Here is a 288,358-nt window from a genome sequence, read left to right on the forward strand (position 1 = left end):
AAAGTATATCGTCATCAATTCATCTAACACGCATGTTTTTGGAATGTGGGAGGAAGAAAACCCACGCATGGGGAGAACATGCAAACTCCACACAGAGATGCCCAAACGGAGATTCAAACCCAGATCTTCCTGATCTCCTGACTGTGCGGCCAACATGCTAACTAACCACCAGGCCACCTTGCAACCCCTATTGAAACATATTAAAGAGATATTATTTGAGGCTTAATAAAACATGTTGAGTAACCTCTGAGAAGCCTGAATCTATGGCTTTGATTATAGATAGTATTTCATAGTACTATTCCCTATCCATACAGAGTATGAGTAAACTCCGAGTATCATTTGACTACCTCATTGCTGGGCCGAGAGTCCTGGTTTTTGCGACTCAAAATATGGTCACACTATTCTATCTATTGTCCATGGCCAAAAATGAACATTTTGCGCTGTATGACACCATCTGACGTAAATACTGAAACACAAACAGACAGGACCTAAAATGACAAACCTAGCAATACTTTTATGAATATGTAAGTGTTCCTGCATGGTGATCAAAATGTTGAGCTTATTTCGAATAGTCCCCATCAATAGCTTTATCATGTATAATGAGTCCTGTCGCCATTGTCATGGAAATGTGGGGCCCCGCTCTTTCTGCATTGGAAATCATTGAGATCCTTTAACAGCCTTGAGAGGCAGCTTTGGTGCTACCTGGACAAAGACGTGTGATATGACATCAATAGAAGATGTATTATGATGATGCTGAAGCTTCAATGTACAAATTTTAGAAGTTTTAGAATTTAAATTACAGACTGTCCCTGACGGGGTCCTCTTTTTATTGAATTCTTGGTACATCAGGAAACGTCAAGACTTTTAAAATGCACATTTTCAGCTTGATAATAAGGTCCTCACAAAGCAGATGCCATTATAGTGGCAAATGTGTGTGTGATAAATTATCCATCCATCCATTTTCTATACCGCTTAACCTTTTCAGTGTTGCATTGAGCTGGACCCACCCGCCTAACCCACCCAGCTCGGGGCTCATGGTACACAGGTTAGGACTTACAGGCAATGCTAAAACTGACTCCTGAACATTGATGTGGCCACTATTTCAGGAGCCGACACTTGCGATACAATCTTGTTTACACCTCTATCCGTGCAATCAGTTGCACGTCACCTGTATCGATCCAATAAAGGTTTGATCTATTCGTAGTAGGACATTTAGAACCTTTTGGCACGACGATAAACAATCACTGGCAGGCAACGAGAAGAAGCCACTAGAGTTGTCACTTCTATTTTCCAGGCCCACTTAATCGTATTGCGGACCCTGAAGAGGAGAAGCGGTATAGAAAATGGCTGGATGGATGGACTTAATCGTATTGCCACATCATTGTTCACACCAGTGGAACTGACACTCTTATGTGGGCTTTGGTTTGTTAATTTGCAGTCAGACCTCGGACAGTGTGTGAACGCAAACAGGAAGCTGATGTTGCCATGTTGTTTTCTCTCTGAGTGTAGTAGAAAATGCGCGTCTTTGATAACATTCTGTGTTGTTTATATGCTATTTCTTCCTCATTTATGTGTTCTTTTCATCACAGGCATCTTTCAAAAGTCATTCAAATCAAATCAAATAATATAACAAAACATAACATAAGAAAATTGCAAAACAGCTGAAGAAATTCAATTCTGTCATTTTCAAAAATACTGTAAATGTTCTAATTCTAGTCGGGGTGTTAACTTACCGTTAGTTGGAAGAAGGTCACATCTGGAGACAGGCTGTCATATCCAAAAATGTAAAGCAGTGATGTGTAGTTAAACCGAGCAAGGCCTTCTCCGCTGGCCTCACCACAAACATTGACCTACATTTCAAAGTTTAATTGTAATATTTGTTCCATGAAATTTATGAATTTATTCCCTACAATATATTATCTTCATTTCGTAGTGTGTTTCTTAGCTGCAGTGCTTCCAGTAGTGTATGAGTGTTAATTTTTTTTGTCCATTGAGATTTCAGATTCTATGTGTTGCCATATAAATACAATCTGCCCAGGGCCTTCACAATCAGCAGTGTTGGCCCCTGTCGCATACTAACGACAGTATTAACAATGGTGCTGTTTTTTTTTTAGCCAATCAGACTTCTTATTTGCCTCTCAGGGCCAGTGTGTAGGGCTCCAGTTCTGACTGATTGATCAGAGGAAAACTGTTCAACAAAATAAGTTACGCCCGCGATGGCTGACTGAGGAGGAGCAATTGACATCTCTGGCGAGTAGATGCATTTTACTTAAAAGGTTTTATATTCCTGTCAAATTATCAGATAAATATTAATTGAGAACTGCTTCAGATGATGTTGTAGTGTAGATATTTGGATGTATCTGAACCTTAAATCTCCGATCTGTTCTATTTATGCTTGTCACATTTGGCTGAGCTTTACAGTCAGCGGTGTACCACTCATCACCAACGTTCCCTTTAAGCTGCACGCATGTGCAATCACACACTGATCTTGTGCCCTCAGCACACAGCAAATCCTTGCAGCGCAACAAAATAAAATCCAACCTGAACTGTAAATAAACACATAATTTATCCTGTAGCATTTTGCAATGCAACTCTGTGGGTGACAGGCGACAACAAGCGTTAACAACACAATGACGAACACTGTCCGGCCAATGATGAGATACTGTTGGTACGTATTTATTTACACAGCCAATCAATTCATTAACAGCGCGTTACATAGTACATGCCACTGTTTTACAGGTTAGCGTATAGTTACTGGTGCAGTGGAGTTAAGAGAGTTAAATGCTGCTTGCTAACCTTGTATTATGGCGGAACGAACGGGACAGTGCCACATCCAGTCACCAAGATAAAGTAAAAAAAAAAAAAAAAAAAGGTCTTTTAAAGTGGACTGGCTGTCGGAGTATGTGGGAACAGAAGAACAAGAGTTGAATCTGGGTGAGATTTTTTCTTTTTCGAATGAGAAAGGGCTGCTCTGGAAAAACATGCTGCAAAGCCAAAGTAGCAAAACAGTTTTCTGAGTGAAAAGTGTTGACTGAATGTGTGGCATAACCGTGCATGTGGTACTGGCGTGCTTTTATTTTGATGGCCGGACTTACCGAATACAGGAAGTGTTACACCGAGTTTGCCCGAGTGACGACGAAGGGACTGGAAGGTTTTTGGATTTTTCAGTTGAGATTTTTTTTTTTATTATTTTAAGTTTTTTAGACAAAAGTAAACATGTACAGCGGCTGCGGCATCACTTTCTAGTAAATTTCCAGAATTAAATAGTGGCAGAACAGGCTGCTGCAAAACAGTAAAGAAATAAAAGTATACATACCGTAAATTCCAGTGCATAAGTCGCTACTTTTTTCTTAAACTTTGAATCCTGCGGCTTATACAGTGGTGAGGCTAATTTATGGCTAAGTTCTAATCTCGTGACATATATACATATATGACATATATACTATACTTGTATATATATATATATAACAGCATAACAATATAGCAGTCTGACTCACGGTGTCACGGTGTACAAAGAACGCTAAACTCATTACACAACAACCACACAACCAACCAACAGTCAAACGGTATGCCTGAGAAATATACAAACATGTACCAATATGAATTTAAAATATAACTCTTGTAAAGTTTTCCCATAATGCATTGTGTCTGTGCTACGCATTCATTGGGGCTCTGCAATGACATCACCCTCCCTCTGGGCTCTTCTGCCTCCCTCTGGTGGACAGAGGCAGCATTGCAGCACCATCCATCAATTTTCTATGCTACTTGTCCTCCAATGAAATGCTTTGCTCAGACAAAATGCATTATGGGAAAACTTTAAAATTGAGTTTTTTCCTTATCATATTGGTACATGTTTTTATATTTATTAGGTATACCTTTTGAGTGTTAAATTGCTGCGAGATGAATTTAGTGTTCGTTGTAAGATGACACTGTGAGTCAGACTGTTAAAGAGCTACCTGGTCCTCATGGACTTCTGCGAACCACAATATTCCATTTTATGACATGGACACGTGCGGCTTATATACCGGTGCTGCTTATATATGCACAAATCTGTTTTTTACTCTACATTTTGTGGGTGCAGCTTTTTACGGAATTTACGGTAATTAACAAAATAAATGGTAAAAAAGAAAAGAAATGGAAAATGAAATGCTAAACAGTTCAGCCAGCAGTAATACCACTGAATTTATTGTAAACAATAATAAGGCAAGTGTAACACGCATGAGTTTCACACCAATAGCCGAGTAGCATTTTAATACGCATGCAGAGGTAGATAAGTCCACCGTAAAAAGTCAAATGCAGCTACTGTCATCTTGTGGAGTTCATTAAAAATACAGCAGGAGATTACCTACAGCCACAGCTGTTAATGGCAATGTTTTTGACCTGGTGCTAATAAGAAACCCCTGTGGTTATTTGCTTCTGTCAACCATGCGCCCGGTGACTACAGGAGACTCAGACGTTAATCCATACCTGTTTTCACCGGCAAACTCCCGTATTTTGACTTTTTTTCCTGACACCCTCCCATTTTAATAGTTTCCTGTATTTTGCCTGTATTTTAACTTATAGGGGAAAAAATGATCTGCTGTAAAGTCCCTGTAAATAAAAGCACTCCAGTAAAATAACATGGCTGCACTAGGTAGTAGGCTGTCAAGTCTTTCCAACAGCAACATTGGTATTAACATTTACATTTGGTAGAAGCTAGTACAATAAGGTGCATAAGCCTACAGTACAATAAACCGTTTCCTTCATCTTTTACTCATGTATGTACATAATATATGTCTTCTTGTCATTTTTACTTGTTGAAGTGTATCCTGTGTTTATTTCGATATTTTTTTGTCATTTTATATTGAACAGCTTTTAAGTGCTTGTTGCCCCTCACCTTATCTTATTAAAGTCTGTCTTTGCTGTCTTTGATGCAGAACAATAAAAAGGCAGTTATTGTAATATTATTTCATTTTCAGTTCCGCCTGGTCGACCGCAAGGAATTTCTCATGCACGAGCACATGCACTGGCATACAACCTTCATGCGTTGTATGATCAATGCAATCGTTCCACATGGCATTGAATGGTAACTGGCACCTTGCATAATACAAATAATGGAACGTATGTAAATAATGCACAGTCTCGGCCAAGGGTACGCTTGCTCATGCACAAGCACAGGAGAACAAGATAATTGCCCATTGTCATGCTTCATCCAATTATCAATGATAAATGCCACCTTGCAAAATAGAAATAAATAGACTGGATGCAAATAATCCACAAAGTCCTTCTTATTATACGCTTGCTCATGCACAAGCACATGCACAGGTAGATATGTGTGATATAATTATTGTGGAGTTAATCTGGAGACTGGCCCTCCAAAAAGGAAGGAAGTAGAGAACATAGTATGGCTCACAAGATCGGCATCAGCCCCTGGACCAAATGGAGTGGCGTATAAGCTTTATAAGAACGCACCAGATGTTCTACACTATCTGCGGAGGCTCATGAGGATACTATGGCAAAAGGGAATAATACCCAAGGCGTGGCGACAGGCTGGAGGCGTGCTAATTCCCAAAGAGAAGGATGCAGCAGATTTTAGTCAATTCCAACTAATCTGCCTTCTCAATGTTGAAGGGAAAATCTTTTTCAGCCTGACAGCACAGAGACTGTCCACCTACCTGGAGAAGAACAAGTACATTGATACATCAATACAGAAGGCCAGTATCCCATGGTTCTCTGGTTGCTTGGAGCATACCAGTAGGATCTGGCACCAGATCCAAACTTCTAAGAAGGACAAAGGAGACCTCCATGTAACCTTCCTCGACTTGGCGAATGCCTTTGGATGAGTTCCCCACAACCTCCTCCGGGAATCCTTCAACTTCTTCCACGTTGCATTATGCATCACTGCTCAAGTGAAAGCCTACTTTGCAGACCTGCAACTGTGCTTTACAACAGCTGACTACACAACATCATGGCAGCGTCTAGAAGTAGGCCTCATGGCAGGCTGAACAGTCTCACCCCTGGCATTCTCAATGGCCATGGAAATCATCATCAGGGCCTCTAGATGGGTGGTGGGAGGTGAGCAAACAAAAAACGGAATCAGCCTTCCCCCTATCTGAGCATTCATGGATGACAGGACAACGCTGACCACTACTGCAGCATGCACCAGGCAACTACTTGGGAAACTGCAGGAGAACATCAGATTGGCTCGGATGAAAATCAAGCCGAATAAGTCACGAAGCATCCCAATAGTCAAGGGAGAGCTTAAGAACGTGAGGTTCTGCATTGGTGACTACCCAATTCCGATGGTGTCAGAGCAACCCGTCAAGAGCCTAGGCGGATGGTACAATGCAAGCCTCAGGGACAAAGACCAAGTGCAGGTATTAAGGCCGGACATCACCAACGGTCTGGACACCATCAACAAGACAATGCTGCCAGGGAAGCTCAAACTCTGGTGCCCACAATTTGGACTTCTACCTAGGGTAATGTGTCCACTCACGATCTGCGAGGTCCCAATGACAAAGGTGGAAAAGATGGAGCGAAACATTACTTTGTATGTGAAGAAGTGGCTTGGTGTCCCACATTGTCTGACCAACATCAGCATCTATGGCCAAAAAGTCCTTGAACTACCTATCACGAGCCTCACTGAAGAATACAAGTCCTCTAAAGTGAGAAATGCTGCACCACCTCTGTCAACGGGAAAGAAATGGACACCATCCGACGCACTATAGCATGCTACGTCAGCCCGGAAGCACAACGACATTGTGGGACAGGTCCAGCTGGGAAGAAGAGAATTTGGCGTTGCAGTGAATAAACCAACTTGGCACAAAGCTTCAGCCTCACAAAGGAAGAAAATGATGGCAGACGAAGTGCGCCATCAGGAGGAGGCAAAGGCTGTCTCTCTTGCCAAGCAGGGACAATGGATGAGGTGGGAAGGCGTGGAGAAGAGAAAGCTCACCTGGAGACAGCTCTGGGAAATGGAAGCAAGAAACATCACCTTCAACATAAGAGCTACATATGATGTAGCCCCATCCCCCAAAAAACTTCACCAGTGGTATGGCCAAGAGTCTGGCAGCAGCCCTTGAGAGCAAGAGGGACACCATCAACTCCTTGCCCTTGAGAGCTGCCAATTCCATCTCTGTGCCAACATTCGTTCGAGAGGGACAGAAACAGCCTAACCACCCAGCTACCAAACCAGAAACTGGACAGCTAGCCATGGCCCGGGATTGGAAGATGCTAGTTGATATTGGCAAGCAACTAGTCTTTCCCCCAGAGATTGCAACCACCACCCTCAGGCCAGACTTGGTGTTATGGTCCCCTTCACTAAAGGTGGTCTACATCATAGAGATCACAGTCCCATGGGAGGATTCCTACGAACAAAAGAAACTGCACTACACAGATCTGGCAGCAGATGCACAACAATGAGGATGGAAGGCCAAAGTCTATCCAGCTGAAGTAGGATGCAGAGGTTTTGTGGCTTCTTCTACCATCAGGCTTATGAAAGACCTTGATATTCATGGACAGGCTCTGCGACAGACAATAAGATCAGTCTCTGAAGCGGCCGAAAGAAGTAGCCAGTGGCTATGGACCAAGCGTAAGGACACTTGCTGGGCTCAAAGCACAGGGGGACGCACACCTGGGACGCCAGGTGTTGCGGATGAGCTCTCTGGTGGTGTCATGGGCCTATCAGTGGGCCTATCATGGAAACACTAATGAAGGAGGGTACCTGCCTGATGACCCTAAAGAAGTTTTAAACCCACCCCCTTCCTTCCTACCCTTACTCAATGGTGGGGAGTGGGGAGAAGAAGGACGCTGAGCGATGACCCAGTGGGCGGGACAGTTTTTTTTGTTTTTTCCCCAGGTCGGGACCTTACTGCCTAGCTCATCTCCCGCCACTTTGCAGGCACTACTTTACTCATGATTGGGCATGGGACACAGGCTCAGGCTCGATCACCCTGTAGTTGGCCTCCTTTGATGAGGGCGTCTAGTGCTGAAAGACACTGAACACCCACTGATTCATAGGTACACTACTGATGATGTGTACCAAACTTTACATCCTTCCCATGGCTGAGATAAACATCCACGCCTCATGTGATTACCATCTATTGGCACAAAGGACTTTTTCCATCAAGTCCTGTGTACAGTATTTATGAACTGATTGGTCCTCCTCCCAGTTATCAATAACAACTGTCACCTGATACAATAGAAATAAACACAACAACTGCTAATAATCCACAAATCAGTAAAGCTGTAGTAATGCATTGCTTTATTAGAAAGTGATGACATTAGAAAACGTTTTTATTTAATGACTACACTTCACTTTGATACATTTAGCCAAAGTTGTTGTTTGTTATTCCTCGTAGTATTAGTAGTTGCTCTGTGTGTGTCTCCTTAACTGATGGTGTTAAGTCTGCTGTGTAGCGCTTATCTCTTTTATCTTTGTCTTGACACCATGGCTATGGAGTGCCAAGTTCCGTCCTGACTATTGCTTGTCCAATAAAGAGCAACTTCCTGTCAAGCAGCTGAAGGGCCTCTGAACGTCTCTTCGCCGACGCACGATTGCCACATTATCAAGTCTCACCAAACCGCTTTCCCTAAGCCCATCATGCAGAACCCACGGTAGAAGTATGGGGGTTGGGCTGGGGATATTGCAGGAGTCAAATAATCCTCGTGTCTCCTGACTCTCACTCCTTCACATGTCATTCTCATCTTCCAACCTCGTCGAGGCTCATCACTGCAATCTCTAAGTGAGTCAACACTGGTAGAATGAGAGCTCTTAAAAAGAGTGGGCCTGAATGTGTGTGACATATTTACTCTTTGGTAGGTTGACATGGAGCCAAGTGATAGCCCTTCAAGCGGTTATTCGTTCAGATTAGCGTCATGGCCTTTTGAATGCTTGAAATGTCAGTGGTCATCATCAGAAGTGTACTTCTACAGCGTCGTCCAGCAACAGCGATGAAGGTCTCTATAAGGCCTGGATGGTGTTCACTATTAGTCTATACCTTTTCTTCTCTCTCGTCTCCTTGACATACCTCACTTTCCAGCATCCTCATGGCTGGGTGGTTCACTTTAGCTCATTAGCGTCAGTCAATCAGAGCAGTAAGTGGTGGCTTTATTTTCAGGTCGACCTTTTTTTCCCCACACATGGGAATTACACGTCTGCTTTGGTCATGATCAACACCTCAGAAAGTCTCCGCCATCGTTAATGAGAACGGGCTACTACTACTACTTTTGGCTAATTTCTATGGAAGTCAAGTAGTCGCATTGCCGTTGACCATACGGTGGCAACACTTTGTCAGCCTGTCACCTACTTTTACCCAAAGATCTACCGCCTGCCGTAAAGAGAGTATATAAATATTTAGTATATTTATAAATATGAGTATTTATGTACACTGTGCATATATATCAGGGGCGCGCACACTTTTTCAGCATGAAAGTTACAAGTCAAAATGTTTTACCTCTTACTATAAAACATATATCCAAAATCTAACCTGTAAACTTTGTAACTACTATACTAAATACTAATTACTAGTATTTCACATTCAGAGTTTTAAAAATAAATTTTTCCTATGATCCAATTAATTCGTTCCAAAAAGCCAAAAACATTAACACAAAATGCATTTTTATAGTTTTACAATTTCAGTTTAAGGTTACTTTTACCTTCATTGAAGACTTGATTCTTGACGACTGTCACCAAAGACACGATGTGGCAGCCGGATCCACCACCACCACCATCTTCCTGTTCTGACATGAGCTGTTTATTAAATTCAGTAGTGTTTCTCTCCTCAATACTATAACACAAAATGGAGCCAAAGAAAGTTACAAGTGCCAGCATTTTGATGAAGTAGGTGAGAAACACTATTGAATTAAAAAAATAACTCATGACAAAACAGAAAGATGATGTCCGTGGGGTGTCTCGCTGCCACAACGTGTCTTTGGGGACAGTAGTCTTCAATGAAGGTTAAAATAACGTACAATGCTCATTTAGCTCTTTCATTCGTAGTTTATACGGAAATGGTAATGGTTTAATTTATTTCAACATTTATTTGAACGTTATATGCATTTAGAATTGTTTTATGCATTTAAATTATACCATAACATATATATAAAACTCTGAAAACTTGTTTTGTGTTAACATTCTTGAGAGTGAACCACTGATGATGTCATAGATGGACAGTAACTTCCGGTTCCAGTTGCCTTTTTCTTTGCTAGCGTATAGGATGCAAACAAGGAAGGACAATTTCTGAAACATATATTAAGAATGCAGATGGAATCACAAAGTGTATTAATAACACAACAAGACGTGCGGCATATTGTACGCTCATGGGAAAATGCACGCAACCCGAGGCAAAATTGAGGAGTAAATTTTCGACGTTAACCAAAAATACACTAACTGGGCTTCCACTGTATCAAAATAGCTGATATCATTCAATAATTCACAATTCAATTTAATATGGCAATAAAGATAATTGCACATAATTCCTCAGTAGTTCTGTACATAACCTGAGCAGTATGTCAGCCAAAATGCCTACTTAGCATTCATTATACACACAGTTAATGTATTATGTCCAGTTAAAATGATTATGCAAAAGGCAATGCAACTAAAGTCAAGGCAACATATTACAAAAGGTTTAGCAATGGGCACATTTTCCAGCTAACCATGAAATAAAAGCTTAACAAACAAAAGTGTTGAAAACACACATTTTAATATTGGAGTTTGTGACGTGCAGCAGAGTCATCAAACAATACGTTTTTTTTTTTTCTACATAAGTAGCTGCTACAAGTGAACGGATAACATTTGTTGAGTTAGTTTATCCGTAAACTGAATAATAAAGATAAAGGTTGCATTATCCATGTGTCGCTTGAGACGTCTCGTCACCACATACTTTGCCGCAGTGGTGCAACAGCGAACCAGGAGGGCAGCCTAATTAATGTCAGCTGGCTGATGTCGTATGACATCTACAATGTGACGTGTATGACATAGGTCAATGTTTTTCAACCTTTTTTGCGCCAAGGCTCATTTTTTTAATTGAAAAAAACCACAAGGCACACCACCAGCCGAAAATGCTGACAAATGAACTCTGTAGCCTACAATGACAATATAAAGTTCTCATCACCGTGTCAGTGTAGGAATCAAATAAACAAAAATAAAAAGTATTTTAGAATCATTCACATTTCTACTCACTCAGTGTGAAACCTGGGTTTGTTGGGATGAACACAGAGCTAATATCCTGGCAGGAATCAATAAAAGACACACACAACACTCTTCCTCAACAACTCTCAGTCTCTTTTGGAGATGGAGTTTAAGCTTACTTGTGTCCAGAGCATTGTTGGATAGCTTTTCACCACACACCAAGCACAACGTAGTGGTTTCCTTGCATCGCCAGTAAAAGTAAATCTAAATGAAAGACAGCTAGTATTGCCTCGCGCAGAAGATTTTGCTTCAGCTATCTTTCTTTGCTTTCTTTTGACCTCCACTCATACTTGGACCTTCATCTCGGTCCGAATTTTTTCCAGGGTTCAGTTCAGAGTTAGCATCTTTCCTTTTCAAAAACTTCTCCATCACTGTTTTGCAAGCCACAATGCCACTGTCACCGCCATCTGACGCATTCATGCATTGATTATTTTGCCTGTACAAATCAATTAGCTACCCGCAGCCACCTACTGATATGGAAGTGTATTACATGGTTACTCTGCTGATCACTACTAGACAGCACAGACACTCGGCAACGGCACATTATTTGCGTTGGTTTTACTCCGAGTTTCTACCAGATGACAGTGCTTCTCACCTTATCTCTAAGGGAGAACACAGTCACCCAACAGAGAAAACTCATTTTGGCCGCTTGTATCAGCGATCTTGTCCTTTTGGTCATTACCAAAAGCTCATGACCAAAGGTGAGGGTAGGAACGTAGCTCGACAGGTAAATGGTAAATTGAGAGCTTTGTCTGTCGGCTAAGCTCCCTCTTCAATGCAGAGTTGGTATCACTGCAGACGACGCACTAATCCGTTTGTCGATCTCGTGTTCCATCCTTCCCTCACTCGTGACAAGACCCCAAAGTACTTAAATGTCTCAACTTGGGGCAAGCTCTCATCCCCGAACTGGAGATGGCACTCCATCCTTTTCCGGGCGACAACAATGGACTCGGACTTGGAGGTGCTGATTCTCACCTCAGCCGCTTCACAATCAGCTGCGAAACAATCCAGTGAGAATTGAAGGTCACAACTCGATGAAGCCAGCAGGACCACATCATCTGCAAAACGCAAAAACACAATCCTGCAGCCAACAAACGAGAACCCGTCAACACCCTGGCTATGCTTAGAAATTCTGTCCCTAAAAGTAATGAACAGAATTAGTGACAAAGGGCAGCCCTGGTGGAGTCCAACCCTCACTGGAAACGGGTCCGACTTATTGCTAGCAATGCAAACCAAACTCACACCGGTCATACAGGGAACGAACATCCTGACTTGGTCCGGTACCCCATATTCATAGTACTCGCCACAGTATTCCTCAAGAAACATGGTTGAATGCCTTCTCCAAGTCCATAAAACACATATAGACTGGTTGGGCAAACTCCCATGCACCCTCAAGGACCCTGCCGAGAGTACAGAGTTGGTCCACTACTCCACAACCAGGACGGAAACCACACTGCTCCTCCTGAATCCAAGATTCAACTATCCGGCGGATTCTCCTGAATAGACCTTACCAGGGAGGATGAGAAGTGTGATCTCATGATAGTTGGAACACACACTCCGATCCCCCTTCTTAAAAAGGAGGACCACCACGCCGGTCTGCCATTCGTTGTCCACACAACAGTGCAGAGTCGTGTCAACCTGGACACGCCTACAGTATCCAGGGCCTAAAGCAACTCCTGGTGGATCTCATCCACACCTGGCACCCTGCAACAGAGGACCTTTTTCACCACCTCGGCAACCTCAGCCCCAGAGATATGAGAACCCACCAAGGAGTCACCATGCACTGCTTCCTCATTGGAAGACGTGGGATTGAGGAGGTCTTCAAAGTATTCCTTCCATTGGTCTACAAAATCTCGAGTCGAGGTCAGCAGCACACCATCCCCACCACACGCCGTGTTCATTGCACTGCTTCCCCTTCCTGAGACGGCAGATGGTGTTCCAGAACCCCTTTCGAAGCCGTCTGGAAGTCGTTCTCCATGGCTTCTCAGAACTCATCCCACGTACGAATCAGCGACCGCCAGAGCCACAGACCGCTTGGCCTGCCGGTACCTGTCAGCTGCCTTTGGAGTCATTTTTAAAACTTTAGATTCCTACGTTCGATGATCGACCAGGCCGCCGACCGGAAAAATAGCCGCATGACACCAACGAAGAAGAAGCCGGCGAACAGCAACGAAGAAGAAGTGTCAGGAAGCGTTTGTGTTCATCCATTCATCCATGGAAAGTGTGCTTGAACATTGTCGCTCTGCACCCGACCCGTTTGGCAAGTACCTCTTCGGGCTATGCCTGACCGGGCCCCATGGGTGCAGCCAAACTCTGCAGACCCTCATCATCATGGCCCACCTCCAGGCCTGGCTCCAGAGGGGGGCCCGGGCTCCTAGGATCATTGGGACACTCAAACTCCTCCACCATTATAAGGTGGTGGCTCAGGAAGGAGAATATCTAATTATGTTTTTGCCAATAAACTAATCAAGGAGCTGCTAGGTTGGTTTCAGCTGAACAGCAGGCTTCATCCCACATAGTGAGTTGATCAGATGCTGATGCTGAACATTTCAGTGAGCACAGCAGCCCTCCCAAAGGGTGAGCAGCACAGTTACAGAGACTCCTCTACACTGTTCCCTTTCAATACGAATTCTACTAGAGAGACTGTTTCCTTGACAACGGCAGTTCCATGTCAGACGTGTCTCTGAGCTCCTTTAACTCGCGCCTTCTTCTGCCGTATGAATAAAACTCCCCCTTCAATTGTTTCTAAACCTCCCAAATCTGTTTCTTCAGCTCAAAGCGGCTCCTTGTTCATTTTTATTCTCTCAGGCATTTACCGTGTCGTTCAGTCGAAACACTTAAGAGAGGTAGAGGATACCCTGATTTATGACGTCAAAGGTCAAAGGTAACAGTCCATACGGCATAGGCCATATTTCATAGGTCATACGTCATAAATCATGACCACGTGACTGAGATCATTTTCATGGGGTCCAGAATTCTTGGCTGCACCCCTACTATTTGCTATATGACATTACAAAAAGGAACCATAAAATCACCTGAATTAAGAAAAACACATATTTTACTTACTTTTTCAAGAGAAGATACAGTGGTGTGAAAAAGAGTTTGCCCCCTTCCTGATTTATTTTTTTATTTTTTCATGTTTGTCACATGTTTGAAAAAAATTTAAATATTACCTTAACTGTGGCAAGTGTGGCCTGCTGTTCTTTGAATGTTGTTGTGGGGTCTTTAGTGACCTCTTGGATGAGTCGTCACTGTGCTCTTGGGGTAATTTTGGTTGGCCGGCCACTCCTGGGAAGGTTCACCACTGTTCCATGTTTTGGCAATTTGCGGATAATGGCTCTCACTGTGGTTCGCTGGAGACCCAAAGCTTTCAAAATGGCTTTATAACCTTTACCAGACTGATCGATTTTTTTTCTCCCTTAATAATAAAAAGTTTCATTTAAAAACTACATTTTGTGTTCAGTTGTGTTGTCATTGACTAATATTTAAACTTATTTGATGATCCGAAACATTTAAGTGTGACAAACATGCAAAAAATAAATAAATCAGGAAGGAGGCAAACACCACTATATACCATAAATGAACATAAATTCTTATAATATCCAAAACACGATTCAACACATTGAATCAGAAGACTACTAATTAAAAATAAGGACGTTTAATTAGTAACACTGTCAACATAAGGATATGTCTCGTTGTGATTTACTTTTAGGTGTTGCCATAAATTTGTAGTGTTCTTTGCTTTGCTGATTCCGGAGCCCTGGCTAACTTGCACACTGCAGATGGGGTCATAAATAACATTTTCACCAAAAGGGTATTCGCTACCTCTCTTACATCCTTCACCTGAATGATCTATCTTCTTTTTCCCCTGCTCCCTCTTTTGGCAGTGCTTTGGGTGGATCGTTAAATTGATCTGTTAGAACCTAAAGACCTGCACGCATTCACCTTAAAGTCCTAAACATTAAAAAACCCTGTCATTTAACACATTTGTTTTTCTCTCTCCAACCATGTGCATAATTGACATCATTCTTCCAGCATTACATCAACTCCTTTACTCCACCTTGTCTCCTCATGCAAGAGACATCAGAGTATGTCGAAGTAATTGGTGTTTGCACATGTGTGCTTCTTCCAACTCATTTCACACCTTTCTGATGTCCATCCCCACCGTGCACCTTCACTATGAATTACTGCAAATGTTCAGTGACTCTAAAGAACAAGCAACAGTAATGACACTGGCTGCATAACAGAGATGCAAACTGACGTAAGACATACAGTAGAACTTTGGGATGTCCAACGATATCGGCCAATATAGGCATAAAAATCAGTGAATATTGTCGTTGTTTTTTTGCCAATAACAATATCGGCACAAGTGATGAAGGCATGCTCCACGCAGCATTCAGTTTGCTCACTCAGAATGTCCACGGTCTGGAATTATTTCCAAATTTTGGAAGACTGTGCGTACATTGGAACCTGGTGGTTAGCATTAATAAATTAGCATTAATAATCTGTTCCAGAATGTCCGACTCAAAACAAAACGTACTTGAACCGAATCAAGTTTTCCCATGAGAAATACTGTAATCCCTCGTTTATCACGGTTAATTGGTTCCAGACCCATCCGTGGTAAGTACAATTCCTTTGTGAATTTCTCTTGGAGATTAATAAAGTATCTATCTCCTTCCTATTTTCGTAGTTAGAGCATAAAAAAACAGTTCATGACCTTCTAAATATGTCTTTTAACATTAGAGTCCTCTAGCCATGAAATATATTGTCACCTTTACACTTGTATTGCCAAATATACAGTCACACCTCGTTTATCGTGGTTAATTGGTTCCAGACCCGACTGTGATAAGTAAATTGCAGAGAAATAGGATTCAATATTAATAAACAGAATATCTTCGTAGTTATGGCATAGAAAACCTGTTTACGATCTTCTAAATATGTTTTTTAACATTATTAGAGCCCTCTATACATGAAATAACACCAATGTAGACACCTTTACATTTGTTTTACCTAACATAGTAGATATAATGAGAGAAAATAAGACACATTAGACAACATAGTCTGACACTTAGCATTTCCTTGTTGTTTTTTTTTCTGGACAGTGTACATCTGGGGTGGCTATTGTCTCAGAAGTGTAATGTAATGGTGGCTTTAAATGGCTTTCCACTCGAAAAGTGGTGAGGGATTTCTGTAATGCAAATCCGTATAGTCCCTGATAGACACCCCATAATGTCAACGCAAAGCACATTTTTATAGTTCATAGTTTTATAGTCCATGCAGAAAACAACTGAAAATGAATACGGACGAATGAAAGGGATAAATGAATATATAATATCACTTTTACCTTGATTTAGGACTTGATTGTTGACAAAGACGGCTATGAGGCAGCGAGAACCACGCGCACACCACCTTCGTGTGTCCCCATTCAAAGTATTCAATTAACTTCATTGTTATTATGTTAGTGACCAGTCCAGGGTGTACCCCGCCTGTCGCCCGAAGTCAGCTGGGATAGGCTCCAGCATGCCCCCGCGACCCTAATGAGGATGAAGCGGTATAGAAAATGGATGGATGGATTATGTTAGTTACAGCAAGACAACAACTTTTCCCACAGAATCTGCCTCATAGAATGCATCTACTGCAGGGGTCACCAACGTGGTGCCCGCGGGCACCAGGTAGCCCCCCACGACCACATGAGGTGCCCGCAAGGCTGCTATTCATTCAGGTATTCAGTTAATAATGTAAGAACAGTAGAAAGAAATGCATTCTGAAATACAAAATGTGAGTTGTGGACACCAGCATTTTGTTCATGTTCTGGTAAAACAAGCATATTCGCTTTGTTTGGGTTTAAAATAAGCTCTGAAAATAAATGTTACAAAAATGAGTAGCTCTTGGCCATTTTCATTTTGTAAAAGTAGCTCTCACAAGGAAAAACCTTGGTCACCCCTGATCTACTGTGTTAACATTCACTCAGGTTTAAGAACAAACAACGAGGGTGTGGATTGCATTCCCGTACACTGACTAAATCCTCAATGCTCTTTTTCTGTGACTAAGTCTTGTCACACTTCTTTTATTTAAAAAAATAAAACTATTCAAAATGCATTCATTGGATTTGTCAAATTTAATAGATTGTTACATTGTTAAAATGGCATTTTACTTGGTAAAACACCAAACAGTGCTTATGATTTGTAAGGAAATTTCAAGCCAGTGACTTCCGACGTGACTCAACCTGTCTTGTTTTGACGTGAGGCATGACTTGGACTTGCATGTCTTTCCTTGAGACTTGAGACAAAGACAGTATATGTAGTATTTTGCACAACCTGCTGTTTAGTGAAATGCAACCACTGTTCATTTATTACACGAGATGTGACCTGACATGAATTTGAGGGAAAAGCTGCTGCCTATATCGGTGTCGGTTGAAGTGCTGGACAATATCGGTAAAAAGCCAATATCAAGCATCTCACGTAAAACTCTATTAAAAACGTATTCAAAGACACAAGAAAATCACGTGAAGGCTATGTTGGCTAAGACATTGTCTTCCATCACTGTGTTCTCTCTTTCCTCTTTGTCAGTCCTCTCTTAAACCATACTGTCCAGTGGCTTATAAACTATAATCCCATGAAAACAGGAGTATACCAGACAGTCTACCCTCACTGCATGACTAAGCTGCCGAACACTATGACAAGACAAGAATTACATTTGTGTTTGTCAAGGACACATTGTGCACCATCTCACAGGTCGTATGTGAGATGACTGATGGCGCTCTTTCAAATCAGAGTGTTTGGCGTGAAGGAAAAACCTTGAGCAACATTTTAATCATGCAAATACTGTAGATTCACTCAGTCACCCTGCATGTGCTCCTCCAGCAGAAACGAAGCAAAACAAACAGACAGCATCTCCACATCTTATTCACCGACCACTTTTGAGTTCTGCTTTTTTATGTTCTAATGCCGTCTCTTGTGACATTTTTGCTGGCTTCCTCCAGCGGGGCGGAAAATCAGAGAACCTAATCAACTCCCAGTCCCAGACAAATCACTCTTGCGTTACTAATTGTCAGTTGAATCTGCTGAACCTGTGCCCGTTTAATGCTGAGCACTGCTGAGAAAGAAACAAAAAACGAACTCTGAGATTAAAGAAACATATTGTGAGAGTGCCATTTGGCCGCTACAATAAATACAAGCCCGTCAATCACAGTGGTGATGCCTGGGGGACACTGTCTGTTTAACATGTTACCTTGCTAATGATGGAGTTGGCAAGCATCAGTGACTTTGCAATCAGAGGTGCCACCATATTGTTTGGGTGATAAACTATTAGTGTGACTAATTGATTTTTTTGTACAAGCCATTCAACCATCTCTACCAAAAAAAATCGATATTTTTTGAGCTATGATTGATTGAAGTCATGAGGTGTTTACATTTGTGTGTGAGAGATGAATTAGGTACATTAAGCCGCTGTGCATTCATTCTTAAAAAGTAAGACAGTTTCTCTTAGGACGCAAATAACAAGGTTCCACTAAGTGATTGCCCATTTGGTGCTGAGTTGTCAGTATGCCTGATAGCTATTGACCAATGGCATTATACACTCATTAAAGTCTATGAACCTCATTTTGGTGACTACCAGCTGTTTCTAATAAAGTATTCTGGTTACACGAAAGAGTCATTATTAGTCACAGCTCTCAATATAATACAGTACTGTTGTACAATATTAAACATAATGTTAAATCAATACCTCCCTGACAGGGGTGAAAGAGTGAAAGAGAAGAATTTTTACACAAACTTTTCATGCAAAGTTTAGCTGAGGAAAAACTAAGATCAAATCAAATTTTTCTATACAGTTATCGCTTGATCCTGAACATCAATAAATATCTTGTAAAAGTGTTGCTTTTGATCTGGGGCTGTTTTGCTGCTTCCGGACATGGAAGACTTGCTGTGATAAATGGAACCATGAATTCTACTGTCTACAAAAAATTCTGAAGGAGAATGCCCAGCCATCTGTTCGTGACTTCAAGCTGCAGGACAATGATCCAAAACACACCAGCAAGTCCACCTCTGAATGGCTGAAGAAATACAAAGTGAAGACTTTGGAGTGGCCTAGTCAAAGTCCTGACCTGAATCCTATTGAGATGCTTATGCTGGAAAACCCTCCATTGTGAATTACAGCAATTCTGCAGAGATGAGTGGGCCATAATTGCAAGTTATCACAAAAGCTTGATTGCAGTTGTTGCTGCTAAGTGTGGCCCAACCAGTTATTAGGTTTAGGGGGCCATCACTTTTTCATGTTTGTTTGGATGTTTTTTCTCCATCAACAATAAAAAGTTTCATTTAAAAACTGCATTTTGTGTTCAGTTGTGTTGTCATTGACTAATATTTGATGATTTAAGTGCGGCAAACATGCAAAAGACAAAAAAAAAAAAAAAAAGAAATCAGGAAGGGGCCAAACACGTTTTCACACCACTGTATCAACAAACTATTCACACTCACGAGGAAAAGGCTTCTTGAGACGTCATCTGTACTTCTGTGTAGAAGGTGTCGGACGTTTCGCTCCTCATCCGAAGAGCTTCGTCAAAGTGCTGACGAAGCTCTTCGGATGAGGAGCGAAACGTCCAACACCTTCTACACAGAAGTACAGATGACGTCTCAAGAAGCCTTTTCCTCGATGGACAACTCCTGTACGACTGAGAGCCTACACAGACGTATTCACACTCACCTTCACACATATGATGTTCAAAGTAGGTCAATTTCTCAATCACAATAATCCTATTGTTTTTTTTACATCAATAGATTCGTGAATAGCACCTTAAACAAATACTTTCAATTAATAACAGAACAAACTAGATGAACCAACTTCGATTGAAACTTTGTGTGAATGCTGAAATGCAGGATGAATGTTGAAATACCCTACAAACGTGTTGCAATCTATCCAACACCTGAGGATTGAATGAATTCTGTCGCCATAAAATTTGAGAACCAAAGGGGTCATTTCTATGAAAAAAATGGGTCAATTTATGTGGATGTGTTTACCGCTTTATTTAAACTTCATTCGTTATCGCTAAGCAGAGTGAAAGGACAACAGCAGCATAGCTACTGTCAAGTTACACTGCATTAAAACATGTACACAGTGGTGTTCTGTTCAGTGCAAAGTAAGCTTCAAAATAAAGGCATGGCAGTATTAACCTGAATTCTACCACAGCAACTAACATTTACTTCTATTAATTTTTTTTATGTAAATTTTTTGTTAAGACATACAATATAACAAAATGACCGCCGTAGCTCTGTTGTTAGATAAGAGTATAAAATATCATAGACGAATCAAAATATAAGGCCGCACGGTGGCTAAGTGGTTAGCATGTTGGCCACACAGTCAGGAGATCGGGAAGACCTGGGTTTGAATCTCCGTTGGGCATCTCTGTGTGGAGTTTGCATGTTCTCACCGTGCGTGCATGGCTTTTCTCCAGTTTCCTCCCACATTCCAAAAACATGCATGTTGGCGACTCTGACATTGTCCGTAGGTACGAATGTGAGTGTGAATGTTTGTTTGTCTATACGTGCCCCGTGATTGGCCGACAACCAGTCCAGCGTGTACCCCGCCTCTCGCACGAAGTCAGCTGGGATAGGCTCCAGCATCCCCGTGACCCTAAAGAGGACAAGCGGCATAGGAGATGGATGGATGGAATCAAAATAAAAATATGCACAACTGGAGGAAAACAATGTCAACAGAAAGCCCATGTTTGAATAATCCTTCAAAAACTGAATCATGCAAACACTGGGGCGTTTGAAAACCGAGGTTTGACTGTATCTCTGGTGCGAGACACATTTACAGGACACAGCATGGCGGCCCAATTTGTTGTGCATCACAGCTGCACACAGGGAGAGTGTGACTTTCCGCACGGTCAAAACCATGTGTGCACGTTTTTAGTGTGCACAGGTGTTGTGAGGAAAAAGCTCCCCCCACTTACAAAAGTAAAAGCGAACAATGTGTTTTAAAGCACACGGTGGTGTTTATCTGTGTGAGCTCCTGACACTGCAATTGCAATTAATGGCCCTGCCTTGTTGACACTGCCCACTCCCACACACGTACGACAGCCCACACACACTCACAGCAAAACCATTCCAGTTTAACACAATTCTGACTTCCAAAATGAACCAGGTTCCTAGACACAGAAATATCCCACAGGAGCATCACAAACAAAACAGAGTCTGCTGTTTTTGTCTGTTCTATTTCGTTAGGGCTTGCTATTTCTTTTTATTTTGCCTGTCTCAGCTGAACGTTCAGTCAAGCAGCAGCAAATATTGATCAGGCATAAAGACGCCTCTTGCATTCATGAGGAACATGAATAAATGATACAGGTAGTCGGTCCATAGGGGGTTGCTGCTCTGCTAAATCGCCAATAAATCTGGTTTTGGTGTCACAGCAGTGCATCTTTGATCTTTTTTCCCATTCAACGTGGACTACATTTGTATTAGTCCACTCCAACCGACGTGCAACATGTGCATCTCTCCATATGCGCTCTGTATGAGGCCATCAGTGGCTCATGATCCACCCATCTGGAGTAAACCAAGTGAGTCCTTCTTGGAAGACGATGATAAAACTGACAGGGTGTCGCAGATGGGTCCCACCTGGGTGAGATGGCCCAGTAAGTAAACTAAGAGTCCACCAAGGGAGCATTAGTAACAGTAGAGGATCAACATCCCAAGCCAATCAAGAAACAATATGTCGGTCACTGTGATAGTACAACATCTTGTAATTAATAGCCTGTCGCTGCGTTACCAAACAGCCTCACACAGAAAGGTTGAACAAGCTGTTTTTCACGCCCATTTTTCACTTTCTCTAATCTTATACTGGAGACATGGAGGACGAAAATGTCAAGACAAGCGTGGCTTTACTCTGATCTTTGAAAAGTTCTGAAGCACACGTCAGAATGTTTAAAAGCCCCTTTATAAAGTATGTATATCTACCTATTTATCTTAGGCATGAGACATTGAAAGCAGATGCAAAACATCCTCATAAATAGAATGGGAGAAGCTATTAAAGCGTGACAAGATTGAGAACCAAGAGCGTTGAAGCAAATAAATTGTCAATAATGATCCATTAAAACTGAAGAAAGATAAGTAAACTAAAAGAGAACTAAGAAATAGGATTGGGAAACATAACATAATGTTTTCATAGTTTGGCTGGTCCTGCAACTTATAGTCAGGTGTGACTTATAATTTAACATATAAACAATTTAACTTGTTAATTCATACTGACTGACAGGAACCAAAGAGTCAACATTACTGTCGACATCCACGACAGGGCACTATTGGGCTTGTGAAGAATTCATGGATTCAGTGACGTGGAATGAGATCGGGAGCTTGGTGAACTTGCTTACCGGTAACTTGATTGTTGGACTTGCTGCCTTGTTATGTTAATTTAGCCTATTCAGCCTCCCGGGTATGTTCTTAATGCTATTGTGTAGCTGAATAACTGTTAATGTGTTAAGTTAGCATAGCAAACAACTATTCAGCCTCTTGTTCTGTGTGCTATTGTGGAGTTGAATAACTTGCCTTTCCAGATCAAATGTCTGTTCTTGGTCTTGAATTTCGTGAAATAAATTCCTAAATAATAAAACCCTCATGTAGCAAATGTGCCAGACAGTGCATTATGAAACTTAAAAAACATTAAACTTTTTCAAAATTGTAATCGTTATCGTTAATTCTGAATATAACATTGATGTTCCAATCAAGATACTTTTATTTCATTAAACTTTTTAGATTAGTCTTACTGTTCTTTGCAGATTGCTCCATACATTCTGAACAGGCAGTCAGCGCGGTTATCCTCCAGTCCTCCAGGTGGTGATTTGGCCTGTGGTTGAGAACTATAAAACAACTCAAGATAATGGATGGATTAAATAAGAACAGATGCAACAAAATGTCATGACACCACCCAATGTTTTATAGAAACTGATTGGCCGTATTGTCTCAAATCGTGGCCTCCACTTTAATAGACAATATATCCCAATTAATTGCCGGGTGCATCGTCCACTTGAAACAAATACGCACCTATCCCCAAACAGACAAATCATTTGTAGCCATCAGGAAAAAATACAAGCGGTAATTCCATCTTTCACAGAGAGACATTAACTAATTATGTTGTTAATCAAAACACCAGTACCTACCAAGTCATGTACAGTAAACCCAAGTGTACGAGTCTGTCACTCAAATATTCTAAACAAACTTCCAGTATTAAAAGATAATCTGACGTTAGGTTTATTCTATTCAAACTCCATTCGCTTGTCAGTGTTGTGCGCGTCCCTTTTTATGTTCCTGAAGGTATGCGGCTTTAAATTTGTTCCACCTAGTAAGCCCAGGTTGTCTGCATTTCTTTATAATATTTTTATTTGTTTTTCTCCAGTTTTCTTTACATATATTATTTTAACAAAGCACCGTTGTTTATTGGTTAAAAAATGATGATAAAATAAATTCCTGTATATAAGCTACACCCACTAAATTTTGAGGAAAAAACTGATTTGTACATATATAAGCCGCACCAGACTATAAACCGCAGGTCTCATAAAATGGGATATTTAATGCACAGAAATACGTTACACAGAAAGATTTTGTAAATGTTTTATTAAAATAAACGTGTTTTTTTTTCCAAACAGTGGTGCAACACGGCTATTTAAACAGTGCAGAACAGTACACGGCTAGTGAAACAGTGCCGAATAGTGCGTGTAACATAGAGAACAGTAGCCTACCAGAAAAGTAATTCATCACCGTCCTCTTAGGAACTAAAACCACGAAAGTCTTCCTCTTCCGTGTCAGGATTGAACAGCGTCATAATCCTTCGTCGTCTGTCTCTCTCACTCTTTCGGTGTCCTCTCCGTGTCCTCCTCTTCATCTGGCAGTAGTCCCAGCCTTTCGAAACCCGTTGAAGATAGTGTTATTTCTGCTCCACGCTGTAAGCATCCACCGACTGACTTGTGCAAAAGTTGTCCAGTCTCCGACAGCCAAATCCATCGCCTTTAACTTGAAAGTGGCATATCCATTTCTTCCTGTATTTTCTATGATGGAAGATTGTGAATACCGGGTTGCCACTGCGCATGTTCAAATGCTGAACATGATTCAAATAGCATCCCCATATTTAAGAGTCTGCATTGTGTATTCCCTCCCCTTGGTGGAGCCGGCATAATGCTTCCAAAGCTTTACTTTGGGTTGATGAGAGATGTGTGTAATCATGCTGCCTGTACAGACTAATCATGAGTGATTTTCCTCAAGGGGAGACGAGCAGTCATAACACAACAACAGCATTTTTGCTTGCATAGTATCCTATTCCTTCAAACCTATCTTGGGCACTGAAAAAGGCAATACGGTTTTAAAAAGCCTTTATCAGGGAGTGCTGCATGCTGCACACACACGGTTCTTTATCATTTCCAGTCCTTCATTTGGGGAGTATACAGACAAATATGACCCTGTACCAAGTACGTACTCGCCTCCATGTGACAGAAATTAAAGTTTTATCTGAGCTGCCGTGTAGCTCGTTTCATGTGTGCTGTCCCATTTGGACTATTGTGGCTGAGATTGAGTGTTGTGATCAGTCCTGTGTCAGCGTGTGGGTTTAACTGTCAGCACTATAATGTACCGCCAAGCACTCTGGAGACGTTGGAGGCTGAATTCAATGAGACACATGTGACGAGAGGCGTCTGTTTGATAACCTCGTTGACCCGCCCACCCCCACAACAAGCTGCCTTCTCGCTCATCTAGCATACGATAAAAGGCATGGCAGTATACACACCACTAGGAAATGTTGCCTTTTGGTGTCCGGCCTGTGTGTCTACATCTCATGCAGTTTTTGGCTCTTTTAGCGGCGCACCTGTGGCGCTGTTAGGAATCTGAGACATCATTCTTAAAAAAAAAAAAAAAAAAAAAAAGGCACACACAAAGAAAGGCTGGCAAGCTAGCGAAAACTGAACAGAAAGGCTGGCAGAACACACCAGGAGAGACTAAAAACAGAAATGAACACAACAATGGCTGTGACGAGGATAGAAATAAATTAATCACAGTGCACGACAAAGGTGGGAGAACATAAGGAAAGGGGGGGGGTGCCAATTACAGTGTTGTAGCAGCAGGAGCAAGGAAGGTTGGATTTAAGTAGCACACAAAACCTGCGCAATAAAATGAGAAACACAATAAGTCAAGCTGTAAATTCTGTAGCAAGAGTTGGCATTGCAAGACAAGATATTTCTCTAACAATGCAACCTTAATCTTTCATACACCAACTCCGCCCCCATTAGTAATTTACCGAAATATTACCAGTAGATGGATATTTGTATGAACTCTCTCTGACGAGTTATTATTATTCTTTGTCTTGGTAACCACAGTGCACAATGGCAAAGGGACTAGGGATGTACAGTATATTACATTTTTTATACTCCAAATAAAATAAAATACATTATTTTTTCATTTAATTTAATGTACACTACTGGTCAAAATTTTTAGAACACCCCAATTTTTCCAGCTATTTACTGAAATTCAAGTCATTCAAAAGTAAGTGGTAAAGTGCCAGAGGTTTAAAAAAAAAAAAAAAAAAAAAAAAAAAAAAAAAAAAAAAAAAAGGTAAGGTAAGGTTACCCAAAACTGAACAATAATGTGTATTATTGTACAAACTGGGTCAACAATTTAAAGCTCTTCTGCAGAAATGGAGGTTGATCAAGCCTTGGTAGTTAGTGCAACTAATTCCTACATGTGTTCCAAGTTCTGGAGTACTTACTACCTCCTCTGTCTGTATAAAAACAGTGTTGGGAACACACTGTGGTACTATACCCTCGTGAACATCAGTTGAACAGCATTGTAGTGGAAAAGGTAATTTGTTGCTACAAAAATGCCATGAAAACATTTATTAACAATGCAAGAGAGACCGACCATCTTAACACTTAAAAATGTAGGTTTTTTCCTACATTTCCTAAAAATGCAGTGTTCTAAAACGTTTGACCGGTAGTGTATATTTGATTTAATTTAATGTAATATTGTTTAATAATTAAAATGTAAAAAATCGAATTTAATTAGTTACAATTAATTAAATTAAAAATGTATTTAAATTTAATTTAATACATTTTTTTTACTGGATATTGACTCCCAGAGAAATTCTGAAACGGAAAAGCTTTTTAAAAACATTTCTGAAGCTGAAATTAAAGCTCTAAAATCTTATGAAGCACCAAAACAATGTCCTCCAGTAATTGCTCTTCATTGTGGTGAGCCATAAAGGAACTCTTTCGCTGGAACAATGAAAACAAGACATCATCCTCTGTGATCTGTAGGCTGGCCCATTCTTCTGTGTTTTTTTTTGTGTGGATGCTGAAATGTGGATTTATTAAAAAGGTCATGTTGCATAGTGACAATACCACGCACATAGATGCACACCTACATTTGGAAATTCATGTTTTCTCTGTTGAAATAAACAATTACTCATGGCAAAACTTCTAAACCGTAGTTTATCCCAGATAAGGGTGTACTCACACTCCGTACTGTGTTGGACCATGCTTGTTTGCTTGTCCTATTACACTAAGTCCCCAACTAACGAACACAATTGGTTCCAGACGACCGCTCTTAAGTCAAATTGTTCTTAAGTAGGGAAAAAGGTAATATTACTAATGATATAGGTACTACATGTACGTGTATACATATACAGTATATGTGTATGTACGTAAATATGAATTTGGATGTAGTAGTAATATTAAACGAGGATAATTAATGAAAAAAACAATAATAAAAATGATATAATACGTAATGATAAATGTTATTTACCTTTGAAGAGGAGTGGTCAAGCATACGTCGTTGGTTGTGGTGGAGGAGGAGGAGATATTGAAAAAAAGGACAAATCGTTGTCGTTGTTAGACTCTTCTAAAAGAGGTAGTGTTCTGTGGGTGGTGTAGAATTAAGCAGGCCTATTAACTCTTCATAAACTTTAATCACAAGCTGTGCGGGGTTGCATGTACAGCTACAACTTAGCTTTTCTTCAAGTCTCCTCCCCCTGGTATTTATGCCTGTTGGTCCCATTAGCAGTGTCACAGAGCCCTCTACTGGTCAAGCATGTGAATCATGGATTTAAATATAAATAAATATGGACTTATAAGGCAAAACACATGAAAATATAGTTGTGTTCGTATCTCCGAATGTTTGCTAGTTGGATGTTCGTAAGTTGGGGACTTAGTGTACTTCTATATTTCTGTATTACCGCCGTTTCCCTGACTTTGTGGATTATTTCCAGTCTTATTTCAAGTCATTGTGGTTATTTTTTTTGTGCAAGGTGGCAGCTGTCAATAATTACTTGAGAGAGGAGCGATCACATTAATTAAATGACATGTTAAATGACACAAAAGTAGTCACGGGTGAGCGTGCTGTGCCTTGGATTGTTTTGACTCTTTGTATTTTATTTTCATTATGAAATGTGTTGGTTATCATCAAGAACTTGCATGGAGCGACCGGATTACAATCATGCATGTGCGTGCATGCAATCTAGAAGGGGAAGTGTGAGCACGGAACAGAGCGCTCACACTAGCGAAATGGGTATGAAGTGGGCCTAAGCACGAAATGATTTACCAGTGCCCTTCAACAGGTTGCTGCAACATTTATTGACGAATTACACTGTGTACCAAGGTTTCAGCTGTGTAGCATTGATTACATACAGAATTGACTAATATGGGCCATTAAGTGTGTAACTGTTTTTCCTTGTGCACTCAAATGTAATCAACATGACACACTTATACATATTGGGTGAAAAACCACAACAAAATAATTCATAAGCTTCAAATCATAATGATGATTGCTGGTCTATTACCAGCATTGAGAACCTTGTTAAATATTGCAACAGCCTCGCTTTTGACAGGTAATTTAATTACTGCTGTGAGTTAGTCAGGTAATTTCATGGAAGTGACTGCCAAGTGACAGTGCAGACACTAATGGCTCCACTACCATAGGGCCACAGGCCATGGTCAGGCGCCCACGGCTTTTAAAGGCAGCAGGAAGAGGAATGAGTCCATAAAGAAGTACATAATTGAGATGGAACAAAATTGAGGAATTAGTGAAGTGATACTAACGGACGGACAACTGCTGGATGTTGGCTGTCAGGTGCAAACAAGCATGGTTCTCAACTTTTTTTCAGCGAAGCACCTCCTGGGGAATATTTTTTTCCAGCCAAGTACCCCCTAACCACACATACTGAAAAATCAAAGGATGTGGCCGGGGGACCACCATGGTATTTTTTATATATTTTTTTACATTTTGGCTAAAGGCTAAAAAAAATGTACAGTCATGGTTCTCAACCTCTTTTCAGTGAAGCACACCCTGTGGAATATTTTTTTCATTCAACTACCCCTTACCCCACATATTGAAAAATCAAAGGATGGGGCCACCTTGTTATTTTTATATATTTAAAAAATTTTGGCTGAAAGAGTAAATTGATTAAAATATTTAATTGCATTTTGTCCATAGTTAAATCATAATTAATTGCAATTAATCACCTATAGAAAGCAGTTTGTATCTATAAAAGTGTACTTTTAATACACTTATTGACATGAGATTGGATAAAATGTTTGCTCTATGCAAATTTTGTTTATTAAACATTATTCGTTTTTAAACAGCTCAAGAGAAAATGGACCTCAATGGATAAAAAACAATGTGCAACCAGTAGACAATGGTCAATCACTCAAAGATCATTCTCGCCAAGCAAATAACCTCACAAAATACAATTGTGACTAATATTACAAATAAAGGTTTGCAAAAACACCCAACAACCAATTGAAATGAAAACATTAGAAAAATAAATATTGACAATTGAAAATAAATATTTTCATTGTCCATTTCAGCTCAATATTTGTTCCGGCTTGTGTTAATTAACATTAACTGCAACACCGCTGCGTTTTCTCAAACTACGGTGTAGCCTGAGGGTCAAACAAAACGTGCAAAAAACCCCGAAAACATAAAATACAGTTTGGCAAAAAGGCTGCTAAAACGAGTTATAAACAGTCACTCTCCAGTTCCAATCCCCAATCAGTGGCAGAGTAGTATCAGGAAGGGCATTGGTGTAAACACTAAGCCAACTCAAATTTGCTGTGGTGACCCCTGACCGGGAAATTAAAAAAAAACGTAAAGTTTTTTTTTCTCTGTAGTTCCTTTTTTACATGCTGTCTCTCTCTGTTACAATAAATATGGCATATGACAGCATACAAATCAAAATCAGCAGGACATCAAATACTTTCCTTACTCTAAATGTTTTTTTTATTATTATCTCACGCACCCTCTGGAGTGCCTTAAAGCACTCCCAGGGGAAATATGGTACCCCCATTTGAGAACCAGTTTGGATACAAGCAGTTTTCTTCCGAGAGAGAGAGAGCTACGGGAGAGAGAGTGTGGGTGAATAAGGGTAGTGAGTAAGTAGAGGGGTGGGGGGGAGAGAAAGAAACCGAGAAGAGCTTTTCCACGCTGTGTGATTATTTTGTCGTCCAGTCTCCGTACGCCACCGCGCAGGTGCCGTGGGGAAAAAAAAAACTCTTTTTGCCGTTTACTCACCTTCATTTTTTTCCCGGAATGGAGTTCCCTACTTTGCCCCCGGGTGACATGTACGTGTCGTTACCTCCCTTAAATGGTACCTTCGGCGATTCGCTCCTGCTGGGGCCCAACAGAACCAACGCCTCCGCGGGTCGGGAGCCTCGGGACACGGCGAGGGTCGTCATAGCCGTGTGCATCACCGCCCTCTACTCGCTTATCTGCGTGGTGGGACTACTGGGGAACGTCCTCGTCATGTACGGTGTGGTCAGGTAAGGAGAGTTGGACTCGAACAATGAACCATCCACTTGTGTCAATTGGGATAAAGTTGTGTTGAAGCACATTTACAACATAATCACATGTTTCTGTATATTTAAATATATTTTTGAACAATTCACTATTCGTGATTATTGCAAGTCATTATTATTATTACGCTGTAACTGTAGTGCACAGAAAGAAAAGGGAAGATGTGTATGATTTATAGCCTTGCCTTGCACTCAAGCCAATTTTTTTCTCACGAGCAATGATTTTTGTAAAGTCAATTTATTTATTTGCAGGGCTAATACACATGATCCATCACTGCAGTGGTTGGGCTCTGATTGATTTGTTTGCTCAAGTGTTGCAGCTCAAATGAACAGGAAGCCGTTGATTAAACGTTCGCTATCCAATGTCACCAGGCAGCTCAGATGGTCCGAAAAAGAAGAAAAATACTCACTAACACGTAGCATTAATACAAGTGCAGTTTAATGGCGGTCATAATGGCAGAGCCAGAGAGGCTCTCATGCAGTTCTAATTCCATCAGAGCATTTATTATTCTCATCGCTTTGAGACAGGAAATGAGACTCAAATCAATAGTTTGGTTTCTAACCTTATTACATTTTGACAGCAATCAAGACTCAACCACAGCACACTGTGTCTAGACCCAAAGTGCTCACATGTGTGCCCCCCCCGCCCCCAACCAGGTACACCAAGATGAAGACAGCCACCAACATCTACATCTTCAACCTGGCTCTAGCAGACGCCCTAGCCACCATCACCTTACCTTTCCAGAGCGCTAATTACCTCATGAGCACATGGCCTTTCGGGCAGCTGCTGTGTAAAGTGGTTATCGCCATCGACTACTACAACATGTTCACCAGCATCTTCACGCTCACCATGATGAGCGTGGACCGCTACGTGGCCGTGTGTCACCCCGTGAGGGCCCTGGACTTCCGCACGCCAGCCAAGGCCAAGATCATCAACATCTGCATCTGGATACTCTCCTCCGCTGTTGCGGTACCTGTGATGGTCATGGCTGTTACCAAGGTGACAGACAAAGGTGAGTTAAATAACGGTAGACGACCACAATGTATCCCATCAGATATCCTCCACAGTGAAGTGTTCTAAATGTTTTCACATAACTGTAAATGACAATTGTAGCTTCCTATGGGTTCTGCTCAAAATGCTTTGGAGGGCATGCTAGCATACAGCATACAATCCGCAATGTTGTATAATCATTAGACAAACATTGAATGACTTATAGGCAATTAGTTCCCAAATACATTGATGGCAGCCATGTTTTTTTTAACCTATCTTGCTCAAATTCTACACGCATGTGCTTGTCAGTCCCCTAAATGTGTGTACCAAAGTTTGTGGTGGTTCGGCAAAGCACCCAAAAGTAACACTGGGTGTTTGAGTTGAGTTGAGTTTGAGTTAAGGGTAACACATGCATGTCTTGGCACCTTTTAACATTTTTGTGTGCAACAGTGTAAGAATAGCTGATTAGGGTTGTCACAAGATACTTCGGTGCCAAGTCGATTCCAACACCCAAAAACTACATCGATAAGGTACTGTCAGCACCCAATATCCAAGTTTTCTTTCGATGAGCCATGTCTATGCTTGGCAAAACTGACGTGGTCACAGTTGTACAGTTGTCCCTCACAATATAGCGCTTCGATTATCGCTCCCTCGCTATATCGCAGTTTTTCAGAAATTAATCAGTGATCACTGTTTCCTGGTAGACTCTGGTCTATTATTAGTCAAAACACATTAAATACTTCAATATTAAATACATATTAAAATACTTCTTCCCCACTCAGTTTAGAACAAGTAAATTGGAGGATAACTAGTTAGCTCAGTAGCTTGCTATGTGCTATGACCGAAAGCCGTCTCTTATGTCCCTGCAGTGATCCCGTAGCCTGCATGTTCATGATGTAAACAAAGAATAATAGTGTGTAAAGGTGATTTTAGGGGTGTTATTTCATGTCTACATGGCTCTAATGGTAAAAAATAAAATAAAATAATGGTAAAAAAAAAAAAAAAAAACATTTAGAAAGTCATAAACAGATTTTCTATGCTCGAACTACAAAAATATTCTGTTTATTAATACTGAATCCTACTTCACGAAAATTCACTTATCGCGATAAATGACAAAAAAATGGCCCCATTTCATACAGTGCGTATGTGACATGGACCATCACTCCTGAAGGCTCTGGGCACTTTATATTAACATGGCAAAAACATACTGCTGAAGCTGGAATCTGATTGGACAAACATCTAACATACACATACACCACTGGAAGCAGTACTGCTAAGAAACACGCTACTAAATGAGAATAAGTGACAGTTGGAATGAATGAATGCAATTACATGGAACAAATACTAGAATTTAAGCTCTCAACGTATGTCGGTGATTCTGATAGTGTTTAGGTCAGCAGAGAAGGCCTGCACTGACTGCAGACGACTGGTTTCCAATAATAACAGCAAAACACAAGTGTTCCATTAGACTAGCAGCCAATGTTCGTGTTTCAACATGTATCATTCAATGTCTTAAGCATTTGAATGATTTTTGCAGAAAAAGCACATTGTGCAAAATTTCTGTTCAGCAAACGTTTTACTGTGGCTTCTTTGTGTGAAACCCTGCACCAAAAGGACCTTCACATTACAGCGTTGTCATTTATACTTGTTTACTGTTACTCTTTTGACAGTCTACAAAGTTAAAATGTTGCTCTATAAATTGTCACAGTACAGAATTGATCCTGAACCTGATTATTTATATTTCCTACATGTAAAACTGGCTCAAAATGTGAAAAAATGGTCGTCCAAGTGGCCTCAATGGATTGTTTGGCAAAGCAGGTTCCACTGTGAGTTTTCTTTCTAATAATAATGGCTCCCCACAAGGAAGGGATGCAAGCCGCTCAAGCGTAAATAACATGTTCCGAAAAGCCCTGTTGAATTACACCTAAATCGAAAGCGAAGTCAATAATCATGTAAAAACATTAGGTAAGATTGTTGGTCGTTGGTGTGATAAAACAACGTGGCACTGATTGGCTCGTGTTGACATACAGTATGTCAAGTGAGTACGCCGCTCACATTTCAGCAAACATTTTTATTACAGTATATCTTCTCAAGGGACAACACCACAGAAACTTACATAGTCAGCGTACAGCTTGTATAGCAGTATAGATTTACAGTCCATTGACTAATGTATAAACAGCTGGCAACCCAAGTGAGTACCAAGTGTGTCTTGCCTGCATGAGTGATGCAGACACTGGGGAGCTGTGGTTCATTAAGGGAAATCTAAATATAAATTCCAACTGTTGATATGAAGGAGAGCATGATCCCCTCTCTTGGGAAACTGGGCAGTATGTACGTTTTCCAACATAAAGACCACAAACGCACCTCCAAGACGATGAGGAAGCTGAAGGATTGGCCAAGTATGTCCTGGACCTAACTGAGGGGTGGGGCATCCTCTACCAGAACAAAGGTGGAGGAGCACAATGTGTCTAAAATCCACGAGGGATGTCATCATGGATGAGTAGAAGAGTATTCCAGTAATAGCTGTGGTGAATTCTATGTGCAAGAGGATTAAGGCAATGTTAGATAACAATGGTGCTCACGTTGTTGGTGCTGAAGTAGCGACACTTTGGACACAATTTGGACTTGTTCACTGTGAGATGTACTCACTTGTGTTACCAACTATTTAGGCAATAATGGCTGTGGGCTGGCTTATTTTCAGCTGATACTACAGTTGTTCCTCGTTTATTGCGGTTAATCGGCCCCAGACACGACCGTGGTGAGTTAATTTCCGCAAAGTAGGATTCAATATTAATAAACAGAATATTTTTGTAGTTAGAGCATAGAAAACCTGCTTGTGACTTTGTAAATAGTTTTTAACATTAGATCCTGTAGACAAAAAACAACCCATACTCACCTTTACAATCCTACTATTCTCCACATTGCGCAGGCTACCACAGGGACATAAGAGACGATCGCCGCTAACATAGCAAGCTACCCAGCTCACTTGTTAGCATCTCCAATTGATTTATTCTAAACTTAAGAAAGTCTTTCAAACAGAGTGGAGAAGATGGACAAAGTAAGAAGCCAAAAACCTACCACTTCCACACAGAATGGGAGGAAAACTTGTTTTCACTCTATCATGTCGGCCATGCCATGGCTGACTCCGTGCAGTGTGAAGGTAATGTAACGTCACGTCTCATCAATATAACATTACTGACACCTAGTGACCAGCATACTACATGTAGCTTGTCTTTCAATATGTTTTGACTAATAATAGGCCATATCAACCATGAAACAGCGATCATTTATTAATGATTTCTTTTTTTTAACACCTGCAATAGAGTGAGGGAGTGATGTTTGAACAGCGATGTAGCAAGGGATGACTGTATATCTATACAAAAGATACACTGACTACTCTAAAGCCTAGGTCGCAACCGGTCGTATGGGTTTAAAACGCTACGTGCAAAAAACGCAAGAAACACAAGGAGGGCGCGCATGAGACATGCTGATTTTTGAGCCGTAGACGGGTCGCAGAGGTTCTTTGTCATGTCAAACAAACTCTAGGGGTGAATGCATTTTTTGGTTGCAAGACAAACGTACGCACTTCGTCCGTCTTCATGCGTCATCCGTACGGCCAAAGTGTGTCTTTCATACGTTTTGCTGGTGTTCGGTTTGGGGGGAAAATTAAATTTTTTTCATACGTCGCACTTGCAGACTCCGTATGTGTGTTGTACGCCACACGTGCACCCCACATATGTAATTAGTGCAGCCAAGACATGTTCAGATATTTCTTATGCGCCATGCTTGTCGAGTGAGTCGTCGTGTGTTACCAGTAATGTTACCCATACGGTGAGTGCATCAGTGGCATGAAAACTCGGGTATATAAAGCTGCAGGTGTGCCTACAGCTTTGTTTTATATGGTTTATCCATCCATCCATTTTCTGCTGGAGCCTATCCCAGCTGACTTCGGGCGACAGGCGGGGTACACCCTGGACTGGTCGCCAGCCAATCACAGGGCACATATAGACAAACAACCATTCACACTCACATTCATACCAATGGACAATTTAGAGTCACCAATAAACCTCACCTGCATGTTTTTGGAATGGGGGAGGAAGCCGGAGTACCCGGAGAAAACCCACGCGCACACGGGGAGAACATGCAAACTCCACACGGAAATGCCCAGGGAGAATCGAACCCAGGTCTTCCCGATCTCCAAGCTGTTACTGTGTTGGCCAACGTGCTAACCACTAGACCACCGTGCGGCCCTATATGGTTTATTGTATCTGTAATTGTATTTATCAATGGATATTTTTTTTCTATTTGCTATGTCTCTATTGTTCGACGGAGTATTAGGGCCACATTGGGGGAAAAAAATCTGCGATTTTGAGAATAAAGATGTAAATTGACAAGAATAAAGTGGTGATATTACGTGTCATATGTGTCGGAGGGAAAATAAAGCATAGCTCTTCGGGAAGGAACGAAACTTTCCTCTTGCTTCAGGCAAGCTTTTATTTATAACATGGCGCAAAACAGAGCAGATGAGCGTTTAGCATTTAGATTAGCATGCCTAGCCCTTCTCACTTCCGCCTTCCTTCCCCTACCGCCTCAACGTCAATGTCTCAATGTCCAAGCTGTCTCAGGCAATGGCGGTAGCATATAGTTACAAGTTTTTTCTCATAATGGTAGGGCTTTATTTGTAATATTATGAGTTTTTTTTGTACATTTACAACGTTATTCTCAGAATCTCAAATTATTTTTATAAAAAGTTCTTGTCATCTGAAAATTATTTTCAAAAAGTGTCAGTAAAGCAACTCACAGCAATGTCCCACCATTCCTGCCACCCACACGCTTCTCAGAACAGCCGTCGCAGAAAGTTCTCCACGAACTCCCACAGCCAAAATGCTTGCCCTCGTTCTTCTTAATCTCCTCTGCGGAATCATTTGCTTGAGAAAATATTGACTCCCGTTGCACAAAACCCTTGAAATTGCCACAAACGCGTCAAGTAGAGCACACGCTGCATCAATGTTTTCTTCCGTGTGACGTTGTGCTTCTGCGCATGCACGTCACTTCATATTAAGCCGCATTTTTTTGGTAACGTCAACGACCACACAAATCTGATTTTAACAAAAAATCCGAATGGGGCATCATACCCTGCAGTGTGAGCGTACTGTAGCCCAAGTCTTATTCCTGACTTAGAGTGCAGGTAGAAACGCACAAAAGGAAATATGTTCCAAATAAAAGTATAAGCTAAGCAACTGACAGGACGACTATGAATCCAGTGTATCCAACAGTCAGGGGACAATTAGCTTAATTGTAGAAAGTGTTTTTATAGTGGTTTTGGTGGCAGGTGCTTCTGTTGAATTGAGGGAGTAATGAGGCAGTAGAAGAGAAGACATTGGAGCTGGGTTATTAAACCTAAATTATCCTCTCCACATGACTCTCCATTCAATTGCAGTCATTTTACTCCCCAGGCAATGTGGATTGCAGAATCATATTTCCCAAACCGGACTGGTACTGGGACACCATGACAAAAATCTGCGTGTTCATCTTCGCCTTTCTGGTGCCCGTCTTGGTCATCACCATCTGCTACGGTCTGATGATCCTGCGCCTCAAGAGTGTTCGTCTCCTCTCCGGATCCAAAGAGAAGGACAGGAACCTGAGACGGATCACCCGAATGGTCCTGGTGATTGTGGCAGCCTTTATCATCTGCTGGACCCCCATACATATCTTCATCATCGTCAGGACCATGGTGAAAATTGACCACAAGAACCTCCTGGTGATGGCGAGCTGGCATCTGTGCATCGCTCTAGGTTACACCAACAGCAGCCTCAACCCGGTCCTGTACGCCTTCCTGGATGAGAACTTCAAGAGATGCTTCAGGGATTTCTGCCTGCCCTATCGCACCCGCAAGGAGCAGAACAGCTTCTCCAGGGGCCGCAACAGCACCAGGGAGCCTGTGTCAGTTTGTGCTCCCACCGCCACAGACAGACCGCCCGCATGACTAGGCGTGGACCGCTTGGGGATCCAAGAGGACCTCCAGACGGAAGTCACACAGTTCTCCACCACAGGAGTGTAAGCGTGTACATGTTGGCATTTGTTCCACTGTCTGTTTTAGCTCGAGATAGAAGAGAGACTTGTCTTGCAGAGTTGTAAAAAATGCCAATGTGTGCCTGTAGATCCTTAAATAACAGATAGAAATGTACATGTAGACAACTGACAAATTAAAGGAAAGAAACATGAACGTAGCTGCTTTTACAAAAGCATGGAAAACTCTTAAAACATAAATCAAAAACTACCATATATACACACATCACAAACTCAAAATATAGCTTACATACTCTAATTTTAAAGCTGAGTATATTCAGCGTGTGACACTTGTTGGCATAATATAACACTAGAGGCTAGCATGTTAGCTTTTAGCTAGCTTACAGTCAGTAACAGTAAAAAAAACAAACAAAAAAAAATATCTTGAAACATTTTAAAAGCTTAAAGCGATAGTTCTGATTTTTTTGACCTGAAGTTGTATGACCCAGCGACTACCTGGAACTACGGTCTTCATCACCGAACTCCGACCAGAACTGGACTTAGGGGACCAAGTGGGGGGTGAGTCGCTGTTTATGGACTACACTGCTGATGGGGATGTCATACAATTTCATTCAAAAAACCTGAACTATCCCTTTAACTTACGAAGACATAAGTAGTGCTAAAGTAATTAACATCATAAAAACAACACTAATAGAGTGAACGTTAGCCCTGCACTGGAAGATAGGCTAAAATCCTAAAAAGTATAAAATGCTGTGAGGTAGTGGAACCATTTTAGTGGTGACTGGATGAGTAAACATTTATTAAAAGATGACTATTACGTACATTTTCTGTTTTGACACTGATAGTTGAAGCGTTATGTTCCAAAAACTGCAAATGCTAAAATGTATGGGTCACCATTCAACAATGTACTAAACATCACAGACAACACTGAGTGTAAGTGATTTAGTATAAAAATTAACAATTGAAATAAAGCTTTAGTTAGCAAGCTAGCTAGCATGTATATTTTCCCACTGCTTCTTGTTGCTAGGCAGATTTCTTACTCCGCAAAACAAATCTGAAAACACAACTCTAAGATTATGAGACAAGCTAAACAACAAACCATTGTTCTGTCTGAAAAGTAAGAAGCTTTTTCCACCACAGCGCCATCTGCTGGATACACACATTGGGTCTGACTGTGGCCATGACAAAACATCTTTTTTACGCTTGTGCTCCTTTCATGTCACCTATCTGTACATTGTTACACTTCACTGGTGCATTCTACACAGCACTACTGATACTACAACTGTCAACAGTGTACTCAACATCACAGCTGACCGTTTATGAGATGCATTAGAAAAAGTAACACCTGAAACTTGTAATATACATTTAAAGGCAAAGCTTTGTGTTAGTATTAGTTATTGGTATCAAAACTTCAGCTTTTTCTTGTTACATTTTGGCTTTTTGCTCTATTTTTCCCCATTTTGCTGGGGGTTTTTTTGGTGTAATTTTATTTCTACAATGTGCCGTAGGCTAATAAAAAACAACTTCGGGCTGCAAATCGCCCTCCGGACGCAGTTTGGACACCCCTGATTTACTGTATGTTCATATTTTTGTTACATTCAAAATGCACCACACAGACACACACACACAGGCTGTGTTTTTTTATCTCCCCCCCCCATTCCACTTCACTTCGGCGCCGTGAAGTTAAAGCTACCGTGGGATTAGAGCATTGCTCTGTGTCAACTTTAGAGGTGTTTGGAGACATCCATGCCATATGTGGAGAACAGTGCAGGACTCGCAGCGCAGTGTATAAACATACTGTTGATGTTGGGATTGTGTTGCACCAAAACACACGCGCGCACACACGCACACAGACACATACAGCTAACATGATGGAGACCAGAGGTGAAGATGACAACAGCCATCACGGTTCAGCTAAATCACCTTCTTATTCAGCTCGTATTCGCTTGTAAATAGCTGACACTATGTGGACAAAAGTATTGGGACACCTGACTGTTGCAACTGGCAACACTTTCTACAAGACGGAGTGTATTTTTTTTTATTGTCCATTCACCCAGGAACAAGTGGGGTAAAAGGTCACCGTTTGGATGGACTCTTTCACGCCAAACTCATCCGAGCACATCTTTGTGGCGCATTGAGCACAGAAAAGGCCTTAATGGTGTCCAGTAGGTTTTGTCCATGTAATGTGTGTTTGTGTGCCAGAGAAGCGAGACAGAAAAGTCTTTGCGGCTTAATGAGTATCCAGTGACATGGATGTGCTAATGTGTTTCAGGGAAAAATTGCATTGAATTTACTGGAAGTCCCTTCTTGTGATGGTAAATGGGAGACATAATGACAGATGAAGGGCGCATTAATATTCAATGTCAATGAAGTGGAAGTTCTATATGCCTGTGCGGCTTTTTGGGAGACAATGGCGAAAGAACACGAGTGGAGAAAACTGTCGCTTTCAAGTATCCCATCGTGACCATCAGCTGACTCACTGTTCCCACTCGTCTTGTAGTGGACCGGCTCCTCTTTTTCTGCACGACTCAAACATTCAAGCAGGAAGCTTTCAAGAGGAAAGGCGGCACAGCGAGCTGACTCAATGACCACAAACAGCCATGCAGGAAAGTCATTAGTGAATCAACAATACTACAGTACGTCTGGTGGGGCAATTTTCCATGAACGATTCTAGGACATTTGTACCGGGAGATTTGCATCTCCATCCCGAGTGTAAATAATGTATTGTTCTGTTTGAGCAATAAGTGATGATGTGATTTATTTAGCTGCAATGTGCTATTGTGTTGCTTAGCCGCCATCAGAAACACAACGACATGTTATGTAAGCGTGTATTTTCACTATGCTCAGTATGAAGGAGTATTACAGACAAATTCAAACACAACAATGAAGAAAAAGAACAATAAAGAAAATCGGAGAAAAGGGTGGAATTTTGCCATAAAAAAAACAAATAAATAAAAAATAATAATAAAATAAATAATAAAATGAATTATAATAATATGGTGTAAAAGAAATGTTAGAGAATGAAGTTGTATTTATTTTTTTTTAGTAATAAACTTTACATTTCACCTGAATTACGTTGTAATATTACTAGAAAAATGTGTGATGTTATGAGAACAAAGTTGTGTTATTTTCCAGGAAAACATTGTAATATTATGTGCATCAGTAGGATCAGGGCAAAAAAAACAAAACAAACAAAAACAAAGTGGAAAAAACACCAACTTTTTTACGACAGGAAACAAGCTGTGACGATTGAAAAAAACGTGACGATGCTACAAGATTAAAGTTGCATTTGTATGATAAGAAAAAAATTAATATAATATTATGTGCATCACTACAAAGGCGTATTGAGTGCCAGTAAAAACATTTCAATCCTGATTTTAAAAAGCACTTTTACAACAATTAAAGTGTTGGAAAAAAAGTTGTGATGTCATAAAAAGAAAATTGTGTTGTAATGTAGCAGGACATGCATCAGTCATATAAAGGCGAAACAGAAATGTACAAATAGTCACAAGTCACATTTTCTTGCAAGAAAAACATGTGGAATTTTACAACTGTTAAGTGTAAGTGTCACAAAATAAAGTTGCTGTTTTTTTCCCCCCAGAAAAATGCTATAAAGTTATGTGCAACAGTAGTATTAAAGCCAAACTGAAACATAAAAATGTACAATTCCAGTAAAATTCCGATTGATAAAGAGAAACTTTTTGCAATAATAAGTGCATCGGTACACTGAAAGGTAAAAAAGTTAAATTATGGATTTAAAAAAAAGCCTTTGTACAAAAAAAAAGTCAAATAAAGACCCCCCCCCCAGAATAAAATCTGAACACTGTTGTGATGTTGCAAGAATAAAGTTACAGTAAGAGTGTTAGTAATATGAAATGAGCTTAAACAAATGATTTTACAAGAATAGATGAAAATGTTATTTTTTTCCAAGTAAAAATAATGAATACAGTTGTTTCAGCAAGTGAATGTCCAAATTCCCGACACTCTAACACAAACAACAGTACATGACCAGTCTCTCTTTCCAGGAGCCTTCTATACAGTATGTTTATTAGGTAATATAATGACATATATATAATGACTTGAATAAACCCTTTTCTCCTATAATAATGAGCAAATTCAGAGTATTTTAGTAAAATGACAATTGTTGCTCTTGTAAACTATGACTTATCTCTTAATTTGACCATTTTTCCCCATCAGCAATACTCCTTCACATATCACAAACATCATCTATCTTGCCCTGTACTTCTGTAAAAGGAAACTTTAAATGTATTTTATAACACTTTGGGCCTAATGGCCATGTGTACCATAATGCCTTACTCAGCATTTGGTTTTGCTCTTTTATGAAAACCTTTTTGTACAAAAAAAGGCTTTTTGGCAAGCATTATTTGAATATGAGCTAGCAGAAGTGGTGTTGTTCGTGCTCCTAGTGAACCATGATCAGTGGAGAAGAGTCATTTTGGTTCCAGCGGTAGTTATCGTGAATATCCTTGACACTTGTAATCTATGTAAATCCCAGTCAGATGGCAGGAGAGTCTCACACGGAAATAAACACGACCAAGAATGGATTCGTGAGTACGAAGGGGTTGAAGGGGGGTCGTGAGGCAGTGGTGAAAAACTGTGGCGGTCACAAGGGTAGATGTGAGACATTTAAAGAATGAGTGTAAATGTCACCAAACCAAATGAAAGCACAATATGTCATACGTCAGGGATGCTACATCTTTGGAGTTCATGGCCACTAAAATACCAATGGGAACTGGTGATTTCTAGTTTTGCAGCTTTTAAGTATATCCTGAAGATGTATAATGCATGCTCATTTGCACTTATTTACCGAAAATCATTTGTTGTTTGCTATGTTTCTCCTGGTAATAAAATAACATAACATGCATATCACTGCCTTCTGTTGCCATGTCAGCCAACCCTGTTAGACTACGACTATACTGTAGTCGTGTAAAAATACATATCTTCGCTTTGCTTTTGTATATGAGCCGTACACTCAAATGGACTTTCATTTTACTGGCTCACACATTCATGAGCTGAAATATTAATCTGTTGGAGGACTGATAATGCCTCTCCTGATGGCGTAATTAGAAAGCATCAGTCATGTGGATTGCTTTCAGGCTCTTGTGGATGTTTAAATTATAATTTCATTCAATGACTTCGAGCCGGAGGTCTCTCACAAAGGAAAAGCTGTTCAGCAAAATGACACAATCGCGCAACTCCATCTGAATTGAAAAGTGGACCTGACATTAATATGAGGAGGGGAGGAAGGGGCTATTCTTCCAACACAAAAGTGGGGGAACAAAAACATACCTGTCATTAATTATACATGATTGTGTCTACAATGTGTGAAAAATGAGTACAAATGCAACAAAATCATTCAATCGGTATAGTTTTTTTCTACAAGTGTGAAGAAAAGGTGCACAAACCATGTAAGCATTTGGCTTAATGCATCGAAAGAGCACTAAACAATTATATTTTGTGAAGAACAATGGACCAACTTCATATTTTTGGGGTTTAATGAACACAACGCAATCGCATGGAGGAATCTGACATAAAAATAGAAGACGGTACGCCATATGTAACGATACACCATAATCACAGTCAGGGGCCTATTTAATCATTTGGGGGCCCGAGGCAAACCTAATCATTTGGGCCCTCCACATCCTTTTTTCTTTTTTTAACATTTTTACACAATGTGAGTATGTAATTTAGGTCTTTTTTTCCTGCTTTTGAAATCTGTTACAGTTATCTGTTAGCTTAAGTTGCTAGCTACATAGCCATGTTTATATGCCACCTCGCCCCACAAAAAACGATTTGAAATATTAATATTTATCATCTTCTAACAAGATGGAATATGAGTAAATTCTTGTATTTCCTGAACTAGATAAAGTCCTTAACATGCCCCTGGGGGATTATTGTTATCTAACAAGTCAATCATCTTAATGCTTTTTCTGTAAGTGATAAGAACATTAAGCAACATGTAACATCATTTACTGCTTTAATACTCACATATTTATGATGAAAAGCTCCACTCTCAGCTTCATCTCTATGCATTCTCAGTAGTGGTGCTGCTGTATTATGCTGTTTCTATTATTTGTTGTGACTGCGAAGGTTGTCACCTTCAGTAGTTTTGATTGAAAACGATGTTTCCCACTCGCCGTCGGCTCTTCTCCGCTCTACCGGGGTAATTCCGCGCCAACAAGTTTGCTTGCTTCGCTCCCGTCTTCCGGACATGCGCGGTAACATGGAATAGTCCATTACATGAGGAGGGAGGGGCAGCGGTCGAAGCGCTTATGAGAGATTACGCATTTTGATGAAGTTTTCAGCACGTGAATTAAAACTAAAAAAGTAATTTATACTTTAAAATTGAAGACAAAAATCAATAATGAGCTTTTATGAGACGTTTCGGGGGCCCCGGAAATCTCGGAGCCCCATTCAATTGCCTGTGTTTGCCTAATGGTAGGTCCCCCCGCCCCGCATCACAGTTCAGTACGTTTTAAGGTCAGGGTGTGGTTCATTTTCGGGACATAAGAGAACAAAATTCAAAACAGAAAACTGCTTAGCATTTGTGGAAACAGCATTAGTGATTTTTTTCACAAATTAAACATAAAACCCCTGCAACCTGCAGGTAATAATAAAAAACAGTTCTGCACAGAAAAACAGAAAGAAGTATGCCACTTTATTTATTTATTTATTTATTTATTTATTAACTTTGCTGTTATTTTGTTATTATATTACATAGGAAAAGTTAATAAAATTGCATGGAACCGCTTGAAGAAAACATATGAAGTGCTCTACTTTGTTTAAATTTCTCTGCCAGTGGCACCATAATTCTAGGATATTTGACACACTATGAAACATTTCAGCCGAAATACAATTTTAGCTAACTTGCAGAAGTAGCAATTACATTTCTCAGATTCTATTTCCTGGAAACATCACACATTTCTGTGACACTTGTTGCTAAGTAGAATTCGAAGGGCGCAATTAATCCGTCGTTTATTGCAGACCGTGATAAGTGAATTCCTTATTTAGAAATGGAATATTTAGTTTAATATAGCTATATTTAAAAATAAAAAAAATAGAGCAAAAGGCACAATGACAAAAAGCTGAAATATTGAAAACAACAACTAACCATTTCAGGTGACTAGCTCATGAAGCTCATTGAGAGAACACCAAGGGTTTTTCAGAGCTTATTTTAAACCCAAACAAAGCGAATACGCTTGTTTTACCAGAACACTAACAAAATGCTGGTGTCCACAACTCACATTTTGTATTTCAGAATATATTTCTTTCTAGTGTTCTCACATTAACCAAAAACCTGAATGAGACGCAGGCTTGCGGGCACCTCCTGTGGTCGTGGGGGCTACTTAGTGCCTGCGAGTACCACGTTGGTGACCCCTGGGCTGTATGGTACAAAAGGCGAACCATAAAATCACCCTCATCTGGACAAAAAACATATTTGACTTACTTTTTCAAAATCACTGGTGAAACGTTGAGAATCAGACACCGTCTTTAAGGAGAATTCCAATGTGAGATCAGCTTGATGGCGTTCCAGCACGACCTCCAGTCAGTCGCATGAGTTCAACCACTTTTCGGGCTTTCCCCCTCAGACCTCCGACTGCCACGCACACACGGGCCCTACTTTAGCCACCACCCGACCGATGATCACATCGCGAGCCTTGATAACTCACACACCCTGCCAAGTGCCCACCCCCTAAATGCCACCCTAAGCTAAAGCTTGTTAAGGCACCATCCCAGCAAGACATTTTCCGTGGCATGTTTTGCAGGGTGCAAAACTTCACACTCACAACAACAGGTAAGTCCCACACGGCAGACATGCTTTGTGAAGGGAAAGTGGGCGGGAGACGGCCGCTATAGGCCGGATGCCTCAATGGGGGCGGAGCTGATTGTCAGATGTGATCGGCGTTGTAAAGCAAGTATCGGCGTATGCCGATACCATGCTTTTTCACGGAAATCGGCCAATACTGATCGGTGGCCGATCGGTCGGAGCACCCCTAATATATATGTATACTGTATATACTGTACATATATATATATATTTATATATTCAATGTTTAATTACAGGTACCATTTGAATGTTTGAAAGACAGATGTAGTACAGATGACAATGTTGAAATGCCCTACATTGAATTGACATCTGTTTGTGCGGGACTTTTTCACTGTCTAAAAAAACTCACCAAGCAGATGTCGATTTCAGATTCAGCAGCAGATTTATTTTACGTGTGATTGATTGAAGTAAAAAGATACAATTTCCATCCTGCTGCATCCCAGCTACTCATGGTTCCTCTGGAAAAATGTCAGAATCATCTATTATACAGCCCCCCCCCACCCAGGAGAAAATAAGGAGGGGGGGGGATCTTTGTCATTAGGCATCAGTTACCATGGCAACCGGTGACATTTGGTGAGGTTCATGTCTGGTGAGGCAGACATGTTACTACAGGTTGCTCATTAGGAGCACAACCAAAAAAAAGAAAAGACTAGTTTACTTTGGTTAAAAAATGTTTTCAAATTGTTTTCAGATTCTTCTCAGTTCTGATACTTTGTTTGATCACCTCCTGGTGATCAATCTTTTTAAAAATTCATGCATTCATTCAGCAGAGCATAGAAATAACGTAATAACGTAATAACGTATGTAAATATAGCTCAAGCCAGCACTGCTGTTGGCGTATTTCAACAAAGTTAAAAAAAAACAACAAAACACTGGTTTTCCTTGGTGCAAGGATGGCTGACAAGCACCTTCCAGCTCATGCATGCTCCCACCCCTTCAGGACGCATCGGTAGTGCCTCCCGTATGACATTTGTTTATTTTATTGTCCGATTAGCAAGAATAATGATGTCACACCGACATTAAAGACATTATATACTGTACCCTAGGTTGTTAGAAGGTCATTGTGTAGAATACATTTTTCTGCAACATTATATTATTGGCAACATGCTGACAAACACAAACTGGCAGGCGCCGTGAGTCAACTCAATGTGCACTCAGACAGTAGGCGAGGCTTGCACACTAAGTCAAGAAGCCACGATCACGGTGGACTCATCTTAGGTTTCTGCCCCGTATTTGATCAGCAAATGCGTAAATTCAGCAATGTTTATTGACGAAAATGTTAAAAACAAATTGGAATCATACAGAAAATACATTTTTAATACATTTTTAATACAGTTAAATGGGAAAATATTCCGATTTTTTTTTTTTTCCCCATAAGTTAGGCTCTCTCTCACCTGCCTTACCTGGCCGAATGTCACTGATGGCAACACATCCTGTGCAGGGCTGTCCTGGTTCCATTGGTGCTTTTCCGCTCGTAAATACCTCGGAGTAACCTAGCACAACATCGAGTGTATGTGTGATAGTCTGTGACACTTTAAACCTAACCATTTATACTTGTATCCTATGCTAGTTAGCTAATAGCTAGTTAGTTAATAGTTATAAAACAGTTAGCATGCAGAAATATACTAATAAAAATCAATACACGGTGTGAAAAAGTGTTTGCCCCCTTCCTGATTTCTTATTTTTTTGCATGTTTGTCACACAAAAGTTTCAGATCATCAAAGAAATTTAAATATCAGTCAATGACAACACAACTGAACACAAAAATGCAGTTTTTAAATGAAACTTTTTATTATTAAGAGAGGAAAAAAAATCCAAACCTATATGCTCCTGTGTGAAAAAGTGATTGTCCTCTAAACCTAATAACTGATTGGGCCACCCTTAGCAGCAACAACTGCAATCAAGTGTTTGCGATAACTTGCAATGAGTTTCTTACAGCGCTGTGGAGGAATTTTGGCCCACTCATCTTTGCAGAATTGTTGTCATTCAGTCACATTGGAGGGTTTTCCAGCATTGACCGATCTTTTTAAGGTCATGCCACAGCATCTCAATAGGATTCAGGTCAGGACTTTGACTAGGCCACTCCAAAGTATTCATTTGGTTTTTCTTTAGCCAATCAGAGGTGGACTTGCTGGTGTGTTGTACTTCCAAATTGTACCGTTACACAACATCAAGTCTTGTCAATGGATTTTCTTGCTGCAAACTGTTGCGCCCTTTGCTGGATTCATAGTTGCAACACTCTTTCCCCTGCCGATAGTGCCACCAAGCCACCTTCTATTTAAGCTACCACATTAAAATATATTTAAAATTGTAAACAGAGAAAAGAAGTCCGCAGATATGTGAGGTTGTGAAGGTAGAGCTGTGCTGAGGCGCGGATCTACTGTATACACATATTTTCAAACTGCATAACTACTAAACAAGCTTTGTTTACCACACTGCTGCATGTGATGAGGCACAGCCCCCCCAGGCTTACTACTGCTTTTAACTTTGACTTAATACGGATGGATGCAAAACTACAACAGCTTGATCTCAAAGTCTCTCAGTTGTTTTTTTCTGATTGGGTATTGAAGGAATAAAGATAGAAGCATGCATGTACTGTACAATAGTGACTCACAGATAATTAAATGCTTTTATGGTTGATCCCCAACCGCACTTGGGCACTGGAGCTAATTAACAGATCTTGCTGATGCGTTAATAAAAGCTCGGTGTTTGCTTGTCTTCATCTGCAAGTATCAAAAGCTCACAGACTCCAACAGATGTGGTGCAAGACACTCCTTCTATGATTTGCAGCTCATTTATCCGCATAGGGGACGACTACAGAACACGAGCTCCTTGCTTTGGCCTTTTTTTATTATTTTTTTTTTTTACAGTGGACTAGACGGAGGCAGAGCTCATTATTCTGCACTATTAGGGAATGAAAAATTCCCAATTTAAAGCAGTGTAAAATTCTAATAATGTAGAGTTTCCTCTGAAGAATTTGCGCCTGCTGTTTTGTACATCTGCCTCACACTTTGCATTAAAGTGCAAATGACTGCAAAGAATGTTTCACTGGATGCAAACGCAAGTGGAATCCCTGCCGGTTCAAAGCTTCAAACTGGTTCCTATTTGCCAGCTGGGAGCCATAAAAGCCTGAGCTGGCAAAAATTGCTTCTTTTACTAAATCAGCCATTCGTTTTGGCTGCAGTGACGATACCAGGGGTCGACAACCTGTAGTAGCAAAAGAACCATTTGGGCCAATTTCAGCCACAAAACCTATTTGACTATTAGATCGGAGGTAATGCCACATATATACACTGCTCAAAAGAATTAGAGGAACACTTTGAAAACACATCAGATCTAAACTGGGGGAAAAATGATCTTGAATATCTTTCCTGATAATAAGTGGGTGATGTATTAGTAACAAAATGATGCCACATAATTTGATAGAAATGAAAATGATCACCCTATAGAGGGAGGAAATCAAAGACACTCCAAAAATGAAAGTGAAAAAATGATGCAGCACACTGGTCCATTTTGCTAAAATGTCATTGTAGCAACTCAAAATGATTCTCAATAGTTTGTGTGGCCCCCACGTGCTTGTACGCATGCCTGACAACGTCGGGGCATGCTCCTAATGAGACTATGGAAGGTGTCCTGGGGGATCTCCTCCCAGATCTGGACCAGGGCATCACTGTGGTACCTGGACACATGGAGGAGATTCCAGGAGACAGGTAGTTACTCCAGGAGAGCTGGACAGGGCCGTAGAAGGTCCTTCAACCCTCAGCAGGATCGGTATCGGCTCCTTTGTGCAAGGAGGAACAGGATTAGCACTGCCAGAGCCCTACAAAATGACCTCCAGCAGGCCACTGGTGTGAATGTTTCTGACCAAACAATCAGAAACAGGTTCCATGAGGGTGGCCTGAGGGCCCGACGTCCTGTAGTGGGCCCTGTGCTCACTGCCCAGCACCGTAGAGCACGGTTGGCATTTACCATAGACCACCAGAATTGGCAACTACACCACTGGTGCCCTGTGCTCTTCCCTGATGAGAGCAAGTTCAACCTGAGCATATGCGACAGACGTGAAAGGGTCTGGAGATGCCGTGGAGAACGTTATGCTGCCTGCAACATCATTCAGCATGACCGGTTTGGTGGTGAGTCAGTGATGGTCTGGGGAGGCATATCCCTGGAAGTACGCACAGACCTCTACAGGTTAGATAACAGCACCCTGACTGCTATTAGGTATCGGGATGAAATCCTTGGACCCATTGTCAGAACCTACGCTGGTGCAGTGGGACCTGGGTTCCTCCTGGTCCACGACAATGCCCGACCTCATGTGGCTAGTGTATGCAGGTAGTTCCTGGAGGATGAAGGAATTGATACCATTGACTGGCCCCCACGTTCACCTGACCTAAACCCAATAGAACACCTCTGGAACATTATGTTTAGGTGCATTCGGCACCGCCAGGTTGCTCCTCAGACTGTCCAGGAGCTCATGGATGCCCTGGTCCAGATCTGGGAGGAAATCCCCCAGGACACCATCCGTAGTCTCATTAGGAACATGCCCCGACGTTGTCAGGCATGCGTACAAGCACGTGGGGGCCACACAAACTACTGAGAATCATTTTGAGTTGCTACAATGACATTTTAGCAAAATGGACCAGTGTGCGGCATCATTTTTTCACTTTAATTTTTGGGGTGTCTTTGATTTCCTCCCTCTATAGGGTGATCATTTTCATTTCTATCAAATTATGTGGCATGTGTATTGTCATGTCTCTTTTCTGTCTTCTTGTTCCTCCTGGCGGAGTGATGAAGCACATCTGTTGCCACATGGCAATTAGTCACGTTTCTTAAGACGTTTCTTAAGCCTTCTCCACCGATTTTGCATGATGAGTCGCAATAAGTGTTGTATCACAACAATCAGTTCCAGTGCCAGTACCACTTTGCGTGTCGCTTTAGTTACCATTTCTCATTAGCAACAGAGGAAGCGAACAAGCAAAATAGTTGACTCACCAGAAAACAAACAAAACTCCTAATGCCTCTTGCACTTCGGCAAAGAATTGCAAGGCACGCAGGCTCAACTCCGACACAGAACCTTACAGGCTCATGACGGCGTCATACGCAGTTTTTCTAACTGTATATTATTTTTTTGAATAAAATAATGGCCCATTTTGGCGTAGTGACGATACAGAAGCATGAACCAGTTGGAGCACGTTACAGACCCCTGGACTATACCATACATACAGTACACGTCATCAGTATCACAATATCGTCATAGTGACATGGTAAAGACATTCAAGAAGAGCTCATTGAAAAGGGATGAGATGAGCACGCAATGTGTCATTTGGCACAAAAACATCAAACCAGGACACAGTGCCTCGCACAAGACCCTGCACACACCTGCCGGTGGGCCGCTGAGTGGCTTTACAAGAAGCCCACTGCACAAGGAGCCCAATCTATCAAAGCAATCTGCAGTAATTGCAAGTATGGTCCACAGGCGACAGGAAGTGGAGACATATTCATTTGCTAATAATGCCTGATTTGCTTTCCTGAGCACACGCTCACAGAAGAGCATCGTGGCTGCTCCACACACCATGGCAACATGTTGCACATAATGCAAAAACATCAACTGGCTGTAATGGAATCAAAATGGAAACGATAAAAATGGTCATCGACCAGATCGCAGAACCGCTGACAGATAACTTATCATTCCGGAGTGGTAAATTCCCCAAACAAAATGAAAACAGCTAAAGTAGTTCCAATTTCAAAAACGGAGACAAACATCAATTTACAAACTACCGCCCAGTTTCCTTCTTAACTCAATTTTCCAAAATCATTGAAAAGCTATTCAACAACAGGTTGGGCAAATTTATTAAAACGAATGAATTAATTTATTAATACGAATGAATTACTCGTGGACAGCGATATGAATACAGAGCCAACATTTAAACTTCCAATGCACGGATCGAAATTGCCGAGGAAATTACCAACGCCAATAGACCGCAGAGAGTGCACAGGATTTGACAAAAGCTTTCGATACAATTAATCGCAACAATTTAATTACAAAATTAGAAAGGTATGGAGTCAGAGGGTTAGTTTTGAATTGGGTCAAAAGCTAACGGGAGGCACTATGTGAAGCAAGGGTAACACACATCTACAAGTTGAAATATGACGTGTGGAGTACCCCAGGGGTCAATACTGGGACCAAGACTGTTTAACTTGCATACTAAAGACATCTGTAAAGTTCAAAAGACCTAAAGCTAGTACTATTTGCAGAAAATACTACTGCTTTTTGTTCTGGAGAAAGCACACAAGACCTAGTAAAAAAAAAAGTCAGAGGAAATTACTACACTAAGAAGATTCGGTTTGATAAAAACAGATTATCTCTGAACCTAAGCAAAACTAAAACAATGCTATTTGGTAATAGCAGAAAGGATACAGTACATACACACGATTACAAATTGATGGCGTGGACATTGAAAGGGTGAACAAAAATAAATTTGTGGGGGTCATAACAGAAGAAAATATAAGCTGGAAATCACACATTAAAAAAGCGAGAAATACCTCGATACTGAATAAAGCAAAATTTATCCATGACCAAAAATCACTCTAATGCAGGGGTCACCAACGTTTTTCCTTGTGAGAGCTACTTTTACAAAATGAAAATGGCCAAGAGCTACTCATTTTTGTAACATTTATTTTCAGAGCTTATTTTAAACCCAAACAAAGCGAATATGCTTGTTTTACCAGAACATTAACAAAATGCTGGTGTCCACAACTCACATTTTGTATTTCAGAATGCATTTCTTTCTACTGTTCTTTCATTATTAACTAAAAACCTAAATGAAAAGCAGGCTTGCGGGCACCTCATGTGGTCGTGGGGGGCTACCTGGTGCCCGCGGGCACCACGTTGGTGACCCCTGCTCTATACTCTCTTGCATTACGATATCTAACTTGTGTGTAGACACGGCGTAATAACTATATCAGTCAGGACAACCCTTAATGCTGCGTATAGAGAACATAGAAATCCTCTATTTCTAAAATCACAATTATTAAAATTTGCTGATCTTGTAAATTTTCAAACAGCTAAAATTAAGCATAAAGCAAACAACCTGCTACCCAAAAATTTCATACAATTCTTCTCAACAAGAGAGGAGAAATATGACCTCAGGGAAAAATTAAACTTAAAACACTTAACGTGAGAACAATGCTGAAAACCTTCAGCATTTCAGTAAGTGCAATAAATGACGGATTGAGCAAGGAACTCAAACAATGCACTAACATGAGCAATTTCAAGCAACAATAAAAGCAGGGGTCACCAACGTGGTGCCCGCGGGCACCAGGTAGTCCCCCACGACCACACGAGGCGCCCGCAGGCCTGCTTTTCGTTCAGGTTTTCAGTTAATAATGAAAGAACACTACAAAGAAATGTATTCTGAAACATCAAATGTGAGTTGTGGATACCAGCATTTTGTTCATGTTGTTGCAAAACAAGCATATTTGATTTGTTTGGGTTGAAATAAGGTATGAAAATCTACAAAAACAAGTAGCTCGTGGCCATTTTCATTTTCTAAAAGTAGCTCTTGCAAGAAAAAACGTTGGTGACCCCTGCTGTACAACAAACGCTGTTGCCCTAAAATGGTGCCCACGGCCCACAATGCATTGCACGATCAGGTCACAAGATCACAAGATTTCGTCTTGGGTCGTGATCAAAGACGGCGACGTTAACAAACCGGAAGGTATTTTGGACGCTAAACAAACAGGCAAACGCAAGCCAAGGCAAAAAATTGTGGATGTTAACAAAAAACTTGCTAACCGGGGACGACGTTAACTGAGAAATTCAAGAAATAAGAAAACATTGTTTCTTTGCTAACAATAATGTGAAAATGTTAAATGTTCATTTGGTATCTCTTTCATTCATCATTTATATTCATTTAGAATTGCTTTATGCATGTATAACTGTAATTGTTAAACTATAAAAGGAGCTTTGTGTTAACATTTTTGAGCTTTACGTCATGAGTCCACCACTCATGACGTAAACGGGCCCTGACTTCCGGTTCCTGTTTCCATGAATTCAGAAACAAATAGGCTGCGTTTTGTGATTACAAAAAAATACATGAAGAACACAGTTGGACTCATACAGTGTATTAATAGCGCCACAAGACGTGTGCCATGTTGTACGTTAATCAGAAAATGCGTGCAAACCAAGGCAAAACGTTGCCGTAAATGTTTTACGTTAACGCGCTAACCGCGGTGTACACGTTTTCATTTATTAATTAGTATCGATACTTTATGAAAGTAATTGATACTTGTGTGCAATGTAAAATTCGCCACAATAGGCATATTTTACACCGATAGGCCGTATTCAACAGCGAAACTGCATGATTCATTTTTTCCATTCCATTCCATTCCATTTTCCTCCGCTTATCCGGGTCCGGGTCGCGGGGGCAGCAGTCTCAGTAGGGAAGCCCAGACTTCCCGGTCCCCGACCACCTCCTCCAGCTCCACCGGGAGGACACCGAGGCGTTCCCAGGCCAGCTGTGAGACATAATCCCTCCAGCGTGTCCTAGGTCTTCCCCGGGGCCTTCTCCCGGCTGGGCATGCCCAAAACACCTCACCAGGGAGGCGTCCGGGAGGCATCCGGACTAGATGCCCGAGCCACCTCAGCTGGCTCCTCTCGATGTGAAGGAGCAGCGGCTCTACTCTGAGCTCCTCTCGGATAACCGAGCTCCTCACCCTGTCTCTTAGGGTGAGTCCCGCTACCCTACGAAGAAAACTCATTTCAGCTGCTTGTATCCGCGATCTCGTTCTTTCGGTCATGACCCAAAGCTCATGACCATAGGTGAGGGTGGGAACATAGATCGATCGGTAAATTGAGAGCTTTGCCTTCCGGCTCAACTCTCTCTTCACCACGACGGTCCGGTACAGCGACCGCATTACTGCAGACGCTGCGCCGATCCGCCTATCGACCTCACGCTCCAACCTTCCCTCACTCGTGAACAAGACCCCGAGATACTTGAACTCCTCCACCTGCGGCAGGACCTCATTCCCAACCCGGAGGGAGCAATCCACCCTTTTCCGACTGAGAACCGTGGCCTCGGATTTGGAGGTGCTGAGTCTCATCCCAGAAGCTTCACACTCAGATGCAAACCGTCCCAGTAAACGCTGCAGGTCACAGCTCGATGAGGCCATCAGGACCACATCGTCTGCAAGTAGCAGAGATGAGATCCTAGTGTCCCCGAACTGGACTCCCTCGACACCTTGGCTGCGCCTAGAAATTCTGTCCATGAAAATTATGAACAGAATCGGTGACAAAGGGCAGCCTTGGCGGAGGCCAACGTTCACCGGAAACAGGCTTGACTTACTACTGGCAATGCGAACCAGGCTCCTGCTCCGGTTGTACAAGGACTGAATGGCACGTAGTAGCGCGCCACCAATCCCATACTCCCGGAGCACCCCCCACAGGACACCGCGAGGGACACGGTCGAATGCCTTTTCCAGGTCCACAAAGCACATGTAGACCGGTTGGGCAAACTCCCAAGTACCCTCCAGGACCCTTGCAAGGGTGTAGAGCTGGTCCAGTGTTCCGCGACCAGGACGAAAACCACATTGCACCTCCTGTAGCCGAGGTTCGATTAACGGTCGTACCCTTCTCTCCAGCACCCTGGAATAGACTTTCCCAGGGAGGCTGAGGAGTGTGATCCCCCTATAGTTGGAACACACCCTCCGGTCACCCTTCTTGAAAAGGGGGACCACCACCCCAGTCTGCCAATCCAGAGGTACTGTTCCCGACTTCCACGCAATGTTGAAGAGACGTGTCAGCCAAGACAGTCCCGCAACATCCAAAGCCTTGAGGAATTCAGGGCGAAACTCGTCCACCCCCGGAGCTTTGCCACTGGGGAGCATTTTGACTACCCCAGATACCTCAGCCACGGTGATGGAACTGTCCGCGTTCGTATCCTCAGTCTCTGCTTCCTCTAGGGAAGGTATGTCAGTGGGATTGAGAAGGGCCTCAAAGTATTCCTTCCACCGCCCAACTATATCCTCAGTCGAGGTCAGCAGGCTCCCGTCCCCACTGTAAACAGTGTGGACCGGGCACTGCTTCCCCTTTCTGAGGCGCCGGACGGTTTGCCAGAACCTCTTCGAGGCCGACCGAAAGTCGTGTTCCATGGCCTCACCGAACTCCTCCCACACCCGAGTTTTTGCCTCGATCACCGCCGAAGCCGCGTGCCGCTTGGCCTGCCGGTACCCGTCAGCTGCTTCAGGAGTCCCACAAGCCATCCATGCTCGATAGGACTCCTTCTTCAGCTTGACGGCAGCCCTGACCTCTGGTGTCCACCATCGGGTTCGGGGCTTGCCGCCACGACTGGCACCGACCACCTTGCGGCCGCAGCTCCGATCGGCTGCCTCAGCAATGGAGGCACGGAATAGAGCCCATTCGGACTCGATATCCTCGTCCTCCCCCGGGATGCAGGAGAAGCTCTGCCGGAGGTGAGAGCTGAAGACTCGACGAACAGGAGACTCTGCCAAACGTTCCCAGCACACCCTCACTACACGTTTGGGTCTCCCGGGTCTGTCCGGCATCCTCCCCCGCCATCTAATCCAACTCATCACCAGGTGGTGATCAGTTGACAGCTCAGCCCCTCTCTGAATACACCGATAGGCCGTATTCAACAGCGAAACTGCATGATTCATTTTTTTATTGATTTATTTTTTTTAATCGTGATAGAGTGAAGCTGCAAAATTGATGACTGTATTCACATTTTAGATTGACCTATAGCGCTGTAGTTGTTGGAAACGAATGTTAAAATACAACATACCTAACATTTGTGCAAATACTGTATGTATTGGATGGGATTTTGGAATACTGGAAGTGATTTGAAGCAATTCAGTAGCATTTTCTTCGCACGTGCACAATCTAAAACAAAGTGCTCTTATAATCAGTGAACTTCTAACATATTGATCTGAGCTTGATTGCTGAAAGACGCACACCAATGAAATGTTAAGATACTATAAAACACAGCAGGGTGGTGACACTTATTAAATGATGCACAGCGTAAAGCACACATACCGTATCTAAACAGTGTTACAACACTGAATGCATTTGCAAGCTTGGGGTGAAGCATCCAGTTGCTGTAATTGTTTCTTCCGGGCTGTATTTTGAGAGTGACAGAGTGCTAGTGCAGGTGCCTGAGACACCTGTGTGATTATTCTAATAAAAGGAGGACGATTAGAGGCTGACAGCCTTATGAAATCTTTGTTCTACGGTACAGTTCTTGCTGCAAGTGACAGAAAGTACTTGCTGCTCGTATACTTGGGTGAATGTGCTGCTTTGTGCTGATGTTTAAAAAGGTTTCAGGGTTTTTGGGCTTTGAATGTGTCATCAAAAGATGCCGTTCCTAATTACATATCCATCAACAAACTAAATGTCACTTTTTGAATCGTCACAAAAAACAACAACGTATTTTTCCCCAGGTATGAAAGGCTTACTGTATGAAAGAGCAGAACCAAGAGACTGTGAAGGATTGTTTTCAACATATTATATATTCAGGTTCTCTTCAAATAAATATAATATATCACTTTTTTTTATAGAGCTTTTTTACATTTTTAAATAAAAGCTTGACATGCATGGTTGTAGACGTCCCCCAAGGGCATCCTATTTATGCTATATGGTATTATAAAAAGATGTTCAACATAACAGTCAGGTTCCAATAATAATGTCAGCTCGTATGAGACTCTTAGCCATCTTTTAAATTACATCAATTGTAGTTCAAATGAAACCATATGCTGTACACCAGTGGTTCACGGTGGGTCGCGAGCCGTTTTCAGTTGGTCGCGGGTCTTTGTCTGGGGAAAAAAAAAAAGTAAAAGTAGTATAATGACCCAACGTCTGTGAATGCACCTCATGTTCTTGTCTGCACTATTCGCTTGCTGCGCCGCCGCGAGGTGCGTGTTATGCTTCTGGGCAACTGTCAAGCTTGAGTGGCAGAGGAAGAACATCGAGTGCGTCTGTCCGACACACAGCTGCAGATATCTGCTCGAGAAGAGCGCCCCATATATATTGTGTTGAAAACAGCCCCTAAAATATAAGATATATGAGAAGCTTGAGTTGAAAAATTCCTGCAATTTGGGTCACCAATTGTAATTGAGGTGTGATAGTGGGTCCTGCAGCCAAACTAGTTCAGAACCACTGCTGTACACTACAGTACAGCATGCAGTCAAACCTCGGTTTTCATACACTCCAGTTTTTGTAACCATTTTCAAAAAATGTTGCCTTTGTTTTCGTACAGTATTGCACGTAACAAACAAGTCAGGTTTGCTCTAGACCAGGGGTCGGCAACCCGAGGCTGCGGAGCTGCATGTAGCTCTTAAGCTTCCTTGTTGCAGCTCCCTTCGCCGAGCACTTGATATACTGTATAATGTATATATATTTTTTTTCAACACCGAAGTAGGGGACGTGCGTTTTGGAAAAGAATGTGAAATATCCGACTCACCGCAGAATGCATCTACTGTAGACTGCTTTCTGACTGCTGATTGGATGAGCAAGGGAGGGGAGGGGAGAGGCCGGGTAGGTTTAGTGTATGCAGTGAGTCTCACTGCGTGGGAAAGAAAAAAATGTGAGTTCTGAGTTGAGTCTGAAGCAAATTAGCAATATAGTTTTATAACGAGAAGCGCACTGAAGGTATGTGCTCGGAGCCCGTGACACGCTAAATCGCCGAGGTGGTGACTCCAGGAGAGGCACATAGCGGGAGCTGACTGTGCACTCGCTGCTCAGAACAATATGTTCTTTCACTTTTACGTCTCCAAATACCATTAAAATCTCCCAATGACGTCAGGAAAAGTCCCTACATTTGTCGCTAGTGTCTTTTGAGACAATAAGTCACCAAGAGGGTTTGGAAAGTCACCAGATTTTTTGCAAGAAAATGGCCAAGTTGGCAACACTGAGATGGGAAGGAGGGGGAAGCCATTCACAGATGGAGAATACATGAAATAATTATTCATAAAAACATCAGCATCTATTCTCCAAATGAAAAATAAACAGGAAATTATTCAGAAAATAAAAAGGACGTCTCTCTTTGCAAAGACAGTCAAGGACAGGACTACTATGCTTACTGATGACCATTCAGCACACACCTAAACGGTACTGAGCAAACACTGATGTGTGAACTCTGATGGACTTTTTAGGTAAGATTTTTTTTTTAAATGATTACAATTTTTACAAGTTTATAAGCCATGTAATGTGTTGCAGCTTCAGAATATTTTTTTACTGGAAGAGGCGGCAAAATGGCTCTTTTGATGGCAAAGGTTGGTGACCCCTGCCCTACACTGTGCCGTTCCGTGAAATCGAGTGCCCAAACAAAGAACCCTACGCGCTGCAGACTCACTGTCCATGCATTTTTAGTGTGTGTGCTAAATAACCCGCCATGGGGCCAAAGGAATTTGCGAGTGCCAGCAATTTGATGAAGACGATGAGAAACACTATTGAATTCAATCTCGGCAGGATGTATGGGAAGGCTCCATCATTAAGTTCTATCCATTCTTCATTTTCTGCATGTAAAACTGTAATTATTTTCTATAAAACGTACTTTAATACTTTGGGTGTCTTAATTGGATTTACTTCCTTTTTATGAGTTCATTGTCATTACTCACCTATTATCAAACTATGTTTTGTTACGTCTATTTCATATTATTTATTAGGATTGTCAAAATCAAGGAGTTACGGTGATAAGAAATCTGACTGAATTTGAAACTTGACTAGCGGTACTATTTTTTCTACTATATATCACATTACATTAACTCATTAATTTTCAATGTATTCAACTAGAGGAGCGTGTATTTGGAATACAGGAAGTGAACAAATGTATTGCAATGAATGTAAACCGGATGGGGGGTAGGATTAAATAAATAAGCTGTTTCTTCCTACTCCTTTTGGACATGTGGAACTGTTATTTGTAATATGTGATGTATTCCATTGTAACTTGTATGCATGCTCAAATAAATAAAACCATTACCATTATTTCCCATAGGGGAAAATTGCCTTGGTTTTTGTATGTTTGGGTCTTCGTCAGACCATTTGGAACGAATTCATGATGAAAACTGAGGTTCCACTGTATACTCGTATTTCTTTTCCGATATTTTAATATACTGAAAAGTACAAATGACTAATACTGTACTATGGGACTAAAATTGTCGTATGACTTTTCCAATTCTAAAATGAATCAGTAATACAAAGCAAACACAGAATCACTTTACCTTTATCTATTAAGTGCATTTGATCCCTTTTTAAAACAAATATTTGTAACCCTTTTTTAATCTTATCACTTCGATAGATTTTCACAAGCCCCAAACTTCAGAAGTCATCCTTTAGTTCATATTCACAAAAAAAACCCCCACCAAAACAGATTAAACCTCGTGCATCTCTAATGTTGGTCTATCATTTGCATCCTAAGTGTTCTTGATTTACATGAATGTAATTTGCATCCGCATAGTCAGAAAGCAAATGGACAATTATTTCCGCTGCATGTGTGGCGTTACTAATCATGGCTTAACATAACACACCCACAGAACTGATAACATCCAGAAATTTAGCCAGCTAACTAAATAAACAATGTTCTGTTCTCATTTGCTGATTAGGGACAAAGATAATGAGCAACAAGTTTATTTTTGCGTTGTTCCCTCTCTGCGGAAACTGCAACACTGCAAGAATTATCCACACAATCACTTGGCTGTGAAATGAGCAGCACAGGAAATAAGACGCGACGCGCGCGCACACACACGAAAATACACATAAATAAGCTTGTTGTGTGAGTATTCATGAGTGTTACCAAGATTCCACAAGAACTATATAACCAATTTCCATAAATCTCAGCAGGGGTGGACAAAAGACCACAAAATTGGGTGCAGATTTGGATAAATACGTAGGTCAAGAAAATGGAGTTGATGTGAAATACTGTATGTGCCATTCGTTCATATTCTGTGTTACTGGACATTAATGTGAGTGAGAAAACCATGGAGACCGTTTCCGAGCAGACGGTAGTTCATTAGGGCTCTTGGCAATACAGCAATTTGGCCCATACATCAATCACTGACTTTGAGTTTACATCGTCCATGTGTCTGTGGTGCATGGGTGATGACGAGTCAACTGACCATCTGCTGGCAAGCTGGCTCAGGGACAGGGGTGGTCTGCCTGGCAGAAGCAGCAAGTCCAAATAGAGAGTAAAGTGGAAAGACATATGTGGAATCTGTGGAAATAATGGAGGTACCTCGGCATTGAAATACGACACCTCCCTCGTGGAAGTGCAACAAGTAAGAGACAGGGTCTTTCACAGCTGCAGGAAGCCGTAAGGCTCTATTAAGAGGTAGACAGCTTTGCCAAGATGGAACTCACCTTAGCAACTAAAATACATCAATTAAGGCAGTCCAGATACACACATGGAAAAAAATGATTAGACCACCCTTGTTTCCTCAGTTTCTTGTTCATTTTAATGCCTAAGAGGACTAAAGGTATATTTGTTTGGACTTAGACTGATAAAAAAAAACTTCTTCTAGAAGAATAACATTACTCTTTTTTGGACAATCCTGTGTGTTTCCCTGATCTAAATCCAACTGAGAACTTTTGGGGATGGATTGCAAGGTAAGTTTACAAAAACAGACATCAGTTCCAGACAATGGATGCCCTCAGTGAAGCCATCTTCACCACCTGGAGCAACATTCCCACTAGCCTCCTGGAAAAACTGGCATCAAGTATGCTCAAACCAATTTTTGAGGCGATTAAACAAAAATGGCGCAGCTATTCATGAGTGAGTCCTTTGACCGAGATTTTATTTATTTATTTATTAGATTGCCTGATGAATAGCTTATTTCAGCTTAATGCTTGTTTGCAATAAATTGCTTACTCATTTTTTCCCAGTCTAACTCATTTCTTTTTACATTTTGAAGCTCAACTTGGACCTCCTTAAGATCCAACAGTGCAAAATGTAAATTCTTGCAATTTTTCAACTGGTCTTAAAATTTTGATCAGGAGTGTATAACTGCAAATAATAAAAATGCAATGTAAATGAAAGAGTAAAGATTAAAAAACTCTAAAATTTATTCTCAGACAGGAACAGTAGCAAAATACAGGATGTAGTCACCCAAATACAGTGAAACATGGGTGCCCTCGGAACAGCAGTTTGACCGATTCAACTCGACTGGAGTAAATATCTTGTTTGAATCAGCATTCATGCAATCAAATCCAGTTTAAAAAAGTCTGTGAAATTAATAAAAATGTATATCTATGCCAACAGTCAAACACCACACACACACACACACATCGTCTTACAGTCATACTAATGACTTAATGATAATCCAAAAGAACAGGGTTTTTAAAAAAATAGTCTTAGTTATGATATACTGAAACATCAGCAAGAGGGGAATTTTACCTGATAGGGCTGAACCTCAGTACTTTGTTAACTGTGATTCTCCTGCACTTACTTAGCTGAGCATAGAAAGTCACATAAAGACTGTCATCACCCTCCCACCACTCCCATTGTAGGCACAGTAAACAGTGTTAAGTATCTTTACATGCCTGACAGGGGCATCAGCTTTTCTCTTGGTCTTTGACCAAAAGAGCTGTATGCTGCCCTCCACTGGACGCCATTAGTACTGCGCAATTCTCCAGTTGCTTGCCAGTCATCTTCACTGGGCTCCACTCATCATCTTCCTTTCCCGTGCCAAGTTGCAGGTTGGTGCCCATTCCCCAAGCGTACACAAAGCCTACAGTAGGCACAGTTAACATGAGGCGTTTCTAAGCAACTAATACTAAAACTAAAATGCTAGTATGTTCCTTGTATACTGTATAGTTGTAGTTCCTCACCCTCTTTGGTGACAGCATAGCTGACGGATGCCCCACATGTCACCCCTCTGGCTGATTCTATCCCATCCACAGGTGTGGGCTCACTTTTCTCTTCAGCACCTTCACCGAGACCAAGGCGGCCATACTCTGCTCTGCCCAGGCTGTACACCTGTCCTGTGTCAAAAAGTCATAATTCTTTCAAATCAGCTCCAAAGAAGTTATGGACAAATGCAATACTAGCAAATTACCTTCTGAATCGAGACAGACTGTGTGATGTTGTCCTCCAGAAAAGTCAACCCAGGCTGTGGTGGAATTCTTGAAGGAAGACAGCTTCACGGGGACAAAACACATTGTTGTGCTTTTGGTGCCTGAACACACAAATAAAATACAAGTTTAGAGAGGTGATGGGCATGACTAATCTAGTTTTGATGCATTTGGAATTGCCTTTCATTTACATTGTTATAAAGTTATGTGACATAAACAGCATGTCTTCAATCAATGGAGGTTTAATGGATTTCATTAATTGGAGGCAACCGCAAGATGGCTTCATTTATTCCAAAAGAAGCTGCAAAATATACACTCCTAATCAAAATTTTAAGACCGGCTGAAAGATTTTAAGAATTTACATTTTACACTGTTAGATCTTAAGGGGGTTCTAAGTAGGTTAATTTTTTTTGAGTACCGGTAAGCAATTTGTGGCCAACAACCATTCAATTGAAATAGGCTGTTCATCAGCTGATCAAAAGTTTAAGACCACATCCTTTAAAAGCTAAAATCGTGCCAAAAATGTGGATTCAATGTCATTTTCTGGTGGAAGTGGGACGTTTTCGGCTTCATACTCTGTCCTTCCCCACTCCTTTCGAAAAACACTTTCTTACATTCTGTATAAATAAATTGGAAGCCAACTATTTAGCTTGGTAGCCTAATATATGCTATGCGTGGCAACCGTCTTGTGTCCCTGCAGTGATCCATTCAGCAGTTTTCCACTCCTGTCCGTTTTGTTGTGTGAAAATATTGCCAGTCAACACAAAAAGGGTCAAGTGACCATTAAAACGGGGGGACGCTTACCCAACTGGTAATAGTTGGAGAGGCCAAATCCATACACTTGTTCATCTTTTGACACAGCAAAGGTGGCGTAAGCAGCACAGAAGGCGTCTATGAAGTGAATTTTCCCTTTGACTTTCACCATCTGAGGAATCAATAAACGACCTGAAATCACAGGAACAGAAGTTGAGCTATTACAGAGACTAGCCATGTAACGGCATTATCACAGGTCGGTATGTGCCTCGGTATTTAGGTCATGGTTTGGGTCATTTTTGTCACAGTAAGGGTACAAAATAAGAACCATGAAACTGCTTAGCCAATTAAAAAAAATCTTGAATTAAAAAAGTAACTGCTGTAAATGACATACAATATAATTTAGAATGGCTTTTTTGGAAAGTGGAACAATGCAGGTAAGTACAACAGTAAAAGGTCTGAACAGTATTAATTATTTAATTTATACCAATATGCTAAGCCATCTGACCAAAACATTGATATTTCAGCTTTGTGTTACAGGTGACAAAGCAAATTAGTGTAATAGCTCATAATACAGTATATCTCATTAACAATCAATTCATTTTATTTTTAGAATATGCCAAAGAGCCGCAGGCCAAAAATGGACCTTGTCCACAGTTTGGACACCCCTGCATTATGCCTTTTTTTGTTTGTTTGTATTTTTCCATTTTTGCTGGGGGTTTTGTTTATTTGATTTCTAGAACGTGCCACATGCCAATGAAGAAACAAGCCGAGGTCTGCAAATGGCCTCCGGGACGCATTCTGGACAGCCCTGGTCAACGTATTTCACTGGGAAGGCGAAGTGTTACCAAGAAAAGCAAGGATGTTTCCTGGCTGTCGCCCAAGCACTACCGCTACTCATGCCTGCTGCTAGTCAAAGCCTGGGCTGCACATTTCGCCTTCCACAGCAGTAGTAAAGCGCACTCCCTGGGCTTGTGAAGGTGCCTTGCATGTCTGGATCTCTGCTCCAACGGCAAAGACTTCACCTTTTGTGATCATTTGTATTTGATTAAAGTAAATGCATGATGCAAGAAACCCTTCACATCTTTCGCTTTTAATGCGTACCACGTGGAAATTTGGTATGCCTCTGTCCCAAACCCTATAGAGGACCAAATGGGAAAAAAATGAAATAAATAAATACATCTTGAAATAATTAAGTGGCATTAATTAATTAAATCAATAAATAAATCTGGTGAGAGAGTTGGGACGGAGGGAGTTAGTGGGGTACTTCCTCTAAATTTTCAGTCAATATAATGGTCATAAATGTGCTCACTTAAGGTTTACACAGAAATAATTCCAACTACTTGAATAAATTCCTCTGTCTTTACTGCTATGTGCTCTGGGTCAGCAGATCCCGCTTCCACATACTGTGCAAGGTTTAAAATATCTCACAATCTCCCGAGAAAATTGGAGTATTTTCTCCGACAGAGCTTCAGTCCAACGCAATTACTGGACTAGATTCACGTTAGTCTCGCCCAGTCCGTGAAATAATTCAATATTGAAATAATTAAAATAATTAAAAAATATATAATTAAATAAAATCAAATAAATCACTAAATAAATAATTAAACAGTTAAATAATTATAGTGAAATAATTATATATGGTAATACATTAAATGAACTGGTATTTTAATTATTTAATGACACATTTAATTATTTATTTAAATACGTATTTAGCGATTTCATTAATTGAGACATTTAATTATTTAAAGGTTTACTGTAGTTATTGATTTCATTTTGTCCCATTGTCCCACTCCATAGAACCCAAGGCTCCATACCGAAAAATCTAAACACATGTATCCTTAACCCCTCACAGAGACGATAAATTACACACATTTACAGCATTTTGGGGAGTTTTCCCATACTCACCAAGACCTCTCCTGCCTCCCCTGACTGAGAATTGTTCAGGCACCCTGCCCAGCTGTCCTTGTTCAGCAGCACCTGATGTGTAGAGCCGTCCCTCAATGGTTACCATTACCAGGTGGTCATTACCTGTTAAAACATTACTGACCTTTAAAAGACACCTTTTTCCTCATAATAAAAAATGTGCTGCAGTCATGTAATCAAGCCCCACCTGATGCTACTTTCACAACAGTTTCTGTCATGGGTAGTTTAAGTGGAAGAGCTGATTTTTGTAATGGATCCAAGAGCCCAATAACACCATTATTATCCTGAGTTGCAGGGGAAAAGATCAGTATTAATGAGGAAAACCTTCCCCTCACAGCATATTTAGCATATTTACAAGTGCCAACATGGCAGCAAATATGGCATATCTTATTCAGTCTCAAAACATGCTTCAAAAAATACCTGGGGAGAAAAAAAAAAAACACAATACAGTAGTACCTCGCATAACGTAAACCTCCTTTTACGTAAATTCCACTAATGTAAAGAATTTATATAAAGTTTTTGCATCGTATTACGTAAGAAATTCCGTATAACGTAAAGTGTCAAATCGGTTCAAGTTCAGACGAACAAAGTACACTTGGTGACGCCTTCTGACGCTTCACGCTCTCATTGGCTGATTATCGGGGCACCGCCTACACTCTCATCTCATTGGCTGGTTATCAGGGCACCGCCTACGCTCTCATCTCATTGGCTGACTTATACAGCGCGTACGTGAGTTTGTGTGAGAGACAGGCTTCTCCCTTCGACCTCCTAACTTAAACAATTAAGTTAAGTTACAAATTAATATTTTGCACACAGCATTATCGTGTAGTGCGTGTGCGTTTGTCTGTGAGACAAGCTGACTCTTAAGACTCTTTGAGTCGCGTTGCGACTCAGGCTAGTCCTCCTCTTTCTCCTGCCTCCACTTGTGTGCTCCTGATCAAGACATCTTGTGAACGGTAGGATTGTTTTTGTTTTTCAGTTTTATTCATTTACAGTAATCTTATATATTACCTTATTTTATATTGGAATCTTACTCTACTATGTTTATGCTAACGTTTTCTTATATTTTCCCACCATATTTGGTGGACTTTGAATATTTTGAAGGGCCAAAGGGGTGGGTTTGGGAAGATCTTGGAATGGATTAGGCTATTTACATGTATTTTACGCTTCGTATAACGTAAAAACCCTGTAACGTAAAGGTTCTCGGAACAGATTATTTACCTTGTAGGGGCGTCTACTGTACAGCAAGCACCGACCCAGACCACACCATTTTATGATGGGTTGGTTGATGATATAATCACATATTATGTGTGCTTTTTCAAACAATACTGACTGAGGTTTCTGTGGGGAAATCTGCTCTGGTCTTAAGGGAATGCTGAAGGAATGAGACAACACAGACGTAATTACCTGTGTGCCACGGAGTATTGATGAAAATCCAATGACTAAATAAAATAACAGGAGAAATATTAAATCCTGAAGGATGAAAACAGCCCCGAAAGATGAACCATGGTTTAAAGTACATCAACTTGATTGTTATTCATTTGTCTTCCAGTGTATCAAATGCTACAATAATGAGATGTGTTAATTTAGCTCGGTGAGCATCAGAGACCACAATACAAGTTATAATTGGGGAAAAATAAACAAATGCTCAGACAATGCGAAGAAAACTAAAGACAGGCGGACAAAATGGGCATGTGCAACAGGTTCTCTTCAGATATAGTATTATGCCATCTTCTGCACAATGACTTCAGATGACGAAAAAAAAAATTATAAAAATGACACATTTGATTAAAATGCCCTTAACTGGGAATATGAACCAACAAACACATATGTTCACACAGCTTCCATTCCCTTATCTTTCATTGGTGGTGAGTAACAATACAGTTCATACTTTAAATGTGTTTAACGTGTTTCCTAAGTGTGGGAGGCATATTTAGGCCTTAAACCTGGATTGTGTTAAGAGTGAAAATGGCAACTGAAGAGAGATGGGGAGGTTTTGGAGCTGAAACTAATCTAATTACAACAGTCGCTTTTATTGCAAATCTTGATCTGAAGTCGGTGGAGAATGTCAAGCTAGCAGATGGGTTTGGAAGGGGATAATTGAGCTGTGTGTCAAAAATAGATTGTTGACTGAAAAATAATTGAAAATCTTGCTAGCCTGAAAACATGATTTAAAAAAAAAAGGGCAACCTGCGGAAGTATTTCTAATACATTGATACTGATGGGGTTTTTTTTTTTAAAAACACAATTGTTTATTCTTCTCAAGGAAGGAGGAAAAAGCAGAGTACTAACCCTGAAGGAGCCCCAGACATACACTGTTCCCTCCTCTGTTAGTGCAGCTGTGTGGCTGTCTCCTGCAGACACCTGGACCACCTTCTCTTCCAGCACCACCTTCCCTGGAATCATCTCAGACCCTTCCTCTTTGGTGTCCCGACCAAGAGCCCCTTCGTCATTACAGCCAAATGTGTAAACCTTAAGAAAAGTGTTCATAAAACGCTCAATTGAAAATGTATGCCACCAGAGATGCATTCTAAATTTAAAAAAAAAAAAAGGTATGTGAAATTTCCACCTACCACACCCGTTTCGCTGAGGCACACAGTGTGCATGCCTCCAGCTATCACCTGTACTATCTTCTCTGGTAGGGGCAAGAGAGCTGGCTTCTTCCTCTCAATGATGTCCTCTCCCAAACCCAACTGTCCAACATCACCCTGACCCAGAACAAGAACATGGCCAGCCTCTGTACCATGACTCCTGTGATAAACTAATAAACACACACAACATACATCAATTCACAGGCCGCACAATCACTTGCTAATGTGTATGTACATATAAAGTGGTTCTGCTGCAGTGAATTTCTTTTTATTCTCCCCACCTTTTACTTTCTTGGGATCTTCTCTCACCTCTTCTACAGTAACCTCCGACTTCCTCTTGGTGGTCGACTTTCTAGCAGCCATGGCAGAAACTCTTATGCACTGTGGGAAACACGAGGGGAGGGGTTAAAAGTTAATAACTCAGGAAGGGGTTTAAGACTATTTCTTTTAGAAAAGTCATAAAGTCAATGCAAGCTTTACAGAGAATAGTTTTTATAGATTTATAAAACATGCGTTAGGGGGAATCCAGAGTGAAAGTGTGTGTGATACAATAAAGGAGGCACTGTATTACAGTTGTCAGGAGGCTGCCACCATTCCAGCACCTTTTGCAATCCGACACACACCCTTTGCTTACTGCTAATTTAAACTAAGTCCTCTTCAATAGAAACACACCTAAATTGAGAACCCGATACTGTCTTATCGTGTCTTACTATGGAGTGACTGTCTTCAAGTACTACTATGGATTTAACATTTGCAGGATTTGAAAAGTTACCTTGCGTTAGCTTGCGTTGGCAGCATGGGCGTGTTTCTAAGCGAGTATAGCTCGGTGTTCGTGTTGTGAATGACTGACCAAAACAGATAATAATTGTAGACTTATTAAAAACTATATACGTATTTGCCGTCAAATCTATTTAGCTAGCAGTGAGGAACACGCACGAGTGCACATCATAGTCACAGCTAGCATTAGTTAGCAGCGCCAGCATGCCATTCAGGAATGGGTAACTCTCAACTTAAACAACAAACACAGAGTTTAATTTACTAGGTTTGCCAATTGATAATCTTTCTGGGATAGAGTTTAAGTGTTTGCTAGTTGACCAACCTGTGACGAATACAAGTTTGTGAGCTGGCTGGAAACCGGCATGCACATGTATGTTCCTGGTCTGGCGAACCAGTTGACTATTCTCGCGATAATCCCAATCGTGAGTTTCGAGTCTCCTTAAAGAAGCAGTAGACCACAAAGCTTTGTAGCACGAGTTTACCGCGTAAACTAAAAGTAACATTGCCATACGTAACAACCGATCTCGTTTTCACACGGAGATTATCGTAATTTGGTTTTATTTCTCTGCTTTAATAGTTTCCCAGATTTCAATTTTAAAAACACCTCTCCGGCAGAAGCATAACAACTTCCGGTCAGCTTGGCAACACTCCGGCAAACGTCGGCGGCGTAATACGTCATACAGCCAGTTAAATCAGGCCTTCAAAATAAAACAAAAACGCCAGTAAAATAAGGCTGTTGCACCGCAGTAGGTAGGACGGTCTTTACAGCAGCACCCCATGTTTATAGGCTATCTTGTAAATGACAGCAAAAAACTTGATTTTATATTATATATATATTACAATATATGAATCCATGTAGAGTCTATGTATTATTAAAATGTTTCAGCTTGTTCATTTACAGATTTTTAATTTATATTCATTACATTGTTTTAACTGCAAAGGTTAATTTCATCACTATTCATCAGCTGTTTTATTTCAAACCATTAACGGCGAACCCCCCACAATATTTTTAGGGAGTTGTTATGTTTTGTTAATTTTTATTTAATGGATGGGTGTTGTGGGGCCGCAGTGAAAAGCATGTTGGCCACACAGTCACAGTCCGGAGATCGGGAAGACGTGGGGATCGAATCTCCGTTGGGCATTTGTGTGTGGAGTTTGCATGTTCTCCTCTTGTGTGCGTGGGTTTTCTCCTGGTACTCCGGTTTCCTCCCACATTCCAAAAACATGCATGTTAGGTTAATTGGAGACTCTAAATTATCCATAGGTGTGAATGGTTGTCTATATGTGCCCTGCGATTGGCTGGCGACCAGTCCAGGGTGTACCCTGCCTGTCGCCTGAAGTCAGCTGGGATAGGCTCCAGCATACCCCCGCGACCCTAATGAGAAGCGGCATAGAAAATAGATGGATAGGTGGGGTGTTGAAAGAAATAGAAACATCTCAGCCTTACTATTCTATCAAGCAACAACACGTCAAACCCAACGTCAGTAAACTGAGCGTTTTGAGCAATCTACTTGGTTGCTCTGAATTTCCATGTTTTCTATATGCAAGTGTTTTAACTCCACTAACTACACCTTCAATATATTATACGCTATTCAGCAGATGTAACGGGAGTCTATGATCTATCCAGCAGGTGTCACTGGATCCCCAGTTTCCAATTTACAAATTAAGTGACTGCACACATTGCCATTTGAACGCCACCAAAAATAGAATGATTTAATTGCAGAGCACTGGTTGAATCACTGCACAGAAGGTTCAAGCTGTAAGATTTTTAATTAGATCCAGATGTTACTATTTACAATTAAAAGCAAAATAACTATCAGTCCATACATCTTCACATTCAATTACAAATGAACTTAGTTTTACAGAAAGGGTACACACTGATATTCCCATTCTTGTAGCATTTAATCATAAACTAAGATTTTGTGCTTAAAAAAATAGCAACCTATAATACTTTATTTAAAATTTCTTTTCAAATGAAAGGAAGACAAGATATACACAAGCATCAGTTAAACCTATACCCACCTGTACACAGCATGGAGAACCCTGTAAGCTACTGGCCAGACAACACTACAAAATAAAAACAGTTGCAGTTTCCAAAAAAAGAAAGTTCCAGCCAAAATGATCCCCTGTTGACCGTTCATACTTTTTCAGATTTTTTTTGTTGATAAATCCCTGATCTACTCACAGCAACTTACATTGAATTCTTAGTAGACAACACCAGTATGACCTTATAAGAAAATGGCTACAGAAATGCATTGTGTGTGTGTGTGTGTGATTAAAGGGAAGTACAAAAACTCATAGAAAAGTATAAATGAAGAGAGGATATCCAGATCCAGGGAGTGGGATCCTTGTTGGCTCATGCAGTAGATTTCGAAATAGTTGATATGAATATCAATATCCTATATTTACTAGGCATTGGGTACATTGGCACACAAACTCACCAAGAGCATCCTGGCCTGAAAATTCTTTTCTATTTCTACACTCACGCTTAAATGGCCACCGCACATCACAACGATAAATACAGGCAAGCCAAAAAAAACAAAACAAACAAAAACAAAACGGTCACTACTGATGTGATCAAAATTATAGTATAAAATATCTTGTGCATTACACAATACTTTGTAATTAGATCTTTGCAAGTTTCATTCTAAGGTATTATAATAGCAATCTGTACAGTTAATATAAAAACACACAATGTCCCAGAGATGTCCAGTCCTAAAACAGAATATCCCAGTCTTCATCCTCCAGTCCACCCTGGCTAATGCCATGTGTCATCTCCAATATTATTGTGGAGTACTAGAAATGACCATTTTTCGTTACTATTATTATTTTTGATCTCACATTAACAAGACAAATGAGTTAGCGTTTCCATATACAGTAGAGAAGAAAAAGGCAACACAGAATGAGGCCGCATTAAAGGTATTGACTAGATCCAGGTCCCTGAGGGCCACCACATTACAGCAGCCCTGCACTGTAGGTCCTTTGCAAATGTCACCATTTGGTTGGCACGTGGTTACCCCTGTTGTCCGGGATAAATACTGCATCTGCATCATCTCCAACCACCACCACTTCCGTCGGCTGAAAGCAATGCCTTGAGGGTAATGGAAGGGACGCGAGAAGCATTCTTGTCAGTTCCAGGTTGTCCCTGATAAAATGTACAGTACATTCAGGAAATGAGAAAGGGCAGTCCGTTTGCACAGACAGCAGCTGCTTGCCACGAAGACCTTAAGTGCTTCATTCACCAGGTGAAGAAGGAGGCGGCTAAGGCCGGTGAAACCTGGAAGGAAATCAAACTTACGTGAACAACATTGCATTTCCCCTCCTTTTATTAAGATTAAGGTATACCTTGTGTAGATTCTGCTCTCTTCGTGAACCTCCATTTCAGTACTTTTATAATCATTAAGCTCCTTTCGGATGGCTGCCTATAAGACAACATCACATTGAATGGCAACAAGTAGGAGAAAAAAAATAAAGAAGCTTTGTCATGCATGTTTTCTAAAGACGACACCGACTGACTACCTTATCAGCAGGAGTCAGCTTGGTCCACGGCTTGTCCGCCCTGCGATCGTAGTCTTGGGCATCTGTGACTTCCACATATTCGTGGAATCGCAAAATTTTTCTGGCCTGCAGTTCTGCAACTGTGGGTCTTTGACTCAGCTACAATAAATGAAATTTAGGTAGTTATGTCAATATCAGCAAGTACACAATTTGACACATGATGTCAGATGCAGAATTCTCACCTTTCTGGTCAGTCGTCGCTTGATCTCCCTAACTTCCGCTTGTCTGTCAGCCTGATTTTTGGCTGTAAAAGACAGGATAAGAATAACAAAAGGGCTGTATTTAGACACTGTATTCAAGTCTGGCTTGATGTGCAAACAAAGAAGAAGACAAGTGGCTTCTAAAATTAGATCTATTCTCCAACCCAGGTTTCAACCCTCCTCCTCCTCTCCCTCTGATATTGTCCTCTATATGTAAGGTAATAGAAAAAGAGAAGACTTTGTTGGTAACACAGAATAAACAACATAAATCATGCCCCTCAGTTGTAGGCCGTTTTAAGTTACTGATACAAAAGGTAAAGCAGGAAAAGTTGATACTTACGTTGAAGGATGTTTCTTTGCTCCAGCTCCTCAGCAGTGGGTCGCTGGCTGAGACGTCTGAAAGGAACAAAAGCAAGTACATTCTATTTTGAGACAGTTTCATCGCTTTCTAATTCAAACCATAAGTAGAACAAAATCTTTCCACATTTCATCAGCAGACACACACTCAGTCTTATTATTTCTAAATAAACAAAAGTGTTATGTCTTTCGTTACCGTGTGAGCGCGGTGCCAATCTGCGTGCGGATGGCCTCCCACTGCTCCCTGCTCTGCCAGGTGAGGCCGGTCTGTCCCGGTGGCAGAGGAGTGTCATCTCTGGCACTTCTCTCCTGCAAAAATCTGTCCCTGTCGGGTGCAGAGGGACGGCTGTTCAGCTTCAATGCCAGAGTGTCTTTCCTTTTTACCCTGCTGGCCAGGGCACCTACAAGTAATTCATGGACACACAACAAGACAATAATTTATCTTCAGGAACTTTTCAAAAACGCACATCATTCTGAAGATTTACTGGACTTTTTTCTATTGCTTATGGGGAAAATAGCTTCGGGTTTTGTACATTTCTGTTTTCTTTGGACTTTTTGGAAAAAATTACTGACAAAAAACGAGGTTTCCCTGTACTTTAATGACCGCTGTCACTAAGTAGAGTGCAGACCTTCACCCAGGATGAATTGTTGACAAAGTTGTGGAGTGTATTTGTGTTTGCTTGTCCATCTGTTATGGCTACTTCCTGGTTCTTGGAAGATAAATAGACAAGCTCCTTTGATGCCGTAGTCACTCAAATTCTAGTAATAAATTCCTGTATTGGCTCCTTTATCCAGACCCTTACTAAAATGTAATGAATTCTTTATAATCCATGCGCCATTCCGTTGCCAAGTTTGGGGGTGGTCAGTTTAGTATTTTAGTGTAATCCTGCCAATTGTGCCTGGTCATTAAAATAACAATTACAGTAATGGTGGCCTCAGACCTAAGAGGAGGCACAGTAAAATGTTAATATGCATAGTTATTATGTAGTTTAACATTATTATTTATTATTACAATTATTACATTAGAACATTATTTTCCAATTGAAACATCTTATAAAATATCTACAAATAGTGAAGGTTGATAATGTTCCACTCTAGTCCTGTAGGTGGCAGTAATATGTTTTTTTTTTTTTTGGGAGGGGGATCCAGCCGTCCCTCATTTATCGTGTGGTAACTGGTTCCAGACCCAACCGCTATAAGTGAATATCCGTGAAATAGGATTCAATATTAATAAATTGAATATTTTTGCAGTTAAGAGCATAGAAAACCTCTGTATGACCCTCTAAAAACGTTTAACATTATTAGAGCCCTTTGGACATGAAATAACACACCGTATAGTAACCTTTACCTAATATAGGAGACATGATAAGTAATAAGACATAATAACTCGGAAGTTAGCATTGGGAAAGTCCGTTGTTGTAGTATCTCAAACATAATGTGGGTTGTTCGCATTGCATTAAAATGCGATCGTCAGCCTGTAATCCAGCCACATTATGACGTTTGACACTTGATGGATATAAAGGCCAGCTAGTCTGACATGCAACTGGAATACATAAATGTACATTTGTAAAATAATTTATACTGCTGCGCTTCTGCTGGCTTTGTTTACACCACGTCGCGCAACTTTGTCGCACAGGCTACAGGATCTCTGCAGGGACATAAAGGACGGTCACAGCTTTAAGCATAGCAAGCTATCGAGCTAACTAGCGATGTTCGAATAGCAATGTAGCGAGGGACGACTGTATGTGTTTTTTTGTTGTTCTGCTGGTACCAAACATACTGTACATACATAAGCATGTTTTAATCAGGATAATGCGATGCTTACTCAGTGGGGGTTCTTCCTCCTCATCCTCATCGGATTCGTCATCTCTATAATGCACAGGACCATCTGAGTCGCTATCCTCTCGGTGCAGGCCATGCGCTTCATCATCCTCGTCGTCTTGCTCCTCATCTTCCTCGTCATCATTATCTCCACCGGGAATGACACATATTCCGACATCGCCGACCAAGCCTCGGCGACTACGTGGCTCAAGTTCCGGCTGGGGGATCTCCCCGTCATACTCCTCCTCTTCCTCATCATCATCATCCTCCTCCTCTTCCTCATCCTCTTCTGAGTAGTCGTCCTCGGATCTAGTGGGAATGACAACGTTTATTTGTAATGTTTAACAAGCAATGCAAATAAGACAAATACTCTCTCATTAGGGTACTTCCTATAAGATTATCCAATGTAGGCCTACTTCTGTCAAAGTGGAACTTACAGTTTTAGTGGTTGGATGCTGACAGGAAGGGGGCGACCTCGTTCTGCTTGGTAATCAGGAGGCGTTTCAAAGAGCATGGTGTGCGCACGCTGTGACCCGTCTGGGTTGGGCTGAACTGGGCCAGGACTGGACAGAGCTCGCTGAATCATGATATGCAGTGGAATGGGAGCTTGGCGCTGGGGCGACTCAACGGTAGGGCTTGGTGGATCAAACAGGATGGGTATGGGTTGGGGCAGTGGGTGCGGGTAAGAGTGCTGATGGTGGAGGTGGTGAGTGTGCATGTGTTGGCGCGGTGGAGAGGGAGGTATGTGTGCTGGCAGCGGAGGGGAGGGAGGGGGAGGGGGCAGCTGAAAGCTCACAGAGCTGTGCTCCTCAAGAGAAAGCGGTGAGGGGGTGATGGCATGGCCTGAAGTAGAGGGATCCTCCGAGTTGCGTTTGGTGACGGGTGTGGTTCTCTTTGGGGGCATTGGTGGAGAGGGCTTGGCTGGGACAAGACTGGCACCCCCCGTGCCTTGTGTGACATCTCCTGCAGACAAGAGGCAAAGTCTATAACATAAAGCAAACTTTGAAAACATCGGGCATCATTAAGCGAGTGCCACATACTTTATTTTCTATTTGGCTTGCTAATGTGGAATGAAAGCACATGCTTCTTCCGCTGAACAGATAGAGACATCCAGTTTGACAGAATACAAATTAATAACTGGAATTACATGTCTGACTGAGCATGAATGCATACAGAGAAAATGACATCACATGACTGTCAACATGGATGCACACATTGAGCCAACACGCTAGTGTGCAACATGTGCCCCAGGTCAGAGACGAAGGAGACACAAACAGCCTGCATGCTCAACACAGCCAGACTTTTAAACCTGTGCATCAAAACTTTGTTGACAAAAATCTAAATTTCCGCCTCATAAAAGGGACATGCACACTTTTGCTGTGTTATTTCTGAAAGCCTTAAAGTCATATCTATGTTAAGTCATAGCCGTGATGAGTGCTGCCAATCCATAAGCATGCAGATAAGCTCTTTAGTCAACCATTATGTTACAACCATTATTGTCCATTCATTCATGTCCATCCCATTTGAGCAGACTTGAGGGAACCACTTCCTTAAAATTCCATTGATAAATCGCAGGCTATCGACCTGCTAAAAGCTTACTCTCATTGACATGCCAAATGAGAGTATCAAGCTGAAATATGCTCAACTGCTTATATACATGAAGCACGCAGCACACTCATTATCTGCTGAATATGGGCATGCAACTTCTATATCACATTGAAGGTGACACAATCAAGATCCATCAGGGGAAAAAAAAGACACTGGGGAGGAAATACGTGGACAGCCAGAAAGGACGCCACATGGTGAAGAATGCAGACTCCCAAGGTGGGGAGGGGTGCTTCAGACATCGGGCATCCTGGTTTCAGATACCAGAGTGTCTCATTTTACCTGAGCGCAGGCCTCCAGCCCGCCGGCACAGGTAGACAGGCAGGGACAGATAGACATCATACTCGCACTCTCGCTTCCAGCAGGACCAGTAGAGCGGAAGCTGTGCATTCTCTCCCCCCTGCAGGGCGGAGACTAACAGGGGGAGATGGAGGCCTTCAGCTGGAGTGTGTAATGGCTGCAGGTACATTGCTGAAGGCTTTATGCAGTGTTCAGGGATGTTTACACACTGTCAACTTCATTTACAACATAAGCAAATTTCCACTAACACTGACAGGGCCTAGAGTACATGTTACGTAAACCAGTTTGGACTTTTTCAATAGTCTCTCTCAATAATTGGGTTAAAAAGTGAGAAAGATGGGTTTCTGTTTGTCCAAGTGTCACTCATCTCAAATAAGTCATGTCGTAATGTCAGCATCATGCCTGTAAGTTGTGCGTGCACATACACACGCAGGCACACAACAAAATGTTCAAAATTGAATCATCAGTCATAGGATAAGATTCATAACAATGTATCAAAGTACAGTCTCATTCAAAAGGGAATTGGGCAGAAATCCCATGTGAGACAGAAACACACAACAGCCACTGAACTGCTGCCGTGTGAGTGGAGACTCACAGTAACAAGAGTCCTTATCTTAAGTGTCAAAAGATGGAGGGGAAAAAAATGTTGCTACAATAGTCAAACTTCTGTAACAAGTAATTTGCGGAAAAAAAAAAAACGATGCTTAAACTGTGATAGAAACAGCGTCCTAATGAGCCTATTAGACTCAAGTGTTTCCCATGCATTCATTTATTTGGGGCGGCCTGCCATTAATACATTTGGACCACCACAGATACATTTGGTGCTCCTTTTTTGGGATTAGATTTGGTGTTAACCTGTTCACCCTCACTTACAAACACATTATAATGTGACTGTGTAGTATATGACATTGGAACTCTACTTCTTAACACCTCATATGCACATACTGTACCACAACAGATGTGGTTGTGCATTATAACGCAGCTGTTCATCAATATAGTGAATTATTAGATGTACAATTACGTGTGCAATATCTTGAAAATCAGCGCACACTTACATGGAGCACAAAGCATTGTGAATGTGTTTGCCCATGGATGTTATAAGGTGCACGCACGAGCGTCTATCGCTGCACAAAGTTTTTTTTGTTTTTTTTTTAAATCGCCACTCTGGCTGGAGTTTTGCATCATGGACAATTATGCCAATTATACGAGTATGTCATCTAGCCCTCCACAAACACCCAATGCCACAGATAGATTGCAGTCCTGCGGGAAACACTGGATTCTTACATTAGCTGATTGATAAATTGGCCAATGTATTCATCAGAAAAACATACAACATTTGAGGGTTCAGGGTGTTACTTACCCAGCACACCTGGGTTGCCCCTATTCACCGGCTTGGGCGGAGGTAAAGGCGGCTGCTTGGCGGCCTGAGTGGTGGATGACGATGAGGCTACCGATGGGGGCTGCGGCGTGCTCGCACCTGCAGAGGAGACGTTCCTTGTAGGCTTAGACGCGGCAGCCGAGGAGGAAGAGGAGGTCTGATACTGGTTGGATGGGGGGCGAGATGGCCCCTCGCTGCCAGGTTCCGGTGTGGAGCTTATCAGCCACTTTGGAGGCATGATGGACTGTTTAGGCGGCAGAGGTTCACGAAGAGTGTCTCTCAGGGCGTCAGGGTCAGGGGCAAAATGGCTGTCTGACTCTGAAAACAAGACACCATAGCAGATAATTGAAATTTTTTAACTCAAGTTTTAACAATGTTTTAGCACGTTGGACTATACTAGAATAGAAAAGAAAAAAATTCTATTTGTACTAATGAATATAACAGAAAAATAAGATCAAACATGTTTCCATCTCATTTTTCCCCCCATTACAAAATATCATTTTAAATTCTAGCTTAACATGGCTGGCTATAAATGTTGCATTTGAGAAAAAAAAAACAGTGAGCTATTTGCTGCCAGTTCACCACTCAAAGCATGCACCGTGATAGCACTTGATTGAGAATTGCATTATCTCTGGATCCGTGGCAGCGCGATAAACAGTGTAGGCGACTGCAATTACCACCACACCACACAACACAACCCCCAGCCTTCCCCACATGGGCATAACTGAGGGATCCCACATTCTTCTGCAATTCCTAAGCCTTTTTTTCTGCTACAACTCAAATATTTCTGATTATTTATTTACAGTCTGTACAGATGTGAAGTTAAGCATCTGATCTTAAAGGAGAGAGAAGACCAGAGGAAGTGGGTGCCAGCTGGAACTAGCTGCCTGGTTGCCTGATAGCGCTTTCTCCTAATTATCAATCCATCTTCTTCCGCTTATCCGGGGTCGGGTCGTGGGGGCTGCAGCCTAGGCAGAAGCCCAGGCTACTTTATCAAGCTGCTCCTGGAGGATCCCAAGGGGCCCCCTTGTCAGTGGAGAGATATAGGCTGAATCCCAATTCCACCCATTACCCCTTATCTTAGCCTTTACCCCTAGGTTTTGTGCGTTCATGAGAATCAAGTGGTGTCCCAATTCTCCTTAAATCAAGGGGTAAGTGCTAAGGGGTGTAAAGCCCTACAAAATAGATGTGGTAGGGACCTGACTTGAAACGTAGGGTTAAGTGGAGTTTACTCGGATACCACACTCCAGCTGAAAGGACGACAGAGTGGAGACCGAAAGAAGCATACAAATGTAATTAAGCAATTAAGATTAAGAATGAAGAGTGCAGATAAAATACTTTCAGTTGTCATATGCACAGTTGAATAGAAGTGTTTTCAGTGTGGATTTGAACATTGCCACAGTTGAGGATTGTCGTACATCTTCGGGAAGATTGTTCCAGATTTTGGTAGCATAAAACTGAATCGCAGCCTCACTGTGTTTAGCCCTGACTCTGGGCACCCGCAGGCGACCACTCCCTGAGCTTCTCAGAGCTCGAGATGGTTTATGTGGCTCGAACATGTCATAGATGTACTTTGGCGCAAGACCATGAAAGACTTGTACACAAGCAGTGATGTTGTAAAGTCTATTCTCTGAGCAACAGGTGGCCAGTGCAGAGACCTGAGCACTGGGCTAGTACAGTCATATTTCCTGGTTCTAGTCAGGACTCGAGAAGCAGCATTCTGGATGTACTGCAGCTGCTTTACTGCTCGTTCAGAGAGCCCGGTGAGAAGGCCGTTACAGTAGCCTAGCCTGCTGGAGACAAAGGCATGGATTAGTCTCTCTAAATCTGGCTTAGACACTATTCCCTTGATTTTGGCAATGTTCTTTAGATGGTAAAAAGCTGATGATGTTATTGATTTAATGTGGCTGTTAAAGATTTCTAACCTGATGATTAGATTTTAGAGAAAGCATCTCAAAGTGGCTAATAACACTTTCTCTTTGTTTCTGTGGGTCAAAGACAATGATTTCAGTTTTGTCTGAGTTTAGCTGGAGAAAGCTCTTTTGCATCCACACACTCATCTGTTTGATGCAGTGACAAAGTAAATCTGCAGCACCATGTTTACCGGCCGTCAGTGACACGTAGATCTGAGTGTCGTCTACATAGTTGTGGTAGGACACATTGCAGCTGCATATTAGCTAGCCTAAAAGAAGCATGTACAGATTGAACAATAAGGGTCCTAGGATTGACCACTGGGAAACCCCACAAGTCATAGCCATTTGTTCTGAGACACAGTTACCAATTCCAAACAAGTACTTCCTGTCCTCCAGATAGGACTTGAACCAGTTTAGAACAGTACCAGAGATTCACACCCAGTTTTCTAACCTCTGTAATAACATCACAAGGTCAACTGTGTCAAAGGCAGCGCTCAGGTCCAGCAGAACTAAAAGTGAAACTTTGCCTGCATCTGTGTTCAGATGGATATAATTTGTCACCTTGATCAGAGTTGTCTCAGTGCTGTGGTAGGGCCTAAAGCCTGATTGGAAAGTATCAAACACATTGTTAGAGAGGAGAAAGGCAATATGATGTTGGTTTACATCCTTTTCTAAGACTTTTCCCAAGACGAAATAACCGGCTAACACATATCTAACTTCACTGCAATCTACTGCATTTCATATAGCGACCACATTAGTGTTTTGTAAATTACATTTTAAAATCACCCTTTAGCTTGCTACCTCGCTTTAGAGGGGAATTTACATTACTGCACTGTGCTGTGACTTTGGGGTTTCATATTAGCTACCGGATCAATCATGTAATGCAGCACATCGTAGTGCAGTCTGTTTGCTGTGAATTACAACCACGCTCGTCCACCAACAATTCTCATGGTGAGATATGTTTGTTGTATTCAGGATACAGTATGGATGGAAGTGAGCTAAATAAAAGATGTACTGTATGTGGACACACACCAGATTATTAAGTTTAAATTATTCAGTTTATTTAACTTTTGGAATCTAACATTACCCATCTGTTCTTATGCCATTACTCTCTGTTTTCAGCACACTATTACTACTATTAATACAACTAGTATTATTTTTGTATTTACAATGAGTTAATAGTTGTAGCTCATCAATCATGCATGTGTCATTCCTGAAGGAGATGCTGAGCCAACTGAAGTCAGCCCTCTGCTACACCACACAGCACTCCAGGACCATTCAAAAGCTGCAATCACCAGTATGGAAAAGTAAAATGCAACAAAATGTCATTTTGGACTTTCTTACAAAAGCATCTGAGAGACAACATCAACAACAGGAGGAAACCGAGGCCACAACAGGAAGGTTTTTAAACCTTGAAGTAATGTTTGATAAGGTTTATACATTTGTTGATGTTCATAAAGTTTGTTATATTGTTATTTTTATTTCATATGTATATTTGATACATTTTCTGTTTTTATAAATGTTGCTACAGTGCTGGCTGTAAGCTGTTATTTATTAGTTCTTTGTTGTTTTGCAATAAATGTCACAGTAAAAATGTGTGCATTTTATTAAAAAAAAAGGTGTTGTGAGGTAGGCTATATAACACTGAAAGCAGTGAAGGGTGATGAGAATCAAGTGGTGTCCCATTTCTTAGTGGCTTCTTCCCCTTGGCCCTCGGTTTAAAGGGGTAGGGGAAGGATTAAGACATGGGGTAAGAAGAAGGGGAAGGGCAAAGGGATCGAATTAGGATTCAGCCATAGTCTCTCGAACGTGTCCTGGGTCTTCCTCGAGGCCTCCTAATGGTCAGATGTGCCCTGAACACCTCTCCAGCAAGGGGTCCAGGAGGCATCTTGACCCGGTAAATTGAGAGCTTTGCCTATCGGCTCAGCTCCCTCTTCACCGCAACGAACCAATGCAGAGTATGCATCACAGTAGACACCGCACCAATCCGCCTGTCAATCTCGCAATCCAGCCTTCGCTTACTCGTGAACAAGACCACAAGGTATTTCTCCAAATTACTCTCCTAATAATTTGGATGCGGGGGTCTACCACATTAACATTCTCACTGCAATAGTACATACTTAGATCGTGGGTGTCATCACCCGTAATATTATGATTAGACGGCTGTTTGCAACTGTGAAACAACATAAATGGATACAGAAACAAGGAAAGCACAATCATTTTTTCCAAGCTGAGACTGATACCAATAACTGATAACTTTTTATATCTATTATTTTTGCATTTAGATTTATCTGTAGTTTGTGCACAACTGGAGGTAAGAACGACTCAAACAAGGGAGGACTTGACAAACTGTACCTTTAGATTTGTACTGATCAAATATCATGTCATCACTACGAACAAAAAAAAATTGTCGTATCTCAGAAGTACAAACTGTAGCTCCAAGGGGTTTACTAGTCGACAAAAGCCGGTATCTTCAATGATGGTAAAGCGCTGGTCACCCAACGGCATCATTTCTGTGATGAAATCACAGATCGCTTTAGCCCTTGGGCCGTCTGTGGCAAATTTTTTTGCAGTTTTCAAAAGCCGCAGCAATAGGAACGAGCCCTGGGTCATAGCAATGCTGCCATTTCAGGTGGCTGATAGGGTTTGATGTGTTGAAGCTCAATGTTTTTTTGTTCCCTTATAGCAGAATGCAGAGCATTTGGCAAAATGTCTTTCCCTGAAACAGTCAGAAGTAATGGTTAATGCCGCCTCATTGGAGGCATTGATTATGTATTTATTTATTCTATTGGTTATGTGTGTTTTTTTATGTTATCGGATTTATCGGTACCACTTCATAATTCGTCATATCAGTCCCTAACAAAAACATTTGCTTGTAAGACCAAGTTGCATTAAATAACATTGACTGCTTTAAGTAAAAATAAAATGAATAAATAAATAAAACTTAGCATCCAAAATTTAAAGTACAAATGTATTTCGCAAGTAAGCTGCAGTAGTAAATCTGTCGTATTACTGCATTAATGACTGCAATACGCCAGTTCCGTGCTTCCTTTCAAAACAAGTTTAAACTTGTCAACTACAGAAGAATGCACCAGTCTTTTCTGCATGTGAAATGGAGAGGATTCTTATAAATACCAGTTACACAATTATCAGACATTACCTTTAACTGAAGTCTGCTGCACATTGCGATTGTCAATATTAATATCGAGGGAGTTTTATCTGTTTTCATGTTACTATTACTCTATTTTGATTCCCTGTCTACACACAAACGGGAGACTGAGTTTCTAAAAGTGTCCAGCCCTGTTTGGAGGGATATAAAACACTGCACATGGATAAAAAACAAAAATACAACACAAACGCTGCTCTGAGAAGACGCACCATGGAGTGGTCAGCTCAGTGTGTGCCTACGTAACTAATCTATAAAAACATTGTTCACAACCACTGACAAACTTTCTCAGTTCAGGATGAGCTATTTTTGACTCTTCACAAGCACAGTGCGTTCACTGCACAGGCTCATTCATCAGACAGTGACAACCTAAATCTAAAAAGAGCACTTAACACCATTGTTTCAAAAAGAGTAATGTTGCATTAAAAGCAATTAACTTAGCATCTTTACCAATTATCCCAGTGTTAAACTCAACACTGCGAGTGTTAAAGGGCAATGACGGGTATAATGATTGTGCCACGTTAATTAGGAGAGGAGAGGACAAGCTATTCCACAATGTTCCTGAATAAGAAGCTGGAGCAGGGCCCCTGGGAGCTGTCAGAAGCCTGTCTATATCTGGGAGACCAGCACCTGACAGCGAGACCGGAGAGCAGTGAAATATGCTCCCACCCTTTAAAACAAAGGAGGTCATTGTGTAAAACACACCTCTCTCATTCTTTCCTATGTGAAATTAGGAGAGGTAAACATGCATACAAAGACTCACCTCTACGAGCCCTTCCCTCTTCAGCAGACGCATGTCGAGGGAGTGTGGGCTTCCAGTCCACATCAGCCGGCCGACTCCTCCTGCCATCCTCTGATGGCACTTTCTGCAGCCCAGGCCTCCTCTGTCCATTTTCAGGGAGAAGCTGGCCCCCACTTTGGCCGTCACTCATCTGATTGTGAACCTGTCCTTGCCAGGCCATGTTAGACTTCCACTCGTTCTCCCCATGTACTCGAGTTCCCATCACGCCACTTCCTCTCTGTGGTTCTTCCGGCGGTCCAGAAGCCCTCGAGGACAGAACTCTCCGTCGATCACCATCTGAGGGACAGCGGCCCCTATGGTCTTCCGTCTGGGGGAGCCAAGTAGGGTTTATCCTAAAGTCCGAATCGGAGGGTGCTTTGCCCTGGTTGCTCCTTCCAGCACTCACACCCCCTCCTCCACTCACAGGCAGAGTGTGACCATTCTTCACGTAGGGCTGCTTCAAGCTTTGAGCTGCTCCATCTGCACCTCAAGTTAAGACAGACAACATTGCAATTAATCCTTTATTTGGCTTTTTGGGAAAACATTTCTCACAGAAAATGCCTAAATTACTGTAGATATTGGCATGGGAACGGGTAATACGTAGATTAATTAATTGCTAAGACTTAGGTTGATTGCGTGGCACTGATTGAAACAAAATGGAGTGCACTAATTGACTGCAACCAACAGAGACGCTGTTGATTCAATCTCAACCAGCTGAGGTATTCAGAAGAGCAACATGACCTCAACTACAGAACGATGAATTACAGCCACACTACTGCTGGACTCTTTCAGGTACTAATAAATTGCTCAAGATACTTGTATCGAAACAGGGGTTCAAAACATTCAGAGTTTCTTCAAAACAAAGAACTGGAACTATGTTTTTAAATAATGTAATTTCCCTCCAGCAATTAACATTAGTAAGATAAATAAATAGTCTCTTAAAAATGTTTTCTCACTGTTGATCAGTGATATTTTGTCAAATGTCCATGCCCAGCCTAAATGTCAATTTACTGTTCTGGATTCTTCCGCACTTCATTGTCATTTGACAGTGTTGAAAAATTTTACAAAAAATGAAAAAAATTAGAAAATATATTGATAATTTGGGCCATGTATCAAGCAAATAGGTCTTGATTTGTGGTTTTGCTTCATTAAACATAAAACACTATAAATATCTGTGGGCTGTGTTAGCTATTGGAATACATTTTCCCTGCATCCCTGTCTGACATAAAGTAGATATTAATAAGTTGCTTATTCAATACTGAAAATAATCAATGGTTGAAGCCCTTATCCACAGTCATAAAAAACCCAAGCCCTGTAGACACTGATGTGTGTGTGTGTGTGTGTGTGTGTGTGTGTGTGTGTGTGTGTGTGTGTGTGTTGGTTGGTATGATGAAGGAGCAGCTGGAGATTTAATAAATGGGCTTCTGCAACAGCGCCCCGCTGCATTTTGATTGCACACGCCCCATTCAAAGCTACTTTGCTGCAGGGCACCATTTGTTCCACTTTACCTCAGCTCTAGAGAGACATTTTAAAACAGACATTACACTACCCCCCCAAAAAACAAGCAAACAAGCAAGATGAAAGGACATTTGACATTTTCTAAATATGCCTCTGACACCCAGGGGTGCTGTCAAGGATTTGTCACTTTGGACAAAATATCACTTTGGACCTCAACAACAACAATACAATATATATATATTTTTTGTAGGCCTCGTAAGTCATGGGTATCACTCTTTCGCCCCCTTACAGTGCCCCTGCAGACACCTGCTAGATGTGAGTACAGTGTTCCTGCCATTATGTACTGATGACTTCACTTGGCCAACTGTGTGGGTGCAACAGCGTCAGGACTGCGAAAGAGCAGATACAGACGCTGCTGTGCAAAGATCAGATGAATCACAGACGAACTTGTACCATTGTCCGGCACCTCCTTCAGCACTCCCTGTTCTATAAGCTCCTGTCGGGTACGCCTCGTCGACATCCTTCTCTCCAGTTCTGCAATAAAAACAAAAACGCATACGTTAATATGGCAACACATTCCAGAATTCAATGACGTAGGTTACAAGGCTCCTAAACAACAGGGTAGCTGCTAATTGTCATTGTTCAATGTGCACTACAAGCCACATCAGACCCATGACAGAATATCCAGTAATAAAACTTTGCCCTTTTCATAGAGCCCAGCTAAGCCGGGATATTTTCACAACTGTGTGCACTTAAACATAGCAGTTTGGTAAGTCGCACTCCTATCCCTGCATTCCCTTTTACACAGGCTGTATCCTGCCTCTGCTACAGCTCTGAGAGTGCCTCCAAAATGTGAAATATTAGAGGGAGGACCCTGTCAGTGCTGTTTGCACAGAACAGCCAAAAGAAAAAGCTCTCTAAACACAATAAATTCACAAAACAAACCTTCTGACGCTTCCTTGAACTTCTCGCTGCTTTTCTTCTTACGCCATTTCCACGGCTTGAAGATCTTGCCAAGACTGGAGAACTTGCCCTTGCGTTTTGGGGGAGGGGTACTGTCCCCCGTTGTGCTGCCCGCCTCTGCCACCATCGTGCTGTGGTGCTGCTCCCCTTCATCGTCTGAAATGACAGCAGTGATGTCATACAAGGAGGCACTTATAGAACATAACACAGAAACAAGAGGTTCATTTTGTGTACCACGGGCTTGTTGCACAAATCTAGAATAAGGGATTAAGCCGGGATATCTCTCTGCCTTGATATCTTGATATTGGCTGCCTAGCTCAATCTATCGGTGATCCGGTTGTACAAAAGTGGGATAGTGGAAAGTGGAATATGTTCTGACATAAGTTACCATGGAGATTTATTCTGTGGAGTTAGCCTGCTCCATACCAGGCTAAGGTACATTTCATCTCATGCCTTATGTCAATCAGTAGTCACCATAAATGGAAACCAATAATTAATCCCCTGCCCACTACACACTGTTATCACATTCAACTACACTCACTGTCATTATTTTAGATGATGTTGCAATCATTAGATAATTTATTAGATCATTCACACATACTATATATAAAATACACATCCCATATAAATACAAATACACATCTACAATATAAAAAGGAGGTATACAGTCTGATGGAGTTATATTTATACAATTTCACTCACATCTGCAGTCAATTTCACCTACAATTTCAACGGATAAATAATCACAGCGCGACTACATTTTCGGTAATGTTAATTGTGGTGGTTGTGGATGTGTACTACAATACCCAGAAGCCTTAGCGCTCGAGGGGAAGCCAGAAGTGAGTAATGGAGTAATGGTGGTATGATAATAAAGCAAAGAGTTCATAGATATTAGTGTACACCGCTGTTCTTGATTTGTTGAACAAGCAACAAACAACATTAACTGACTATTTGGATTATAATTATGATGGTTTCCGTGGAGCAGCGAGGTGTATTTGTGCACTACTTACACACAAAGTATTGTAGATCATCTCTGCAATACTTTACCACGCTTTCTCTCTTTGTTTTATGACCGTGGCGGGGCTGCCTCTCCTTTGTATATTTGCTCTTTTGCCTCCTCAAAAGCCTCTATGAGGACTTCTGCTTCTATTGGGGAAATGTATGTCCTGCACAACGTATGTTGCCTTGGTGAATCGGTGACTCTGTGATCGATAGGCGGGGTCTATTTAAGGAAGCCGCGTATGCGCACTGATCCGGGATTGGTTTCACCTGGCTTGATTAATCAGTGTCTACGGATCCTGGCTTGGGCTTTGTGCAACCAATTAAGCCTAGATGCTCTTGCTTTGGGTTGGCTGAGCTCAGCTCAGTCATTTATCCTGGATTTCTGAATCCTAGTTTTGTGCAATAGGCCCCAGTTGTTTAATCTGGCAAAATGACAAAGATAAACTAGTGTGCTTTGGTTCACCTTGGAAGGATCACACATTAGCATTTATAGTGAAACCTCTGATGTTGACTGCTACTTAAGTTGTACAACTAGGTAGGACTACAATTTTGGGCAAAAAATATGCCTTACATAAAAATTCAAGTCATGTATCATGTTTGCATATCGTGCAAAATCGTGTGAAACATGCTCTTATAGGGATAGTTTGGATTTTTTGACATAAAGTTGCATGACATCCCAATCAGCAGTGTACTACAACAGTGACTTACACCCCCCGGGTTTTTCCTCTCCTATTGCACTAAAGCTTGAGAGAACAATTGGTGGTCAAATAAAGTAGGAAGTGGAGCCATGGCGAGAAACTAAATTTACTGATAAACACAATGGTGTTCTGGTCACTGAACATGTTCACCTTTGGAGGAAGAAAAACTGTGCACTGCCAATGATTGGTGTCTGATGGAAAGAGGATGACTGAAGGCAATTAAAGTGTTTATGCCTTGAAGGAGTAACAAATACATGTTTCACGAACAAGAACATGATGAATACAGCTTCACCAAAAGCCTCAATATTCTGACACTAGATCTTGTTTTTAAATCACGGTAGAACCAAGCTAATCTGCCGCTCCAAACTAAGTGAGCTACAGTATTCTCGTTGAAGACTGTTATTATCTTTAGCTCGGAGTTCTCGAGCACCGAGTGTGTTTTGGCAGGATGATGCTGAGAGCTCATAGACACTCCACATATCCACAGTTAACAAGAGAGGTCTGATGATGGCGTTCAGCCAGAGTTCACCAACATTCCTTGGCTTGGCGGAGACTAGTACCTTATCAGCCTTCCAACCCTCACTGCCTCAATAGAGAAACCAGGCACGCACACTGATGAGGTCACAAAGCACAAATGAGTGTCAAGCATGTTATACGCAGCACAACTTTAAGAATGAGCTGCAAAACAAGTGTCTACTGTCATGATTACATGCTCTGGACTGGTGATTGACAGGCCTACTGAGGGTAAGCCAAATGACAGGATGCTGAGAGTTTAGATGTTGGTGCTGTCAAAAGGAGCATCTGCAGCGTCAACCGGCATAATGTTTACCTTTGCTCAGAGAACAGGGTCTTCTTCAAAACATCTAGGTCCATGCATACAGTGAAAGTATTTGGACAATTACTGCATTTTTTGGCCTTTGTATGTACCACCACAATTGATTAGAAATCTTTTTACAGTCAATGTGTGATTGAAGTAAGTGTAGGCGTTCAGCTGTAAGTTGAGAGGTTTCCCAAAAACATGAAATGCAACTATTTAGGAATTCCAGCTAGGGTATGCCTCTAGAGAAGGGGTCTCAAACTCAATTTACATGGGGTCCGCTTGAGATAGGGTCTGGTTGTGGCTGGGCCGCATGAAGTATTGGGAATAGGGCTCGGAATCTCAGGGTACCCCACAATACGGTATGATACGCGATGCACAGCTCCCGATAATGATAAAATCTCGATACAGCGACAGGGTCAAACAAAAAAAGAAATACATTTCATAGTTTGTATTTTGCTGCATTCAGTTGGGATAGGCTCCAGCTTACTTGTGACCCTAATGAAGACAAGCTATACAAAACGGGTGGAATTTTTGCAGTATATTTTAACCAGACTACAAGCAGCAATGGTACAAAAAGAATGAGGATGTTTTAGCAACAGTGGTGTAAACAGGATTTTAGTTTCGGTGTCTGAAAAACAGAAAAGCTATTTTAAACTCATTCAGAAAACACAACATCTCATGTCTCTCAAGTACTGTAGATCAATTCTATAAAGTAGAATCATATCAAAAAGAAATATTTTTTATAGCATTTACACTACTCCATGTCTAGTCGCAGGCCGCAAAATATGACCCGGCGGGCCACAAATGTTCCAAAGTGGGGTACGTGTACCCCTAGAGGGACGCAGATTGCTGTAGGGGGTATGTGAATAAAAATTAAAAACCGACTTGACGACATTAGCGCCAAACACTAAGATTGACGTAATGGGCTTGAACACCTCATGTGAACAGCCACAGCAGGTAAGTAGTACGGTACAGAAGAAAGGTAACAGCATGAAGTTGTGAATTGTTCCGTGTGCATTAGATGAACAAATAAGTTTAAGTGTTAAGTGTTTAATCTTGAAGATTTTTCCAGACCATTTATATTGTGTGCTAAATGAGAGCTGATCTTCTTACGTGGTGCCGTGACTAATTAGTACGTTTTCTGAGCTGAATGAGCCTGTCATTTGTTTGTTGAATGGATGCACTGACTACGTTAGAAAGCTCCCAATTTTACACGTGTAAGTAAATTTACGTTTTCACAAATAATTTCTTCCTTTCACCTCGTCCTTGTTCACAAATGCTAATGCCATTCAGAAATGCACAGATGTGAGCTTTGATAATAATAACTCTGTACTGCTGTGCATTTTGCTTGGTGCATAATCTCATGCTACATGTGCTTACATGCTCATTTGGCTCAGTAATAGGCCTCGTATTGAATTAATTTCCTTATTGATTTCTGTACATTATGTGCTATTAGTTCAATTAACATTAGTTGAATTGCACTGTTGTTGCCAACACAGCAAGAGCATAAAGATCAGTTCACCACATCTTACCACTTAGAAATAAATTCACCAAACAAAAGACAAACCTGCCAGGAGATATCTTACACCTCTAAAACCCTCTCCGTTTTAAATTAGTAGCTTATGTGTGCAGCTGGAAGATAAGACATGACTTTTTAAATATATTGTTATAACAAAAATTGAATAATATGTCAAAGATGTCTCATTGTGTGGTTTATGTTTTTAAGTGTGCAGGTGTAGGGGGTACATGACTTCCAGTCAGATGTCTGAAGGGGTACGTGACTGTGAAAAGTTTAGGAACCACTGCTCTAGAGTACCTCAATTTTCAGGGGCTCAAATGCATTGTTACTTACTTGGATTGAAATCCTTTGCAACCTACTTCACTTGCTGCCTTCAGTTTTGTCTTCAATAAAGAAAAGCATGCTTTACATGGGTGTCCAAAGTTTTTCCAGTGAGGGCTACAGACAGAAAAAAATTAATGTTGCGGGGGCCAATACCACTTTTGTCAATTAAATGTAAAACAAGATTTTCTCAAATGTTAAATATATTCAGAGAAACATCTCCGCTTTGTGTTATAGGTGACAAAGGGTTGTCCAAACTCCAGCCCCAGAGGCCATTTGCGGTCTCCAGCTAATTTTTATTGGCCTGTGTCATATTTGGGGGGAAAAAAAATCAATTAAACATGGCCCTCATCACAACATTATGATGCCACCCTTTTTTCTTTTACATACTGAAAACAGCAGCAAGTGAAGGTGGTTGCAGTGAAGCCTAACAAAGTATCTTTCTCAGAATTTGGTGAATATCCATGGGCTCCCGGCTTCAGGCAGTCACAACAGGCAAAGTATTAAATTATTACTATAATCTTTTACATGGTGGCCCAATGGTTAGCATGTCAGCCAAACAGGCAGGAGATCGAGGGTTCGAGCATCTCTGTGTGGAGGTTGACGACATGCATGTTTAGCTAACTGGCGACTCTAAATTCTCTGTATGAATGTGAGTGTGAATGGTTGTTTGTCTATATGTGTCCTGTGACTGACTGGCGACCTGTCAAGGATGCACCCCGCCTCTCGCCGACAGCTGGGATAGGCTCACCTGTGATCCTAACGACAAGCAGTATAGAAAATAAATGAATGATATATTTACAATTATGCTAAGTGCTGTGCTAATTAAAATACTTACGCAACTCTGAAAATGGAGGTAAACTTCATAAAATGCCAGTGATTCTTAAATGGTAAATGATACGGGTGTCACCACACACTGTTCATGAGATGAGATTTTAACATTACTTTTAAGAAAAGCACAATGAAAAAATATGACAATACATTGCAATCTATAGTACTAATTTAATTTCGTGTGTATGCTACCGGCCCTGTCTCCACCCACCGAGACAAAGAATGCATGGCTGACAAAAGGGCTCACTCCGTTCATGCCGTTGTCCTGTGGAACAAACGCGCCAATGTGCTGAAACCAATGCACAAAGTGAAACCTCTCCCTGCCTGTTTGGAGGCAAGAGACAAGGAAAACAGACGTACATGCACATGGCAATATATTGAGGCCGGCAAAATGATCCAAGTTCATTTTCATTTATTGTGCGATTCATTAATTGATTTGTTATTGTCCCAGGCCTAGTGCCCACAAGACTTTTTTTTTCCTCCAAGAAAGCTCTTGTCACGGTTTAATATCGTGAGATATTGTGACACACCTAGTAAATAACATACTTTTTTGAAACATGTGAAAGGCTACATTATAATCACATCTTGATTGTTGCATTTTAAATCCATTGTGGTGGTGCATGAACCCTCTGTCATTGTCCAAAAACTTTTGAACCTAACATACAGGATGTCTTGGCGGCACTAATGCCTTGCAGTCTGATTCCAACAATGTAAGCCTACAATGCTGATGTGGATTACTTAGTCAAAGAGTAAGAGAACACGAGGGCACAATTACAAATAATAACTGTTCCAAGAATTTAACCTTTTAGCTGTGAAGTTGATATTCACAGATGACACTCATTGTCTGTAACACCTCCCAGTGCAACAGTTGTCATCTAAAACACAAAAGCATTATCATCTCTTTATCTTGAAATGTTTGTCTCCAAATAAATTAATATGATAATTCTACCTGGAAAGTGTCTGGTAAGTGTCCAGCTTCCATGGCGGCGGCTTTTAAAACAGCATGCCATGGGAAAGAAGCAGGGTACATTCAGCAATTTCAAATGCGACTGATCTCGATGTATTCCAAAACTTCAATCGGCGTAGACCAAAAAAGTCTGAAAGTCAGCGAAAATTAAAATCAGAGCTGGTTGAGCTTCAAGGAACACATCCACACTGAGGAAATCCATCTTATATTGTCGTAGTACAACTAGGAGGATTCTGACCAGCTGCCATAACATCCTAATAAACCAGTGCGGTTGACCCGTGATCCAAATGTTTATCAGTCGACTGCAGCGTCCAAAGAGCCTGTGTCACAGTGGCTCAGCTGAAGCCAGTCAAGCAGGATAAAAGCAGGCTGTGCCAGGCCAGCACACATACAGTACTACACAACCAGGGCAGTAGGCATCCATTTGAAAAAGATGACTGATCAAATCCTTTGAAGACAAGCACTTAAACCTGATTAAATTATCGCACTACAACACACACAAAAAAGTACATCCAAATGACATTTCTGATTCAAGAGACCAGTGGTTCAGCTCCAATATATTCTTCACAGATAAAGAAAATCGGCCAAATAATGAAAGTTTTTGATGAGGAAAATTGAGCCTAGTTCTGAGTGACTGTGGGACTGGAAACGGCCAAGGCGAAAAAGACACAAAAAAGTACAGGAGTGAAGGGGGCAGCCTGGAAACAGAGAGAGGAAACGGCACTCCACCCTGATTGTGCGACTGAGAACAAAGACAACCTCTTCCCCTCACAAACCGTAACAGTGCACTGTGCAGCTCTCAATCACACTGTTCTGCAAAGTCCAATCCAGTGACACCAGTGAACCATTACCACTACCTGCTAACACATTAACAACAACCTGCTTGTGTAAAACATGTCATTGCAATACAAGACAGGAATTCTGGTAGTCGAGCTGTGTAATCTGAAGCTGAAAGATAAGGCATTTGAGTCAGGAAACATGGGGGGGTGTGAGACTTTAGGAGGCCACACCTACCAGTCCTGTAAACATGTCCCACAGTGGCTAAGATTTCCCTCTGACCTCATAATTCCATGAGTCATGACAGCCTTGGTCAGGTGAGCATGTGATCAAATTGTTGCTTGAAAAAAAAACAAAAAAAATCCTTCATGATCACTTATGTAAGAGGCCGACTACCACCAGGAGCAACACACAGTGAACAATTGCATCCACTTTAATAACCAAACCATTGGCAAGGGAAGATTATTTATATTCCCTTATCTGACACTCATAGCATTAAAATGTAACCTTTTCTTGTGGAATCTAAAAGCACACATTTTTACAGTACTAGTCATCCATACAATTTATGATTCAATCAACTGAGGTTTCCAATGTAATGTAATAACTGGGAGGGTGATCCCCATTATGAAAAGAAAGTGTGCAGCACATATGCATGAGCACATGAAAACACAGCTGACATTCCTTCATGTGATCTCAGTGATTTAACATTCCTTGTGGTGGTAAAGTAAATGGGAAACCTAGAATGAGAGAGAGAGAGAGAGAGAGAGAGACTGTGCAGTGGATGTTGTAAAACTAACAACTAATCGTGAGCTCTCTCCATCTCTGCTCAATAAGTGATTGAAACGTCGTAAAAAGTAGACAACTAATTGTCATGGAGAAATGCACACGGAGAAAGTACACTCAAGTACAGGAGTGAGTGCAGACACTCACCGCCATTGTTGTGTTGTTCTGGATCCTGAGCTGAGGTCTCCACTCGGAGACTCTGTCCCATGATCTAGCCCCCTGCGGGGCCTCTACCTGTCCTGCACCTTCAAACGTGCACAACTTGGATAGATGCAAGGCTGCACCTGCCTTCCTCACCCTTCAACAAAGCCCTCTAGTCTCCGCCATGTCAAGTCCTATCTTGTTTTCAGCGTTCCTGTTGTCTACCCTTCCTCAGTTCCTTTCAGTACTCCCCTCACCCCTCCCCTGTCTCAATCTCCTTAAGTCCTTCCCTCCCTGCAGGAGCTGGACTCCCTCTCGATGACCGACCCTCCCTCCTTGGCTCATAGCGCAGGTCAGCCCTCAGTGAAAGATGCCAACCATTCCTGAGAAAGTGGAGTTATGTTTTAAATGTTGTGTGTGCGTGAGTGTGTGTGTGTGTGTGTGTGTGTGTATGAGAGAGAGCGAGATGGTATGTAGGGCAATGTATGCAAAAAAAACAAAACCACAAAAGATAAGTTCCGTAGTGTTACATAGTTGTGTCACTATTTATTTAGTCTTGCAAACCTGGCAAGGAAAACCACAGAAAAAAATACAAGTTTGAGTAACCATTTACCTACTTGAAAAAAATGTCAAGTGAATAGAAAGTGAGCACTTCCAGGAGACATGAATTCTTATAGAATCAGACCTACACTGATAGTTGTTAATTAAGATGACAAATACAACAAAATGTTGGTCACATTTGCTGTTTATCTCATATGTGGCATGCTTGTTCAGAAGCAACAGAGTGTGTTTAACATGCTGCTCACTCTCTCATTAACTCCAAACACCATTTACTGCAGTTCTTCAAGTCTCTGATGACAGTTCTGAACAGCATTAGCTTGCTTTACTTGAAATGTTTACCAAGGAACCTGCACAAAGACAGACCACTACACAAGGGGGAGTGTGTGCAGTGGACCCCAAGAATCAGTGCTTTGATTCCTTTGGAGGTTTGAGTGTCTTCAGAGAAACTCGTCCAAGTGTGCCTTCAGAGGACTCCAGAGCGCTGAGCTGTGCCATTATGTCTGGATGACGTTTTCTTAGCATTTGGCTGCATCTCGTTTGGTTTGTAACGATGGTGCGCTAGTGTGTGTGTGTGTTCAACAGTGTTCCTTTGCTTTTCCTGTGCCCCACATACAGGCTCCACACCGGGCCAACTTCCAGAAAGAGCTGAGCCAATCCGCATGAGCCCAGAACCTGTCGGCCTGACCTGGATAACAGACTGGGCCAGACTTAGGCAAGCTGAAGCAAGTTTGCAGTGTAGAATACACATACATGCACAAACATATGCATGGTACTACGAGTGATTCGAAATGTCCTTTTATACCTATCACAATAAAAGATCATAGTGCAAATTGCATTGTGGAGGGCCAACAGGAAGTTCCTCATCGTTGTAACTGGGAAAGGCTTAATGGAAACAACTTTGGAACTCAGCTCGATTAAACGAATGAAGGGAATACATACTGTACACAAGTTACAACAAGATTTTGACGGCATAGTCGAAGACAAGGTAGGGCAGTGATTCAGGCTGCAAGCGCCCCCTAGAGGACCGCCAAAAAAAATCTGCTTTTCACCTGTGGGCAGCGAGGAGCTCAGTTGCAGACCTGCCAACATGTACATTTTTCCATACTCTGCATGCCTTTTGACCATTAATTACGCTTGCATGTGTCTCTGCTCTCTAGGTCCGCATTTGCACTTTCAGTTTCGAGTTGCCACGACAATGTGCGCATAGGTGGAGTGACGAAGTCTGAGCAAATCAGAACATTCCCTTTATAATTGCAGACAATCACAGACACTGACACTCTTTTCAAGTCTTAACGCAAGTTACGATTTATCAACAGCACAGTACGCAGTTCAGCTCTCACACACGTCACTTCATCTCTCATCCACACTCACAACAACACTTTTGGCTTGTCTACTAATAACATCAACAGCAAGAGTTGTTTTTTTTTTTTTTTTTTTTTTTTAAATCGCTCTTCTCGTTATGAGGTGTCTGATGCATGAAATGAAACAAACCCCTTCAGTCAATAACTTAATGTTCTGTTGTTAAACAAGGTTTAAAAACATGAGACGATGTTGCACATTTCTAATGAAATAAACCATAAAAGCAGGGGAATGCAGCCACAAATGGCCCACTGCACAATGTACTGTAGAAATAAAATGAAACAAAAACATGAAAAATAGGAAAAATGGAGCAAAAAACCCAAAAATGTCCAATATAATGTAAAAAGCCAACTGACTGATGCATTACAAGCTGAAAGAAGCAGAAGAAGACAACCCCAAGTCTGGAGCAAAAGTTATGGAAAGGTTTGTTAAGAGGGGAACAGGTAATAACATTGAGTTGTGACTGCCACTGTTCATTTGTCACATACGAACATATATCAGCAACTTCTGGCTCTGATGTGCAAAAATTAAAACTGTTGAAGAAAGTTAAATATTAATTGGCAGATTGTAAGACTGTCACCCCATAATTGTATTTAGCACATTTTTTCTGCAGTTTTTGAGTCCCTCCTTTTTGTTGCAGTAAATTTGTATTTATTTTTGTGTTAATCAGCCTGACTCGGGCTTTCTTCTTTTCGAAGCTTGATCAGTTCCATGCACTGATGGCATGTTGTTGTACATACAGGGTATGTGCTGGTTTCTGTTTCACTGATAAATATATTTGTGATGAGCACATGGTTTTATGTCATTTGACAAGGCTTAGGCTTGTTAAACTGTAAATACTGTAGGTTAGACAGTAATTGAAAACAAATCAAATCAAGATTTAGATAAGTGTTAAGTTAAGATAAAATTAATTAAAATTTGAATGGGCCCCGGGCCCCTCTGTACTGGAAAGATTGAGCCCTGGGCAGACTTGCCAACATTGGAGAAATTGTGGTATTTTTAACTAAAAATATATTATTGAACAATTGATTTCCCATGTATTTGTATTACTTTAAAACAGGCATCAAATTAAATTCAGGTTTGTGTCAAATTGTACAAAATTAGCTTCACACAATTACAAGGCAAAAAAGGTCTTGTTGGCCCTGCCAACAAGGTGTCCCTTATTTATTTTGCGGAAGTTGGCAACCTTACCAGTTAATTTGCCAGTTTTGTTTTATTATTATTGAACATTTTATGTTGCTGACAAACTTCTGCTCCAAACTTCATCTGAGTAATTGTTATGTTATGCGCAAATGAGCTAGTTTGCCAGCCAACGTTAACTCCAAAAAAAGAAAGGCGACGAACACCAAAAACAAAAGGCGGGCCAATGTGTGTGAGGGGGGCGAATGGTCACTGGGAGTGGCTCATGTGTGAAAAAGAGGGTGGTACTGGAGTTATAATGCATATGAGGCCACCAAGAAGGCCTTCCAGAAGCTATGGACAGAAACAGGGTGGTTATAGAAGACAGTTGACATTTATTGTTCAAGTATTTAGCAGTAATATATATCGTGTTTTTTTTTTAAGTAAACAAATTTGATGCAGATTAGATTTTTTTTCCCCTTTATTGTACCTTTTGCAATGTGCAGTGGGCCAAAAAAAAACTTGCCCCTGCGCTGCACTTTGGACACCACTGCTTTTATAGCAACCAAGCTTTTTGGTTTGGGTCATTAGAAATGTGCGACATTATCATATGTTTTTAAACCTTATGTAACAGCTCAACATAAAGTTGGACTTTAACACGCAACTTTTTTCGGTAATGGATTCGGGGATTCGCGGTTATCCTACTAGGTACTCTAGCAACATTGATGTTCTGAATTACGGACACTCCGATCGATCGGCCACCAATCAATATCGGCCAATTTCCGTTTATAAAAAAAAAAACACGTGATTGGCGTATTCCGATAAATGCCTTTCACAAAAAACGATCGGCGTGCAGCGGCAAATCTTACATGTCTGCTGTGTCACGTAGGGTTGCCAGGTGACTTTTTACCACAGTGACGTTTTGTTTTTAAAACAAACAAGCAATAATAATTCATAACTGGTCGTAAATAAAGACAGTGTTTCCCATACATTCATTTATTTTTGTCAGGCTGCCACAAACAGATTTGGAACTACCTGTTCGCCCTCGCTCCTAAACACATTGTAACGCACCTGGTCTGCCAGTGGATAATAAGATAAGAAGGAGAAGAAGAGGTCTTGTGTTGCCAACTTAGCAACTTTGTCGCTGTATTTAGTGAGTAATCAGACCCTCTCTTGGTAACTCTTTCAAAAAAGCAACTAGCAACAAATCCAGTAAACAGACGTTTGGCAACTCTGACATGAACGAGCAGCGTGTGCTCCTCTGGGCCTATCCCCCATCAAAAAGCACTCAGAGGTGGCTCTGTCTTGTTTGGGGAGAAAAAAAAAAAGATGACAAAAAGAAGCAACAGAAGAAAGTTTGTAGTTCTAAACATGTCTGTTTTGCATTTTATGTTTTTTTTTTGTCACTTTTTGAGAATGTGTGGTCAATTATGCAAATTCAGCGATTACATCATTATGTCACGTCACCCGCCAGGCACAGCCCACCACTGCCATAAATAAGATTGCTCTCCTGTGGAAAACGATCCTGTTACATAAAATCCACCATCTTCTGTAATTAGAGCTTCGACATTTGTAAACAATGCCTTTTGAAGTGAACTTGAAACATACTGGTACCACTGGAATCAAACATTTATCAGGTCCACCACTAAATCCCGCAGATTTAAGTGCCGATGTCAATCCAATATTTCTCAAATACATTGCTACAGTTTCGCAAATGGTGTTCTAACCGAGGCCTCTCACCTATTTATCTCCTGTTACGTTGTCCACTTGAACATATAAACAACAAATAAAACGGTTCTGATAAAAGAGTCGGTGCCGCTAGGTGGGGTAGAACAGATGTGGCATCTGTAAAGCTGAAGTTTTATGTTGGGGCTTAAGTGCTACTGTACACACTAACACTGGCATGAAGAAGAAATAAGGACTGGAAAAATTCCTTTCAGCACACAACCAAGTAATGCCCAGAAAAAATATAAGGAAGACTGATCTACCTTGTGTAACGGAGGCTGTAAAACAATATAGAATAATATATATTATATTTATTAGGTATCATGATGTTGTAATATAGATTATTTTATTTATTTAAGTATTATTCTGATTTGTGGAAAATACATACAAATATAATAGTTTAATATTACTATAAAAAATGCATTTGCACATTAATTAAACACCTGGTAGAGTACCATGCATCTAGATGGAGTTGAGTTAATAAATGCCCATAGCAATTATATGGGGGACGACTGCATGTAAATATGCCCTGTCTTGCAAAGGTCAATGAGTGAAGATAAATTCCTTTAGTTCCTAGACTCCACCCTTTAACTCAGCTTTATGAATCTAAATCAAACAATAACCATACCAATATATTTCAATGAACACAGCTCTCCAGCAATGTTGCATACAAACTCTTAACAGACCATCGTATAGCAGAAGTAAGAAGGACACAAACAGACCCTCAATCAGGCTCTGTGGCCCAGAGGATGTGTTGGTTAGTCCTTGAGTGGCTCATAAAATGTCCACAAGCGAGACGACGCTCATAAACACAGTGGATATACGGCAAGATGACTGGCTCAACAGTTCTTTCTGCAACATTAACACGGCACTTAACAAACCACAACGTCCAACTTGGTACTCACCACGATTTTCCATCACAGAGTTTGCAGCCCACCAATCAATGGCTCCTGAAAAACAACATTGACAGACCTTCAGTTAAACAAGTCAGTTCATTCTCAGCTGAGTTGTGTCTAATTTTAGCGAAGAGTTCTTTGAATATCCCAGAATTTGACTCAAGTTTGAACACTGTGTTAAACAAATTTGGTCGAAGATAACATTTTGGATTGTTGTTGTACGACAAATTTCATTGAAGGATGAAGTGTAGACTGCTGTTAAAAGTGTAAACCTACACAGTAGAAAGTCATGAGTGGGGGTGGCACGTTTCCTCAGCAGCAATATCACAATTTTTTCCTCAGGTTTTCAGCATAGTGAAGATGGCAGCTCCACCATCTCATCCTCCTTGACAAAGAGAAGCAGAAGACATTAAAAGTGACGATGAAACATTTATAGAGATCTAATTTAGAGAGTACCAACATATTTAAACTATTTCTTTGCTTAGAGTGATGGTGCTTTTGATATCCCATATGGAAAACGGAAATAGAAAATGGAAGTTTCTCACGCTTTGCAAATGTTTAAAACAGCGGTGGATATTTCAGGAAGCCGTAGTGTTGTAAAAATCCTTCTTCAAATGCGTGATGAGATTGGTCGCATTACACTTCCCGGTTCCGTGCCACCACGGGAAACTTGTGCATGACAAGTGTTGCACTCAGCTGCAACGTCTTTTTCCGACTTGAATGAAAAACCTAGCCACATGGCTGACATCACTCCTGCTCCTTGCTAAACATGCTAACAACGCTGCTGTTGTGATCGTGTGGGTGCCGCATGCCGGACACAAGGACTGCTGCTGGATACATTTGCTTGCGCGGAGTCTGGAATGGACTGCGTATCTGTAGTGCCAATATTGGATATTTTAGATACAGGCCAGTATTGGACCAATATCCGATATCAATATCAGATCGGGACACACCTACACAGAACACATGTAAACATATGAAATACAATAAAAGGATTAAATACAAGAATTACATAAAACAGTAATAAACAAAAGAACAACTCGTTATTTTTATCCCACACACTGGGGGGTTGTTACAAGAAGTAAAGCGGGCCTTAACATCCCGACGTACGTGTTACCACATGCACGGGCTCCGCAATTTTTGGGAAATTTGTTGGCCGTGGCCAGCACGTAGAGGAAGTAGGATATCAGAGGGGTTGCAAGTGTGTCGTACTAATGGAGCAAGTGATTCATGACACCAAAACGCTTGCTGCTCGCTGTGGCCGTGCAAGGCGCATTAATGTCGGATACGCTATGTGAGCAGCCGGAGGTCAGGAGAACCAGAGTGTTGGCCGGGGGAAGCCGCCCGCCATGGCCGGGTAAGGCGCATTAATGTCGGATACGCTATGTGCATCCACGGGGGTCGGGAGAACCAGAGTGTACAGCTGGAGGAGTCACCCACCGCGGGAGGAGCAGCTGCCATGGCCGGGCAATGTACACAATGTACTTTTAAACTTGCGACACATGCCAGGGTCACACACACCTCCTCTGCCTTGCCCTTGCGACCTGGCTGCACGCAAGGTTTTCCTGCATGCGCGCAGAAAATAATCTGTATCCCAATTTTCTTCCTACGGGCTTTGTGTGCTTGAAAATTTGTGCAGGCCACGTGCGTATCTCTTGCTGACTATTGTTCTCGTGTTTTTGATCAGGCCTTTTCGAACATTCCACGCTTTTAAACAAGTAATAAAAGTATGTAGATTTGTGATGATATTGAATCGATATCGGATGATATTCAAGGCTGCAATATCGGAATCGTATCGGAAGTGAAAAAGTTGTATCGGCAGCCCTGCTTTAAACTACAATAAACACCCTTGTGACACGCTCCAAATGTGACCTTTAAGTTATATTCTGTAAGAATTGGTCGGCAAGGTCAAAACGTCCCGAATAAGAATATCCGTGTATCAATGATGAGTTGAGAGCAAATTTGGGTTAGTCAGAACACATAAGGAAATTTATGCTACGTTAGCTGCCAATGTACTGTGTCGTGAAAAAGTGCTTGCCTCCTTCCTGATTTCTTATTGTTTTGCATGTTTGTCACACTTCAATGTTTCAGATCATCAAACTAATTTAAATATTAGTCAATGACAACACTACTGAACACAAAATGCAATAAAAAGTTTCATTTAAAAATTGCATTTTGTGTTCAGTAGTGTTGTCATTGACTAATATTTAAATTTGTTTGATGGTCAGAAACATTGAAGTGTGACAAACATTCAAAAAATAAGAAATCGGGAAAGGGGCAACCACTTCCAACACCACTGTAATGTATGCATGACATGTCAACTCCATTGTAGACCATGTAGGTTGTGTAAATACAAACCATGAGCAAACAACACTGCTTCACTGCACAATTACACACGCACACACACACACACACACACACACACACACACGGCTTCACTTGAATGGCGCCCATGAAAATGGGATGTTGGAGGCCTACTTCCCTCACCATGTTAGCCCTCTACCAACTTGATGTCACAATAACAATCACTGCAAAGTAGGGGTGTCACAAGACGAGACGATGCAAGAGATTGGGTCTATAAGAATGAGACAAGATGAGATTTTAACTTTACTTTTAAGAAAAGTACAATGAAAATATGTCAATATCTCGCAATCTACTAATCTAATTTCTACTACGTTCTGCATTCTGTGTGTATGCTACTGCCCCTGCCTCCACCCACCGAGACAAAGAGACTATATGACTGGCAAAAGGGCTCACTTCTTTCTTCTATGATTTCAGCACATGCTAGGTGCTGAAATCAATGCAGAGTGAACCCTCTTCCTGCCTGTTATATATTGAGGCCAGAAAAATGATTGAGTTCATTTTCATTTATTGTGTGATTAATATATTTATTTTTGTCCCAGGCCAAGTGCCCACAAGACTTGTCACGTTTTAATCTTGCGAGATCTTGTGACACCCCTACTGCAAAGCATGGTAACTAACTGCCCTACACACATTCAACTGAAAATGTAACACTTAATCACTTTAAAAACCTTCAATCACTCCTTGCCATAATGACTAAGGCCATTTAAAAACATTTACTATGAAATGTTGTCCTTGGTTTACTATGTTTTAAGTAATCGAGAAGTGACTTTTTCAGAAAACTTCATCCTTGGTGACTCTTAGAAAAAAGGTCCTTTAAATATTCCAATAGTGAATATTTTCAGAAATTGGAGTGACGAATTGGGAGTGCAGTGTTTAAGAGAGGAATGAACAGTATTTGTGGAAAATACTGTATTCATCTATACGTTATGTACTGTATGACAACACAATGTACATGTCAAATAGAAAAGTGACGAGGCAGGCAAAATACCAGGTCACCCATACCAGGTCCTCATTAACATTGAGGACACCAGCAGGGGGATTTTCTTTTCTGTCCAGCTTGTACACCACAAAAAACAACTCAACAATGAGGCATGACAAACCAATCCCTGAAGCCGTGACTGTACATCCATCTGTGGTGTGCACACACCCACTCCGCTACACTTTCTTTGCGCTAATTCAATTACGACAAGGGAGGAAATGGCAGCAGCTGGCTGGGTTATGCCATCCTTAAATAGCAGTTTGCTTCGCACTCTCAGGCTCAGGATTTGGGCACAAAGGCCAGCGGAGGAAAATCATTAACTGCGCTCACAGGACTCTGTTGAATGGTGTTTGACGTCTGAGCAAATAACACACACAGCGGTTGTGAACACCTGACTGTGGCCCAGACAAAGTTGCCGCAGTTCATGCCAAGTTTGGCGAATAGTGCTGTATCCGTCCACTCCAGTCACTAGTCAGCAACCCACTCAGAATGAATGAGGATGTCTGTTTTCTATCAGGGTCAGTGGAGCGTCACTGCCCTAGAAAAGAAACATTCACCATAGGGACTGGTGGCCCACTTTCAACAGGGGGCCAAAATGCTACTTGGTGCCTTTTTGCTCAACTTTTTTTGTATTCTGCGCTCCTCAACCTGTGTGATGAAGATTACATCACAGGGTGACACATCATCCAATAATACTGCTGAGCATCCTCACTACTGAACGTCATGGATGATTCTCTCACTTGTCTGTCAGCACATTATTATTGTTTGGGCTTCAAAATGTGCTAATTAATTGGAAAAACAACTCTTAATTGATGATTTAATCAGCCAAGTATTCAGTTAGTAACCCCTGAACACTAATTATTTAACATACAATGTCATTCTGAAGGGGATAAGTTCGGGGAACACTCTTTTCTGTTGCAGCATGATCAGTGTACAAAACAAGGCCCAAAAAGATGTGGGTGGAGTTTGGTGTGGAATCATTTCAAGCAAACACCTTGGATGAACCAGAGAGAACACAGGTTGTGAGCCAGGCTCTCATCTGACATAGGTGACCTTGCGAATGTTCTCACAGACTCACAAAAGAGTGGCTTTATGGTTTCTCCCATCTTCCTGGAGGTCGAATAGCCAAGAACCCATCCATATAGCGAAGGGTAAATTCAACTATGCACAGCTACACATCTACTTGTCAGCTGAGGCAGGGTAGAGACAGAGAAGAGACCTTTTTTTTTTTTTTTAAATTAGGCATCCTAGCTCAGGCTTATCTGTGAGCAAATCAATCAAGGGGGCTGACAGCTCACCCATCAGAACTGCCTCTTAATGGCCCATTAAAGAGTGACAGCCAATTGCGAGTGGATGCAAAGGGCTGCAGCTCCAGTCGACATTTTCTCTGAGGAGCAAATTGACTTCAGGAGCTATTAGGCTTCAGGCTGATTGAACCAGAGGAAATGTTGCCGTAGGAGTGGCTATGGACGTTGTCAGGTCTTTTTTAGGGGTCCCTTTGTTACCCTATAAAGTTCCTAAGCCACCTTATAATTATAGGTGTTTTTTTGTTGTTGTTTTTTTTTTTTTTAAATATAAGAAATTAGTTTGGCCATTCGCTTAACACAAACCATCAAGAATATGAAATTAAATTAATAATAATAGGCCCCAAAGTTGTTAATTGATTAAACTTATTGATTGATTTAGGTATTGGGTAAGTAGGCAGAAGTTGCATGTCATTTCTTTTCTGTTACTGCACCTAATTACTTTACTTAACGTGCTGCATCACAAAAAACGCTGCCATTTTACTCGATGAATCACGCTGAGCACTGCACTGTCACTGGTATAACTGCTGACACTTCTTCTTCTTGCTCTAGCCATCCCTTTCCCCTGGTTCTATCCACTGATGGCCAACACCACCGGCGAGGCTCACTGGCTATCATTAATCAGCTGGCAGGAGGAGCAATTAATTGAAGTTTCTTTTGACTTGTCCTTATTAAGTGTGCGTGTGTGAGCATGTGTGTGCAAGTATGTGTGCGCACAAGTGTTGAAAAAAAAAACTGTCAAAGAATCGCAGTCTAAATTCTAAGCCACAACATTGTGATTCACATTTTTTCCAGATTTTTAAAGATCGCGAGTGAGAAACAGGAGCTAGACAGGCTAGCTAATGCTGGGGAGGCCTGCATGATGAAGACTTGGGCCCTGCCCACATGGAAGTGAAAAGAAAACAAAAAATTATTTTTCTTGCCGTTGTCAAAAACGTATCTGTCAACATGGGATCCGATCAGGAAATAGTCCTTGTCAAAGGACACACCAAAACAACTCAAAATGATGTAGAATACACACCAGTGTGTACGTAACGCTGCAAATCTTAACACAGAAGACAGGCTCCAGGTCGACGAAGAAGACAGCAGCCACAACAGGAGACAGCGACCAAAACAAGAGTGGAGTTGTGACGAAGGACAATGTCCATGTCTATGTTGTATCTGAAACAATATTTTATCAATACTGTCTGTTGTATTTTCTAATAGATGGAATTTCTAATGGACAAAAAGAAAGTAGATGGGAGTTCAGCCATTTGTCTATTTTAACAAAACGTAGCCATCATTAATGTCATGAGGTAGGTCAATAGAAAAGACTAGTTTATGGACTTAGGAGCCATGTATGGTGATCGCTTTTGCATGCAGATTGCCTGACAGTGTTAAAATAGCAGAAGATTGCTTCAGCACCCTTATGTCAATAACTTAATTACTCCTGTTCTGTTGTTAAGTAAGATGTCATAGGGATGGGGATGTCCCGATCAGCATTTTTGTCCTCATAGTCGATCCAATACTTTTGACAATGTTATTACAGCTTATGGAAGTGACAATGACTAGGCTTACGTGCAGTCAATATTCGGGTTAAGGTCAATATTGCGGTTTCTGAAACACTGGGAATAACCAGTTTACATGCGTGACATGAAAAAAAAAAAAAAGCACGGACAATGTTTCCACGCACGGTAAACGTCATGACACAATGTGCGTCATTTCTGCATCCAGGGTTCTTCCTGTATCCAAAAACAACAACACTGGCACGGCAGATAATAAACGCCTTTGTTCCGTTTTGGTGCTGGTACTGACCCACTACCAGTACTTGACACTATTCTGTCTCACTTTCTTTATTAATGGAAGGCGAGAACGTGAAGAAATAGGAAATGGAGCCGGAGCTGTGCCATCCATATCCATGCTACATCCCCACAGCTCCCCGGACACTTTTGAAGATGCGTTCGTACAAACCCTGCTTCGCGTAACTGCTTGCTCACCTTCTGATAGATTTCGCTATTGCGGTACTTTCTACCGTCAATAAAAGACATAAAGCTCCTGTCTTTCACCACACTAACAAGGTGGCTTGTTTCCACCTTGCTCCAAAAGTGTGGGGTTTTGCGTGTCGCCATGTTTACAAGTAGTTCCTGCCAAAGACACAAGATTCCTTTTGAATAGAACATGTGCAGAACACAAATTAATGTTCCTTTTGATCGGGATATCCCGATAGGGGTGTACATGACACGATTTTCGAGTTAGAAAAGGAGTAACCCAGGGGTAATATTCGGATTTTTAAAAACCGGATTATGAGCATATTCCGGTTTTTCAAAAGGGTTATTGGTGTTTACATGGCCGTGGGCAACCAGGTTATTGCTAATATTCCAGTTATGATACGGTTATTTGACTGCATGTAAACGTACTCAATGTTTTAGCAAGTTACTAAAGTAAACACCAATAAAATTTTTACAGAGCTTATTTCATTGAATTTAAAATTGAATAGTATTGTTGTAGATCAACAAAAGCAGAACATAGTGTGGATCCACACATTCTAAAATATGGCAAAACCCCACATTTCCCAAGACAAGAGATGGGTCGGTTGTCCAAAACAATAAATTTGACTACCTTTTCAGTGATCCGCAATGGCTTTTCGCGCTCTTTTGGATATTTGTCTTTCCACCTAAAGTCCAGAGTTTGTTGCTTTGGCGCAGCAGCCTTTTTGTCGGTGGCCTTGCTAAACACTGCTTACTCCGTTTTATGTTTGGCCCTCAGATGACGTATAAAATTTTTGGTATTAAATGCAGCTCTGCTAGTACCACCCATTGAAAGCGTCATTTTGCAGACATTGCAAGTGGCTGTAGAAAAGTTTTCATTTACAATGCAGAAGTACTTCCACACGGCTGACATGGCTTTATTTACTTTCCAGCCTGCTGCAAAAACAAAGCACTTTACGGCACCTGGCGTAAAGATTGGGTGGGCTCATCCTCCACTCTATGATCAATTAAAAAGGCAAAAATCGTCCCAATCCCGAGGACATCTCTATTTAAAAACATGACCCACATAATGTCCCACATTTCTTATGACACAAGCCAAAACTCTCCGATCTGCTCGTCCGTACATGAATGCTGAAAATGGAATTTCTAACAATCTTCACCCTGACCAGAGTTTTCCCAAACACTTTAATGCTGTCTGGTTTGCGTTCATAGTTGTATTTTTACAGCAAAGTTAGACCAAAGAACTCTCATACTTAAGCATATGCATGAAGTTGCGCTTCGACTGAACGGCGTATGTGACATTGTCTGACAACTTCACGCATCAAAACAACATGGCGTCTTGTGGGTCACAAACACTCACTCCACTTTTCTTTCTATGGAAGATCTTTTACCAGCCGGCATGTTAAGATGTAACAAAGAGGATATAAATGAAAACAAATAAGGAAGGTTCCATTGGCTGCAAGGAAACGGCGTTTCTGACAACTTCACCAAACTGTAAAGAGCAACACAACCCCTTTATTGAAAAGAGGTACGAGTATGTTTAACTACTCTATTTACTATTTTCGTTTCTGTGCTTACATTTAACTCTTATTTTTTCAAGATTTTCCAATCATCTTTCTGTTGGGTGTTGCTTTGCATCACCTGGTTACACATTTGATGACCTGATATTCGGTGTTTTGGTCCCTTGGTGCAGTCAGTATTCACACTTGCCTCTTTCAGGACTACAGTCTGCTGGTAGGCAGACCGAGACCCATCTCTCAGGTGGTCTCGATCCCCGTTTCGTCCGGTCTGGTCCTTTTGATCCTGGATTATGTTCACACTTTACCAAACGAATCGTACTAACAGAGCAAACTGACTCCAGTCTGTTTTAACCAGAACAAAAATGACAAGTGTGAACGCACCCCTCAACGCACCGTCCCCCTCCTTTTTTTCAACCCAAGTGACGTCCCAAGAAGTGGCTAACAAAAGGTTTAAGAGCAAGAGCAGGGACACGGGAACAATTTAGAATGTATATTATGTCAGTAACTGTGTTAACCAAATGACTAATATGCTCCATAAGACACCCAGAAACTCGAATTGACAGACATGAATTAACTCCTGTATGGCTGAACGCTCAAACAGTCCTTCCTAAGGTAATTAGCTCTACATGGCGTGTTACTTTACAACTGTAACGACATGCGTGACGATCACTTAATCGTTTTATTTCCGTGACAAGGTACACGTTACCTGGGTGGTTGACGCGATTTAAAGCGAGTAGAGTCTGGAGGGGAAAGAGCCTCTGAATTCCGGGTGTAATAGGAGGAACAACATTACTACGGATACTTCCGGTATTGAATTGTGTCTTTTAGCCCGAGGTGTCCTCGCACCAAGTGGGCTAGAGATAAGTGAGCAGCCGCCCAGCCTCAGGGAAAAAAACGACAACATCCGGGGTTGCCTTTCGCAATAAAAGAAATGTCTAGTTCTTTCTAGCAGGCAGTCGACATGACCGGTCTTGTGTATTTTAACAGTCAACTGACTTTCCCCACACACAGCGATTGTACACACACACACACACACACACACACACAATTAACCATTCGCAATCTCTAATTTGGCGAACAACTAATATAAATCAATCAAGTCTGACGTAGTAGCATACTTGCGGGCGCCTACAAGAGTAGGTATAGCCTTTCACAGGCCTTACGGCTAAAAGCATGTCGTCAATATGCAACACTGATCACTCAAACCAGATTGCAATTTAAGCTATGCAGTAATGGAGCGTGTTTAAGATACATAAAGAATGTTTAAAAATCAACTACATACCACAGATCACCACGTATCCTTTGTTTGTGTGGACGCCTTGTGCAAGGAATATGTGCAAAATACGTCCTATTTCAGAAGAGGCGAGAAGCAGCAGGTAACTCATGAATGTATTTTTAAAGTGCTTCCCGTGGTAAGTGGAGGGACGCTACATTTACACATAACACATTAGTCTACAATACTGCACAGCGCTCCGACTATTCAGTCGGGTTGTCTTGTAGCCGACCAGCCAACTTAGGTTATTATCCTCGCCAGAGCACAATGGACTCACATTCCTCCTTATTGACTCACCTTTCTCCGCCCTCCTCTTTTCAAAAACTACAGCCAATGTGAAAATATCACCCACGATCACTTTCACCCGCTTCTAACACTGCGAAACCTCAAAGTCCAAACATTTTAGCGGACTTACCGGAAGCCATCCTGAGCTGGGCATGGTGGTACCGGTAGTCCTCGATGGAAACTGTGGATCCTCTGTGGACGCTGTGCGACCGCCTCTTCTATGAGTGCTACACACTGCATTACCCACAAAGCATTGCGGCCAAACGATCCGGGTGAGGAGAAGGGCGGGGGATTATTAGCCAGCGCCTAGCTGGGCGCTTCCTCCAATGTCGATGATTTTGCGCTACAAAACGCTGTTAATAAATACATGATTTAGACACACTACCAAAACTAGTAATAATTTACTGTCTGCAACCGTTTCAGATATATATATCAACGCTGCGTCCTATTTTGCAACGTGAACGTGTCACAAACTCCTATTTGAGCAGCTAAAGGTACATATAAACGTATTTTCATTTGTGTTTGACATTTCTAGAGTGCATTCCGCTAAATATGCAAAGAAAATATAAATACTTTGTCGAGGTTTGGCCACCATGTTGTAGAAACGCCATCAGAGCTCCTCTGGCTCGAGTTTGCCATCTATTGGACAACTTCGGTCATAGCTAAATTAAACACTCTCCAATTATTTTCTTTTCCTGTTAGAAAATATTAACGTGAACATTTTGACATTCAGTACTTGCTGAGACATGGCGAAGTCGCAGGATTAAATGAGATCTGCTTCCTCCTACTCCTCTTCGGACGTGTTGAATCGTGCATGCGTAAATTGTAGCGTAATTGCATGTTTGAAACAAATAACCCATTGCCATTACCATAACATTCTACTATGCATGTATGTGTCTGTATATGTATATGTATTTTTAATATATATGTTTTAAATATTTTGTTTAAAAAAATTGCAATTTAAATTTGAACAATCACATTTCAAATTGTAATTCCACTTCTACCATAAAACAGAACAATATTAAAAAAGGATGAAATAATTAAGAATAATTGATCTTACGTTTTTGCAAACAGGCCAAACTGGCATGTCCCCACTCATGTTCCACTCATGGTCACCAGGCGCTAGCCTATTCCTCATCCAACTAACAATTGCTAATTAATAGCTCACTTTAGCCTAAAATGTTCACACTTGTTACGGTCCACCCTGTTACCATTTTGCACAGTAACAGGCTGTTCTTTCTGTAATTTTCTTTATACATTAGGTTGATAGACTGTAGAGTGGTGTGAAAAGTGTCTGTGCCCTTCATGATTTCTTATTCTTTTGCACGTTTGTCACACTTAAATGTTTCAGATCATCAAACAAATGTAAATATTAGTCAATGACAACACAACTGAACACAAAACAAAGTTTTAAAATGAAACTTTTTATTATTAAGGGAGGAAAAAAAATCCAAACCTGCATGGCCCTGTGTGAACACGTGATTGCCCCCTAAACCTAATAACTTGTTGGGCCACCCTTAGTAGCAACAACTGCAATCAAGCATTTGTGATAACTTGCAATGAGTCTCGCTGTGGAAGAATCCTGACCCACTCATCTTTGCAGAATTGTTGTAATTCAGCCACATTTGAGGGTTTTCCAGCATAAGCATCTCAATAGGATTCATGTCAGGACTTTGACTAGGCCACTCCAAAGTCTTCATTTTGTTTTTCTTCAGCCATTCAGAAGTGGACTTGCTGGTGTGTTTTGGATCATTGGCCTGCTGCAGAACCCAAGTTGGTTTCAGCTTGAGGTCACCAACAGATGGCCGGACATTCTCCTTCAGGATGTTTTGGTAGACAGCAGAATTCATGGTTCCAGTTATCACAACAAGTCTTCCAGGTCCTGAAGCAGCAAAACAGCCCCAGACCATCACACTACCACCACAATATTCTACTGTTGGTGTGATGTTCTTTTTCTGAAATGCAGCGTTACTTTTATGCCAGATGTAATGGGACACACACCTTCCAAAAAGTTCAACTTTTGTCTCGTCAGATCCCAAAAGTGTTGGGTCAATCACTTTTTCACACAGGGCCATGTAGTTTTGGATTTTTTCTCTGTCTTTATAATGAAAAGTTTCATTTAAAAACTGCATTTTGTGTTCAGTTGTGTTGTCATTGACTAATATTTAAATTTGTTTGATGATCTGAAACATTTAAGTGTGACAAACATGCAAAAAAAAAAAAGAAACCACACTACTGTACTTACTTTAAAATGAATTATTGAAACAACATGCATGTATCTGTCAAGGAATGGTAAGCTATCTGCAGAAGAAAAGGCGCGACAGGGCACAGCATCACGTGGACCCTGAAAAATGGGCAAAATACCTAAATAAGGAGAAAGGGAGGTTGGAGAAGGGACGTACAGTGAGAAAGTATGGGGCAATGGTGCATTGTTAAGTATGATGATGAGCCTTACCCAGGAATCAACTCAAATGTTGAAGATGATATTAGAGTGAAATTATGCAAAAGGACAGAGTCAACAAGTTCTAACATTGGACATTGATGATAGATTGAGGACATTTGCTGGTCCAAGGATGAGCAGGTCCTGTGCTTCCTGAGAGCATCACAATCTGTAAACAAAAAAATCTGTACAGTAAGACAAAGTGGTGTGGAAGTTAATAAAAAAAAGCACATGGGTTAACTATAAAAAACATCAAACTGGAAACTGTCTCGAATGCGTATGTTGTTTGTGCATTATTGTCATAGTAAAATTAGATGATACATTTCATTTCAGGGTGAGATCGTGATAAAGTAAATGAATGCATTGTTAATGCATTGAAATGTATGGTGATACAATGCAATATGTCCACCCTTGTATTTTTTTAACATGAATTACATAAAATGTAATAACATTTTGATTGCCTGTGTGGTTATTAACATGGTGAATGAATTGAACTACTGATATCAGTTAAAAAAGGGAACATGTCAATTGAATGTTCTTTTTATTGCAAATGAAAAGTGTTGAATCTACATTTAGCTTTAAAATAAAACTTTTTTTTCAACATAATGGGTATTTTTTCATATTTTTAAAAACACTTTTACTCAAATAAAAGACATTTTAGGTGTTAAAAAATGTAAAAAGCACAATGAATAAGCGTTAAGAACACTTATGAATGAAGATGTAAATGTCCCGTAACAGAGTGAGCATTTTGACAATGTTGAATGCCAAGAATTTGGTCATAAATATTTGAATTCAATATCTTGAGCTCGACCAGTATATTTGTCTTGCTCTTTAATAAGCCCTCATTCAGGTAATTTCTTTGGAGTGACAATGCTGAAATGGCACCAAATTGTAAGAATGACACATAAGGAAATAGGGTCATGAAGTATGGTGTCGAGGAAGGGATGGGATAGTCCAACTAAGTCATATAGTAGAACCTCCATGGTGAAACCACACCTTTATTAACTGTACAGGCAATGTTTTAAGTTTAGCATTCTAAACTGTCATACAAGTTCAAAGATGTGTTTTTCGTTGTATGGTTGTATTGGGCCGGCAGACCATTTCTTATGTTGCATTATGTGACATTCCTGGTTGTATGGGTTTCTTTGCCATCACTGGTGCTTTACTGTAGTAGTGTCACAAAAAAGCCAGAGAAGAAGCGAAAAAAACTCCCATTTGACAGACATGTACAAAAGTTTTTAAAAATCCACCAATGTTGTTTTTCTGGGCATGTTTTTTTGCAGTAATTTAAGTGTTTGTCCTGATCCAGCACCATGGACAGAGTTCTTCCAATAAGGCTGTCATTGTTTTTTTGTTTGTTTTTTAATACTACAATCAAACTTTTCGCCACACTGTGTCACACCAGCTAGGTTTTTAATTCTTTATGACTTATGTACTTGAGAGGATAGTAAGGAAGTCAAGTTTTCATCGTTTGTAAGCAGAATTTAACTATTTACTAACTATTTAACTCAGACTATTTCTCATGACTTGTCAGGGTGGAAACCCATTGTGGTTTTGATCTCTTCTCTTCCTACGTATTCTGTCAAAAGATTTACTCCAGCATAGTATACACTGTATATATTTAACTTAATTCTACTTATTATTATGGCAACTTATTCCTATTTTATCACTTTTATTACATTTTTATAATATTTTATGTCTTCCTTTTCTTTTTGACTGCACAAGGTTGATAGTGTCCTTATTTCAACACCAGTTTGCTTCTTCATGTTTTTTTACACCTTCTTCTCTTTTCACACAGGAAGTGCAGAAAATGTAAAAGATAAAAATGCAAGCAGGTGAAATAAAAGTGCCAGCATGTGAAAGTTAAGATGTGTATGAATCGTCGGATATAGACATGGATAAGGGGTAAAATGAAGACATGTAGACATGTAACCACGTACAGTATTGTTCCTTAATGTAATTGGTAAGCATGTCTGAAACAAATAAACCATACCATCATTTAGTGGATATGCTAGGCAGGGTGAAGCAATATCATGAAGCAAAAGTGGTTTTGCTTTTGACAGATACAGTTAGCAGAATTACACAAAACACGCAAAATACATTTCCACAAACTTTGCAGAGGGGTAGCGCATGGACCAAAGAAGGAGCTATTACATTTTAGTGAGGATCTGGATAAAGGTGCTGATTTGGGGATTTGTTTCTTGCATACGAATCAATATTGCAGCTTTTCTACTGGCACTACTCAGCTCAATTTCCCTCACTTTGGGGCAGTTAAAATAGTACCATGGAAACTGTAAAACCACACCACATCGAGCGTATCGGACGTAGCAAGACATGCTAAGCAATGTGGCTGCTGGATGTAAAGAAAATGAACTGTATCCAACAGGAGACTGAGGTCAGCAAGAAAAATGACAGAAATATGAAAAGACTATGGAGTACAACATTGCAGTGTCTGGAGCTAAAACAGCACAGTGACGGGGTAAACTGACATTAGCATGTATGTTTATTATTCCTAGCCCTGTTTCCCTAAATGTTACATTAACAACATGACTGAGAATTTGTGCATTGTAAGTTGTGCAATGAAGCAGGAACACCGACTGTACTATGAGCCACTAGCCGACATTTAGTAAGAGTTATTTGGTCAAACAGCAAAAGCAGGTTAGTTGTTGTCTTCCGCATTCATTAGCTGAATCACCTTTTATTTTTCTGCAGGCTCAGCTTGTCCGCTTGCGCAGTGCAAGCATATCGCAGGGCTACGGGCCGTTTTGTGCCTCCCTTTCAACCCCTTAAGCAATGTTACTAAACCATGCATTCTTTGCTGGGATCCTTGTGATAACAGCGTCTGCACTGGCTCTGAATAGCAAGTCAACTTATTATTGATTCATGCGTGCATTCCTGGATCATTCATCCATCCCGGGCCTCCTTTTGAAGTCACAGATGTGTTTGCTCGTCCCCCATGAAGTCCTATGGGACCCTGTAGGTGATTTTGTTCACTGATGCAGTACATGTTCCTAAAGCAAACAGTAAAGGTCAAAGTTGACAAAACAAGCAGCCACAACATGCATCAGGGTGCCTGTTTATTTCGGTAGACAAAAGAGAGCAAGCCTACAGATTGGCTCAATTAGTATGGGCAAAAGTATTGGGACAGGAAGTGAAACTATGGAAGTTTGTCCCTGTTATGTAACTTTTAGGCCTTTGGGCAGAACAGAAATATAAAAGGGCCAGTTCCCATTTTGATGTCTTCTGTCCATTCAGTGTTGATGACACCTGTTCCATCATGCACCACCTGAGCAGGCAAGAGAACTACTTACAGAAAAAAAGAGAGTAAATGTCAGGAATCACTGCTCTGTGCTATTCTGTCCGCTCACTCATTACTGTGCCCGCTCTCTCGTTCAAGTGACAAAAGGATTTCGGCAACACTTTGACAACTGGAGGCAAAGCGCTCTTTTTGCATGGTGTGTTAGCAGACCTCTGTCTTTTTGCTCCTTTCACACGTTTCCAGAATGGACGCACGTCTTTATGGTCCATCAGCCCCCCTGCACAGACGCATCTGTCAGCTTGCCTTGCCATCGAAGGAGCGTCATTGTTTTTTTGTGCTGTTTGGTGGATGTTTGGCATGTCTTCTCTCTCTGAGCCTTTTCTTTCCTTCTCAATCAGTTTTGGACCTCCTCACTGCACCCCTGTGGGGAAAAAAAATAAGCAACTGCTTTAAAGCTTATACTCTTCTTGGAAATAGGCTTTGATATTGTTACTTGAAAAATCACCTCAAGATGCTAAGTGGGTTGAATTCTCTCTTTAGGAATGTGATTTTCAAGGCTGCAAACAATAAGATAGAAGTTATGACAGTTGAATTCTTCTAACGGTACAATTTCTGAGGGAAATATGCCTTCAAAGTCACGCATGAGGTTGAACCGCCATCATGCGTGACTTCAGCTCTGTGAGCATCTAAAGCAGGGATTTTCAACTGGTGGGGGTGTTAATATTGCGCTTTTAATCCGCAGCAAGCTGTCGTCTCTTAATATTACATATAGTATTAATACTCTTCCTATAGGTGGCGACATTGCTCTGTAGTGCGTCTGTGTAGGCTCTCAGTCGTACAGGAGTTGTCCATCGAGGGAAAGGCTTCTTGAGACGTCATCTGTACTTCTGTGAAGAAGGTGTCAGACGTTTCGCTCCTCATCCGAAGAGCTTCGTCAGCGAACTAATAAGTGCTGGTAGCCTAGGCCTTAAATACAGTAAGAGTGGGCGGAATTGGTGTGCCAGCACCCTCCTCCTATTGGTGCCTTACACTAAACCTGGGCGGAGTAGTGGTATAATCCTCTCCTGCTATTAACACCTCCGATAAAAGGGAAGTGTCGCTCCCTGAGTTGGGTATGAACGACTCTGATACTGGCTCGTTAGCATCTATTGTTCTGGCTCGGCCCTGGCTCCACCTCATTTGCAAAACTAAGAGCTGTGGGTTTTGGTCTCAGTAACCTGCTGAACACAGGGTCCAAATTAAACCTCAAACCACCATTCCGATTCAATGATAGGTTCTGTTGTTTGACAAAAATAGCTTCCTTTACTCCTCTTTCAAACCATCTGTTTTCTTTGGCCAAAATCTTTACATCGCTGTCCTGAAAAGAGTGATTGGTAGCTTTAAGGTGTAGATGTACTGCTGATTGAGGACCACTAGAATTGTCCCTGCGATGTTGATAAAGCCTATTTTGGAGCATTTGCTTAGTTTCCCCAATGTAGTGCTCTTTGCATTCCTCATTTTTACAGTGAATGGAATAGACCACATTGCTCTGTTTTTGATTTGGAGCCTTGTCTTTAGGATGCACTAATTTTTGTCTCAGGGTATTTACTGGTTTGAAATAGGTAGGAATTTTGTGTTGCCATAAGATCCTCTGGAGTTTTTTGAAGACCCCCACTACATAAGGGACTACAACTCCTCTCCTTTTTGCTTCTGTGGGCTTTTGGGTTTCTTTCCCTACTCTCTTCTTTTGACATTTGTTAAAAGCCCACCGTGGGTACCCACAGGTTGAGAGCGCTCTCTGGACATGTTGTGTCTCTTTTTTTCTTTCCCTCAGCACTAGTTGGTATTTGTTCCGCTCTATGTTGGAGGGTCCTAATAACCCCCAGTTTATGTTGTAGTGGATGGTTTGATTCAAAAAGCAGGTATTGGTCAGTGTGTGTGGCCTTTCTAAAGACCTCTGTAAGTAGCCGTCTGTCCTCTCCTATAATTACCTTGCAATCTAAGAAGGCTAGTTGGTTCTCTTTAGTGTCCTCGCGAGTAAATTTGATATTGGTGTATCTAAACGTATTTAAATATGCATTTTTTTGTACTAATAATAGGCCATATTCAACCACAAAACAACAATCATTTATTAATTCATTCATTTTTTAAAAACTGTGATAAAGTGAGGGTCCGATGTTATTCAGCTGTACTAAAGAACAGCACTTCTTTTGCGATGTAGCAAAGTACACTTTCTATGAACGCACATCATTTTGCGTTGTTTCGTTTCTTTTTACTTTGCTGATCAAACATCTCAGTGAGAGTTGACTGCTGGGAATAAGGCTCTGCATCTCGATGTGTAGTTTTTCTCCCAGATGGCAAAACTAGGTCGGGTGGATATGTTCTGATATGTACTGTAAGTCCGTCAGTCCAACTGTATTGATGGACTCACCTTCCTCATTCGGTTTCAAGTCGGCACATTTCCACACGGGGGCTTTTGCATTTTGCGGAGCAATCATCTTTTTCCCTCCTAATTTCTACTCCGTTACCTTGCATTGCTCCTCACGAGACTTACTTTCTGTACTCTGTGTGTGTGTGTGTGTATGCTAGCAGCCCCGCCTCCTCCCACAGAGACAAAGCGACTGTATGACTGACAAGAGGTCTCACCCTGTTCAAGCTATTGTCCTATGGAACACCTTTGTTCTCTTCCTGCCAGTTTGGAGGAGAGAGACGATGAAAACAGACACGCATGCACATGGCAATATATGGAAACCGGCAAAATTATTGAGTTCATTTGTATTTATCGTGTGATATCGTGTGATTAATTAATTATTTTATTATTATATTTTCTGAACAAGAAATCTTGCCACGTTTTAATCTTGAGAGATGTGTCACGAGATCTCGTGAGCTAGCTTCCTGTGTAGTGGTAGTGAACAATGGCGGCTTCAGTGACATCTGGTTGGCTGACATAGATATCAGTGCATAATAACGTGACACATTTCGCTGTCAGTAACGGTAACAACGTTGTAACATAAAGTAAAGTAATGAATAAGACTTCTCATTACTGGAAAACATTGTCAGTGTTAGTAAGGTTCCCCTGTATGAAATACAGATTAAAATTCTTAAAATGAACCTCAAACAGTCCACTCGCCAGCAGATGTTTGTGTACATCATGAAAAAAAGATGCTGCCACTCTTACTTGTTTCAAGTATGTGATGCTATTTCTTGAACATTGCCACACAGTGCTTGACACATCTGCTCCGAACGCCTACATATTTGACACACTTAGCTGAGTCAACTTTATATAAATCTCCTCCCTGTGTGACCTCAGCTGTTTTATTTTGATGATCCCGACCTGCAGGGCAAGTAGAGAGCACAGTAAGACTGGCTATTAATAGGCCAAGAAAGGATGAGAATTCAAAGTGCCACTCCTTGGTATCCACGCTGGAAAATAGTGTTTACCTTTGCAAACAACACAAGCAAGCTCACAAACCTCAGAGTGGCCTTTAATTAATGCTTGATATTATCTGATTTGTTTTGTACTCACTTGTGATGGCAGAAGCTGGCACAGGTTAGGTCATCCAGGTTTTCACAAGTACACCTGCCTGCGGATCTTCGTCGTCGTGACAAAGCACCACCGAGGCCATAAATTGTTGTTTTACTGCACAAAGACAAAGTCCATTTCATATGTTGCATTCTACTACATTTAATATACCGTGATAACATATATGTGTATTTCTTGATGTTAAAATGATTTGCCCATGCTCACCTGGCCGTATTGACCCAGATGATGTCCAGGTGGCAGAAGTAATGGCACTCAGAGTCGAGCACACTGCTGCATGCACAGCGTTTGCTCCTCATCCTCGGCAGCGGGACGTCATTACTAGCTTGCACTTCCTGGGTCTTCATCAGCGGGACCCCTGAGCCTGTTAGTGACAAGAAGCTACACATTTAGGAAAAATCCAGCAAAAATGTATGCTGTTATATAAAACCGACCTTGACTGCCTTTCTCTGCATGGGTGCCGAATGGTCACCTACTAGTATTGTCGCATATACTGTACATACATGAAATAATACAGTAAAAGCATGAAACTGATAGACAGCTGATGTATGCAATAAAGTATTAAGTGTGCAAAAACGTCAGTTGGTTGCTATGATGGTTAAATTTCAAAAACACTGTTATTGCACACACACACAGACAAAACAGGTATAATTAAGCTAATTAAGTAGCCATTTATAGTACAAGGAACTATATTTGTTACTTAAATGTGTTTTCTCATAGCCAATTAAAGAATCAAGTTGACAATAATGAAAAACTTCTAAAAATAAAATAAAATATATATGACAAAAGTAATTGTAATGTGAGTTAAATTTTTTACAAAGATACCACAGGAAAAAAATGTATTAAAATAATTTTATGGAGGAATTATTATTATTTTTTATAAAACCATTAATGTCAGAAATCAAACCCGGTTTATGTGCTCTCATAGGTCATTAAGCCCTCAAAGTAAATGAAAGTCTTTAAATCAGGGGTGTCCAAACTATTTTCACTGAGGGCCGCATACTTAAAAATCAAAAGATGCAGGTGGCCGCTTTTACTTTTTTTTTTTTTTTTTTTTTCAAAGCGTATTATTAATATTATTGTAATTCGGTTTCGGTTTCTCCTCATATTACTTTTTGGCTGTTTTTTTTTATGTTTGCAAATATTTCAATGTTCTACTTGTACCTTTTTTCTCATACTAATATAACTTATTCTTATAATATTTTCACTTTATTATCATAACCTTATAGCATTTACCCAACCTAATTTTCCTAAAGTTTCAACTTAATTCTTAGCTTGGTTTGTTTTTTATATTACAACTTTTTTCCTGTAATATTTCAACTTCATGCTATTTTTTTCTGTTAATATAATGACTTTACCTTAATATTTTGTCTTTATTTTTGTAAAATTACTTCTTTTTAAAAAATTTTTTTTATTGTTTTTTTTTAAATTTATTTTATTGTTTAATCGTATTTTTAGAATGTGCCGTGGGCCAATAAAAAAAACAGTCACGGGCCATAAATGGCCCCCGGGCCGCACTTTGGACACCTCTGCTTTAAATAGTCATATTGCAAACAGAGTGTTGTGTTCCATCTACTCTTAGGTGCTCACTAAAGAAATGATTCTATTTTTACACAACTTGTTCAAAAAATGACTCAGCGTTGGGTCATTGGATGAGCTTGTTTGAGAAATGGTTCCTGTGCTCCTTAGCCTGCCAAAACATGCTTGCACACAGCGTGTATAGCATGAAGACGTACTGTACATGCCATTGGTGAGTCACAATTTATGCCAAGCAACCGCCACTTAAAAAAGAAATACACAAGTGTAGCACTGAACTTTGTCCGTCATAAGTGACACACTTGGGTGGATGCAGTGCAGGTCATGTAGAGTACATCCTTCCAGAGCCTAAATGAACTAATATATTGTACACATAAAAGAGAATGCTAAACGTGCACTCACCACCTTGCATAGATGCCCAAAGCGTGATGAGAAGTAAAACAGTGACGTGAGATGACATATTGTCTAGAGCTGCACTGAGCTGTGTGGTCATCGCTGTGTTGTCACTATGCTGCTCTTGTGTTTGTGTGACTCTTTTATATGGTCTCCCTATGATGTCACAACAAAGGCTCCACCCACAGTTGGGTGCCATGGAGCCTTCGTGGGCTACCTAAATGTGTGTAAACTGTTGATTCATTGCATGTTTGACTTGACGCTTTGTCTTGATACCTGGTGCGTGACAAATCTCTCCTTTTTACGTCTAGAATCACAAGTCCAGTTTTAGATTGCGTAACAGCCACTTAATTGTAACAATCTCATATGATCCAATACAAGAGTTGTATCAAAAAATTCCGCCTTCATAAAGACGATAATCAGTTGTGATTGACGCTAGTTATTAATTGAACACAATGCATGTTAGTCGTTTGCAGTGATGCGGATGTGATGCATCAGGGGTGTTTCCTTTAAATGACACAAATAAGCAAATCTCTTGTAATGAATAACATAACAGTCATTAGTAATTACTTTTCAACTGATTTGTTTTGTTGCATGTATAATTAGATTTGACCTTTTAACCTATTTGTTTTTGCAGGAAACCATCTCATTTACCTTATAACAGTAATACAAATATGTGACAGTAAAATGTCAGCATAGTACATGAATGCATTATAACAGCGTACTGTGGCGAACTTGTGGCGCACAAGATTGTCTCTAAGCTTCAGGTTGCTTTAAGGAAGTGCTATTGTATTTGCTCGTGTAGCTTAGCAAACATTCACCCACAATGCACAAAAAAAACAGGGTCATCGACTCGAATCACTGTCTCACAATCAACATTAACACAAGGCATGCAGGGAAGCCCACGCACACGCTTCCCCGATGTGCCACCTTGTACCTCCTGCTGGTGGCGCCACATCCACAGGAAAGGAGAAGCAGGAAAAGGTAATGATACTACAGCGGAAGGAACTTCTGGATAAGGAACACATTTTGCCGCAGTAAGTCTCCATTATGGAGTGAATGACGGAAGGACATCAGAGGCACTGTATCCGCACGTTTTTAAAGTTGAAGGCATCAGCTCGCGCTGTGCCATACACGTCTTCATCACCGTCGTACTGCACAGCCAATTTCATCATCATTTCATCATTCATTAGTGGTGAGCACCCATACAATTGTATGTGCCTTTAACATATTGAGAAACAGAAAAATAAAGTTGCAATTTTATTATTATTTTTGCATTAAACTCGGGTGAAAATAATATACTGCAATATTTCCCTTGGTGTAAAAATTGTAATGTGTATTTGCAATGTCAGTAGACAACGTTGTATGTTGTCGTTCTTTTTGTGGAATGAGAGGAACGATACATTTTTGAAAACAAAATAAGCCCTTTAAAGTACTTTATAGCTCCCACACAAACTCTACAGGTGTCACAATACAGGCCCCCGGGCCTTGAGTTTGACACCTGTGCAGATGATCTCTTCTTTGTTAATCTGTTAGCTGTAGCAAAAAGTACACAAGCGCTGTTACTACAGTTGGTGATGATTTTAGAAAAAGAAAACTCCCTTATTGTATGCAAGGTCTGGCTGAACACATAACTATTCTTTGTAAATCTCATAATGATCATGGTGCTTGTCTGTCCACAGGAACCACAAGGAGAAGGTTACGTAAAGCTCATCCAGCATCACCACTGAGTATGGCCCAGTTGTGAGACTCCTGCTATGACCTGACATGATATCAAGCGCTTTGCAAAACATGCTCAACCAGAAGGTTGCATTGAACACCTGCTTCCATACTTTTTATTTTTATTTTTATTCTATACTATTGCATGCAAGCCGAAGAGCTGCTTAAGTGATGGGATGCCTGTGGAGAGCAGCACATCTGCACTCCTGAGGGAACTGAACTTGTAACCTCTGAAGCAAGGATGTGTTGCCAAATCTGTGCAGTCATGACGCTACGTGGCCATGTCACACATTCCACACATCCTTATGTTAAGAGGAAAATGTTCACCCCTTCCCAATGGAATTCTGATGGGTTATGCTTTCCACAGTAACTCACAGTAAAGTGATTGAATGCAGTCTTTTTTTGTGAAAAGAAAGCCTTCACGATATCAACACAAGTTGATACTGTATACAGTGATCCCTCGTTTATCACGGTGAATTGGTTCCAGACCTGACCAGGATAAGTAAATTTTCTCAATATTAATAAAATCGTTAAATATTAATCAAAGGAATATTTCCATATTTAGAGCATAGAAAATATATTTATGATCTTCTGAATATGGGTTTTACCATTACTAGAGCCATGTAGACATAAAATAACACCCCTATATTTACCTTTACCCTTGTGTTATCCAATATAGTACACATAATAATAGATAATAAGCCATCTTAGACATAAATAAGATAGACTCACACATTAGTACTGACAGCATACTTCCTGGTGGCTATTGTCTCATCAATGTAACGCTACTGTCACCTACAGACCAGTGTAGAATACTACTCTACCGCCGCAGTTTGTGGTCAAGGAGAGACTCACGATGCACTTCAATCGCTTCATTAACCAGAGAACACATGCAGTGAACATTCACACAGCAGCTGCTGTCGCCCACTCTATACACTGCTAACCTGCTGCTAGCACTTAGCTAACAGTCAACTCTAGCTAGCTGACGTCACTTCTCAGGTTCCGCTTCTTAAAGTCGCACAAAATAAGTCACAGACACTGCATTACACTTTATATCACATCTTTTGAATGCCTTATATTTGTATCTTCTAGATTCATTTAGCCATTTTTATGCTTCAAAATGGTTAATTTAGGCCATACATATGTACAATTTGCTTACATATGCATTTTTTAAACTAATAATAGACCATATTCAACCCCAAAACAGCAACCATTAATGAATTAATCAACGTTTGAAAAACCGCCATGGAGTGTGGGCGCGGTGTTCGAACCACGATGTACTGTAACGAGGGATAACTGTGCTGCAAATCTCCACTATTTGCATGGGTTCTATTCCGAGACCAACCTCAAATGTTCATACATTTTATAAAAATATCCGCTGTTGACAAAAAGCAAAAAGCCGGGGCTACGCTGCTGCGTCTTCGTGCCAACGTGCAACACACAGGATTGCCCCCCCCAAACTACCCCTCCTAACTTGAGGTTGACATCTCCTCTGATTTACAATAAAAGTGACTGTTACTTCCTTTTCGTAGCGTATTATTAATCTAAACTGTTTCTCCTTACAGTACACTTTTATGGTCATTTTTGCATTTAAAGAAATGTTTACACATATTTCAACTTTATTCTCGTGAATCTTTTGTATGAATTTTATGACATTATCTCAAAAATAGTTTGACTTTATTCTCGTAATATTTTTCCCAACCTAACTGCACATCTATTCATTTTGTGTTTTTTCATATTACAACATATTACAAAATTAACGTTCCTTTTTTCTTTAATGTTTCAGCTTTATGCTTATAAAATATTTTTTTCTCATAATATTGCGACTTTATTCCTGTAAAATTACATAGGATTACCACTTTTATCTCTTATTATTCTAACTTTATTCTCCTCGTATTTTGTTATTATCGCAAAATTACTCTTCTTTGCGCCTGTATTTGCTGCTTGCTGTTTTTTTTTTTTTTAGTTGTCCTGTTTTTATTTTATTTTTAGAATGTGCCAAGGGCCATTAAAAAAACAGCTGTGGGCCGTAAATGGCCTCTAGGCGACACTTTAGACACCCCTGGATTAGATTCAGTTCCAATAGCCTCATCTTTTTTATTGTCATTGTATAGAATGAAAAAGGCATAGAAATATAATGCAATCTTAAGGCCTATAACATGCCTCACACACTTATCAAAAGGCGACATGCCCGTCATTCCACTGAAAAGGCAGAAACACAGTGGCCATTTTCAAAAGGCTTTGATTGGGCTTCAAAACGCCATTGTCATGTGAACAAGCGAGCACAACGACAGTTTTTAGATTTAAAATGTGCAGTGTAAACGACTCCCTTAGGTTATATACAACAATTGCTCTGGTAACCTACTTGAACCGCCCCAACGATGACAACCACTTGCGGTGCTTTCTAGGAGACGACCACCCACCAGCTGCTTTAGGTAAGTGACTAAACGAGGACCTCTAGTGGTCATGCTCGGTTTTTGCTACAGTGTGTGTTACCTTGACAATGATTCTTTCATTAAATTATGCTTCTACTCCTTTTTCCATTTTTGCTGTTTTTCATCTTTACTTTAACTGTCTTGTTGTCATTTTTTCATAACATTGTGACTTTATTCCCGTAATATCACAACTTTAAAATGTATTCTTTGTTTTGTGACTGATATTGCCAACAATGTTGTGAAAATAATTTTTTTTCCTCATAGTGTTACAAAGTTATGCTTGTGAAGTTTTTTGCCATGTTACATTTTTTTAGATCAGTATTATTTCAATTTTATTCTCATGAAATTACTGCTCTTTTTAAATTTTTCCTTTGTTCATTTTCTTTTTATTTTTTTGTATTCTTTTGGTTTTTTTCCATTTCTGCTGGGTTTTTTTTTTAAATATTTCCAAATATTCGAACTTTCTTCTTGTAAATTTTCTTGTCCTAAATCTGACTTTATTCCCATAATATTTTGACTTTTTTCTCATTACTTTTTACACATCGTAATTTTTCAAAAATTACAACCTTATTTGTTGTTTGGTTCGTTTCTCACAATATTACAACTTTAAAAAAATAATGTCCTTTTTCTTTAATATTGCAACTTCATGTTACTAAAATCACATTATTTCTCAGCATAATATTACAATGTTATTCTCGTAAAATGATTTCTTTTTCCTGTTAGATTACTTTTTTCTCATTACACTAAGTCCCCAACTAACGAACACAATTGGTTCCAGACGACCGTTCTTATGTCGAATTGTTAAGTAGGGGAAAAGGTAATATTACCAATGATATAGGTACTAGATGTACTTGTATACATATACATACAGACCCTTTCCAAAAAATTAGAATGTCATGGAAAAGTTGTTTAATTTCCATAACTCCATTCAAAAAAATTTAACTTTCATAGATTATAAATTCAGGGCCCACAATTTAAACGATTTCAAGTGTTTATTTGTTTATTTTTACGTAATTTGGGCTTCCAGCTCATAAAACCCACGAAAACAGGAATTCAAAAAATTTGAATACTGTGAAGAAATCCCCATTTACTTCTCAGTTTTTGCAGGAAAAAAAAGAAAGAAATTAGGATCACATCAAATCAATCAAAATATGGTACTTTCAAAACGATATGTCAATCTTCAATACTTGGTTGGGAATCCCTTTGCCTTAATCACTGTCTCGATGCCACGTGGCATTGAAGCAATCAGCCTGTGGCATTGCCTGGGAGTTATGGAAGCCCAGATTTCCTTGATGCTTGCTGTCAGCTCTTTGTTGTTGGGTCTGGTGCCCCTCATTTTCCTCTTGAGAATACCCCATAGATTCTCAATGGGGTTTAGGTCCGGTGAGTTGGCTGGCCAGTCAAGCACTGTGATGGCATGGGCATCAAACCAGGTTTTGGTGCTTGTGGCGGTATGGGCAGGGGCCAGGTCCTGCTGGAAGATGAAATCTGCATCTCCATACAGATCCTCAGCAGAAGGAATCATGAAGTCCTCTAAAACATTCTGGTAGACTGTTGTAGTGACCTTGGATTTAAGAAAGCAGAGTTTACCAACACCTGCACCGGACATTGCACCCCAAATCATGACAGACTGTGGATATTTCACACTGGACCTCAGGCAGCTTGGGTTCTGTTCCTCACCCGTCTTCCTCCAAACCCTTGGACCTTGATTCCCAAATGAAAGGCACACTTTACTTTCATCGGAAAAGAGGACCTTGGACCACTGGCCAACAGTCCAGTCCTTCTTCTCCTTGGCCCAGTGGAGACGCTTCCTACATTGGCTCAGGTTCAGAAGTGGCTTGACCCGAGGAACCCGACAATTGTAGCCCATCTCCCGGATGCGTCTGAATGTGGTGTTTTTTGAAGCTGTGACTCCCGCCTCATTCCACTCTTTCTGGATCTCTGCCAGATTCTTGAATCTTCCCAGTTTGATAATCCGCTGAAGCCCACGGTCATCTCTTTTGCTGGTGCATCTTCTCCTGCCACATTTTGCCCTTCCTCTAGACTTTCCATTGATATGCTTGGACACAGCACTCTGTGAACAACCAGCCTCCTTAGCTATGAACTTTTGTGACTTACCCATCCTATGGAGGGTATCAATGATGGTCTTCTGGCCAGTTGTCATGTCTGCAGTCTTCCCCATATTGAACCGAAATGAGACAATTGAACCAAACTGAAGCAATTTAATGACACCTGGGGAAGCCTGTGCAGGTGATTTGAGTTTAGTAGATGATTAGTGCGTGACACTCAGTTTAAAACATTCATGCCCTGCAAAATTTGGGCTGATTTCTTCACAGTATTCCAATTTTTTGAATTCCTGTTTTCGTGGGTTTAATGAGCTGGAAGCCCAAATTATGTAAAAATAAACAAATAAACACTTGAAATCGTTTAAATTGTGGGCCCTGAATCTATAATCTATGAAAGTTTAACTTTTTGAATGGAATTATGGAAATTAAACAACTTTTCCATGACATTCTAATTTTTTGGAAAGGGTCTGTATATGTGTACTGTATGTCAGTAAATATGAGTTTGGATGCAGTAGTAATATTAAATGAGGATAATTAATGAAAAAAACAATAATAAAAATGATATAATAATACGTAATGATAAATGTTATTTACCTTTGAAGAGGAGTGGTCGAGCATACGTCGTTGTGGTGGAGTTGGAGGAGGAGATATTGGAAAAAAGGACAAATAGTCGTCGTTAGACTCTTCTAAAAGAGGTAGTGTTCTGTGAGTGGTGTAGAATTAAGCAGGCCTATTAACTCTTCATAAACTTTAATCACACGCTCTGTCTGGGTTGTATCATACAGCTACAATTTAGCTTTCTCTCTCCTCCTCTCCTCCCCACCTCCTACTCTTGTTTTCCCGCTGTAAAAAAAACAGCCGCGGACGTCAAATGGCCCCCCCAGACAACCCTGCCCTATAGTATAATTGGGCACCGGAATTAAGTTTACAAAAATTAAAAAAATAAGACGTTAATATGGTTTCATTAGTGTGCATATCCATAATCGAACATCACTACTATGAATAGTCAACTGTCCACAAATTCTGACAACCAAATCTTTTTTTTTCATTTGTTTTTGACAACGGAATCTGACTACTTATGTTTAGTTGCTCTTTCTTTGTAAAATAACAAGCAGAAATGCATGTAATTATTGACTAGGGGCTATCCACATGGAAACCTTGTCAGGTCAAAACGGCAAAGTATTTTATCATTTCAGCCTCTCACCCACACCGAACAATTTTCAGGCTAAAACGGTGAAGTATTTGATCGTTTCAACCTCTCATCCATACGGGACGGCGTTCTGGGTCACCTGAAACGTATTTTTTGAAAACTCTGAAAACGCCAGCTTGTAGTTGCCGTGTAGCCTGCCAATACAGCGGTGACGTCGCCGACCCACCACGCCTCGTGACCATAAGTGAGCTTTGACGACAAGCCAACATAATATCTGAATATTTGGACTGACATGACTCACATCAGTCGACATTCTCTTGATATTTTGTTGTCTACTCCATAATGACTTGCAGAAGTAATTCCACTTCTCAGAAACTGAAGATAATGGACTTACGTGGATGTCACTGCGCAATACGTACCCGGAACGCAATCGGTCCCGCTCATGCGCAAGGATTACGTCACTTCCTCCTTTAGCTTCTGCGACGTCACGTGCTGTGGTTGTTATTATTTTTTTAACGTAAGAACATAAACGGTCAATAACCATACTCCAAATATGTAATATATTGGGAGCTTATTTTATAAGTAACTCTTGTTAAAATACTTCTTTAGCATGGGGATGTTTCAATCGGCCTACGACATCCACCAAGACTGAGCTACGTAAAATCTTACGCAATGCACGTAGCGCCGACGTAAACGTCATATCCGGTTATACATAAACACATAAAATGCAGTTATATTTCAATGAAAACAACCGTAAGTAGAGTGAAATGATTAATTAATCTAGAGGATTCAGCTTTTTCAGTTTTTTTCTAAACGGGGAAATACCATCCATCCAAACATATCTTCCTAGCAAGTGGCGAAAAATAACGTTAAATAATTTATGGAACAAAGAAAAGAGGGTTTATAAATTGTCCACTTGCACCATGGATATAAGAAAAAAAAGATTGATGATGTTGTTATTTCTCAAATTTCTACCTATCTTAATAACGTTGTGGAGGGGGGACGTATATTGCTTGCTGCAGTGAAATAGATCGATGGATGGCGTAGATTACACATGCCTAACATGTGACTGTCGAAAAATAGGCCGACCTGATGTAGACGCGTTCTGCACATGCGTAGAACCCAGTTGAACAGATTGCGTTCCGGGTACGTATTGCGCAGTGTCACGTGGTTCCATCTGCGTGCCCGTTGACAGAGCCACACGTAGGCGTGCCTTGTGTAATTGCAAGTTAAACATCCATCCATCCTTTTTCCATATCACGTATCCTCATTGGGGTGATGGGTGAGCTGGAGCACAGCGAGAACATGCAAACTCTCCTCACTCTCTCAGAGATGCTCTAACAGACACTTTGGCCAAAATTCCAAAAAGGTAAAAAACTAATATTTTAAACACTAAATGCATAAAAAGGCACAACCCCAAGCCTGTTTGGTGCAATGTTTTTTTATTTGTATTTTTTCCCCAATGACTGCAAATTTGGTTGTGTGAGAAATTTGCAGGGCACTTGATCCGTCGGTACCAGTCAATCCCTCATCTTTGTTCACCAGTTCAAATCACATGGACATCATGGAAAATAGTAAGAAAAGAAAACATGTTTTCTCCAATAACAAAGAGTAAAAAATAAAACAACAACTTTGAAACAACGGTCATTGTCATCAAATAGCAATAAATAAGGAGCGCTCGTCCCTGTAAAGACATACCTCATCCAAAGTCTCTTACAATAAAAAATAGAACTTCAGTGCATTTCCTTTGACGGCTTTCTGCTGCTCCTTCAAAATATCATTAATGTGACTCTTGGTTACCCTGGAATTAAAGCAACAGTATTAAGAACAAAAACAGAACACCGAATATAAATCTTCCGTAACGACACAAAAATCCAATATAAAGTTTCACAGCCTTCTCATTTTCTATCTGTACTATACAGCTCAAAACACAAACCTGGACAGAAAAGGCACAAGTAACTACAATTGGAGTAATACTGGAAAAGATAAACAAAAATGTAATTCTTGATTAAAGATTTTGGTCATTTACAAATGCTCATATTACCTTGACACATATTCAAACAGACAGTAAGATTACCAGTATCGATACAGATACGGGAACTTTATATTTATATATCATTTTCATATATACATTTACAGAAACATTATTTTCACAACGAAAAAAAGTGCATTTTTAAAATGACAAACCTGAATATTGCCAAACATTTAAGTTAACAATTGTTTTGAAAATGGTATAAAAAAGAAAGCAAATTGTGTCACGACTGATAAAGCAAATTGGAGATGCATCAAAGTGTTGACGCTATTAGGTGCTCTGGTCTGTTCTTGCTGTGTCTACTCTACTTCCTCCCTTCACCTGCTCACTTCCACAAGGTGGCTCCTCCCCCTCTGGCTGCCGTCCAATCAGCCGCAGGGATACAGGGGCTGCTGAACTGAACGACGACTCAGAGCGTCCGTCTTTGACGCAACGCTCGCTCGTCTCAGTAGTGCGCCGACACGTGCGGGCGGAGCTTTGTGAGCTGCCATATTGCTTTGAGTCTGTCGTCTCCAATTCCAGTTTGGAAGTTAGCGCTTGTGCACTGACGCTGCACTGTCCTGACTGGCTGGCTCCTGCCGTCTGGAAGTCTGACCAGTCACTTCCAGGAGTCCTACTCCCTTGAGGTCCTGGGGTCCCGCCCCAGTATGAGTCAAACCTGGCCGGTGAGGGCCCCTCCATAGAAGGAGACATGGGGGACAAGGGGGTGGAAGGATTGGACCGCGGCCTGGCTTGTACCATTTGAATTCCTCCGATGGGAATCATCAGATAGGGGACCTTGGCTTGTTGGGAGTGCATGGGAAGATGGCTGAAGATGTTGTCTGCTGCTGCTTGCTGGCCGGGGTAACTCTCACATGTGGAGAGACGAAAAGCAGGCGGAAACAAGGTTTCTGACAATATTTGTCCTTGCCCTGCAGTACCACTTCTGTCCTGTAGAGGGAGCACAGAATTCATCATTGTGTGACTGATGACAGACAAGGTTCATGCAACTGTATGTACATTAAAAAAAATTATGATGCTTCTTTAAACCACTCAAAATCGCAGCACGTACTGAGCTATTAAAATGTTTTTTTCTGCACAAACCTATTTTAGCATCCAATCAGATTGCTGTCATGCCTTATACCATGCACGGCCCCTAGGGGGCATAGTGGATTTGTAATGCATCTGCACATTGCTATGATGTGCTGTTATGTATTAAACCAGGGTGAGAATCCCATATGTTGTGGCATTTTGCTATGGCATTTCCTGGTATTGACACACAGTATCGCCAACAATTATACATTTAAAGTAATTTGTCAGGGCTCTACACAAAAAAAAAAAAAACACAGGAAGCTCGAAGTTATGAGAGACCTGCCTAAAAACTGTCAACCATAAGGCTTTACGAGGGCTCATGAAGTTTATAGCTTCCCCACAGTGTGGCTTTAAATTATTATCTTATCTTACGTTCCACTGCAGAGGACCTCGTTTAGATTTATTTTCCTATGAAGAATTCATATTGCATGGGTTGTATTTCATTTGTTTGCAGTGCCTGTCTGTCTGTTTAAAAAAGGCACAAGAAAGAAATAGTAGTCTCTTACAGCGGTTTCTCCATTAATTGATTTGTGCACCAGTCATTTAAACAAGTAAATGCCTTTCTGATAGTTTGGTTCAGTACGCTACACCCCAATTTGGTTAGCGTTTACAGTGAGGCTGTGCAGCATAAATTCCACAAACAGTGTGACATCATAGCAGCAGAACAGTGACGAACCTTCCAGTAAATTCAACACAGAAACAAGGGAAACGTCTTAGCAACACACAAACCTAGGGATGTCCGATAATATCGGCCCACCAATATTATTGGCCCGATACTGGCATAAAAATGTAATATCGGTATCGGTTTTTTTTCCCTGTAATGAAAGCCGATATGGCCCCTTAAGCGGCACAAGCAACATTGCTGTCGCCATAACAGTCAACACGCAGCATATACTGTACTTGTGCCGATGTTTTGCTTAAGCGTGTTCGCCGTGGCAGGACGTGGTGGGTTGTCAAAACACCGCTAATGGTGAGCGGGTTAGCTCATAGACAAATATGTGTAGACGCCGCATGTAGCGCTGAGCCGTACGTCAACGTCGCCGCCATATTGGATGTGGCAAGAGTCGGAGCGGAGAAGACGCCTCATTCATGTGCTGAAAACCAAATCCAAGGGAATAACATTTCACAAGTAAGACTTAACAATGATCTTTGATAGTATTTGGCCCATAGGCTAGCAATGTTACAAAACCTGTATTTTAGCGATGCAAAAATCTGACACTGTGCATGCGCGCTCGATTTGGAGAGTCCGTGGAGACATCCTTGAAAATGCTATTTTTTTTCATAGGACATCGGGTGTATTTTCTGGAACTGGTTAATATCGCTAACCAAGGTTCCACTGCGTTTTAAAATCCAGAAGCTGACTTACCACTTTCACATAGCTACCCTTTGTACTGAGGTGTTCCCAGGGAAGATATCCAAGCGTCCTCTGCTGAACTGCAACCGGCAAGGGTGGTGTCCTAGCTTGTGATAACCTGTAGCAGCCTGACAAGATGGGACGAAGAGGCGAGACGGGTCTGACAGGAGAGGGTCCTCTTTCAGGGGACGGTGACACTTGTCGGCCGGGCGAGGGTAGCTCTGTCCTGGGGGACAGACTCTGGACGGGTGAGGACAGCTCCAGGCGCGGGGACAGACTGTGACTGGGGGAACAGCTCTCACTGCTGGGGGAGAAGGTTCTCGGTGAAGCCTTCCAGCTCCGCCGGGAGAACAGTGCTTTCCTGCTGCCCGGTGAGGCGGCACGTCTACTGTGCCAAGCCCCCCTTTGGGAGGCCTCCAAGCCGGGACTGGGACTTGGACCTGCGCGCTCAGGCTCCGGAGTACACTGCCGAGAGAGCCCGCTGCATTTGGAACGACCCCCCGTCGATACATGGGTGTCGGACGAACAAGAGGAAGGAGGGTCATCGTGCGATTCCTCTTCCTCGTCTTCGTCATCGTCATCGTCGTTGTCATCATCGTCCTCAGACTCCTCTATGTTGGAAAACCGGTGTTCTTCCTGCTCCTCTGAGTAACAGGCACGCTCCTCGCGTCCCCCTGAAAAACATAAACACACTTGCCATTACACCAGGGTGGCACCCTACTTGATATCAGACATGAGTGTAAGTGCGGCCTGCGAAGCCTGGGTGATTTTAGAGGCCATTTCTCTCTGTCTTGTCACAAAGTGAAATGAACAGGGGGGCATTAGACAGACCACTAACTACAATCACGCTGCCAGCACAAGAATAACAGTACTACATGTACCGGGTAAGTCACGGGTGTTCAAAGTATAGCTTGGGGGCCACTTGCGGCCCGGGGCTGTTTTTTTACCGACCATCGCCACATTTTAAAAATACAATTAAACAAGAAAACGAAAACCAAAAAAAACCCAACAGCAAAAATGGAAAAAATCTGCTGTAATTTTACAAAAATAAAGTCAAAATATTATGGAAAAAAAAGTTGTCATCTAACAAGAAAAAGTCATAATTTTACATGAACAACATCGCAATATTACGCAGAAAAATATCATTTTACTAACATAAATTTTAAATATTAAAGAAAAAAGATATTATGAGAAAGAAAGCAAACAACAAATAAGGTTTTCATTGTTTGCCAATGAAGGTGCGGAAAAAGTTGTATGTTACCAGAATAAAGTAATAAATATTATGGGAATAAAGTCATAATTACGGCAAGAACATTTTCAAGAAGAAAACTCTTAGAAAATTTAAAAAAAAAAAACAGCAGCAGAAAAAAAATGAAAAAAATGAAACGAAAATTACAAGAAAAATTGAAAAACAGCAGCAATTTTATGAGAATAAAGTCGAAATATTAGAATAAAGTCATAATGTTGACATGAAAATATTGTAAGATTATGACAAAAAAAAAAGGAAAAAAAAAACTTCCACAATAATTTTCACAATGTTAGTAACAACACAAAGAATAAAGTTGCAATTTTTGGAAAATCAGGTTGTGGAAAAAGTTGTGATATTGTGGGAATAAAGTTGTTCTTTGTAAGATGACGCCATGAGTCAGACTGTTATATTGAGTAATGACTTCCTGCAATTTCCAAGGGGTTGACAAGCTCGTCATGAGATCTTTCATAGCTCATGATAAACAGCTTTGTGGTCCTCATGGACTCGTGCGCGCCACAATATGCCATTTTATGATGTGGACAGAGTTCAAAGTTTCAGAAAAAAAGTAGCGGCTTATACACCAGAAATTATGGTATTTTATATTCATTATATTGCACACCAAGAGTCTCAAACAAATGTTATTTCAGTACAAAATGTTAAATAAAAAGGAGTGCATTGTGAGTCAGTATGACTTGGTTTAGCCTTGACTGCTTGTTGAGTGATGGTGGGAGATGTGTTGGTAATTTTTGTCAATGAAACATGGAAAAGAGAAAGTCATCAGGTTCACAACTTAAAAAGAAGAGGAAAGAATAAAAGGAGAAATGGGCCAAGGATTAAGTTATGGAGCTATAGCATCACTTTATGTACACACTTTATGTACCCACATTATGGAATGGATGTGATCAAAAAAGCTATCGTTACTTGGTGGCTATAGGCTAACTGGGGATTATATGTTTTCTTGACTGAGAGTTTTAAGCCACAGCGTCTAGGCCAGGGGTCACCAACCTGTCGATCGTCAGCTACTAGTCGATCTTTGGGATCTCGAGAACATTTTGAAAAAAATGTATTATCATAATAGTGCCTCATCTCCCGGATGGTGACCAACAGGCACACATTTTGTCCACTGAACACGCCCGTACGCCTCGCCACTATCCAGGCAGCAATCCGTGAGCCACAGCAAGTAGCCCAGTCCCCAAAACCGGGCCGCAGGTATGCTAGCACACCCACTCGCCCCCTTGTGCTAGCAAAAAGGCCGAACGAGAGAGGAAGGCGTGAGGAAGTGACAGAGCGCTGAAGCGATGTGCTTGCGCACACAACAGTAATTATTGCATGTTAATAGGGCTCAAAGTCTGCCTTTGCGACCTCAAAGTTAAGGCACAAATATAACTCCACAGACGTGCACCTCCAAAAAAATCTTTGAGCCGCGATGACGCCGCTCGCTATGTAGGTCTTGTGCGGGTTCACGGCCGAGACCAGGGATCTTGGTCTCAAAAAGGTTGGTGTCCATTGGTCTAGGCTGTCAGGGGGTCATTCAATCCAGAACCGCCAGTGCCTGCATATAACCCATCCCTTAAAATGGGATGGCTCACTCACTGCATGTACTTTCCACCCGTTATCTGTCACATTTCCACAACAGCAGTTACAATTCATTCATACTCGCTAGTGCTTCCTAACCGGACAGGTTAATATAGTCTGTTTGAGTTGCACTGTGTTGAAACGTTAAGATGGAAAGGCCAGACTCTAAATGAAAAGCATCACGCCTCTATTCACAAACTACATCAAGACTGAATGAATGAAATCACAGTTTAAATGGTGCGTCCTTGGATGTGATGAGTGCAGTCTTGTCAGCAAAGAAGACATGATGGCGCGGTGGGGGGGAGCCAACGAAGATGAGGGAGGAGATCATGAGCCCTTGCTGCTAAAGTAGATGCCTTTGTGCATGAAAACAAGAGCACTGTGGACGGCTCTTCTCGCTTCATTATTTATATTATACTTTTTCTTATGCAAGGGCAAAAGGTTGGGGAATAGTACATTGTGGTTGCATAAGCTGTCAGCGCTGAGCAGATACACTTCTCCACATTTAGTCACGTAACAGCATTTCCCTTCCTTTCAAGTACCTGTTTCCTCACTCTCTGGCTCATCGGCGGATGGTTCAGATACTCCCATTGCCTGGCACTTTTTCCCATGAGCTTTTGACTTCATGTGTTTGGTAAGGTTCCCTGCAAAGGAACATGAAAAGCACATTAAAACTTGCCTCGTATTTCCACAGGGCAAAGAAAACTAGGGCATTTTTCAACAACAGAGATAAAAATGAAAGCAGCAGACTTTAAGTTGATGGATATCATTTAACAGACAGAATAGTGGAAACAAATCTGAAATGTGTCGTGAACCGACCCCTAACCTTTGGTTTTGAAGGCAAAGTTGCAGTGTTTGCAAATGTATGGACGGACATCAGTGTGTGTTCGGATGTGCTTCTTCAGCATGCTGGGCTTCTTACAGCGGATGCCGCACTCCCCACATATGTATTTTCCTCTGCCACGCCCTCGAACGTAAATATACTCTTCGTTTGACTTATACCTGACAGACAGACGGGATGGGCATGCGTTATTGATACAGAAAAAGAACCAACATAAAGTCACAAAATCACAAATTAACATCCATTTTATATACATCACTCATCTCGCTGCCTGGTAGATTGTGCATAACAATCATTAGTACCACGCGATTATAGTCAACATTTCAATTTGAAGTTGCTTCCTAGATATATACAAGTGACAACTGCTGAAATTGGATTGATTGAGCAAAAAGCTGTATAATAACCAAGCAGACAGAGAGCATCAGTTCATCAGTGCAGGAAATAAATACGGAAAAAGAACTATACTGTCACTGGCCACAACAATAGGTACACCTGTATCAGCTAATGAAATTTACTACAAATGCCAGAGAATACTCGAGAATACCATTTCTTTGTGAGCTTAAATACTATATACACTTGCACTTTTGTTAACTCGTTTAAAGTACTTGTTATGAGCAATAAATATCACATTGACCCGAATATCAGAAGCCCCCAATAGGCCTCTAAGGCGACACCTCGCTGTCAATTTTGAAACAGGACAAAATCACAAACAAAAAAGACAAAATTAATATTTAAAACCCCCAAAAAAGTCTATTTTAGTTAAAACATGTAAAACATATTTCGTAGATGCTCGACAGTTGTTTGATGACTTCATTGATCACCATTATCTTCAAGTGCTCATGTGCTTAGTGCTTATCCGATGTCGGCAGCAGCCTAAGCAGGAAAGCCCAGACTTCCCTCTCCCTGGCTGCTTCTCCTCCTTTGCCAGTTGAGAGACATAGGGGGTCCAAGGCCTCCTACCGGCCCGGTCCTGAACTCCTTCCCCTGGGAAACGTCTAGTAAGCATCCTAACCAGATGCCTGAGCCACCTCATATGGCTCCTCTCAAAAATAACATTGAAAGGCATATTTCCTGTGTTAGATAGATGTGTGCTCCAGTGTTGACACAATCATCCTTTTTTTTTTTTTTTTTTTTTACATTTTTTCACCACTAAAAATAAACGAGAACACGCTCTCTTGGAACTACGCATGGAGTAGAACGGTTTTATATTGTTCTGGTGCATTTTTTGTTGATTTTCTGTTGTTTTATACATACATATACAGGGTCAGGCAAAATGATCTGACACATTTGTAGGTTAAATAAAAGGCAAATAAAGTAAAGAAACAAGAAAGTGTTTTTATTTTCTAAAAGTACATATAATGCCATTCTGTTTCATTATGTTTTAAAAATTAAACCAGTCAAATGGGATCCATCATTGTCCACACACTCAATGCAGATCCAGTAGCTCTGAAGTTGGTAACCCATAACAAGATGGTGTTTCGAGCTGGTATGGGATCATGTCTACCAAGATTGAAGTGCAAAGGGAACGCTCGTTGTGTTGTAGTTACAGATTCGTTTGTTTTGATAAACGTTTCCACAATGAAAGCGCGATGCTCACCAGTCCAATTCATGGCAGCAACTGAAAAACAAACGAAAAACAATGGCATTATAAAGAAACAAAGCAAAATGGCATTATATGAAAAAAATGGCATTATATGTACTTTTCGAAAATAAAAACACTTTTTTTGTTTATTTACTTTATTTGCCTTTTATTTAATCTACAAATGTGTCAGAACATTTTGCCTGACCCTGTATATACATATTTTATTTATGTCTGCTCGTTGTGTGGCAGGCTTTTGCTCAAACACTTGAGCAGATGGAGTAAGCCTATTCACATTTCCAAAAGATTTCTTCAGATAATTTCATATTGTGTTTGGAAAATGTCGAGTACAGTTGTTTTGGTACTTTGCTTCAGATAAGGAACGTTTGGGACTGAATGTGTGTTACCAGAGACTCCTTCTACCATAAGCTGTCGCGACTATCTTTTCTCGACTCAGAGTGAAAACAGAAAAGAAGTTCAACTGTGGAAAAGCACACCGAAGTGGCAGTAAGTAAATCCACAATTTTTCTACTTGACACAGTCTATGAATCTTAGAATAATAATATGGGTTTTCGTGTCAATTTTCAAGACTAGCTAAACAGAGGCCGCTGCTCACTCGTCTTGCAGTCTCTGCATGGATCTGTCAGTACTGCCAGTAAACAACTTACCTGTTGTGGATGATATTTTCAGTGTACTATATCAGATGCTCAATGAACTGCTTTGTCAAGTGGAAGCTTCCGAAACTGATGTGGTGCCAGCTGACAGCGCTTATTTTGTAAATGTAAAAAATCTAGCTGTATCTATGTGTATACCATCAATTCCAGACTATAAGATGGTACTTTTTTCACACACTTTGAACCCTGCGGCTTAAACAAAATTGCGGCTAATTTATAGCTAAAAAAAACTACAGTTTTCATGACTGCAGTTGTTTACTGGCAGATGACAGCAGTATGACAAACATGTTTATTTGGTGAATACTTGTATTTTTTTTATTGCTTTTTAAAAACAAAAAATTGGTGTCATAAGCACTGCAAAATTGGCATAATAACTACTGTTATTTGTTAACTTGCCCAACCTTTGAGACACTTTTCTTGGCGTGGGTCTCTGTGTCACGGTTGCATCTCCCGAGGTCACTGTGTGAGTGACAGGAAGAAAAGCTCTGGCCTGCTTAGTTGGTGCCATCTGTTGATTTGCATGTAAAAATCTGTCAACCCTAAATATCTTTTTTAGACTTCCTAGGGGAAAACAACCGTCTTATATTCGGGTCAATAAGCTAGGAACTGATCATTTTTGTTAAGATGCATAAAACCAAGATGGTATAACTTGGTATGACTTATTAACCTGTAGTTACGGGGGTTGTACAGGGCGCGCAGGGCGCAGGTTATGATTGAATGTATGTAGAGTTGTTGAATTTCTCTAAACCGGTGTTTGTAATATTTTGGTTACCTTATTTTGCTACATCAGAGCCAATATACTAAAAACACCTCCGTATGATGCCGTGCAGTTCTAACAGTCATGTACCTAATGTTGTGGCCAATGAGCATCCATCCCACGATACACTGTTAAAAATAACAAATAACATAAAAGTAAAAAAACACACATTTAAAAAGCCATTAACAGGAGCTTTGGTTAAGGATTGAAAGAGTAAATAAGAATAGCTTATGTCGTTTATGGGACAGATGCAGACACAGCTGCTGGAGCTGATGACATTGTTTTTTGTTGCCTCTAAAACACAATATGGTAATGAGGGACAACAAAACGTGCTTGTGGCAACGATGGAGTCGGGTGGATGAAAGCAGATGTGGCACAAAGCACAAACATTCAGCCAAAAACACACACAAGACTGAAACAAGACCGTCTTTATGGAGGTGGATTGGGGATGCCCCACCAAATCCCTCGCAGCACTCAGTCTCATGCTGTTCCCCCTACTACACCCTTGGTACACACACGCACACATACATTATTAGCAATTTGTCTGCTTTCGGGTGGCCCTGTCGACAACAGCAGCAGAGGGAAGCCTAGTTATTGCCACTAACCTAAAATAGATACAAACCAAGTAACACATTTAGTTCTGTTCTATAAAAAGTTTTATATACACAATCCTGATGTTTACCAAAAGCTTATTTGTGGACAAAAACCACACACATAGTCAATCTGAATGAACTGTCCTCTATTAAAAAGTCCATCTGTCAAGACGCTCACAATCCATTCTGATGATTCTTTAAATAACAAATATGTGACTGTGTTTAATTAAAGGCCATGAACCGCATTTACAAGAAGCTCCCTATGCTATACCAGAAGCAGCAACAGCAAAATACAGTATATAAAAAAGCGGCAGGATAGTAGTCTCAACAGTGGCATTGTGTTGAAGTGATTCATGGGCGGGTTGCTGTTCACTGGCATGTATTTCTAACCACAGCTAAAAATATCCACCTACATCTCAGGGAAAACAAGGCAGAAGCTGTGAGACCACCGTGGTAGTTTTGTGTGGCAAGCATCAAATCAAACCAGCTACTGATTGATTCCATAGGAAGGAACAACTATTCTATCACCTTTGGGCCAAAAAACACAACAAATTCCCCTGGCGTTTCTGCAATCTGTTTGCAATCTGCAAACTTAGACAAATTTGTCCAACCCAAATGAACACTTTCTGTTTTCTAGGACAGAAATAACAACTACCCCGAGGTGCTTGGATGCCACATGTATTTGTGTATAGCACACATTCCCAATTTTAAAAATTGCATAAAAGAAATGCAGTGAAAGGAATCCAGACAACAAAAATAGCCAACCAGAGAAAACTGTCAAGAAAGTCACAGTTCTTCAATGCATAACGGAAAACAGTACAACCTCCAAAGCCTGCCCATTTTTATGTTGCAGTATGTTCCATTTCTACTTTTCAAACTCTACATGTGTTTTTTTCTCTTTGTTTTTTTTTTTGTGAAGCAACCAAAGTATGGCACCAATGATGGCAAAGAGGAAAAGTGTGATGATAACCATAGAACTGGGAATGATGACAGAGGAAAAGTGTGATGATAACCATAGAACCGGAAATGAGACTTGCAACGTAGGAAAGTAGTGTCCACGCCTCTGTCCTGGCTGCCCAGCGTAATATGGTTACGCTGACAATACAATAAATGCTCAAAGAGACTCCTCCAGTTTGGGTGCGTGGTCTACAAAAGCAAATAACGACCCGGGTCGCTAATTAACGGTGGGTTAAAAACATTGCAATTAACAGCTGTGGCTGTGGGCTACCTCCTGATGTAGTTTTTATGAACTCCACAATACGGCAGTAGGAGATGCATTAGAGTGGTCAGTGTCAAGCAGCTACATTTACATCTGGATGCGCTTTAAAATGTTGGTTACTGCTGGTGTGGAACCCCTGCATGTTACACTCATCAGCAGTATTAATGCGGGCTAAGCACTTTGTGCTTTAACTGGGAAAGCTGGGGGAAAATGTATTCTAAATTCAAACAAATCAGAGGTGTATCAGTATCTTGGAATGGAGAAGTTCTATTGTGAGGGAAAAAAAGCGTTTGGAAACATTTTGCTCATTACTCGACCTTTTCCATCTGTCCTTCCTCTTCCTTTTTCATCTTATCTATTTCTAGAGTTGCTTTCTTGTAAATAGATCCACACCTCCTGGGTAAACATTTTAACTCCAAATGGAGCAAACCCAGGAAAGAAGACAGGCTTTACTGGAAAAAGATCACTGGGGCATTTATGGAAGGTACACAGAAGATAGGTGGATACAGTAGCAAGCCGAGCAAACATTTACAGGTTTGGGGAAAAAAAACATACGCGCGTGTTTTACCCCAACATGACAATCAGCTGTATTATGTAACTGGAGAATTCAGGTATTGGTGATATTGGACATGCACATGCACCAACATGCTGCTAGCTCTCCAAATGAACACCTCGAAAAGCTCAGAGGCTTGTGCCAACAGAGAAGGAAAAACTTGGCTGCGGGTACAAATGAACTCTCTCTTCCCAGTTCCTGTCATTCTCTGCAATATTTTTCTGACATTTTTTTTTCTATTTTGCATTTACATTGCTTGTCACTCTGAATGCAGCGGTCCAATGAGAAGAGCTGCAATGGTTCTTACCCTCCTTCAAAAATGCGGACACGAGATGTTTCGCTGTGTTTGGAGGTGGAAGGTGCCTCCTTTTCTCTGGTCTCTTTATTGTCCTCCTTTTCATGCTGGTGATCTGTTACATCAGTGGATGAACTGGCTGTAATGGGATGTACCTACATTCGAAACACACAGTGGATAAACAGACTTAAAATACGTTGTTGAAGAGATGGTTCAGATTTTTTGACATGAAGTTGTATGACATCCCCATCAGCAGTGTACAGTCCACGGCCCTCACTTATAAAACTGAGTGGAAATCTGAGCGGAAAAGTCTGCGTATGCCAGAAACCCAAAATGTGCATACGAACAAAAATATCCAGACCTAAAAAAAAGTGGCATTCACGCACATTCACGCAATTTATGCTTCACCTGCTGTCCAAATGTGCGTAAGCAACTCCACCCCCGTGTCACGCCCTCTCCACACCATAAATGGTCGATGCAAAGTGACTCATGAATGCAGCATCCATATTTAATGACTCTTGATAGCATTTCGCTGGGTTCTTCTGAATCATGGCTGCTGAGAAGCCGAAGACGAAGAAGCGGAACTTCACAGAAACCGAGGAGGAAGTCTTTGTTGGAGAGCTGGAGGCCCGTAAAAAACATAATATTTGGAGGACACAGCAGTGGCATAACAAGAGGAAAATGAGCGAATCCGCTGTCAACAGTGTCAGTGGAACGGGGCGCACCATGCTAGAACAAAAAAAAAAAGTGTTCGGATATCAAGGCACCCATTTCCATCTTTTGTGAGCATGTTTCTACATTTTTCCTAATTCATACCACATTTTAGACGAATATAAGCTTAGCAAAATCTGTTTCATTTAAAGGTGGACGCAATGACTCAAAACGGGTTATGTTGAAAATGAACTGCTGTAATTCCAGATAGTTTAAAAATATTTAACTTAATGATGACATTAACACCAAAATGTTAGGTACATAATCATTATTTTATGAGAATTAATGTCTTGTTATTGCAAGGGACAACAAAAGAAAAGCCTATCATTTGTGGAAAAGGAAATAGGAAGTTTACGCACACGGCCCTGACACTATCCACACATAAATAAATGTTGTAAATAAATGCATTTGCTTTATTACTTTTACAAGGTGCTGTTTTTGTTTTATATGGTTCAAGTATGCACAGCAGAAAATGAAGCAGGTATAGCTTTACTAGATATATCATTTAATTTAAAAACTGTACTTCTGAGTTTAAATAATGTAAATGTTGGTCATTGCAATAGATTACAAGTTAAAAAAGGCATTAACATATCTTTTTTGGTATCGGAAAAATACTGAACCGTGAAACTAGCATCAAACCCACGCAAACCAAATTGTGAATTGTGTTTATCTTTGCACCCCTAAAGCGTATTCATGTGTATATAGGCATTCTTGTACGTTTGCTTACACATAATAAGACAGTCTTTCATAGTCACAGTGATGGCTATGACAAGATAGCTTTATGTTTCTGGTGCTAAAGCTGTCGTTACTGTTTTTATTGGTCCTGAAAAAATATCCCAACAAGGGTAGAAAGTTGTGTTTAACAAGATGTTGACATCCTTCTATCCCTGCCCCATAGCGTGTTCAGTGGTTTTACCTCTGATACTCGTGGAGCGCTGCTACTTGAAGGGGGATTTTTGATTTTGGCTGGATTTGGAGCCATGGCGATGGTGTACGTCTCTGAGCAGTGCTTCTGTTTGGAGCACAGCAGAGACAAAGCCACCTTAGTGCTGAGGCCTGGCAAGTTTGGGTTGTGTCCGCTGACACTCCAGGTAGAATAAACGGAGGTGTTGGGGTCCCTCTGTGCGGTCGGGTTGGGTTTGACATAGTTCAGATAGCACCAGTTGACAGAGGTGAATGTGTGGAGGCTGGGGTACGAACGGGTGTTTGGTCTCTCAAGCTTCTCCTCCACAGGAGGCTCCTCCTGCTTTCGACTTCTCCCAGTTGATTCTTCTCCCTGTTTTTTTTCCCTTTGCTTGCCCTCTTCTTTTACAGTTGTTACCTCAAGCATATCTTTTTTCTCTTCCAGTTGTTCCCCAGCAGCTTTACTTCGTCCATCTCTGCGTAACTTGCCCTCTACATCCTCCACATCTTCTCCAGACTTGTGTTGTTCCCCCTCCTCTTCCTCTTTCACCCTTTTCTGGTGACGCTGAGCCTCAGTACTGAGCTCCAGACTGGCTGCAGGTGAGAGCATGCGTTTACTCCCACCAGCGCCAAGTGGACCGTATTCTTCAACTGATGTCCCCTCTCCAGGAAGGGACAGTGGAAGGAGACTCTTAATGTCTGGTGAGGGGACCTTCAGATAAGACCTCTGCAACATGCTCCGTTCTACTTGGCCCATGATTGTCATGGCTGTGCAAAAAATGGGCTCTTGTGGACAAGCAGAGGTGAGGATCTGGGACAAGGTGGTGTACATGGCACGGGCATAGGTAGGTATATGGGTTTGGAGGCGGACTGGCACCACCAGGGACACTGCGGGTGAAAGCTGTGCCACACAAGTGGCAATCACAGGCCGTGGGTAGGGGTAAGAAATTGTAACAAGGGATTGCTGGGTAAGAGCAAAAGACATGGAGGAGGCTCTTCCATCTGTGGAAGCAGGCGAAACAGCATGTGTGGAATGTAATGGAGGGGAAGGCAAGTACAGAGCCTGGTTAGAAGTACTTATGGAGGGAAACTGGACAGGAACTAAAGCAGGAAGTTGATGGGGCGGTATACCCATCTGTTCAGCCATGTGGATCTGCATTGGGTGTACAGGTGGGGCAGTTTGTGAATGTAAAAAGCTTCTGCTAATAAACTGTGTAGCCGTGGATCTAAGAGGGAATGTTTGTTGGCTGCTTGGATGTGGAGGAAGCACATCTCGAGAGAGAATTTGTGGCTGCAACAGCTGCAAGACATTCTCTGTGTCCTCTGGATTGAAGGGGGAGCTTGAGTGGACCAAAGGGTGGCTCAAATGGGAAGGCCCAGGCTTTGGACTGTCTGCTCTGGATAATTGACTCATGCCAGCCCCCTCCTCTTGCTCGGAGTCTCCTAAGGTAGCATGCTTCACAAGGAGACACTTCCTCCGTTCCTTCCACGACGATGCTGACTGCTGAGATGACAAGGAACCCAAATCAAAAGATTTACTTCTGATTTCGGAGACCTGCTCTGTTTTTTGAGGGGCCTGCTCTGAAGCTGAACGCCTCATCTCCTTGTGGCTTTGGTTGTGTTGGTGGGAGGTGGATGGTACTGTCAACATTTGGGTGCTTTGGCTACTGGAGCCCCAGATTGTAGGCTCTGTCCTTGCTGCATCTTCAAAAGAAGCGGAAAGACTTGAAGTGTGAGACATGCTGCTCTCTTGACTGGGGCTGCGTGGCAGGGACACAGACTCAAAGCTAGACTCCCCTGAGGACTGCGCTGCCTCAGCTAAGCGGAGTCTTTTCTTCTTTGGGGGCAGTTTCTCCGCAGGGAGTTGGGCCAGAGTCTGGCTACGTTGCGGCCACTGGAACTCCTCCACTTTTTCTGTCTCCTAGAATAGACAAATAGTTTTGGACAATTTTTTTAGACTATGCAACCTGTACAAAACCGTTATGAATCTATTCAATATACCTTCGAAGAAGACGCTGTCGCTGGTGGTGACACAGATGTCATGTCAGCATCAGGTTCCACTGTGACAAGGATCTCCGGAACTTGGATGTTGTGCTGGCGGATGAGGCGTGATGTAGAGGGTGATGGTTTTGGATGAGGTTGTTGTGCTAGGTGAGCCTCCTTGACGTCTGATAGCTCACTTTCCATGGAGACTGTCTCCTGCTTTTCAAAGGAGCTTGTGTGTTGGATGACAGACACACCTTTTCTGTCTTGCTGCTGTTGTCCTGACTCTGTCTCTACAGAACCAGAAAATTATACAATAAACTTCTCATTCTCTTCAGTAATAACATATTATAAACAATGATCCAGTTCCCATAAGAATTTAGTAGGATTCCATACAAAAACTAATAAACCGTAATTTACTTGAAATAGTGGGGTTACTTGAAATAGATTTATTTTATTATACACATTTTATGATCCAACTCTTAACTACTCCTGAGGTAATTGTTTTTCATTGCCAAATATTGCATTTTTGTTACATCATATGCATCACATGTCGACCACGTTTGTGGCGTGTGTTGCAGCAGTAGTCCTTTTGTAGGGAACATTAGTAAAAAAGTAATTATTACCTCCAGACAATAACGTTTTCATTCCAATGTAGTAATGTGGGAGCACACCTGAGAGTGTCTGGCTGTGTCCTTGAGTTGCCACTGGAATGAGGCCTGCAGAACTCTCTGACATGACTACAGACCCAGGACTCGGAAGATCCTCTTCGATACTCTCCTCTTTCCTCCTCTTTCTTACAGCCATCGCCAGTGCTCTGAATTTATACTGCATCATCTGGGGGCGATCCTCTCTGCAGGTCTTACTTGCATCGCCACTCTCCTGTTCCAGTGTTTTCTGCCCTTTGCAGATGCCTGTATGAGCCATGTAATTGTCACTATGCTGGAAACATGTCCCGCATACTTTGCATTCAAATGGGCTCAAAGTACTTTGCGGCGGTTGTTGCTGTGGGTGTCTGGCTCCGTCTGTGCTTTTGGACGAAGAAGATGAGTTGGGGGGAGTGTCCTCCAACATAAGCTCTGCTCCCAAGGGAACCTCTATGGCAGGTTGGCGCCTCAACATACGGTGGGCATGAACAATGTTAATCTCTGCTGCCGCAGCCTGCTGCTCATCAAAAGACTGGCAGAGACGATAACCTCTGGTGGACCTGTTTCCAGACACAGATAACTCTTGCTGGCTCGTAGATGATGGCATCGAGCGGCTTCGGAGCAGGGGCGCTGTTGACAACGTTTGGGTAACTGGTGGATCTGTTTCAGGATTGTGTAAGTGGCTCAAGCCACTGGGACCTGGGGCTTCTCCCTTTGGATCAAATGTGTAGGGGTCTTTTTGGGTAGTCAATTTGGGTGACTCGAAGCTACTTTTCCTTGACAGAGAGGAGCGTCGAGGCTTAACACTGTCAATCTCACTGGTGTCTACCACTGCTTCATTGATAGTGATGAGCTTGGTAATGTGTTCAATTACTTGGGTTTTGGGTACAGTAAAAGAAATACTCTTCTCCTCTGTCCCAGACAATGCAGAAAGGGGAGAATGAGAATGCTGGGAATGTGGACTACGCTGCTGCCCTCCCAACCTTCCATATTTCCCAAGAATGATTTCTGCGTAGGTTTTGGCACTGGCACTCGGAGGGCTAACTTGGGGCAGGTCAGTGCTGCCAGATCCAGAAAAGTAACCAGACTCTGTGCTGCCTTTACTGCCAGGCCCAAGAGACGAAGACGAGGTGGAGAGAGATGAAGGAGGATCATCAGGAGAAGCCATGGGTCCACGTTTTCTTTCACTAAGCCTCAGTGCCAGCCGTTGCTTGACAGCCTGAGAATCCTCAGGCCTCGGGCTTTCTTCTGACACTCCGAGCAGTTCCTTGCCACCTTTCTTCTGTCGTGCCAAAGTCTCCTTAGAAGATTTCCTGTGTTGGCCAGTCTCATCCTCTGACTCTGTGCTTTCACCCTCAGTAGGCTCCTCAGGGTCCTCTCCAATACCACTGCAGTCTGGTCCACTCAAACTGGTCTCATCTCGACTGGACAAGAGACCTGCCTTAATGCGATGGGCATGGGACTTGCGGTGCTTGTACAGATTACTCTTGGTTTTGAAAGAAAAACCACACGGGGCACACGGATAAGGTCTTTCTCCTGTATGGGAGCGAATGTGTTTCTGAAGAACACTTGGCTTGGCACATGGACGGCCACAGTAAGTGCACACATATTTCCCTGGTTTTTGGGGTTTCTTCTCTCCTTTTCTTGGAGAGGTAACCCCTTCTTTAGTCTCTTGGCTTGACTGAGATGGGATCCTGTGACCATGCTCAACCTGGGTGGAGGACGTAGAAGGAAGAGATGAGGTCGATGCAGAACCTGGAGAGAAAAAGCTGCCTCCTGAAGGACCTGGAGTGTCCGTTTGCTGCCATGCTACTGCTTGCTGCTGTAACCGAAGAAGATCAGCGCGTTTGGGCTGACGATTCTGCAGTCGACCCAAAGCTCTGTGTACAGGACGAGGGTTTGAAGGCTGCTGGGGCTGTTGCGGTGGACAAGACCCAAGTGGGGATTCAGCTGTCACATGCTGCTGCTCTTGTCTACCAGAGCACTCCCCATCAGCCGAATGGCTGGGCTCAGCCTCCATAGAGTGAGGAGGAGGCCTCACAGATGCATAAGCAAGGGCCCTTGGAGCCTCATGGGCCTAACCGCATGGCAGCAGGGAGGTCAGAGACAAGGGGTTGTGGACAGTGATTGTAAATCACAACAAAGGGCCTTTTTCAGCGTGGGCCTTAAGTTATTCAAGCGGACCAAGTGAGGCATTGTTAAAATGGGCCCTGGAGCAGCACTGATGGAGGTAAACATAGATCATTTCTCAGTGTACAGCGGCTATGCTTCTGTCCAGCTGCAGCCATCCTACCAGCCCGCTCACGGTCTTCTCTGCATATCCTTTGCTGGTCCTCAATTGTGTTGCCAGGTCAATCTCTGAATAGTTCTAAAGCAAAACAAGAAAAACAAGTGTGTTACTGACGGAACGCGTATACAACACTGAACAAAATTAAGTCACCAACTAGAGCCTCCTGATGATTCTAAGAAAATCCAAATACTGTATAATGTTGAAAAACGTGTTGATAAGGAGAAATACAATTTCCAAATGTAATAGAATACATTGGTTTAATATTGAGTAGAATAAAAAAATAATCAAAAGTTGGATTAGCTTCAACTTTTGATTCTGAAAAATCAGAAACCAGTTTTCATGCATTCCTTCATTTTTTATACTGATTGTCTTCATTCGGTATCAGGCGTGAGCTGGAGCCTATCCCAGCTGACTTCGAGCGAGAGGCGAGGTACACCCTGACCTGTGTCGCCAGTCAATCACAGGGCACATATAGACAAACAACCATTCACACTCATATTCACACCTATGGAACATTTGGAGTCTCCAATTAGCCTAACATGTATGTTTTTGGGAGAAGCCGGAGTACCTGGAGAAAACCCACGCATGCATGAGGAGAGACCGACATGCTTTGTGTGGCCAAGAAACGACCTGAATTCTACACAAGAAACAATAACACACAAATTGGGATCTGTATTGACTGACCAATGCGTGGCCGACTCAGAAGCACAGGTCTACACAGGCCACATCCACAGCACAGGTACCAAACAGGAGACCACAGCGTTAGGGCACAGAATCAAAACAAATATTGAAATTAAAGATTACACTTATCTGATCTGGCACTACCGTTTAAGAGTACAAGTGTAGGTGGTTGTTTTCTTTTGGATCAGTGCATTTAACTGGAAGTAAGGTTCAGGCTATGCTACTGATAACAGCCAGCAGGGAGCAGGGCTCAGAGTCAAAGTGTACTTTGTAAAACCTTTCAGGTATAACACAAATACCAAATACCACTAAATAGATGTACGTTTGTGGAGAAAAGTATGGCTGATGACTCGATGTTATGAAGAGAACCACAATCCCTCTAGTATGTAAACTCAAGGTTTAGTTAGATTATTGTTGAGCATCCAATGATAATCCAGTCTAGGATGTCCAGGCCAATCAACACAATTTTCCAGACAGTAAAAATGCTCAACTGCTACTCAGCAAATGCTCGTCTCCTGAAACACTGACAGCCTATGCATCTCTCTAAAGGAGGATTATCAATGTGTGTTCACTTGACAGCTAAACATGCAGCTAAAAACATAGCAGTAAATTTAAGGCTCTGAATAAAAGGAAGCGAAAGAGTGTGACACGCTAAGGTAGAGAAATGAAAACTCAATGACCCAATGAATGAGTAAACAGGCTCATCAAAAGGCTGCAGTTTATGACAGGAAAGCATAGACAGTTTTTAATGAGGCTCACTTCAGTACCCTCCATATGTTTGAGGAAAAACATTCAGCCTTCATTAGAGTCAGTTTAGAGCAGAAGCAGAACAAAAAAAAAACAATCCTGCTGTACTACTCTAGGAAGTCATTTGATGGATACGCAAAGTGTACCCCACCAGGAATAAGCAGCTCCATCACTGAGGCCAGTGCGATACATACTGTATCTCCAAGACATCTCAAACCATATCCGTGATGCACTGTTTCAATGGAGGCTATCGCATCAAAATTATGACGATACATCAGCGTCTATTCGTTATTCACCCCGTCCTTATTCCCAACTATTCTAGGGCAATCATCTGCAATGAGTGCAGTCAAATCAACACCAGCAGAATCTCACCCCCGTTTTTTTTTTGCAAGCAACAAAGTGAAAAAAGATGGTTAAAAATGGATGTCTGTATGAGGAGGACATGGTTGAGCATACAAAATAAAATGGGCTGAGACCACATAGGAGTTCGGTAAAATCTCCTCTTCTCCCATACTGTAATAACAGTATTTGTTCCATCATAGTTCAAATGTAACGATAATGTCACATAGCTGTTGATACCGGCCTTTAAACAGGGCGATTAGAGGGTTTTTAAGGTTAGGGAGAGCACTTCTTACATTATTCATGGAAGTCTAGTCAGCCGGCTCAAAGCAGGGGAAACACAGTGAGGGCTCTGCCAGAGAGATGAGGGGAAGGAATGCCTGAGTGGAGCCTCCACGAGGCCAAAAAATACACTTGTACACACACACACAGATACAGCATACATACAGCATATAGTACAAGCCCCACGAGGCCGGTTTTTAAATTGAATGTGGCAGCCAATCAGCTGCAGCGTCCTAGTGTGACCTTCTCCCTCTTTTTGATCTGGGGTTTTCCTTTTTCTTCATCCCCATGCACCACCAATGATCCATTATCAATGGTGCCTTTTTAAATGGTGCCTAATAGACGTGGCTGCCATATGCCAATTTTTTATTGGCCTGGGGGGCACAACACGTGCTACACAAATTCTGCCTTGCAACAAGTGGATGGGCAAAACGAAGGTTATTCAAAATAGTTACAAGTTGTTTAAATTCTTAATTCTTCATTGTAAATGAGTTGCGTGATTTACAATGCATTACAAATTGGAGTTTAAAAAAAGATTTGGAGTGCAGTAAAATGTTGTTTTTTTTTCCAAAAATTAGGTTAGATGGATGCTCTTCAGTGTACAAGAAACAACAAATACTTTACAAGTGTTCAAGCAGATGTTATTCTTTTAATGGCATGGCTTTGTGTATTGGGTGCAGAAAACCCTTTTTATGTACTAATTTCATATTTTTATTTACTTTTGCATGCACACTATTTCATTATTGTATTATATATTGTTAATTCATTATACAGTATATAATAATTTATCGTTACAGTAAAATGGTGAGAATCACCACACTAATCAAATTAAAAAGATATAGATCATATTTGTTAGGGTTAGGTGCACAATAAATATTGAACCGATAATAAAATACTGCTAAATCCAGTAACGTTAAAAAATAGCTCCGATAACGCTCCAATGAGGCGACCAGTATTGTACTGTAGGTGGGGGTGAGCAAATGAAGTGCTCCTTTTCTCCTACATGTGACGTGCTGTAAACAAACACGTGTTGTAAACAAACATGGCGTTGATCGTGCGGGGTCTCCCAACTGCCTCAGACACGTCACGCGCTAGTTAGCTAACGCTCTACAAACACTTTGCACAGAGAAAAAAAATATAGGCCTTCAACACATGAAACCCCACTAACCACCCGAAATGTCAGCATCGCCACAACAGCGTCCTGAAAGCCACCAAAGAAGCTGCCTGGAAGCCAGCCACAAAAAAAGGCTCGAGCCACAGTTTGTCCTTAGGAGTTCCGCTATTTTTTTTTTTTAGGTTTTGTTAATAGCAGTGATATGATATTTGGCTAGGAGAAATCCACGGGTACAGTTTGTCTAATCCAACTTTGTCTGAGTCATTCTTACCTCCAGGTGTGCACAAACTACAGTTAAATCTCAATTAGAAAAATAATCGCGATAAAAAGGTTATCGCCATCAGCATCGGTCTTGTGAAGCAGGAAGTTATTGGTATTGGTGTCTGCTTGAAAAAAATATAGTGTGCATCCCTAATATTTCTAGAAATATATTTAAATATATACAATAAATAATACTTTTATGTAAATAAAAATACAAGTTTAATATATAAAATATCAATTATATATTTTAAAAATTCACGGGCAAATTTTACAAATCCTACTGCTGTCAATAAAACTGTGGCAGCTATAATGTCAAACCCAATTTCCTTCAGCTGTGATACGGATTGTGCATTTTGAGAGCAATTATTATATAAATTTAAATGAAAATTCCATATCAGGTTGTAGTTCATCATGTTTATGTGGTATGTTATTACAGTTTGTACCCAGGAAGGAACTTTAAGTACTTCTAACTATCAAGGTCTTGGATCGTTTGATTACTTGAAAATTCACAAAACAATTGCTTAAATTCTGCAGTGATTTGTTGTGTGATGTCTTTTCTGCGATGAACACCTGGTCCCTCTGAGAGAATGAGTGTGCAAAAGATGTCAGATGCAGGTATTGAGGAGAGCCCTGGCACGCAGATGTGCTGTACTACACACGCGAGCGCACACACACAGTACACCACATCACCTCTCCTTTGTCGAGTCCAGACACTCTACTTCTAGAGCTGCGCGTCAAATAAAACAAACACTTACCTCAACCCCTGCTCACATTCATTTCCTCATCAATACCCACATGCATTCACAGATACCAATATGGGCTAAACAATAAATTATATTGTGCCCTGAGGACAGATAAACTCTTTTAAGTGCTTTTTAAAAAGCTGCTGTCACCCCCTTCACCTCCCCAAACACATGCACATGCCTCTTTCTCCCGATTCTCTAACTGGTGGTAGCCTGGTGCTGGTTCCCATGGAAACAAACCTACTCTGAGCAACGGCAGATGGAGAGGGAGCTGTAGGTCTAAATTTATCTCCCAGCATCCTCTCTGACTACAAACACACACTGGCAGCAGGAAGTGAGGAGTGGAAATGCTTGGCCTATGCATGGATTGACAAGGCTGGCATGACCTTTGACATCCACCCACCACTGCGTGACAGCCGGGTGATGTCAGTGTCAGACAGGTATGTATAGTACTGCCAAGACCAGTGCAACGTCGAATAATACCTCAGAGGCTGAACTGATAATCTGCCAAAGCTGTCAGTCAAAGTCAAGCCTCACATCCTTGCAAGTGACGGAAGAAAAGCATGGCTTAAAGCGAAGTAGATGTCAAACATGAACGAGAGTCTCACTCGCTTTGGGACGCCACTTAAGTCAGTGGACCTCGGCGGACACTCTCTGATGAAACAACATACCAGAGGCCCTCGGTCAGTCTCTATAAGCTCTGCACAGAATGCTTGGGAAGGATCTCCGAGTCTGAGACCAGAGGATTTTTGACGAGGATTTTCCTTGACTTTCAATAGAGGCCGCTAAATTCAACAGAAGGATCAGAGCCAGGTAAAGCCAAGCCTCAGTTATTTCCCTGGAAGTGTATAAGATGCTGTCCTGCTGTCATTATCAAGTGTGAAACTTCAGTTTTGCATAATTTTGGAGCAATAAAATAAAACATTTGACATTTTATACTGTATTATTTTAATAATTATGTAATTGTGTGCTATTAGCATTACTATTAGTACTTTTATTGTTTTAATTATTTAATTAATATTTACTAATTTTTTTTGATTGGACAAATAGAAAATGATATTTTCATAAAATAAATATATTAACTACTTTATATATGACTGTAAAAGTCACCATCAATATTAGACGACTGACTGGGCTACAGAAAATGCTTTATTAGTCACACAAGTAGCGTGAAACAAATCAACTCTTGACAAGATTTTGAGTCAAACTGATCCCGCAGTTTTCCAATAGAACATTGAGACGCTAAATAAAATAAGAACTTGAAACCAAACTATGTAAAATCCTGTACATAACTAAAACTAAGCAAGGAATCATCCTAAAGTGGCCGAGACATTTTCTAAACTTTCCAGCTGTTGATTTATGCTCCAATCGGGCCATAAATTCTTCCCCTCCAGTCCTGCAGGTGGCGGTGTTGCACACTGGCACGTGATGCCAACTGCCAAATAAATTACGGAAAAAAAAAAGAAAAGTCCACCTTTCTTTCATTACATGTGTCACACTGTCAGAAAAGAAACTTTATCTGGCTGCTTGCTAATAAATGACACATTATTCTTTACTCTACACCCCACCCCTCCCTCCGCAAAGTTTTATCAATATTGGTTACTTTTTGTGTGAAGTTGCTAACCCACACAAACAAACACTGGAACACAATTTCCAACCATTGCAATGCTGAGAATACTCTTTTACCTTCATCTGACAGGTAGTGAAGAAGAAGAAGAAGAAGAAGAAGAAGAAAAAAAGTGAGACAAGAGCAAGACAAAGATAGATTTAAATGAGACAGAGAGAAAAGGGAGGGTGTCTCTCAGAGACAGAGTTGAGATTACCTGACAGAGCAGTCTGGTCTTCCCCCCTCAGAGACGCTTCACAGGCTCTGTGAGACAAGCATGGAGAGCCGGAGAGTGAGAGCGGATATGACTGCTTGAGTGGGTGTGTTGCGAGAGAGGCAGAGCGGGTGGGGGTGAGGTAAAAACACAGTGATGGAGAGAGGAGGGGGGACACCAAATGAATGTTTCCACTGTACTATATAAATGTCGGGAGAGGAGGGGGAAAGGTGCGGTAGAAAATTAAGGGCAATTTATATTCTTGAAGTCCAACCATTAAAAAATCCTCCTAATCGTCATTTTTTGCATACCAGCAAAGTGAAACTAAAAGCACTCACAGCCAAGAGATGAAGATCTGCCTGCCTTTTTTCCACAACCATTCGGCAGCTCCAACTGAGCAAGTTCCAAAAGGTCAAATGAAAACAGAAACGTACAAAGACCGAGGCAAATTTTTCCCATAAGAAATAATTGTATCCATTCCAGACACACACAAATATGAACAAAATGTATATTTTATTGAGAATAATTATAGTTTTACATGCAGAAGACAACTGAATATAATTCTAAATGACAAATGGATGGAATTTACTGTTGATGTAAACTTCCCATACGTCCTGGCGAGAACAAATCCATAGTGTTTCTCACCTTCTTTATCAAATTGCTGGCACTTTCTTTCTTTTCTATTTCACAGTCGCACAAAAAAACAACAAAAAAAAACAAAAAACGCACAAATAATGAGTCGGAATGCGTACAGTGCTTTGTTTGGGCACTCTATTTCTTAGAGCGATATACAAGTAGTACAAGCCAAAGGGACTCGTTTAACTGTACGAAAACTGAGACAGTATACAAAAACAGAGGCAAAATTTGAGCAAAAGTTTTTGACGTTTGACAGGAGATGCCAAGCTGTTTTCCAAACTTTTTGCAGTTTTTAATTTGACAAAAAAAGGTCGGAAATTTCCCAAGAGTGAGTCAAGGCCTCCCCCTGGGAGGTGCCAGAAGACTTCAGGGGAGGCGCAGCAGGTTGAGTAAAATGAAGAAAAACATTTTTCCAAAGCAGCTAAGCTATATATAGAGAATATAGACTCTATTAGTACAAACAGTGAGAGAGTAGACAGTCTGGGGTGAGCAGTGAACACAAAATATACTCCAAAAAACAAAAAAAATATTTTTTTTGCGAGAGTAGGGGAGGCCCAGCTTATTCTATTCTCTGAGAGGAGGCTCACTGTGACACACTGCAGCTCTGTCGCCCCTCTATGATGTCATCATACAACATCATCCGGTTGACTGTAGTTCTTTGCGAACTTACACTGTTATGTAAGTCGCTGACTTTCTTACTGAGTACGACTGAAATATAACCCACCGTGAAGCCAATGAAGTTGCAAGTGCCAACACTTTGATAAAGAAGGTGAGAAACATTATTGAATTCAAGAAAGATTGCCAACAAGTTTTCAATAAAAAGTTAAACGTGATGTTAAATGTTTATCCATTTCTTTCCTCGTTTATATTTATTTTGTATTGTTTTCTGCATGTAAAACTATAATTATTCTCTATAAATGTGTTTTGTGTTCATATTTGTGGGTGTCTGGAATTAATTACAGTAATCCCTCCTTTATCACGGTTAACTGGTTTCATACCAGGCCATGATAAGTGAATTAGGTATAAACCTGTTATAAAACCTGTTTACGACCTTCTAAATATAGTTTTTAACATTATTAGAGCCCTCTCTATATAAAATAACACCCCTATAGTCACCTTTACACTTACATTACCCAATATAGTAGACATAATAAGAGTAAACATGCCATTTAAGACATAAGACTCGTGCTCGTGTGTGTTACAATAAATGTGTTCCTCTCAGGGGAGCTGAGTGAGGTGACGTCGGGGGTTGAGAGGTGAGTTTCCGCTTTGCGTGGGTAACGGCCCCAACAGCAGTTGGCCCCAAAGTGTTTTTATTAGGGATTATTGTGCCTGTTGTGAGATCATTTAAACCTGCAATAAAAAACAAGTCAAGGATGTCTCACCAAAAATTAACTGATACCTTGTGGCCAGTGTAGAGCATTACATATCGTCAACATCTTTGAATGTGTCTTTTGAATGCCTTATTTTTGTATTTTAGTTTGTTTTTCCATTTTATGCTCGAAAATGCTAGATTTAGGCAAAACATACATAACATTTGCTTTACAATGAATTTCATTTGACTAATTGGCAATAATTGGCCGCACGGTGGTCTAGTGGTTAGCATGTTGGCCAACACAGTAACAGCCTGGAGATCGGGAAGACCTGGGTTCGATTCTCCCTTGGGCATTTCTGTGTAGAGTTTGCATGTTCTCCCCGTGTGTGTGTGGGTTTTCTCCGGGCACTCCGGCTTCCTCCCACATTCCAAAAACATGCATGTTAGGTTAATTGGCGACTCTAAATTGTCCATAGGTATGAATGTGAGTGTGAATGGTTGTTTGTCTATATGTGCCCTGTGATTGGCTGGCGACCAATCCAGGGTGTACCCCGCCTGTCGCCCGAAGTCAGCTGGGATAGGCTCCAGCATGCCCCTGCGACCCTAATGAGGATGAAGCGGTATAGAAAATGGATGGATGGATGGATGGATGGATAATTGGCAATAATTTAACCACAAAACAGCGTGATTTATTAATATATTTTAGACAAACCGTGAGAGTAAAGCCCAAAATTCGAAATACAAAGTGGCGAGGGATGAATGTAATTGGACTTACATCATTTTTTATGGGAAAAATTACTTTTTTTTTTTTTATGATTTACGGTTTTTGACAGACCCTTTGGAACGAATTCATAAAAAAAAAACGGAGGTACCACTATATTTAACTTTCCACCGCGTACTACAGCCCAGTTCACCATGATACGGTTTTACCTGAGTTTGCATGAGCTAATATCACGTTTTGAAGTCTTATTCAGCGATCTCTGCTACATCTCAAGTAAGTTTGATCAAGTGCAGAATTACTACAGCTTCTGTTTGGACTACTCGCACCACCAATCGTCCACTATCAACGGGTTTCGAAAGGCTGGACTGAATGAAGAGCTCGAGCTATATGGCTAATTTGCCTGGAGACAACGAAGAGCGACAACCAAAGAGAGAGAGAGACTGAGAAAGTGTGTGACGAAGGAATTATGAGGCTGTTCAATTGTGATGCTTGTCAAAGACGGCTTGAGTGGTTTTCGTTCCCAGGAGGAAGAGGAGGTAGGCAGTAGGAGGTAGGCTACTCTTTAACTAGCCATATTACACTCACCGTTTGGCAATGTTTAACTAGCCATGTTAGCCATGTTATTGGGCACTGTTTGGAAAAAAGCATTTATTTAATCAAAAGTTTTTTAAAAAGTCTTTCTGTGTACCAAATACCCCATGTCACAATATGGACACCTGCAGCTTTTGGACAGGTGCGCTATGTAAAAATCTTTGTTTCTCTTTAAATTTGGTGGGTGTGGGTTACATACCGGTGCCCTCTGTAGTCCGAAAATTATGGTACATACTGTACTGAACGGATAATACTGTTTGGCAGGATTGAGACTTAAATTTTAGAAAATGTAAATAAGCAAGTAATGTAATTAGGTAATGGATAATGATTAGCATGAAAATGAGCTTGACAGCCAAGTATGCATTTTAGTATACACTAGGTCCCCAACTAACGAACACAATTGCTTCCAGACGACCGTTCGCAAGTCGATTTGTTCGTAAGTCCAACAAAAGGTAATATTACCAATGATATAGGTACTACATGTATGTGTATACATATACAGTATATGCGTATGTATGTAAATATGAGTTTGGATGCAGTAGTAATATTAAACGAGGATAATTAATTAATGTTATTTACCTTTGAAGAGGAGTGGTCGAGCATACGTCGTTGGTGGTAGTGGTGGAGGAGGAGTTATTGAAAAAAGGACAAATGGTCGTCGTCGTTAGACTCTTCTAAAAGAGGTAGTGTTCTGTGAGTGGTGTAGAATTAAGCAGGCCTATTAACTCTTCATAAACTTTCATCACACGCTCTGTCCGGATTGTATCATAGAGCTACAATTTAGCTTTCCATTTAGCTTTATCTCCCCAGCGTCTAACGCTTCCTCTGTTGGTCCCATTAGCAGTGTCACAGTGCCCTCTACTGGTCAAGCATGTACCAGTATAAATATTGAGTTACTACAAGGCAAAATACATGAAAATATAGACCAGTCAGCTTGCGTTTGTATCTCCGAATGTTCGCAAGTTGGATGTTTGTAAGTTGGGGACCTGGTGTATATATATTAAAAAGTATATTTTTTATTGTCAATTGCTTAATCGGTTTTAAGGTCTCTGCAGGTTTCGACATGTCAAATTCAAGACTGTTTAAGGCCATAATGAATACAATGTAGGACCCATTTCACATCTGTGTATTTAGGTTTCCATCCACCGGCTTCAAACATGCATTAAATGTTTCCTTCTGAAGCCACGAATCGTTGAACTTGCACTTACTCATCTTAGACAAGTAATTTGGTCTTGCAGTGAGCTTTCGTTAGCATAGCAGCGGAGAAAACCTATGTTCCACTATGCACACGCAGCAAGCTAGCTGGTTGTGCTCCAGAAGACCAGGCTGCGCAGGTAGTTTACTTTCATTTTGGAGTTATGTTCAAAAATCCAAACATTAAAAAGCAAGACAGAAGTTTATGCATTTGCTTTAAATTAAAGTAATGTTAATACATTTAAGACCTTTCTAAATCACATTTAAGACATTTTATAAGATTATAAGAACATTTTAGACATTTTAAATTCCAATTATTGCATTTTAGACTTAAGACTCCGTTGATACCCTGTTAATTATTTTAAAGCACCACTACAGTAGGAGATAGGCTCGCATTTTTAACACCTTCATATAACGTATTTGTAAAGCTTTGTAAAAATGGTTAGTAGCTTTACTTTATCGTAGTTTTATTTAGTTTTGTTCCGAAATGAACTGTATCACAGTGAAAAAAAGCCTAAACAGATCTTACATTACGTTTTTCCTTGCATGATTAGAGGGCATCTCTGCAATTTTCACCTCCTCGCTGCATGTTCTTACTGTAGAGGTGGGTCTCCTTCACGAGTGATGAACCTTCTGCCTACATGTGTCATTTACGTATAGCTTCCCGTTCCTGCCAGAGTTCTGCATCTGTAAATGAATTCCAGAGTGTCATCCATTCAAGCGAGCCCCCGCATTACGCAGCAGCGAGGCCGGGCCTATCAAGGAGAGGGAGAGACTCTAGCAGAGAAAGAGAGAATTGAGAATGAACGCAGCTCCCGCTGTTCCATAGAGCGTTGCCTCACTGGCAGAGTACAGGAAGTGTGACTCACGCGCTCTAAAATAAACACGCTCACACAACGACGAGCCGCCACATAGAACGGGCTAATCAGAAAGAAAGGAGGCAGGAGGCATAGGGCAGCAACCCATGGTCGCCTGGTGGGATGACGGGTGGGATGAGTCACGAGGAGGAGCTGCCAGTGTTTTTGCCTTACTCCTTTATGACACTTGCTTCATCAACATATGTATTCTCTTTCAAAAATCCCTATTTTTTTGTTTCGCCGCTCATTTTATCAATAGGAACGTTGTTCCGACCCTGGCTGACTGCTGCAAGCTTCGCTGTGCCTCTGCCTGATGCGCTGGACGAGGCATCGTATTGTATCTACGTGAATGTGCTCATTGTCACCCTTTTGCAGCACCACACCTTCAATACTCTACTTCCCAGTGAGGAACCTTCACCCATCTGTCGTCGCTTTGTCCCTTTGTCTGTTAGACTGATGGCTTCTGACGGGAAAGCGGAGCTGGGTGCTGGGAACAGGAACAGTTCTCCATATCAGATGCAACATTTAGCAAAGCAGAGCACTTTGGAAGGCGACACAAAACAGCAGAACACCATCAAAACAATCCCAGCTGAAGACTGCAAACATGTGCAGCACAGTCACACACCTTATTATGCAACCACACCAACATTACGCTTACGAGGAAACATTTAATGTTGTTTCGGTGCGACCATGAGGTGTATTTTGACCAAATGAGAGGTTACTGCATTTACAGGCAGTCACACAGATGATATATTTGGGACATTTGTGCCATAAATTGCAAACACATGTAGTAAAATGTGCAAATAAGGGAGCGCTCATAGGGGGGTGCCTCTGCTCTGAGGGCAGATTATTTCAAATGTGCGGTATTCCAGTAAACTGACGCGCTCTGTCCATACGTGTGTGGTGTGTTGTGACAGAAAGGCAATCTATTTAAAGAGGGAGCCCACCTGGTGTACAAAAGACTACTCCAACTGCATGCATTTGGAAAATTACAGAGTGAGGAGGAAGACATCTACATACAGTATTGAGCATACTGCGTTTGGGTCCACTTTACAGCTTAAGTCTTGCACCTTACGGTGTCATCGTACTGACACGCATTCAAGTTCTGTACACTTTTGGTAAATTGGAAAAAGTGGGCCAGGGAACGACACTATTGCATGCACATGCATGCGTGCGATAGAGCCACATCATAGAATGGTTGTAATGTGATCGCTATCTCCTCGCAAGTCCTTAATGATAACCACCACATCTCATTAAAGAAATATATACAGACTACAAATTCAAAACCAGGGCACGCTTACTCACCCGAGAGTACGTCTTCGTGCGTAATTAATATGTGTCATTTAATTAATGCGATTGCTCCTCTCGCAAGTAATTAATGACAGCGCCACCTTGGCCACAATGAAAACAATCAAAACGACTCAAAATTAGACTGGAAACAATCTACAAAGTCAGACAAATAGCACTAATATATAGGTGTGAAAGTGATGGTACAAGCAAACAGGCCGAAACACGAATGCTCAGTGTGAGCACAGCCCAGCGGGAGCCAGGAAAGGGTGGGGACATCACACCCTGAGTGGCCTTCTGATGTCAAACGCTACATTTACTTATTACTTTTCCTAATTATCGACAACCATTTTGGTATTTGATTACCGTAATGATTTTTTTAATTAAAAAATGTAAATATCCTTGATTTCAGCCGCTCAAATATGAATATTTTTCAGTTTCCTTACTCATCCTTGAAAGGAGACCTATTATCTTCGTGTTATAGGCAAAACAAGATATTCACACACACACATCAGCTTTGACTTTGGAAAACAGTGGTCAACATTTTTGCCTCTTTTCTGACATGTTGTGGACCAAACCACTAGCTGTTTGTCTTTGGTTCATATTGATTTGGTCCATTTAGGGCCTAACAGATAACTCGATCAATCAAAACAACAAACTTCTGATTAATCAACTAAGAAAATAAGCATTAGTTGCAGCCCTAGAGTAAAGTTTTGTTTATCGTCAGCCCAGTTGCGTGGTTTTGAGGAAGACACTTATTGAAGACACTGTTATCAATTAGAGGAGATTTGTGGAGTCAAAAGGATGAATCCAATTACCTCGAGCCGAAGCGTGGTCACACAAAAATTTCCCTGAAGATAATGAACAGTACTGTTGGAACCCACTGGCATTTAATAAACTGCAACAAACGTCCATCATGAAATTCTTGACAGTACGATTCTTTTTTCACTTTTGGCTTTTCCTTGCCAGGGGTCGCCACAGCAAGTGAAATGGTTTAGTGTTTACATCAAGTGCCCTTCCTGAAGCAACCCTGGTTGGGTATTGAACCCATGCCCTCTGCCATGAATGGCTGAAGCATGTACAGTACAGGATATTGGATAAAATATCTAATAATAGCTGATAATATTAGAGTTTAATTCAGTTAAAATCTGTTTTCACGTTTCAGAGGACTTTTAAAAATATATAGTGCCTTGGAATAAAACACATTAACCTCCAGCCACCCTGCATCCTTGTGCACGGTTTTAATATTTGGGCCTATTACACAGTTAGAAGCATCTCTGACATCCAGTTAGAAGAAGTTACAACCAATAAAAAAGTGGATGCTGCTTGAACAGTCTTATTAATGTTAAAGTGACACAATTCTGATTTTTGGTGGCCCCAGTTTGGCTACACTGTAGGTCAGGTTGCCTCCTAAAAATCTATGGAATCGCATAACCTTAAATCGGAATCAAAGTCAGTCCAGGCCTACAAAATGATGTTAGGTTTCATGTTGACGCCTGTGTAGATATTTCCATCGATGTGTTTTTAGGTTTTCGGTAATTGTAAACGCGGTGGTCTCTGATACAGTATGGGTGACTTGAAAATACATTTGAATAGACAAAAATCCAAATTATGCACTGCAGTTTAAATCTAGCCTAATTGTTTTTGCTACACAGGGCACAGACTATACAACTGTGGTGGGAAGCCCAAGAAAAGGTGACAAAGTGTATTTTGAATATGGAAGCTCAAAGATTGTCGTACCAGACTGAACTGAGCTGGAATGCTTGGTGGGGTGTCAGAGAAGAGGTCTTACACATGCAACCAAGCTGCCAGCTAATGGAGCCGAGCCCGGTCCTCTTTTGTTAATGCAGATCGATTTGTGTCCTCAGCAGATGTGATATCTGATCTTGCAAAACACTAAGAGAGTGACCACCCTGTGTTTCACTTGCCATCTTCTTTTGTTTATCCTCCTCTCCTCTTCTCTCTCCATTTTACTATTTCAGACACATTTACGGTAGCTGTTAATTTCACCTTACACGCAATGTATTTTCATTTACCGGTGCCCCAAAGCAAAAACAGACATGTGAATGCCACATATTGCAAGGAAGAACCATGTCGTCCAAACCAAGCATGACGCATTTGCAATGAGGATAAAAAGTTGAAAAGAGATGCCTGCAGTATTGTCATAAACTGTCCTGCCTGCACCCACAAGTCTCACAGATGGATGTGAATGTGAAGGTTGCAGAGCAAATTCTCCCACACAGATAACTGCGGCCGACTGTCGGCTCTTTTAAATTCACTCTCTCAGCTATACTCTTTGCTGATTTGCATTTATATAACACATATATAACACATATAACACAGTCTCTTATACCTATTAGGTAGGCATGGAACTAATTTTTTGGGGTCCATTCTGAGTTTTGAGCTCACAATCAAGCCTCTTCCAAATGTGGATAAAATGTAGTGTTAACTGGCAGATCGGATACACCCTGTCAATGGGAGGCTCATAGAAATATAGCAATCAGTGATGTATACTGTATGCCTACAGCAGAAAAAAAAACAAAAAACATTGGGCGACTCAATCCACAACACAGGAAAACATCCCGGTTCTTGCATGGCCAGCATACTCACTGGACACGTCACCCAGTGAGCATGTTTGGGGTGCGCTAGATCGGCGTATACGGTATTTGAGGCAAATGGTGGTCACACCAGAGACTGAATGGTTTTCAGACCCAACCTAGCCTTCACCCGATACAGTTAAACTGCACATTTTAGAGTGGCCTTTTATTGTGGACAGCCTAAGGCACATTAGTGCAATAATCATGCTGTCTAATCAGCAGGTTGCTATGCCACACTTGTGAGGTGGATGAATTATAAATTATGAATGCTCGCTGACACAGATTTGACAGGTTTGTGAACGGTATTTGAGAGAGGTAGGCCTTTTGTGTACATGGAAAAAGTTTTACATCTTTGAGTTCAGCTCATGAAAAACTGGAGCAAAAACAAAAGTGTTACGTTCATATTTTTGCTGAATGTACTTCAGCAATGAAAACGACTGATTACTTGAAGTAAATGACTTTTTCATCTTTTATGCAGCCCTGTTAAGGTGTACAGGACAAGCACGAGCCCTGCAGCAGCACTCTGCATGACCCGGCACCATGCCTTATCACCGCATCTGCGTTAACCTGCCACCATGTTAACTGGAGTCAACAGGTGAAAGCTGGACCACACTATGGTCAAACACTCGAACCAGGCCGCAGAATAAATCAACACTACCCGAGAATACCCCTCCCTTCTGATTTACTCAAAGCCAAACCCGTCCAAGTAATGGCTTACCCTCCGTGACAAACAACTCCATTCAGCCTACATGCCAACTTACAGTTTACTCTCATGTCACCTCGGTGTGCCCCCGCTGGCCATTCTGCTCAACGCTATGCTGTACCAGACATTCACAGGACACTGCGGACTCAGCCACCCTTTAACCTCAATGCACATATACCAACACTGTGTGCCAAAACACCCTTGTTTATGTGTGGAGGTGTGAGAGAGTTGAGAATGACAAAATGGGGGTTCTATACTGGTCTTTTCATGTCTGAAGTACCAACATACTGCAGTCTTGCAGCTATCTGAGCGTCTAATAAGCTATGAGGTATGTGCACGTGTACAATATCTTGGAGACTGTAGCTTACTGACACACCGCAATCAATCAAGTTGATCTCAAACCTAGTAAAGTAATGAATGTGTGTTTGTGTTGTGTTGCTATGGAGTTGGGAAATATTGAATCAAGACAAACTTGTGCCAAAGGAAAATCCACAACAAGTGTCTCCACAATGTAACTGTAAACAATTTCACAGGTTATTATATTTTGCAGTCAATTTTAACTGACTCCAGTTGGAGATCATTTTAAGCAGAGTGCGTCACAGTTGAGCAAATATTTGTTTTTACTATGTAGACACCTAAATGGACAATTACATATGCTGCATACAGCTAAACCCCAAATTGGTGCTTTACACATTTCTATTTCCTGATGTTTACTTGTTTCATGGCGCACCGGCAGCCGCTCTCCAAATACACGGCTGGATTGTTTCACAACAAGTGTTGGCATTCCAATGCCTTCCCTCTCCATGCTTCAGGACTGTAAGAGCTGCTTCCCATCATGTTCGCCTCTAGTTCTCCCCTACGCCACGGCCAGTTTTACTTTCTTCCTTCGGTCATTCTTCTTGCCCTTCCAACGACAACGGTATGCGATTGACTATATCAAATCTTATTTTTGCATCTTCCTGTCCAGCAGCCCGGTTTTTCCCTGCTGCGTATTCTGAGTTAGCCCTAGCTTTCTTCACAGTGCCCTTTGGTTATGTCCCTGCACCGTCGCTTTTTGTTAGGTTTTCATGCATAGCCTTTTGCTATTGCCTTCTATTTGCATTTTTGTATTGTTGTTGTTTTTTTGTTTTTTTTTTACTTTACCCCTCTTCGTGAGTTGTGTAAAATCCATACATCCATCCATCCATTTTCTATGCTGCTTCTCCTCATTAGGGTCGCAGGGGCTTGCTGGAGCCTATCCCAGCTGACTTCGGGCGACAGGTGGGGTACACCCTGGACTGGTCGCCAGCCAATCACAGGGCACATACAGACAAACGACCATTCACACTCACATTCATACCTATGTGTCTTTAGCTCTGCATACGAAGTCCAAAGACTATATCGCAACCATTACAAGAATAAGTCATACACATATAGTGTCTTTTCAATTTTTACATCATTCAATGGATATATTTATCTGAACTAAAACACCAAAAAATGGCGAAAGACTGAAAAACATTCAAGATATTACTGAAAAAATGCTATTCAAAGTTTATTTATGTATATATTCACATGCCTGACAACAACAAATTCTACCATAATCTAGCGCAGCAGTTTTCAAAGTGAGAGGCGTGAGAAAGTAAGGAACAACATCTTTGTTCAACTTGCTAAGCTAACTCCATTTATGTTTAAAGGCAAGATGAACTGATTTTTAGTACCTACGGTGAGTAAAAAGAGCAGAAAATGCTACAAATTCTGTTTTTTTATTTATTTATTTTTTAAGTATATTCACTGAAGGGAGGCTCATTATGCCACACCTTGAAACCCCCTGATCCAGTGCATTCTAACTGACTGCAAATTGAAAATATTTGATATGCACATAAAGTATGACTAATTTGGCCAATAGACAAATGTAAAAAAAACAACATTTCTTTTTTCACTTATTATCTCTTAACTAGGGGTGTCACAAGATCTCGTATCATGAAAACTGAACAATATTTCTTTCTTCAGTGTAGGCAGGATTGGGACCGCACATAAAGTGCTTTACGTAAACCTTGCAATCCTACCTGCACTCGGAGTTCCCAGTGTCATTCACTCGCGACATGTGATTGTTTTTTGTTCGAGTTCAACTGCTGCCGCCATGTTAATGTCCAAGCAGAAGCTGTAGTAGTCCTTCATCTCATCGAAGTTACTTAAGACTTGTCAGATCAAAATGCAATCGCTACATACAACTATCAAAACATGTGATAGTAGAGTCTAATTTGGACCTACTTCCTGAGACGGCACGCTAAGCATCATGGGAACTGTAGTTCTTTTAGCCTAAACATGAAGCTGATCCACTGCAATCTGCAATCTATTTAGTAAGCGTCTTTACATAACTAAACATCAACATAAATGATTAGTAGCAGCAGCTCATTATTTTGCATTGGTTTCTTACCCAGTTAAATAAAAAAAAGTCTGTTTGTCCAGTCCTACAGTTTGTCATTGTGGTTTTCTTAAAAGTACTGTAAAAATATCGCTTCGTCTCATTCTCGTGAAACTAATATCGTCTATTGTCTCGTCTCGTGAGCTGACTGTATTGTGACACCCCTACTCTTAACGCAAGGTTTAACAGAGCTTTGCCACTTTCTTGCATCATTTCCAGCTGAACAAAACCCATTCAGAATCAAATTCACTTTAATTCCAAATTTACACTTGTTCTCTTTGTTCTAGCACTTGATTGAAGCTTTAGATGTCTTCCACCTTGTCTCACTTTCTTTTCTTACAATCTTTTGTTGACATTGGTTCTTCTTCTCAACATGAGTGTCATCAAAAAAAGCCAAAGAAAAAGCAAAAATATCAGTTAGTCCTTTGATGCTTGCTGAACAGAGGTCTTGTGCAACATGTTGATTTGTTGCACGATGACAGAGGTTCAATCTTAAAATTTTGGGCAAAAATCTAGCATTGTTCGATGACCAAGGTTCCACTGTGAAAAGTCCCCCTCAGATTAACTAGAAATCCACTTAAGGTTTGATGAGAATGAACATGTAATAACAAGCCACTAATCTTTGCAGTAACAGTTGTCAACAACAGAATACCAAACATGTGGTGCTGTAATAACAAGGTGGAGTAGGATTAAAATGAGGATCATTATCAATCCTTGCATACTGCTTTTTTTTTTTTAAATGAGTAAAAATTAGGGATGCTCTGATTGATAGGCCACCGATCAATATCGACCAATTTCCGTAAAAAAACACATGATCGGCATATGCCAATAAACGCCTTTCAAAGCCGTTCACAAAAACTGATGGCCGTGCGGCGGCAAATCCTACATGTCTGCTGTGTCACGTAGGGTTGCCAACAAAATGACGCGTCTCGTATTGAGCTTGACACAGGGTACGCCAATTGATACTGAGTGTTTGATCACTCCCTGACCAAAACCTGTTACAGTTCAACTAATCTTGCATCTTTATGTGTTGTTTATGCGCTTTGACCGTCTGTCACTGGCTGTACTTTTCATTGGCGGCAGCTAGCTGCCAACTAGCTAGCAGCTAGCTAGTGTTATCGGCCTAGCTTGTGGTCTTCGGACTCCAAATGTGACTTTTTACCACAATGACGTTTTGTTTTTAAAACAAATTAGCGAGCAAGCGGCTAGGTCTGAGCTTGTTTTTGTCCCACAGAGAAGAGACAAGTGGATATCACGTTCATGGGGTACGTACAAATTTTTCCAAGTACCACTGAACAACTTTACTCTCTTGTTGTTATTATACTAATCATGTCTTGTCCTCAAAACACTATTTGTGTGTGGTTGTTTAATGAACATAAACACATAGTATGTCCACGCTTATGATTATTATTAGTTTTTTATTATAACTGTTTAATTCAGACTTTATGCCTTTATATAATAACAAAATGAGCGCAAAACAGCATAAAGACGATGGCCACACTGTATGAGTGGATGGTAAAGTGCTTGGTAAATAAAGTAAATTTAAATGTTAAATAAAACACCAATAGTTGAAAGCTGTAATCGTGATGAAAGTTGGGGACCCCTGCAACCTGGACACTGAATTTATTCTGTTTTAAGTTAAGCAGGTCAGATTTCTATTTAATAAAGATATTTATTTGTATTATTTTATTCTGGTAAAAAAAATAAGTATTGAACCGTTTTTCCCCATGTATTTGTATTGCTCCAAAACATGCATCAAATTAAATTCAGGTTTGTGTCAAATAGTACAAAAATCGTTTCACACAAATAAAGGTAAAAAAAAAAAAAAAAAGACAATGCGCCCAACATTTATTTGCCATGGGCCCTCGGAATTGTCTAACGCCAAGCTAGACTAATACCACTCATCATAAACAAATGAAAAAATATACAGTTAATCCATGTGATTGGTATCAAAATCGGCAGCATAAAACCCTGATCGGAGCATTTCTAGTAAAAATAGTCACACATGAAATAACAGCGGACATCCGTGGCTTTAATTTTAATATGACCCACTCTACTGCCAACCAAGTGGCCCACTTTTGTGTTACAAGACAGGCAGAAATGCGCCACTGACTCAGTGGACAAAGCCGCCGTCTGGTTGTAGCGTACAGTTACACACACTGCCACAATCCTGCTGTGCATAAACATGAGTGACACAATAATCAGACATTTTTATCTCGCTTGACCACCCAGTCTGACAGTAACCGAGCTCCCCAGTTAGGGGAATTAACGGTGCATTCCTGCAGCTGTCGTCACATCATCAAGACGTGGTGGGAAGAAACCTGACTCCCCCTCTCGATCCTCTACCTCTCCTCCCTCCCGGCACACCTCCTCAGACAAGCAGCATCACCCTTCCAGTGAGGCCTGATCATTTTTAAGCAACGCTTTTCTTAAAATAGACAATACGTTCAAAGAGGCAAAGTGCAGGAATGAAGCAGGAACAAAGAGAGTGAGAGGGCCTCTGGTGTTAACATGAGACAGTGCATTGATGTACTGTAGGTGGCATTGATTTCCTGTTACACCTTGCCTGGCTTTGTATGGCTGATGTTTCTGAGCTGCAGCGTCACTAGCTTTACTGGAAGGACACACACACACACACACACACAATCATTATGTTGCATCTGAGGGCCTCTCTGTCATAACAGACAGGTTACTTGATAGTGAATCAAATCCATTGTTGACTCAGGTAAGCTATTTGCTCCCCCACGCGCTGCACGTTGGCAGTCACATGAAGAAGTCAATTGACCTCAATAAAGCAGCGCGTTCCAATAATCAGGTCTGACTGAATCGGATCTCTACAATGTATCCTGCCAGGTAATTTGCAGTGGGGATGATCTCATTACATTATGGGAAAGTAAAGAGACAAATGTTATTAAGGCTCACTCAAAAGGGTTTTACTTGAACTTTCTCAGGACACCATGCCTGTTTATGCCATGCAGGTTATCTTGAGTGTATTATGAGCAATTTAATACAAATGTAGCCTGTTAATGTAATCACACGGGGTGTGCAGATTACAATTTTCTGGCTGATCACCGATCACTAAAAAGTCCTGCCAATTCCAATTTTGGCTGATACTCAAGTGACAGCATACACCATACATAACTCAGGCCCGCGCTGCAATGTAATTCGGTCCGCGTTACTGTTTGGAATATAGCATTGAGTTGGCCCGCATCATGGACCTCAACAAAGTGTTTGCAGCAATCTGCGTGATCAAGCAGTTCCGCCAGTATAAACCACTCACAATTTTAAAAGTGGCCAAGTATCATATATTGCACAAAGTTGGGAGTGCCAGATTCAGACCAAAAGTCCAAATAATTTAAGTGTCTATGACTAGAAACAACACCACTTTAACGATTACACCCTGTCTGTGCAAAATAACACCTGAAAGAGGCATAAGAGACCTTTAACTCTGGCACCTCACCACTTACCTTTGTACTATTTCAAGCTATTCATTCGACTTGAATGACTTGAATTTCAATAAATAACTGGAAAAATGTGAGTATTCTAAAACTTTTGCCCGGTAATGTAATTGAATGGCTGGTTATCCAACGTCATGAACTCCATATTTTTCCCCTCATAGTAGCAGGCCGCTGCTAGCTTTAGCTGTCCATCTGGCAGAGCAAAAGGGACAGTGGCTGACTTTCAGACCTTTGCGGAGGTAGATAAGATCGGTGGATAAGATCAGTTTCATATGTAAGGATCCGCCCATCGCCGATCCCCCAACATTCAAGAAATTGACACTTAGTAATCAAACCAGCTAGGGGGAAATGAAGTCAGCAAAGGTTTTGTGGTCAGCAGACTTTTTCCTAACAAATACAAAATAAAGTTGATTACTACCGATGAGTTTCCATGTCTACCGTTCAAAACATTAAAGCTGCTGAACGTCACTGGCTCAAGGATACATTTTTTTAACCAAAAACTTATCAGAACTCCACCACCAGCTAGTCTATGTTACCAATATGCTAAAAGGTCTTTCACTTGTTCAGCGCTTTTCCACCTCCAAGGCACTCAAAGCAGTTAAAAGAACGCACTGAACAAAAAAATGTCTCTGTTTTTCACAATTACAAGTTAAACTGCATAAAAATTGGCAAAATTTGACGTTTGAACAAATACTGTAAAACCACTGGCTGGTTGGTATTCACACAAAAGCAGTCTCACAGAGGCGATCAACAATTTGCAGTCATGATGTTGTAATGGCTACACGGTACATTCAATGTTAGTAGCTAAACTTAGACAAATAGCTGCAACAAACATAACTAGTGCTGGTTACGTTGTTACGTCGTTTAGTTTAGTTTAGTTTACATACTCAAAGCAGGAAGAGGGCGAGCAGTACTTTCGAATGTGGGCATCCTCTTGGCAGCTGTGACATCCAGCAGCTTTAATTCGGTTCACTATCCTGATATCAACTAGCTAAGTGCAAGCTTCCTCGGGAGACTAAAATGTTAAATAAAGCATTTTAAGTCAAAATGTTTTAATGGTACGCTTACATTTTGACACAAATCTCCACAAAAACAAAGTGAATAATAAAACAGTCCCCGAAAATATAAAACATTAATATAAAAGTAATCTGTTTTCATTTCTTGCAAGTGTTAAATTGCTGACGTGGATGAGGAAAGAAAAAGGGGTATCAGAGAACCACTGCAAAGAAAAATCATAAACTACATTAAAACAACATCTTTACTGCTCTTTGGTGTTACCCAACGTTCCCGCTAAGCTGCGCGAGTGCACAATCGCTCACTGGTCTTGTGTTCTCAGAGCGCGGCAACAAAATAAAATCCAACCTGAACTGTAAATAAAATAAACACACAACAATTCATTCTGTACCATTTTGCAATGCAACTCCATGAGTGACAGGCGACAACAAGATGATGAGATCCTATTGGTACGTTTTTATTTACGTGGCCAATCAATTAATTAACGGCGCGTTCAGGGCGCTAAAGGTTGCTAGCTAACCCCGTGTTATGGTGAAATGCATGGCCAGTGCCACATCCACTCACCGGGCTAAAGTAAAAAAAAAAAAAAAAAAAAAAAAAAAAAAAAGGTCTTTCAAGGTTGACTGGCTGTCGCAGTATGTGGGAACAGAACAATAAGACTTGAATATGGGTGAGATGGTTTCTTTTTTGAATGAGAAATGAATGCTCTGAGCTAACTTTCAGAGTTAAAAGTGTGGACAAAATGAGTGGTACTGGTACGCTTTATTTTGGATGGCCAGATTTACCAAATACAGGAAGTGTTATGGCGAGTTTGCCGAGTAATGCCGAAGGGACCAGTAGGTGGTTGTTGTTTTTTTTTTTTAATTTTTCATTTTTTATTAAGACAAAAATAAAAATATACAGCATCCCTTTCAAGTACATTTCCAGAATGAAATTATTCCAGAACAGACTGCTGCAAAACAGAAAGGAAATAAGGAAATAGAAGTATACATAATTACAGTAACTAAATAAATGGTAAAAAAAAAAAAGAGAAAAGAAATGGAAAATGAAATGATAAACTAGGTGTTTCTTACAAGATTCACATCATTAATTGGATGAGATAGTTCCATGGCTGGTTTTGTCTGAGGTGCGCAAAAAAGAAAGCAACATTGTGAAATATGCCTTGCTGACCTTTTGAACCCACTCATATGCAAAATACCACAGAATAGAAGTTGGACTACCTCAAGTTCTCGGGTTTTGGACAGGTGTGTAACTACAAGTGTGCACGTCTGATGGCGCTCACAGAGGTTGGTGCTCAGGTCATTAGTGTGTATGCTCAAACACTTGAAAAAAATTGTGGGAACATTGGTGTTACCATATCTGGGTTATTGTGCGGAGATATGGGGCAACAATTACAAAAATACACTTCACTCACTCATTACCAAACCGCCAAATCTATACACAAAACAAAAAATAGCCTACTACTGTACCTGGTAACGTACAACAATTTTTCTCAACAAGAGAGGAAAATTACAACCCTACAGAAAACGACTAAAGCTAAACTGTTGAATCTGTTTTTTAATCACAAAATGTCCCTGTTAGCAGCCTGTTAGAATTTGCTATTACCACGGAAACTAGAACTGGAAGACATTGTGCCTCAATGGCATTGCCCGTCCATGCTATCATCAGCGGTTGACTCTGTAGTTCTCTGCCAACTAGCACAGTTACGCCCCAAGTCTCTGATTTTCTTATTGATCGCAGCTGCAAAATAACCCACAATGGAGCCAAGAAAGTTGCAATTACCATCATTTTGATAAAGAAGGTGAGAAACACAACTGCATTCAAGAAATAATTCATGGCAATACACAAATGCATGTGTGGATGTAGCTGCCTCATAGCAGTCTTTGTCAACAATCAAGTCTTCAATCAAGGTAAAATTGACGTCAATGTTCCTTTATCCCTTTCATTCGTCATTTATATGCATTTTGAATAGTTTAGCATGTAAAACTATGAATAAGAGTTTTGTGTTTTTGGGTGATCCCTCGCTCTATCGCGGTTCACCTTTCGTGGATTCTCAGAATTTTTTTAGTGCCTCTTTTTGTTTTATTTTTTTTTTGCAGCGTTCAGCATTACAGGCCGAGCCCTTTAAGAAGAATCACATCGTGGGAAGTTGAGTGTCTCTCTCTTAACTCTCTCGTCTGTCTGCACCGCCCATTGTTTTCTGCATCCTGATTGGCTATAGACCACTGTCAATCAATCTCCTTCATGTCGCCCTGCCGTGTCTCCTGTGTCATCGCTACCTCGCTTGCTAGCTGGCTTCTAAATGAATCTTCGGTTCGAAGGAGGAGGACTGCAACAGGAGGTGTACTGCAGCAATATGTTTTAACAAGGATAAAAAACGCTACAGTACAGCGGAACAGCGAAAAGGACGGTCACGGGAGCGAAATTCACACGAGTGACTTCATAATTTCTTGTGTCCTACCAGTAGGTTGAACATTAAAATTCAAACAAAGGTTTGAACTTTTTTGACAGTGTTGAAACAAGAGAGAAATATGAGAGAATGTTATTGACTGTCTGAGAAAAGTGTATAAAGTGTATGGTGAGGGGTTTTACAGCCTTAAAATATATGTGCATGGCTCAGATCAAGGGTACCCTTTGCTGTCTTCAACTTCACTTGAGTAGTATTTGAAATTGTTGTTCTAACAATGTGTACTATCCCTATCACTCTGATGTTTATAGAGTGAGAAAGCTTACCAAACCATAAATTAAGCCTGTTCATGTTTTTATTTTGCGCTAGCACGGCTATGTTGTAAAAAAGTGTCTATATTTGGACGTTGAAATGTTACATGTAAAGAATGTCTACTTTTGTTGTGAAATAAACAATATTTTCTCTGATCATTTTGTCATGATTTCTACTTAGAATTAAAGAATGATGTCTGAAATTGGTTTCTAATGTGTTTTATTCAAATATTCTCAGTGTAAAAAAAATAACTGTTGTGTAATCATTAGTGAAAAGTACATAACCTTCGTGTCAGCCTGCCGATGAAAATTTTGAAGAACATAATTCCATGCAAAAACAAACCCAATGATGATTACAATGGTATATATTCATGGAATAATTACTCAACTCTGCAACTAAAGTGATTCTTTTGTGCATAAAAGAGTAAAATAAGATTATTTGAACAAAAGTCTAACACCGAGTGGACACCGAGTTATGTACTTTACATTTAAGAGTGAACTACGGAGGATTGCTATGGGAAATGGAAGATGTCTCGAGCTCTTGTATGTTGGGTGTGTGTGTTTTGCAATGTTTGAAGTTTGTGTTGATAACATTACCAAGGTCTATCCATGAGTTTAAAATTTTAAATGTAACACTTGGGTACCCTTGATCTGAGCCATGCACATATATACTAATTGTAAAAAAAAAAAATGTTGGCTACTTCAGGGATTTCACTTATTGCGGGCTATTTTGGGAACCTATCCCCCGATACAAACAAACAAACAAACAAACATGGGAAAAATATATTTGGTTAGCATATGTTTTGTTTTGAGTCCTTCTGGAACGGATTAATATCACTAACTGAGGTTTCACTGTATAGTTATGATTTTATGTGGAAAAAAAAATAATTTCACAAGAAGAAATGTAATTCTGAGAATAAAAATATATATTCTGTAGAAACCAAATTTGAAGCAGCGGTGAGCTGAGCTTCACCTCTGAAAATGGGTTGTGTGGCACGTGCCCGTTTCTGTTTCTCAGCATGTCGCCAATATTATGTTTGTAGAAAGATTTACTACACACCATAACTTTCTACAGCCTGTGCAATGTCTTTAATAGTAAGTGTGTGACATCATTATTCTAGCTGATCGGATAATAAATTGCAGAGAAAAGCCATAAACTGAAAGTATACTGGCCCCATCTGAAGAGGACGTACCTGTAAATACAAATTCAAAGGAGACACCAGCCGTGAACCTCACTGCATTTTACTGGAATGAAGAAGCAAAGAAAAAGAAAAGGAAGTTGTGACAATGTATCTGATGCAATACTACATCATTCATTTTGCTACAAGAAAACATGGTGGAAATTTAGGCATGCAAGTGAGTATGTACAGCAAGTGACAGTGATGGATATATTTTAATATATACAAAGGCAAGTGCGGAGGAAGTTTTGTGATGGGAATATGATTCAAGATCATTACCCTGCCACATGATTATCGTGTGACCAATCATAGCCTTAACGGTCCACATCGCTGCAGCTCACTGATTTTTTTGGAGACCCACGTCACCCTTCGCACAGAGACTGAACTCGAAATTTAAACCGGCGAAATGCAACAAACTGCGTATCTGGAAAGCAGCAAACGCATACAAGCGTATTCAAGGGTCAAAATGTATGCCATATGTGAAAAATGAGTACATGTTGGCAGGTCTGGATCTATAGGCACACGTTTAGTGGTGTGAGTGAAAATATGTGACAACCAACTAGCCAGCAATCCCTCTCCTTCCCTGGACAAGGAAAGCCTCACGTCCAATTGCTAAATAGTTCCTACAGTACGTCACCCAAAAACACTCAAAACACACTGAAGTCATTTGGAGGCTGCCACAGCAGAAAAAGATCTTACGACCTGACTGTCAAACCAGGAATGCTTAAAAGATGACTGGTGTTTGATACATAAATAGCTACCCTCACAGTTGAATTCCAGTGTGGCTTTAGAGGAAAAGCACATTTGTGAATATTCATAGAGGCATGTTTGACGGTACCCTCTAGACTGTGGGCGATGACAGTGCAGAAAGCAATGCAACACAATGCTCTGCATGAAAAAAAACAAAACATTCTGAAGATAATCTGATCACACTGTTGTAGCACAGAAAAGCAATAAACTGTGAATTACACAGGTTGACAGGAGGGAACATTAGCACAAGATATTTTTCTGCAATGAAAAAAGTGCAGCTTCTGAGAACTGTGGCTACACTTGTGAAATGAACAGAACAAAATGTTCAAGAAGAACCTGTCGTCTTACTTGTCTCATAAATTTACACTGAGATTGACACCAACAACATCCATGGCCAGTGAAGAAAAAGCAACAGTGTAACAGGGCCTAACCTTCCATCCATCTATTTTCGATATCAGCTTATGTGTTACAGGCAGAGGTACCGGACTGATCAAGGCTGGCTCACTGAATTCCCTGGTGGGCTGTCTCTGAGTCTTCAATGAGCCTACCATAGTTGTTCATGGAGCAGAGTACTACACACAAGCATAGGAAGCGCATACAAACTCCACACACACACAACACACTGTTCTGTATAAACAGCATAAGCCAGAGGTGTCCAAAGTGCAACCTGGGGGCCATTTGTGGCCCGCAGCTGTTTTTTAATTGGCCCACGGCACATTGGAAAAATATAATTTAACAAAAAAAAAACAGCAAAAATACAAAAATCAGCAGTAATTTTTCAAAAAATAAAGTATTAATATTAAAAATATTAAAAAAGAAAAAAGTGGTAATCTAATGGAAAAAAGTTGTATTTTTATAATGTCGTAATATTGAAATATTAAAAGAAAAAGACATTGTTTTTAAAGTCATAATACAGTATTATGAAAAACACGCAAAAAAGTGTTAATTTTTGGAAAATTACGTTACGGAAAAAGTTATAATTTTAAGAGAATAAAGTCAAAATATTATGGGAATAAAGTCATAATTATGAGAAGAAAATGTACCAGAAGACATTGAACTAGTTGGAAAAAAAAAAAAAAAAACTTGTGAAATGAATAAAAACAGATGTCATTTTAAAAGAGGGAATAAAGATTAAAAGAGGGAATAAAGTCAAAATATTAAAAGAAAAAAGTTTAATTCCAAATGAGAAAAAAAGTCACAATTTCACGAGAATAAACTCGTAATATTATGAGGAAAAATAATGTAATTTTAGTAGCATAGACGAAATTATTAACGAAACATTAACAAAAAAATATAAACTTATTTGACGTCGTAATATGAAAAACTGGACAATGGCAAACTGAACAATATCGGATATTGGTAAGAAAGCCAATATCGACCATCTCTAGTTTAAAAAAATCAACCTGTATATTGACATGCACACATTAATTTAGTTTGAGTTAGTTTTTTGCAAAGGGACACAAAAGGGAATTGAAACAAAACAGCATCATATCCAAGTTTAAAACTGCCTTATTCAAAAATGTTTGACACTTTTCTACCAGTTTTCCTTCCATCCAGGTACTTTAAAGTACTGACTTCCAAAAACTCGGAATACCCCCACCCCAGTATTTCTCCTCATCCCCCTCTTCTGTGTAATTTAGGCACTCGCGCAGTAATGGACACCTACTCAGGGGCAGTGAGTGGAAACCAGCCCTGCTGCTTCAGCTGCTGTAAGAGTCCAAGTGTCCCTATTAGCTACACAGATACCTCCTAGTTAGGAGGCTGTTAAGCAGAGGCAGAATCTGAGAGCGCAAGCAGAAGAAGAGTCAGGGGAGCTGAACCCTTCACTGCTGGCCACATGCTAACAGTCAAGCATCTCCTAATTTCCCTGTGGAAACAGTTGTCGGAGTCAGATTCATCCAAAGATAAAACCAGTACCCTTTTAATGACCTAACCTCTTTCTCATCAGAGGAGGCCAGGATAAACACTTCTTCAGAGGACAGAAATGCAATCACAATCCAGAGCACTGATGTAAATTCATACTCTGCAGTGACCTAGCAGGGGTTGCTCCTTGTTGGTGCTGACACTGCAAAACTCGGGGACTACCTGGATGCAAACATCAGGATTGCTGACTATTTAAGGTTGTCGAGGACAGCAGGGTTACATAATCGAAAGCACCTCGAATCGAAGAAGAGCTTCCTTGAGCATTCTCTGTCCTTTTCCCAGAACTGTAATCAATTCAACATAATTTTTCCATAACACCCTAATTATGTATTGACGTGGTAACTTTGCCAGTTGGGGGAACCTAACTCCATTCAGTTTGCGCTCGTTAGAATTGTAGGTTTAATTACAAGAATCTTGTTTTCTTCCCAATCCCATTCATTTATCTTGTACCATTTATCCTTTTCAGGTTACGGGTGAGCTGGAGCCTATCGCAGCCCACTTTCAGCGAGAGGTGGGGTACACGCTGGACTGGTCGCCCGTCAGTCACAGGACAAGTATAAGTAAACAATCATTCATACTCACACTCGCACCTATGGACAATTTAGAGTCCTCCATTAACCTAATGTTGGGTTAATTGTGGCTAAAACCCACCCTTTAATCACATGCGCCACCTTGCTGCCCACTATGTGTTTTGTGTGTGTTGTTCATAATAAACTTGCACCAATCTTGGCCCTCTGCCTGCTTACGTTCGGTTTCTATTTCCACTGCAGCCCGTTACAGTAGTTGGGCCAGAATGAGTTACTCCTATATGTGGGTTGCTTCCAAGTACTGAAACTCACTATGTCTCAGTTGTACCTAAGCAGAAGTTACACAACACAACATAATTAACACAGTCCACATGATCGACAATTATGACACCTACTCCTTGTTTAAACAGTCTGAGCAGAAAATGTACACAGACTGATGGATGTGATCAAGTTAGCCTCAACTATTTGCCTACATTGACTCTCGAGCCACCCACTTACCCACAATCTATCCCACCTCATCCATCCTTGCTCCCCAAACGGTGATGAAAACTGGCCTCGACATCCCGCAGCCGAGGATAAACACGCAGTCCTATGACGGGCACCACATGCTTTTTTTTTGCCATCATCTGTTTATTTTCTCAATTACACAATGGGTGAGTCTGTGTCAGCAGCTCTGGGGTTTTGCTCTGGCAAGAGGAGGGGGAAGGTGGACGAGGACGGGGGGGGGGCAATATTGTGTCTAAGAAAAGCCTCTGGAATCATCGTGGGAGATGTCACAACATCTGAACTGCTCTACAAGTGAACCTAGCTTCTATCAAACTACTGAAAAAGAGACTGGAACAACCAGTACCTGATTCATCTTCAGAGGCGTGTGACCAATGCGGCAAAAGATTACTCACTGATTTCACAGTGATTCACTACTTTGTGCTGTTGTTTAACTGTAAGGTTGGTGTACAAACCTGTGACATTACACCGAAATAACTGATGTTGTGTTTGGCCATTAACCTAACAATTAGATCCTGGTGGCGTTGTAAGACTGCAGGTATAAAATCCGGCAAATGTACTTTGAAAAGTGTTGAGCAAAAAATGACCACAGCCATCTGAATCCTTAGGAGGTGCCAGTTATGGGTGCCGGCCAGAAAATTTAAAGCAAAACTTAAAACTTTACAGCAGCAACTCCCAAACAGATAAGTATTAAGAATAGATGTTGCCGTAGTTAGCAGTTTTATCAGAAAATTAAGAGTTCACAAAATGAGGAGTAAGGACTTTGAACCTGCAGACAATTTCTGTCAGCTTTTTCCCAGATGGATGTCTGTTTTAATAGACGTGTTTAGAAGTGGTTTGACACTGGAGTTGGAGTTAAATCATCACATGTTTACGAGTCATTTCTTACAACTTTTAAATCAGTGGAAATATGACAAGCAGAGCCATGCTCAAAATACTGGAGCTCACTACGCATTATTTAGTGTCAAAGTCTGTAAAAAAAAAAAAAAAAAAAGTAAACTGTACATGTAAAGTATACTCCTGATCCAACTTTTAAGACCAGTTGTTAAGGAGGTTCTAAGTAGAGCTTCAAAATGCAAAAAGAAGAAATGGGAGTGAGACAAAAAACCATTAAACTGAAATAGCATGTTCATCAGCTGATCTAAAGTTCAAAGCCCATAGCTAAAAAAACCCAACCCCCGCCCAAAATGGAAATAAAATGTTAAAAAAAGGACTCAGTAATGAGTTTGAACTGCAGCACTGTCCTGTTGAAACACTCAGTCATTACCACAGAGACAAGTGCCTTCAGTCATGAGGGATGCCCCCTGCATCATCTCCACATAGCCAGCTGCCCTTTGGCGCCCCTGCACAACCTGAAGCTCCATTGTTCCATTGAAGGAAAAAGCACCCCGGATCATGATGGTGCCCCCTCCACTGTGCTGTGTGGAAAACATCTCATGTGAGATCTCCTTGTCATGCCAGTAATGTTGGAAGCCATCAGGACTGTCAAGGTTTTCATAAGACTTTCATCCACCTTTCAATGTCCCACGTCTGATGCACTCATGCAATTACCAAACAGGCAATTTTGTGACATTGAAGGAGAAGAGGCCTTTGAAAAAGTTTTTTTATTCTTAAAACCCTTCTCTCGCAGATGCCGTCTGATGGTTATTGGACTGCACTCGGCATCAGTAACAACCTTAAATTGGGCTGAGGAACACCCCGTGTCATAACAGCTAATCGGATCCACCGGCTCAGGGCTGGTGACATTTTTGGGTCTACTCCTTTTTTGTTCCATAAGCATCAGGACCTTTTGAGAAGTTTAAAATTACTGTGTCCAACCTGTGCAGCAATGGGGCGCTGCGAGAGGCCTTGCTTATGCAGCTCAACAATCCCACAGCAATCAAAGAGAGAAAGCTTTGTTTGCCTTTGTCATCAAGAGATCATAACAGTGTGAATACCTGACAGAAAACTATATTGGATCCACATTTTTGCAAAAAAAATTTGCTTTTAAAAGGCTATGACCTGAAACTTTTGATAAGCTAACGAAGAGCCTGTTTTTGGTTTAATCGTTGTTTGCAGTAATATTGATAATGGTACTGCGCAAATCCTCATGCCATTTTTTGTGATGCTGCTTATTTACTTAACTTTTTATTTAACTGCTTTATTTAACTTTTTTCAGCAACCAGCAGAACATAAAGCGAGAACATTTCAAACTGTTAATTTAATGGCAAAGTTGCTGAGAGCACTTCAAGTGAGAGTCTAAAATGTCGAGCCTCCTTTTGTTACGTGACTTATTTAGTCAAATAGTACTATGTGACTAGTACAAAAGTACAACATTTTGTACAATTTGACACAAGCTTAAATTTAATTGCATGCCTCTTTTAGAGTTGTACAAATACATAGGAAATTAATTGTTCAATAATATTCCTTATTTAAAAAAAAACACAATTAACAAAATAAAAATGTTTATATTTTTTTGACAGAAATCTGTCCTGTGTAAACAGTAAAAACTCAGGGTCCAGAGTTATGATAGCACAAGTATAACCAACTTGCAGCACTATTCAAGCTACTTTTACAAAAATAAAGTAGCGGTGAGCCATTTGTGTTTTGTGTGACTGCAAACATTTAAATTGTACTTTATTTGCAACGCACATCTCCACTCATTTGCGATTGGCTGGCGACCAGTCCAGGGTGTACCCCGCCTGTCGCCCAAAGTCAGCCGCGACCCAAATGAGGAGAAGCCGTATAGAAAATGGATGGATGGATGGATCTCCACTCAGTGTGCTCGTTTGTCATTAAGTACAGGTGTTATATTTGAATAGAACACTTCTAAAAAAATACTAAGTGGTGAAGCAATATTCTTTGGTGAATTACTCAACATCAGCTGGCAAGCTACGGCTAGTATACGAGCTACCTGCTGGAGAACCCTGTGATAGCGTCACTATCTTAAAGCTGGACACACTACGTGTTTATGTTGAACAACTTCGACACACAAATAGTGTTTTGAAGACAAGCCATGAGTATTATAATGATAACAAGAGAGCAAGATTGTTAAGTGACACTTCAAAAAAGTAAGTTAGCATGTACCCCATGAATGGGATAGCCACTCAACCGTGGGACAAAAACGAGCTAGCAAGCTGCCACCAGAGAGGCAGTGAGAGCCAGGCAAAATGTGTAAACAAAGATGCCAGAAAGTCAAATAAGATTGAAACGTGAGCGTTCACACCCGCTGGCATAGACAAGCTTAGCTTGTGACAAGCTGTCGTCAATTGACTACACATTTTGCGGACTAATTTTCATTCTCTTGATAATAAATAACAAAGTGAATGTCAACACAAGACCAGTCGCGTACTTTTTTCTGGTCGTACGTGCGCAAGTGCCAACAGGGCAGACAGGCGATTCCGGTGCATGCTTATCAGAGTAAAGCGCAGTGACACGTTTTTTTTTTTAAATGGTTTCAAACTAACTGTGGTCAATATGTGCGTAAATAATAGCTATATATGTGGTGTTAAAGTGTGGAAGTGGTGTGAAAAAGTGTTAACCCTTTTCTGATTTCTTATTTTTTTGCATGTTCATCACACTTAAATGTTTCAGATCCTCATACAAATTTAAATATTAGTCAATGGCAACACAACTGAACACAAAATGCTGTTTTTCAATGAAACATTTTATTATTAAGGGAGAAAAAAAAAATCAAAATCACTCATCCAAATCCAGACCGGTCATGGAGTGGTCTCCTGCAGGTGCCCAGAGTCTGGACTAAACACGGTGAGGCTGCGTTTCAGTTTTATGCTGCCAAAATCTGGAACAGTCTTCCAGATGCAACAATCGCCAACTTTGGCAATGTTCAAATCCAAGCTGAAAACACTTTTCTATTCAACTGTGCATATGACAACTGAAAGTATTTTATCTGGACTCTGGATTCGTTTTATGGAATGATTTATGGAATTGTACATAATGATTTTAGAATAATTTTATGTTTTTATGAAATGTTTTTTTGAAGTGATTTTACCCTTCTTTTCTGTAAAGCACTTTGAAATACCTTGTGTATGAATTGTGCTCTATAAGTAAACTTGCCTTGCCAAACCTACAGGGCCCTGTGTGAAAAACTTCCTAATCCTAATAACTGGTTGGGCCACCCAGCAACAACTGCAATCAAGCATTTGTGATATCTTGTAATGAGTTTCTTACAGCGCTGTGGAGGAATTTTGGCCCACTCATCTTTGCAGCATTGGAGGATTTTCCAGCATGCACCACCTTTTTAAAAGGTCATGCCACAGCATCTCAATAGGATTCAAGTCAGGACTTTGACTAGGCCACTCCAAGGTATTCATTTTGTTTTTCTTTTGCCATTTAGAGGTGGACTTGCTGGTGTGTTTTGGATCACTGTCCTGCTGCAGAACACAAGTTCGTTTCAGCTTGAGGTCACGAACAGATGGCTGGACATTCTCCTTCAGGATTTTTTGGTAGACAGCAGAATTCAGGGTTCCATTTATCACAGCAAGTCGTCCAGGTCATCAAGCAGCAAAACAGCCTGAGACCATCACACTACCGCCACCATATTTTGCTGTTGGTATCATATTTTTTTCTGAAATTCGGCATCACTTTAACGGCACATGTAATGGGACACACACCTTCCAAAAAGTTCAAGTTTTGTCTCGTTAGACCACAGAGTATTTTCCAAAAGGTCTTGGGGATCATCGAGATGTCTTCTGGCAAAATTGAAATGAGCTTTAATGTTCTTTTTATTCAGCATTGGTTTTCCTCTTGCAGCCCGTTTTTGCCCAGTGTCTTTCTTATGGTGGAGTCATGAACACTGACCTTAACTGAGGCAAGTGAGGCCTGCAGTTCTTTGGATGTTGTGGAATCTTTTGTGACCTCATGGATGAGTCGTCGCTGTGCTCTTGGGGTCATTTTGGTCAGCCGGCCACTCCTGGGAAGGTTCACCACTGTTCATGTTTTTCCCCATTTGTGGATAATGGCTCTCACTGTGGTTCGCTGGAGTCCCAAAACTTTGATATGGCTTTATAACCTTTTCCAGACTGATAGATCTCAATTCATCTCATTTAAGTTATGTTTTAACAGGGGGTCCAATCACTTTTTCACACAGGGTCATGTAGGTTTCGATTTTTTTTCTCCCTCAATAATAAAACATTTCATTTAAAAACTGCATTTTGTGTTCAGTTGTGTTGTCATTGACTAATATTTAAATTTGTTTGATGAGCTGAAACATACAAAAAAATAAGAAATCAGGAAGGGGGCATATACTTTTTATAATATATAATATTTTATATAATATAACATTTTATATAAATATAAAAAACAATTTTTAAGGTGTGGCAGCTTTTAGTTTGTCGTGGCGCTGCGCCACGATCGATTACATGTAGCGGAAACGGTGATATATATGTATATGTATATGTATATGTATATGTATATGTATATGTATATGTATATGTATATATATATATATATATATATATATATATATATATATATATATATATATATACATACATACATATATACAACATGTACATATACACACACACACACACACACACACACTCTATAAGCCATTTTCCAGTTTGCTGTGTCTAGTGAATACATTTGGATAGACACACACACACACACACACACACACAAACTACTCTGTACACAATTTGCAGTGCTCAACAGATCTATCACTGAAATAAGACCGTATTCATGGAATATAGGTTCTGCATCTCTCCTCTACAAATGTTTGTTGTTTCTTGTCTGTAAAACAAATAAGTAAAACCCTAATTGTACAGGAAGATCTCTGTGCCTGCTGAATTTAATTAGCCACGTGCGAGGGTTTCACAAGAGATCCGATGAGCTGTACAAACTTTAATGCTTTTCGTGACTCTGACAGTGACACTCTCAGTACAACCACTTGCTTTTCCACGGTGTAAACTTCGGGAAGAGAAATCAGTCTGGCAATGCGAGACCAGAATATGACAAGCCCTCTGATTTCACCAAAAGCACAGAGGGAGCCTGTGTTCTGTCTGGACCACGTCAGGAAAGTTGTCTGTGGGAACAGTCGTGCAAATATTGACCTTCAATTAGTTGAAATAGTCACCCTCGTTTAGGGGCCGCAATATGGACGCATCAGCAAAAACATCATACACATTAAATGTATATAAACATGTAGGGGCATGCCTGTGCAGTGTACATAAACACATGTAGTGTCAATACACCTTGCGGTGTGAGGAGACATCAAATGGAAAATAACAGTATGTATCTTTAAGCGTGCCATATCTACAAAATTCAACCCGGTGTCACTAAAATCACCGCAATAAAAAGGAATTTTCTGACACATCACTTTTGCTGACAAAAGTCTTTAGATTTTTTCAACCTTTAATAGCATGAGGAACAAATGACCTTCCCGAGTGATGGCGGTCGACCACACTCCTGCATAATTAACAGCTTCTAAAGGGAGGCGTTCTTTATGTGACCTTACCTGGCAAAGTAAAGAGCAGCTTGCCTACAGAGACACTGCAGTAAATAACAAATGTACATGAGTGCCACCCACACTCACACCACACATGCAGGCCTCCTTTTGGTTTTCATAACGCATTTCACACATTTTATATTGGGATTATTTCATGATGGTTTACATAACACAACATGTATGACCCAGTGCTTCCCAGCACTGAGCTACAACCCCTTTTACACAGCACGCCTGGTGACAGAGTGCAGCTGAAGACTGACAGGCAAGACAAAAGACCTCTACCGCTTCTGTTCTCATTTCACAGGGCTAAGGAGTGTGTTACTTAAAACACCGTATGCCACAGTGACAAGCTGAGGGGGGATTTTATGGGGACACTGGCTAGATGTGCTCATCAGATGCGCAGCAGGCCTGGCAGGACTTTCCCAAAAGCCCTCTTAAACTCCTGCATACAAGAAATCCCCCTGCAATCCTTGAGTCGTGTTCCTGCAGGGACGCCTTACAGTATATGCCGAGACAAAGGAAGAGGTGAGGGCGGGTGCAACGTCTCCCACTCATCCATATGCATGTTTACAGGTTTCCATAGGATAGTCATGAATCTCCACAGATGGACATGCTGTGGAGTGCTGCAATTAGAGCTTGGTTGCAAGCCTGACGTAACGAGGCAGAGAAAAGGGTGAGTACTTGGAAGAGATCCATCAAGATAGTAGTGAAACACATTGCCTGCACTGCATCATTGATCAATACACACACATGAGGCATGCATCTTCATCTATCAACACAATCCCACCGCAGGAGAATCCCTTCAGTTGTTTTACTCCAACATTCACGTGAAATTTCAACCTAGCTTCTTCTGCACAGAAATAAATCGAGCCGAAACAGAAGATCCGGTGACGAGACGCCACTGCCTTTTACAGAGAACATACGGAGTGCTGTACCCGTTTGTGAGTTTACACAGCATCCCGTAATCATATAATTAGATGCATGACATCATTAGCACCAGTCTCTCATATGACGTGTATCATATTTGTTGGAGAGTGACATTACTTTCAACACAAAAGGGCAGGAAAGGTTAGTGTTGAATGTAAAAATTCAAACCTTGTCCTGGAATTTTCATTTACACAGACATTGTCCTGTTGGTAGAACTTTTTAGAGCACATTTATACGTGAGAGCTCAAGTAAGATGCTTTTTTGACAGGGTCCACTTACACTTACAACGCTTTCAAAATGATTCGCACTAAACTACAAAAACAACTCAAGACACTGGACACTCACCGTATGTTTTAGTTAACAGTTAACAAGAGTTATGGGAGCAATGTGTTTCCACAGTAAATGTACACTTCAAATGATACGTGCTATTACAGGCCTACGATTTCCACATAAACAAAATCGCGGACGTAAATGCCTAATTGTCCAATAACATAGAAATCTACTGTTAAATGCGTAATCTCGCAGAAATTGACATAATGTGAATAAAATGCTGTCATCGTGAGAAGAAGGTTTGTGTGGGGAAGTACTGCCCCGGCAGACCGCTCAATCGTGGCGAAATCCCATCACAAACACTAACCTGCTCCCCTCCCAAACTATGTCAAAATGGCGACCTGAAAGACCGGCGAAAGTTGACAAAAAAAAACCTCTGAAACTCCTCTCTTAGAGAGTGTAAAAGGAGGTTAGCTGGGTTAGTTTAGTTTAGCAGAGCATGCTTGTGCGGCTGTGTGTGTGTGAGACTCAGGCTGTATGAGTGAGTCTGTGTGAAGTTCTGTGTGAAATAAGGACGGGAGGCATGTTTATTCTTGCACCCAGTGCCTCTCAACCGTCATCAGACATTTGCAACACACGCAACACATTTCCGACCTTCAAAATAAGAGTGCTGTTCGGCACATCCTGTCAAATTGTGTAAACAAAATAAGGGTGTCAAAAAATATATCTTACATTAATAACGCAATTGGAATTGCATTGGTCACTACGCCTTCCTTAACCACAAGCACGAGCATTACGGTGTGCAGAGGCTGACATCCCATCAACAAGTTACCTCCGTTTTCTGAGCAAAATTGTCCAATGATGTATTGCATCAATAAATGTAATATTTTTTGCATTTAATTATTACGGTACACACTATGGTGGTAAAACAAGTTTAAAACAAGTATAAAAGGTAAAAAATAGCTAATGCCCAGCTACACTACTCTCAGCACTCAACTGCCACAACCATCATTAAGAATACAAATCATATCGTAATAGGGGTGATAATAAGGGTTAAAATGGATGTAATGAACCGTTTTGGTTCCGCATGTTCGGTTCGGTCCACTTGCGCACTGTTTCGGTTATATTTTATGCTATTTTTCTCATTAAATTTATTACTAGAGTGATCTAAGCACTTCACGTGGAAGTAAAGTCCTGGGCGAGTTTCCGCACGGACGCCTCTGAGTGTCGGACACTACTGACTGAGGGGAAGCAACGCTAGTAGCTCGCAGGCGTGACAAATGGCATCATGGCAAATGCAAGCCAGAAGCCTAACCTGGAAGACCCTCCCATCTCACTACGGTCGGCTGTTTGGGAACACTTTGGCTTCCCTGTTAAAATGACGGCTGGACAAAGGCAAGTGGATAAATCCAAAGTTGTGTGTCGACATTGTTTTTTAAATTAAATAAAATTTCATTTTTTTTTAAATAAAAGCACTTCACCGAGCACTTCCAGATTACAAATTACATTTTAGTGTACCGTTACACCCCTATATCGTAATGACCACCTAGACGTCACTACTGTATCCTTGAGCATGTTAAAGGATCTGCTGCTATGAATGCAACAGTAATAACTCAACAGCGTAGTGTTTTTGTGTTCTTTTTTTAATTACAGTTTCATTTCATTCTTGTATTTGTGTTTTATTACTGTATTTTATGTCCTTCGTGAGTTCTGTGTACATTGTGAGTGACAAGGGTTAATTTAGGTGGGCGTTCCGACTTCCACTAAAATTCCACTTACAACGCATCGGAGGAGCGAAACTCATTTGTAACCCAAGGACTACCTGTATTAATAGTAGCCACCTTTATTAACATACATAAATAAGACTGGACTGGACTGTCAGGAACATTTTATAATTGCTCAGTGTGAGTGCAGGCCAGTGGAGGCCAGGAAAGGGAGGGGGAAATCACACCCCTCTCCAGCAAGGTACGAATGGCCGACTGCGAGTACGTCCTAAGTTGGTGTTTTTACTCTCCTAAACTTTCAACCTTTTTTTTGCAGGTCACTGTTTTAGTTATTTAGCCAATATCCTGCCTTCTGAGGTAGTGTCAGAGCCACAACAGAGGCGGGAAAGTGCCTGTGTAAAAGGGAATGCCCCAATGTGCGGACAGGAGTGTGAAGTTTGACAATCATTTCTCCTACTCTGTTGATGACAATGTCGCTGTCCAACAAGTCAGGTTGACAGCACCTCTCGGGTCTATCAGTGACATCTGACCTCACAAATGCATGAATGAACAAACATTCACACAGACGCACTACAACATCTTAAAGAAAGTCTTCCCAGCAGATTGGAAGGAGTTATACATGCACAGGAGGGACCAATCCTACAGGTGTAATGGCCAGGTGTCCCAATAGTTTTGTCCACATGGCGTATCGTGCATGATCACTCCAGGCAGGCAAGCGTTATCCTCCCCACTTATAACAATGACATTCTGACCAAGCCCTTCTCAGACATACCTGCGGTGTACAAGCACGAAAGCTTACAATCACACTCTTACACAACATTCGCCACTGTGGAAAGTCAACACATGCACAAAATAAGCCCACTGCTGATACACAGGGAAGATTATAACATAAAGTGTACAAACGAGGAGCCAGACACATTGTGTGCTGAGAGACTACCAGAAAAGACTCGGAGCCATAACAACAACAACAACAACAACTTATATTGAGTGTCGGACAAAAGCAAACCTACAAGTTTGCAACTGCACAGATGCAGGTAATGATTAACAGTCATGAAAGGACGCTTTGAATGAGTCACTGCTGCCACTGCCGGCACTGCCTGTCTGCTTATACATCAATGTCCACGCAACATTGCATAACCAAGGATAGCACATATTGTATGAAGGCTGGGCAGCCACACTAGCACACATATCTGGACTCATATTGAGGTGAGCTTGGCACAGAACGCACAAACATAATAAACACACACCATGGCTCCTATCACACAAATGCAGGACTAAAATTAAGTAACGATAGCAACAAATTTCATAAAATTCATGTAACAATAATTGAATTTTTTGTGTGCATTTACCTTTAATTTTTTTTGGGGTGCATCAGTGTTTTTGTGCCGTTTCTAAATGAATGGAAAGCACTGGATACTCGAAATAGGCATAAATAACAAATATGTCTATTGACTGGATTTGTTAATTTATCACATTTTGAAAAAAATTACGCAAAATCGAGTGCAGTAGCTGGCCACAACCAGCAGAGGCGCTGTTGATCCAGTCTAAACAAGTCTGTAGCCTGAAGAAGAACAACAAGATATCAGCTAAGTACTGCATCCACACAGATACAGACCGGGTAGCATTATTCTGCCCAATACAGTGCTGGCATGGAAACAGGAGTTCAGAACAATCAAAGATTCTCCAATCCCTCAATTGCCACCGTACACACTGATGGGATGTGGCTAGTGTATGATAGCACACAAGCTAGCAGGGCTGCACCAAAAATCTAAAAAGAAAGTGCGATCTCAATTCGTACCAACATGTGATCTAATTTCTAAATGCCGATGATTTTTCAAATGTTACTTAACAAGAGGCATAACAAATGCTGCCACATACTAAACAATGAAACGATGCAGGGGACACTTTAATATTGTTAAAGCAATACATGCAGTGGCTAAGAAGTTATTTATATTTCAAGAAAAAACTGCATCTCAGCTTTGTGATATAGGTGAAAAATATATGTGTAAATAAATATAAATATACATTATTAGTATGTTATGTTTGCTCTTTTTTCAATTTTTTCTGTTTTTTTTTATTTTTCAAAAATGTCAACTTTCTTTTTAAATAATCTTCCTAAATTTTCCTTTCATAATATTATTACTATATTCCCATAATATTTTGACTTTATTCACACAACATTATAACTTTTCCCAACCTCATTTTCTAAAAATTACAACTTTATTTTGTTTTGTTTGTTTCTCACAATTTTAGGACTGTTAAAAAATGACATTTTTTCTTTAATATTTCTCCTCGTAATATAATTAACTGCGACTTTTTTTTCCTCATTACAATGTGACTTACGCTGTACTATTGTTGGCATAATGGCCAAGACTTCCTCCTCGCTCTCTCCGTCCCCAAGCGAGCTTTGCCAGCCAGGGCAGCAGGGCCAACTTTCCCTAGAAGGCAAGGCTCACTGGCTGTCACTCATCAGCTCACAGGAAAAGCGATCATATTAATTAATTTACTTTTCTTTTGACTTGTCTTTATTACGCGCATGAATGTACTGTTAGGTAAGCGAGCGTGCTGTGTTTTTGAATTGATGGATTATTTTCAGTCTTTCTATTCGATTCTGTTATAAATGTCCGCCATCACCTGTCCATGCAGAACGGCAGAAAGACCACTGAAAGTTTCTTTAAAGCAGAGACAACGCGGAGTCCAAAAATAATTAAAAAATAGTGTGACAGAGAATTTCACATTTTTTGCAGAATTGTACAGCCCGTACAGTATCTTTGCACTACTTCAGCTGTGTTTACATTTGCTGGACTGTCCCAAGACTATGTGCATGTTGACATATTTCTCAACAAAAGCCAGTGAGCTGTAGTTACTTTATTGTCCTTCAGTTTGCCGGTGCGTTTTCCTTTTTGTTAAAACATTCACTGCTAAAGTGGAACAAAACGGATCAAAAAGAAACTTCAACCGATTGTCTGCAATGAATTGACCCTTATTTTCTCCCCACAGCCGATCAGTGAGGTCAAACCAAGTAGACAGATCAAAGAGTCCATCGGTCACACATCATCCTCCAGCCCGCGTTTTATTTTCTTAGAAGACTGGTGACATAGTTCTCGCATGCTGTCTGAAAGAAAACAAAAACTTAAGCATGCTCGCACACGCAAGCACATTCAGTGCTTTGAGTAATCAGTCAAGCGGAGCAGCCAGTCATCTCACATTCACTTTTTGTACAGTATCACAGACGCACCGCCGTCTGTTTAACACCTTAAGAAAATTAACATTTAAGGGATCACACCACACCGTCTTTCAGTCTAAAGGGCAAAGACGACGACACATTATCCAACTGAACCTTTTTCTCACTTATCGCAGTTATCAGTATGAGCAGGGCAGGTCTGAGGGAACTGGAACTCCACACGACCTCTCTACTGTTGGCATTTCATGTACTTATATCAACACGTTTCCACCTGCATGGCTGAGTCAGCGTGCAAGAAGTGAAGAAGTGGTGAGTGGATGCCAGGGGAAAGAAGGAATCTAGTGTGCTGAGGGTTGCTGTGTTAATTGGCAGAAAAGTGCCCTTTTCCATCTTAAGTGTGGCACCAGTGGGAGGCACGGACACACAAGAGCACACACACACGACGGCCTCACACATTGACTCAAGCCTCCTGTAATCAGAGCTAAGTGCTTTTATTGTGTCTGAACAAACTCATTGCGCAAGTCTACTACGATACTTAATACTTTACGTAATAAACTGGCAATGTAGAGGAAACCGGTTCTACAACTCTGAAATCAGATTCTGTTTCGAAACCGACATCACAAAAAAAGACATGTTGGTATATACTTCTGCCAAATTGCAATGGTGTAATATATGGACGCAAGTCTGACCCGCAGCTTAGTCCATACGTACAAGCCTATTTTGAAAACATATTTTTTCCTCACTCCAGGGTTTAAAAAAAACCTATTTCCACACCACTGGCAATTTACACAAATGTCTGGTCGTCATTTAAGCCAATCGGAAGCAACAGCATGCATTCTGACGGTGACTCAATATAGTAGGAAAGTATGCACATTCATGCTAAAACTAACACTGGAATGTCTGTCATTGAACAAATAAAATCATCTCACATAAGGAGATTTACAACATTCTGTTGTAAAATATAATAAGTAATTTACAATATGGGATACAAGAACACAGTGTGACCTCATTAAAAGCAGACTAGCACCAAAAATAGTTTTTCACACCTGTGAGTTTTGGAAAAAAGCTTTACACAAGGTCAGGTTTTTGCAAAATAAAATGGAGCGTTTATGGTTTAAGTTTAAAATGCATAATACTACCACAGAGAAACATCTGTTCCCTCTGCCGAACAGTGCGAATGAATACTTATTTTGCATACATTACACCATACAAAGATCCAATTCACACATATGCTTGCAAGAGAGAGATGTCAGAGTGAAGGGAACTTCTAATGTAGGGATTCCCAACTTGTGTGTCGGGACCCAGAAGTGGGTCACGCATCCATTTTGGGTGGGTCAGCTAGATAAAAATTACAATCAACTTTTACACACACATTAATAATAAAAATAAAAAAATTAAAAAAATACAAATACAAATTATAATAATGATAATAATAAATAAATAGTAATAATAACACTAAATAAAAATAACAAATATATTAAATACAACAAATATTTGACTTGTTTTTGTGTTTTATTTTGAGGTAAATTTAAGCAATAATTTAGTCATCTTCCTCCTTGGTACACAGTACAGTATATCCATTGCACAGTTATATATATATTTTACTATTTAATTTTAATCTATGCATTATTTGGAGAGGCGACTGGCCCGTTAGGCAATTTTTTAAAAAACAAATATGTTTGCTTAATTTGTGTAAAGGCTATTGCTTCTCTTCTCCTGGATCTTGGAACGGAATTGCTATCGGAGAAATAGTCAATGATCATACAATTTAAAAGGTTTTCAAACTGTATAAAAAATACAGCAATCTATTTGGTTACAGTGCTGGACTCTAACATCAACGAGGAAGCTCAACGAAAGAGCCCAGAATGAAAGTACAAAGAGTCTACAGGGCTGCGCCCCTCTAGAACGTGAAAGTTAACTTTGTGTAGAAGTGAGAGTTAAACGTGTATGAGTGACAACAATGTCTCCCGGTATTTTTCCATCAGTTGTATGCGTTGTGCAACTCTGATTGTGCTATGTGAATGTGAGTCAAGAAGGCCTTCTATGAGACTATGAGATTGAAAATGCACTAAGCTAAATATAAGGGTAATAAGGTAATAAATAAAAGAATATCTAACAGTTTGACTTAAATAAAAGTGAGTCGTGACTTAATCACTGTTAGAAAACACAGGTCCCAGGTTGAGACCATTTAAGAACCCCAGCTCTAAATTGCTGCTCTGCTATGAGTGGTTTTAATGCCTTACTTAAGAGTACCTTGGCAGTGCTCCAACTAGTATTTCCATACAGCAAATGTAATATATCACAGCATAGCACAGAATGTGGAACGCTCCTGAAGTCGTACAAAGAATCAACTCTGCAAGTAAATGTCAATTTAGCTTTTTCTTAGTTTTTTTGTGACTTTCTTGCAACACTCATTCCAAAAGAAAGACCATCTCAACAATAGATGTTATGACAGAAAGAAAGTTGTACGAGTAGAAGAACATTACACACCGGAAATGACACTCAAAGGAGAAAGCATAATGACTAATGTGACAGTTAAGAATGTGAAAAAGCACCTGTGATGCAAATAAACTTTGCCGATGCCATGCCATTCATTATTTCGAAATATGAACAGAGTCCTGAAGCAGACTGTATTATAACTTGGAAATCCCACTGTCCTTCACAATGAGGAAAAATATGATGCTCATTCTCATGAACATATTTATTCATCCCAGCAATGCCTATAAGATGCCACTAGGTGATACCATCACTCTGCAAACACTTCCCTGTTCCCCTATTATGATGTGTCTGTCAGGCATCATCAAAACGTGAGTAGATTTACCTAAATTTTGTTGTACTATACAGTGGTTAAGTTCTCTTTGTACTTGTATGAGAGTTAAGAATGTTCCTTATAACAGTGGTTCCAAAACTTCAGACATTTGACTTGAAACCACGAACCCCTACTCCGTCCTGCACACCTAAAAAACATAAACCTTTTTTCATCTTCATTAACTTGAAATATTAAATATGATGATTGGTTAATTCATTTGATAAGAGGTAATTCTGGTTCACAAATTTGTATTTTGCATGGTCAAATTTTGATACAAGTTTTACATGAGCACTGATAAATAGATAAGTATTCGACCTACATATCTTTTATTTCAGCCGGACGTTGGGATCCTTACACTTGAATGGGTTAAACTTGAGCTTCACTTGTGTCCGCTTGCAACCGCAATGATTGTTTGCTTATTAATTTGATACCAAATTGAAAGGGAAGGTTTAACAAAACACGATAAAGCAGTACCAAGAGTACACAAATACTTACAACAAACGATAAAGCCTAATTTTCAGGGGAATCCCCACTCTCTCATCCTGACACGAACATCCATCAACAGGTTTTCACACTGACGTAAATTCAGTCTTCAAGATTAAACACTCTTAACGCATAACATAATCATCAAACTTACTTGCTTATTCATACGACTCACACAGCGCAATGAAGAAGTTCATGCTCTGTCTCCTTCCTTCTTTCTGCTCTGACTGTGGGCTCTGCCATGTGAGGCATTCAGGCATGAGTTGTGAGTGTTAGGCACTAATTGTTTTTCATTTTTATTGATGTACCCCCTATGACAATTGGCGTGCCCCCGGAGGTACGCATATCCCTCTTTGGGAACCTAGGACTTATAACATTGCCTGCACAGTTATTAAAGGTTTTGTGATTGTGACAGATTGAGCCTGGAACCAGTTAATTCATTTTATTCTACATTATCTCCTACGGGAAAATGCAGTCATGGAATGATTAGACAACCCTTGTTTCTTCAGTTTCTTGTTCATTTTAATGCCTGATACAACCAAAGGTATCTTTGTTTGGACAAATATAACAATGACAACAAAAATAGCTCATAAGAGTTACATTTCCGGGCAGTACAATTCTATAGCTATTCATGTTAGAACGTATGTGATTTTGGTTATTATCAAGAAAACCATGGAAGTTGTTAGATATCAGCTCTTAAATTAAACTCTTATGAGCTATATTTGTTATCATCATTATATTTGGCCAAGCAAATGTACCTTTAGTTGTACCAGGCAATAAAATGGAGCAATAAACTGAAGAAACAAGGGTGGTCTAATATATTTTTCCACGAGTGTATGTTTTGAAATTAGAACAACTTGAAAGTCCACCAATGTTTTTAAGTGAAGTTTATAACAACACAACTACTGCCACCCTCAAATGCCAAAACTTATTAAAAAAAAGTTTTTCAATTATAATGTCAGTGTTCATGTGGACAGGACCTTACTCAATGCTGAAACCATAAATGGCAGTAATGCCCACACCCATTGAAAAAAAAATATGTGCAAGCAAACAGAGCAGCGCTCTCCTTGGGTGCCTGCTGAGTTAGCGCCTTTTTTCCGCCGGCACCACAAGTGGTCTCCATCCAAACAAGAGCGACTCACCGTGAGCCTGCCTCTTTGTGCTGATTCAATAAGAAATAATTGCATATTGGCCTTTCTCCACTCATCCCCCTTAACCGCTGTGGCCCCTGTACGTTACTGTATAGTAGCAGGTCTGCGCAGTCCTCTACAGAACAGGCTCAAAAGCTGAGGAGGAACACTGCAGCAGTGCCTCAAGGACTGGCTGGCTTTCACACAAAAATGCTTGGAACTGCATGTGTAGCTGCTTATATCTGGCAACTGAACCTCCATGGATGCAAAGTTACTTCAACAAGCACTTTTCTGAATAGCAAACACTTTTTGATCCACCAGAATACAAAACACATGTAAACATCTCTCCTGTCAAATTGTTATCAAATCATCTTCACCTAATATACACTTTACTTTAAAAAAACGATGCGTGACAAAACTTGAGGGATATTTTATTGCTTATGTTAAAATACACCATTTTTCTCACAATTGCGAGATCTTTACCTGAGCTGTAACACTTGTTTGTTGGCATCAATGAGTTGTGAACTTTACATAATGGCAAACTAATTGGATAATTGAGTCATCAGCAGGGAGTAATAATTGGATAATTGATTCATCAGCGGGGAGTAAAAGTTCTTCATTTCTTGACTTTTGAACAAACCCTGTCACCATGATGGGATGGCCGTTTGATTTAGAAACACGGCACGTTGTCAGCATCATGCACACACTGTAATAGCTTAATTCAATCCATCCATTTTCTATACCGCTTGCCCTCATTAGGGTCACGGGTGTGCTGAAGCTATCCCAACTGACTTTGGGTGAAAATGCACACAGGGGGAGAACAAGATGCCCGAACGCAGATTCGAACCCTTGCTCTCTTGACTGTGCGGGCATAATAGCCTAATTACACAATCAAATTAATTACGGAAAGAAAGGGATGAACAAAAGAGACTATATTTAGGTAGGTTACTATTTTGTTCATGGATTCCTGCCAGGGAGACACACAGTACATTTTTAGTTGTGTTGTGAACGATAAACCGATGCAACCGCATGTCCGGTTTGACGAGCGAACGATTTGGCTGTGCCGGTAGATCGATAAGAATCAGCCATAAATCTTTAGATGAATCAATTGTGGAGACATGTACCAGGTATCGCGAGAGAAGAAATGACGCGAGAGCCTGGGCTGCCGGCGAAAGGATTCCCGCGCATGCTTTATAGCTTGCCAGGGCTGACCACAAGAATTGTTGTAAATACTAGCGGCCTGCTACTATTTACTAGTCACCACTACTTACCGCTATTTACTAGTCACTGTTAAGGATTTTCAACACATCACGAAAAAAATTTCTAATAATAAAGTTTGGAACGTCTTTGGATTTTACAAGAAGGTCGCAAAACTTGACCAGCCAGACCAACAGAGGTTATTTATTTTTAACTTGTTCACTTTGAAATGTTGCACCTTTGTTACCTAACTGGAGTGCTGAAAACCTATTATGACATTTTGAGTATGGGATTGTTTACTTTTCCAAACTAACACTGCATTTTCATTGCACCCATGTGACAAATAGTTCTATTGTCTCATCAATGTATTGTAATTGCGCCTTTAAATGGCTTTACACTCTAATTACCCAACATAGTAGACATAAGAGTAAATAAGCCATTTATGACGTAAATAAAACCCCTGTTCGTGTGTGTCACAATAAATGTGTTCCATAGCGGACCTTAATGGTGGGCGGACAGATGTGTAGAGGAGAAAAAGTGACGATGGAGGTTCAGAGTTGAGTTTTAGCTTGTCATGGGTTATGGCCCCACCGGTAGCGGATGTTATTATTATGATTATTATGTTATTATTATTGTGCCTGATGTAAGATAATTTAAACCTTTCTGGCGGTGACGTCTGGCCCTTGTCTTACCGAACACCGACACCTAGTGGCCAATGTAGAATACTACATTCACAATTTGAATGTTTCTCCTGCCTTGCATTTGTATTTTAGTTCATTTAGGTAATTAATTTAATCATTTTTATGCTTGAAAATGCTTAATTAGGCCGAGAATAAGTACACTTTGCTCAGTTCATTCAATCCAGTTCATTCAACACAGTTACGCCACAAGTTTCTGCTTTTCTTATTGATCATGGCTGCAAAATAACCTACAACTGAGCCAAAGAAAGTTGCAAGTGCCAGCACTTTGATAAAGAAGATGAGAAACACTACTGAATTCAAGAAATGACTCATAGCAAAGTATAAAGGTGTCATCCCTGTGGCTATCGCTTCTCCGCCTCCCTCATCATCGCCGTCTTCGTCAACAAAAGGTCTTTCACGGTGGGAAACTACGATGGCTGTCACGTTCATGTACGCACTAACTTACTTTTTGAAAGTGTCACTTAACAACCATGCTCTCTGGCCACCATTACAATAATTATGTCTTCTCTTTAAAACACTAGTTGTGTGTCTAAGTTGTTCAACATAAACACGTAGTGTATCCAGCTTTAAAATAGCACGCTATCATCCTAACGGGTAGCTCGTGAACTACCAGTAGTTCGCCATCTGATCCGCTGAGTAGCTCACCAAGGAATATTGCTTCAACTCTTAGTATTTATGATAACTGTTCAATTCAGACATGATGCCTGTATTGTATCTAATGACAAATGAGCACAGAATAGCATAAAGACAATGAGCATACTGTTGTGGTGTAATAAAAGTACAATTTAAATGTTGGCAGTCACATAAAACACAAATGGCTCACCTCTACTTTCTTTTTGTCCAAGTAGTAAGCTGCAAGTTGAATACACCTGCGCTATCAATTTATACTCTTAGCATGTTGGCCACAGTGTCAGGAGATAGGGAAGATCTGATTTCGAATCTCCGCTTGGGCATCTCTGTGTGGACTTGGCATGTTCTCCCCGTGCGTGGGTTTCCTCCCACATTCCAAAAACACATGCATTTTAGGTAAATTGTCCATAGGTATGAATGTGAGTGTGGATGGTTGTTTGTCTATATGTGCCCTGTGATTGGTTGGCGATCAGCCCAGGGTGTACCCAACCTCTCGCCCAAAGTCAGCTGGGATAGGCTCCAGCATACCTGCGACCCTAGTGAGGATAAGCGCCATAGAAAATTGATGGATGGATATTAAGCAGGACAGATCTTTATAAGAAAGCTATTTAAACTGTTATTTTATTCTGTTTATTGTGTTGTTTTTAACTAAAAAATATATTATTAAACAATGAACTTCCCATGTATTAGTATTACTCTAAAACAGTTGGGTTGGTTGGCCTTGCCAACAAGGTGCCCCTTATTTATTTTTCCAGAAGTTGGCAACCTAACCAGTTAATTTGCCAATCTTATTTTACTATTATTGAATACTTTTTGTTGCTGACAAACTTATGCTCCACACTTCAGCCCAGTAGTTGACAGTAACACACAAATGAGTTAGTTTGTCAACCCACATTAACTCCTAAAGAGAAAGAAAGGAGACAAACACCAGAGAAGAAGGAAAGAGGGCGGGATTGGAAAATGTCCAATAAGGCCTTCCAAAGTTATGGAAAGAAACACGGTGGCTAGAGAAAACAGTTGTCGTTTATTGTTTGAGTGTTTACCAGTAATACAGTAAAAATGGGAGGAAATGTGAAGATTTACTTTGCAAGTCGGTTTCGATGTGTGCCCCTAAATTTTCTACTTGCGCTCCTAAAATTTTAAGTTAGGGGCTACTGTGCTTCTAGTAAAAAAATAGTTAGTCTGGAGTTCTGGTCCCCAGAGCAGAGTAATTGGATTTGCATTATATCTTATGGAAAAAATGGATTATGTTACAGTATGTTTCGGTTTGAGTTGGACCTTCTGGACTGGATTCATGATACAAACCAAGGTTCCACTGCATCCCAAACTTTTTGTGAGTAGTGCATAATGTATTCATACGCATACTGCCTTCCTGTCGTGGAAACGCGAACCAAATCAAGGCTTAACATACAAAATTGTACTATACTGCTCGGTGGAAACATGGCTACATTAAATAAAACGACAGCTCATTTGAGACACCACTTGTTAGTTTGTGTTAGGCTGAGTCTATTGCATGATAGGCAATATGAAAAATAATTGTAAGCCATGTCCGCATCATCCTTACTACAATGCAGTGAAGTTTGACTTTAACCAGCTATGAAAATAAGTCGTAAAACTTCCAACAACTGTGCTGACCTATTGACCTGCCCTCAGGAGAGCAGCCTCATTTAGCCACCTGTTCTGCAGACAGATGTTCCTCGCAAATATGACCTCATGTATGGCATTCGTTTTTAAAGGTAACACCCTGAAATACAATCAGAATTGTGTTTTCATTCCATCACAGGGGATGCGGTGCTGCTATGTTGTGGGTGAGAATAAAGCAGTCAAAGCTAGCATAGTCAGCTGGTAAGTATGATGTCATCTGGTAGAAGTGTGCCATGTTGAAGTAGGTGAAGTCCATTCCAAAAAACTTGGCAATGCTACATTTTAAATCCTGTTTGCATGTACTGTTGCTCGCTGGTATGTGGGCATCTTTCAATTGTATGAGTGTCCACTGTGGTGCAAGTATTGCCAAGGCTGTGAAGCAGTTTGGATCGTGCAGCCAAAATGCTAAATAATCGACTACTATGCGGTGCCCATCTTGCCTGTTCTCCTTGTAAAAATATTTGTTTTTGAACACAAAACAACGAGCGAGCCAACTTCACGTCACTGCCTTAATGTGGAAACGCCATTCTGTCAGCAACTTTACACCCACCGTGACAACACGCTGCCATATTAACAACAAAAACACGCCACAAGCCGTGTGAGGAGCGTTGATATTTACCAGTTTGCTACTGTACGACAGCTGCAGCCATTTATCCGGTGGCGAATGAGCCAGCGGTCCGCATTTCCTGGATTGTGATGGAGCCGGATGGAGCCGCTCGCCGAGCCCGCGGGTCCGGAGGAGGGAGGACCGAGGGGGAGGGGGGTCAGGGGGCTTCCCTCCGTGGTGTCAGAGCGGACAGAGAGCCCACATTCAGCTTATGGCCACAACAAAACATGAAGCAAAACACACTCCGCGGCAACGCACCACCCCGCACGGCAGGTCCGGTGGGCACCGCCCCCCTCGCAGCCTCTTCGAGTGGGTTGGCCCGCCTCTTGAATAATAATGAGTGGGATGGAGCAGCCACTGGCGGGAGGAACACTTCCTGGTAAGGGTGGGCGATACTGCAAATTTTGGTATCAATCCGATACCAATCAAAGTCAAGGACAGGGCAGTTGTCAAAACTGATCCTGATGCATTTTATAACTTGAAATTTTCAAGCTCATTTAATGATGTAGTGGTTTTGCCTGTAATTTGTGGATCGTGATGGACAAAGACTTTAGGCAAACTAAAAAACAAACAGTTTAACAACGTATAAATACAGTGATATAAGACAATGAAAGAATATCAAGAAATGATCAAATTGCATCCTGATATTACATACCATATTTTTCACACAAAGCCGAGAATAAAAACAAAATAAGCACACAAAAGCAAAAACTACTACGCTCTCATTCAAATCTGATTTCTTTTGCCTCCAAAGCCCTCCTGTGTCCAAGAACCTATTCCCTGAGTTTGTAAACGATATAACAATATAGAAATAGAATTTCAAAAATGTAACAACATGAATGGCACAACAATAGATACTTGCGAAAAATAAATCGAGCAGAAAAATGTCAATTATGACGTTGGTATCGAGCCACTACTAATACTACTATTAGTATCGATGTTATCGATATTTGAATCGATCCACCCACCCTATTTCCCGCATAATACTGTACAGTACTGTACTGTTCATTCAGTTTGTGTGGAGATGTTTCTTTCTGTTTCTTTTTCTGTTTTACGCGCTTTTTTTTGTTACATTTCTCTTCCAACTCTAGCATTACAAATCACACAGTAACAAAACCCATCCTTGGCTAATTCTAAAACTTTGGAAATAAAATTAACAAAAAAATAATATTTTAGATATATCTACTTTGCAAAGTTCTACAAAGAACAGTTAACAAAGAAATCCTATTTTAGATATATCTAGTTGACGCAGCAGCATAATCAGCAGCTTGGATTCTTTTTCCAGGGACCCATTGTACAAAAGTAGGATTCAGACATCCAGGATAAATAACTGAGCTCAACCAACCCAAAACAAGAGCGTCAAGGCTTAGTTGGTCGCACAAAGCCCAAGCCAGGATGAACAGACGCAGATTAATCAAGACAGGTGAAACCGATCCTGATCGATCCCAGAGTCACAGATTCACCATGGCAACGAGAGCGGCCTACTCTCCCCCGACAGAAGCCGAAATCCTCATGAAGGCTTACGAGGCGGTAAAAGAGCAAATAAAAAAGAAAGGCAACACAGCCGCATTCATAAAACTAGAAAAGCACTCGGAGAGCACAGACCTCCACCAAGTGCAATAGTTCCCCCATATTGTGATTTACACCATAAATATTAGTCCTACATTTATTAATCTACATATTTAGATTCATTGAACATGAAAACATACCATTAGCAATGGGGTTCATAATGATATCAATATTAGTTCAGTAGTTACTCACAAAAATCGCATTTTCGGTAATGGTGGTTTTCTTCTTGATCGACCTCCATAGCTTTTAGAAGGTACAACAAATCTGTTGGAACAATCCAGATTCCATAGTGTCTAGGCTATATACAGTATAATGGTGTTTGTTGCATGTTTATAGCTTCATTTGTTGTCTTCCTATGATGAAAATTCCAAAGGTCCCCTATCTTTTTTCCTATTGTGGACCATAGTATCCGGAATTATTCCATTATCTGGATCAGTCTTTGATCCAGCCATCCATTTTCTATACCGCTTCTCCTCATTAGGGTCGCGAGGGTATGCTGGATCCTATCCCAGCTGACTTCGGGTGACAGGCGAGGTACACCCTGGACTGGTCGCCAGCCAATCGCAGGGCAACCAGTCTTTTATTTCTGTCATATTTTATAGAACCTGTTGGAAACTTGTCCTGCATTTTTTTCCAAGTGCTCTGAGCATTTTTTATTTTTTGTGGAGTTGTAGGCACAAATGGCGAAAATGGTCCTATTTGGCAACGTTAAAGAATTAAACCATTTTAAAAATGACTAGATCCAGTCGGTGATCCGGAACGCCGCCGACATTTAATCAGTTCTTCCATATCCCATTTCCGACAATTCCTGAAAATTTTATCCAAATCCATTTGGAACTTTTCAAGTCATTTTGAACACAAACAAACAAACAAACACAAAACCCAAACACCCCAAACAAACAGACAAACGCCGGAAAAAACATAATCTCCCTGCTACGCTTGGCGGAGGTCACTCGCTCGTAGCTTCAACAGCGTGTATACTTCAGCTTTCCCTTTGAGAGTAATGCAGTACACATCCGCAACCAACACAATTATATCTCCGAAAACGTAGTTGCACTGTGATTATGAATCAGCTTAAATTGTAGGCGAAATTGACCGCAGATGTGAATGAAATTGTGTAAATGTAACTCCATCAGACTGTATTAACTCTTTTATCTTGTACAAGTAGATGTGTATTTGCATTGATATGTGATGTGTATTTTATATATAGTATGTGGGAGACTGTAAATTATCTAATAAATGATCTAATGATTGCAACATCATCTAAAATGACTGAAATTAATGATCACAACGGTTTAAATAATGACAGTGAGTGTAGTTGAATGTGATAACAGTGTGTAGTGGGCAGGGGATTCATTATTGGTTTCCGTTTAGGTGACTGCTGACTCAGATAAGGGATGAGATTAAATAGATCCTGTACCTTAGCCTGGTCTGGAGCAGGCTAACTCCACAGAATAAATCTCCATGGTAACTTATGTCAGAACATATTTCACTTTTCACTATCCCACTTTCGTGCAACCGGATCACAGATAGATTGAGCTAGGATAACCAACATATCCCGGCTTAACCCCTTATCCTAGTTTTGTGGAACAAGCCCCTGACCCCTCTGGTCACTTTCCCAAAGTGTCTCCATGAAGTCAGATGCATAAAATGTGTTTTGGTTAAAATAAGGGTTATAAAATAATACAAGTAATGGGTCTAGCTCTGCGCCAGATTGGTTCTAGCGTGTTTGAATACTTTTGCCTGTACAACTCCGACCACTTCATTTCCTACAACTGGGACAATAGTGACGTAAGTTTTCAGGTGTTTTCCCATGAGCCACACATGTAACAAGAAGTGAAACCAACAAACATGACAGCATTGTTTTCACTTGATTTAAGAGAGGGCGTGTTATTGTAAAATGTGCATACAGTAATAACATCCTTTTGTTTGGAGCCCCCCTGTCATTTTTTGGAGAACTGCACCTTTTACCTCAGTTGACCCCGTGGAAATATTTTTAAATGATTGGAATAAGTTACATTGTTGTTGTTTTTATGCTCCAAAATGTTGTGTTATTGTAATTATGCAGATGTATAAGTATTATTATATACGTACTGTTTAGAAAAACATCCACGACTGCTACAGAAGGCGCTCGATATTGAGTCTCATCTCATATTATCAGCGGCGTCTGTGCATCTGCTGTATCTTTGTTCCCAGCGCCGCGGAAAAAAAAGGGAAAGGAAAAGTGTGAGGGGCTAGAAAAATAAGCGAGCTAAAAAGGAAAAGACGCGTGGGAGGAAGTGAGAGACAAGAGGGGGCGGCGATGGGAGGCGTGCAGGAAGACGCAGCGGCGTGAGCGTTCCTTACTGCTACAATATGACTCTGACAGGCTTATGTAACCAGACTGGCCTGGCATTTGGCTCTCAGCAGACGCCGGCTGAACTGACGGTTATATAACTGCATCAGCTGCGCCGCCGTGCAGGGGAAGGGAGGGAGGTGGGGTGGGGGTTAGCATGCATACTAGAGAGCGCTTACACTGCTGCAGTCAGGGATAGCCGAGTAACAGGGTTGAAGGATGAGAAACACCCTCTGAATAGAGGAAGTTCACTTGAAGGAGGGTCACCAGTCTGGGTGGGCTCACCTTCCATCGCCCAGCTACAGGTAACATGCATGGAGTACACCCTGGATCAACCTATCCTGACCCTGCTTTGCATCCAAGATGAGACCAGATCTTGTGTTCTCAGGGTAGTATGGCCATATGTCGACAGGTCCCCAAATCAGTTACCACGCCTGTATGCAGCATCCAATTTAAATGCAGTGGAACCTACTTTTAACACCTCATATACAGTCAAACATCTAGCAAGGGATGCCCAACAGTGCCTCATCTCAAGTCAGAACCACAGCCCCACCTGACATTTCCAAACTAATGTGGTATGACGAGTGAAGATTAAGGTCAGGGATAACGCTACAAGTGGGAAAGCCAAGCATACAGTGGCTGTAAGAAGTCAAAATCCCAGGATACCTTACCAAGCGCGGCTTCTGAGCTAGACTAAGTGGTCTTTAATCAGCGCATTGCAGCCTCTTGATCTTGTATTACAGTGACAAATTGCATCAGACGATAACAGAGGAAATGAAGGTGGGGTTTATGACGGGAGAGCCAACAGCCAAAAGAAAATTACTTCAATCTTTCCTGGGAGAATAACTAAGCTCACATTTGTAGATGTGGCGATAACAGTGGAAATAAAAGTCTAATTTACGACACTGAGCTAATTCGTCCATGAATGCTTCGGCTGTGTGCTGAGGTTACATTTCAAACAGAGTGTCGTGAAACACTTGATTTCATTACCAAAACAGAATTAAAAAAATAAGTCTGGAGGTTTTTATGATACCAATAAAACTCAGACAGCAGTTAGAATTGAATTTGAATGGTCTTTGTATTTCTTTTTTTTTTAGACGCACATCACTGCTTTTGTTAAGTATGTTTGCTACAATGTCTGCGTGTTTTTCCCTGATTGCACAGGACTCGACAATGCGTCTGACCCATGAAACCGCGTGCCATACCAGTGGGCAACACGCTGTTACGAGGAGACAGGACAGGATTTGCAGCCTGAAAAAACACTGATGTGCATTGTTCCTGCTTCACAACCTGTGAGTCCAACAGACGTACACCAGGATGTACTTTTCCTTCGTGCTCAATGTGATAGCGCTCAAAATGTGGGACAATTTACCTTTACATACACAATACAGCATAGTCACTGAAATACACTCTAAACCACCACTGAAAATAACTCAACACACAGCCATTATTTTCTAAATAGCTGGCAACACATATACAGTAAGTACCAAGATAATTGTGTCTGACTACAGTCAAAGTCAAGCATGGTGGTAATAGCGTTATGGTCTGGGGCTGCGTGAATGCTGCCAGTACCAGGGAGCTGTGGTTCATTGACTGAAACATGAACTGTCATATTCTGAGGCACAGCATGATCCCCTCCCTTGGGAAACAGAGCCGCATAGCAGTTTTCCAATAGGGTAACAAAACCAAAGACACTTCTAAGCTGACAAGTGTCTTGTTGAGGAAGCTGAAGGTGATGGAGTGGTTTCGTGTGTGTCCACACACAGGGCTGCCCCTCACTACATGCTGAATACATGCTGTGCATAGGGGCCCTTGATGCATGGAGGGGTCCTCTAATGTGCCAAGGATGCACAACCCTGCGTGAGACATAAAGCACCAAGTTATCAAAAATGGTTGACAGCACACAGCAGAAATTCACCCACTCTGTCAGGCTTTGTTGGTGTAAAGGTACAGCTGCTGCTTATTAATGTAGAGGTTACTAGTTTGGTCCCAGCTCAGGACAGTTTTTTTATTCTCTTAATTGATTTTGCACTAAAAAGAATTTATTGAACCATTTGTTTCCCATGTGTTCATATTACAGTAATCCCTCGTTTATTGCTGTTAATTGGTTCCAGACCCGATTGTGATAAATTAAGTTCCATGATATACTGTATGAATCAATGTTAATAAAATGAAATTTTTTTTTACTTAGCGCATAGAAAACCTGTTTAAAACCTGCTAAATAAGTTCAACATTTGACCCCGTAGACATGAAATAACACCCCGTAATCACGTCTGCACTCATATAACCAAATATATGTAGTAAATATAATACTGTACTGTATTGTAATAGAAAATATGACAGAAATTAGACTTAAACCGTAGAAAAGGCAGCACTTTCAGAGCTATTGTTTAGTTCACATAAAAGTTGGAAGAAGTCACTCTCACAAGAGCAAAGATACTTTCTGCTGTGTAACAATGTAGGAAGCACATGTGAGAGACACAACATGAGGGTCGATGCTGCATGAGTGAGCCAATCAGTGCAGAGGATACTGAACAATAACTGTATGGTACGTGTACCCAGGCCTTGTATTTTCCTTCATTTCAACAATTGTTATGCTTGAAAATGCTTTATTTGGGCCAAGAATGCATAAAATGAACTCAAATATGCATATTTTTGACTAATAATAGGCATTAGTCAACCATCATTAATTCCTGAAAAGCCATGATATAGTGAGAGAGTTCTAATCGAACCGTGAAAGTGCGAGGGATTACTTTACTCCAAAACATACATCGAACTAAAATCAGGTTTAAGTCAAATAGTATAAAAATAACACCTGTGGGGTATCTTCAATCTTAGATACCAATGGTGCAATATTAGCACTTTGGACACAATTTGGACATGTTCACTGTGAGGTGTTCTTGTGTTGCCAGATCTTTACAAAATAATGGCTGTGTGTTGACTTATTTTCATGGGACAGTAAATCTACACTAAGTTATACCCAAGCCTCATTTCTCTAGTATTGTCCCTTGAGAAGATATGATTGCTGAAATGTGAGGCATGTACTGGCTTAAGCTCTTTATCTCCAGTTCAGTGTTTTAGCACAAAACATCCACACTGCCCTATAAAGAAACAGACACCCAACAACAATGTCCACTATCTACTATCCCCCAAAGTCATCTTCGCATGTGAAAGAGAAAATTAGCATTATACACAGCATGGCACAGTACAGTACTCCTATTCAGAACATACGTGGATTAGGTTGAGCGGTGGGTGGCGTTGAGTGTTGCTGGGAGTCAGTCTGCAGAACGTAGTGTGTCATGTGCAGCTCCACACCTTGCCAAGTGGAGTGGGCCACTATTATGGCAGCCAGAAGCAACAGGAACCTGCCTCCTAGGCCAGGCAAAACGGAAATAACACCAGAGAAGCTGGAAGCAGTGCTCTACAATAGTCTAACAAAAAAATTAACGCCATAGTTAAAATGAACTGGTAACATGGTCATACATGTATTCATTATTCATTCAGACATCAGTATATAAACTTGTACATAAAGGGCTTTACAATGTGAAGGAGATTTACAGAAACGGACAGGTTAAAGACATTGCACCATCGTTATGTCATAACCACGTGATTTTCTAGCAAACTCCATCATCAGCCCTGCACTTTGTACCACATGATCTCAATGTTCTAGAATTCCAGTGATGCCATAGATAAGGAGACGTTAAGTACAATCAGTTGCACCCATGGCTGAATCACTGGTCGAGCTGAATGTAAAGAAAAAGGTGACCCTAGCTACAACTTGTGCTCTGCTGAAATGAATGTTCGTCACCCTACGTACATGTCTTCCGGTGTGTTTGGTTCGATTCATCACGTAGCCATTTGTGATGTCCTGCAGAATACCTCAAAATCGAGCTGTCAGTGTTGGTACAAGTTGGTGTCGATGTCTTTTCACCGAGTTAATTCAGGGATTCATCAGAGATGTGCTCCTGGTTCCATACTGTTCAAATACCTGTAAAGTGGTTGCATCTATCGATGAAGAGAGTGCACTGGTTAAAGACCAAAAATCAGGCATTTAATGCTCCAAAGTTCTGTATCTGTGAGTGGAAATCATACACAGTTCACTTATATTGGCAGTGACATCCATTCTTCCCAAGACGGTGCACAAGAAGTCAGCTTTCACTATGGCCATACTTCCAGAAAAATGATTGGACTCATACCGTAAGTGCTTCTCATCTGAAGACCGAAGGGTGCCCAAAGAGCACCTGAATGAGACAGATTGAGGGGTGCTGCCTGTGTAGTCACAGCGGAGGAGCTCGTGGTCTTTAACACATTCTCCCAGACATGAGCTGTGCAACTGATTCGCAGTGCACAACTAAACTCTCAAAGAGACGCCACCAGAGTAAAGACTGAATTAAAGTGTTTAATCTTTAATAAAAACCAATGTCCATACAATACTAACTTGCCATGAGCATATGCATGCAATGGCTCACCATGAGTAAGGCAAGACAAGCACATACAGTATCAGCATGAAAGATTCATATAAAATAATAGACAAATACAAAAAGGCACTTGAAATGTCACGTATTATAATAGAACACTTGGATTTCTGCTTTGATAGTGTATGTAAGTCAGGTGATGATGGAAAACTGTAGAACACTGAAAAATATTTCATACAAAAAAAAAAAAAAAAAAAATCCATCCAAAAAGGGTAATATGCAGCACACAAGACACTTGGTTCATCTGATTGGGTTTCTGAAATAATTCATGTATGATAACAAATACGCTTTCGGGATTGGTACAAGCACCCATTATAGTGAAATGCAGGTAACCACCATTTAATGAAGACAATTAACATCACTGTCATTTTAAAACCACCGACTTCAGATCAAAACACATTCACGGTCACTGCAACGCAAATTGTTAATACCAAGGGCACACAGCATATTGGAAATGATGGCATATGTGTGAGCACACGGAGCCTGGTGCACATCACGTGAGGTCGACTGGCAAAGATCAATATGTCTCCCTGCCTGCTGCAGGCTGACTGCTATGCAGGTACAGATGGTTGAACATGGCTCAACATGGCCAAACACAGTCAGACATGGAGAAGGTGTTACATCAGGGATAGGTGACCTTGGTTTAGTAGCAGACCAGAGAGATATGACATTAAACGAGTGATCTGTTCAGTCTCAGGCAGTGCAAAGATGTGTTTGTGTATACAGTCTAGTTGCAAAAGGGAACCCTCGTCTTCATCTGTGGGGTGTGCCAATTTAGTCTTATCTCGCTCTCACACGCTTCTCTCACTGGGGCTCAAAAGGAGGTTTCCCCTCATTTCCCCCACCTAATCAAAAAGAGAACGGTATCCACATGTGGCCAATAGAAACACTCATGATTCTGGTTTTCAACACGTCTTCTAAAATTGGAACATTGGTTGTACTGTCTTGCGAAAGTGCCTCGTCGCTGTGTCTATTTGATAGTGAAGTAACTCAAGTTCAGCAAGGAGATAACGGCGCACACAGTCACGCCATATCAGGCAAGTGGCAGGAAGAAGCCTATCAAGGTGAGTCACCGGCACACAGAATAACTTCTTGCGGCTTAAAGCTCCCGTTAACTTAATGCTCGGCCAAGTGATAGCTGCAGTTGATTATCAGAGTCATTGAACAATGAGGAGCAAAATCAAAGAAGAGCAAAAAATATATATATATTCAAATGTATTTCCTGTATTATTTCCATTCCATTTCCCGTATGCCTCTAACAAAGCCAATTGTAAATAAAAGACCTACTCAGTTGAAATCTCTGTCAGGGAAGACGAGCGGTGCGATGAGGGTCCACAGGTACAGGCTTAGGCCCAGCCAGCTGGAGCCAACCTTCACCCACACGGCTGGCATGCTGCTCTGCATGGCTTGGGTGGTGGTGTCGGGTCTGTGAGAGGCAACAGCAACATTAAGTAAAACAAACTTCATGCATAAACATATCTATTATATAAGCATGGCGTGGAGAGGGCATTAATCTGAAATCAAAATAACCAAGCTTCTTACTGGGCGCCCTCTGGTGGTCAAGCACGAGAGCAACACCTAGACATTAGTCAAGGTCAATACTTACTGGTACCAGTTTGTGAGTGTCATCATGATGTAGAGCGAAGCCAGACACAGCTGAAGGTGGAAGGCTGAGTAGTTGTACGTGACCCCATCCTCCTCATTGTCCACAGCCCTGCGTACGCCGCCCTCCCCCACCTCACCATCTCCACTTGCTCCACCACCCTCTTCCGTTTGCAGCAGCTTGTTCACCTGGGTGTTGCTGGATGAACGGATACTGGCACACACGGGGGACATACATGAAATGTAATTATGATGAAATATAAAACAACAACAGGAGCAAAATTAAGAATTAAACATTAACCCTACCTGGCGTAGAGCGTGCAGAGGAGGAAGATGATGAGGCCAACAATGCTCTGAGCATCCCACCACTGCGAATGACCTGTGTCAGCAGAGGTCGCGGGGGTGCTGACGTTCGACACCAGGCTCAATAGGCTGGGGTTACACTTTCGATCTAAGATCACAAACACACACACAATGCAATACAAGTCTCTGTAGTAAACAACCACCCTCAGCTTAGGGGTCCAATAGCACTTTGCACACCCATTCGGTCTTAACATCTCCTTCCCCGCATACCTGCATCCGTGTGACCTGCTTCTCTGTGTGGCGCAGTGCATGACTTTCACTTAAGGGATTAAAGCTGGTATAACAAATAGGCATTTTAATAAATTAAAGCTCCAGCTCAACCCCTTCTCTAAACCGGTTAATTGGGAAATGAATAAACTGACAATTTCCTGGGCTGTACAAAAATAAGAATAGAGAACTTCAAAAATACATAAAAATACAGACAGAATAAAAGTAATATGCAGTGGAACCCCTGTTTTCAACAAAAATTACTGTCACAAATATGTCTCCGTTTTTGTACACCATCTCTGTTTTCGTACGGCCAAATAGTGAGTCTAACAAACTAGTGGAGTGCCCTAACAAAACATCCCCGCATTGGTGACTCAGTCTCAGTGAAGAATGGAGAGTGGTTCTTTTAGAGTTGGGACACTATAGACAAATTCCGGCCAGGGAATCCTTTTAATCATTTTTATAATGTGTATAGAACACACACAGAACAATGAACAACTCTGTTTCTGTCTCCTTCCTTCTTCCTAATAAGCAATGTTCGATGATGAGGTGCTCAAGTGTTTTTCTGAGTGTTGGAGGAAACTGTGCTTTTTTTTTTTTTTTTTGGATGGCTGCTGATAAGTTGTAAGTGCCGTCAAGGTTTCTATTTAACACAGGTTGCAGAGGGAATGGTTTGCGGGAGACACGTAACAGAAAGTGAGTCCGGTCAGTGTGTGTAATGGTGATTGTAGCTTCTGCTGAAGTTCACAATTAAGTCAAAGTGAGCAAGTATACAGCTCTAACTAGGGGTCGGGGAAATAATCGATTCTTAGATGCATCACGATTATTAATAGATTCATAAATGTCAATAATCAATGCTGACGACCCAAAAAAAACGGAAGAAAAAGATGGAAAGCGGAAGTGCTGCCCGGACAGTTTATGGTGGTGCACCTACGTGTAATGGGCGCCACACACGGGAGGCGACAAACAACTGTGATTGGCGAAGACTCATCGCCAACGCGTAGTAAACCTTGCACACGGGTGCCGACGAGCGGCTGTGACAAGCTACACCGGTGAGTGACGCGTTCACATCCAGAGCGAATTGTACGAGTCACCCGAGGTTTTGATTGGCTGTCAGATGTGGAGGGAATTTGGGGGTGTCTAAGTAGTTCAGAGAAGGAAAAGCGGCCGGTGTTGATCAAGTACTCTTGCTAGTACCGGATCTTGCTAGTATTGAAGATAACCTTCCATTAATGCAAACTTACCCAATATGTTTACTCTGGCGCCGAGTTCCCAAGCCGCTGCTTTTTTCTTTATATCTCTATATTCTTTTCTTAGAAATGTCCAATAGGTCTGGAAAATTAATCTGTTTCATGTTTATCTTAATTGTGGATCATTACAAATATGCTTTGTTTTAAATTCTATATAGAAAAGAAATATCCTTGAAAAAATTGACAAACTATTGATCACAAAAAGATGCATCGATAATTGTTTTATCATCGCATCGCAGGCCTCTGAATCATAATCGCATCGAATCGTGAGGTGGCCAGAGATTCCCACCCCTAGCTCTAACTGTCCACTCGTTAAAGTTAAGTTTGTAACAGACCGCTCTCCTCCCTCCACTCATCACGGTGTTCACCAATAAGTCTTCAATAAAAGCAAAAGTGATGGTAAATGTTCATTTATGCATTTCATTCATCATTTACATGTGTTTCCCTTTTGTTGTCTGCATGTGAGACAACTCGAATTATTCTCTGTTAAATGTCTTTTGTGTTCATATTTTCGGGTGTCTGCAATGAATGAATTGATTAGGTTTTCATCTGACCTTTTGCAATGGATTAATGATGAAAACCGAGGTTCCACTGTACAGTCGTGATAAAAAAAATTAGGACACCCCATGAGGGTATATCCAGAAACATCCTGGGGTATCCCTTTCACATGACTGTATTTTTATATGGAACGTAAAAACACTGCCTAAAAACAGTGCCATTGAAGATGTCTTACTAAATGTATATGAATGTAGGTCAGATTACCAACGATATAGCCTACACAATTGCTTTGCAGCAGATGAAGTAAAGAGGTTAAATATCAGTATTTTGTAGGATACAAAATGTGGGGATCATCACAAATAACTAAATGCAACAGTAATTGTTAAATGAGACTCACTTGGATTATTGGTCATTGCAGACCAAGTGATGTACATGGTGTAGAGGGAGATAAGGGAAGCTTGCAGCAGGCCGGAGTTTGGCTGGGCTTCCTGTAAAAAAAAAAAACAACAGACCGTAAAAGCATACATCAATAGTGTGCTTCGTGACATAAAATTACACCAAAAACATCAAATGGACCTCTGTTTGTTGACTATTTAACCATAAAACTATCTGAATAAATGCATGAAAATAACTTTTTATACCATTTAGCTCATATCCCTTTCAACACTGTTATGGTGTTTTCCTTGTGTATTGTATATATGTCACAGCTACAGATCCCCGCCTGTTTGCAGTTCCAGTTGCAGTTTCCATGCCTGCTTTAAGTTGGAAGTAATCAGGCTTGTTTTAACGGTCACTTAAATAGAAAGTCAATTCACTCAATATTTTCCAGCAGGAAGATGCTTTAACGAGACGTGATGTTGTGTAACTGCATGTTTTGTAAGTACAGTAATTTCTTAATCTGTAAAACTTAATTTAAAATGTGTTCAACAACCCGAGAGGCATATTACAGGGTTTATCACAGCTTTTTATGGGTGTGTCCATTATTTGTGTTTTTTTGCATTAAGCCGGGGTAGGTCTTGGACGTGACCTGTGCAAATCGCAAGAATCTACTGTACAGTATTTGTACAATAAATCAACCAAAACAGGGGGAAAAAATACATTCAGAACTACTTTGCTGTCTAAAAAGGCTGCTGAAGAAAAAAATAACCGTTAGGTTATTCTGGAGAGTGTTTTGAAATACATCAAATTGAGAAATTCAGAGACATTTTAAAGTGATCCATTAGCATGGATACATCCGAGGACAGTTACCTGAACCTTAGGTAGGATGGAGACAATCGAGATGATGATACAGAAGATCAGGTTGAGGCTGATGACAACCTTGTGTTCTGTGCAGTCATCTGGTAATGTGTAGTAAACATAACACAGTACAACAGCGGTGAAAGCCAGAGCGTAGTACAGGAGTGTGAAAGTCAGCAGGCCTGGGAATCGAGAGAAACAACACAAAAGACGGTTTGTTGGTTAAATCATTGTTTGTATCACATTAATGCAGCATGATTTGTTAGACAAATGTTTAAGACACTGCCATACCTGCATACCAGCACTTGTTGTCATTATTTTCAGCCTTTTCTACCCACACTTTGTTCCAGGAGTGAGCAAAGTCGATGAGGAGAATGAGTTGGATCAGAATGAAGAAGAGGGAACCTGCTGCTCCAAAATAGTACCACACTGAAAAGCACACAACAAACAGAGATCGCTTATACCAACACCTTTAACAACAGCTTAAACTATAAAAGTGAGGAAATTATGGACATACCAGTATGAAATGTCCCATCGGGAATGAAAAAGGCTCCCACTGTAATCCCAACTAAGATCAGAAATTTAAAGAACCAGAAACTGAAAAACAAATAGTAAAAAATACACAATTAGCACAGTAGAACTAGAAGCTGATCATCCAAAATGTCACTTTCCTGAAAATATTTGTCTAAAAATTAGGGCTGTCAACGTTAACGCGGTAATAATGAGTTACTAGAAATTGCCACTGTTTTTTTTGACAAGCGATTAACGTGCTTAGTTTGAGAAAACGCAGCAGTGTTGCAGTCGACGTTGTGCCACAAGCAGGAACAAATATTGAGCAGAAATGGAGAAAGAAAAGGGTAATTTAAATGGTAAGTTTAGCTTCAAAGCCCTGGCGGGTGGCTCTCTCGACAAGACCAAAGTTATTTGCATCTACTGTCGCTGTGAGTTGAGTTGTCACAGAGTACATCGAGTGTCAAATGCCACTTGCTGTACTCAGCTGGAGAACGTGAAGAAGTTAAAGAAGGTGCTGGAAAACTGCAGTTGTTTTCTTATAATGGCTTGGCACACGAGTACCAACTAATAAGTGTTTTTTAGATACGAGCCGTCTCTTGGCTGATTTTTTTGCTTTGAAATGCGAACTAAAATTTGGGTTACAAGCTGCTAGTTACCGGCAGACATAGCCGAAGACAGCTACTTGGAGGGCTTGTGTCACCTTAGTATGTGGGGACAAAGGAGGAGGTGAGCGAGTACACACACAGCGTTCGATGAGGTGGGAGTAAAGGGAATTGATTAGCACTATTAATAGGATTTATTAGGGTTTATGTTTGAACTGCTGTGTTTGTCAGAGGACAGAATAAAACTTGCATGTTGCAAAATCCACAGTGTCATACTTCCACACTGTTAAAGTCGCCAGACCAAGAAAAGTGTGATAAAGTGAGTGTAAAAGAGTGTTTGTGTGTGTGTATGTCTCTCTAAACGAGTGTTTGGAAGTGAAGTATAAGCTGTAGCCTGACTGCACTACAGTATATGGGCGTAGTCCTGGTTCTGTAAACTACTGACTGTTCTTGAGCACTTTGTTTTTTGTAAGTTGTCAATATTTACTTTTCTAACACCCTGTTTTCATTTCACTTAATTGGTGGGTGTTTTGCAAACCTCTATTTGTAATGTTAGTCACGATTATATTTTGTGAGATTTGCTTGAAGACAACGATATTTCAGTGATGGACAGTTTACGTTTCCAATGTCTACTTGTTGTACATTGTTTTTTTTTATACACTGAGGTCAATTTTGTGTCAAGCTGTTTAAAACAAACCCAGAATGTTTAATAAGCAAACATTTGCATAAAGCAAACATATTACCCAGTCTCATGTTGATAGATGATCTTTTAAAGGTACACTTATTATTGATAAAAATGTCTTTCTATCTGCAATTAATTGTGATTAATTGCAAGTTAACTATGGACAAAATGCAATTAAATACTTTAATCTACAATTTATTGTGATTAATTACAAGTTAACTATGGACAAAATGCAACTAATTGTAATTTAATACTTTCATCTACAATTTATTGTGATTAATTACAAGTTAACTCTGGACAAAATGCAAGTAAATACTTGAATCTACAATTTATTGTGATTACTTACAAGTTAACTATGGACAAAATGCAATTAATTGTAATTTAAGACTTGAATCTACAATTTATTGTGATTAATTACAAGTTAACGATGGACAAAATGCAATTAAGTATTTTAATCGATTGACAGCCTTATTTAAAGTATAAGAAATGCATAATTCAACACAAGTGAAATCTGGTTCCAACTTTTACCCATTCTGAATAGCAGCACGGGGGTCTTTGCTGCTACGGACGCGAATCATGATGATGAAGAAGAGGAAGAAGAAGCACGTCATGGCAAAGCACATGCGATACACAGACTTGTAGCCCACAATGACATCACAGTTAAACTGGTTTTCAACACCAGGGATAGTACTCCCTCCTTGGCAAAATCCTGGAATCTGCAAGACCCAAAAAGCAAATCAACTTCGAAAAACAAAAACCTCTGCGTTAATGCCTGTGCTTTCTGATCTTTAAGTGCACAAAATAGAGGACAGTCCAAGAACAGTTGACTGCCGTAAGTTTTGTAAAATTGCAGTATTTTGTAACATAAAACAATCGTGTCTGAACTCACTTTGCGTAGCTGAGCTTCCATTCCGGGAAGAATCATGATGACAGACACAAAGGTCCCCAGCAGCAAAAAGAAGCTGAAAACCAATCGTGTGACAGTGGAGTTATTCGAGGAAGGACAACAGCCGCACAGCAGACATGGCGCTGAGCCACACAGACAGGAGGCCTGCAGTGATACAGATGGGACCATGTAAGGGAAAACAACAATTTCAGTTTTGGTTTGACAAATCACTCTGAACACGCACAGCGAGGAGACATTATGAAAGCAGATGCCAAACAAATTGATAGCCGTAATGACAGCTATAGTTCGCTTGAATAGAAACAATAGTTTTGCGCCAAATTATTGGGACACAAAGTGTTCAAAGTCGATATTCAAGAAAATTAACTAAAATACTAAGAAAAAATACTAACAAGCACACACGTATAGGGATTAGTATTTTAATGTAATAAGAGTAAATAAAGAGAATTACTGATAAATATAAAATAAGTTGGAATAAGTACGGGCCGCACGGTGGACTAGTAGTTAGCATGTTGGCCACACAGTCAGGAGATCTGGGTTCGAATCTATGTTGGGCATCTCTGTGAGGAGTTTGCATGTTCTCCCCGTGCGTGCGTGGCTTTTCTGCGGGTACTCCGTGTGTGAATGGTTGTTTGTCTATATGTGCCCTGCAATTGACTGGCCAAGGTCCAGGGTGTACCCCGCCTCTCGCCCGAAGTCAGCTGGGATAGGCTCCAGCATGCCCGCGATCCTAGTGAGGATAAGCGGCATAGAAGATGTATGAAGATGAAGTACATTTATGATGGATATATTAAATTAAAATAAACAACGGAATAACACAAACTTCATAAATAAATGGTGGCTATAGATTGAGTAAAGATGAAGAAAGAAGGAAAGGTGTAAATAAAACACCAATAAGTAAATACAAGTTTTAAAATGACAGTATATAGCTTGTGCAGTGTTAAGAAATACAAATGATAAGTTAATAATAAAAGTAAAAAGATAAAATAGGAATAGTTCATAAATAGAAACGAAATAGGTTAGAATGAGTAAAGACAACAAAGTAAAGAATCAAATTCAACAGAGCCTACAACCTGTAACTAACCCTAACCTGATGGCCAATTAGTCATTATTTGCTCATCTCTATCACATGATTTCTATTTTCAACTACAGATATCGCCACCTGCTGGTCATTCAACAGAATGCAGTTTTACGTTCGACTTTTCAACAGTAAACGACACAAAGGCAAAACATGTTAGTTTGAATAAATCCAAACTTACATAATAATAATAATAATATTTAATAAACCTTTTATTGTGACTGGTTATACATGAATAATTCACATTAATGGTTGTTGGCCAACAATGGCGCGCTTGCTAACTTCCCGGAAAAAATAATGCCTTCGTATGACGTAGCACGAAGTATTACACGTTTATCTTACTAGCGCATAGATATCCTTACGTATTAACGCGATTACTATGATGACGTCAGTCGTTTTAGGTGGCGTCAAGTCAATTTAGCGCGCTCGTATTTGGATTATTTGGATTATACACAGAACCAAACGTTGAGTCTACATTGTGATTGATGAATACTTACACAGCTGGCTAAAGAGCACAAGGCCATACAAGCCCCCATGATGACAGCCAAATGTTGAGATGAGTTTTCTGACGCCCTTCCTTGTGTTGAAACTGTCAGATGATAAACAGGAAACGTCGTTTATTTTTCGTATGGTAAAAGCAGCATTTAGATCAAATGTCGCCATCTAGTGGTCTGGAAACTCAACCTCCAGACTTTATGCACTGAAACTGGCGCCATTTAATTGCGCAGGTACACTGGGGGGGGAAGCGTTTGCATTTGGTTTGTTGGTTGTTAGTATAGCATCAAAATGCAAAAGACATTAGAAGACACTAATGGTGTCCACTACGCATCACTTTTTGTATGCTCATTTACAAGTCCACATTCAACAGGTAAGAGTCACTTTCTACTTGTAGACGCAAAACTCCGGCTCAATTGGACATTCATCCCTCAATTATTGTGGTTAATTGGTTCCAGACTCGACTGAAACAAGTGCATTTCTGCGAATTAGGATTCAGTATCAATATAGGGATTATTTTTGTAATTGTGACATAGAAAACCTGTTTACAATCTTCTAAATGCATTTTTTTTTACATTATTAGAGCCCTCTAGACATGAAATAACACCCACACATCACCTTTACATCTGTGTTACACAATATAGTTGATATAATCAGAAAAAATAAAACATATTACACATAAATAAGATAACAGACTGACATGTTCGAACTTTCTTGTTTTTTTCGGGGCAGTATGCTTCCTGCGGTGGCTGTTGTCTTATCAATGTATTGTAATGGCGGCTTTAAATGACTTTATGCTCGTATTACCCAATATAGTAGACATCATAACAGTAAATAAGCCATTTAAGACGTAAATAAATCTCCCGCTCGTGTGGGTTATGTCCCCAACAGTATCCCGTGTTATTATTATGATTATTATTATTGTGCCTGTTGTGACATAATTTAAACCAGCAATAAATGCCCGTTCTGGCGATCACGTTTGGTGCTTGTCTCACAGAACAATTACTGACATCTATTGGCCAATGTGGATATATTCACAATTAGAATGATTCTTCAACCTTGTATTTGTATTTTAGTTCATTTAGTTAGTTTATTTAGCTAATTTTATGCTTGAAAATGCTTAATCTAGGCCAGGAATATGTACAATTTGCTTGAATTTGGATTTTTTTTTTACTAATAATAGGCCATATTCAACCATGAAACAGCAATCATTTATTAAATTTTTGAAAAACCACGATGAAGTGAGGACGCAATGTCGAACCGCGATGTAGCAATGTATATGATAAACAGATGCTTTATACAGTAATGCGTGACCAAGCAAGGTATGTTAAGAAGCAGAGTTATGGTGCCATCTACTGTACAGAGTTGTAACAACAAACTACACATATATTAAATCAAAGTATGGGAAACACTGGGGTTCTGAAGCCATCTTGACACGTGCACAAATTTGATCCCCGCTGTGGTATGCAGTTTTGCGTGCCATTGAGTAAATTTGCTGTAAATTGGTGTGAAGTACGTTTAAACTGCGGGACTGCGTTCCAGAGTGCAAATCTTCGTACCACTTGCGTCAATGAGTCGTAAACATCATTCGCAAACTATTCGCAAACAATGCGGGAGGTGCGTATCAAACAGTAGGTGTAAATAAGTTGCACGATCGCATGGCATTTTGTGCCAATGCACACAAATTGTGGGAATTGTGGAAAAAAATCAGTACAGGTGTCAAAATGGCATTAGTCTTAGAATGATTGGCAACTGGCAATGGATATGCTTGTATAGCTTCTGCACAAAGTATTTTCAGTACAATAACTGATAAAATATGTCAGAATAAAGAAAAATATGTGAAGTTTTGTTTTCCTTGCTGGCTCTACTGTATCTCCAGCATATCACAACCACCAGCAAATTACAACAGGATTTCGGGACATCAAACCATTGCTTAAGTCAAGTGCTTCACCAGGTGATGGAACCATTTCCCGAAGCATTCGGCGGAAACGCGGCTTCGTCAATGACGTCACACCTCCGAAACAATACAAGCCTCGATCCGCGCTTCGCTTAGTACATCCTGGATTGCTCGACACACCTCTCCCACATCCGCCCATCACTAGAAAACTGCATTCAAACTCATCAGCTGGTCAAAAGTTAAGATCATGTCTCTTACAAAAGTCCAAATCTGTGCTGAAATCTGACGTTCATGATTCTCTGTCAGACATTCATACTGTCATGACCTTCTGAGCACAGGAAAGGCTTCAGGTAATGCACCACTGGAGTGATTTGCATGTAAAAAAAATTAAAACTGCATGTAAGATTTTAAATTTGTTAGCAAATTCTGAAGATTATTGGACAAAAAAATGACTCTGACCGTGAAGACACTTTTGATGAGCTGTTGAACAGCCTGTTTGAGTCTAAATACATACTTTCTTCCTTCTTTCCACATTTTGATGTTATGGTTTCGGTCCACTTGTAATTTCCCCCTGGTCTTAAGATTTGCTTCAGGAGTGTATGTCTCTAATTAATGTGGAAAGATTAAAAATAATTTATCTTAGTGTTTTTTTATTTTATTTCACATATTTCACAACGGGCCACACGGTGGCCTATTGGTTAGCATGTTGGCCCCACAGTCAGGAGATCTGGGTTAGAATCTAGGTTGGGCATCTACTGTATTTGTGGAGTTTGTATGTTCTCCCTGTTTTCTCCGGGTACTCCGGTTTCCTCCCACATTCCAAAAACATGCATGTTAGGTTAATTGGCGACTCTAAATTGTCCATAGGTATGAATGTGAGTGTGAATGGTTGTTTGTTTATATGTGCCCTGCGATTGGCTGGCGACCAGTTTAGGGTGTACTCCGGCCTCTTGCCCGAAGTCAGCTGGGATAGGCTCTCGTGAGGATAAGTGGCATAGAAAATGGATGGATGCTGTTTCTGCATGGTCTATTTGAGGTATGAATTAAGCAATATATACTGGTCAAACCTTTTAATTAAGACAACTACCAAACTACCATGCAGTACACTCTGGTACTGTATGCGTCTAGTTGGTCAGGGGTTCATCTTACAGGAAGCTAATGACCCAAAATGTATATCTAAGCTAGGCCAGAACTACTTAATGACATTACGATGGACAGAACTGGACAGAAGAGTGAAAGCAAACCAACCTCTTAAGTTGTACATATTTATGGACTCTTGTCTAACAGTTGCTAACCCGTTCGGAAGAATATTAGATACGCATTGTAGAAAGAACACGACAAGTGTGTTCTGCCAAAAGGGGGCTACTTTGATGAGTCCAAAGTGTGAAACACATTTTAGTTCATAATTTGATTCACTGAGCTCTTGTTTAACTTCAATTGTGTTATTTGTTCTGTGCTTTCATTTCAGACTACGAAATGTCGAACTGCACATTTAAGATAAACTGAAACAATTAGCTACTGGTTGAATGTTCTCAAACGCTAACAATTGTGGCATTTTTCGTACAATGGAAAACAAATATTCCTCAGAAAGGTATTCCCAACTGTTGCAGAAGGTCCCATAAATGCGCAGAATATGTACCCTAGGTTGCTTTGCTTCCACTCTTCCATCCAGTTCATCCCAAACCAGCACAATGGAGTTTAGGTTTATCATTTTTGTTCTTTCTTATGTAGCTCTGGCATAGCTTTTTGACTTATATTTTGGCTTTTTATTTTCCTGTAGGATGAAGCCCTGAGCAACTAGATGCATGCCAGAGGGCACTAAATGTTTCTGCAGAATTTATGTCTGTTTTGGTTCTGGGTGTTTTTGAACTTTTGATATTTGCCGTGGGAGTAATATTTTCTGTAATATAAGCTAGGGTGGAGTAAATAAAAATGTGAGGTCGGAAGAAAAAGTGTTTTGCTTTCAGTTATCCTCACCCAAATACAGTACTGTAATGTAGAAGTGAACTGGGGTTTAAGCAAAAGCCATAAAATATTAATTAACATGCAAACGGGGTACATCAACGTTCAAGGCCTCTTATATTGTGACATGAACAACCCTGAAAAGTCCGAATACTTAGTTTTGAACAGGTGATGTCAGGCATGTGAAAACCTTTTAGACAAAGTGCCTCCTGTGACGTCTCGTTGACAGCATTGTTGTTTAATACAGTGGCAACAGACCCTCTGATTGGTGAATTCGGGCCAATCAGCGTCAAGAGGTGTGACGACGTCAGGGGTACAGATTTTTGCGCGAGGCTGCTCAGGTTGGCGGGTTCAGCACACACAAGAACTTGAGTGTGGGTCCTCAACTGAGCTCTTCTATCACACAAAGGTGAGTAACAAACTTGAAGTAGTCGTTCAAACAGGCTTTAAAGCCGCTTAGATATTGTGTTGATAGCTTGAGGGGTCTAATTGTGTTGTTAGTAGCGTCCGAAGTAGTGTTAAACTTCACAAGAAGTCAAGTTGAGGAGTCAATGGATCGTTGACATGGCCGCTGTACACGCGACCTGACTACAATGAAACTTTACACGTTCAGCAAAACCTCAACTTTTCATTTGTCGCGCCGTCCAAACACTTTAAACACAACGACTTTCTGAATGTACGCATCTGTTGTCTGTCTAAAGCAGTGTTTTCTTTCCGAGCAATATATTCATATGCATCCATTGTTTGTCTCACACTTGCTAAACTTGTATGCAAGTGGATCCGCCAGTGAAATGGAGAGCCATGTTTTGACTTGTCTCAGATTATGTAACACTAACTGTTCCTGAGTAGCCCCCACGCGTGTTTAGAAAATGAATTTTTGCATTTGCATGTGGCTTTTGTCGGCATGGTAAATGCTTAGCTCCAGTGGCCCGGATATACACGTAGTGCACACAAAATCCTTATTCTCCAGGCATGTGTGTGTATTTTTTTTTTCGTTTAACGAATAGTCTGTGTAAACATGATATTTTTGTTAGCCTGAGCATATTTACCTTGAACACAATTCATACTTACGTTTTAACTTGGTGTAATTTCTACTTTTCAGTTCTAGTGGAACTGTTGGTGGCAGCATCTCAGCAAACATGGCAAACATTGGAGGTGAGCGTCCATAAATTGTACCGTATCTGAATGTCTTTTTCCCTCAAATAAGTGGATTTCCTATGTATTTGCAGAACATTATTATTATTTTTAGATTCATTTTGATAATATCAGTGCAAAAATTGCAAACTTCACTCCTTGATGAATATTACTGAATTACTGAACGTTGTTTTCTCTTCCTTGTAACTGGAAACACAAAGCAGCTGTGACACAGCTAAGTAGATTGTTTTCTTTTGACCTGTGTGACAAAGCAGTGACCCTGAATCATAGCCAAAGACCATGTTAACCCCTTAATTCCTCAGGCGGTCAGTGACACTCACACAATGGATGCTCTGTTGTGGCACCCGCGATGCATGTTTTGTTAATTGAACTGGTCGGTCCACAGCAAGTTAAACTGACATGTTGGACATTCATTCAAGGTGTGTGATTGTTGTCTTTGTATGAGAATTGATGACCACATGTCTTGTTTTGCAGACATCCAAGTTAAGGAGCTGAACAAGCGTGCTTCAGGCCAGGCATTTGAGCTCCTCCTGAGCCCCTCCTCCTCTGACATCAAAACGCAGTTTCCACTGTCCCCGCTCAAAAAGAAGGAAATATCACTGGATGAGATTTTGCGGAAACTGGAGGCTGCAGATGAGCGACGCAAGGTATCTTTAACATGGGAAATAATAATAATAATAATAATAATAAAAATGAGGAACATTGCTGATTATTAAAAAAAACATGCAAAGAAACAAAAAATCTGTTTTAATTTTTACATGCCCTTGCTGGAATTGTAGTGGCACCTGAGGCCCACCATAAATCCTGTATAGTTGTCCCTCGTTTATCGCAGTTAATTAGTTCCAGACCTGAACCGTGATAAGTGAATTTCCGAAGTAGGATTCAATACTAATAAATGGAGTATTTTTGTAGTTAGAGCATATAAAGCCTGTTTATGACCTTCTAAATATGTTTTTTTAGCATTAGTAGGGCCATGTAGACATGAGAACACCCCTATAGTCACCTTTACACTTGTATTACCCATTATAGTAGACATAATAGAAAATAAGCCTACTTAGACATACAGTAAATAAGAGACTCAGACGTTAGCATTGACAGCTCCCATGGCTAATGTCTCATCAATGTAACGTTACTGACCCCTAGAGACCAGTGTAGAATACTACTCTACTACTGCTGGAGAGACTCATGATGCACTTCCATCACTTTATTAATAAGCTGAGAACACATGCAGTGAACATTCACACAGGAGCTGCTGCTGTCGTCCACTCTCTGCACAGCTAACTTGCTGCTAGCACTAGCTGTTAACTGTAGCTAACTGACGGCACACACGTCACTTCCCAGGCCCCAATTCTGAAAGGCGCACGCAACACGTCACAGATACTGTATTACACTTACCTTCATGTCTTCTGAATTCATTATCTTTGTATTTTCATTTCTTTGGCTGTTTTTATGCTTGAAAATGCTTAATTTAGGCCAATATGTAGAATTTGTTTAAATATGCATCATTTTTTATGAATAATAGGCCGCATTTAACCACGAAACAACAATCATTTACTAATTTTTAAAAAACGTCAACAGTGAGGGCGTGATGTTCGAACTGCAATGTACCAAGGGACAACTGTATTGGCATTCAAAACACATGCCACATAAACAAAAAGTACTTACAGCTATCTAGTTCTTGTTCAGAAATACAAGCATGCCAACATGAACACAGTTTAGTGTCGGTCAGTGAATTATGTAAACACAATTGGGAAAAAATGCAGCTAGTCTGGTTAAACTCATAGAATCCTTTTCTATGGGTCTGTAGGATTGCAATCAACGGATGGATACTTTCTATGTGTGTGTAGGATTGCAATCAAGGGATGCAATAATCCTATCAGAGTATTCTGAACACCTGTTCATTGTCTACCTGAAGGAGTTTTGTAATAGTGGAGATCTGATGACTTTGTTCATCTTCAGGCCCGGTACTACTTGTAGTTGACTGATTTGACAGCACCCCTGCTGGTTGCAGCCCAGTAGTGCACTCATTTGATCTCAGTTGCTTCAAGATTCCTTAATTCACAATCAATTGCACACAAGCGACAGAATTAATAATTAGATGATTATTCCCAATCTGAAAACAAATCACATTTCAATAGTGAGACCACAGTAAAGGTTTCTTCTTTGTCCCATGCCCACAGTGTTAACATTGGTAAAGAAGTCGTATATGCAGATGTAGGCAAAAACATGCTTTGTTAACAGCGCTAACAATAACTTTTTGACAGAACCATGAGGCAGAAGTACTGAAAAACCTGGCCGAGAAACGAGAGCATGAGAAGGAAGTGATTCAGAGGGCCATTGATGAATGCTACAACTTTAGCAAGAACACCCAAGAGAAGCTTACTCAAAAGATGGTGGCTGCGGAGGAAAGACACAAGGTATCTTAACATGAATTCATCAGATAGCATAAAGCGCATGTCCAACAATACATCTTGTCTTTTTGCCAGATCCATGAGGCAGAAGTAATGAAAAACTTAGCTGAAAAAAGAGAGCGCGAAAAGGAGGTGCTCCAGCGGGCCATCGATGAAGGCTGCAACTTCAGCAAGACCACTCAGGAGAAGCTTAATCAGAAAATGGAGGCTGCAGAAGAGAGACACAAGGTAGGTTAGAAATTTATAAAAGAGCTACATGCATAATATCCTAAAAAATTGTGCCTTTTTGTCAGAGCCACGAGGCTGAAGTATTGAAACAATTGGCTGAGAAACGAGAGCACGAAAGGGAAGTGCTCCAGCGGGCTATTGACGAATGCTGCAACTTTAGCAAGACCACTAAAGAGAAGCTCAATCAGAAGATGGAGGCCAACCAAGACAACCGCAACGCGCGAATGGCTGCCCTCGATAAGAAACTCAAGGACAAGGTGAGAAGAATGACCTGAGATCAATGAGAACAAAAATCACAGTCCTATTATTCTTCTGTCTTCAAACAGGACAAGAAGATTGAAGAATTGAAGAAAACGAGGGTCTGATGAGCAAAAGGGATCAATATTTTTTTCATACAGTTCCTCAGTGAGCATTTTTCCTTAACATTATTGCTGTACTAGTGTGACTTCAAGAGTTAGTGACCTTGTTGCATGAGTAGATTCATATGGCAGCTGAATACACTGTAGTCTGAGGTGTAAGGGATATTTTTCTATTTAGAGGCATTATAACCAGTAAACTGGTCCATTATATTCTGCGCTTTTGATATATTTTTCCAAAGGTAGGTACTGTCTATATCCTCATCTTTTTGTACCTTGATTGACCTTTTTTGTATTCCTCCATTGTTACCAGTAAACTTAATATGAATGGATTCCACAGCTGTCGTTACTGTCTGTGGAGCGAATAGTTGCACACTACTGACACCTAGTGGTGGTTCTATGTAGTGTGGCGACCACACCAGTCACATAACAGTATCTACGGTTCACCTGCCTTGTATTGAAGCATACAAGTAAAAAGTTTTTATTTTGAGTCATTCTTTTTGACATCTATCCTTATGTAAGTTGAATTTATGACTCAAACACACGCAAAGAAAAATGTTTTCTTGTTTGTCCACATAAATAACAACATACTTATGCTTTAGACAGATTGCATGGCACAACGTAGAGGCCATAAATACAGTCAAATTAAATTCAAAATGCTTTCTGTCATGTAGAAAATAATGAAAGCTCCGGTGAATTGGTGACATTTGATGGATCTTTGCCATCAATTGTTGCAATTTGTCACCAGAGCCACTATAGGTATCAAAATCTTAAAAAGTGGAATGTTTTGGTACACTCACCTTTTCAGTGTAGTTAAAACAAACTATGTTAGTATCTACATTCTACATGCATATTGTACTGAGCAGACTTATGTCACCGTTAGCTGCATTTATGGTTCTGTGGTTATCACCACATTTTTCCTCCTTGCCTTTACTCGTACCCTTCTGTGGTGGCTACACAAAAACCTCATCAAGGGCCCATTTTTATCTTGAGCTTGCTCATGGTCATGATTGAGGTTTTATCCGCCTCCCCATCTGCCTTTTTGGCTGACAGTGTTTTCTTGCCTAATGATGCTGGTCAAAATGGTTGGGAATCCACACTATGAGAACACATTCAGCATTGTGGGGGAAACCATTTTCACTGGCTTGAGGGAGAACACAATGAAGATCTCTGAGTCAAACAAAAGAGACTTTGTTAGTGAATGCCTAACAAGCCGATACCATTGACTTGATGGCAAAATGAGATCCTGTAGGCGTCCAATGTCTTCTGGATGGCACAGATAGATGGTACATCTCAGAGTTATTTTTTCCCCACCCCAATGTACTATTCCCCATTTTTAGTTCTGCGTGCTGGATGCTTTTGTCCAACCATAGCACAATATATTATTATATATTTGCATAAATAGTAAAAACCACTTCTAATTTCAGACAAGGAATATGAAACATGTTTGCCTGTCAGCTACATAACAAGTACAGTGAACATTTCAATCCTCAATTATCCTTTGATTTATTCCTAATGTCACTATGGAATACTCAGTTTAAGTGAAAGACATAATCACAGGCCATTGAAGTGACTAAATCTGTTGAACTTTAATATTGTTGACCACCTGTATTTCAAGGTACACGCACCTGCACATGCATCATAAATGTTATGTTATTTCTGTGATTGGCTGCTGTAAATAGCCACACTTTAGAGTAAATGATCTGCAGGTGTATCCTTCATTTTAGTGAGTTTGCCAACATTTCACTTACATACCTATATTTCAGGTTTTGTCATATCTCATCCAGGCTGTAGGTGTTGCTGCTGTATATGCTGTAGCTGTACAACTGGAATAGCAAGCTCCAAACAATGTGGGTTGCACAAAAAGTCTTGTTTGGCTCATTCTGTTCTGCTTGACAGGCTTTGATTTATGGCTTTTGTTGGCCTATGAGGTACAGGTCAAGCAAAATGAATGTCATGTGGGTTGCACAGGGATCAGTCCTGAGCCTGTAAAATATCATATTTGTCAGCAAATGTTGCCACCATTTGTTATGTTGTCATTCACTGAACTTGCAACATTCTACAACAAAAAGTCATACACAGATCGTTCAGTTTCACTTGACAAACATACAGTAGATATTAGGCTTGGACTGGCCTATATGATAGAGGTCAAACAAAATAAGTGTCATGTGGGGTTCCTCAGGATTCAGTCCTTTGCCCACTAAATGTTATTCTACTTGGGCTGTCATCTGTTAAGTTGTTGTTGTCATCTTCCACTGAGTTTCCTAACATTCCACTTATACATCTATAGGTAGAGGTCGCTAAACATCTCGCCCACATGGTTCCATCTACAGTCATGACCAAAAGTTTTGAGAATGACACAGATATTAATTACTAGATTAAATACAGTACTCTAAAATGTCATGAAGAATGAGAAGATGAATGGCAATGAATTACAAAGTCCTTCTTTGTCATGAAAATAAACTTAATCCCCAAGAAAAACTTCTGCAGCATTTATGCCACAAAAGGACATCATGTTAGCGATTATCTGGTTAACATGGGAGTGTGTTGACAAGGACAAACTCTGGAGATGACTCTGTCATCGTGATTTGAGTGAGAATAACAGCCTGGAAGCTTTAAAAAGGAGAGCGGTGCTTGGTATAGTTGTCCATCTCTTAACCATGGTTACCTGCAATCATCACTGCTTTGCACAAAAAGGGCTTCACAGGCAAGGATATTGCTGCTGATAAGATTGCACCTCAATCAACCATTTATCAGATCATCAAGAACTTCAAGGAGAGAGGTTCAATTGTTGAGATGAAGGCATCAGGGCGCCCAAGAAAGTCCAGCAAGCGTCAGGACTGTCTGAAAGTTATAGTTTATCTGTGGGATCTGGGCACCACCAATGCAGCGCTTCCTCAGGATTGGTTGAAGTGCATCTACACGCATAGTGAGGCAAAGGGTTTTGGAAAATGGCCTGTTATCAAGAAGTGCGCAAAGAAGCCACATATCTCCAGGAAAAACATGAGGGTCAAGACTGGTATTCTGCAAAAGATACAGGTAATGGACTTGGTTAAAAACATTTTCTGTTCTGAATCCTGTTTCTGATTGTTTGGGGCATCCAGAAAAAAGCTTATTTTAGAGAAGAAAAGGTGAGAGCTACCATCAGTCCTGTGGCATGCCAACAGTAAAAGCATCCTCTGACCATACATATGTGGAGTTGCTTCTCAGCCAACGGAATGGACGCGCTCACTATTTTGCCTACAAACACAGTTTTGGATAAAGCATGGTACCAAAACGTCCTGAGAGCAACCTCTCCCAACCATCCAACAACAGTTTGGTGATGAACAGTGCTTTTTCCAGCATGATGGAGCATCTTGTCATGAGGCAAAAGTGATAAGTAACTAGCTCGGGGACCAAAACATTGACATTTTGGGTCCATGGCCAGGTAACTCCTCAGACCTTAATCCTTTGAGGACTTGTGGTCAATCTTCAAGCGGCGGATGGACAAACAAAAACCTGCAAATTCTGACAAACTTCAAACATTGATTTTGCAATAATGTGCTGCCATAAGTCAGGATGTGGTCCAGAAGTGAATTGACAGCATGTCACGGTGAATCGAAAAAGAAGGGTCAACACTGCAAATATTGACTCCTTATATAAACTTAATGTAACTGTTAGGTGACAAAATTAAATGTTTGTACTGTAATTATGCTTAAGTACACCACTGTAACATTTGCCAAAAATATCTGAAAACACTGAAGCAGGAAACTTTGTGAAAACCAATACAAAACCTTTGGCCGTGACTGTACACTATTGCACAGCCAATGTCCTGTCACGCGGTGCAGAATTCACACGAGGCTTTTCGCAATGACTAGATACTCATGTCTTGATCCGTATACGCTACCTTTTATTTGCTACAGTTATTTTATTTATCCACCTCACACATATAGTTCTATTGCAATTACTCAGACTTCTCTGAATTGTCTGGTTATGTCACTGTCATTATTCAGCAGTTATTGTAGTTTAAATTTTTGTACTCTGGCATTCATTGTCAGGTTTATTGTAATGAATGCGTGCTTAATTCGTTTCCCTCCTTCCTATTCTCGCATTTACTACATTACTACCACAAATTAATACGAGGGACATATTCAACTGCAATAGGTAAAGCACTTAATGACCTCTAATATGATGGAAAAGTATCATCTTAGTGCTACAAATCATTTGACTGTAGAAAAATGTCTGTTGAGTGACTGGGCTGATTAGCCGGACCCCAAGTCTCATTGGCGGAAACGAAGCATGCCGCTAACCTCTCATTGGTTGGATGCGCCGTCTGTTAAAACGCCTTGCCATCCTCCAGACTAGGAGTCTGCGCGGTGCGGCTAAGCGCTGTCCCTCTCACGGCCATCCTCTAGCCATGGAACTCGTCTCACAATGTTTTTAATATTTCATCAGGCTGTATGTCCTTCGTCGTCTGCACATGATAAGACTTTGGATTGATTCCACCATTTCAGGTATGTGATTTTTTTGTGGCTCGTTTTACTCTGAGATGATAAAAGGGAGAGTTCCGTTTATATACGCCCCGATCGTTCCCACCGATGACATGTGAAGGGTTATCTCGCCAATTCCACAGGAAACGATGCATATGGTGAGTGCAACGAGCACCGCTATGCGATGAAATGTGGATGTAAAAAAAATGCACTGGATGTTGAATTTCTTCAGTCGATCAGGTGCACGATTTGCCAAAGCGGAGTACCAATTCAACAGGCCCACGTCTTTGTAGCTACAGTGTATGTTAGTATCATTCCTGGTTGTATTCCACCATTTTTCTTGCATATAAATATTTAAAAAGAGTGCACACAACCTTTTGTTGAAAAAAAGGGTGTGGACGTCGGATGTATAATGTTACGTAATCTACCATTCATCACTATACGCCTTTCCTCTTGGCGCCCCCAACACACACCTCTGGGAAATAGAGTGGTTCGCCATTGTATGGCCTTATGATCGATATTAAACCGTATAAATATAAACTTTTCTCACCTCATTAATTGAATGAGCTCAGTTAAATGTGCTTTTACAAAGATGCCTACAATGGCACTACAGGGTAGAGTGCAGACCTCTGCCAAGGCTGGGCAATCATAATTAGGATCACCATATAGTTCACATTCATCGATAACCAACTACCGCAGTATTGTCAGATAGAAGGATGCATTATTCACCACGGAATTTAGGGCGAGTTTAAATGATCTCTTCCTTGCCCCAGGCCCAAGTCCCAAATTTTATGTGTTGAATTTAGCCATAATAATACCCATTCCCCCGCAACTCTGAATGTAAGACAATATTAAGACAAAATCAAATGCAGACTTGTCCAAGCTGTGAGACACTGCTAGTCCAGCGGGTATTCGCTACATCTCTTCAGGGTCTGTGTAGGCTCTCAGTCGTACAGGAGTTGTCCATCGAGGAAAAGGCTTCTTGAGACGTCATCTGTACTTCTGTGAAGAAGGTGTCAGACGTTTCGCTCCTCATCCGAAGAGCTTCGTCAGCGAACTAATAAGTGCTGGTAGCCTAGGCCTTAAATACAGTAAGAGTGGGAGGAATTGGTGTGCCAACACCCTCCTCCTATTGGTTCCTTACACTAAGCCACTAGAATTGTCCCTGCGATGTTGATAAAGCCTTTTTTGGAGCATTTGCTTAGTTTCCCCAATGTAGTGCTTTTTGCATTCCTCATCTTTACAGTGGATGGAATAGACCACATTGCTCTGTTTTTGGTTTGGAGCCTTGTCTTTAGGATGCATAAAGACAAGGCTCCAAACATCGCAGGGACAATTCTAGTGGGCCTCAATCAGCAGTACACCTACACCTTAAAGCAACCAATCACTCTTTTGAGGACAGCGAGGTAAAGATTTTGGCCAAAGAAAACAGATGGTTTGAAAGAGGAGTAAAGGAAGTTTTTTTGTCAAACAACAGAACCCATCTTTGAATCGGAATGGTGGTTTGAGGTTTAATTTGGACCCTGTGTTCAGCAGGTTACTGAGACCAAAACCCACAGCTCTTAGTCTTGCAAATGAGGTGAAGCCAGGGCCGAGCCAGAACAATAGATGCTAACGAGCCAGTATCAGAGTCGTTCATACCCAACTCAGGGAGCGACACTTCCCTTTTATCGAAAGTGCTAATGGCAGGAGAGGGTTAGACCACAACTCTGCCCAGGCTTAGTGTAAGGAACCAATAGGAGGAGGGTGCTGGCACACCAATTCCGCCCACTCTTACTGTATTTAAGGCCTAGGCTACCAGCACTTATTAGTTCGCTGACGAAGCTCTTCGGATGAGGAGCGAAACGTCCGACACCTTCTTCACAGAAGTACAGATGACGTCTCAAGAAGCCTTTCCCTTGATACATCTCTTCAGGTCACTGTGGTGGGTGTGAGTGGTAGGAAGAAAAGCCCTTAACTCACTTGTTTAGAAGTTATTTGGCGCCACCGGCTGGTTTGCGTGTACAGTAATCCTTCGTTTATCATGATTAATTGGTTCCCGGCCTGACTGTGATAAGTGAATTTAGTAAGTAAGTTTTAGTCAGTAAGATTCCTTATTTATAAATCAAATATTTTCCTAGTTTAAGCATAGAAAACCTGTTACAATCTTCTAAATACTGTTTTTAACATTATTAGAGCCCTCTAGATGTGAAATAACACCCATACAGTGACCTTTACACTCGTACTGCTTGATATAGCAGATATAATCAGAGAAAATAAACCACTGAAGACGTAAATAAAAGTTGTGCTATAGTGTATGTCACAGTAAATGTGTTCCCTAAGGGATCTTAGTGGTGGGCGGACAGATGTGTGGAAGACAGGACATCACTCTCATCACTGGGAGTGCTTCCAGCTTCCTAGCATGTTTTGCCACACTTGTAAAAAGTTGCATGTTTAGAGTTTCCTTCCTGCGGCTGTCAGACTCCATAATATAAACTGCTCCAAAAATCCTGTACAATAACTTTGCATAAACTGTGCAATAACCATGCAATAAACAAGTGCAATAACCGTGCAATAAACCTGTGGCTTGATCAACATGTACTGTACACAGCTGTAAATAGTGTATTGATTTGTATTACCTTGATTTTGCACTTTCAATGCTCTTGTGTGCTTTTTGCACCCTGCTTTTGCTGCTGTAAACCTGGAATTTCCCCTTGTGGGACTAATAAAGGCATATCTTATCTTAACATAGTCATTTACATAAGTCTTAATATAGAGGTAACATAGTTGTTATTAGTTTACAAGTGCTGCAAAAGCATGCTGGGAGTCGGCAGCAGCATACTTTGTGTATGCGTTGTCTACCTGTTGGGTGTTAAGTTGCTGTGTGATGATTATATCATTATTTCTTTTATGACACCGTGAGTCAGACTGTTATGTTAAGAAATGACCCCCTGTTTGTCGACGAGTTAGTTACTTGGTTGAAACGTGATTCCGGACTGAACACTTGATGCGGCCCAGTCTCATCCAGACTCTACCTCCCTTTGAGTTGAGATCTCTGATATAAACAAAACACTCTTTAAACACCCGTCTTTAATGACCACATATAGAAAAAGCCTCAGGTGTACCCTACCCTTCATTTTTTAACTGTCATGCATGTGTAACATAACCAGTGTCAGATGTAAAATCAATAAACCCTCTACTTAGATGACAGGTGTCAGCTAGCTAGCCAGTGGCTGGCTTTTCACCTACAATCATGGCCTAAGGTTTTGAGAATGACGCAAATATTAATTTTCATAAAATCTGTTGCCTCAGTTTTTAGGATGGAAATTTCCAAATACTCCAGAATGTTATGAAGAATGATAATATGAATGGCAGTTACTAATTGCAAAGTCCCTCTTTGTAATGAAAATTAACTTAATCCTAAAAACCCATTTCCACGATATTTCAGCCTTGCCACAATAGCACAAGCTGACATCATGTCAGTGGTTCTCTGGTTAACATAGGTGAGAGTGTTGACAAGGACAAAGGGTGCTGTCATCGTGACAATAACAGACTGGAAGCTTTAAAAAGGAGGGTGGCGCTTGAAATCTTTGTCATTCCTCTGTCAACCATGGATTGCATGCGTGGAAACACGTACAGCAGGGGTGTCAAACTCAGACACTGCAGGTTTTCTCTTCAACCAGCTTCTCCAGCAAGTGATTTAATTGATGAGCGGTGTTGAACATTAAAATCACCTGTTTTAGTGACCGGCTGGAAAGAAAACCTGCAGCGTCTCAGCCCTTCATGGCACGAGTTTGACACCCCTGACGTACAGTCATCATTGCTTAGCACATGAAAGGATATTACTGTTCGTAGGATGGCACCTAAACCAACCATTTATAAGATCATTGATAACTTAGAGAGGTTGATTTGCTGTGAAGAAGGTTTCAGGGTGCCCACGAAAGTCCAGCAAGTGTCTGGACAGTTTCCAAAAGTTGATTTAACTGCGGGATTGGGACACCACCAGTGCAGCGCTTGCTCAGGAATGGTAGCTGGTAGGTGTGAGTACATCTGCCTGCACAGTGAGGCGAAGACTTTTGGAAGATGGCGTGGTGTCAAGAAGGGTGCATAGAAGCCACTTCTTTCCAGGAAAAACATTAGGCACGGACTGGAGACTGGAGTAAATACATTTTCTCTTATGAATTCCCTTTGTGATTGTTTGGGGCATCCAGAAAAAAGCTTGTTTAGAGAAGAAAAGGTGAGCGCTACCATCAGTCCTGTGTCATGCCAACAGTAATTCATCCTGTGACCATTCATGTGCAGGGAGTTGCTCACATAAAAAAATGCTACAGCTCACGACTACTACAATAACATAACGTTAAGAGTGGAGTAAACACAAGCGGCAGCTTTGCTAGCTCGTAGTACCTCACGATATGTCTGTGAATGACTTGAAACAATGCTGTTGGTAATATCTATGTGGAAACAGTCTGGGATTGTAGAAGCCTGTATGTGTGATTGTGAGAGAGAGGAAGAAATTCAATTCAGTCTTGTTTTGTTGCAGGGAAGATGAAGGCTGAAAAAAAATTAAGGGAGCTATTGTATACATTTTTATTGAACTTTACAAGAGTTCCTGCTGAGTGTGTTAACTCCATCCATCCATCCATTTTCTATACCGCTTCCCCTCTTTTGGGGTCGCGGGAGCATGCTGGAGCCTATCCCAGCTGACTTTGAGTGATAGGCGGGGTACACCCTCGACTGGTCGCCAGCCAATCACAGGGCACATATCGACAAACAACCATTCACACTCACATTCATACCTACGGACAATTTAGAGTCGCCAATTAACCTAACATGCATGTTTTTGGAATGTGGGAGGAAACCGGTAGAAAACCAGTAGAAAACCCACACACGCACAGGGAGAACATGCAAACTCTACACAGAAATGCCCAAGGGAGAATCAAACCCAGGTCTTCCCGATCTCCAGACTGTTACTGTGTTGGCCAACATGCTAACCACTAGACCACCGTGCGGCCAGAGTGTGTTAACTCCCTGTAGTTTTTGTTGCGTTTGAACTTAAAACAAAGATAAGTTGTATATAAATGTTACTTTATTTACTGTGGAAACATTTCAGGGAGCTATTTATTTCAGTTTTTATTCAACTTCTAAGAGATGCTTCTGAGTCTAGGAACGCCATTCTCTTCTGGAGCTATTTTTCTATCTGTTAAATAAACATAATTTAGGCAGTTAAACAAAGTGTTTGTATTCATCAAGGTTTTTAGAGCAATTTTTACAATTTTACTGCAAATGAATACTTGCTCCAAATATTGCTTATCGGCCTCCTTAACCTTTGGCCATGACTGCACATCCAAAATAATAGACATATTGTCAAATTGATATTACCCTAAGAGTTATCAGCAAAGACAAATAAATCATTTATGATGGGACTGTAACTATAGTATACTATTGTACAGTCACAAGAGGGCAGCAAATGACCATGAAATGACGTGACGACACTTTGCCAAGCCTACAATATGTTTGTGAAATAACAGTACAGTAATCCTACAATATACTGTAAATACATTAGAGACACTGTCAGCTACAGTATATGTCCAGTTGGTGTCCCATGCAGAAGCCGTGTCTATACTGTGTGACCGAACCATTTGCTTTCTGGGACAGGGGTAGGTTAACTGTTCCACTGAGAGCAAATGATGGTGAGAGAAAATAAATCCCTATCCACGTTTGAATTTTAATGTGCGCCAATCCATGATAGGTTCTTGTTATGCACATTTGCTACTATCCACAAAGCTTCTTAGCAATCAGTGGTGTTGATTTTGTAATCCAGAAACTGAATTATAGTTTTTGGGCGTTCTTCATTTTGCAGAGCTTGAATGTTGCAGGTATTTGTGAAATTAATCTGAAAAGGAATGGGTCAGACAGCATGTGTGTGTTCAGCTCTTCTTGGACAGCATCTGCGGTGTGGACTAAAGATGAAAAGCAGCATGATAGAGAATGTGTGCTAGTGCACGTTTTTAGAGCTACAGTATTTGCATGAGGGCTGGAATAATAGGAAACATATCATTTTTATTTAAACGGAACCAATTTTACATTTCCAAGTTCTCTTATCAGAAATTTGAAACTGTTGCACTCTTGTTCTGCATGATGTGGAAGTGCCATATCGTGAGGTTGGTGTGTTTCATTTCCATGCCACTCCTAAATCTCGTGAACGGTCGGGTACACAAGGGTTCACAAGATTTTCATGATAGTTTTTGAATTGTTCATGTCACAACTTTTGGAAGTCCATGTATGGCAGTTTGCTGGGTGTCGATCACTGCGGAGTACCATTAATCACTTTTTCTTGAAAATGGCAGCCAGAAAGTGTTTTTTCCAGTCAAAGAATTGTGTATCTAAACTGTAGTAAGACAGGAATGGGAAGATTTCATTTTTTCAGAGGTGCTAAAGGCCTACTTTGCAGTCTCACCACCCCACAGACAGCTGTTTCATGTACATTCATGTACAAATCACAGTTTGATGCTGGATTCGCCTATTTTCATTCAATTATGTACACTGCTGACCAATCACAATAGAGTAGGCATGGTTGGGGAGGAGAAGAGAGAGAAGAGAAAATGTACTGTAAGTGTTAAAATATATTTAATATAGTGCTGTAGTTACAATGTTGACTTTTGACTGTCTTCTACCTCTTTAATGTGTTATTTTGTACAGACAGAGTGTAGTAGCTAAAGTGGTGTCATTTTTTGTCGTGTTCAGTTAAATTATTGTGACTTTTGGTCTGATTCTGGCATCCTTAGCAAGAATGTTTGTGCAATTTGTGCTAAATATTTTATATCTACCTTGTAACACCAGAGGAGGAGTTGACACTGAAGAATTACCTGATTATGCAGATCGTTGCAAGCACTTTTGTTTGTTTGTTTTTGTGTGTTTGCAATGCGGACCTGCTCAGTGCTTGTTTCCAAACAGCTCGCGGGCCGGATGAACTTGGAGTGCGTGCCAGCCCTCGGGCCTGAGTTTGAGACATACTGTGCGGTGTAGAGGATGAAACAATGTGCCTTCAGTTTTAACGTCCACACTAAACAACACGTGGTTAATGCTGATGCTGTTTTCCCTTTTCAAAAGCTGACTCTGAAACTGGACTTGTGTAAAAAATCAAGTTTTTTAAGATTTAGTATACAGGTTTGTGTTAACATCAGCTGATAAAAATACTGTATTTGTTAGCGATGCAAAACACCATTCGCACGTCCACATTTTTTATTGTGTCTGGAAATAAGCCTCACTTTGATACGTCATCATCATATCATGGTAGATTACTTTTTAAGCCCTTGTTTGTAAGTACAATTATGCAAAAACATACAAAACGGATTTAAATGATTTTTTGTAGAGGGGTCGGACTTTGGACAAATGTATTTAAAAATGGCCTGTGCGTTTTTAATGTACCTTAGATAGACCATATTAATGCTCCATGATTTTGATTTAGGTTTGATGATCTGCTGTTTTTTTGTGACGTGACGACTCAATGGGAGTATATTGGTCAGTTTACGCTGCAGTGGCATTGGAAGATACCTGCTTTATTTTGCACTTTTATACTTGTTTGAAATCCAATTTGCTCTGTGATGAGTGTCACTTTATGGAATCAGCAGCATGCGCTCTGACAAGAACGGAGCAGGAGATAAATGTTTGTTACCTTTCCACAAAGTGAGTTGTGTTCTTACTATCAAACAAACGAACAAATGTTGAATGTTAAAAATTGTGCAGTTTTTGTTGCATACTTCTTATCCCCGACCTCCCCTTCTTATAGATTGCTATGGCGACGGTGGTGATGGAGCAGATCGGCCGGTTGTTTATCAACGCCCAGCAGCTGCGTCAGATCCCTCAGCTGCTCGAGTCGGCCTTCCCCACGCTGCCTTGCACCGTCAAGGTGTCCGACGTTCCGTGGGTGTTCCAAGAGCGTCACATCCTCTCTGGCTACAGGCAGCCAGACCAAAGCTGGCGCTACTACTTCCTCACCCTCTTCCAAAGGCACAATGAGACCATTAACGTATGGACCCATCTGTTGGCTGCCCTCGTCATCTTGGTGAAGTGGCAGGAGATCTCAGAGACGGTGGATTTTTTGCGAGACCCTCACGCGCAGCCCCTCTTCATCATTCTCCTCGCGGCCTTCACCTACCTCTCCTTCAGTGCGCTCGCGCATCTCTTGTCTGCCAAGTCCGAGCTCTCCCACTACACCTTCTACTTCCTCGATTATGTGGGGGTTGCCGTCTACCAGTATGGCAGCGCGTTGGCACACTACTACTATGCCATCGAGGAGACTTGGCACGCTAGAGTGCAAGGGCTCTTTTTACCCGCCGCTGCTTTCTTGGCCTGGCTCACATGCTTTGGCTGCTGCTACGGTAAATATGCCAGTCCCGCACTGGCTAAGCTTACTCATAAGCTTTTCCAAGTGGTGCCCTCGGCCTTAGCTTACTGTTTGGACATCAGCCCTGTCGTTCACCGCATCTATACCTGCTACCAGGAAGGCTGCTCTGACCCGGTGGTAGCGTACCACCTCTACCATGTGCTCTTTTTCCTAATCAGCGCCTATTTCTTCTCCTGGCCCCACCCGGAGAGCTGGTTCCCGGGAAAGTGCGACTTCATTGGGCAGGGCCACCAAATCTTTCACGTGTTTGTGATGGTTTGCACCCTGATGCAGATCGAAGCGCTGCGAATAGACTTCACCGAGCGGAGGCCGCTCTACGAGCGACTTCACGGCGATCTGGCTCACGACGCCATCGCGCTCTTCATCTTCACCACCTGCTGCAGTGCTCTGACTGCTTTTTACGTGCGCAAACGTGTGCATGCGTCTCTCCATGAGAAAGACAACTAACAAAGGCAACGTTATAACTCAAGTTGCTCTACGGTGACCAGTCATTTTTATGTTTTGTCATCTTACCATTTTGTGACAGCAGCCGCTGTAAGAGAGAGAAATAACCCCGTCAGCGCTCTAACTGTAGTCACGGTGGTAAGCCGCCTTTGGCTTTTACACAGAACCCAGCAAAAGGGGGATTTTTACACAAAGACACGTCCGATAATTAGATGCATGATGACGTCATCACCAGCGTGTCGGCAGCTGGTTGGCCGACAAAATACTTGGACAGCAACATTGTTGGGCAGAAACAGTGCGTGTCAGGTGTGAAACTGAATTCATCCCAGTATTAATGTATTTGCTTTTACACAGGGGCTGTCCTTCTTCTGTAACGGTTCTTTATACTAGCCCAGGTGACTGAAAATTGGTGGAACAACTTCAACAGCGACACGACGAAAGGCAGAAAAAGTGATACTGACCCGAATGTAAGATGACCCATCTTTTTCTTTTTGAAAAACATAATCCACAAAATATAATAGAAATAATATAGAAATCAAAGACAAATTCAAAACAAAGTCTTCAGTATCAGTGGAATAAAAAAATATAGATTGCAATAAAAAAAGGATATCATCCTCTTAGTTGCTCGACAGTTGTTTGATGCTGCTTCATTGGTTAACATGACCTAACATTAGCATCAGAACTCTTCTGTTGTTTACCAACCTGCTCAACCATTGAGTCACTTCTTTCGACCGAGTCTCTGTGTTGTGTTGGCATCCCTCCAGGTTGCTGGTGACAAAAAGAAAAGCTCTGATTCGCTGTGGGAGAAGTTGTTTAGCACCACCTTCTGGTTTGCTTGTGTAAATCTCTAGCCCCTATAAGATCAACTTTGTCAAGGGAATAATTCCCTTATATTTGCGTCAGTACAGTCATCCCACGCCACATCGCGGTTCGAATTTCGCGGCTTCACTCTCACTGTTTTTCAAAAATACATTACTGAATACATCATGCTCTTTCATGGTTGAATTATTGAAAAAAAAGCACATTTTTGCAAGTTTTATTTATTTTTTGCCTCAATTAAGCACTTTCAAGCATAGAAATGGCTAAATGAACTAAAATACAAATATAAGGCATTCAGAAGATGCATTCAAAGAGGAGATGCTTTGTAGTATTCTGCACTGGTGACTAGGTGCCAGTGGTGCCAATAATGTTAATGTAATGTTTGGTGAGGCACACAACAGGCACACCAATAATAATGATAATAATAATTATAATAATCACAATAATAACACAGGCTAATGTTGCAGTTGTAACCCACGACAAGGTAAAACTCAACTCTGAACCCCCGACGTCACTTCCTGTCCTCCACATGTCCGTAGGACATTTATTGCAACACACGAACACGATTATTATTTATGTCTTAAATGGCTTATTTTTTCAGATCATGTCAACTATACTGGGTAATACAAGTGTAAAGGTGACTATAGGGGTGTTATTTCATGTCTACAGGGCTCTATGTTAAAAAAAAACATATTTAGAAGGTTGTAAACAGGTTTTTGATGCTCTAACTGCGAAAACATTTGATTTATAAATAAGGAATCCTACTTTGTGAAAATAAGTCTCATTACGGTCCGGTTTTTAGCCACGATAAACGAGGGATTACTGTAATGTATTTTTTCCCCCAGCCCTTAAATTTAAAATACTATTTTGGTTATTGTCAATGAGCAGAATGAATTATTGTCCCATGCCTGCAGCAACACAAATACAGTAGTGCAACTATCTCAACCCTTAACGTTTTTTTCATCAGAAAGTAATTCATCCTTGCCTGTCCACCGCCACATTTGTTTGCATGTGGAACACGGGTCACGTTTTTATTTGTTTCACTTTCAAATGTTGTGTCTTTGTGACAGTATATGAGACGTCAACATGGACCAAAAGATTGCATCTCTTGACTTTTGACTAGTTTCAAAGTGGTAGGTTATGTTGTATTTAAGTTAAATGTAAGTTATTCTCCAATAACCTGAACAGAAAAACAGAGTTCAGAGTTCTGCTAGGAAACACTTAACACTTGAATCCCATTCCTATTTGACTGATGGTGTTTTTCATATTGCCTGTGCTCACACCAGACCAAATGAGGGCAAGTCTCGTGTCGACAGAAGTTGAAAACTTTTCGAAAACCAAATATTGTACCTTCTGAAAGGCAACATTTTGCGTGACATCGTCAAACAGTTTTGACGCTGGCACACTCAAGAGAAGGATGTGAGATGACTGATTTCTTTTTGTTCCAACAATGTTGATATTTTTACTCCAAGGGCTGCAAGTTCAGCTTTTGCCTTTTCACCTCCCATGATGTCAAGGCTTTCTGTGCACTGTGGTCTTTGTTAGTGTGTGACTGTGCTCTATTTTGTTACTGTACAATGAAATTGTACGTGCCTCTACGCATGTCTTTGGTATACAATGTGGATGTAAAACTGTGGATGTATATAAAAGCTTTTCCTACACATGTAAACAAGCTGTTTTCCTCCCGAAAACCTTCCATTTATCACTTTGATCTCCACCTAATAGCACTCAGAGATAAATGCCTATTTTTCTGCAGGAATACAGCACTTTGCCATTTTGCAGCATCCTTGGAAACGTTTCATGTTTCAATGTCTTCATGCTTATCAGATTTAATAGCTATGAATACATCATTTCCTATTGCTACACCATTCCTCTGAAATATCCATTTGTTTTGGCTCTGGCCACAGATGCGGCTCACTGATAATGCTGCCAAGTTTTAGCTCACAAAATGTTAAATGTAATGTCAAAAAACATTTTCATTCACGGCAGCACCCTCTGTTCTTGATGGTGTTTAATGAATGTGTTTTTGCAGCACTGATGGCACTACTGAAAGAATTCCGAGGAGGACAAGATGCATTTAATGATGTCTTTATGGGAGTGCATGTGGTGGGATTTTAACTGAGAATTTCATCATGCACTACCTGAACTAACACTGTATATACTGTGGCTGACTGTGTTGGCTATGTTTACATGCATGATTTTTTTTAAATACTATTATTGTGTGCATTTTTTTGTATTCACATGTGACCACATCTTAATTCATTCAATTGGAAAAGTGATTCTCTTCAGTTTGTCTTAGATTCTCTCCATCTAAGACATACAAAGGAACATTTTGTAATGTTTAAGCCGAGTATTTATTTTAATTTAAGATATAAATACACTTAAACATTTTTTACCCTTGTTTGAGTAATTGAGCAGGTTTGTGAGCAGTATTTTTTTTTTTTACTGCAAGTACATGATTACGTATTGTGTAAGTTGCATGCTGTGACAATGCGATGTTAACTGGAACATGCAACGCTAGTATAAGTGAATGTGTAAACAAAGCCTCTGATGACGCCACCCAGGTTTGCCTTCATTATAGAAAGCAGGGTGAGAAGGGCCAGAATGTCTTCTGCGTCTTGACTCGGTGTGTGTGACTGACTGTACTAATGTTCTGTATTCAAGAGAAATAAAGTGTTACATTAACTAATTCAAATGTCTCATATGTTGATTTTAGTTAGAGAAGCAAAGAAAATACAGCAATAGTGACAGCCAACTTAAAAAAAATCTATAATAATAAGTGACCAGATAACCAAAAAGGTGAAATTGAGGTAAAGAAGAACACAGAAAAAAATAGGCAAAAAAAGATGAACCAGGAAAAAAAACCATACAACCGTCTTAAACTCATGAACTATACCAGTACTTAAAGAACAAGTGGAGAACACGTGAGCGAATGCAATGAGCTGATTGGCTGAAAAACGGGAAGGAGTGTAACTAGAAAATGAAAAGACGTAGCTAGCAACAAGGATCATTTATCATCTGAAGCCATCAAAAATCAATAGTGCCATGGTCACAGCTTGTTATTTATGGTTGCTTGTTTACTTTAAGTATGTACTTTGCCTACACAATGTTTAATCTAGGTTTAATAATTTGGATTATAGTATATCATGAGATGTCATGATTCGATCGGCTGGCGACCAGTCCAGGGTTTACCCCGCCTCTCGCCCGAAGTCAGCTGGGATAGGCTCCAGCATACCCCCGCCACCTAATTAGGATAAGCGGCATAGAAAAAGGATGGATATGATGAGATGCATGAATTTCATCTCACTAGGAAAACAAGTAGACTATTCTCCTTTTAAGAAAACTATTACTCCTTCTTGTCTTCTGCTTTACCTATAGATACCTGTATAGCTATAGTAGTTTGATTACATCGGAGTTTATGTAAAGTACAGTCCAATGTCATTCGCTACATTACCACCAGAGGGCAGCCTTGTAGTTTAGTATGTCTGATGTTTAATGGTAAAATAAAAACACCTGTACTGTGTATGTTTTGGGGGAAACAGCCGTCACATCTTGTAAGTGATTATGTAAGTAATTATGTTTTATTCATTGTTATTAATTATGTCCCAAGATTGATTACCTTGTTGATAAAACTTACAATTGGTGCTTGGAATGAATGACTTAACTCAAAAAGTTGACCAAGTAACATTGACTGTAAATGTTGTAAATGTTTTCCTGGCTAAACATATCAAATGCAAATAACAGGTTTGTTCATTAGCATGCCACATGCACATATACTGATTTATCACTGCGTTCAACTCTGTCATTGTTTTTTGCAATTGTATGTCATTGTTGGTGACACTCTGTCTCAAATCTAAAGAACATGAAATGAAATGTGTTTCTAGCAGATGTTTACAAGGTGGAAAGGTGATAACAGCATTTGCTCCTGCTGTTCTCTTGGGTGTGGACCATCATGAAAGATCACCTACAATTGAATGCAGTATAAATTCATCACAATAACATGAGACGATACATTACAGCAGTGGTCCCCAAACCCCGGGCCGCAGCTCGGTACCGGGCCGTTGGTCATTTGGTACCGGGCCGCACAGAAAGAAAAAATAATTTGCATTATTTTGTTTTTTTGGGGTTTTATTTTGAAAAGTGGCCGGATTCTCTCTATTACATCCATCTCACTTGATGCATGTCCATTGTGCGTGTGCTAACTTTATCTCATGCCGCACAGATAGTACTACTAAAACTACTACTGTATTTTTACCATTTTTCTTTCATCTCATATTTGGTCTCAACTGCTGATACTATGTGGGAATGCATAAAGGTAAGTTTTGATGACTTATTGAGTGCTAATGTACACATTTGTCTGAAGTGAATTCTTGCTAGCGCACTGCCTTTTTACCACACACGTCAAACAGCGATGTAATAATCTCTCTGGAAAAACTTGGCTGGAACTTGAACTGGTGGATGGTGGATCGGCATTCATTTTGTGCTTTTAATTTGATGTTATTCATGTCTTAGTTTTACACAATACATAATAAATAAGATAAATTAAATCGCTATCATGTACGATCCCCCTCTGGTTGGGGACCACTGCATTACAGTACACGCTCGTGACTTTTATGCTTAATTAACGTTCATTATATCTTAAAAGTATCCTTAAATTCTTGAAATTATAATTTCTTAAATCAAAAGCTGCACTTAAGTCTAATGAGAAAGAGTACTGGTACTGCACGCATTGGCAGGCATTTAATAGGATATAATTGTTAGTGGGTGCAGGGCTGTTGGAACAGTCCAATTGAACCCACCTCTACGTGGCACCTCCTTACTCTTAGTAAGTGCAAAATCATATGCTATGAAAATTTGAACATCTCTAAAGCACATTTCCCAATGATGAAGAGCCACTGTAATGTAAGACTCAGGAGATGGGCTCCTTCTAATGTATCCACCTTGTATGTGATTAGTTCACAATATTCCACACCCGGTCCTAACTCTAATGGCAGAGATAGTGATAATTGCCTTACAGCCTGTTTCCTTTCCTCTGTCCATTGTTCCTCTAGACTCCATCAATTTTCATATGTCTGCTTCAGCTTGTCTCCCTCCTTTCAGCTCTGTCTCTGCATGCTATGCTGCAAAACTGTTGCTCCTCGGCGTTGCTCGGTTAATTTACTTTGTATGATGCGTTGTTTCAAGGTTGTAATATTGGTTGGCATGGCCTAGTGTCTGGTTTTTTTCCCCATTGCAGAATCGAGTTGCAAGACTAAGCAGCTACTGTATGTTCCGCTGTTAAATCTCTTCCGAGTTGTTTTTTCTTTGTTTTTGTTGTTTTTAATTAACTTCTAGTTAAGGTGGAGGCATTTTCACGTTATTAAACTGTGACTTTCACAATGAGTGAAACCCTATGCATCTGTAAATGAGTAATGACTCAAAACATAAAACCCAATCCACCAGACTATAATTTCTACATAATGAAGGCACATTCTAGAAATTCAGCAAGACTGTCAACTCTCCCACAAACCCTTATCTACCTGCTGCGTTAGATTTATTCCTCATAACTTTACAAACATACAAACTTTACAGCACTTTTAACACAGATCTGACAGAAACCTTACAAAGCGGCACAAAAAAAAAATTATAATTCATCCATGTGATCGGTACCGTTCTCGGACGATTTCAGTCCTGGATGATCGGAATCGTCAGCATAAAACCCTGAACGGAGCATCCCTACAGTACTCTTATACTTTTTCATTGGCATTCACCAATGTTTTCTTATCTGGGAGAGGAACACAAAGAAACATTTTATTGTGTTTTCTTACTCTTCTAGGATTTAAAAAATTTCAATAATATATGTCTATATTTTCATCAACTAAGAATTTCTCCTTCTTAAAAATACCTTTATTATTTATCCTAACGCCTGTTTCCGTGCCAGAGTGTATTGAGCAGAGTAATGCTGCCCATTGCGGAAGTCTTTGTATCTGTAGCTCAACTTTCTATAGGTGATATCACGGTGTTCTTTAACTCATTCAATCCCAGCCATTTTTCAAAAGACAACCCGTTCGCTACCGGCCATTTTAGACGATTTTGCCTGATCCTTCAAGGCACACAGAATTATTATGTATAAACATGGAACCTACCAAAAAAAAGATTAGTGTCCCGTCTTCCATCAGAAAAAAATGTTAGTTTCAACCTTTTTCAGTAGAACATACACGTACGTTTCAAGAAAATATCAGTTCCCAACTAAAAAGGGGAGAAAAAACGCTTTTTGTAAAAAGATACATTTCAAGCATAACTTTCACTTTGACACAAATATTTTTTGATTTTGTGACAGCTAAATATCTAAACAACTATACTAGCGTAAACAATACAAAAAGGGGTTGTTTTACATCAAAATAACAATTTATTTACAACTATAACACCATGAACTATTTACAATTTTCACATTTGGAACTGAACTATGTGTGTGCGTGCGTGTGTGCGCGTGCACGTGTGCGTGCGTTACAATTTCCCTACAATGCGTAACCTTCTGCACGCTTACACTCCTCCACGCTCTCTCACTTATTCCTTCCTGTCATGTGTGATTCTTCACTGAAAAGCCGAGCACGTCTGCCATCTTGTGGCTGTTTTTATGGCTTAGAAGTGCTCTGAAATGTTAGTGCATTAGTGCAGAGTTGCATCATCACCAAAAGTAAAAGACATATAAATATGTTGGGATCGGGCGTTTGGGATTATAAAACCGTATAAAAACGTCTTTGGTATTGAAAGACTTTAAACTGCAAACTAGTTGAGGCGGAATCAACGGTGCCTCTGCCGATCGCAGACAAGTAATGCACTCTGCCTTTGAAAATCAAAATAATAAACGATAAATTCCACATAAATTGAATCAATCGGTTTAAAAATAGATTATTATGCTCAGTCTCATTGGCTCCAGCATACCCCCGCGACCCTAGTGAGGATTAAGCTGCATAGGGAATGAATGAATGAACGATTGCCCGTTCCCAGCTGGAATAGTCACGATAGTGCATGATATGCTGCTATGCTCCCTCCCTGATATCTCTTGATGTACTACAAGTATATTTCATACAGTCAGAATTTAAAGCAAACATAATAAATTTGCCACCCCTCCTAAAGACACTGTTCTTTGCAGTTTGCCTCTGTGCTAGTAGCATCACCATTCAGCCTGCCTGCCAGTCAGGTCCATTTATCATGAGCCAGTGGAGGAGATACAGGAGGAGGGTGGAGTTAAGGAGGGAGCACGTATCCCCTATGTCAATGTCTCTCTTTTGCCAAAACCTAGAGCTGCTCAAGGATAATGGATTCCCTCCTTGTGTCCCTTAACCTCTTCTTAGAGAACAGGGTTAGATTCTTAACATACTTGGAGAACTACAAAGTGGAAAACTTCCAGAAGTCTGGACTGTGTGAGTCCTTTAACACCGCGAGTTTGTTACAATCTGTAATTGTAAGTGTGAGTACATTTCGTAGAAAACATTGTGCTTGGTAATTTTGGATTTGGTTACTTTTTATTTGAGCTGCATTTTTACATAACTGTACTTAAAGTTACCTTATGCTAAATTTACATTTTAATTATGTTTTACCGGTAATATGTGTCTATAGAGCGCGTTTATGAGTACCATATGTGAAAAAAAACTAGCATGCCCCTCTCTTGTTTGCGCCACTTTCGAGAGAAGATGCGCTCAAACGGTTTGTTTTGATGATACAGGTTTTCATGGCATCATAAAAACCTTCTTCCTTATGGACATGATGCTGCCTCTAACCCGCCATGGGTATGAGCCCATCACTTCCACTTCACACAGGACAGCTTTGTTAAACAGCAGGCTTTGCTACAGATCTTAAAATAAAGCTCTGCCAACTATCCACCAGTGCTACAAATTTTATAATTTTGTTTTTCTAGGTGGGGCCGCATGGTGGCCTAGTGGGAGATCGGGAAGACCTGGGTTCGATTCTCCCTTGTGCATTTCTGTGTGGCGTTTGCATGTTCTCCTCTTGTGTGTGTGGGTTTTCTCCGGGTACTCCGGTTTCCTCCCACATTCCAAAAACATGCATGTTAGGTTAATTGGAGACGCTAAATTGTCCATAGGTATGAATGTGAGTGTGAATGGTTGTCTATATGTGCCCTGCCATTGGAAAATGGATGGATGTTTTTCTAGGTTAACCTAGCATGATGTTGCTGTTAAAATATGACAAGAATGTTAGCACTGTAGCTGTAGGATGTGGTTTTTCAATTTCCACCCATCCATTTTCTATGCCGCTTCTCCTCATTAGGGTTGCGGGGGTATGCTGGAGCCTATCCCAGCTGACTCCGGGCGACAGGCGGGGTACACCCTGGACTGGTCGCCAGCCAATCGCAGGGTTTTTGAATTTATTGCTAAAAATACATCTCGGTTTTTGTACCTTGTATCGGTTATTGTACATTGTACATCTAACAAACTAGTCAAGTGCCCAAACAAAACATCCACGCATTGGTGACTCGGTCTCTGTGATGAATGGAGAGTGGTTCTTTTAGATTTGGGACACTGTAGGCACATTCCCGCCGAGGAATCCTTCAATCATCAGTTCCAGTACCACTTTCCATGTCACTTTAGTTGTCATTGTTCATTAGTGACAAAGGATGGTAGCAAGCGAAATAGCTGACCAGCATCATGATGTCTCACGGAGAAAACACTGTAAACACTGCTCCACTTTGGTGGAGAATTGCACAGCACACGTTCAACTCCAACGCAGGACTTTGAAAGGCGTGGTGGTGTCAGAAGAGACGGCATAGTGACTATAGAGAAGCATAAACCACCTGGAGCCACAGCGGAAGGATGAAAGAGCTGTGGGTTGGGAACCCCTGCATTAGACGTTTTGGTTCATCCAATAAGTCGGGGGTCGGCAACATGTGCTACCAAAAAACCCATTTTGCTCCCTCGGCCACTAAAGAAAAATTGTCTGGAGCCGCAAAACATAACAGCGCACACCGAGCTTGAACCGGCGTGTGGCAGGACGGCAGAGATGACAACATGTAGGTCAACTTTGAAATAAATTACTACTTTTGAGAAAAGGTAAGACAGCATCTTTGGCAGAGAAGACAAAGTAATCTGTTCATGCAGAATTAAAAACTATATTTTCTTCTGATAGGTTTCTTTTTTGGGGGTATATATTCATGGTTAGCTAACCGCCGGGGGGGAAAAGACGTCTCTGTCATGGTCCCAAAGAACGCAGGCAGGCAAACATCGGCTTCCCCTCCCTTCCTCGTGCTCATCCAATCACCAGTCAGAACACAGCCATGATACAAAGTCAGATATTTTTAATTATTTTCAAAAACGCTCATTTTCCCCACTTGGAAGTAGTTCCAGCATTGCGAGGGAGCCACAAACAGGAGGCTGAAGAGCCGGTTGTTGCTCCGTAGCCGCGGGTTGCCGACCCCTGTCATAGGTGTTACAGTTATAACTCTACAGTAAAGATACTGAAACCAAAAGGGCCTTCTGCGACGTTGGAAGCACATGAAGTAGTTTTCCAAAATGTTTTAGGTTAAGAAGATGAATGAAGGTGATAATTAAGGGGTGCAGAGACTAACTAGTCCTTATTTAACTCCCAAAACATTCCTTTCTTCCACATAGTGGATTTCTCTCTTTATCCTTGTTGTCCAAAATATATTTTTTCAGCTAGAAATCTAAAATCCATCACCTGGTGAAGAGTAATCTCCTCCACCCTCTTCTCCTCCTCCTCCCGCCACAGCCAGTAGAGTTTTCTGAAATGACAACAGATGGCTCTGAATCATTTTGTTGAATTCTCAATACAGTTCCTTGGCTCTTTCTTGTTTCTTAATACGCCCTATTGAATTAGTCAAGCGCCTGCTGCGTTGGTTTCAGGTGAAAGCGCTGGGCTAAAATGTATCTTGAATAATATACTGCATGTTATGTTTTTACAGTACCCCCAGCTCCAGTCGCATAAAGATAAGAACAAATCTGTACATCCCCTGTATGTCTGTATGTCCCAACCCATGCCTATCACTCTGAAACAATACAAATACAGTGACAAGTCTATCTTGACAAAATCTAAATAGAAGTGCCCAAGCCAACCAGGGAATGTTTGCAGAGGCCATTGCCGTAGTTTGGCTCTCTTGTCTGTGTCTGTCTACTCAAGATGATGGATGGCTTTCAGAAGACAGTAGGGGCGAACCTGTGCTTTTGCCAAATCTGTTTTGTAATGTTTTTTACATACTTAGCGTTAAAAAGCAAGACAGTTAGAGCAAATATACTTGTCATACATGCAGTACGAATCTAAGCAGGGGAGTTTATTTTCATTTTATGGAATGAATTTAGCGTCTTGGTGATTTGGTAAAATATCAAGTTGTTTTAGTTTAAAATGAAAGTGCTTTTACTAAGCCCTACTGAGAGCACACTGTTTTGTGCGTCCTTAACACTAATGCTAATAAGCAGAGGCGCTAAGAGTGTTTATGCACTATAGGAGGGGGCGCCTTAGCGATGGGGGGAAAATTATTTTGAGTTAGCACCCCTGCGCTCATTCTCTCCCAGCAGTGACGTGCTGTTGCATCACCACATATCATATCACCATCCATCCATCCATTTTCTATGCCGCTTTTCCTCACTCGGGTCGTGGGTATGCTGGAGCTTATCCCAGCTGACTTCGGGTGAGAGGCGGTACACCCTGGATTGGTCGCCAGTCAATCGCAAGGCACTTATAAACAAACAATTTTGCACACCTATGGACAATTTAGAGTCTCCAATTAACCTAACATGCACGTTTTTGGAATGTGGGAGGAAACCGGAGTACCCGGAGAAAACCCACGCACACACGGGGAGAACATGCAAACTCCACACAGAAATGCCCAACGGAGATTCGAACCCAGATCTTCCAGATCTCCTGACTGTGTTCCCCCCATATCATATCACATTCCCCAAAAATAAACTTTCAGTCATATTTTCCTTATTATCAATATAACACACAATTTGGGTGGACAAACAAATAGTCTTTATGTTCATAGTACATATTCAACTATGTATTAAATTGATACTAATGTATTGTGCACTGACCAGTCCAGGGTGTACCCCGCCTCTCACCCGAAATCAGCTGGGATAGGCTTCAGCATACCGGCGACCACAGTGAGGATAAGCAGCATAGAAAATGGATGGATGGAGGGTATTGGCACTGAATGAATACCTATGTGCATGAAATGACAAATGTTTTATAGAAAAATGTTTTTTCAAAAGGGCGTAACATTACCTTACTAATATATACAATTCACAAAACGTATAATCATCAATATCACGTCAAAGTCATTCTATATGTGCATGGCTCAGATCAAGGGTACCCAAGTGTTACATTTAAAATTTTAAACTCGTGGATAGACCTTGGTAATGTTATCAACACAAACTTCAAACATTGCAAAACACACACACCCAACATACAAGAGCTCGAGACATCTTCCATTTCCCATAGCAACCCTCCGTAGTTCACTCTTAAATGTAAAGTACATAACTTGGTGTCCACTCGGTGTTAGACTTTTGTTCAAATAATCTTATTTTACTCTTTTATACACAAAAGAATCACTTTAGTTGCAGTGTTGAGTAATTATTCCATGAATATATACCATTGTAATCATCATGGGGTTTGTTTTTGCATGGAATTATGTTCTTCAAAATTTTCATCGGCAGGCGGACACGAAGGTTATGTACTTTTCACTAATGATTACACAACAGTTATTTTTTTTTACACTGAGAATATTTGAATAAAACACATTAGAAACCAATTTCAGACATCATTCTTTAATTCTAAGTAGAAATCATGACAAAATGATCAGAGAAAATATTGTTTATTTCACAACAAAAGTAGACATGCTTTACATGTAACATTTTAATGTCCAAATATAGACAGTTTTTTTTACAACATAGCCGTGCTAGCGCAAAATAAAAACATGAACAGGCTTAATTTATGGTTTGGTAAGCTTCCTCACTCTATAAACATCAGAGTGATAGGGATAGTACACATTGTTAGAACAACAATTTCAAATACTACTCAAGTGAAGTTGAAGACAGCAAAGGGTACCCTTGATCTGAGCCATGCTCATATACAAATATAAATGTTCTGTAGCCAAGAAGGTAATGTCTGTTCATTAGAAACAGCAACGAGCGGGAGCCGCCATTTTAAAAAGAATGGAAAAAAAAATGGAAATATGTTTAACTATGACCACAACACCACTTACCATAATTTTCGGTGTATAAGCCGCTACTTTTTTCTTAAACTTAATGAGCGAGTAGACCACTATCTCTATCTGTTTCTGTTCACCCATCTAAATGATCCGTATCTGTACTCGGAGTAGGTGGGGTATAAACTGGAAGTGGGCAGGGTTTAACTGGAAATGGGTGGGCCTTAAATTGCTACTTTATAGTAAGTCTGAAATTGACATGGATTGATCAGAAGTTGCTATATTTATTGTTTATGAATCAGCTACATGTGTACTGTGTATGTGTGTACGCAATCTGTAAGAATTCTATTATTTAGTTATTTTTTTTTAATGAGCTGTGTGAAGTTGGTGATTCATGCAAACATGCAGTGATGGCAAAGAGGGAAATAATCTGTCAACATTGTTCACTGTATTTTTCTCAAAAGCACCGCGTTCAGTACTACAAGCGAAGTTTTCCAACTTTATATCACTAGCCAAATTATAAGCCGTGTACGTGAACGAGTCGCCGATGAACTCCTCTGTGGCCAATCACAGAGCATGAAGATTGAATACATAATGAGGATTTTCTTTCATCACAATTACGGATAGTGACGAGATGTACTTGTTTCATGCTCGTATTTGGCAGAAATGCATTATCCGTAACCCGTTATAAACAAATATCCGGCTCATCTCTACTTTGAACCATTGGCCAAGGAGCTCATGAGCTCTCTCTGGTGGACACAGGCAGCTGAAAGAATCATTGCAGCGCTCCGCCAGCCATGGCCAATGAACTGCTGTGCTGGAGAAGAAATGCATGATGGGAAAAAGTTAAAATAGTTGTTTTTTATTTTTGTTTTTTCTCGTATTGGTACTTGTCTTGTATATTTCTTAACTATCTTTAGAGTGTTAAGTTGCTGTGTGATGATTTTAGCCTTCTATCTAAGTTGACACAGTGAGTCGCGTAATAACCTCCTGTGATTTCCGATGGGTTTGTAAGCTTGTGAGTTTTCTCACAGCTCGTGGTTGGCTCCTGTCAAATATAGAGCTGCCTTGTCCTCACGGGATCGTGTGCGCCACAATATGCAATTTTAGGACGTGGACATGTGCGGCTTATAGTCCGCGACGCCTTGTATGTGTACAAATCCTCTGACTGCACATCACTGAATGGAGGCGCAAAAATTGGGTATGCATTATACGCATGCATTATTATAGGGATGTGGTGCTAGGGGGGGCGCTATTGCAATGTGGGGGAAATTATTTTAAGTCAGCGCCTCTGCGCTCCTTCATCACCAGCGCCCCCCCAGTGACCTTGGGCTTGTTTTTTTTCCAAAGTTGCGAGTGAGTCGCGGTTGCATTTTTTGGGCTTGCTTTTGAATATGTAGTTGCTTATTTGGGCTTGTTTTTCTGCCTGTGCGAATCCCCCTTAATTATCTCCCATTTCCCCACCATAGAGCAAAACGCAAATGCGGTAGCTAGTTTGTCCTTTTCTACACCCCTATTTCCTGTTCACCTAAAAAAACTACACAGGCTCCAGATAGCCTCCGTGCAGAACAATTTGACTGTAAAATTTTCCACACAATAACATTTTAACAGTACATAAAAAATATTAAAAATAATAAGAAATTACATTTATATAGGTATGTAAAAAATAGAAATAGAACAAGAATAAAAAAATGTCCGTGCACCAGGCTAACTGACATAACAGGTATGGGTTTCACAGTCCCTAAACACAATGACACAAATTCATGAGAAAAATTGCCACTTACGTAGCTTGTCATTCATCAATCACTGTTTAAAAATGCATCCAAAGAATTCAAGACTGAAATTATGAATGTTTGTAATGTGTTGGCATACCCCTCAGAATGTAGGGGTCACACCATCTTTCAAATCACTTAAGCACCACTTGTCACTCACTGTAAGGACTTCAGGTCCAAGCCTGTCTCACACAGTATGTTTGGACTTCATCCACTTGTGGTGGGCGTATCCCCGGGTGGAATCAATTAGCTGTGGACGGATCACAAGTGGCGTCATGCGCTATACATTGGCACTCTTGATTCTATGTTAACAGATCATGATTTTCCTGATTTCCAACAAATCAGAGGTCGACCACAGTCTGGAAACAGATTCTGTTGGACCTTAGATAGTTCCAGTGAGCTCTGGGTCTATTTAAAACTATCACGTCTGATCAGCAAAAATTGGAATAGGTGGAACATCTTTAAAAAGTGAATCCAAACATTTTCAAGCCAGGTGAACAAATGCGGTGTTAATTTTCTTGCCATTAATCCAATCCTCTCCATGGCATTAGGCCACAAACTGCTTCCATGTGGCATAAAGGTATGCTGACATAGTATTGGTATTCTTCTGTTGGCCCAGCTCTCTGGCCTAAATATTTATGCAGGGGACTGGCATGTGGAGATAAGGAGTATGGCTCCATTTATGATAACACAGGGGGATTCAGACAGAATATTTAATCAAACACTACCGTTTGTACATCTGGGAATGAAACATTTCAAAGAATTCAAATACCTCTATGCCAAAGCTTTTCAGCACAAGAAGGATTACAAACTTTTACTTACCATTGAGCAGTTGTAATAAGTGCACAAAATGTGCAATTACAGTACAGGGTTTCAAAAAGCTATTGGACAAAAGAGAAAACAATGTAGAGCTGCACACACATCTTTTATTGATACAAAAAGGAGCAAAACCTGCAAACTGCTCTAAACTCAGATTCAAACACTGACGGTGGACTTTCTTTGAAAAATCTTTTTATTTATTGGACAGCCATTTTTGGAATATACGTCAATCTGACCCTAGAATCTGTTGTCTGGCGTGAGTTATCTTTTACATTGAAGATTATAAAGGTCTAAAAGTTACCCTTGGTGGAAAGACTCCCAGGCCACCTGATTTGAAAAATACAAGAAAATACATGAAAAAAGAAAAAGAACATTGCATACCATTGAGTTGACCTGGACTGACTCTCCTGGTTGGTTTAAATGCAGGTGTTTTAAACTGGATGGATTACTCCACTGGCCACCGTTGTTTTTTGTCAATTGTTTTACTTATTTATTGATCTGTATATCTCTCTGTACTATATTTAGACTGTATTTAATACTGTATGCTTTTGCTGTAGTCAGTTACCGTGGGTGTGTTATGTGTGTTAAAATATGCCGTTGGCTCTGGGTATTTGGGTGATACGTCTAAGTCCATGTTTAATACCTAGTAGGTTTCCATTTAAGCATGACTGCATTTTGAAACATGCGTCATAAAAGCTATTTTTTGTCTTCTATATTAAGACAGGCTGCTACTGAACCATAGGTTCAATCTTTAATGACCCAGCTGATGAGTTCCGTGTTCCGTTCTAGTTGACTGTACGTATAAACTGTGGTTACTGTACCTCATTCATCTACCACTCTTATTCCAGCTTCCTCTCCTAAAGGAGTCTAGGGAGAGGAGACCAAGCAAATTAGGGAGTTATCTCTTGACACACTTTGACGAGCTCTGGAGTCTCTCTTGTGTTTACCTTTCTTATAATCCACCTAGCGACATTATCTTCCGCCACTTGGCAGTTGTTTTTATGCTAATCCACACATCTATAAAGAGGAGTTTGATTTAGCGTCCTCACTGATTTTATAATCTTTTATAATCTTTGTGAATCTACTTGGACTGATAAAGAGAGCAAAAAGTGAACTTTTTGTTTTCTGTTCTTTTTTTGGATAATATCCCAGCACATTGTTATAAAAACATGCTATCTTAAATATGCCAGCAAAATCTTGATTTAAAGTTTCGTATCCCTTTGTTTAAACCCACAGGGCGCTTGTTTTATTGTGTGAATGACTCTATACACAATGATGCTGCCAGTACGTGTATGTGTACGTTAGATTTTTTTTTATCAGATTTCAGCTTCTATGTGTTTTCATATCATTGTAATGTGCCCAGGGCCTTCAGAATCAGGAGTGCTGGCCCATGTCACACACACATACTGTTTTGATTTGTATTATTTGTATTAAAGATTTCTATTACAGCATAATACAAGAAGGGTCAAACTTTCACCATAATAACACCTTTATTAATCATACAGAAATTGTCCAGTGCCATTTTAAAATTCTGGTCACAGAAGGTCTAGTCTAGGGGTTGTCTTGGCTAACTTTAGTCGTAGGTAGCGTGGCTTCAGTCCCCGCTCAGTGTTCGTGTGAACGCCTGACTCTACTTGTGCCCTGTGATTAACTGGCGACCAGTCCAGGGTGTAGTCCGCCTTTTGCCTGAAGTCAGCTGGAATGGGCTCTAGCTCCCTGCAACCCCTGAACAGAATAAGCAGTAAAAAGCGGATGGGTGGAACATTTAACATTCTTAACTTCTATACAATTTTAAAAAGTTAAGCGTAAGAAAAAAATGTGATAAATGTCATGAGATCAAACGTAGATGGATGTGCCAGGGAGGTGAAATGCTTTTCCTTAACAATAAACATGTCTGACTTTGCACTGCACATTGTTTATTATTGTCGACATTTTAGCGTTCATTCCGAGCAATGTGGGATATGGTCATAACACATTTTGGGAAAGGGGCTATGGTGACAAAATCTGGTTTAATTTAAAAAATGTGCAGCACATGTGGTGGACACAATCTTTGGGGATGATGGTGTTTTTGTCTTCATACTTTCTCCCAAGACCTCTTTTGTCAGTGGCCTCAACGTGAGCGCAGTACCATTGAGCTACAATTCTTTTACAAAAAGTAACCATTTTACTGTGCTTCTCGGAATTACAGATTTTGAAGAGGCATCAAACGCATCGATTCAAAATGGTTTTAAAAGCAGAAAACTGCTTGTGGTTACCAGTTGCAAATGTTTTGATATGGTTTGTTGTTACACAGGAGAGGGGTGAGGTGCTGCGTCACACCGTCTTTCAAATCACTGAAGCACCACTTGTCACTCACTGTAAGGACTTCAGTGTTTGCGCTTGAAAAAATGATGAAGGAGAAGATGGCCATTACGGATGAGCGAGTACACCACTATCTGTATCTGTATCTGTATCTGTATCTGTATCTGTATCTGTATCTGTATCTGTTCACCCATCTAAATTATCCGTATCCGTATCTGTACTCGGAGTGGGCAGGGCATAAACCAGAAGTGGGAGTGGTTTAATTGGAAATGGGTGGGGCTTAAATCGGTCCATTATTTTAAGTTTGAAATTGACATGGATTGCTCAAAAGTTGCTGTATTTATTGTTTATTATTCAGCTATATGTGTACTGTGTATGTGTGGAAGTGATCTGTAAGGCGTTATTATTTCATTATTTTTTAATGATCTGTGTGAAGTTGGTGATTCATGCAAAAATAATGGCAAACAGGGACATAATCTGTCAGCCTTGTTCACTGTAGTTTTCTAAAAAGCACCGCGCTCAGTTCTACGAGCAAAGTTTTCCAACTGACTTTATATCACCAGCCAAATTACAAGCAAGCAGACGGAAAAAACTCCAAAAAAACACAGGCGGTGACCGATGCAACACTTACAGCTCTGTCTTGTCAAATGCACCGTGCATGTGTAACCCCCGCTGAAGGCACTGTAGCTCTGGGTGGTGCAGGTCTCCTGAGCTCTGCGCTGTGTTTATTTGTGGTAATGAACAGGAGACTCGGAGCTTGTTGCAGACAGTGACACCGTTTATTTCCTGGTGTGGGACAATGTGTACTGGTCAATACAGTGAGGCTTGTTACAGACTCGGGTCACAGGGCTGATGAACTCCATTAAACATTAACAATGTACAATATACATTACATAAACAATAATAAGCATGTACGTGGTGTGCGACAATGTGCACTGGTCACTACCGTGAGGGTTGTTACAGACTACAATGACAATGAGTTACATTAGCATCGTAGCTAACCATACAATTGCACTCACCTCGGGTCACAGGGCTGATGAACTAAAGCTGTAATGACACTCTGCCCTATATATAGCCCACGAGTGAGAGAGGGCGCTATTGAGCCATTACTCCAACCACTGTTAGAACAAGTGGGATCACAATAACCAAAGTAAACCTGTTACACATGTTATGAAACAAGTTTACCAAGTAACTTTAGATACGAGCTGAGCTGAGGAAAACCTAAAAAAACCCGTCAGGCAGTGACCAACGCGACACAAGCCATTTTCAACTCTGTCTTTTCAAATGCACAGCGCACGTAATGAAACAAGTTTACCAACTAACTTTAAATATCATTCAAACCAAAATAGAGCAAAATAGAGAACGTGAGCTGGAGTCGAGCCAAGCAAGCAGAGAGCCACTGTCTGTATTGTGTCTTTGTGTGAAAGAGTGAGAGGCATGGCTCCTTTCTCTGCCTGTGGCGAGTCTGTCTAGGGTGGGGGGTGGTCGCTGTGTGTGACTGGCCAATCACAGTGAGTGAAGAGTGAATACTCAAGTAGTTACTCAATGAGGATTTTCCTTCATCACGATTAGGAGCAATGACGAGCTGTACTTGTTTCATGCTCGTGCTCGGCAAAATGCATTATCTGTAACGGATACTCGTCTAAACGAATATCTGGCTCATCCCCAATGGCCATGCATTGAGGAGTGAAAAAAGATGAAAGTCGTTATGAGACAGGTTTGAAAAATTGTTGGCAGAAAGTTTTAATTTCAATGCCGATATCAAAGCCTCCATTTCAGTAAGGTGCAAGCATTTCTATGTCTGGAAATGTTGTGTTTGAGACAAAAGGCTTGACTAAGGCATACTTATTGCTGAAGCAACACCACAAGAACGGTATCCTAACATGCAAAGGTTGAATGGAAGAAACCAGACTCTTTTTGTTTGTTAAAGACTTCTTTTTGTTTTTTTGTTTCAAGAAACAAGTGTCCAGATGCTTCCATTCAACCTTTTCGAATTGATTTAATATACTGGGTTTTTTTAAAATGAAAAATGTTTCAGAGGTAAGGTTGTTGATGTTGGACCTAAAAGAGGGCCTGCTGGCTCACAATCTCTTTTCTAGTTAATTCCAGAGAGTTTTGGTGGGGTTGATGTCAGGGCTACACTGAACTTGACAACAGTGACTATTTCAATGTCTATATATGTACACTCCTGATCACAATTTTAAGATCAGTTGAAAAATTGCAGGAATAACCTCACTCTTTTGGGCCGTCCTGCATGTTCCCCCCATCTAAATCCAATTGAGAACATTTGGGGATGGATGGCAAGGGAAGTTTACAAAAATGGACATCAGTTCCAGACAGTGGATGCCCTCCGTGAAGCCATCTTTACCACCTGGATCAACATTCCCGCTAGCCTCCTGGAAACACTGGCATCAAGCATGCCCAAACCAATTTTCGAGGTGATTAACAAGAATGGTACAGCTAATCATTACTAAGTCCTTTTGTGGTCATTTGATTTCTATTTGGGGGGGGGGGATTCTGTTTTGTTTTTTTTTAGCTATGGTCTTAAACTTTTAATCAGCCGTTGAACAGCCTATTTCAGTTTAATGGTTGTTTACAATAAATTGCTTACTCAAAAAAAATGTTTGTGTCAATCCCATTTCTTGTTTTGGGATTTTGAAGCTTACTTAGAAATTGAAGTGCCATGTTCTACTTAGAACCTTCTTAAGATCCAACAATGCAAAATGTGAATGGTTGCAATTTTTCAACTGAACTGGTCTTAATATTTTGATCAGGAGTCTATATAAAGACAAAGCTTTGTGTTTTATTATTAGTCATTAGTATCAACATTTCAGCCTTTTATTTTTACTTTATGCTTTTTTGGTCTATTTTCCCCACTTTTTGCTGTTTCTTTTTTTGTTTAATTATACTTCTGCACATGGCCCCAGGCGCACTTTGGACACCCTTGAGCTACACAGTCAACTGTACTGTTTTTTTAAAATGATCTATCATTGAAATTACAATAAAATTTAGAACACTGCAGCATCTGTGTCCCATTCCGCTGCCAAGTATCTTTAATTCGCTAATAATGCTGTTTGTACAAAACATGTAATACAACTTGACAGAGAAATGTCAAGCATCCTTATGAACATTTGATTCCAGGTCTAGACTCTGGTCACGTTGTACTTGATTGTTTGTTAGAAAATCCCACATTTATTTCTCCAAGGACCCCGTTAACAAGCACTAGGCAGCTAACATGTTTGAGCTTTGGAGTGGAATGTCAATTCAAAATGCAAATTTGGCTCAATCCTGCTATCTGGTCCTCCAGCAGAATAACACCTGCCAAAAAAGGAAGTGTGCACCCGAGCTGTGGGGTTTGTCCACAGCAACAGGCAGCAGACGATGACACTTGATTTCCTGCCATGAACAAGACTCGAGTATATGTTAGTGATGGGGGTCGGGGGGTGAGGTAGACATTAGAGATGCGGAGGGATATGTGTGGTTCAGAAGACTGGCATGGCTGTAACATTGAATTGTTCAACAGCTGTTTGCAGACAACAGGGGCACAATCTGCGTTCAAGTGTTGTTCACAATGCATGCATAATTTATGTATTCTTTGTATTATGCTGCTGTTTATCATTATCAGTCACACACTTGTCATATCCACTGCGACCAAAAGTCAGTGATCACTATCAGGCCAGTCATTTTAGGTGGCGTGATACAAACAGATGCTATCGCCGACTTGAAATGCCAAAGAATACTTGTTAAAACATGACAGCACATCATAGCAATGTCTGGATACTAGCAGCTGTGAGCAGACAGTAATTTGAATGAATTTCCAATGCTTTCAGGCAATGCCCTGACAGTAGTGTCACGTATAGGGTAGCAACATTTCTGGTAATAGTTCACATTTGGTTAGAATTGTCATGACAGGCAAATCTCGAACGCACAATTTTGAGGTAAAACCCGGAGTTTGAACAGCTGTATTGCATGATGTCATGTCAGATCTCATTCAACACAAGACCTCAGAAAATGACACGAGCTCAGTGAACTCTCTATGTTGGTCACCGCTTCCATCACTGGGAAAAGTTAAAGGTGCTATCAGCCTTGATGACATGGCTGCCCAGAGGCTGCCTAGTTTGAATGTGCTGCAGGCATTATGCCCGGCGTAACACATGCACCTGTACTAGTTACATTGTTGTGAACTAATGTTGGTAATTTGACCAATTTTAGCTAATAATGTTAGCTCTCATTGAATGTATAGCCTATTGTAACAACAGCATGACAGAAAATTGTTGATTGCCATTCATGGACTGCTTGTGTGTGTCTGTGTGCACACGCTATGTACATGAGTATGTGTACATCTGGCAGCCGTGAGTGACCGATCATCTTATTCACACCGAACGACAATTCACTCCGCTTTTTATGCAGATTAACTCGTAATAGTGATACAGACATTTTTTGTGCAAGCTAGTCTTTTAAACCACTGTTGGTAACATATGATAGCCGGCGGTGGTATTAAAGGGCGGTTATACATTTTATTGTTCTTACACAGTGGCTAACTTATTTTGACTGTTATGTAAGAGTTCTGAATGTTAAAATGTTTTATCCACCCATCCATCATTCCAGACAACTTGACCCTGGAACAGACAAATTGAATTTGAGTTCTTCCTTCTGGGGAAAAATACCTTAAATTCAGATAAAGCATCATGACGCCGTCTGCATTGGACCTTCAAGGTTTTACTTTAGTTTCTTTGTTAAACTGGATATTTGAACCAAGGTTATGCTGCAAGACACTTGATTGTAAAACATTTAATTTCCCTGTTTGCAAATTTCAAGTTACTTCCTGTAAATTTCCACATCTTCATGTCAATTTCCATGACTTCCCAAGGACTGTTTCCATCTTTAAGCAGCAGCATTAATGGTAATGTTTCTGTCAGCATTCACTTTTTTACTATCCAAACTTTGTTGCTATTTGTACATAAGTAAGAAAGTAATTTTGTCTGTGAGGCATTTCTTCTTTTAAATAATGAGGTTTCTTAATTGTATAGCAGTCAATACAGTTTTAGTATAAGAAGCTATAGGTAATACAGTATTTAGTTTAAGCATTTTCCTCAGACCATGACATATTGTAGGATAGTAATCCCTCGTTTATCGTGGTTAATTGGTTCCAGACCCGACCGTGATAAGTGAATTTCCGTGAAGGATGATTCCTTATTTAGAAATGGAATATTTTCATTCTTAGAGCATAGAAAACCCATTTACAACCATCTAGATAAGGTTTTTAACAGTATTAGATCCCTCTAGACATGAAATAACACTCCTAGAGTCAACTTTATACCAATATACAGTAGTAGACATGATAACAGAAAATAAGCCATTTAAGAGGATATGTATAAAACAAAAGTACTCGTGTGTGAAATGAGTTCCCGTGTTGGACAGAAAGTGACGTTGGGGGTTTGGAGTTAAGATTTAGTTTTCTGTGGGCTAGTGGCTCGTGTTAGGGATTATTGTGCCTGTTGTGAGATAATTCAGACCTGTAATAAAAGCCTGTTGCAATCAAGTCTAGTGCTTGTGTGTCTCTCCGAACATTAGTGTAGAATACTATCATGTCAACACAGTGTCTTTGAATGCTTATCTGATTGCGTTATATTTGTATTTTACCTTAAATTCTGGTGTATAAGCCGCATCGGTGCATGAGCCACAAAATTTATAGGAAAAGACAGCTTTGTATATATATATAAGCCACAACGGACTGTAGGTCGCACATGTCCACGTCATTAAATGGCATATTGTGGCACGCACGAGTCCGATAAGGAGCCAATCATAAGCTACGAAAAAACTCACAAAGAAGCTACAAAAAAACTCACAAAGAGCTTGTCTGCCCTTTGGAAATTGCAAGAGGTCATTACTCAATATAGCAGTCTGACTCACAGTGGCAGCAACTTAACACATATAATACCAAAAAAGTATACGAACAAGTACAAATACGAGTTTAAAATAAAAAAAGAAATATTTTAAAGTTTTCCCATAATGCATTGCATCTGAGCAAAGCATTTCATTGGAGGACAAGCAGCACAGAAAATGGATGGATGGATGGTGCTGCAATGCTGCCTCTGGGGGAGGAGCCAGAGGAGCCCAGAGCCCAGAGGGAGGCTGAGGTAATTGCAGTGCCCAGCAAGCACCAGTGGATGCTCTGCTCAGGCTCAATGCATTATGGGAAAACTTTAAACTTGCTTTTTTTCCATTTTAAACTCGTATTGGACCTTGTTTGTATATTTCTTGGGGATTATAGGTGTTAAGTTGCTGTATCATGAGTTTAGTGTTCTTTGTAAGATGACACCGTGAGGCAGACTTTTATATTGAGTAATGACCTCCTGTGATTTCCAATGGGTTGACAAGCTGGTCATGAGTGCTCTCTGATAGTGATTTCGTGATTTGCTCCTGCCAAAAAAAGAGCTACCGTTTCCTCACTGACTCACGAGCGGCACAGCATTTAAACAATTAGTAGTAGTTGTGAAGTAAAGGAGATGTCACAAGATTAGAATTTAGCCATAAATTAGCCTCACTGCTGTGTAAGCCGCAGGGTTCAAAGTTTAAGAAAAAAGTAGGGGCTCATAACCAGAAATGACGGTAGTTTATATACATTTTTATTATTGAAAATTTAACATTTAGGCAAAAAATACATAAAATGTGTTTAAATATGCATATTTTTTTATTAATAATAGATAGGCCATAATTAACAACAAAACACCATAATTTATTAATGAATATATTTTTGAAAAACCTTGATAGGGCGACACCGCAAAATTCAAACCACACAGTGGCGAGGGACGACTGTATTTCTTGTGTTTACTTAGATGCACATGGTGTTCCTTTTTTGTGCGCTCTTGTGTTGATAATGTTGATGGACCGGTGTTCGGGGAAGATCTCATATCTCAATTTTGTTTTGTTCTCGCTCTTTGTGTCAAGGAGTGTTCCAGGCTGTGGCTGTGATGATCAGCTCCTGATAGTGTCTAATAAAGCTGCACATACCCTCGCGAGCATTCATCTTTAACCTGACACACTTGTGGGCGCCAACGTTCATTTTGTCTGTGTGATGAGGCGGGACAGGGGACAATATGACAGAACTATGACTGCCGCATGATGCTCAATCGCCCGGCAAAGACAAGAAGAAATACTGTGTAACATTGTTGATGCTTTTAACAGTGTTATTGTGGAGGACTAGAACAGGAAAATTATACTACAAGGGAATGATGGCAAATATTATTCGATAAGCAGAACAGGAGGACTGTGCCTCCCTATCACTGATTCAATAGATCATACAGAGCAGTGATTAATTTGCAATATGATTGCTTATTAATAAACGTCAATCTCAGGAAACGTAGCCGGGTGGATGTGGCTAACATATATAGTTTCATTAGCATATGGCAGGGATTCTGACGCCCAGGGGTCTGCAAGCCATAGGTTAGAGGCTGTATCATGAAAAAATCATTAAAAATAACGTTAGCTCTGTGTTGCATTTTCACTTGGTGCATGCTGTCATGCTATGTGTGCTCATATGTCCATTTGGCTCAGTAATAAGCCTTGTATTGAATTAATTTTCTAATTGACTTCTGTATGTTACGTGCCTTTGTTTTGATAATTATTTACAACTATTACGTTTACGTGTAACATTAGTTGCATAGTACTGATTATTTTCATTCTGTTGCAGACCAAAGCACAGCAAAAGAGCATAAAAATCACGGTTCACCACATCTTACCATAGCTTGTCACCACTTAAATATTCAATACACATACAAATACAAATAAATTCACCAAATAAAAGACAAACCTGCCAGGAGATATCTTACCCATCTAAAACCGGCTCAGTTTTAAATTAGTAGCTTATGTGTGCAGTTGAAAAATAAGACACTTGATTTTATAGCCCTTTAAGTGCCAAAGTTGCAAAATTGCAACAAGCAACATTGCTGAATTTAACAAGACATTTCTGCAAATATGCTACCTTATCTAGTTAATACTTTACACCAGGAGATGGCAGACATCTGTAACTTTAATCTGAGCAACGTTTGCGGATGTCGTTTTATGCCAAGTGCAGGAGTTTATAGACTTTTAAAACCACCGTGTACGTGCGACAGCGGGTCTGCCCAAGAAGCAAATACATTCACCGATGCTTTGCTTAACGATGTTTAGGGTGGCAGAAGGGGACGTGGTGGGTTGTCAAAACACTGCTAACTGTGACGGGGGTGGCGGGAATGTAGAAAAAAAAACATTGGAATAGCGGCATACCCGGTAGTACCTGGGAGAGTGCATTTTTAATCGGTAGATAAGACCTGAGAATACAATGACCTGTAATATTCACAGGCTTACTAGATAGATAGATACTTTATATCTATCTATGTAATAATAGCAGTTGAGGCAGCAGTGGTGTTCAAGATCCCGCTGTAAGTGACGACGATGATGGCTGGGTTTGCTTGAGAGCTGAGGAAGAGTATCACAAGTCTGATCAGACATTTTGATGAGGTGGTATCGTGGAGACAGGGACCTGACAAATTCTGAACCTGGTGACATCATAATATGCAAATTAGATGAGTACATTTACTCCCATCACAAACGTTGGGTCAAACTGATGATTTTTCTAATTTACAGTATGCCTTTATCTCACTATTATCTAACCGTTTTCAAGCTACAACCTTTTGAAATGAAACTGGGGCGCCTAAAGGGTAATATAATGTCTTGATATATACAGTATTTAATAATGCATCAAGGATGTTTTATTGTGTGGTTTATGTTTTTTTAAGTGTGCAGGAGTAGGGGGTGTGGTGGGAGTACATGTCTGAAGGGGTACACGACTGTGAAAAGTTTGAGAACCACTGGTGTAGTCTATGCATGAGAGCTGGGATAACCTCCAAACCCCTGCCTTGACCCTGAACAGGATAAGCAATACAGAAAATGGAAGGATAGATGAATGGTTTTTTGACTGAGCACAGACAACCATTTCAAAACCGCACTCCTTCGCAAAGACATCTCCTCTTAAGTCCAACAGATGTGTTTCTAAACCCTTCCACACACTGGACTTAAACTCTCAGACACAGTTGCCATGGACGCCACTGCTACAACCGCCTTCCACCCTCAAACTCCCCCGATGGGATTACAGGCCTAATAAACAGTACATTTCATTGTGGCCTCACAAACCAGATCAAAATATTTCATCCCTGAAAGAACTGGGGGAACTAAATTAATCAGAATCTACTATATGGATAAAAGTATTAGGACATGGCTACTCTACTTACAGCAGAGTGGACGTGAGAGGCTGGAGTACGTTCAATGTTATTTTCAATGTTACTCTTGAATATGCCTGTATCTTTAGATTTCCATCTGGGGCGTGAAAACATTTCTGTTCCCTAGGGGGGGCACGACAGAAAATAACAGAACCACTGACCTACAGGAAGTGAAAATGAAAAAAGATATTAGAACGTCTGACTTTGGAGTATTGTGATGTCAGCAGGAGTGACTAGATGTTCACCATTATCTCAAAGGTGTTTGATGGGCTTGACGTCTGGGTTTTGTACAAGTTCTCTCACACCAAACTCATCTATGCATGCTTTTACAGTATGTACCTTGCTTTGTGCAATGGGGCACAGTCATGCTGGAACAAAAAAGGGGCTTCCGAAATTCAGAAATTGACTTTGAATGACACTCTTTGTTGTCTGCAGTATTAATTCCCCCATTTCCCCCCCCTAAATCCTATTTAGATTAATTTAAACAAGGCCATTTCCTGTCAGTCGTAAGTAAATTGCTCTCACAAAAATGCTGTACACTCAGAGCCGGCCCTCGGTGTGATTTTATATGGCACCCCTCTCCACCTGCGATTTACACGCGCTTACAAAAGAAATTGAATGTCATTGTTTTTATCGTTGCCTTTGATTTGTAAAAGAACGTGCCACCTAATGTACATGGTTAACAAATTACAAATAATTCAGAAATACAATATGCAGTAAATCCTCCTACCACAAAATAAAAATCCCGTAAATAAGTGATTAAATAATAATAGTAAGAAATTATAAATGTAACAATCAGCATCAAACAATTCAAATAACTACACTGTTTACATTATGCAATGATAATGCAAAAATAATCGACAGATTAATCGGTTATTAAAATAATTGTAGTTGCAGGCCTAATGAATTACTTTATTTTGCATGTCACAAAATGGCGATGTGCAAACGGGCTGAAATTGACATCAGATCGTGTTGCCTCCGTTCATTCAATGTGTTTGCGGTCTATTTTTATGTGGTTATAAATCATTGTAATCGTGCCCCTCGAAGTGACGAGACTCTCTCTGGTACCCCTTTCAGGAGACTGACCCTGATTCAGCCGGCTCTACTGCCTAATGGGCCAGCCGGCTCTGTCTACAACTATACTGTATATAAACTGGCTTTGTATCCCAAATTTTCATTGGGATGCCATGGAAACCTCTTTGAACCATTACAAAGCTTCTATCCTGACTTTCCTACTCACACTTGATGTGCGCATCACACTTCTTCTTCTTGTTTTTGAGGAGCTTTGCTTTTAGTTTTGACAGACATACTGTAAAGCGAACAGACACAAAAGCGTAACTATCACACAGCGCCAAAATGAGCTCCCATACGCAAACCAACGTCGTAAACTATGCACACTACTGTATAGCCGAATATGCTAAGCACAAGGCTAGTAGGCGGGTGAAGTACACGCTGCTGTAGTGGGTGGCTTATATGCAATTTGACTCTTTCCTACCATTAAGATTAGAGGGGGGATTTCTCAGTTTAGAGGGACTCACTGAGACCAGCCCCACCCTGCTTTTCATTTTTGACACTTTTGCATGTTGGCAAGCACAGAAGGCTGCACGACAACATTTTAAGGGGACTCAGCAGCCACTTCCACTGCAGGCTTGGGCACAAAAATTGAAGGTGGAGGACGTCTAGCATGCCAAAACATTAATTATCGTCTTTTGTTGTTTTAGCTTTCTCCCAAGTATGCATCTTCGAGTATTGCTTGGCACACAACCATTGCTGAGGGAGTCAGATCCCACCTGCAAGGTGCTCATTTAATATGCCTTAGTCTACAAAGAGTTGCTAATCAATACATCCGTCAGGCTTCTTATCTTTTCAAGGTTACATAGATTCAAAATTGAACAATTTTCTGATGCTCATCTTATCCATTTTTCATCATCATGAGTTTTAATGGTGTAGCACTCCTGGCTGCCAACATGGAAAGACATCAAATATTTCACTTGTGCATGAGTAAAACCCCACACATGAACTATGTTGCTCATTTTTAGTTTAATTGCATTTTAACGACTCATGAGTTTAATGTTTTGATGAATATTACATGTCAGTGGATGCATAATTCCTCGCAATAAAGAGAAGAAAGTGTACTTCCTGACCTCCAAATCATGGCTGCCGAGAGCATCTGACACCCAGGGGGACTTTTTTAAGGTGAGAAATAAATTACCAAGAAGACTGACATTTTGGATGGCAATCTTTCTTCCTGCTGCTCCTTTCTTCCTCATGCAGCAGGGGGCGCTAGTAGGCCAGAAACTGTAAAAGAAAGTTGGTCTGCTTTTTTCAGATTTTCTTTTTCCACAACATCCTTTTTTTCTATGAACGCACGCACACACACACACACACACACACACACACACATCAAGGATGAGACAAATGGAGTGTCTGCTGAAGCAACTTACTGGTGTGCGGACCAAATTTTGTCTTAAATCCCAACACTGCTTGTGTTATATTGCAAAGTGAACAATGAGCATCTGTTGTGCTGTTGCTGTCAAAAAAAACCCCCAAGTAAATAATTTTTGCTGAAAGCCTGGGAGATCAATTTCCGAATAAAATCAAAAATAGGTCACCACCTGGAAGTATGAAAAAGGTTCCTCTTGAAGAAGTACAAAAGGAAGGTATGAGTGTCAACTATTGTGGTACAGTACCTCACAAAAGTGAGTACACCCCTCATTTGTGCAAATATTTTACCACATTGTGTCATGAGACAAAACTGAAGAAATCACACTTCAATAAAATCTGTAAAATGTGTAAAAGTAGTCGGTGTACAGGTTAGATAACAGTGTACATTTATAAAAACAAACAAATAGCTCTAATAAAAAAATAACACACAGCCATTACAAGTGGTCCTCGTTTTGCGGTGTTCCATGTTACGTCTTTTTGTGGTTACGAATGCACTCCCATAAATTATTAATACTGTACTATAAGAAAACGAGAATTACTTGCGTGAGTGCAGCGGAAGAATATACTGTAGGCACAAGTCTCTACAGTAAGGACGGACAATGTCACTTTTGTTCGTCTTAGTTACCTTTTTGACTTTAACCTCCATTATGTCTCCCAAGCGTGAGGCAGACTCTTCCGGTGGCATCGTGTAAAAGAAAAGTGAAGTGAAATTAGACATCATAAAATGCTCAGTGGAGAAGTGAAGAAATCAACATTGGCTGCATGCCTGGTTGAAGCTACTGGAACACAGGACCATCATGAACATGTGAAAGGATCTTCTACTATGAAACGGACAGTGATAACTAAGCAGGGTAGTCGCCTGTCTATCCCTCCCTTGCAGTGTGCAAGACAACCACAGGGATACAAAGAAGTTGTTCAGTCTTTTTTACTATTATTTAGTGTAATTCGTGGATTTCATTTATTTATTACTGCATTTTATAGGTCCTATATGTGTTCTGTGTACATTTTGAGTGACTTAAGTGTTAATTTAGATTACATGAATTTACATTACATTAAAAGTGGGGATGCTCCGATCAGGGTTTTATTCTGCCTATTCCGATGACGATCATCCATGAGTAAGATTGGCCGACACCGATCACATGGATTAACTGTATATTTTTCAATTTATTTATGATGAGTGGGTCAGGGATGATATCCTGCCTCAAGTGGAGGAGTTTAAGTACCTCAGGGTCTTGTTCACGAGTGACGGAAGGATGGAAAGCGAGATCAACAGGCGGATTGGTGCAGCGTCTGCAGTGATGAGGACTCTGCATCGGCCTGTTGTGGTGTAGAGGGAGTTGAACCGAAAGGCAAAGCTCTCAATTTACCTGTCGATCTACGTTCCTACCCTAAACCTATGGTCATGAACTTTGTGTAGTGACCAAAAGGACAAGATCGTGGGTACAAGAAATTAGCTGAAATTTGTTTCATTCGTAGGGTAGCTGGGCTTTCCCGTAGAGATAAGGTGAGAAGTACTGTCGTCCGGGAGAAACTCAAAGTAGAACCGCTGCTCCTCCTCATTCAGAGAAGCCAGATGAGGTGGCTTGGGCATCTGGTCAGAATGCCTCCTGGATGCCTCCCTAGGGAGGTGTTCAGGGCATGTTTGACCGGTACAAGGTCTCGGGGAAGACCCAGGACACGTTGGAGAGACTATGTCTCTCAACTGGCCTGGGTACGCCTCGGGATCCACCGGAGGAGCTGGATGAAGTTGCCGGGGAGAGGGAAGTTTTGGCTTCCCTGCTTAGGCTACTACCCCCGCTACCCGACCTCGGATGAGCGGAAGAAGATGGATGCGGGGGCAGCAGTCTAGATAAGAAAGTCCAGACTTCCTGGTCCCCAGCCACCTCTTCCAGTTCCAACGGTAGCACACCAAGGCGTTCCCAGGCCAGCTGTGAGATATAATCCCTCCAGCATGTCCTAGGTCTGCCCAGGGGCCTTCTCAGGGCTGGGTATGCCCGGAACGCCTCAGCAAGGAGGCGTCTGGGAGGCATCCGGAGGAGATGGCCGAGCCACCTCTACTGGCTCCTCTCGATGTCAAGTAGCAGCGGCTCTACTCTGAGCCCCTCGAGAATGACCGAGGTCCTCACCTTATCTCTTGGGCATTTGGTCAGGATGACTCCTGGACCCCTCCCTGGGGAGATGTTCAGGGCATGTTCGACCGGTAGAAGGTCTCTGGGAAGACCCAGGACACGTTGGAGAGACTATGTCTCTTAACTGGCCTGGGGACGCCTCGGGATTCCCTGGCCACAACGGATTATCTCTTAGGGTGAGTCCAACCACTGTACGGAGGAAACTCATTTCAGCCGCTTGTATCCCTGATCTTGTTCTTTCGGTCACGACCCAAAGCTCATGATGAAAACCAGATTGCAACGCCTGTAAGCCGAAGTTCTACTAACGGTCGTACACTTCTCTTCAGCATGCTGGAATAGACTTTCCCAAAAACACATAAAGAACAGAGTTGGACTGACGCAGTGTATTAACAACACAAGACGTGCGCCATTTGGTACAATGTACACAAACCGAGGCAACATTTTGGTGTAAATTTTTAGCTGAAAAACGCGCTAACCGGAGTGTACGCTAACCGAGGTTCCATTGTAATTTTCTTAGTGTCTCTCTGTCTGACCTTATTCTTGCCGTCCTGTCCTTTCTGTAGTGTGATGCACAAAAGTAAACACAATAATAAATACACAGAACACCATTAGTGATTAAAAAAAGAAATTGCTCAGGGGGACAAATGATTTTGCCCCACCAATTGTGTCTAGAAACGTGGCTGTCAAAACCTTCATGGTTTGATCAGAATACTACTGTGTCTACTAGAGAGCTAAATTAAATACATACAGCACAGGCCAAAAGTTTGGACACACAACACAACTGATGGTCCCAAACTCATTAATAAGGCAAGACATTCCACTAAGTAACCCTGACAAGGCACACCTGTGAAGTGAAAACCATTTCAGGTGACTACCTCATGAAGCTCACTGAGAGAACACCAAGGGTTTGCAGCGCTATTAAAAAAAATTATAAGACTAAGAAATATATGTCTAACATAGAAGACATATTTACAGTTATTTCACACTTTTTTATTAAGTACATAATTCCACATGTGTTCATCCATAGTTTTGAGAACGTACAATGTAAATAGTCATGAAAATAAAGAAAACGCATTGAATGAGAAGGTGTGTCCTAACTTTTGGCCTGTATGGTAAATTAAGGTTTATGTTGAATTTCGTCAACTATTTGTTGTTTGTGAGCACCCTCTGTGGTTGTGGTTGGTGTCTGGTGTGTTCATCCAACAATGTACTGTTTTTTTTTTTTGCATTTGGTTGAGTTTGTTCAAATATAGCATTTTTGGTTTGTTTGGTGTCCTGCCAATTTGCTTGGAATAAAACACCACTGATCTTATTTGAATTTTAAATAGGTTATCTATATCTGTGCTGTACATTAATATGTGCAAATTATATGTAAAATGATCTCTTTTCAAACCTTGTGTGAATGTAATATTAAGCATCACCATACCCACACACGCACACTCGCACGCAGCTAATGACACTTGAGACTAGCAGCTTTATGAGCCGAGTAGTTTGCTCCTTCCTTGTCCTGTTTAGAGAAAAGAGCAGATATCATAATGAGGCGTGCTGCATTAAAAAAGAACTAATAACAGATCTTTGACATCAAATATGGCCTGTCTCTAAACAGGTATCTCCTCTCAAGCATGATGGCTATCTCAGCCGCAGCTTCACTAAATTGTCGTCACTCCTGTCGTCTTTCAGCTGGTCAGGAAGGAGAAGACAGCGAGCTAATTAATGAAGGCAAAGGGATCCATTACTTTTCCCTTCCCCATTTTATATGAGGCTTTGTAGGCCAGTCTGTGATTGCATCCCAAACAATTGGCCTTCCAAGTGCAACATCACAAGTCGCTTTTTAAATTGTGCACATAAAGCAACAGGCACATAAAATCTTAATATGTGTCTAACTCATGTTCTAGACAAACTTCTTTCCCGAGGAGAACATAATGTGAAATGAGCATAACGAAGAATGAGACTTCTCATTTAAAAAGGACTTCATGCATAACTTACCCTTTGAAAAGATGGGAATATTTACTCTGGGAAATTCTCCAGCAATCCTGGGCTGTTATTCAACTGCTAACAGAACAAAACGTGGAACAGTGAGTCACATTTCTTATCCATGAAAACAGGAGTGGAGGCTGGATGATGGCACATAATCCTTCCATATACGCCATTGTCTCGCTCGCACGTTTAGCCGTGCTTCCATTGTGGCTTCGTGTTACTGTGAGCTTTTTCTTAGGGGTCGCAACACTACCCTATTCAATATGCATGATTGCATGAAGCGGTTGTCCTCGGAAATATTGCAATTTTATGAGTTGACCTGTTTCCAGCCTGAAAAGGACATTTTAAACTGCACATTAATGACCCTGTCTGCTTTCTTTCTGCTTTTGGGTCAGCTTATAATTACATTCTGAATTGGCCAGTATAACAGGAAAAAAATCATCCAAGGCTGCTGCTCTTTTCTGACTATATTTCTACATATCCTTGAGCATGACAGTATATAACAAATTACTTTATCAGACAATGGTGTTTGGATTAAGACCAATAGAAAGGGCCACTGTGCATGACCTTTCTATTGATGAGTGTCCTCCCACTGAAGCACAGCGGAAGCTTTGATATGATGCTAATCTAATGTTATTGTGACAAATGTCTTTTTCCCGCTCATCATCAGCTTCCCAGTTGGTTGTCATCATGGCTCGATGTGCTTCATGTGTTCTTTGCCTCTGACTCGCAATAGTATTCAATTAATTGGCATTATATTATATGTCATACGACTGGTAATTTACACTCGTTAGCTACAATTACACAAGAATGCTCTGTGTTGATTGTCACTGTCAGAGAGGTATTATTCTTATAATTATAGCTTTTATATTTATATTTTGGATATATATATATATATAGCTAAAGATATAGCTATATATAGATAGCATATAGCTAAAACACCCAAAATATTAGAAACAACTCATCTTCGGTGTACGTCTTTCATTTTGTGGTGACGTACGCACACCTAGGGATGTGTACCGAAAACGCTATTTTTATATGCATCAACTGAATTTTGTCTGCACTATTGAGCACCATCCATCCATTCATTTTCTATGCTGCTTATCCTCATTCGGGGCACGGGGGGGATGCTGGAGCCTATCCCAGCTGAATTCGGGAGAAGGCGGGGTACACTCTGGAGTGGTCGCCAGCCAGGGCACATGTAGACAAACAACCATTCACACTCACATTCATACCTATGTTAATAATTTAGAGTCGCCAATTAACCTGACATGCATGTTTTTGGAATGTGGGAGGAAACCGGAGTACCCGGAGAAAACCCACGCACAGGACATACAAACTCCACACAGAGATGCCCAACGGAGATTCAAACCCAGGTCTTCCCGATCTCCTGACTGTGTGGCCAACACAACTAGGCCACGAGGCCACCGTGCGGCCTATTGAGCACCAGTTGAAGTAAAATCAAAAGGTACCATGTTTCATTACCTAAACGGTAGTCTCCGTAGGGTGTCATGGCACCACTCCTAACATCATTCAGAGAAGACAGAAGAAGATGAAGCCAGAGGGAGGTGAGCTGAATTAAGCGCGCCATGCTGCGTCCAGCGGCTTGCAGAATGGATACTGTATACAGTGTGTAACTCATCCACAGCTACACGAAATGAATGACGTTGCTTATTAATTAACTTTTTGCACTTCATTATGTCTACGATGCCTAAGGCAGGCTCTTCTGGTGGATGTGCACTGAGAAAAAGAAATCATAAGGAGCTCTGAGAGAGGAGAAACGCCCACCAATGTACTTCGAAGAACACACAACCTCATCAAGGACAGCACACATCCACAACACTCATTATTCACACTCCTACCGTCAGGCAGACGCTACAGGAGTTTGAAGTCCAGGACCACAAGGCTGGCGAACAGCTTTTACCCACAGGCCATCAGGCTTCTCAACGAAGCACTCACACACGCCGCACGCAACACAAGCACACACTCATAGTACTATTTATTTATTGATTTATTTATTTGTATTAATGTCTCTTCTGTTGTTGTTGTTCAATTTATTGGTATTAATGTTTCTTCTCTTTTTATTCATTTTCTTGTTTTCTTTCTTTTTTGGGAGAATGAACAGAACAAAAATTTCATTGCATAGCAGAACTACCTGTTTTACTGTGCATATGACAATAAAACTCTTGAATCTTGAACATTTGGGCTTAGCCCTTCATCTGAGACGTCTGTCATGAAGGATAAAGATGGTATTCTTGGCCTTGCAAAAGAATCTGCTCCTATGAAAGCAACAGTGGTAACTTAGCAACCCAGTAGTCTTAATTATTGAGATGGAACGGTTGCTTTGTTCTGGCTGGAAGACCAGAATCAACACCGTGTCCCAGTGAGTCTCATGTTAGAAGTGATCCTGTACACTCTACCTCAGCATCTACAGATTCTTTTAACTCTTCCACTTCCACCTCCCAACCAAACCACAGGGACAAAAGTAAGTTGTTCTCTTTTCATTACTGTTTCACTAACACTAATTCTTGTACAGTATAATGATCCCTCGTCACTTAGCGCTTGAATTTTGCGGTTTCATTCTTTCACGGTTTAAAAAAAAAAAATTAAATAATGCTGTTTTGCAGTTAATATAGCCTATTATTAGTACAAAAATATGCATATTTCAGAAAGTGGGGTGTTTTTACCTAAATGAAGCATTTTCAAGCATAAGAATGGCTAAATGAATGAAAATACAAACCTAATGCATTCAGAAGACACATTCAAAACGTGATATGTAGTACTCTACACTGGTCACTAGGTGTCAGTAATGTTACTCTAATGTTCGGTGAGACACACAATTTCCAGATTGATCGCTGGACAATAGGCGTTTATTCCAGGTTTGAATTATCTCACAACAAGCACAATAATCCACATTTAAAGTCACAAATAAAAACACAGGCAATTGTTGCGGCCATAACCCACAGCAAGCGTGTCTTAAATAGCTTACCGGATTTTCACAACTATAAGGCGCACTTAAATTTTGTCCAAAATGGACTTATACGCCTTATGTGTGTACGGAGTTCCAAAATCTATCAGTGTTGCTGTGTGACTTTGATGAGTGCTCCGCTCGGCTGACTGGGAGCGTCTCCTGCTGACACGCTACTTATATACTGTAGAGGAAAGGTGGACGTGACTGAGAACAGCATGCCGACGTGAAAGAGGACGCTAAAGGCACGCCCCCAGTAGATATATAAGTATATTTAATGAAACGGCGCCATCTATCCATCCGGGCAAGGACTACCGTGGCGCAGCAACATCCAGCGGATTACAAGGAAAGCTGGCCATCTTCCACTCCTACTGCAGTAAAAACATTGCAGACAAACACATCCAGCCCAGCTACATCACCAACATGGATGATGTGCCGCTCACTTTCGACATCCCGGTGAACCACCCTGTAGAGAAGGGGACCAGCACGGTAGCACGAGAAGTCGGCTTTTACTGTTGTGCTTGGTTGCCATGGTAATGGACAGAAATTGCTACCTGTGGTAAAAAACCAAGTGCAGCAAATGAACCCGGAGCTTGCCATCATTCCGGGAGGCTTGATGAAGGAACGCCAACCGCTGGACATCGGTGTGAACATGGCGTTTAAGTGAAGTTGCGAGCGGTGTGGGAGCGATGGATGACAGCTAGCGAACACAGGTTCACTAACACCTAGGAGGCAGCGCCGAGTTACGCCACAATTTGTGAATGGATTGTGGATGCTTGGGCTAAAGTGTCTGATGCACTGTTGTTCAAGCTTTCACAAAAGTCAGCATCATTTCTAAGGCGCCGCACGGCAACGACACTGACTCTGTCAATGACGAGAGGGAACCTGGCGTGTTTGATGGAGAACTTGCCCTGCTGTTCATTTGGGATGCAGAAGATGAGGACTTTGATGGATTTGTGGATGAGGATTGATCAAAAATAACGTGAGTACATTGTTAAATACTTCAATAAAGTATAACCCAACTCAGTTTTGCTCCCGCTGGATTTTTAAAAACATACAATAGCATGCATGCTAGCGTATTGTGGCATCGCTCGGAGCACTTCCTGTTCCCCAGCGTGCTTTGCGGTAGTGTTTTGGTGCAAATGCTCTTAAAGTTGCATGTTTAAAGCTACATATTTGTTAGTTATTGTTCTGCAAAAATAGCCGTAGTGTCTTGTCTGTTTTTGCGTTGCTGTGTGATGTTTTTAGTTGTGCACCATGACTGAGACTGTTGTGTTGAGTGATGACCATCCTGATTTCAAGTGGGTTTGATACACCGAATGAGAGTTCTGCTCTTAATCTGTCCAAAGAAATAAAGCTATCTCACTGACTTCTAACTGGCACGGTGTGTTTTAGCGTGCATGCATGCTACGTATGTTAGACCATACCTGCGCCCTTTAATACGGTGCGCCTTATGTATGTGTCAAACACAAAAATAGCATCTGTAACTGAGACTGCGCCCTTTAATACGGTGCGCCTTATGGTCGTGAAAATACGGTACTTACTTTTATTACATTTACTATATTGGGTAATACGACTGTAAAGGTCCTTGGTGTTATTTCATGTCTAGATGACTGTAATGTTAAAAAACGTATTTAGAAAGTTGTAATCAGGTTTTGTATGCTCTAACTACGAAAATGTTCCATTTATACATAAGGAGTCCTATTTCGCAGAAATTCACTTTTCATGGTTGGGTCTGGTACCAATGAACCGCGATAAACGAGGGATTACTGTATTTAGTGTTTTATTATTGTATTTTATGTCCTGCATGTGTTCTGTTTACTGTGTGAATGACTTGACTTGTCGATCAAAACTGACTTTATGTGTAAGTATGGCCTATTTATTCTAGGTTTCTCATTGTGTTTATGCAGAACGCCATTCAGGAAGTTAGTTAAAGGATCTGTGATTGGACACAGCAACAATTTTGCATGTAGAGTCCATCCATACCAACTGTACACTAATGAGCTTTGCTACCCACTGCCTGGGTCACTGTGACTTCACACTGTTAAAACACATCAGGATTAGTGTCTGTGAGACGCTTTCATGAGGTCCAGAGACGTACAGGCAAACACCCACACAGCTGTGGGAACATGAGTGATATGAAATTGTCTGACCGTACATAAATATGCAGGGAGGCAGGGGGAAGAAGAAAAGGAGGATGAAAGAGAAGAGGAGAAGGGATATAAGAAATAAAGATACACAAGTAAAGCAGGCAAGGGTGAAATGTATGGAAGGACACTGCTTGGGTCTGTTTTTCTGTTTGCACTGCAGTCAAACAATCTTTCCATGTGATTATCAAACATGTCCTGAGGCAACACACTGGCTGGATGTAGTATGTAGTCCACTGACAGCACAATGCTTCCTTTCAGCAATGATATGTCACCAATTACCATACAGCCTTTTTCTATGCTGCTTATCCTGTTCAGGGTCACAACAGAATTCAGACAGTTCAAACTGTTGCTGCACTTGCACTTGTCTGCATCGTTGCACTTTTCCAAAAAGAAATGTTGTAAACTATTACAGGTGGTGTTCGTGTTACGTACGAGTTCCGTTCCTCAACTGTGGTGGAAGTCGAGTTCTGGTGTAAGTTGGATCTTATACCAAAATTACAGTACCCTGTAGACTGTACACACAGCACATGAAGGACATAAAATACAGTAATAAAACACTAAATACAAGAATTCAATGAAACTGTAATTAAGTAATAAAATATAATACAAAAATAAAAAGTAATTAAAAGAAGAAAAAGCCAAAAATTTTCATGTTGTGCTAGTTTTATTTTGTTATTTCACCTTTGTTAGTGTCTGTCCTTTACATCCCTGATTTCCTGTTGTGGGCGGTACCACGGGACGCACCTGTTTCTGTTCACCTCATCAGTTGTTTTTTTCTATTTAACCTGCTCCCACACGGCTTGTGGGTGCAGGTTCGTACTCTTCGTCTCAGACCTTCGACGCAGCTGTTCATCGTGCCCCAGTTCTGAACCCGTCGAGGTACTTATATTTTTAGTAACCTAGTTACCTGTGCATCCCGTGCGCCACTCTGCTGGCCCTTTTGCCTTACCTGTTGTATCAGTGTTTTTCCTGGCTTGTATTTTGTATTTTTCCCTAGCCTATTTTTTGTGACTCAAGTCCTTGCTTCAAGGCCTTTATCCAGCTCATGGCAAAAATTATGAAATCTCCAGTCTCGTAGGATGTTCATTCAGTTGTTTAATTTTGTACAAAAAAACAGATCACAGACATCACACAAATTTAAAGTAATTTCAAATAGCAATTTTTTGGCTTTAAGAAACACTGCAAGAAATTACCACAAAAAAAATTGGTAGGAACAGTTACTTTTGTAGAACAAGCAGAGGGAAAAATTATGGAATCGTGAAAAACAAACAAAAGAACACTTCAACACACCACTAGTACTTTGTTGCACGACCTCTGGCTTTTATAACAGCTTGCAGTCTCTGAGGCATGGACTTACTGAGTGACAAACAGTACTCTCTCTTTTTTTTTTTTCCTGTCCTGTCCAGCCTTTAACACTACGTAGTACTACCAAGAAGGGGCCAATTTGGCCCCCCGCCCTAGAAATATCACAGAGGGGCCAAAATGGCCCTGTGCATTTGGATTAACAAGTTGATAGTCCTCACCAGTCAGTTTTCATATGTAAATGCTGTCGTTACCTGTGGAGTGTGGCGGAATGTGGGTCAAACTGAGGGGGAAGGTGTGGCAACTGTGGAATGCTTTCAAAGACTTGTGTTTCAGTTCAAGACAAAGTAAAATTTTCAGAAGAGAAAGCTTTGTTGGAATGTAAAGTATCTTTTTGCATGAGAGTTGGGAGGGTTTGCACATTTTATTAGTGAATGTTGTTTTACAATTTTACTGTAAATTTTACTGTACATTCTTTCTTTGTGTAAATTTGTCATTATTTTAGCCCTTTGCATTTTTTGTATTTCTTTTTTTGTATTTTGTAAATTTTTCTGTAATTTTGCAGTAAGAGGTTGACACATGTTTTTCATTTCTTCCTGTCATTTATTTATGATTCACGGGATTCAAAAGAGTTATCAGCTTTGAAATCACAACTATGACATATAGAAAACACGCAAATGCACCATACTGCAAATACAGCCTCTGTCCTCTATACTGCACAGTCATGGCACTTCCAAGCCATCTCCTTCCTGACCCGTCTCTCCTTCACGCCCTAACCCTAACACTAACCCACTAACCCACTAAGCACAGTGTATTCCCGCACCATCTGGTCCATCACATCGACTCCACATTTCATGGCATAGTAGTCTGTCACTGTATTTGGCTTCTTCTTGCCAGTATCGCCAATCTCCACAATGCTATGCATGCTACTAGCATTCTGGTGTGGCATGTTGTTGCTGAAGACGGGTCTCCACGCTGGCCTTCTGGGCTCCAACATGGGAGTGCGCCAACTCACTTGCTAGCTCCACCAGGAAGTCGACCCGTCTCTCCTTCACGCCCTAACCCTAACCCTAACCCTAACCCTAACCCATGCATAGCATACACAAGAAATTACACAAAGAAATTACAAAAAAACTCAGAAATATTTTATTTTTCAAACAGTAAAATTGTAAAACAACACGCACTAATGAAATGTATAAACCCTCCCAACTCTCATGCAAAAAGATACTTTACATTCCAACAAAGCTTTCTCTTCTGAAAATTTTACTTCGTCTTGAACTGAAACACAAGTCTTTGAAAGCATTCCACAGTTGCCACACCTTCCCCCTCAGTTTGACCCACATTCCGCCACACTCCACAGGTAACGACAGCATTTACATATGAAAACTGACTGGTGAGGACTATCAACTTGTTAATCCAAATGCACAGGGCCATTTTGGCCCTCTCTGGTATTTCTAGCGTGGGAAGGTTGAGGCCGGTAGTTCTCGTGTTAAAGCAGATAGAATTGTAGATCTGAATGCCCTCAAGTGCTCAACAGATTTACTCTGCCAGGGAGAAGTGTGATATACACTTCCCCTGTTATACCGAATTTATTTGACTTTGATGCTTGTTATTAAGCAAATTTGGAGCGACCGGACCGGAGCAAGAGGGGACAGAGAAGAAGAGAAAAGAAAACAGGGGTGGGGGTTGCGGGGTTAAGAGGGGGACAAAAAAAAGAGACAAGAGACAAGGACAACAGCAGCAACAACAACAATTGTGACAACAAGAACAGAGCAACAGAAACATACAGAACGACAGCAAATAAATGTCTGTGACAACTATAAAGACAAACAAGGACATAAGGACAAAGGACAAAACAATATCAACAACCACAATGACAATACTGCATTGAAACAGTCACACATAATAGCAGTCATGAAATGATGAACTATGATAGTGATCACAATGACAATACTGCATTGAAACAGTACAGTATACAAACAGTACTCTTCATCAATCTGGCTCCAGCTTTCTCTGATTGCTGTTGCTACATCAGCTTTGCAGATTGGAGCCTTCACATGGACCATTTTCCTCAACTTCTACCACAGATTTTTAATTGCATTGAGATCCGGTACTATTTGCAGACCATGAGATTGACCTTGGCAAGATGCATTATCATCTTGGAAAATGATGTAATCATACCCAAACATAGTTTCAATTGATGGGATAAGAAGGGTCCAAAATGTCAACGTAAACTTGTGTATTTCTGGAGGTTGTAATGAGCCATCTCCCCAGTGCCTTTACCTGACATGCAGCCCCATATCATCAATGACTGTGGAAAGTCACATGTTTTCTTCAGACAGTCCTCATAAATCTCATTGGAACTGCACCAAGCAAAAGTTCCAGCATCATCACCTTGCCCAATGCATATTCGTGATTCATCACTGAATGTCTTTCATTCAGTCGTCCACAGTCCATAATTGCTTTTCCTTAGCCCATTATAACCTTGTTTTTTGCTGTTTAGGTGTTAATTATGGCTTTCGTTGAGCTTTTCTGAATGTAAATCCCACTTCCTATACGTGCTTTCGTACAGTTAGGTCGCAGACGTTGACTCCTGTTTCCTCCCATTTTTTCCTCATTTGTTTTGTTGTGCACTTTTTCTGTCTTGATGCTTTGATATCTTCCTTGGACTACCAGTATGCTTGTACTTGATCCAGATTTTAGACACAGCTGACTGTGAACAACCAACATCTTTTGCAACAATGCGTGATGATTTACCTTCTTTCAGAAGTTTGATAATCCTCTCCTTTGTTTCAAGTGACATCTCTCGTGTTGGAGTCATGATTCATGTCAGTCCAGTTGGTGAAGCAGCTCTCCAAGGTGTGATCACTCCTTTTTTACCTGCAGACTAACCAGCAGATCTTATCTGATGCAGCTGTTAGTTTTGGGAATTAAAATTTACATGGTGATTGCATAATTTTTTTCCTCAGAATTGAATGATTCCATAATTTTTTTTCCCCTCTGCATGGTGTAAAAAAGTAACTGTTACTGACCACCATTTTTTTTCTTAATTTATTTTATTCTTTCTTAAAGCCAGAAAGTTGCCATTTGAAATGATTAGTTTTGTGTCATGTCTGTCATCTGTTGTTTTTCTACAAAATTAAACAACTGAATGAACATCCTCCGAGACTGGTGATTGCTTTGCCAGGGGTTGTAATAAAGACTTTGTGCAACACTTATTGGTGGCTGTCTCTGCATACTGGGATCCACTCATACCGGAATCTGACACAAAGCACTGGCAACCATTCCATCTCGATAGTAAGACCACTACACTGCTACTAGATACTGTAGCGACCTGGTAGTTACAGTACGTGTAGCGTTAAAGAGTTGTAAGTTAAGCCCCATTTACACTTGTACCCACTTTGTCCCGCAGTGAATTTGTGGCATGCATCATTTCTGTGAACTACTCGAATGCAGCGTGAGCGCACCGCAACCTGTGTGCAAACAATACGGGCGGTGCGTACCACAGCTTGCCTTGCTGTGTCTCATTCACATGAAAGGGTTAACTTTTCCATCACCTCTTGGAGCAATTCGGGAGGAATTCTCAAGTAATTTATGGATTTGTCTTGGAGGAGGGAAAAGTTAGGACAAGCATCTTTATTGCATGAGCTTCTTCTTAGGAGATCAACATCTTGTCGGTCCCTCGCAAATAGAGGAACTGATGAACCTAGGGGTGATGCCTGCTGTTGCGTGGGGTCACACGGACCAAATAATTCCGGGGCTGCTTCACGGATGCAGGAAGTGTCAACACTGCTTGACAAGGTGTAAATAAGTTGTGCGGGAGCGTGATAAGTGCACACCATTTCGGTGACGAATTGCATGCCAAGTGAGTAAAAAGAAAGCCAACAGTGCGCAAACTAGTCTTCACACTTTTCAGGCATGCCTTAAATAAATGACACATATTGCCACGGCAAAATGTGTGCAAGTGTAAAGGCCGCTTTAGTTGTGATTTCCAAATGTTTTGGAACGTGACATACCATGTGCGGGTGCAGGAAGAGGATGGCTCCATGGACTATTAGAGAAGCACTGGCCTATCGTAACAACTGCATTTGCATGACTGCAACTTGCTGATCACCTCTCTGAGACTGCGTTTGTGTCCGTGTGTGCACGTGTGCACGTACATATGCGACAACTGTGAGTGAAAGCCATGGACACCAATCATTTTATTCGGGCCAAATGAAAATTTTTATAGAGTTTAACTTTTATTTGGGCAGTCTTTTAAACCACTATTGATAGCATATGCTAGCCGGTGGTGTTCTTCATATATATTTTTGTTTAAAAAAAAAAGGTGTAATTTGGAGCCGAGCAGTAAACAATCGAGGAAATAAATACTAATCTTTGCTCGATTTATGCTCCCTGGATGTGTGTTGCAGATGGGAGGAATGCTACATTCTGGCAGTGACTTATCAAGAACATGTTTTTTTTATGCAGAAGAAGATGTGTTTCCACACATTGGACTTCAAATGTAGCTGGAAAATCTCTACCCCGTGAGACTTCACAAAAAAATCCTCCACAGTTTACAGATTTTGCTTTTTGAAAGAGAAATGTTGCTTTGTTTGTTTGTGGGTATGTGTGTGTTGTGCTACTTGGGGAAAAAAAACCCAAGGTTACCAGGTCTGACATTAATATCAATTTCAATTGTCAGTCATTGCATTGTGCCATTTTCTACCACCAGGGATGTGGATGTCTCAGTTGTCTTTGGTGTGTTTGTGTGCGTGTGTGTGTGTCTCACATTAAAGCACAAACATCCACTCCCTGCTCTCATTAGACGATTTGTCCTGATACACTTTTCATCTGAACTCGCCGTGACACACCTGTCAGCCAAATGAAGACAGACGCACCCTCGGAAAGCCTCAATAATTGGTTTTCTTCCGTGTGCGTGAGCACTCGTTTGAATTTTATAAACCCTTTTCTATCCTTTGTATTGTGTTAGTGAACTGGAACATTTGTCTTTGATAATAAGGTGCACTGAGAAGCCAGGTTTATGCACATAACTGGCCTTTTTAGTGGTTTATTATGTGAAATAATTCAATTGTTTTCCAGATAATTGGAAAATATTTGGTGCGCATGCCAATTTGGAAACATAATGGAGTAAAAAAAAAAAAAAAAGCTAAAGCGTTGTGGCAGTAATGACCTGAAATGGTGACAAAAAGAAAACGGTATATTTATGTATGTGGACACTGCAGATTTGCTGCTACATTTTCCCTTTTTTATGACTTTGTGTTTTCATCCTGCATGCCCTGCAGTGCTGCGCTCCATGAAGGTTGTGTTCTGTCTCCAGCAAATGAGTTTTTTTAAGCTGAGGAACACCAGTCAAGCCTCATGTCTCGTAGCATTAGCACATGCAAAAGGGAAATGCGTGTTATTGTGGCTTCTCATCTGACGTGGCTTTAATAATGCAGCGATTGCCATATGTAAATGATTCCAGTGAACGCAGTCCTCGCGACGGGGGGAGCAATTTGAAAGATGAAGCTGCTACAGGCGTTTTAAGATGAACAACAATTTCAGTGCAAGAACAATATGCAGAGGTGCTAAAATATTCAGCATAGCCCCCAACAGTCTTCTCCTTGGGATATTGTGCTCTGAAAAATGCAGCAACTGGTGACAATGGTGTGGGCATGCTAACCCGCAGTACTTGACGATAATGTCCCTTTTGCATAAAATACTAATATTTCCCAACTGTTTTCCTAGATGTGCAACAATAGCGAGAATGAAAATATTTAAACGGCAGGCAGAGTGAATAACAAATATAGTAACTTTCCAGTACAAGACTGTTTTTAGATCTTTTGCTTTGCTGAGCTTTGTAATGAATCACAATTCTGAGCCGATTCGACACAAAGTGTCATGTCAGCACTATCTGCCTTATTTCAGAGTGGTTAGAGCCACTGGAAATGAGTTCGGAGCCAAGGTTCCATTACTTCTTTAAAAATGCATAGGATTAAGGAGGAATTGTTTTGCGCAGCATCAATCAAGCTCAACCGAGTGAGTAAAAGGACAGAGGGGACAGGAAAATTGGAGCTAGACAACTTCCACAGATGGTACATTAGCAATGTTTGGGGCTCCTACACTTTGTTTTTAGAGAAGTCAACCCACACTTACATCTGCATGGGGGTGTTGTTGCATTAGAGGTAATTTTTTTGTGGGAGGCAAGGTCATTGTTTAGTTGCCATTTGTTTTTGAGCAAATATGTGTTGAAATGTAATGCAGTACTAAATGGAGACTAATACTTCTGATTGGTTTAATGGTGACAGGGTAGGTGGTCTTTTTTTTTTTTACCAGGTTTAAATTGTTGGGCCCTAGTGAGGACAAGCGGCATAGAAAAAGGATGGATGGATGGATGGATGGACGTTGTTGGGCACGGAACCCTACCAGATGTAGCATGGTGCTGTGGTATGTACTGTATGTTTGTGTGTAATGTGTGTGTTTTTCCAAATACACTAATCCGTCGCTACTTTGTGCTTCGAATTTCGCAGCCTCACTCTATCAGGGTTTTTCAAAAATATATCATGCTGTTTTGTGGTTGAACATGGACTATTATTAGTGAAAAATATGCACATTTAAGGAAATTTAATGTATTTTTTTTTTGCTCAATCAAGCATAAAAATGACTAAATTAACTAAAATGCAAAGAGAAGACATTCTGACACACACGCACCAGACTAGATTGCTGGAACAACAGGCTGTTATTGCAGGTTTGACTTATCTCTCAACAGGCATAAATAAAATCCCTATTAAATATTCCTGATAAAAACAGGCCAAATCCATGCCAAAGTAAAACTCAACTCTGGACCCCCAATGTCACTTCCTGTCCTCCCGTCACTCAGCTCTCCATAGCGTTGGAAGACATTTACAGAGACACGCATGACATGAGGCTTATTTATCTTGAATGGCTTATTTTGTTGTATTATGTGTACTATATTGGGTAATACAAGTGGGTAATACAAGTGGAATCCTACTTTGCGGAAATTCACTTATCATGATCAGGTCAGGTCTGGACCAAATGAACCGCAATAAACAAGTGATTGCTGTATTTTCAGCTCAAGACCCAAATGGTCTTTCTTAGCACCCAATCCGAGAAAAAGTACATCACAAATTGATATAACAATGTGTTTGCAGGGTGATGCTATCACCTAGTGGTGTTTTATAGATAATGATGGAATATATTTTGGGGTAGCACTTTACAATAAGATACACAAAATTACAGTAGTGAATGAGGAACGAACCTACCTAACCCTAACCCTAACCACTACTCATCAGTTACGCATTAGTTCTTCATTAGTTCCTCAATAACTACTTTAAATGTACGTGCCTTCGTTCCTCAGTAACTACTCCACTCATTATTTCCTCATTAGTTCTGCAATTAGTTCCTCAGTAACTACTGTATTTTTGTGTAACTTATTGTAAAGTGTGACCTATTTTGGTTGAGGTATGTCTGTGGGCACATCTTGAGCTTCGTGGTTGCTTCATTAGTATGCACTGTTTAAGAAATCGAGGCTTGGAGGTAAATAAATGTGTATTCCACAGAACAGCAGTATACGTGCGGTCCTCGTATTCCGATGTTTCATGGTTACGACGCACTCTCATAAAATATTAATACTGTACGAAAACAAAATCTTCCTCGTTAGGCGGAAGAATATGTAGTTGCGTGTCGCTACACTGAGGAATGACTTCACTTTCAATCTTTTTAGTTTAGCTTTTTCCCTTCATTATGTCCCCGAGGCATCAGGCAGACCTCTGAAATCGAAAGTGAAAAGTGAAGTGAAATTGCACATTGTAAAATGCTGCATGCCCCCGGTCCAAGCAATTCAAACACCCCAACTATCATCAAGGATAAAGATGGTATCTTTCATCTGCTCCTATGAAATAGACAGTGATAACTAAGCAGCATAGTGGTCTCATTATTGACACTTCCTCCCCGCAATAAGCCTGTCTCTCCCTCCCTTGCAACACCCCTGTTTAATTTTTTAACTGTTGTATTTTATGTATTTCATGTGTTCTGTGTACACTGTAAGTTACTTCGTCGCTAATTTAAGTATAATTTACAAATAAGTTCCAACTTACACTAAAACTTGACTTACATCACCATCGTAGGAACGGAACTCGTACGTAGACAGAGGACCTCAGTGGTGGATCTAGCTTTTTTGAAAAGTGGGAGTGGCCGTTGGCCAAGGTGCGGGAAATGGAGTGGGGGGTCTGCCCCCCCCCCCAGAAATTTTTTTAAAATTAGACCTCATTTCCTGCAATCTGGTGATATCTGAGGCCAATTTTATGTCCTTAATTTCAAGAGTTTGTTGTTATTTTTATCCTTGGACTATATTGTTTAAGCCAAAACATTGTATTTATAAAATTACCGGTACTAGGAGAAACCCATTTTAGCTCAATTTCCTGAAATATTTTCCAATTTGAAGCAGCTGTAAATTCCAAGGATTTGAGTATAATTTTATGTCACTGGGGATCGCTTTTCTGGTCAATTTCCATTGAGAATAGACAACAGTTTTCCTTATAGTCATGATGCCAGAACCTTTATTTTGCACCTCCACCTGAATAGCCATGTACAGCACACGTTCAAATGCGTATGCATATGCGTCCACCACACGCCCATAATTCAGATGCATGTCCCTATGGACATACATCAGAATCAGGCAAAAAAATCATGGGTGCTTCAAAACGGGGGGGTGTACACCCCCCACACCCCCCTCTAAATCCGCGCTTGGACCTCCTGTACTGTCGACCATGAATAAGTTGTATAACCTACTGGTACACTATTGAATTTGCTGTGGTGTGTTTCATTGATTGAGGATGAATTACAATTCAACGGTGAAGTCTTATATTGCATCACAGAGTAAGAGAAAATAAGAGAGAATTACAGTATGCAGTAAAAAAAAAAAAAAAGCACAAAGAGAGTTCACTGTTTGGTGGTTGGTGTTCCACGTAAAAACTCCACTGGCTAAACGCATGTAGCTGTGTCGTTGTGTTCCACTCTATTACTCTACTTTGACAGCACAGGTAGTGATGAAAGGTAAATCTCAGGTGAATATGTGTCAGCGGTGTGATAATACTTACATGTCTCTTGTTTTTATCTGCAGCACACATGTTTGTTTTGGATCCCAGACAAACTGCAGACAAAAAAGCTTGTAAGAATCTCTGACACTTGAGGATCAAACATAGCAGAAACATCAATTCACTCGGACTCTTGTGGGAACGGAGCCACGTCTGAAAATTAATATTCAATTTAGAATGACGTTTGTGCAGGACGTCCTGCAGAGTTAAAGGAAATTATACTCATCAGTTATGGTTTGAAGCCTTGAGTTTCAAAGACTGACACTCTAAATTAGTACTTACAAAACTCTACCAATGATGCATGGCAATATTTTAAATATTAGTTATGTTAAGGGGTTGGAATTGGAAAAAAAATTAGAAAATGGACTATACTGATTTGTAGGGATGTCA

The 288,358-nt window shown here is 40.7% G+C and overlaps 8 protein-coding genes across 26 annotated transcripts; 3 read left to right on the plus strand and 5 right to left on the minus strand.

Moving 5' to 3' along the window:
• Positions 1-29,592: 29,592 nt before the first annotated feature.
• On the plus strand, positions 29,593-41,898 carry oprd1b (opioid receptor, delta 1b). 2 transcript variants are annotated; one of them, XM_054782563.1, is made up of 3 exons: positions 29,593-29,957; positions 30,648-31,003; positions 36,438-41,898. In XM_054782563.1, the coding sequence occupies exons 1-3, from the start codon at positions 29,728-29,730 to the stop codon at positions 36,965-36,967; spliced, it is 1,116 nt and encodes a 371-aa protein (XP_054638538.1). In that variant the 5' UTR covers positions 29,593-29,727; the 3' UTR covers positions 36,968-41,898. The 2 variants fall into 2 exon arrangements, with proteins under 2 accessions (XP_054638538.1, XP_054638539.1); XM_054782564.1 differs by having other exon boundaries at positions 29,820-29,957; positions 30,572-31,003.
• An 18,706-nt stretch (positions 41,899-60,604) lies between these two features.
• Positions 60,605-68,593, minus strand: rcc1 (regulator of chromosome condensation 1). Its single transcript, XM_054781774.1, has 10 exons — positions 68,304-68,593; positions 67,486-67,585; positions 67,187-67,374; positions 66,906-67,085; positions 64,801-64,897; positions 64,596-64,718; positions 62,739-62,879; positions 61,919-62,038; positions 61,692-61,844; positions 60,605-61,591 (listed from the first exon to the last, which is right to left on the minus strand). The coding sequence occupies exons 1-10, from the start codon at positions 68,349-68,351 to the stop codon at positions 61,416-61,418; spliced, it is 1,326 nt and encodes a 441-aa protein (XP_054637749.1). The 5' UTR covers positions 68,352-68,593; the 3' UTR covers positions 60,605-61,415.
• A 1,121-nt stretch (positions 68,594-69,714) lies between these two features.
• Positions 69,715-108,950, minus strand: phactr4b (phosphatase and actin regulator 4b). 12 transcript variants are annotated; one of them, XM_054781474.1, is made up of 16 exons: positions 108,823-108,950; positions 99,277-99,385; positions 99,010-99,054; positions 85,464-85,637; positions 84,972-85,052; positions 83,043-83,546; positions 77,183-77,518; positions 75,805-75,936; positions 74,355-74,880; positions 73,922-74,226; positions 72,293-72,497; positions 72,080-72,135; positions 71,722-71,783; positions 71,501-71,638; positions 71,327-71,403; positions 69,715-71,258 (listed from the first exon to the last, which is right to left on the minus strand). In XM_054781474.1, the coding sequence occupies exons 3-16, from the start codon at positions 99,020-99,022 to the stop codon at positions 71,243-71,245; spliced, it is 2,625 nt and encodes an 874-aa protein (XP_054637449.1). In that variant the 5' UTR covers positions 99,023-99,054; positions 99,277-99,385; positions 108,823-108,950; the 3' UTR covers positions 69,715-71,242. The 12 variants fall into 12 exon arrangements, with proteins under 12 accessions (XP_054637449.1, XP_054637450.1, XP_054637451.1 ...); XM_054781475.1 differs by having other exon boundaries at positions 108,705-108,851; XM_054781476.1 differs by lacking the exon at positions 108,823-108,950 and adding an exon at positions 108,417-108,647.
• A 5,202-nt stretch (positions 108,951-114,152) lies between these two features.
• On the minus strand, positions 114,153-127,770 carry LOC129185582 (endothelin-2). Its single transcript, XM_054782833.1, has 5 exons — positions 127,630-127,770; positions 118,119-118,275; positions 117,897-118,010; positions 114,897-114,948; positions 114,153-114,812 (listed from the first exon to the last, which is right to left on the minus strand). The coding sequence occupies exons 1-4, from the start codon at positions 127,652-127,654 to the stop codon at positions 114,906-114,908; spliced, it is 339 nt and encodes a 112-aa protein (XP_054638808.1). The 5' UTR covers positions 127,655-127,770; the 3' UTR covers positions 114,153-114,812; positions 114,897-114,905.
• Positions 127,771-128,635: 865 nt separating this feature from the next.
• LOC129184715 (transcription factor HIVEP3) lies at positions 128,636-199,936 on the minus strand. Of its 6 annotated transcripts, XM_054780926.1 has the most exons (11): positions 199,667-199,936; positions 174,212-174,263; positions 153,527-153,573; positions 145,226-147,614; positions 144,618-144,892; positions 142,630-144,537; positions 141,015-141,157; positions 135,318-135,493; positions 135,034-135,135; positions 131,680-132,341; positions 128,636-130,172 (listed from the first exon to the last, which is right to left on the minus strand). In XM_054780926.1, the coding sequence occupies exons 4-11, from the start codon at positions 147,264-147,266 to the stop codon at positions 129,513-129,515; spliced, it is 5,967 nt and encodes a 1,988-aa protein (XP_054636901.1). In that variant the 5' UTR covers positions 147,267-147,614; positions 153,527-153,573; positions 174,212-174,263; positions 199,667-199,936; the 3' UTR covers positions 128,636-129,512. The 6 variants fall into 6 exon arrangements, with proteins under 6 accessions (XP_054636901.1, XP_054636905.1, XP_054636899.1 ...); XM_054780930.1 differs by lacking the exon at positions 174,212-174,263 and having other exon boundaries at positions 145,274-147,614; XM_054780924.1 differs by lacking the exon at positions 174,212-174,263.
• Positions 199,937-207,943: 8,007 nt separating this feature from the next.
• serinc2l (serine incorporator 2, like) lies at positions 207,944-217,595 on the minus strand. Of its 2 annotated transcripts, XM_054782823.1 has the most exons (11): positions 217,466-217,595; positions 215,876-216,037; positions 215,515-215,702; positions 213,707-213,786; positions 213,481-213,618; positions 213,202-213,371; positions 212,351-212,441; positions 209,942-210,086; positions 209,640-209,849; positions 209,321-209,459; positions 207,944-208,878 (listed from the first exon to the last, which is right to left on the minus strand). In XM_054782823.1, exons 1-10 carry the CDS (start codon positions 217,502-217,504, stop codon positions 209,321-209,323), a joined length of 1,362 nt encoding a protein of 453 aa, XP_054638798.1. In that variant the 5' UTR covers positions 217,505-217,595; the 3' UTR covers positions 207,944-208,878. The 2 variants fall into 2 exon arrangements, with proteins under 2 accessions (XP_054638798.1, XP_054638799.1); XM_054782824.1 differs by having other exon boundaries at positions 207,944-209,459; positions 215,876-215,948; positions 217,466-217,593.
• Positions 217,596-221,592: 3,997 nt separating this feature from the next.
• stmn1b (stathmin 1b) lies at positions 221,593-225,804 on the plus strand. The gene is made up of 7 exons (XM_054781644.1): positions 221,593-221,731; positions 222,425-222,477; positions 222,952-223,124; positions 224,742-224,894; positions 224,964-225,116; positions 225,182-225,373; positions 225,443-225,804. The coding sequence occupies exons 2-7, from the start codon at positions 222,462-222,464 to the stop codon at positions 225,479-225,481; spliced, it is 726 nt and encodes a 241-aa protein (XP_054637619.1). The 5' UTR covers positions 221,593-221,731; positions 222,425-222,461; the 3' UTR covers positions 225,482-225,804.
• Positions 225,805-229,821: 4,017 nt separating this feature from the next.
• On the plus strand, positions 229,822-242,279 carry paqr7b (progestin and adipoQ receptor family member VII, b). Its single transcript, XM_054782857.1, has 2 exons — positions 229,822-229,965; positions 237,710-242,279. Exon 2 carries the CDS (start codon positions 237,716-237,718, stop codon positions 238,772-238,774), a length of 1,059 nt encoding a protein of 352 aa, XP_054638832.1. The 5' UTR covers positions 229,822-229,965; positions 237,710-237,715; the 3' UTR covers positions 238,775-242,279.
• Positions 242,280-288,358: the final 46,079 nt, after the last annotated feature.

Source organism: Dunckerocampus dactyliophorus, chromosome 7, assembly GCF_027744805.1.
Source record: "Dunckerocampus dactyliophorus isolate RoL2022-P2 chromosome 7, RoL_Ddac_1.1, whole genome shotgun sequence".
Taxonomy (NCBI): domain Eukaryota; kingdom Metazoa; phylum Chordata; class Actinopteri; order Syngnathiformes; family Syngnathidae; genus Dunckerocampus; species Dunckerocampus dactyliophorus.

Bases quoted from the DNA above. Each gene is read 5' to 3' on its own strand.
- oprd1b (XM_054782563.1), top strand. From the start codon at position 29,728: ATGGAGTTCCCTACTTTGCCCCCGGGTGACATGTACGTGTCGTTACCT. The intron at 29,958-30,647 runs GTAAGGAGAGTT...GCCCCCAACCAG, and splicing joins GTCATGTACGGTGTGGTCAG to GTACACCAAGATGAAGACAG. The intron at 31,004-36,437 runs GTGAGTTAAATA...TTTACTCCCCAG, and splicing joins TACCAAGGTGACAGACAAAG to GCAATGTGGATTGCAGAATC.
- rcc1 (XM_054781774.1), bottom strand. From the start codon at position 68,351: ATGTGCATGCCGGTTTCCAGCCAGCTCACAAACTTGTATTCGTCACAG. The intron at 67,375-67,485 runs GTGGGGAGAATA...TGTGTTTATTAG, and splicing joins AGATCCCAAGAAAGTAAAAG to TTTATCACAGGAGTCATGGT. The intron at 62,039-62,738 runs GTAAGCGTCCCC...TTGTGTGTTCAG, and splicing joins CTCCAACTATTACCAGTTGG to GCACCAAAAGCACAACAATG.
- phactr4b (XM_054781468.1), bottom strand. From the start codon at position 93,407: ATGGGACAGAGTCTCCGAGTGGAGACCTCAGCTCAGGATCCAGAACAA. The intron at 72,498-73,921 runs GTAAGCATCGCA...AATTACTTGTAG, and splicing joins GGAGGAAGAACCCCCACTGA to GTGCCCTGGCCAGCAGGGTA. The intron at 71,639-71,721 runs GTGAGAATTCTG...CATTTATTGTAG, and splicing joins AGCGACGACTGACCAGAAAG to CTGAGTCAAAGACCCACAGT.
- LOC129185582 (XM_054782833.1), bottom strand. From the start codon at position 127,654: ATGAGCGGGACCGATTGCGTTCCGG. The intron at 118,276-127,629 runs GTACGTATTGCG...TGTCACTAACAG, and splicing joins CGGGACCGATTGCGTTCCGG to GCTCAGGGGTCCCGCTGATG. The intron at 114,949-117,896 runs GTGAGTACAAAA...TATTGTTTGCAG, and splicing joins GCCAGCTTCTGCCATCACAA to CCTTGAAAATCACATTCCTA.
- LOC129184715 (XM_054780925.1), bottom strand. From the start codon at position 147,266: ATGGAGGCTGAGCCCAGCCATTCGGCTGATGGGGAGTGCTCTGGTAGA. The intron at 141,158-142,629 runs GTAAAACCACTG...TTTCGAATGTAG, and splicing joins GCGCTCCACGAGTATCAGAG to GTACATCCCATTACAGCCAG. The intron at 135,494-141,014 runs GTAAGAACCATT...TCTGTCTGTCAG, and splicing joins GTCCGCATTTTTGAAGGAGG to GTATAAGTCAAACGAAGAGT.
- serinc2l (XM_054782823.1), bottom strand. From the start codon at position 217,504: ATGGGGGCTTGTATGGCCTTGTGCTCTTTAGCCAGCTGT. The intron at 215,703-215,875 runs GTGAGTTCAGAC...TGGGTCTTGCAG, and splicing joins TGGAAGCTCAGCTACGCAAA to ATTCCAGGATTTTGCCAAGG. The intron at 209,850-209,941 runs GTAGGGTTAATG...CGTGTGTGCCAG, and splicing joins CTCTGCACGCTCTACGCCAG to TATCCGTTCATCCAGCAACA.
- stmn1b (XM_054781644.1), top strand. The intron at 224,895-224,963 runs GTATCTTAACAT...TCTTTTTGCCAG, and splicing joins CTGCGGAGGAAAGACACAAG to ATCCATGAGGCAGAAGTAAT. The intron at 225,374-225,442 runs GTGAGAAGAATG...GTCTTCAAACAG, and splicing joins ATAAGAAACTCAAGGACAAG to GACAAGAAGATTGAAGAATT.
- paqr7b (XM_054782857.1), top strand. From the start codon at position 237,716: ATGGCGACGGTGGTGATGGAGCAGATCGGCCGGTTGTTTATCAACGCC.